The sequence below is a fragment of the Myodes glareolus genome, chromosome 4 (genome assembly GCF_982192425.1).
Source record: "Myodes glareolus chromosome 4, mMyoGla1.1, whole genome shotgun sequence".
Taxonomy (NCBI): Eukaryota; Metazoa; Chordata; class Mammalia; order Rodentia; family Cricetidae; genus Myodes; species Myodes glareolus.
In genome coordinates, this window is record NC_142029.1 from 34,205,562 (window position 1) to 34,456,083 (window position 250,522).

Consider the following 250,522-nt stretch of genomic DNA (forward strand, 5'->3'; position numbering starts at 1 on the left):
TTCTTCTCCCAAGTCCACCGTCCCTTTTGGCTTTCCTGGATTCTGCAGCTACTCCAGGCTGGATACTCACATCTGAGGGTTTGGAGCTAGGAACCGCAGCGGAGAGAGAACAATCATCATTTGTCTTTCTGTGTCTGGGTTTCCTCCCTCGACATAATCTTTTCTAGTCTCCATTCATGTGCCTGAAAGTTTCATGATGTCATTTGGTTACAGCTGAATAGTATGGATGGCATTGTGTATCTGTACCCCATTGTCGTTATCCATTCATCACTTTATTTAGAGTATTTCCCTTTCCTAACAACAGGGTGGCTATGAACATGGCTGAGCAAGCATCTGGGAGCAGGACGCTGAGTCCTCTGATATTAAGGAGTGGTGGAGCTGGGCGTATGGCAGATTTGTTGTCAGTTTTTTGAGCACTCACTACACGGATTTCCAGAGCGGCTGTACGCATTTGCAGTTCCACCAGCAGTGAATGAGGGCTCCCCTTCCTCCCTATCCTCTCCAGCATGTGTCAGTTGTCTTGTTGATCTTAGTTGTTCTGTCTGCATGGCATAAAATCAAGGTCGCTTTGATATGTATTGTTCTGTTGCTAATGATAACAAACTTCTTTCTCTTTTTTTTTTTTGAGACTTGTAGCCATTTTTATTTCTTCATTTGAGAACTCTGTGCAGCTCAGTAGCTTAGCTTTTGAGTGGGCAATCTGTTTCCTTGACTCTGTTTTTTGAGTTCTTTGTATTTTGGATCCGTTCTCTGTCAGCTCCATAGCACTGTGCTCGCTCTTGATTTTTGGGGCTTCCACTTCAGTCGGTTGACTGTTCCCTTAGGTACACAGAAACTTTTAAGTCCTATGAGGTTCCATTGTCAACTGTTGGACTTATTTCTGGGAGTTCTATTTAGAAAGACTTTCCCACATCTATGTCTTGTAGGGTGCTTCCTCTGTGGTGCTCAGCCTTACTAAAGCAGTTCATTCTATGTGACCCCCAGCCATAAAATTATCTCACTGCTACTTCAAAACTGTCTTTTTGCTACTGCCATGAATTGTAAACACTGGTATGTAAGATATCTGATGTGCCCCAAGGGTCATGACCTGCAGGTCAAGAACAACTATTTGTGTTTTGGGTTTTACATTAAGATCTTTGATCCATCAGTGTAAGAGGAAGGCCCACTTAGTCATACCGGCTTCCCAGAACCAAAATTATCACACAAAAATTGTATTAATTAAAACACTGCTTGGCCCACTAGCTCTAGCTTCTTACTGGCTAACTCTTATATTAATCTAACCCATTTTTATTAATTTGTATATCACTACATGGCAGTGGCTTACTGGTAAAGACTCTAACTGGCATCTGTCTCAGGCAGAGGATCCATGACTTCTCTCTCTGCCTCTTCTTCCCAACATTTCATTTAGTTTTTTCCCCACCTAGCTCTGTTCCCCTATAGCTCTGCTATAGGCCCAGAGCAGCTCCTTTATTAACCAATGAAAGCAACACATAGACAGAAGGACCTCCTACACCATTCATCAAGAATTAATTTTTGGGCAGGGTGATAGACACAGGTCTAATTTCATTCTCCTACAGGTGGACATCAGAGTCATCTGTTAAAGATTCTGTCTTTTGGGGTATCATTGTGAACTATCAGATGGCTGTATTTACATATGTGAACTCACACTCGGTTTTCAATTTGTTCCATTGGTCAACATGTCCATTTCTGTGCTGGTATCATGCTATGTTTGTTGCTATAGCTCTATGCTAGATCTTGAAATTTGCAATGGTAAATCCCCCAGCATTGTCCCCCTCCCCAGGATTGCTTTGGCTTATCGGCTCTTTTATGGTTCCAAATGAATCTTAGGATAGTGTTTTCTATTTCTGTGAAGAATGAGATGGGAATTTTGATTGGGTTTGCATTGAATCTGTAAGTAGCTTTTGATTGTACACTTATTTTCACAATATTAATTCTACCAATCCATAAGCATGGGATGTCTTTTTGTTTCCATTTTCTGATATCTTCCTCAATCTCTTTCTTCAGAGTTTTAAAGTTTTGGTAGCAGAGGTCTTCCCTCACCTTGGTTCAGTTTATTTCTAGATAGTTTATTTTCCTTGGGACTATTATGACCAAGAATGTAGCCACAATCTCTTTCTCAATAGGTTTGTGGTGGTATAGGAAAGTTACTGATTTTTCCAAGTTGATTTTGAATCCTGACACTTTGCTTAAATTATTTATTGTTTCTAGAAGTTTACTGGTAGAATTGTTGACGTCTCTTCTGTGGGTTATCACATCATTTGTGTGCTGGCTAATTGTATGTCTACTTGACTGAGAAGTCATCTGAGAAGAGGGAGCCCCAACTGAGAAAAATGTGTACGTAAGATCAGGTTGTAGGCAAGCTGTAGAGCATTTTCTTAGGGATTGATGGGAGAGGACCTCGCCCATTGGGGGTGGTGCTACTGGGCAAATGGTCCTGGGTTTTATAAGTAGGCTGAAGCCGCTGGTGGTGGCGCATTCCTTTCTTTAATCCCAGCACTAGGGAGTGCTACATCCACGGCAGTCATGCCAGTATAGCAGAAATGCTGACTGGGCAGGCAGGTGTTGCTGGAGGATTGGGATCTGTGCTTCTTGGAGCTGTGTGTTCCAGGCAGTCCCTTGTCAATCAGTTGTGGTGTGATGCCACCTGAGTCGCCATTTGTACTGACTCGACTTCGCTGTCCTTGGAGCCATAATGTGTATCTTTTCCCTTGTCTGTGTGTTCTTTATGATCCTTGCATATTGCTAACAGATCAGACTATTCCGGGCAGTTGCAGATACAAACAAGACTGCTGAGCACATTTTTGAATTCTGCCCCATCATTCATTAAAGCCTCAAAAGAAGTAGCCAGTTCTAGGAATTGGCAGGGTCATCATTAGGATAATTCCTTGATGATGTGGAATAAAAGGAGTTAATTTTACTAGGAAAAACCTTAGAAACCTTCTACAGGAAAACAGTATTAGACATTTACGTGCAAGTCAACAGGAGGCCTATGCAGCCTTCCTTATGGCCAGAAAACCTAGACTGATAACAACACCTGAGCATCAGGAAGGGAGGAGAGTCGAGATCATGTCTTTAAAATTTCCTAGCAGAAAGTTTTCCCAGGAAGATAATGGACTTCCTCTCTCCCACCCAGGATATTCTGAGCACAAGGTCACCTAGCTCAGACCAGCCGGCCACCTGGTGTAAGCTGATAAAGATGGCCTAACTCAAAAACAGTGGTCTCTCTAAAAACAAGAAAAAAGGCTGACTTTACAAAATGTGAGGGAGCAAAAGTCCTTGTACCCATGCCAAAGCATCTTCAAAGATTCTCTTTGTAAAACTGTTTTGTGCTGATCTTTTCTATTTTATAATCTGATGATGTATGCCTTTACCAAGTTCTTTGTTTGTAAAGATATAAAAGCCTCCCTCACACTGAAAGAATAAAGTTGCAGCAGCATGTCTCAAATACATTGAGAATGGTCTGTCTGTCAGTTTCCTCGCCGTATCCTGATTTCTCCTGTACCTTCGCCCTGATTCCCTTACAGTCTGAGTGGCTCCCCTGAGCCGGTCCGTGGCAAGGGAGGCAGAGGCAGGTGGATTTCTGTGGTTTAGAGGCCAGCCTGGTCTACAGAGGGAGTTCCAGAATAGTCAAGGCTACACAGAGAAACCCTGTCTCGAAAAACCAAAACACAACAACAACAAAACCCTGCAGGTTGAGTAGTTCACAAGAAGCAAGCTAGTAAGCAGCACCCCTCCATGGTCTTTGTATCAGTGCCTGTCTTCAGGTGCCTGCTCAATTCGAGTTCCTGCCTTTGTTTTCCTTGGTGGATCGTGATTCGGGAAAGGTAAGCCAAGTAAACCCTCTCCTTCTAAAGTTGCTTTTGGTCATGGTGTTTATCACAGCAACAGTGACCCCAACTAAGAAACTGGTACTGGGCTCTGTTTTGTGACAGGATGGAGTGTGTCTTGGGGAGGATTATGGAGGGACTTCGGAACTTCAGGCTAGAAAAGCCTTTGAGTGCTCAAACTGGAGAGCTGTTGTGAGAATGCGGAAGATTGGAGGATAGAGCTGAGAGCAGTGTAGACGAGGGAGGCCTAGTCTGTGAATTTCAGAGGGAAGCAAAGACTCTTATCAGGGCCACTGCATAGTTTGATTTAAGAAACTGCACTTTGGGTCAGCTGGGGCTGAAGACTCAGCTGGGATTAACAAGACAGCATCACTGAAGTGTCCTTCGCTTTATTGGGACAGTTGATGGCGGTCAGCTGGAGCTGAGACATTACTGGTGATTAAGAGGAGACCAGCGTTGGGGCTGGAGAGATGGCTGTGGGTTAAGAATACTTAATGTTCTTCCTCCTTCCTTCTTCTTTTAAAGATGTGTGTGTGTGTGCACGCGCGTGCACGTGTGTACATGAGTGGGCACATGGCCTGTATAAGTTTATGTGCACCACTCGTATGCATGCGCTGATGGAGGTCAGAGGGAGTCAGATCCCCGGAAACTGGAGTTACAGGAAGTTTTGAGTCACCTGATGTGGGTGTTGGGAAATGAACCCAGACCCTCTGGAAGAACAAAATCATCCTTACCACACACAATCTTTAGAAGAAGAAGAAAGGAGGAGGAGGAGACCAACTTTAATGATGCAAATTCTGGGAGGGGTTCCTTGGAGTAGCACACACAGAAGCTGTGTTCCAGAAGAAGCCAGGCCAAACTTGATAGTTATAAAAGTCTCCCAGGTGGAACCGGTGTTGAAAGTCATGAAGGGGTCGGAGAGCAGCAGGAGTCCCTGAAGAGAACCAGGAGAGGCTGTTGATGGAAGTGCAGCCCAGTTGCAGCAGAAGAGCCCTCATTTTGGAGATGCCAGTATCATGGGACAACCACTAAGAACAGCAGTGGCCTTGAAGCAGAGCCAGCCTGATCCCAGGAGACTATCGCTGTGTGTTGCCAATGGTGGAGCTGGAGAAATGGCCCGGACCCTTTGGAAGAGCTCAGGAGATCACGAATGGATCCCAGACATCAGACACTTGAGTTTTTAACACTGTCTCTGCCTCCTGAATGCTGGGATTAAAGGCGTGTGGCACCACACCCACCCTTCGGAGTTTTTGAAGTAGGCATCTCCCTCACAGGTCTGCTCAGTGTGTCCCAGAGTTTTGTTTTCATTTAGGTCTAGGAATTTTTCTCCATGATTTCTTTGATTCATACATCATTATGAGTTGTTTAATTTTTTGTTTGTATATTTATGAGATTTGTTTCCTGTTGATTTTAAACTTTATTGCATTCTATTCAGGTAGGATATACTGAGTTGTTTCAATTTTTCTGAACTTGTTAAAGCTTGTGTTCCAGCATGTGGCCTATGTTAAGCAGCTTCCAGGAGTCGCTAAGTAGAATGTGTACTGACGTCTGAGTGGACTGTTCCGCAGAGACCTGGTAAGTCCATTTGAGGTATGATACCATTTAATTCTTGTGTTTTGTTTGTTTTCGCTCAGATGGCCTGTCTGTTGGAAAAAGTGGGGTCCTGACATTATCTACTATGTGTCTTTAATTCTAGTAGTGCACGTCTTTTCTTTTTAATCTTTTACTTATGTGCATTGGAGTTTGACCTGCAGGTATATCTGTTTCGGTAACCTGGAGCTGGAGTTCAGACAGTCTTGAGCTGCCATGTGGGTGCTGAGGATTGAACCTGGGTCCTTTGGAAGAGCAGTCAGTACTCTTTAACTGATGAGCCATCCCTCCAGCCCCAGAAGTGCACTTTTTATGAAACTGGGTACATCAGAATTTGGTGTGTATACATTTAGGATTGTAATGTCTTTTTAATTGTTCCCTTGATTAGAATGAAGCTTTCTTCTTTATCTCTTCCAATTAGTTTCAGTGTTAAGTAGATTTTGCCAGATATAAGGAAGGATGGTAACATCTGCTTGATTCCTGGTTCATTTTGATGAGAGTGCTTGTATTTCTTTAAGGTGGTGCCTATTTTTTAAAGCATATTAATATTTTTAGACAGTAGAAAGATGAATTTCTTTTTATAAAAAAGAGGTTTGTTTATTTTGAAGATAAGAAGGTCTATGTAGACCTGGCTGTCCGAGAACTCATTCTGTAGATCAGGCTTGCCTCCAAGTCACAGAAACTCACCTGCTTCTGCTTCCCAAGTACTTGGTCTAAGGGCACATGCCATCATGCCTAGTTTATTTTATACTATGTGTATGCGTGTTTTGATTGCATGTATGTCTGTGTACCACATGTATGCAGTGTCCATGGATGCATCAGATTCCTTGGGGCTGGAGTTACAGTTATGAGTCATCACGTGGGTGCAGTGAGTTGAACCTGGGTCCTCTGGAAGAGCAGTCAGTGTTCTTATCCACTGAGCCATCCAACCCCAGATTTTGTTTCTTAGTCTATTCAGCCAGTCTGTGCCTTTTGATAAAGAGTTAAGGCCATTAATATTTAAAGTTATTTTTGGAGGGCAGGTGTGTTGAATGTAGTCATTTTGTTGCATTATTGTCATTTGTGTTATTAGTCTAATTTTATGTTTCAGTGATTATAGCTTCATTTGGTTTCTTTCTATAGCCCCTTGGCTATGCTCAGCCCTCTCCTGAGGCTGGAGTATTGCTCCCAATATTGTTTAGGGTTGGTATGTTGGATATGAATTCTTTTACGATTTCATCAAAATTTTTTTTCTTTCATTGCCAGCTATGGCAGATAGTTTGCTGGGTACAGTAGTAGAGGTGCAGTTGTGGTCTCTTAGAATGTGGAGTGCATTGCCCCAGGATCTTCTGGATTTCAAAGGTTCCATTAAGAAATCAGATGTTGGTGCAGTCCTGTCCAGACACCAAAGAAGCAGGATGTGACCTGATCTGCTGTAAAAGGTACTGAGCCATGTGGCTAACACAGATAAGAATAATGGGCTAATATAAGAACTAATACAAAGCCTGAGCTAATGGGTTAGTCAGTTTATAACTTATGGAGTATGATTTTCTGTGGGGCTTACCAGCTGTGGGAACTGGGCAGGACAGAAACCCCAACAAGCAGGTCCTCATGTTACATGTTGGGACTGGAGAGATGACACAGAGGTTAAGGGCATGGGCTGCTCTTCCAGAGGACCCAGGTTCAATTTCCAGCATCTACATGGTGGCTCATAGCTGTCTGTAACTCAAGTTCCAGGGTACCTGACACCCTCATACAGGCAAAACATCAATGCACATGAATTAAAAAAATAAAATCAGATGTTGCCAGGCAGTGGTGACACACACCTTGAATCTCAGCACTTGGGAGGCAGAGCCAGGCGGATCTCTGTGAGTTGAAGGCCAGTTTGGTCTACAGAGCTAGTTCCAGGACAGCAAGGACTACACAGAGAAACCTTGTCTCAAAAAACCAAAAACCAAAACCAAAACCAATATTCATTCATATGTGCCTTATGTTTTTTCTCTTGCTGTTTTCAATACTCTGTTGTATACATTGTGTTTTAACTATGATATGTCATGGGGAGATTTTCTGATCTTCTGTATTTGATGTTCTAATGTTCTTGCATCTGTATGGCTGTGTCTTCCCTTAATTTGGGGAAGTCCTCTATGGTCCTGTTGAAGATGTGGTCTATGTCACTAACTTAGAATCCTTCTCCTTCATCTATGCCTATAATTTGAAGATTTGGTCTTTTCATGGTGTCCCAGAGTTCCTTCATACTACCTCCTTTCCCCCATACCTGTGTGTGTGTGTGTGCGTGTGTGTGTGCACGCATGCACGTGTTTCATATTCTTTGCTTGTATGGTCTAGTTCTACTTGATCTTCAGGACCTAATATTCTTCTTCTTGACTTTCCCTGAGTTTTCTAGTTGGGTTACTTCAATTCCATCTTTTTTCCAGTTTGCATGTTCTTCCATATTTTTTATAGAATTATTTTTAAATGTATTTGCTCGAGCGTCATGCTAATGTCTATTCTCCTGTTACATTTTAAGTTCACTGAGCTGTTTGTGTTATCTTTAAGTTCCTTCGGTTTTTTTTTTTAAGGATGTGAATATTTTTTTAAGTTCTGTGTTGAGGTCCATCTAGATAATTCTATAGGACTGGTGGATCGAGAGAGGGGAATGCACCGTCTTGTCTTTCATATTGTATTTCTGTAATGAAACCTGGGCGTGTTAGTTCTGTGTCAGATATGGAGTCATCACACTGGGCTGCAGTGTAAGATCCGCTGGGCCCTACTGCGCCTGGAGGTTGGAAGTGGTGCAGGCCAAATTTACGTGACAGGTGGTGAGCTGGGCTGTCAGGCAGGTGGTGTGTCATGGCCAAAGCCTGGGAGTTGGGTGTGGTATGTGAAGAGTTGACAAGATTAGGCCAGGGTCCTAGATATGGGACCCAAGCTAGATTGGGGGATTGGAGTGTGTGCACAGGATAGAATCAGACACATCAGGCTGGGCCCTGGATCCAGGTGTGCAGGTTGGACTGGGTCTCGAGATTGAATGTGCCATGGAGAGATGATGTCAGGTGGTAGGAGGGAGCCTGTGCTGGCACGTACAATGTGTCCTGACCAAAGCCTGAATGTTGGGGATTGACTAGGTCAGGGCACCGGATATGGGCCCCAGACTAGATCTGGGGGTGGGGATGGTGTGTGGAGGGGGAGATCAGGTGGTGAGCTCACCATGCTGGTCCTGCTGCAAGACTGAGGAGCTTCTCATGAGGAGAGGGGCAGTGACAGAGCCTCTAGGCACTGGAGAAAGCCAGGAATAAGTCTGGGCCAGAGGGCTAGAGCCATGCGATGTGGACCGAGGAGTAGGAGAGAGAAATGTGTCCTCACCGGCATCCCCAGACTAAGGGAGACTCTTGAGTAACCCAAGGAATGACACAGTCTAACAATTTTAAAGGACCAATCTGTGTGTTGAAGAGGTGATTCCAGCGAAGAGAGCTTGCTGTTCTTCCAGAGGACCTGGGTTCAGTTCCCAACAACCACATCAGGTGGTTCACAACTGCCTGTAGCTGCAGCTCCAGAGGACCCAATGCTTCTTCCGGCCTCTGCAGGCACACCCCCCCACACACAAATAAATAAATTATCTTAAAAAAAAAAAAGGCTCAATCTGGTTGAATAGGGTAGTTCATGCCTATAACCCTAGCACATGTGAGGCTGAAACAGGAGAATTTTTATGAGTATTAGACTAGCTGGGTAACAGAGTAACATCACATCTCAACCAAACAAAACCAAACAACCCAAAAGCAAATAAATAAAGTGATAATAATAAGTAAATGGCCTGTTTTAGTTGTGAATTGAGAATAAGCTGTGTAAGAGATGAAGGCAGCAATAGGGAACCTGTCAGGATGTTGTTCTGAGCCCTGATGGCGGCCTGCATCTTATAGTGGCCAGAGCTGAGGGAGGAGGTGGGAGGCCGATTCTTGATATTGCCATAGGACCCACTGGTGAATAAGGCATGGATTCCCAGAAAAGGAATGCAATATTTACCCAGGGCTTTTTCCCTTCAAAAGAGCATTGAGTTATCAGCATAGGTTCCACATAGCAGGAAGGATCCTGAGGGAAAGAAGGGCTTTTGGCTTCCAGATGAAGACCTTGTTTGGGGTAGGGGACAAAGCAGACAGCTCCTGGCAAGGCCAGAAAGTGGATCTGAGTCAGGCGGGCCTTTAGGGATACAGGGCTGCTCTCACAGAACCATTTCAAGCAGGAGTTTGGGTTGGTGAGAAAGGATGAGAACGAGCCCAGGGCTACAGCAGAAAGCCCTGACCATCAAGGGGAGCCATTTTAAATGTGGAGAGATGACTTATTAAGGCAGCGACAGTCAATTTTGTTTTCATCTGATCTAGGAAGAATTAGCAGTCCTGGCAGGATATAGATTTCTAAGGATACACTTGTGCCACCACCCCAAGTCTATCAGACTATGGAAACAATGGGCTCCTGAAACTGGAATTTCCCGAGCTGTCTCATGCTAGAAGGAAAGGCTGCAAGCTGGTTCCAGCTTGGGGGTGGGAGGGGACGGGGTCCTGGAAACCTGAAGGAGACCGGAGCCCAAGCAATGCTGACAGGCAGGACCAACACCTTGACTAGGACTCTATTCCTGCATACCTCTGTCCCCTTAAACCAGAACCTCATGTTAGGACCCAGAAGATAGATGTGGAAGGGAGGCTAGGGGAAGGGGTGCCACTGGACCTCTTGATTTGTTCATCTTCCAAACTTAACCCTTTTCTGTTTTTTAGTATTAATTTGTCCCTTGAGCAGGCCTCTCGAGAGCAAATGGCTGAGCCTGGACTGTTAAGGGACTGTCAGGGCCTAAGCTGACCCTAACTCCCATAATGATGGGGAATTTCTGTCAGCCAATGATCTTTAAGAGGTGGGACCAGGTTAGGGCATGACCTTTTGGGTACCGAAAAAAAATGCCAGGTGCTCTCTGTGGTGCCTGTGCGTCACAGTTGAGGTTGGACTTATCATTCTTGTCTCGTGAGTTTATCCCTTATAATAAAACATATTTAATTAGTTTATCTTGGCGTAGCCTGGGATTCTTCGAACCACCCATTCAACACCATAATAAATGAACAATTACTCAAATAGAACAAATGCTATTTAAAAAAAAAAACTTACTAAAAGGGATCAGAGAGATGGTTCAATGGTTAAGAGCACATACTGCTTTTGCAGAGGACCCGAGTTCAGTTTCCAGGGCCCACAAGAAGCTAACAGCTCCCAATAATTGCAGCTCCAGGGAGATCTAATAGTCCTGGCATCCATGGGCACTGCACTCACACGCACATACCCATACACAGACACAAAGTTAAGAATCCATCAGGCTCTGGAAAGGCAGCTCAGAGGTTAAAAGCACTGACAGCTCTCCTACAGGACCTGGGTTTGAATTGCAGCATCCAGATGGTGGCTCACAACTGTCGGTACCTCCAGTTCCAGGGGATCCAACACCCTTTCCTGACCTCTGAATACTAGGCACACTTGTGATAGACAAGCATGCAGGTAAAACTCATATACATGAAAATTAAATGTATATAAAGTATCAAGCATCATGCTAAATATTTTTCCAGTGTTCTCACTTAATTCTTACTATAACCTATGAATTGTCTATCAATGGCCCTGTTTTACGAATAAGAAACCTATGAAGAGACAAAGCCAATACTCTTGACCCATCTCTCTAGCCCCCAATTTATATCCTCTAATATTTCATATGCATTAGTCTGTAGGCTTCCAGGGGCTGAAGAGAGTTAGGTACTTAAGAGCACTGAATGCTATTCCAGAGGGCACAGACTCAACTTCAGGCATCCTTGTGGAAGCTCACAACCACCCAAAACTCCAGTTCCAGGAATCCCTCTTCTGGCCTCAGTGGGCACCAGGCACCCACATGGAGCATAGACATACATGCAGCCCAAACACCCATTGACATACATTTTTTAATTAAAGAGGCATATTTATGTTTGTGTGTATGCCACACGTGTGCAGTGCCCACGAAAGTCGGAGGAGGGTGTTGGGTTTCCTGGAGCTGGAGTTGTGGGTGGCTCTGAGCTGGGGTGGGTGCTGGCAGCGGGTCCTCTGGAAGAGCAGCAAGTGCTCTTGGCTGCTGAACCATATCTCCAGCCCCCAAAATTACTCTTGCTGGTGGGAGCACATACCTTTAACCCCAGCACTCCGGAGGCAGAGACAGGAAGAGCTCGGTTAGTCTAAACAGTGAGTTCCAGGACAGCCAGGGCTACGTAGAACAGTAAAAGTTGCTTTTAACCTAGTGGTTGTTTTCAAATAATTAGCAAACACACCCATACCCACGGCTCTGGGTCAGGGTCATGGAAGACAGAAGGCTTAAGACTAAAGATACACTTTTAGCTTAGGTTGTAAAAGCTGACTGCATGGTAAATCTAAGGCATAAGGTTGGTGATATACCTTTAAAGGCAGGTTAGACTTACACAGGCTGAGCACTCTGTAGGACAGCTCACCAAGTTTTGATGATGGTGAGGTCCAGTGGAGTCCAGTCTCTCTGATGGGGAGAGTCATTGGAAAAGCTGCTCCCTCGAGGGCAGCTGCTTGTAATTACAGTGCACTGTGCGGTCACAAGTGAACACACTGTCCCAGTCAGTTTGTCCGGGTCACTGGATTGTCAGGCCAGACACTGCATCTCCAAGTTAAAAAGGAACTTAGACTACGTGTGGCAGTACTCATCTATAAATTGGCACTTAGAAAGTAGGTGGTTCACGCAGGACAACCTAGGCTACGTAAATACTGTCTCAGAAAAGAAAGAACGTGGGTCTACCATGACTGACAGTCAAGTGACAGTCAGTGAATCCAGAACTCAGACCTCTCTGCTCCAAGTTCAGCGGGCTCTATTCAGACCCGAATGATGAGCAGTTGGAACATGAACAGGCATAGGTGAAACAACTCTATGAGTTACTGTACTTGGCACATCTGTGTAGAGGGAGAGAGCTACAGTGGTCCTGAATCTAATAGTAAATGGGAACTGAAAGGGTGAAATAAGACACGACCAGTTCAGCCTGTCTGATGACTGGAATCAACTGTTCTGTATTACAGCACAGCACAGCACCTGAGTTTCTAAAAGGTTCTTCTGAATAGAGTAACAATGTAAGGAGTTTTTAACTTAGAAGCGGCAGTAAAGTTGCTTTAGTTTTTATTTTTGCTTTTAAAACACCATTTGATTCACACTCCTCTTTCGTTCCTTAAACAATGGGCCACAGTGTATCTTACATTGTCACACGTTGCCTAATGTGTGTTCTGAGAATCCACACTGCTGATTTCATCACCATACACTTACAAACCTAGATAAGAAAAGCCAATCACTTACGGTCACCTCTTGGTACAGCCAAGAACTAGAGAAGTAAGCGGGATGTGGGTGGCACAGGGTAGTGAGTGAACCTGTAACTAACTGTATGAAGCTACGCTTGACTTTTTCTCTATGGTTTTGCCTGCATGTACATCTGTGGAATACTTGTGTGCCTGCTGCCTGCACAGGGCAGAAGAGGCCAGCAGACCAGGAAACTGGAGTTAAAGATGGTTGTGCGCCATGAAGTAGGTGCTGGGAACCAAACCCAGTCCTCTAGAAGACCATCAGCCAGTACTCTTAACCACTCAGCCATCCTTCCAGCCCCAATACTAAAAAAACTAAAAAAAAAAATTGTGTGTGTGTGATATGTGTACCACACAGTACAGGTACCTCTGAAGGCCAGAAGTGGGGCATCAGAGCCCCTGAAATTAGAGTTACAGATGGCTGTGAGCAGCTATGTGGGTTAGGAAATGAACCTGGATCCTCTGCAACAGCAGCCAATACTCCTGACCCATCTCTCTAGCCCCCACTTTATATCCTCTTACACTTCATATGCATTACAGTCTGTAGGCTGGCACGGTGATACCTGCTGCAACCTTTGCACTCAGAAAGCTGACACAGGATACCTGCAAATTTGAGCTATTTAGTGAGACCCTGGCTCGGTAATGAGAGCACTGCATGTTCTTCCAGGACTCCAGGCTGGTTCCCAGCACCAACGGCAGTTCGCCAGCACCTCTGACTCCGGTTTCAGGGTGTCTGGTACTGTCTTCTGAGCTCCTCACACACCAGGCATGCATGTGGGACACAAGCACACACGCAGGAAAAACACCCATACACATAAAAACAAATTTTAATTACAACTAAGAAATAAGTAAGGGCCCGGTGATGGTGGTGCACGCCTTTAATCCCAGCACTTGGAAAGCAGAAGAGAGAGGACTGCCCCGAGGTCAAAGCCGGCTGGGTCTACACCGCGAGTTATAGGCCATAATTATACTGTATAATTGGTATAAGTGGATCTCTGTGAGTTCGAACCCAGCCTGGTCTACAGAGCGAGTTCTAGGACATGCCCCAAAGGTACAGAGGACCCCTGTCTTGAAGAAAACCCAAATAAATAAAAGGTAAAAGTTTTGACTTTGCTAACACAAGAACAGATGTGAAGTTTCGGCACATTGCTGAAGTTGCTATCAGTTTAAAACAGAACGTTACCATCAATATTTTAAGTAACTCCTACAGTAGTAACTGCAAAAAAAATGCCTACAGAAAACACGCACATGCACACAAAGTCAACAAGGAAAGTAGGGAAAATACAAAATACAAAACAATAGCTATAGGTAAATTAAGATTCCAATGGGTTTTTAAAATCCAATTATAAGCTGCATACAAGACTCATTTATGGGTCAGGATCCATCTTACCACGTAGACCCAGCCGGCTTTGACCTTGGGACATCCTCTCATTTCTGCTTTCCAAGTGCTGGGCTCACAGGCAGATGCACCACCACACCTAGCATTCCAAGAATCATATAAGAATGGGAGTTGGGAACGTAGTTCAAATGTACTTGCTTCATATGCACAGGCCCTGGGTTCAATTCCCAGCATTACCTAAAATAGGCATGCTGGCTCATGCCTGTAACCCCCACACTTGGGAGGCAGAGGCAGGAAAATCAGAGGTTCAAGGTCAGCCTGGTCAAGCCTACTAGAAACCCTGTCTCAAACAAAATGAACACGAAACCCCCAGCCTGGACCCCTACAGAGCAAGCGTGTTTTCTACAGTTACCATCACCCTCTTCCTCTGAGGGCTTGAAAAGATCAGATCGCATGGAAATCCACCCACTACTGATGCTAGGTTGACACTCAGGAGCAAGTTCCCCAAGGAGAAAGCCACCTTGGCTTCCCTCATATGGGAGCATTTTACTAACTTACAGACATATGTTCATGCAGGCCAGGTTGGCCTTCGACTCCTCATCCTCCTGTTACCACCTGGGGAGCAGTTTCTAAACAGAGATGATCTACTGAGAAGTCTCTGCAAGGTTCAACACTTCCTCAGGCTGTAAGATCTCTGAGCTACGTAAGGTTTATTCCATTTGAATGTGTGAAAGTACATTATTAGCAAGAAGTTTTTGTTAGACAAACACCCCATCCCAACCCCCACCCTACCCCGGTATTTTGGTTAGGGATGACTAAGCTTTTGACCCTATGAACGCTGGGCGTGCACTCAGCCTGCAGACTGGACACACCTGGTGTTAACTTCCCCTCTGAAGAGTGAAACAGGAGTAGTTAGCACCTGCAGTCCACCTTGTCCGTTTCCTTCACATAGGCTAACCGAAGAGACGCAAGGATTCAGCAAAACAAAATAGGTGAAATAAGTCTAAAAGATTGAGAAGCAACATACTACATTTAACCTAATTTTATTCATGCTTGCCTAGGGATGGGGAATAGATCATTCAATAAAAACATACAGTAAAAACGGGGGTGGGGAAGGCTTATCATGTACAATGTTTAAACTACAATAATGATGTACCTTAATTACTTCCATGCACACAAGTCTAACATTACAAGTTTTTAAAAAATAAACACAATTAAGACTTCTAGGAGCATTTTATAATAAATTCCTAATTTTTCTTTGTAGATAGATCAAGCACCTCCAAAATACAGATTCCTATACACAGTGAGTACTTTACTTAACGTACATGGTCAGCCTCAGGGCAAGCTGACGTTATAGTATCAGCTCGGCAGGCAACAAACCATAGTGCCAAATGGAAAAAAGGGCAGTTGCAAATAAACTTAAAACTAAGTTAACTTTTATAATTAAATACAGAAAATATACTGATTTGCTAAAAATAAATAAGATGTGACGTATGTAACCCTTCACTATAAAGAATGAACACCAGGACATGTATAATGGTGAATGGGTCTCAATAGTTTACTACGGTAAACGCTGGCTAGATAGAGTGCATATGCCGTGGAGCACTATGGGTGGTTTATGTTTCGCCACATACTTTTGTTACCTTGAGGTAGATAACACATGTGTACCAAATTCGGCATTCGTTTTCAGTTGCTGCTGGTATCATGTGTCTTAAGAAATGTGTACAGTATGAAAAGCTTGAAAATACTAATGAATGAAAAACGTTTCAGGAAAAATAGATCTTTTCATGCAATTATGTACAGTCTCACTGTGTAAGTTTCAAGGCAAGGTTTTGTTTCCCGTAAAGCAGGTCACTGGTCTATGAGAATGTCTATTCACCCTAGCGCGTCTTGTCTCCTCCTGCACTGCATTGTTTTGCTCTATTCTTTGTGTAGGTGTATGTGTGTGTGTGCAAATGACATGCCAGTTCAAATGAAAACTAACTCACATGTAGAAAAAGTCTGCATTTTACAAACTGAGAACTAAGAAAAAAATCCTTGCAAATTAATGACACCTTCTGATTCAAGTAAAAAAATGACTTCAAACATTAGTGATAAAAAGACAACACATTCCATGAAGAACAAAGAAGTCTGCTGAGTGTTTAGTTCAGGTGTTTCAGGATGCTGCTGTATGTCTTGTGAGGGATCTGAGGGGACGATTTCATAGCGGAAGGTGTTAACGTGGCCTGGATGGACTTGAGTGGGGACCCCACTGGACTGTGGAACTGCGGGGTGCTTATGGACTCTAGCTGCTTGCTCAGGAGGATCTCCCCACTGCCGTTCAGAAGCCCTGCCTCACGTCCTCTCTCCCCACGCTTCCCTTCCTCGACTGGCTCAGTTTCTAGCATTTCAGAATCTTCCTTCCTGCTGAAGAACTTGTCCAAATAGCTGGTGTACGTGTTCTCCTTCTCCACGTGCTCATCCTTCCTGACCTCACAACAAAACTGACTGATGAGGAAGCACTCCTCCCCACTGCTCACAAACTGGCTGTCCCAAGAGGACTGATACAAGGCTTCCAACTGAGCCAAATTAGCCATTCCCTTCTCTTGCTTCTCTCGACTCACTGACTTGGATATCAAGTTTTTCAATTCTAGCTGTGACACTGAGCTGTTCAAGTCATTTAACTTGTCAATGACGTCAGTAGGCTCACGCTGGGAACTGAGCTGAATAGTCCCTGCAATGAAGGAGTCAAAGTCAAAGCCCTGGCTCTTCTCCCTTTCCTTCTCAGCCAGCTGCTGGGATGCTTCCTCCAGCGCTATCTGTGCTTTGACCAATCCGTTCCTCTCACACTTTGACTTGCCTTTCTTATCGGATTTTTCTTTACTTTGCTCTTTCCAGTTGGAAAGATCTATAATAAGTTTGGGCTCATAGTAATGGTTAACTTCACTCTCCCTCCACACCAAGTTATCTAGATATGATGACGACCTTGTTTTGTAGTTACAGGTGTGGCTACACTCCAGATCACAGTACTTGTTCTCATGGTGATCTGGGTACTGCCAGCAAGGCTCGGCAGAGTAGCTAGTGTCAAAAGCGGGGTCCTCCAGATACTTCTCTCGGTCTCCATCCAAGTATTTTCGAGGATCAACTTGAACTTCTTCTTCATCGGTGACATCAGACAGAGCTCTTGGGTCAAGCTGAACCTCATCGATATCAAAGTTGTTATGAATAGGCCAGTCGTGCTCTGAGAACTGACAGTCATGATACCTGAAGAGAACACAGGCATTACTCCATGTGGTGATTTCACTTTCAAATGCAGTGTGTGTGCTCTGTGGAAGTACTGAGTGCTTTCTGTTTTGGCTTAGTTGTAAGAGCCAGTCCCACTATACAGCCCCTTGTACTCCCCAGTACTGGATTACAGGTGGATGCTGCCACACCCAGCTCTGAATGTAAAAATTGTGCAGGTCTCTGTGTGTGTGTGTACATAGGGAGGGGGGGTAACACAAGAGAAAGTCAGAAGCACTCCCTCCCGCCAGAATCTATCGTTTCCACTTGGGAGCTGTGCTACTAATTAAAACACCAGAAAGCAGCATTTGGTGATTGCCAACCGAGTATCAAATGTCATAAGGAAGTTCAGGGCTTCCATCTTAAGAAGATGGGTTGCCACCTCTCACTCAACCCCTTTGCTCTCTATTCTCACCCACAGGTAACAATCTAGGAGGCTGGTACATCTGTAATTTAATTCTTCCAGTTTAACATTAACACTTTATGCCCCAAATCGGTACATCTAACTGTGAGCAGGTATTTACCAGTCTTGTTTGCACTGGTAATAAGTTACTGAGTAATGGGGGAGGCTTCCTGAAATCTGCCACCATCGTGTGCATGCTGTTTCTGCTGTTGACAGCACAGCAGGGCACTACATCACACCCAAAGGGACGCAGACTGACACACCAACAGAGGCTGGGGAATGGGAAGGAGTCAAGAGATGTCAGAATGCAGCCGGTATATGAGAACTGTATTTAGGGGACAGAGAGTGAGTCAGCAGACGGGCAAGTACACCAACACTGAAGAGGAGAAAACACTGTTTTAACTACTTCTGTTTCATCTGGCATGGGTCAAGACGGTATTTCCCTACAGCCAGGGTGGCATCTACCTCTTCAGCCTCCAGACAGATGTCACTAGGTTCAGCTTGACTATTTCCTTCCAAACACAGAAACATGAAAACTTAAATCTCACTTGTTATTCTCAGTCCTGGCTATATACCAAATCCCTGAAGACCTTGCCTCTGCTGGGTTGCTATAGGCTACCACCCCACTCTTACAGGCTAGCAGGACAGCACAGCTACACACCTCCAGAAAGTCAAAAATATGGAGATACAAAGGAGGCTGAGCAGAGCAGCACCTAGCGGATGCTCCCCATTCTGCTCACAGCACGAAGCCCAGACAAGCCCTTTCACTGAACCTGTTCTAAGCTTTTATGTCATCTGGAAAAAAACTCAACTGCCACAGGTACAGGAACTGAAAACATTCCATTCCGACACTGAGTCACCTTACCAGGTAAGGCTGAGTCTTGAGAACCAGGAAAAAGTGCATATTTATCTCAGAGCTTTGGGTTTTATCCTCATGATGAAAAAACATTAGGTATGTAATTAAAAAGGTTTTTAAAAAATTGAATGACTTAGCCAGATGGTGGTGGAACACACCTTTAATCCCAGCACTCGAGAGGCAGAGACAGGCGGATCTCTGTGAGTTCGAGACCAGCCTGATCTAAAAAAGTTAGTTTCAGGACAGCCAGGGCTGTTATACAGAGAAACCCTTCTCAAGAAACAAAAACAAAAAACAAGAAACAAACAAAAAATTGAATGACTTTATAAAATTAGTTGTAAATATTCATATTTTCAACCAGCTTACAATTTTAATTAGCACGCTTTCATGACTGCTCTCATTTCCTCACCAGAACTCAGTGCTGAATTCCACAGATGCTAGTTAGACAGAGACTTAACACAAACCCCAAAGGCATCATTATTAAAATGCTAAGACAGCCATAAACATAAGCACACAGCATACAGCATATGGTGCATTGAAAATAAATGTTTTCTAACTTAGGATGAGCTTACCTTTCCCAGTTATAAATGTGACTGTGTGTTTCATCCATAAGCAGAATATCATCAACTTCATCTTCTATGTGGAAAGGATGGCTTGAAATGGGCTCATCCGTTGGAAAGGAGTAGATGCTCATGTAAGGATGGGAAAGTGCTTCCTCTGCTGTCAGCCGGTCCATGGGGCTGAAGGTCAGAATCTGCTCCAGGAAATCCAGTGCTAAGGAAAGAGCAAAGGTTTACAGCCTGTCCATCTGAAAAAGACAAACTGAAAAAATGCTACTTTCATTTAATAAACGTTTAGGTAAGCATGGTGGTATATATTTTGGTGCTGGGATAGGGTTTTTTCAAAACAGGGTTTCTCTGTGTAGCCCTGGCTGTCTTAGAACTCACTTTGTAGACCAGGGTGGCCTTGAACTAAGAGATCCGCCTGCCTCCCAAGTGCTGGGATGAAAGGGGTGCATCTGACTACATAATTCTGATACCTTGATATATCTGACTATCACGTGTATGTGTACATAATCAGTGTGATGCTAGGGGTCAAACAGAAGGCCTGAGCATGCTAGGCAAGTGATCTACCACTGAGCCACACTCATATCTAAGGATTTTTCCCTTTCCTCAAGAAGAGGTTACTTTATTACACAGAACTACAAAAGCGCAAGATTTTTGATCAAATATGTCACTCCACTGAGATGAGAAATGAATTATCTTAGTAGCTGATATAGAAACTCAAAGACTGTGCAAACTCTTACATCTAGCACTTCATGCTCCCAATAGTAATTCACAAATTCTTACATGTTTTGTTCATTTGGATTAATACGTGGGCAAACACTACACTATTTTACTCTTTCTTCCTTGCCATGAAGATCTCTGCCTTCTCCTGACCCAATCCTTCTCTTACCTAAATTTAGGCCAGGGAGATGGCTCAGAGAGTAAAGATGCTTGCTGCCAACCTGACAACCTAGGTTTGATTCCTGCACTCTCATGGTGACAGCTGACAACCCACTCTTCTTGCAAGCTGTCCTGTGACTTCCACATGTGTATCTTTGCACACACTCTCCTCTGACCTCAACATGTGTACCTTTGCACACTCTCTCCTCTGACCTCCACATGTGTACCTTTGCACACACTCTCCTCTGACCTCCACATGTGTGCCTTTGCACACACTCTCCTGACCTTCACATGTGTACCTTTGCACATTCTGACCTCCACATGTGTGCCTTTGCACACTCTCCTCTGACCTCCACGTGTGCCTTTGCGTACACAAATTAAACTTTTTAAAGATTCAAGTGGCTGCTTGCTTTTATTTTAGAATATGGATGTCTGTGTGTGGCATGCAAGCCTGATGCCCATGGAGGTCAGAAGTAAAGGTATCAGATCTCTTGGAAGTCAAGTTGCAAACAGTTGTAAGTCATTATGTGGGTGCTGGAAATTGAACCTGGGTCCTCTGGGGAAACAGCCAGTGCTATTAACCACTAAGCCATCTCTACAGCTCCATAAAATTATTTTAATACAAAAAATGAGTCATATTCACTGAAATGCCTGATTAGTGTGTAACATTCACAGACTCTATTACAGCTAATTGAGAACCAGTCATTCTATATGCTTACCCACAGTTAAATGGGACGATTAAATTGGAAAACAGGTTTAGAATCAGGGGATGGGTTTTTCTAAACTTCTAGAAAGCAAAGAAATAGACTACAATCCAAGAGCCAGGTCAAAAGAGGAATGCCAGAGTTAAAGATGTGAGTCTACCTAAAGTCCTACAGAGTCTGGAAAAAGAACATACACTTCAAGATGGAAACAGGCTCAAGCCTCCATACTCCAGAGATGTGACAGTTACTCTTAAGTCACACTACCTTACCTTCTCGACTAATTCCCGGAAGCAGCTGAGTTAGCGGTTTGTGTGGCTCAGTCATGTCGTTTCTAATGTAAACTGGAATCACACTGAGAAGCTCCTGACGATCTTCCTCATGCACAACAGGAATAGATTCTAAGATCAGTTGCATCTGTTCAAGTTCATGTGCACCTGAGTGAAATCCAGACACCAGAGTGTAAACGAATCACCCACAGTGCCCACTTTCCCGGCAATAAGTACATCCACAGATTCTCTGAGAATCTTCCCTTCAAGAAGTCAACACCTCTCTTGCACTGAGTCTGAGCTGTCCTTGATGACCTGCTTTTAGCATGAGGCTGAAATGACAGTGTATAAGTTCTGAGGAAAATCACAAGGTAGTTCATGCTTATGGTCAGCTCATTTAAATAAAGGTGTCTTACTATTCAATTAGTAAATAAAAAATTCTTCACCAAATGATTAAGGGACAACTGAACCATCCACAGGCAAAGCAATAAAATCAGATCCCTGCCCTCACATCATACACACAAATCAACCCAAAATAAATCCTAATCTAAATGTAAACAGCTAAAACTATAAAATGCTTCAGAGAAAACATGGAAGTAAATATTGTACAGAATGATTTCTCATATATGCTATGCTAACACAAAAGATGGATTGGTTGGCCTTCAGCAGAACTAATGTTCTGTGCTTCAAAAGACACTGTCATAAAAGGAAAAGACACTGCACACAGCATGGGAGAAAATAGAAATTATATCCGATAGACTCCATGTCCACAGTATGTAAAGAATTCTTAAAAATGCAAATGATAGGGGGCTGGAGAGATGGCTCAGCGGTTAAGAGCACTGACTGCTCTTCCAGAGGACCCGGGTTCAATTCCCAGCACCCACATGGCAGCTCACAACTGTCTGAAAACCCAGTTCCAGGGGATCTGACACCTTCACACCAATGCACATAAAATAAAGCTAAATAAACCATAAAAAATATAAAAAAAAATGCAAATGATAACTCAAAGAAAACCAAACAAATGATTTGGATATTCTACAAAAAAAGATATTACAACGGCCAATAAGGGTTTGGGCATGGTGGCTCACACTTGTAATTATAGCAGCCATGAGGCTGAGGCAGGAGGACCGCCTCATGAGTTCAAGGCTCATGAGCTACAGTGTAAGATCCTATACTAACAAAAAGAGGTCAGTAAGCACCTTGAGATATCCTTTGTTCACACCACCAGGATGACCACACTTAACAAAGACAACGCTCTAAAGTGCTGGTGACAATGCAAACAGAACCATCTCATTCTCAGGTGACTGGGAAATGTACAACACACAGCTGCTTTAAAAACTGTCTGATCTCTAAAAGTTTAACCTAAATTACCGCGTCACCTACCTGTCTTATGCCTAAGGCACGGATGGATACCCAAGAGAACTGAATGCATGCTCTTATAAAAACTGGTACACACGCGTTCACGGCTGCATTGTTCATAAGGGCCAAAAAGTAAAACTCAAACATTCACCAACTGATAAATGGAAAAACAAGGCCCTATATTCATACAGGGAATAGGATCTGGCATATGCCAGCACTGATATGTACAACATGAATGAACTGCAAACATTGCCATGAGAAAGCAGCTTGTCACAGACCCCGGTACATGGTTCCATGCATATGAAACGTCTAAAAGGGGCAATCCATAGAAAGAGAATGAGTGGGTGCAGGAGCTCGAGAAAGGGATAACTATGGTCAGAGGGTCATTTTCAGAAGGATGGAGATGCTCGAGAATCAGACATAACCCCATACATTTATGAACAGACCCAACTACACACTTAATATTTTGCAGTGCTCGGTTTTGAACCAGAGGCTCTATGAATGCTAGGCAGATACTGTAAAATCAAGCCACATCTCCAGCTGAAACACACCCTTTAAATGGGAACTGTATCGTATGTAAACTAGGTATGTTTTTCTGAAAACATATTGGCTTTTTCCTTGGTCTTTTAAGGGATAATTGTTTCCACATTGTAAGGGCACTCCTACTGTCCAGAAGAAACCTGGAGAAGGGAACAACAGAAAGCTGTAGGATTTTCAACAGTAAACTTACCAGGAAATGGCTAATTTAACTCAGATATGACTTACCACAGACCGCCAATCAAGATATGGATCCACCAAACACTGAAGTTTAGAAATAAGCCGGCACATAATAGAACACTAGAGTTCTAACTAGATGCTAGAGCAATTTAATGAATCATAAACACTGTTTTATCTTTGCATTTGAATATTCCAGACTATATTAAGTTCTCTGAAATCTTACAGAACCATGCCTTAGACATAAATGCAAAATGACTTCTGGTTCACTTTTTCCCCAAATAATACTGACCTGCAAAGAGGGTTTTACCAGTCAGCATTTCAGCAAAGATGCAGCCTGCAGCCCACATGTCAATGGCTTTAGTATAATTATTAGGAGAAAGTAAAAGTCGTGGAGATCTGTACCATTTGGTAACCAATCCTTCAGAAAGATGACCCTGGAAAAGAAACATCAAACAGACTTCAATTTCCTTTACTTTAGGGGTGGGGGGAATATTCATCCTCCAAAAGAGCCATAAAATCAATTACTGTTGATTTTTAAGTCCATTCCATCTAGGGGCCACAACATTCCCTTAGAGATGGATATGCCACCCCTCTGATGACAAAACGTGCAGAACAAAATACACCATAAAGCCTTGATGCCAACTCTAGGCCAAGTTCAACTTGTTTCAGAAGAGAAACAAGTTCTCAATCCAAGTTTTAACATAATTAAGGAGCAGGCATGCTTCCGATTAGAAGGAAAGGTAGGGGAGAGAGCTGCAGCGCCTAGTTATCACACTGATTCCCCCTCCACCACACCCCACTCCTAACCAATGTCCACACGACCTTGCTCCACCCTCAGAACAACAGAGACACTCGCTGTACTGGCGGATATTGTTTTGCAGGTCAGAGCACTGAACAGAGCACGGGTCTGCTTAAGGACACACCTAGGTGAGTCCAGGGACGCCAAGTAAAGGTCTGGGTGTGCCTCCTTCCAGTGCTCAGCGGGGACTTGACCTCTATGTTAAAAGTTGTTTATTAATCTATGGGGGGGGGGGGAGCCAACAACCACACACCACAATGCAAGTGTTGAGGTAAGAGAACAGCTCAGAAGAATCCATTCTCTTCTACAGTGTAGGTTCCACGGAGTGAACTAAGTTATCAGGCTTGCTGTAAAGAACCTTTTTGTTGGGAAATCTCACCCCCCACCTTTTACTAATAGAGTGAAGGTAAGCAGTTAAGACAATACACACGGATGAAAATTTGTTTCAGACACAGGCTATGGAATGCCAAGTAATAGGACTTGCTCTCAGGGGTTCTTTGTCATCAAATCAGTTCTACTTTTTACTTTATTGAGACAAAAGTTTCACTATGTAGCCCTAGTTGGCCTGGAACTCTGATGTGTAGGCCAGAGTGGCCTTGACTTACACGAATTTACCTATCTCTGCTTCCTGAGCACTGGGATTAAAGGTATATAAACCATTCCCAGCTCATTTTTATATTTTTTTTCACTTTTATATTTTAAATATCAAGATTCTACCTGAGATTTCAACTTAAAATCAAAAGGCCCGAGTTCTCCTTGGAAGACACTATTAAGTTCTTATGTGAAAAAAGTTGCTTATAAAGGGAAGCTGCTATAAATATATAAATATTATACTTTGAGATAACTAAATAAAAACTTCAATTACAATAAATAACTCTATATGGCAGCACATACTTGGAATCCCAGTATTTAGGAGGCTGCAGATAGTGAGTCTGAGGTCAGCCTAGACTATACACTAGAGTCCAAGGCAGCCTGATTAAATAGCAAGACCCAGTCTCAAAAAAAAGGCCAGGCCGTGGTGGCACACCCCTTTAGTTCCAGCACTCTGGAGGCAAAGATAGGTGGAACTCTGTGAGTTTGAGGCTAGCCTTGTCTTACAGAGCTAGTTCTAGGTCAGCCAAAACTACACAAAGAAACCCTGTCAAACGAACGAAGTCATACTCTTCAGAACTTCACTACTAACACACAGTCATGCACTTTGAGAAAGTTATACATAACTAGGATTCCACTTGACCTTCGGTTCAAACCCTGGAAATTATGAATGAAAGCAAACCTGCACCAGAAAAAGATACACCAGCTGAGAGGTTGGGTGGAGATAGCTTCCCACATACCTTATGGGAATAATGAGGATCCATGATCCGTGCCAGACCAAAGTCACCTATCTTCAGCACCAAGTCTTCAGTGTTAATGAAAAGATTAGCTGGCTTGAGATCTCTGTGCAGTACGTTTGCAGAATGGATATACTTGAGCCCACGTAGCAGCTGATACATGAAAAGCCTGGCATGCTCTTCCAGTAAAGGGCCCTGCTCTAGCACGTTCGCCAAGTCTGTCTCCATGTACTCCTGAACAATGTAGACGCTGTTCAGCTCCGTCAGAGAGCCCACATCGTCTGTTAACTGGCTTCCACTGGGACCAAGAATTTCAAACACTTTCACAATGTTATCATGGTCAAGTCTTCTAATAATTTTGATTTCACGGAGAGCATGTTTGACGCTCTGGGGATCGGTGAGGACAATTTTCTTGATGGCTACTCTTTTGTCACAGTCATTGTCGACAGCGGAAAAAACCAAGCCATTGCCTCCACAGCCCAACGGTTTTAAGTCCATGTACCTAGAGCCCAGATCAAAACCATGAATGTTCATAAGACTTTCAAATTTCTCTGCCATTTTGAAACCCTTATAATCGCCTTTTCCTTTCAAATTGTTGAACTTGTGTAAACAAGGAAGAAAACTGGCATCAAAAGGAAAGATCTCTCAAAAAGGGAGAAAAACAATTCCGTTTCCACAGCACGATGGTTTCTTGATGTTCATTGCAGACGGACGCCAACCAGGCCCGCTGAGTTCCCCTCAGACTTAAAGCTCAAAAATCTCTATTCATACTGAGAATTAAAAAGATTGCAGTGCTCATAGTTCAAGGAAGGGCAGCAACTCTGCAGACATTTAAAGAAACACTCAAGAAACTCAAACGGAATGAAATGACATACTATGCACTCAGATATACTATGCTAACTGACTTAACATGGGACAAAACTGTGAATAAATATGCACCCGGCAGGCCTCCGTGGACATCCTCTCACAGTGCAGATACATTCAGTGTTGGACTGGTCCTGAGCAGCATCCTAAGGCGCTGGGAAGCACTAGTTCCCTTTGCTTCCTCTTCCTTTGTTGCTGTATTTTCAACAGGAAGCCCTGGTGACGTTGGCTGACAGGTATCTTTTGTTAGTGATCAGGTGGCTCCAGCTCACCACAATCACAATCAAAGCTACCGTCCATCTTACTCTGCTACAACCTGGGATGAAAAGAAGAGGAGAAGAAAAATCACCACTAGAGGAAACACTTCGTATTTGTGCAATGGCATGGCAGTGGGGCACCTAGCAGGGAAGGACTATACAAGAATGGTGGCACGTGCCTATAATCTGGGGAGCCTGAGGTAAGAAGACTGTTTGGGAGTTCCAGGACAGCCTGGGCTACAGTACCTCCATCTCTGTCTGTCTGTCTCTCTATCCACTCATCACACACTTAGCCAAGTGGTAAGCTTCCTAGACCTCACAGCATTGAATTCTCTGGAACAGGCTCATCAGGTTGGCATTTCAGTGAGCAAGGGGCTTGATGTGCAAACACTGAGACCTAGGTTCAAATCCTCAGGCCCATGTAAAAAACTTGTAGCCCAGCATTGCATGCAGAAGTCGGGAGAGCCACTGGACCCTGTTTCAGGGGTAGAAGTCAAAGAACGATAGAGCAGGATACCAGACATCCTCTTCTGGCCTCTGGATGTACACAAGCATCTGTTTCCACCCACAGGTATACAAATACACCATACACACATACAACATATGAAATGCCAACTGGTATGGGAAATTTCATAATATTTTTATAGAACTTTTTACAAGTAAAATTCATTTAAAAGGAAAGATTTTAGTAGCACTTTTCTTAGTTGGAGCATTGTATTATTATCTATGTCAGTATCCAGTAAGCAAAGTCCAGCAGCACAGGATGAACTTGCAGAACACGTCTTAAGCTGGTCAAAGAGTGGTCGCTCAGGAGACCGATACCACTGACTGCCAGAGAATTCTGACTATCTTAACATTTCCAACTAGAAGAACTTTGGGGTGGAGGCGCCTGCACGCACATATATGTATGCCAGCATGACCGTCTTTTACAAGAACGCTGAGCAGCATCAGTTCCTCATGCTTGATGGCAGGCTCTTTACTCATGCCATCTCCACAGGCCCTAGGAAAACACTTTAGTGTTTTAACATCAAGTTTGAGGAGAAATGCAAAAAAAAAAAAAAACAACAATATTGATACAGTACTGGTGGAAGTTTAAACTAGTAAAAGAAAGCAGGGCATAGTGGTGCACACTTGTAAACAGAGGCAGATGGATCTCTTCTGGGTTCAAAGTCAGTCTCATTAAAATAGCAAGTTCAGTCCAGCCAGGGCTACAAAGTGATAAGACTGTCTCAAAAATAAATAAATAAATAAACAAACAAACACAACAGTAAAAGAACTTAAAGGTAACGTGGTAGAAACACATGAAGGAGGGAATGAACGAGTAACATGTCCTTGGCCCCAACTATTTTTCCTTCAGGTTAATTTCTTAGAGAAATGCCTGCAAATAAACATACAAATGCTTTCTTTTCATGTTGTTGGCTTTTTTGTTCATTTGTGTTTTGGGGGGCAACGCCCCCATTCTATAGAAACTGGGTATTCTGTTCTAACTCTGGTCTGACTGTACCACAAAGGACGTAACGTGCACATTTACATCTGAGGTACAGTCTTACAGGTAAAGCTATCTCTGCCATGCGCACACACTTGCAAGCTTGCTGCAGCTTCTCAGGGTAAAGTGCCCCTCCATCCCAGCCCAGCCTGTCCAGTGACAGGCTCTGAAAGGCAGCTTCTCCAGAGTCAAGTGAGCAGTCTGAGCTAACTGGAACTCAGCCAGTTGCTTTGGAAAGGGACAGGTTGAGTGGTACTCTGTACCCTAAGCCTGCCACAGTGGTGCTGGCATTAAATTCACTCTTGTCTGTGATCATGTCTCAGACTCTCTAGTTACTGAGTTCTCAGGGCACAGAAGGGCACAGCTTAGCTACCTGCTTACAGGCATTACTGACAAAGCCCTTGTTCCTCAGGTAGAGTGGCCTAAAGGTGTCTGTCCTTTCAGGATCTGGACCTCAAGGAGGCCAGTGGTACAACCCAGTATTGGGTAAATCATCTCAGGAAGCTAAAAAAAAAAAAAAGGCTTAGCATAACAGGCTTGTTTCATACAGTATCAGTAACTACTCAGCTACCCTTCATCCCAACTCTGTCTCCTGGCTGAGACTTCAGAGGAGACAGGGATCCCAGCACTTGGGAGGCAGAGGCAGGCAGATATCAGTGAATTAGAAGCTGGTGTGGTCTACCTAGCAAGTTCCAGGACAGCCAGGACTGTTACACACATACAAAAAAAAAACCTGTCTTGAAAAACTTCAAAAAAAAAAAAAAAAGTAAGTCTTATTATGTAGCTCTGTTGTCCTGAACTCACTAGGTAGACCAGGCTGGTTTTGAACTCACTCCAGTGATGGGATTAAAGTTCTGTACCGCCACACCTGGTTTAAGACTTTGTTTATGAGATGCCACATTGACCTAAGATTAAAGAAACATTGGAACAAATACAGGACCGTGAAACATTTGAGCAACTCTTCTCCAGATACCTAAGGACTGCCGTCAGATTTCTGTGGCCATCAGGACAGGTCAGATAGGCCCTCAAACTTGGCGAATTAAGTCACAACAGAGTTATCTAAGTTGTTATGAAGACACTACCTTTACCATTGATACTCAGTGTACCAAAGCATCTACGTGAGCATCTACACCCCTCTCATCCCCATGACGCATTTACCAACTGATTACAGACCCAAGCAGGTCACACAGTCTCTCAGACACACCCACAGGAATTGAGGAAGTGCTACCCTAACCAGGACACAGAAACAGAGAGCCACGATGTTAACAGCTCTAAGAGTCTGCGTCTGTTCTTTGTCATCAGGCAGAGTCCTGAATGCTCACTGTGTGCCAACACTGTCTTCAGGCATTAAGGCGTAATGGAAGCAAGAGAAACAACCTGTTTCCAGTCCTGACTCAGAGAAGCCCTGAGTCTGAGCACTTCCTCCTGCTCACTGTTTCCTACTTCCTTTCTGCTCTCTTCTAGCATTCTCATGTTCCCCAGGGTGATCCTCTGCTACGACAGCATCCCTCTCCACTAGGGTGGCTGGCTGCTTTAAATCAAAAGGTTTGAGACTAAGCAGCTTACTAGCATTTCCTGAGCACAGAACCTGGCAGTTACTAGGTGTCCTGTGAACTGTACTGAATGAACAAACAGCACACCCAATATACCTATTTTTCCAGAACCAGACTAGCCTGGTCACTGGAGACTGTGAAGATGCCACTCCAGCCTTTCCCCTTCCAGGCACTCCCTCCCTACAGCAAACAGCAGCTAGTCAGGGGGGGCGGGGAAGGAAGCAACCTGTTTCAAGCCCTGGGAGGGCCAAAGCAAGAGCACTGAGCTACCCCCCATTCCTGTGTGGAGGTGAAAGGACGTAGTGCCAGGGAGCTGTGCTCTGGGTAACCACAGAAGCACCTCTGTGAAGGCAGCACCAGAGCACATGTCAGTCAGACTTTCTCCACACACAGTGATCTAGCAGGGGTTAGGGCGCCCTAGGCCACACTCTACAAACTACAGGTGAGACTGACCAGGGACAGGAGCTTACTAAACTTCTCTAGAATCAGTGGTTGACTCACAAGCTGGTACTCCCAGCTACTCAGGTGGCTGAGGCAGGAGGCTCAGTAGTTCAAGGTCAGTTTGAGCAAGGAAACCTGTCTCAAAACATCTGAAAAAGGACAGGAAGTATGGGTCTGTAGCAGGACCCTTGCCAAGCACTCAACAAGTCCTAAAGTCAATTCCCATCCTTCACTTCGGTTCCGGGGAATCTAACGTGTTTTTCTCACCTCCAGTCACCATGCACAAATGTGGGGCACATACATATTCAGGCCAAACACTCATATACATAAATAAGATTCTGAAAACAAATTTATTAAAATGTCAAGCCTTGGGCTGGAGAGATAGCTCAGAGGTTAAGAGCACTGACTGCTCTTCCAGAGGTTCTGAGTTCAATTCCCAGCAACCACATGATGGTGCAGATCCATCTGTAATGAGATCTGGTGCCCTCTTCTGGCAGGCATGCATGAAGGCAGAACACCGTATACATAATAAATAAATAAATCTTTAAAAAAAAGTCAGGCCTTGCCAGGTGATGGTAACACACACCTTAAACTCCAGCATTCAAGAGGCAGACAGGCAGATCTCTGTGAGTTTGAGGCCAGCTTGGTCTACAGAGCTAGTTCCAGGACAGAACAGCCAGAGCTACACAAAGAAACCCTGACTCAAAAGCCATGGAATTTTTCACTGACAGGATTAAGGAGAACTCAGACTCTAAGGATCAGTTTCATGGCTGCATGTGAACAACTCATCCTCACATCCCATTCACCAGTCCTTTTCATTGGCCTTCAGTGAGGCAAGTCAAGGGTACTGCCACACACCTCTAACCCCAGCTCTCAGGGGGGCACCAAAAGGATGAGGGCTGCAAGTCTGAGGCCACCAGGTTTTCATATGGAGACTGTTTCCAAAATAAAAGGGCTAGAAAACCCATTTACAAAGCAGCTGCCCTCTGAAAGTGGGGCCAAAACAGGAAGCTGAGATAAATGCCTCTGCAGCATTCTGCATCTGCAAAATAACAAGTTCGTATTCTCTTAAGGCTGAGCCAAGAAAACATAGGGCCACACTGAAAAGCAAGAGAAAAGCTCCTGCAGTCAGCAATGGAGCCAGAAGTCAGACTGGAAGCAGAAAACTCCAAATGGAACTTCAGAAATACAGGTCAGAACATCTTCAAAATCAACTAAAACTAAACCATCAACTCACAAATTCACACCAAACCAGTCTGTCTCTGTCTTTCTCCTCCCTTCCCCTCTCTCTCTCTCTCTCTCTCTCTCTCTCTCACACACACACACACACACACACACACACACACACACACACGGACAGCTTTTAAAGCCAATCAGGAGAAAGAAAGGAAACATGTACCAGGGAAGAAAAGGAAGACTGAGGGCTGGTCATCACTAGGAAGGAACATCAGCGGCCTGGAAGAAAGGCAGAGAAATGAGGCTGTCACCGAGAAGACTGTGAGACTGTATAGAGCACACTACATTCCACATTCTACGATATGCTGCCCCATAGGGTAGCCATAACCACAGATGGTGACTGAGTAACTGAAATATGACTGACTCCACCGAAGAGTTCATTCATTCATTCATTCATTCATTCACTTTTCTGGTACTAGGGATTAAACTCTGAGCCTCGTGCATGCTAGGCAAGCATTTTATCACAGAGCTACACCCCATCTCCATCAATTAAAGGGGAATGCCTTTACACCCAGCACTGGGGAGCCATAAACAGATGGGATCTCTGTGAGTTGCAGGCCTGGTCTACATAGTGACTTCCAGAACATTAAGGGCTAAAGAGACCTTGTATCAAAAATAACAAGAGTTGTTTTTTTGGCTATAGGTGCAGCTCAAAGATAAATTGCTTACCATGCACAAGGCCTTGGGTTCAACTTCTATCACCAAAATAAATTATTAAAATGCCTACATGTGGCTACTGGCTACCACACTGGACAAGTCTACAGCACACTGGCATATTTTTTAAAAAGCTTCTAACATTCAAAAAGGTGAAACTCATGATTCAGATAAAAAGCCTTAGGAACCGCAGAAAAAAATCAAGAACATAGGGGCAGGAATGGGGGGGGTAGACAGACCAAGCAGAGCATACATTTAACCTGGTGAGAACCAAAACTCAGGATCACATACAGAAGAACATAGAACCAAGCAGAAGGAAGGAACATAACTCATAATTTATCAGCATCTATTACGTGCCAGGCATTTTCTAAGTGACAAATAGCTCATCTTACAAAGAACCCAGATGCTCCCAAAGGTCTCACTAGGTCACATGGACAGTAAAGACAGGATCTGGGCACATCAGTCTGATTCTAGAGTCACAATCTTCCCATTGCATATGGTTGGTGTGACTTTTGCAGAGCAATGACCAAAATCCCCCAGAACAAGCTAAAAGGAGGAACTATTTATTTTGACTCAATTCTAAAATGTCATTTCAAGATGGCGAGCAAAACATGGCAGAGCAGGGGGCACATGGAGACTGAGTATAGTCTGGGGCCAGGACAGGGTATAACACCAAGGCCATGCCCCTAATGACCTACTTCAAAGGTGCCACCTCCCACTTTTAAACAGCTCCCCCAAAATGCCATCAAATTACAAGTCCATAAAGGAATTAAAGCCACTGAACAAACCAGAACCCTCATGGGCATACCAGAGGCCTCCTAGGCATCTCCTAATCTAATTAAATTGACAAGCTCTCTTCAGATGTGTGTAGTCTGTCTTAAGACCTCTCGTTTCTACACCTGAAAATAAGTATTCAGCAGGTTCTCCTGGTAGTTACCTCCAGAACCAGCAAACCTGGAGGGGCTAGGCCAACACTGGACATAAAGTAACTCAGAAGACTTAATTCCTTTGTATTATTTTTGATTCAAGTGAAAGAAACAGGAAGAAATGTGCATGCATTCTTGCAATTTAGATTAGCATTATTGAACAGGAAATTGGCACCACTATCTACAGATCGAGTAGGACAACCAAGGCTACACAGAGAAACCCTGTTTCAAAAATCAAATAAATAAATGAATAAATAACAGATTAAATTCAATTTCTCAGGGGGCATCGGTCAAATACTTAATCATCCTCACTCTGGCTCGCTGAGACCTCACTGGTCAGCACAAAACGGAGCATCCCTTCATCACACAAGCTCTACCAACAGTGATTACAGTCTCAACTTCACATTCACATTTCTCAGGAGGGCCAGGGGAAAACAACTCACAAGACCTGGGCTTTCCAAACCAGTTGCCACCCAGCTGAGGGCCACTCCAGTCTCTCTCAGCCAAATGGATGTGCGCATTCAAATCACAATATTGCTAATGTGTGTAGCTTCTAATTCACTGGGTCCCGATGAGCCAAGGGTCAGAACCTTTAACCAGCTCCCAAACTGGGCCTCAGTTTACTTAACATTTACTCAGTCAAATGATGTAGCTGGAGCAAAATGTTCATGCCACTCTTTCAAACACTCACATGCACTTTTATGGTTGCAGAGGCAGATTTCCTTGAAGTAAATGTTAAGGTTCTTACATCTTAAAGCATTTTTATTTATTTCTTTTGTGTATAAGACCTGTGCATCTGAACGCAACTGCTGCAACATGCATGCAGAGGTCAGAAGACAACTCTGCAGTCAGTCCTCTCACCACACAAGACTTGCTGAGTTCCATCTCAGATCAACAGGCTCACACAGCAAGCACCGAACCTGCTGAGCCATCTCACCAGAGCGACATTCTAATAATTCTTTTTCCTTGCCTTTTCTTTTCATTTCTTGAGACAGGCTTTCTCTGTGTAGCATTGGCTATCCTGTAACTCGCTCTGTGGACCAGGCTGGCCTCGAACTCACAGAGATCTGCCTGCTACTGCCTCCCAAGTGCCAGGGTTTAAGGCAGCCGTGCACCACCACTTAAAAACAACACACACACAGCACAAACAACAAACTCTAGCAGCCAGGTATGGTGTCACATGCTTGTAATTTCATGAAGTTAGGCTGAAGGATTAAGACTTTGTGGCAAGCCTGAGCTATGCAGGGAGCCATCTCAGCAAAACAAAACTGGGAGGGGTGCCTTTCAGGAGGACATACTATATTTCCCAAATGTTCACAGAGAGAAATTCATGGAGCCACAGGCACCTTAGGGGCATCAGCTCATAGGAGTAGCCCCCTGGCAAGAAGCCATGGGGTATAGTAACGTCATTTTTATGTTTGTAAAGTCTGAATACTAAGCAATAAAACTGACCAAGACCTTGATACTGCAGCAGGTTATAGAGTAAGAGTCCACAGGACAGCCTGCTGGAGTCAGCCGAGGACTGCCAACAACAAAGTGACTATAGAGGCATCTTTCTGGTTCACGGGAGCCCCGAAGTAACACAGGCTCACAGGAGCAACGCAAATACGGAACTAGAGAGCAGTGGTGAGAACTCCCTAACTCACAAAGCAACACCTTAGAGAAAGCTTGTTTTTAACTCCTGAATTCTGCCCAACCATTTAATAACCTGTATTTAAAAGGCCCACACGCTCAACTTCTAAGCAAGTTGATGCTCTAAAAAACCCAATCCTTTTACATTTGTATTTTTGTTTCCTTTAGTAGACAACATTAAGTATGGTTTAATCCTTGATACAATTTCAAAATGTCTCCAAAGATATAATTCAAACCCACAACACAACTTACTGTACTGTAAACGTCCCAAATAACTTTCAGAAAATGAACAGTATAGAGAAACAAACAAATGGGCACGAAGATTTTTATTTATTTATTCCTTCACTTAGGAATCAATGTCTTCAATCTGTCTTGTTTTCCCTCAAAAAAACTTTTAGGCAGGTCTCAATATATGGCTCTGGCTGGGCTGGAACCTTCCATGTAAACTGGTCTGTCCCAAACTCACAGTCCTGCTGGGTTCTGCCTAAAAAGGAGGAATTTAAATGTAAGCACAAACCCACACACACACACACACCTGCTTCAATCTTATTTTAAGCCAATTTGTTAAACGCTGGCCATGAAATATGTCCAAATGTCTATTTTATCACCAAGCTTCAGCTTAAGTCCTAAATCTGGAACTATTCACTCGGTTCATCTCTTTAAGTGCTTCTAACAATGCTGGTTTCAACTTGTCTTTATTAAAATAGAAATTCCCGGGGCTGGAGTGATGGCTCAGCACGTACAAGCACTAGCTACTCTTCCAGAGAACCCAGGTTTGAGTCCTTGCATCCATATAGCAGATTACAGCCCTCTGAAATTCCAATGCCAGGAAATTCAGTGCCTTCTCCTGGCTTCTGAGAGCAAATGGTTCATAGACACCCAAGCAAGCAAAAAATCCATACCGACAAACAATAATAATAAAAATTTTAAAATACAGAAAATGCACAAATATCACCAGAAAGTACTGCTTCTGTTTAACAGCTCCTACTAAACTCTGGAGGTATTTGTACAACACTCAAGCCAGTACCTTCTAGATACTATAAAGATAACTTTTACATAATCAATGAAAATCAGTCAATTTCCATCAAGACTATAATGCACTGTCTGTCCTTTATAACAACTTGCTAACAAATCTCTCTTAATAGTAGCCAAAGGCCTATTGGTATCAAACATTTAATTTCAGCAACTAGCCAGCAATTGCCTTCATCTTTTCTCTCAGCAAATGTTAGACAACTGCACCAGCAGGGTACTGGATATTCTTTTAAAAGGCAACTTAAGAAGCCATTACTTTTTTCTTGGGGAGGGGGTTATTCTTCAGAGAAAACTATGCCATGGACAGTAACGCTTTAGCCTCTCATTTTTAAAGAAAGAAAGCAAGCCACGTAGTAGCGGCAGTGGGCAGGGTGAGTCATCAGCAGCTTGAAACTTGCAACAGTTCTGAGCCTCCTCCCACCCGACCCCAGCCCCTGCACAAGGTCCCCTGGGTCAGCAAGCCTCACTAGCTGGTCAGTTAGGAATTCTCACGGTGCCTACACGAACTTATGTAAAACGCTGCAGCGTTTTCAGCGCTCTCACTAGTCTTTAAAACGGTTGCCTTTTCTATTGCAAAATTAAACGTTCTTCGAGTCAGTCTTCTCTGGATTCCTTTTTAATCGCAGAAAGTGGGCAGGCTACTTTTAATCCTTTTCTGCAAATGACTAAATTCCAAAATAACCTCACATTGAAAACTGATTTTAAACAGGTTTTTTTTTCATTTCCAACGTCTTTTTTTTTTTTTTCTGAACAGTAATACTGAAGTGACAGAATAGTCTACTCAAATCTGGCAAGCTTCGGAGATGACAATTATTGATTAGGACATCAGTACGCAAGGCTTATGATATAGCTAGGTTAATACAACATATATGTTCAAGCACCTTACAAACAGGCTTTTACCTACAAGCTAAAGATATTTTTCTTCCACCCAATTCAAAATTATTTCCAACACCAAAACCTGTCGTTTCTAAGAAAACTCTAAAGCTGGGGATAATGGTGCCCACGTGTTAAGCCCAGCAGGAAGCTGAAGCAGGAGACTGTTTCTCAAAGCCTAGCTGGGACTAGGCGAGACCAGCTCAACAAACAAACAAGAAAACCCCTTTGGGGGCCGGGCCCTATTTAAACCCAACATTCTTCTTTACTCAAATCATTCTTTCCAACTCAGTTCTCCAACGTTAAAGAGACAGAACGTGAAAAACCAGAATTTTACCAAAATAAACACGCTAGAATAACCAACAATTAGGAAATTATTCTGAAGCTGGTTGATCTTCGTTTGATGGCCTGTGAATGTTTTTCCCCCTGACAATCATCTGTAGTCATAAAAAGTTAATACTGAGACTGCCTCGGGACTCTTCGCAACGAACACGGGTTGTTCAAATGCGGTATGGAGAGCTCCTAACTCCCTCTTACCAGGTCCTTTTGCTCGATCCTTCCATACTTTCAAACCGCAAAAAGGTAAAACACGGAAGCAATCTAAAGGAGCCTGCAGCTCGCCCAGGCACCTGAGCCGGAAAGCCCACGCCAGGCAGGAACAAAAGGCAGCCGAAAGCCCACCGCTCCACACAACTCCCAAGTCGGATTAAAACAAGCTCCAAGTGAGGAGGCCTGTAACCGGTAACGTACGTTTTCATCGGGGTTGGTTTTCCGGATCACACCTTAACGTCCGGAAAGGTGTCAGGAGCCCTGGCTCAGGCCAGTCGCCGGCACCTCGTGGACCGCCAGACACAAACTTGGGCGGACTTAGGGGCTGGAGCAGAGAGCTACGCAACGTGCTCGGAGACTTTGCCCGGCCTGAGTCAGCTGAGGCCGAGTCACCCGGGCGGGCCGGGGGAGGAGACAGGAGAGCGTTAGGGAGGCAGCGAGCCAGGAAGGCAAGCCTCCACTGCCTCTAGCGCTCCTGGACCACCGCCCTTGCCTGAGCGCTGACGGGGACTCGAACCCGCGGAGCCGACGCGGGCGGCGGGGACTCGAACCCGCACAACACAGCCCGGCGCGGGCGGCGGAGCCGGCCTGCTAAAGCCCGCGGCCGGCAGCCCGACGAGGGGCGTGCCGGGTGGGAGGGGCGCTCCGGCCGCGCCGCCAGCCCCACGCGGGGACCCGGCCCTCGCAGCTGGCCGCGCCGCCCGGGCCGAGCGGGCACACGGAACAAAAGCGCCTTTGTTGAGCGGCGGCCGCCCGGAGGGTCACACACAATGGACGCGGGAGCCGGCGCCGCCGCCGGGCCCTCCGCCGTTCCCTCCCGCGCCGGCCCGCTCATGGACACACACACAGACACACTCACGGGACTCCTCCGACTCATCGAGAGTGTGTGGGGCCCGCGGACAGCCCCCAGGGTCGGCTCAGGTCTCCGGCTGTGCTGGCGGCAGCGGCGTCTCCGAGGCTCTCGCTTTGCCGCAGTCGCCGCCATGTAACCCCGACCCGCGAGAGAGGGCGCGGAGAGGAGGCGGGGCCTCCAGGAGGCACGCCCCTTCGCGTCACAAGCTCACTCCACGGCGGCCCCGCCCCCGCCGGCTGGGAGTCGCACGCGCTGGAATTTCCAACGCCCGTGACTACGCGCGCCGCGGGGGCGGAGGGAGCTGCACGCGGCCTGCTGGCGGGTATGCCCCGGCCTCAGCTGAACCACAGATCAGGGGTGTCGCACCAAGTGTCCTGGCAGGGTGAGCTGTGAACGGCAGCCGGACCCCTGGCTGTAGGGGAGGAAGAGGCCGAGAGCAAACAAGCTAGGCCAGGTGCTGAGCAGATCACCTCTGGGTGGTGAAGGGAAGCTCCTGGGATCGGTCCCCTAAGGCCTCTCGGTGCTTCCAGAAGCATCCCTGTAGCCCAGGAGGTGTGAGCAAAGACCCCAGGCAGGAGAGTGGCTGGCTTGTTGAGGGAGCTGGGATCAGGCGTGTTAACAGTAGGTAGTGAGAAAGGTGATCCCTGCCCTTCCAGTATTTAGGTGAAATTTGAGAGATTAAAGAACACAGGGCTTGCCTGGAAGTGGTGGCACATGCAAGAGTTTCTCTGAGTTGAGACCAGCCTACATAGTGAGTGCCAGGACAGCCTGGGCTACAGAATAGACCTTGTCTTAAGGGACAAAAAAGTGGGGGGAGTGGGGAGCTTGATGGTGTACTGCTGTGATGGAGACAAGAAGGGTCAGGAGATGCAGGTAATCCTTGGCTACATATTGAGTTCAAAGCCAGCCCGGATTATATGAGATACTGTGTCACAAAAAGAGGCCAGGTGGTGGTGGCGCCCGCCTTTAATCCCAGCACTCCAGATCTCTGTGAGTTCGAGGACAGCATGGTCTCAAACCAAGTCAGGACTGGTATATAGAAAAATCTTGTCTCGAGAAGCCAAAAAACAAAACAAAAAAATAAAAGCGATTTGGTCAGCCTTTTTTATCTGTGATGACTCTCCTAAAGAAAATCTGAAACACAGCAGCCCATTATCCACGGTGTGCAGCAAACCCCTTCAGAGATGACACCGTCACTTGGAGTCAAGAGCCTGAGCCGAGCGTCAATGTATCCACTGTATGCAGCAAACCCCTTCAGAGATGACACCGTCACTTGGAGTCAAGAGCCTGAGCCGAGCGTCAATGTTTTCTGATACAGAGCTACATTAAAATATATACTTTGTGAGACAGCATCTCACTATGAAGCCCAGCCTGGCCTAGCACACCTAATCCTCCTGCCTTAGCTTCCCCAGTGCTTGGATTATAGGCTTAGGCTGCTGAGCCCTACTCTATTATATTTAAAGCAATACCATCTGAATACCAGGTGTGTAGAGGAGCAGGCGCGTAATGCCAAGAGTAGAGCCCTGTTTCCAGCTCGGGGCTGCAGCCTGCTCTGCACTGCTCTGTGGTGTGGACACCCCCCCCCACACACACACACACCCCGTCAGTCCTCTTCAGGGACTCTTCCACATCCATCTTCCTATAGTGTCTAGACACCTGGGGTGGCATGCCTTCTCACAACAGGGTCATAATGTCGTATCTCCCCCTGACTTCCGCTAAAGACCCAAATAAGCTACTGGTCGGGCAGAGGCAACCATACTGTTTGATAGCACTCAAGGGAATCCATGAAGTTCCACCTTTGTAATATCTTAGAGAGGTCGGGGCGAGCTAGTTACAAGATTTGGGGATTTGGTTTAAGGCAGTTCTTTGATCGCGGGGCCTTGACTGGGACTGAGTGGTGTTAACACTTTGGGATGGGAAGGGGCAGTTTGAAAGAAGTCTAGGAGAGAGTGCAGTGTTGGGTAAACCCAGTGACCTTGCTGAGGAGGGGCTGTTTACCCCTTTAGTTTGGTCACTAATGTAGCCTTCCAAAAAATGGGCTTCGAGGAAGTCCCTGCCTGAAAATGCAATAAAATATTTGCAAGCTCACCTTCCTGGATGAGACTTTCTTGATTTCTGTCCTGCGTACAAACCAGGTGTGGTGGGTGTCATCACAGCATTCTGCAGGCTGAGACAGGAGAATCTGGAGATGAGGTCAACCCTTGGGGTTCATAAGACTTGTCTCCAAGGCAAGCAATCAAGCAAAGAAAGAGGAGAATGAGGATTTTGCAAATGACCAAAATTTATTATAGACATGTGTGAAACTATCAAAGAATTTTTAAAGAGCATGTTTCTGCGCACAGCTGAACGGCATTCACGTTAACACAGCTGGGCTTAGCTCTTAATCCCGATGTGCGAGTGTCAACCGTCCAGTCCCACCAAGGTTTGTTTTGTTTTGAAGTGGGTTATGAAACAGACCCTTTCTGTGAGGCCCTAACTGTCCCACCTCAGCCTCCCCAGTGTTCCACGCTTCCACGCCCAGCTGCTCCAAGTCGTTTTTGAAGCTGCAGATGACAATCCTTTCATGAGTAGGGAAGTCGTCTTCGAGGGTCATGACCAGAACAGCAAGAGAACACCCCGGTAACAAACGGCGAGCGAGACTGAAGCTTTCTGCCTGGCGCTACAGCCCAGCAAACACTGTGGGTAACAGGCATGAGAAAGTTGGCACAGGAAGGAGAAGGCTTTGAATGCCCTGCCAACAGTTCTAGATTTCATGATCATGACACCAGGCAAGGAATTTAGGTGATGCAACTAATTATTGATGATGGTGATGATGATTAGACAATGCATGTGTGATGCTACCCGTGGAACCCAAGGCTTCTGAATACTAAGCAGGCCCTCCGCTGCTAAACTGCAACCCCAGCCTGCACCAGTTCTTTGAACTGAAACGGTTGATATCAGCTAATGGGAAGGGCAGATGATGAACAAAAGACTGAAGACACTGGGAGGGTAGGAGAATCTATTGGTTCTGCCCAATCTACCCTATTCTGCTAATGATAGCTGCTCAGAAAGTCACACACGACTTAATTCTCTGCCATCCTGACTTTCTTAATAACTCCTGTTTGGAAGTCAGGTGAGACAAAGGAGCATGGGGTGAAGGGGGGACAGAGACTGTCTGTGCACTCTATCTCTCCAGTCCCCTTATCAGAGCATTCTCTGTGCCTACAAGTTCAGATTTCTGATGGAGCTACAGGCGTCAGAGTTGACGTTGTGAGGCCAAGGGAAGTGGCTGTCGGCAGTAGGGAGCTGGCAGCTCTCAGAGGCTGCGCTTTTCAGTAAAACCAGAACTTGAAACACAAGCCATGCGCTCTGGGACTCAGAAGACTGAAATGTGGCAGCATGGCCACTCTTGCTTTGTTTGTTCCCTGTGCTAGCCAGGCACCCGTCCTGAGGCCACTTCTGACCAGTCCCTCCGTCCACTTCAGAGACTCTTGGGAGAATGTGTGGGTCAAGAGGCGAAACAATAAGGTTGAGTAAGTTTTGTGCAGGTTCTTGCTTCCCTGGTCAGAACAAAATATATAAAAATGATCCCTGAGACAGGAACTGTGACACTTTGGTTAGCATGCAAAAGTTGTGTCTCCCTACAACATAAAAACAATGTAAACTTTTCTCTTTAGAATCACATAAATTGAAAACAAAAGAGCTTTATATTTTACTGCCTTTAGCAACATTCTTCTCTTTTTTTTTTTTATACAAGCCTTGACTACCACATCCAGTTTAATGTTTCCTTTTATGCCTTCTGAACAAAGGGCTTCAGAAATTCTCCAGCATTGCTAGGAAACCACCTCCATGGCATCTCCCCAGCCCCTGAAGAAGGTGAGTCAAAGAAAGACTCCCACTTAGAGCACTCCCCTCCCTTCCTGAGCAAGCCAGATGAGACTAGCTGTGCTCTCTACAGAGGATCCAAGGCTGCTTAAAAGCCAATTGCCACATGAGGCCCACTTCCTGTAGTGACCACACTTGAGGCCCACTTCCTATAGTGATCACACTTGAGGCACACTTCCTGTAGTGATCACACTTGAGGCCCACTTCCTATAGTGACCACACTTGAGGCTCACTTCCTGTAGTGACCACACTTGGGCTCCATTATTCTGGGAGTTAGGCAGGGAGGAAGAACACGATCAGCCTTTATAACATGGTGTCCGTTATACACAAATTAGAAATCCATTCTTAAGAACTCAGTGACAAGCAGAGACTGTCTTCCAGTCTCAGAAAAGCCAGCACTGTCCAGAAGGGTGTAACCTGGGGCAGACACACATTGACATGGAGTTATTAACAGCATAACTTCACTCTGTCCCCTGGGGAGAGTCCAGCCCTCTGGAGTTGCAGCTTACAGAGCCTGCTTCCACGTAGGTGGACTGTCTCTGGCGACCAGCACTGCCAGGCCAGTGACTAAACAGATGGTAATCCATCTGAGGACACAGAGATGACTGCTGAGTGAGACCCAAGATTCAGCCTGTCTGGTATTCTATGGCTGTATACATAAAACTTCAGGTTGGACTCACTGACTCTGGTGTTGGCTGTAGTCGTCTTTTGGTAAGTGTTGGAAATGAAGTATTTTGAATGTTACCCTTGCTAGCTCCAGCCCAAACTTAAGAACTTGGCAGCAAGTGGTTTTACCACAGAGCCATCTTGCCAGCCCTTCCTCAGTTTTTCACAGTTATAACAGAGTGCCTGACATAAGTCATGGTGTGTTATTTTGGCTTATGGTTTCTAAGGTTCCATGGGCATCTGACTATTGCTATGGAGCTTTGAGAGGCAGAATGAGGAAGCCACGAACGAGATAGACCCTTGGGATGCCACTCCCATCCTCAGTGGCCTGCTCCTTCCGACGAGGCCCCATTTCTAAAGTTTCTAGCGTATCACACCCCGCTAGCACCATCTAGTAATTTTGCTCCCTCAGTGGGTAACTCTGTGTTGACATCAGAGCTCTCAGGGTCTAGTCGCTTTCCAAAGCCTGCAGCAATAAGTCTTGGGAGTATTCCCCATCCAAACTGTAGTGGGGTCTGCCTGGTTATTTTAACCTCCTGGTGATTCTGTTAGACCCTCTTTTAAGGTTTCCCAGGAGAATTCGATGCATGATTCTAAGTAATGTATTATTCCTGTCTTGGACAAAATAATGCTTTCAGTTGTAAAGAGGCTGTCGTATTGACTTCAGCAAACAGGCAACAGTAACTCGGGTGCTCATCCTGGAGCAAAGGATGGCTTCCAGCTCATCTGGAGCTCACTCCCAGTCACAGCCTAAATGAATTGACCAAACAGTGCAAAAGGGAACTCATTTTGCCATCCTCCTGTTCACTAGCTTGACTTTGTGCAATTTACCTTTCCTTCAGGGCAGATCTGTCGGCTTGGAATCCACTACTGTGCTGGAGAGCTTGCGGACATTTTTCAGCCCAGTGACTTTTCCTACCTGAGCTCATTTTCGTCTCGGAGAGTCTTATGCCCTCCAGCAGCAGTGATTTGTGAGAGCTCCACTCTGGAAGTCCCAGGAGCTGCTGGTGTCCATCTGCTGTCCGGATACCACCAGCATCCACCAGACCTGGGGGTTGGCTCTACTTCTGCCACTTACTGGTTGGTTGGCTCCGGGAGAGTCATTTCATCTCAGGACAGTATGAAGAGCTCCCACCCCTCTTGTCTTGAGGAGTCATTCTGAGGGTTTCATGAGCTGCTGTGTGGAAAGTACCTTGGAAATGTGGAAGGGGCACACACAGGGTGTTCAGGCCTCCAGCCAGAAGCCTATTCTCCCCACCATGGTTTCCTGAAGTTGGCCCCGTCTCCTTCCACTTGCTGCATTCATACAACAGTTACTCTTTGAGTGTCTACTTTATCTGAGGTAGAACATTTTCCCAGAGCTGGGGATTCAGTTCTGTGGTCCAGCACCTGCCCAACATACATGCAGTCTGGGTTTGATGCCTAGCAACAGGAAGGGCAGATAAAACATCTCTCTTCAAACCTTCTGGGTAACCTGGTTGGGAAGTTGCTGTTTCCAATGCCTGTCTAATGCATCATTTGATAGAAACACATTTAAAGTGTGGAGTGTGCTGCTGCATTTAATCATTTCTCAAAGGGATGATAAATACTGAGGTCTGACAGGTGCCCCAGCACATCGCTCAGGGACAAAGGGCCAAGTAGTCTGCCTGCACCTTTTCCTGGGGAGAGGGTATGCTTTCTGCTCCCTGAAGCAAGCATGCCTGCTGCTTTTGGCCAGGGAAGGTAGAAGGAAGGTAAGGATGCAGAGGGCTAAGCAGACCTGGAGAAGGGCACTAGGGAATAGTCCCAAGGTGACTGGCAGCTTCGCCATTCCCAGCAACCAGTACCATCATGAATATGTTCGTTTATACAAAGGCAGCTCTCATCCTCTGTAGTTTAGCCTGAGGTCAGTTTAAGCAAAGAAAAATTTCTTCTACATTTAGAAACCTTTGTTGAAGGATTTCAGATACCACTTCCAAAGCAAAGGCAGAAGGCTAAATATCCTTGGGGGAAAAGAGAAAGGAAACATTTAAAAAAAATGACTTAGCAGGGCATGCAAGAATGAGAAGGAAGAAAATAAATGGCTCCTTCCTGCCTCCCTCTGTGACTCAGAAATTACCCCTACAACAGTCACTGTCCCAGTGTGGGAAAGCTGGGGGCAGACTCATCTTCACAACTTCCATGGATGGCCGAGGAAGGGAAAGGAACAAAGGAAGAAGGTGGGAACTAAACTTTATTTTGATTTTTTTTTGTCAGCAGAAGGGTGGTGGTCGTTTTTTGAGACAGGACCTCACTGTGTGGCCTAGACTAGTCTCAAACTTCAGATCCTCCTGCCTCAGCTCCACAGTGCTAGGATTACACTCGTGCACTAGAAGGGCTGGCTGGAGATGGCAACTCTGCCCCCAAAGAGGGCTCCCACCCAACGGTACCGCCAGTCTTCTTTTTCTTTTGAAACAGCTTCTCTAATAAGTTTCCCAGCTAACCCTGAACTCTTTCTATAGCCTTGTGAGGTCTTGCACTTGTGACTACCTTTTCTTTAGCCTCCAGGTCCGTGTCTCTAGGCCCAGTGAAAACAGTGTTTGCGGTGCAGGGCATGAATGAATCCTGATCTCACTAATGCCTGGCCAATGCTCTTACCCCTGAGCTCTGCCCAGGAGCAGGAACTCTGAGGTGAGACACAACCCAAGGCCCATCTAGCTGTGGTGAAGTCAGTGTTTCCTACTCTTGCCCCACTATGTTTTAAAATATGCATATGAGTGTTTGGCCTGCATATTTGTCTGTGTACCACATCTGTGCAGTGGCCAGAAAAGGGTGTTGAATCCCTTGGAACTTAGGTTATTGACAGTTGTGAGCCGCCATGTGGGTGCGGGGAATCTATGTTGGCTAGTTTTATGTCAACTTAACACAAACTAGAGTCACTGGAGGGGAGGAAGCCTCAGTTGAGAAAATGCCTCAGTAAGATTGGACTATGCTTAGGTTGTAGGGTGTTTTCTTTTCTTTTTCTTTCTTGTTTTTTTTTTTTTTTTGGTTTTTCAAGACAGGGTTTCTCTGTAACTTTGGAGCCTGTCCTGGAACTAGCTTTTATAGACCAGGCTGGTCTTGAACTCACAGAGATCTGCCTGCCTCTGCCTCCCTAGTGCTGGGATTAAAGGCGTGTGCTACCACCGCCCAGCCAGGCATTTTCTTATTTAGTGATTGATGGGGGAGGTCCCATCGTGGGTGGTGCTATCCCTGGGCTAGTGGTCCTAGGTTCTATAGCAGTGGTTCTCAACCTTCCTAATGTGACCCTTTAATACAGTTCCTCATGTTGTGGTGACCCACAACCCTAAAATTATTTTCGTTGCTTCTTCATAACTGTAACTTTGCAGATATTGTAACTATCTGTGTTTCCTGATGGTCTTAGGTGGCCCCTGTGAAAGGGTAGGTTGGCCCAAAGGGGTCACAACCCACAGGTTGAGAACCACAGGTCTATAAGAGAGCAGGCTGAGCAAGCCATGGGGAGCAAGTCAATAAGCAGCACCCCTCTGTGGCCTCTGCAGTATCTGGAGCTCCTGCCGCCAGGTTCTGGCCATGGTTGAGTTCCTGTCCTGCCTTCCTTTGATGATGAGTACTGTTGTGGAAACAAGCCAAATAAACCCTTTCTTCCCCAAGTTGCTTTTAGTTGTGGTGTTTTATCACAGCAATAGAAATGCTAACTAAGACAGAATTGAACCCAAGCCCTCTAGATAAGCAGCCAGTGCTCTTAACCACCGAGCCATCTATCCAGTCACTCACCCCATTATTCATAGACTTACACATTTTATTGCCTTAGGAAGCTCAACTTGCTGTTTCAGGCTTGTCTCCCATTGAATCTCTTAGAGACCCATGACTTACAAACTCAAATGGATTTTCAATTTTTCAGCCTCCCAATGTTTTTTCAGTTATTCAAGTATTCTTTATGGAAAAGTATTTTATTGTTAGCATTTCAGACTTAGAGAAAAGGGGATGTAGCTTATGGTGGAGTATTTGTCTAGTATGGAAGAAACCCTGGGTTCAATTCATATTTCTGTAAAAGACAAAAAGGGACAGAGGGCCTGGACAGGTGGCTCAGCCAGGAAGGACACTGGCTGCTCCTGCAGAGGACCAGAGTTTAGTTCCCATCACCCATGTGGAAGGTAACAACCACCCATAACTCCAGTTCCAGGGGAATCCAGTACCTCTTCTGACATTGCCTGTTCCAGGCATGCACAAAGTACACATACATATGCAGACAAAACACTGCTGCAAATAAAATAAAACTATAAAATATATAAGGAAAAACTGTCCACACATAGCATAATATTCCCCCTACATGTTTAAGATAGAACCCAGGTTTCATTGAAGTGATCTGCTCAACTCCCAACCAAACATATCAATTTCACCTGAACAATTAGAGAGTAAGTTGCCAACAGGACCCCTGTGGTGGACACTCGGACAGCTGGCTAACTCTTTGAGAAAGAACTTGATGCTTAGCTGTTGGCACTGTGGTTGCACATGGCTGTCAATCATTTCCTTTAAGATTTGCCTAATCTGCAGAGAGCAACCTTGCCCAGAGAGATACACCTTTCCTCAATGGCCCAAACTCATTGACAGTCAAAGCAAAACCAGAAAGAGCCAAGGACTTTGGCCCTGCATGGAATAATGCTGTAGCTTTTTCTATGTAAGGGCTCCCTGGTGGGGTTAGCTCAGGTCATTAGTCTGCATCTCATTTCAACTCCTTCTGCCCAGTCCTGTTTCCTTCCCCTCCCATCCACAGATGTTGATCCCAACAGCTCTCTCTAATAAATATCCTGAGCACTGAGTCTGTCTTAGTCTGCTTCCTGAAAAATCCAAACTCCTGCAGTTAGAGCCAGGGGAGGTCTGAGAAGTCAGAGATCAGACAAGGTGTGGAGCTGGCCCCTTCATCACTGGCAAGACAGAGCACAGGTACCCTGAGTGACAGATGGAACACAGACAGCCTTTGGCACAAAACAAGCAATTAAAAGACTTGGAAAGTGTCTTCTTATTCACTTAAAAAAGATTGAATTTATTTTTAATTTGTGTGTGTGTGCATCTGTGACTGTATGTGCATGTGAATGCTGGTGCCCGTAGAGGCCAGGTGTCAGGTCCTCCACCTGATGTGGGTGCTAGAAATCAGGTCCTTTGAAAGAAAGAGCAGCAATCACTCTTAATCCCTAAACCATCTCTTCAGCTTCCTTAAAACAAAACAAAACAAAAAAAAAAAAAAAACAAAAAAAAACAAGGTCTCAAGTAGTTCAGGCTAGCTTCAAAAATTCCTATGTAGCCAAGAATAATCTTGAATTCCTGATCCTCCTGCCTCTACTTCCTGGGTGCTGAGATGACAGACCTACCTATATTATAACAACCATCTTTAAAAATCTTTTTTTGTCAACACAGAAGGAGTATTGGAGGAAGAGAGAGAGAAAACAGACACAAGGAATAGCAAAATGGTGGATATAAATCCTTCATATAAAATGACTCAGCCATGTGAGTCAGCTTTTGTCATCAACCACACCATGGCTGGCACAACAGACGCATGAGTGGAGCGACCCTGTGGCAGTACGAGACGCTTGGATCCCAGCAGTCCAGGTTCTCGCTTACCAGGGCTTAACTACTTACCGCCTCTGCCAGTGTCCAACCTGACAGTGAGAGGCTGTGTAAGGCTCTGGGCATGTCATCATCCCCTCAAGAAACCATCTGGTGACAAAAGCTGGATGCTTCGGAACTCTTCTTTGGTCAATGATTCATTCCAACAGGAACGAACAAGTATTTGGGTGAGTGTTTTGATTGTCTCATCCCTCAGGCATCACCCTGGGGTTCTGGATTATTCCATCAGCATAGACTCTCACAGAACATTGCATCAGATGGGTGGGGGAACAGCAAAGAAGAAGTGGTGTTGGGGGGTCCCTCACGTGTAGTCTACTGTTTGTATTGCTCACGAGCTGCACCTGTGCCTGCCTGACCACCTCACTTTGCAGAGATGGAATGCCATTTTCCAGGTTGCATAAGGACAGAGAACAAAAATTTTTGTTACTATGGTTCTGTGTCTGTAGCTGGACAAATATGTGGACCTGGGAAGCAAACTTGCTATCACTCCCCTGGGTCCCAGATCACTCCTGCTGTTCTGATTCTGTGGGGCTAAGGGACCTGGTTCCTAAAATGGGACTCTTTCCACCAGCGATGCTGCAGAAGTCCCTTTGAATACCTAACAGTAGTTGCTGTCCGAGCACTTTGTGTGTCTGGTATCCAATGACGAGGGGAACGGTCTCCCTGGGGACATTCCCTGTATCACCAGGACCCACCCTCCACATCCTAGCTGATGAGAGTGTGGTTCCTGGTTCAGGCTGGACCAGGGAAAAGCTCTGTTGGTAAAGTACTTGCCTTCTGAGTTTGAGCCTCAGGAACCACATAAAAGGCCAGGTGTGACAGCATATGCTTGTAATGGTGGAGGCAGGAGGATGTCGTGGGACTCAGTCAGCCTGGCTTACTTGGTGACTTCCAAGCCAGAAAGACCTTATCTCAAAAGGTAAAGCAGACGACCCCTGAAGGACAAACCTGAAGCTGTCCTCTAGCTGCCGTGTGCGTGTACACACACGAGCATGTGAACTCACACACACACACACACACACACACACACCACAATAAAAACTGGTCTCAGAACTTTCAGCCTGGTTGGAGGCACTGTGGTTCCAGAGCTCCTTCTGGGTCAATTAAGGCTGCTGGTCTTCCTTACAGCTTGTGTTTCCTTCCTCTGTACTGGCTTCCTTCTCTTCCCTTCCCTTTGACAGGTGTCAGTTTCAAAGGCACTCCCTGATAAACATCCTGGATGCTAAACTGTGACTCAGAGGCTTCTTCCTGTGCAGTCAAAACTACGAAGCTGCCCTGTTGCCCTAGACCTGTAATGTGTTTTTCTTCCTACTGAGAGCACCCAGAACATTTCAGCAAGTCATCTAAATCAGGATTTAACAAGCTTACCTCTCATCTTCACACTCCACTCAAACTGCCAAAGTTCTCAGTAGTATCCTATGTGGAGCTGGAGAGATGGCTCTGCAGTTAAGAGCTACTCTTCCAGAGGTCCTGAGTTCAATTCCCAGCAACCACATGGTGGCTCATAACCATCGGTAATGAAAACTTGTACTGTACATGCAGGCAGAACACTATATACATAGTAAATAAATCTTTTAAAAAAATACTATCCTTGCAGGGCAGTGGTGGCGCATGCCTTTAATCCTAGCACTTGGGAGGCAGAGGCAGGCAGATCTCTGTGAGTTTGAGGCCAGCCTGAGCTACAAGAGCTACTGCCAGGACAGTCTCCAAGGCTACAGAGAAATCCTGTCTTGAAGAACCAAAAAAATAAAATAAAATAGTATCCTGTGTGTTTGTTCATGTGTGTGTGAGTGTACATATGTACATGTGAGGGCTTTGTGTGTGCATGTGTGTTTGCAGATCAGTACATAACCTTAGGTGTCACTATACTTTGAGACAGGCTCTCTCACTGACCTGGAACTCTCCAAATAGAGGAGCTGACTAGAGAGAGAGCCTCAGGGTCTGCACCTCTCCAGCCCTGGGATTACAAGTGGACACTATCAGGCCAGACTTTCCCGTGTGGGTCCTTGGGAGCAAACTCATGTCCTCATGTTTGCAAAGCACACACTTTATCGAGCTGACCTCCCAGCCCCATCCACACCTTCCAGAAATCACACCTATGTTCAGATGGCGGAACTCTCCAATCTGGTTCATTTGGTTTTTTTGTTTAGTTTTAGCTATATGGTTACTAATGTGTATATGTGTATGTCACGGAGCGCACGAGAACAACTTTGTGGCCTGATGGAATCCATTCTCTCCTTCCATCTGTGTGAGTTCTGGAGGTTACATCATGAGCAACATTATCAACATTATCACCACCCCTCTGGTCTTTTTCAACATCGAATAGTTTCTTAGTCATTCTTTCACTTTATATAATAGTCACATATGCAGTGTTATGTAACATTCACATATGCATGAGCCCGGGCTGGCTTCAAACTTCTGCCTCTACTGCCCAAATGTCACAGTGTGCACCGCCATGTGTGACTTTCCTTTGACTTTCATGACCCAACAGTTTTCAAGACTGTAGGCCACTTCTTTTTGTAAATTTTTGAATTTAAGCTTATCCTGCAACAGAGAAACGGTGAGGGGAGATCTCTGGCCATGGACTCCACTCTGGCTATGGACACAATGACTGTATCACCTACCACACCTCCTACAGGCTGCCTCTGGTTACCTCTGTTGAGGTACCATGTTTGGCAGGCGTGGACCGCCATCTTCCAGGGTTCAGAAAGACAGAATCAAACACTGGAGTTTTATCACAATTAGGTTCAGGTCATGCACCTTTGGCCAAGGTACTGGAGAAGCCACTTCTCACTGCATCCTAGTGGGTGACATAGGACACCAGTGGTTTCCTCACAGATGTGGGTAATGATGATCACATGATTAGGTGGTGGCTGCCAGGATTTCTCAGGCAAAATTACCCTTTTCCTTCACAATTGGTTTTGTGGGGACATGCCTTAAAGCTATAACTAAATATAAAGAGTAAATAGCTAGTTGGTGGTGGCACACACCTTTAATTCCAGCACTTGGGAGGCAGAGGCAGGCGGATCTCTGTGATTTCGAGATCAGCCTGGTCTACAGAGTGAGTTCCAGGACAGCTGGGACTGTTAGAGAAACCCTCTCTTGACAAACAAGAAAACAAAAACAAAAATGTAAATATCTGACTCTTCATCAGACCTTTAGTGTATTTACTCATTCCTTCGTGTCTGCATTGGGTGAAGGACTCCTGTTTCGTTCAGTAAATTATAACCCGTCACTCCATTATTTTATTTTGTTTTTGCTTTTTGAGACAAGGTCTCCCTGCGTAGCCCTAACTATTCTGGATCTATGTAGATCAGGCTGATCTTGAACTCAGAGAGATCCCCCTACCTGCCTCTGCCTCGAGCGGTGGGATTAAAGATGTGAGTCAGTCACCATGCCTACCTTCCTTGCTTTACTGGTCCAGAGTGTCCACGTCTGGCCAGCAGGAGCCTGTGCACGTGGGCCTCCTTATCCTTTCAGCTGATCTTCGCCATTTCGTCTGCGCTCCCTTGCTCACTGTGCAGGACACTCCTAGCTTCCTCGGGATCTTCCATGCCCCATCCCTTCAGCCATTTCCTTAGAAGCCAAGATCTGGGTCTTAAATGTGTTATTTACTCTTCCGACTATTCTTGGGCCAATTGACACAATACAGCTAGGGAATATAGGAAAAATTCACATGCATGTACATGTATGTACTATAAATAATAATGTACATATTTGGAGCTATAGTTATTTCTAGACTCACTTGTGTATATCCAAAATAGTATCACTCTTACCTCCGATTCTAATCCAACTTGACCAACTTCAGTTCTTTCATTTCCTATGTATGCCGTGTTCTCTACTGGTGAAAAGCTTGGGTACCCATGACTTATCTAATCAGTCATTCTCTGTGTTAACTTCCCCACGGCAGCCTGTCATATTGAGAAATACAGATTTGGTCTTTGCAGAGAGATCCACAAACCTTTGTAATTTCCTGAGTAACACTGGCTGCTAGATTTTTTTTTTTTTTAATATTTGGCCATTGACCCTGGCTCCTGACTCAGAGATCTTCAGACCTCTGTGATTTATTGAGTTGCTGTCACATCTAACTCAGGATTTCTAAATCCTTGGAATTTCCTGAGCTAGGTGCATCCTCTGTTGAACCAAGGCAACTCTTGACATGTTCCTGGATAGCCTCAAGATGGAGCTGGTTGCCAGGGGAACCAGCCATGTGATCAGATAGGGCAAGAGCTGCTGAAGGAGAATCTGGACATGAATGGTCAGTGTTTTAAGCAATACTGCTTCCTAATGAAGCCTCCATAAAATTTCCAGAGTCAAAGTGTGAAGAGCTTCCAGGGCACCAGTGGAAGGGGAGGGGCACTCAGAGGGCCCTGCATCCCTACAGCCTTCTGCCATCAACTACATCTCTTGTACCAGACTTTCTAATACGTGGATGAACACCAGCAAAGCGTTTCCCTGAGCACATGAGCTGCCCTGGCAAACTAAGCAAAGCTAAGGAGGGCTGTGGGAAGGCAGACCTGCAACTTTTGTCTGAAGCAACCCTGAGACGGCTTGAGAAGTGGAGGCAGACTTATGGCACCAGACCCTCAGTGTGTGGGCTCTGCTCTCTTCTGGGTAGAAACTCAGAACTGAATTGTAGGTGGCCCAGTCTGTGTCCACTGAGGAACCCAGTGCCAGAAATATTAAGTGTGGCTGAGTTGGAAGGACACAGCTCTTTTTCCTATGTCTTGCATTGTCTCCCTGCCCCTCCAGTGTGATCGCCCTCACCTGCACCCGGACCCAGCACCCTGAGTCTCCTCTGGCAGCTTGACCAATGCACCCTGCAGGCTTCCTCTCTTCTTTTCCACCCTTTGCTCCATGTGTTTATTTTCCTTGGCTTCCAAAGCCTGACACCAGGCTGTCTCTAAAGGAACTCCACTCTCCCTTGTCCCAGAATACTCCACTGGTATCCCCTCCTTGTGGGGGTGCCCTCTCCCTCCCAATAAGTCACCCTCTGAACAGGGTGACTTATTATAAGTCACTGTCTTGTCCCTCTTGACTTTAACCTCCTTTTCCAGATCAATTTCCCACCCGAACAGTAGAGCACCATGGCCCTGAAACCTCTGCCTTGCTCGGCTCCTGCCTGTTTGTTTTCTATTGCTATAACAAAAGAACCGAGGTTGGACACTTTGAAGAAACAAGACATTTAATTAACTCGCTGTTCTGGAGACTGATCCTCTAAGATCAGATGGTTTCTGGCGAGGAACTCCTCAGCTACATCACACCACGCCAGATGGCATCGTGGCAGGAGCACAACACAGAGGGAAGCCAGGCAGCAGAGAGGCCGTTTTATAACAGCAGCGCATCTTCCTGAAAACAAACTCCCCGTTCCTTCCAAGGGCAACACCTCTGATGATTTAACAAGTGTCCTGAACTCTAGCTCTTAAAGGTTCCACACCTCCCGAGGACCAAGCTTTCACCGAGAGAAAACACATGCAAACCACGACAGCCGGCACATGGCTTCACCTGTGTAGGAAGGAAGGGAGGGGCAGAGGGGAAAGTAAAAGAAGCAACACGCCATTAATCACTTTTTAAGTTTTACTTTTTATTTTTGGGACAAAGTCTCATGAAGCCCAGGCTGGCCTCCAACTTGCTACACAGTTTAGAGTCACAACTGAACTTGTGATCATCTTGTCTCTACCTCTTGAGTGCTAGGATTGCAAATGTGCCTTGCTCATGCCTTGCTCATGCAGTGCTGAGATCGAACCCAGGACCACTCTACCAACTAAGCCACATCCCCATTTCATAGGTTCACTCTCAACAAACATTATCTTGAGATTCAGCTCCATTTTCTCTCTATGTACTAGTCATCACCTCTGTTAAATTTATATTTGCCAGGGGAGCCAAAGCTGCCTGTCCAACTGTTCTATTAGTTTTTGTCTTTGTTCTTTTGAGACAGGGTCTTGTTATGTAGCCTGGGCCAGCCTCCAACTCTTCGTGTTCCTCCTGCCTCAGTTTCCCAAGTGCTGCAATTACAATCACAGGCCACCATATCACTTCCACCCACTCTTTATGATGCCACAGACTCTTCTAGCAGAACCTCCATGGCTCATGCAGGGCATTGATACCAGCTGACCCCACCCACCATTTCTGTCAGCAGATGCCTCGGGATAACAGAGAGGGGCATGAGCAGCTGCTTTAAGCACTTTGAGCCCTCCCCCTTTCTGTTCTCCTGTTTCCCACTAGAATGTTTGCTAATCTTTCTAGATTTTATTTGTGTGTGTGTGTATGTATGTGTGTGTGTGTGGTGTGTGAATGTGCCCATGTGTCTCTGGGGGCCAGGGGTCTATGTTTCTATATCAAATATTTTCCTCTATTGGTTTCCACCTCTTTTCCCCACTTTTCTTCTTTTTTCTTTTTCTTTCTTTCTTTTTTAGACAGGTTCTCACTGACTAGGCTGGCCAGGAGTCTCCAGGGTCCACTGTCAGCCGTTTCTGGGGTTACATATGCGCACGACCACGTATGTCAGAGCTGAGGGCCAACCTCAGGTCCCGATGCTTGCACAATAGATAGATACTTCAACTGCTGAGAACCACCCTGGAACCCCACCTGCATCTAAATTTCTTTCTTAGTTTTTAGAATTGTATTTACTTGCTGAGGGAGGTGTCCGTGTCATGGCATAGGCGTGGAGGTCAGAGGACCGCATTCAGGAGTTAGTGTACTCCTTCTACCATAGGCCTCTGGAGATCAGATTCAGTCAGGCTTAGCGGCGAGTTCATTTTATCTTCTGAGCCAGCCCTGCCCAGAAATGTAAGCTAGATTTCCCCCCATGGGCATTTCATATTTCATATTTCAGATGACCTAGAGCTATACAGGCCAAGATCCCTTTTCCTCATGTACACCCCATACTATCTGTGCCTTCTTCATGCAGAGTTTCTCTCAGGCCTGTCTTCCAAAGACCACAGTCCTGGCATCCTTAAAGGCATCCCATGTGCTATCCAAGGCCTTGCCAGTTTTCCAACTCTGCAACCTGGGAGAATTTAGGCATCTGTGATATACGTCCTTTCTGTTTGATGCTCCTTCCCAGAGACAGACACTGTGTCTTTCTCACGGTTTTACTCCCAGGAGACCTTGCGCAAGTAGCAATTAGACATTATTTGTTACATTGAAACATCAAAAAAGTTTATAGATTTATTTCTTTCTCTGAGATAGGGTTGACTTCCAGGCTATCCTAGAACTCTATAGATCAGGCTGACCTCAAACACACAGAGATCTGTCTACTTCTGCCTCCTTAATGCTGGGACTAAAGGTATGCCACCATACCTGGCTAAGAAAAGTATATACATTTCTTAACAGCACACATTTTTAGCTAAAGACCTCATTTTTCTACCTTAGAGAAGATAAGATACTTTCCTCACCTAAAGGGCAAGAAAGTTAGAATGGTTACCTTTATCTCCCAGGATGCAATGTGCTGTGTTAGTACAGGGGGAAAACCCACTCAACACTGCAAATTCAGACTTGCCCATGTAAGTCAATTTTTTTTCATGCTCAGATGGTAATCCATTCTAACTTTTTAAAGCTATGAAATATTGACCTATTTTCATTTCCCACAGAATATATTATTCGTTACTTTCTTATTGCATAAAACCCTATTTTCATCTGCAGCGGCATGGCCCCAATCCTCATTCCTGGTAGGCATTACATAACGACAGCAGGAGAGCTGCTTGCTTTGTGCTGGTCTTAGCCTGGAATCCCATAATCTGCTTCAAAGCAGGGCATTATGGAAAATCTGGCTGCGCTGCTCTGGCAGACATTTTCTCCACTTAACTATATTTAGAGCAAGAAGAATCATTTGGTTATAGTCTTCTACTGTTCCCGCCCCTCCTTGGCATCCTTGGGATGGTGGGATACTATGGATCTGCAGAGTGGGACTTCACCAGGTTCAGTTCTGAGTGTGTCCGTTCTCTCTACACCATCTGCTACTGATCTAGCTGTGCTCGGCAGCCGAAAATACAGACTTGTGGTGTTTTCCTCACGTCCCGTCATACTGCTCTGAATGTCTGTTTGTCCCGACTGACCTAATCACCAAGTTATTAGAGTCAGCCATTTTAGGAATTTTAATCTTCACAAAGAAGAGAAAGCAGAGCTGGAGAACAAGTCTAGACATTCTTACAACACAGACAAAGGCTTCATGCTGAGTTCCTACATCCTTATCCTTGTGATCTGGAATGTGACGCCCATAGTGAGAAACGGTACTGAATATGTGGTTAAGTCAGGAGTTTTGAGGTGGGCCGCAGACACATATATACAGTGTATATATAACAGCCTATACCCTTAGAGAACAGGGCAAAGGGAGATCTGATACACTACAGAGGAAAGGGCGATGGGACCATAGATGGAGAGTCTACTCATGTGGCCAAATGCCAGGGAGTGTTGACTGCTATCAGAAGCCTACCAAGACAAGGACAGGTTCTCCTGAGTTCTGCCGAAGCCGTTTTCCACCAGTAAGACTGAATTCCCAGCCTACACCGTGAGTGGTTACATTTCTGCTGAATTCAGCCACCAAACTGTGGTCAGGCACAAGCAAACAAAACAGCGGCCTATCCCTGAAATGTTTCTATCTTCGCTGCTTTCCTTTTTGAGCCGGTGTATTTTTAAAACCCCATCTTATCCTTTATAATATGTTTTCTCTAAGAAAACAACTTTCCATGTTCTTTTCAGTTTCCTTAGACGCTGGATTTCAGGATAATCTAACACACATTTAGCAATCATCTACTGTGGCCCTGGAATGTTTAGGCACTGTAGAGGGCAGACACAAAGCAACAGCGCACAGCCTGTCCTTAAGTGTCTGCAAGTATAAAACAGTTTTGATAGTGCTCATTGCCAGTGTGTGATAAAGTGGAAGCTCAGAACCATCAGGACGGACGGGCTGCAGTGATCAAGAAGAATGAAGATCTATGAGAGGCGCCTGGGCTGTGCAGTGGGCTTGAACAAGCAGACCTTACTGGGAGACGCTAGAACAAAGACGACTTCAGAATTTATCTTCTAGTCTTTCCTGAATCCCCTCCCCATTTTCATTTCTGTGTTGTACAAGTAACCTAGATTCTTTTTCTCCTTTTGTGTTCAGTGCTACAGATTGAAGCTAGGGTCTCATGTATACTAGCAGAGTTTTCCACCACTGAGCTACACTGCCAGCTTCTTTGACTTTGAGGCACATTCTTGCTGAGTCCCCCAGGCTGGCCTGAAACTAGGGATTCTCCTACCCTCGCCTCCTGGGTGGTTGGGGTGAGAGATGTGTACCACCAAGCACCACAGGGTTTCACTTAAAACATTCCAGGAACATAACATTGTACCACGAGACAGCTTCTGTAATCTCATGCACACAGAGAAAAGCTTTGCTAGCAATTCAAAGTATCTTCTTCAGCCCCCTGCCCCGCCCTGTACACACAGTGCTATGTTAAGGCAATTACTGCAGGAATGACAGCACGCTGCACACTTTCTTTCCCTACCTGCTGTGAATAGAGAAGAACGGGACATTTTAAGATAATTCATCTTTGGAACACACATACACACACACACATGCACACGCACACATTTCCCTAATCTTATTCTGATCACATGCTTTAGAAAAATCACTTTTCTAACCACATAATGGTCTGTGCTGAGGGAAGAAGAGAATGGGGCTGGGGGATGGGAGCAGGGCAGACCCAGGGGGAGGGAGAAGCAGGGAGAGAAAGGAGAATTGTTGTTGTTGTTTTGTTTTGTTTTGTTTTTTACAATAATCTGAACAAACACAGGATGGAGACAGTGTGGCGAGATGTCTTAGCAGTTAAGAGTACTTACTGCTTTTACAGAAGACCTGAGTTCAGTTCCGAGAACCCACACCAGCCTACTTGCAGCCACTTGTACCTCTGACTCCAGGGATTGGACGCCCTCTTCTGGAGTCTGTGGGCATTGAACTTACATGCATACTCTCATGCACATACATATGCCTAGAACTAAAATTCAATAATTAATTAAAAGTTAAAGTCAAGGTCTGAGGGCGTAGCTCAGTTATCAAGTGACATGTGAACAGCCCTGGGTTCAATCCCCAGCACGGCAGAATTAATTAAAAGCTCTATGTGGTGACTCGCGTCTGTTACCCCAGCAGTCAGAGGCCGAGGTAGGAGAATCTATACAAGTTCAAGGCCAGCCTGGCCTACAGAGTGAAGAAAAACAAAAGTAGGCTGAGTGTTGGTAGCCTATGCCTTTAATCCCAGCAGGTGGATCTCTGTGAGCTCGAGGCCAGCCTGGTCTACAGAGCGAGTTACAGGACAGGCTCCAAAGCTACAGAGAAACCCTATCTCACCCCCCCCCCCAAAAAAAAAACCCAAGTAAAATTCACTATAAAATGGGGCAGTACCTGCTGAAGTCAGGAATGAGAAAGATCTTTTCTACTGTTCAACATCTTGGACCATGTTTACCTTTGAGATACAGGAAAGTGCAAATGACAGAGAAAACAGTGACCATTAAAGCCAAGCACCCAAACCACCCAGAGTCCCTATCATTCAGCAATCACTGCACATACATTTGGCTTGCTTCCTTCCGGACATTTTCCTGTGTCAACGTGTGTATACACACATACGTCACAATTATGAGGCTGGTGACACGGCTCAGCTAGGAGTGCGCTCTATGCTAAGCCTAGCGAGTGACCTGAGTTTGCTCTCTAGGACATACACGGTAGAAAACGGCTCCTGAAAGTTTTCCTCTCATCTACACATGTGTGCTGTGCCACATGAGCATGCACAAACACATAGACACAAAAAATGGGCCGGGTGGTGGTGGCACACGCCTTTAATCCCAGCACTCAGGAGGCAGAGGCAGCTGGATCTCAGTGAGTTTGAGGCCAGCCTTGTCTACAGAGCAAGTTCCAGGACAGACAAAACTTGTCTCTGGGGGCAAAAAAGAAAGAATAACATGCAGTAAATTTAAAAATATAATGCAATATATTATGTATCATATAATGTATGTGAAGTGTGTTTGTAGTATGTGTGTGCATGGTATGTATATGTATTGTTTGTGGTGTGTGTGTATTTACCATGGATGTGTTTGAGGTGCTGGGGATCAAGTCCAGACCTTCAGACATACTAGTTACCATTGAGCTACAAAGTAACCCTACTTAAGTTACATTATAACTTACTTGGACAATTCTCCATGGTTTTTGTTTGCTGGTTTCAATTTCTGATTATAATAAAGTTTCTGTGAACATTTTAGCTATTTATTTGCATATCTGTCAATTTTTTCTCTCAAAATTAATTTCTAGGTGATGGTCTCTGTGCTGCAGAAATGAGAATATATATATATTATCATATACATGTAACTAAAAAACTTGTACAATTAAAATAAATTTTAAAAAATGTACTTGTTTCTGTCTAGAAAAATAGCTTTTTTTGAGACAAGGTTTTTCTGTGTAACTCTGGCTGTCTTGGAACTCACTCTGTAGACCAGGCTGTCCTTGAATTTACAGAGATCCTCCTGCCTCTGCCTCTTCAGTGCTGGGATTAAAGACATGCACCACTACCACCTGGTGAAAAATAACTTCCAATAACACAGGTAGACAGAAGATTTATGGTGTTGGTGGGATCATCTGTGTGCTGTGTCTCTTTGCTTAGTTTTTCTTGCTATTTTAATCCCAAGATTATAATCTACTCATATTTTACTTCCATGTTAAGTAGTAGATAAAAGGTACATGCAGATATAGCTCATGTGGTATAATACCTTCCATGGCAATTCTCACACAATACAGCAGCAATACAAACACATATGTTCCCATATTTGAAAGCCAAATTTACCGGAACATCAGTATGAATCATAATCAACCTAAAATGTCACACCCATTAAGGGGACTATCCCCAGCTGTCATTTCCTGGTGAGTAAGGAAATAAATTACAGTAAAGGAAAGAAAACCTTCAGTGGACTCTTTAGGGGAAATTTCCCACTTTCTGGTGCCCAAGAAAAAAAACATTTTCCTAAAAATGTAGCATTGTTATTTTAAACTGAATCAACAGCCAGGTGTAGTGGTGCACACCTGTAATCCCAGCTCTTGGAGGTTGAGGCTGGAGGATCAGGAGTTGAAGACTAGTTTGGGATACAATGAGTTTCAGGTCAGGCAGGGCTATATGATGAGATTATTTAAAAATAAAACAAAACAAACAAAAAACACCAAAAAAAGAACAAAATCAGAAACGATCACTTTGCCAGACACAGAGAGAGCTTCACTGCTCTCCTATATATTGAGAGGCAAGGCAAGATGATCCCTGGAACCAAGGAGTTCAGGGCCAGCCTGGGGAACAGGGTGAGACCTCATCTTCAACATCACAGCATCCAGCTGAATATGTATTTCTGAAGTGTTTGTTTTAAAAATAGTGTTTTTAACTATGAGAAACAGTGGGTGAACACGGCTACATTTAATTTCAGAGGTCACAAGGGGCCTCTTTCTTTAGTTTGCTCTGCTTCAGGCTTCCCCACAGCTCACAGAAACATACAGTTTAAGAAAAACTGGCTAAGGGTGGGAGGGGGCCGCCCTTCCCTTCCTGTCCTCGTTTTGCAGGTGACAGGTCTCTTTAGCACACCATCACCATCTTGTGGCCTTTGCCACATTTCTGTTAAGACCTCCGCACTCTTGTAATTGAGGCCTGAAGCCTGTCTCCTCCTAGTGACTCCCTCGAGAGGGAGGGACTATCCAGCGCCAGCCAGCCAGGCACACCAGTTCCCACCCTCTGCTGAGATGGCATCTCTGTGCTTACTCAGGATTCTAAAATACCCAGTTAAATAAGTAAACACACCAGACAGAGTTCATCTGAGCAGTGTCACCATAAGGAGAACGCTTCAGTTTTGTCTTTGAGCTAAGTCTATTTTATTCATGTTTCAAGATAGGGTTTCTCTGTGTAGCCCTGGCAGTCCCAGAACTTGCTCTGTAACCAGGCTGGCTCTTGAACTCAGGGATCCGCCTATCTCACCTCCTGAGTGCTAGGATTAAAGGCATGGACCTCCAAGCCCAGCTAGCTGGATCTATTTTAGTAGTTTCTTTTTATTTCATTTTTCATAAATGGACATACTGGTGCGGATGTGCACATTCCTAGCACTTGAAAAGTAAAAACAGGAGGGTCAGATTCAAGGCCTTCCTTAAAAATATAGGAAGTTTAAAACCTGCTTGGAGCTAGGCTGTGGTGGGGCATGCCTCTAGTCCTAGCACTTGGCAGACAGAACTTGAGTTCGAGGCCAGTCTGGTCTACAGAGCCAGTACTAGGACACCGAGGGCTACCCAGAGAAACTCGTCTCCAAGAAACCACAAACCCGACTCTCCCCACCCTGAAAAGCCTGCTTGGGCTACATGAGACTGCCTTAAAAGAACAAACCATGCATATACACTGCAGATGAGTGGGGGTCCCTGACAGTCTCCTCTGTTTCAGAAGTTGGGTAGTGTTCTCCACTTCTGTCTCCAGATCCTCCCCACTAATTTATTAGGGCTTTTAAAGATGTTCTATTATGTCCTCATTTGTCGTCTCTGCTGTCCCGGTCTCTCCTTCCGGGTACTTGGCACTGTCTTCGTGGTATCCTTACAGCTGTCACTCTCCTCCTAGCAGGCCCCGCCTCCTCTGCCTGTTCCTTCCCTCTCCTGTCTCCTCCCTTTGCTAGTGCAGCAGCTGACCTCATCCTGCTTGCTGGCGAGGTCTTTCCAGGACACAGTTCCCTGGTAACCCTCAACAGGCAGGAAGCAACTAAACCCAGCCTTCTCCCAAGCCCCTCTGCGTTGGAGGGGAAAGGTCCCAACAAACAAAAGGTCCACCTTTCTTTCTCTAAGAAATGCTTTAGGATTTAATAACTTTCTTCTGCTTGCTGTGGCTTGTTTGCTTTTTTCTCTTTTCTCCACATAAATACACATTTTCATAGGAAGTGTACCCAACCCTTTTCAACATTCATCTTTCCTTGCCCAAACTCTCATTTACATAGGGAACTAATAGGGCTTTGAAGTCGACAATCAAATCTCCTAAAAATCCAGCTGATACATGGCAATGAGCAGGCATGGAGGTTAAGGATAAAATACTTGCCATTATTTTGGAAAACAGGTCAGGTTTAATTTTGGGAAGTGGTGTCTATTTCTAGATACCCAGAAAACTCCTCCATATGGAAATTAGCTTCCCTTCTAAATAGGTTTGATAATGCCAAGTATGTACAGAGAGAGAGAGTGAGAGAGAGAGAGAGGAGAGTGTTATATGAGGCAACTAACTAATGTGACTCTCAGTTTATACTATATTATGCATTTTCTACTATGATTATAAAAACAATCCCCAGAATCCTTCATGCCAAATGCCCTACTTTACTTTCTATTGCTGTGGTAAAACACTGACTAAAAGCAGCTTGGGAAGGAAAGAGTTTATTTCGCCTTACAGTTTACATTACGTCATGAAGGGGAATCAGCGCGGGAACTCAAGGCAGGCACCACACAGAGCCACAGAGAAATGCTGCTCACTGGCTTGCTCAGCTTGATTGCTTATATGAACCACCTGTCCAGAGGTGGTGCTGCCCATAGCACACGGGGCCCACATCAATCACGGACCAAGAAAATGCCTCACAGACCTGCCGACAGGCCAGTCTGATAGACGTCTATTCTCATTTGAGATTCCCTCTTTCCAGATGACTCTAGCTTACGTCAAATTGACAAAACAAAACCCTCTCCAGCATGCCAAATTAATAGGGAAAACATAACACAGTCTGTCCTACTAGATAAAAATTTCCTGGCTTACTCTAATATATTTCCATTGTAGAAAAATCTAAAAAACAGAACAAAATAAAATCTTTGCACCTAGAGCTAATTAAGCACCACTGGCATTTGTTATCATTCTAAATTTGACTTTAAATTTAGAGGACATTTTATACAAAAACCAGAGGGTATAAAACGGCGATAATAAAACCGGAGAGATGGCTCAGCAGTTAAGAACATGTACTAGACTGTGAGGGTATGGGGTTGGTTCCTAGCATCCATACCACGTAGCTCACAAGTGCCTGTAACTCCAGTTCCAGGGGATATGATGCCCTCTTCTGGCTTCTGCTAGTACTGCAGGGGATCGGATGCCCTCTTCTGGCTTCTGCTAGTACCTGCATGTAAGCGGTACGAGTAGAGACAAGCAGGCACACATGCAAAACAAGGAATCTTAAAAAGGCATTTCCCCTCCCTATCCTCCTGACCTTGGTTTTTCGAGGTGGTCTATCTGTATAGCCCTGATCACTCCATAGCTGGCCTCTACCTCAGAGATCTGCCTACCTCTTCCTCCCAAGTGCTTGGATTAAAGTCGTGCACCACCATCACCTGGCTTTGCACCTTATATTTAAAGACAGGATTCTTTATTGAGCCCAGAGCTTGTGGATTCTGTGCTGGGATTACAGTTGTCAGAGCCATACCTGAGTTTAAGTAGGTGCTGGGGTTTCAGAACTTCACCGCCAAGCTACCCTTCCAGTTTTTTTTTCTTTTTTCTTTCCCCTTCCTTCCTTCCTTCCCTTCCTTCCTTCCTTCTTTCCTTCCTTCTTTCCTCCCTCCCTCCTTCCTTCCTTCCTTTCTTTTTTTAAGAGGCGGGGGTCCTCAAGGATCCTACGCTGCTGCTCTTGAATTTACTAGATAGCTGAGGATGAATTTGGGTTTCTGATTCGGCCTCTGGAGTGCTGGACTACTGGGGTGCACCACCACGTCTGGCTAGAATTCTCACCGTCTTATTTTTTGCGACAGGGTCTCCCTATGTACCCCTGGCTAGCGAGAACTCGTTATGTAGACCGAGCTGGCCTGGTACTCACAGAGATCACCTACGTCTGCCTACGCAGCGCAGGGATTAAAGGCGTGAGGTTTCCAGGAAACTGAAGCCTGCCGCAGCTGACAGGTCCTAAACCAGTCGGCTCCGCACCCCAAACTCTGCGAGGCGGCGGGCTAGCTCAAACTCTCCGGGGGCGGAGCCCGCCGAGCGCACGCGGAAACTAGGTCACAGAAGCAAAGAAGGCTTTTGTGCCGAACTTTACGACACTGTCGTGTTCGCTGGGCCCCGGCCGTAAAGCAGGCTCGAGTCGGCCAGGCCAAGGCCGCGGACCGAGCTGCCATGGCGGACATGGAGGATCTCTTCGGGAGCGAAGCGGAGAGCGAGGCGGAGCGCAAAGGTGCGGCGAGCGGGCGGGCGGGCTCCGCGGATGGGCGCACGGAGTGTCGGGTTGCTTTCCGGCCGGAGGCGCGCCGCCGGGCACCGTGGTGCTCCCACGCTCTTGCCCAGCGCCCCCTGCATGCCCGGCGGTGCCAGCCTCTCCCAGGAGACGAGCGCGGAGTCTGCGCCTCGAGGGCCAGGGACCAGCCTGGGCTCGTGGGGTGGCGGGTGGGGGGAGCTGTCCGGGGACGGGTGGTCTGTGTCCCGCTGTGCACACCTGGCCGGAGGAGGGGTGGCGGCGTCTAAGTTCACTGTTCATCGGGCCCGATAACGCCCTCCCGAGTGAGACAGTGAGCTGATGGGGGGGACTGCAGATGCTCGTGAAGGGTCTGGGGGTGGGATCGGGACCAAGATGGAGCTGTGCCAAAGGACTGCGCCCCAAGAGATGAGTGTCCTTGGAGAGCCCATTCAGAAAACTCCTTTCCTTGTCTGTGATGTAAGAATGGGGGAGCTTGTGGGGTGTTGGAGAGAAGTGACAGATTTGGTGAAGAATGAATGGGTTGTATGGTGCATGGTGGTTTTTCCTAGCACGGGGCTAAGAATATTTGAATTTGACATATGAATAGAAGTGATTTGGAATGAGGAAAGATCCGAGACCAACCTCAGAATTCTTGCAGCCCTCCAGGCCCAGAGGAGCCTGCATAAATGTCTTTTTCCTCGCCCCTCCCCCCGGTTTTCGCCAACTCCAGTTTATTTGCAATTACTACAGTGAAGAGAGCAGTAGGTGAAAGTACAGAGAAGAGAACCGAATTCTGCCATGAGAGCTCTGGTCAGGATCAGCCCCGAATACTTCTGCATAAACTCCCGTCCCACAACTTTGCTAGTAGTTTTTCCTCTTTGTTTATTCTTGTCTCTTTGAGGCACAGTTCTATGTAACCCTTCCTATGACTTCCATAAGGTTTTTCATTTCATTCATCCAATAAACAATGATCCCTATAATTTTCTGTTACTTTGTCAGGTGTTGGGAATGTAATCGTGAGGAGACAGGTTCCCTCTCCCCAGCGTAGTTCTTTTTTGATGCATAGTTGACTAGAAGCATTGGTTAGTGAGATGTATCCTACCCTGTAGTGGTTTCATATAGCAACACAAGGCACAGGGAAGTGGTGTATCGAGATGATTACAATTCTAAGCTGTTTTTCTTTCTTTCCATTTTGAAAACTTCTAAGGTCATTACAGTGTTCTTCCATCTTACCTAAGTTAGCGGACACTCTCAGATTTACTTCTGGGTCTGGTGTGCTGTCCTTGACAATGACTCTTGATCTTGAAGTTGGAGTGGACGTGACAGAGTAGTACTTGGTAGGCCTGCCTGCTTGTCTGCCTTGCCACCCTCACCCCCCACCCTGACTCCCAGCCGCCTCCTTCCCTTCCTTTTTTCTCTTTCTTCACACGAGCTTCTGTGTGTGTTGCCTTTGTTGGCTTTATTTATATTCCTGAATCTCTTGCCTCAGTGAGTGTTGGTGTTACATATGTGTACCTCCACCCCCAGCTAGGTGTTACATATGTGTACCTCCATCCCCAGCTAGGTGTTACATATGTGTACCTCCACCCCCAGCTAGGTGTTACATATGTGTACCTCCACCCCCAGCTAGGTGTTACATATGTGTACCTCCATCCCCAGCTAGGTGTTACATATGTGTACCTCCACCCCAGCTAGGTGTTACATATGTGTACCTCCACCCCCAGCTAGTCGTTATTTTATGGTTTTCATTTCTAGTGTAGGTTGATTTTGTGTCTTGTTGCTATCCTGCAGCTAATACATTAGCTGTAATAGTTTTTGTGGCTTCTTTAGGGTTTTCTACATCTGAAGCCATGCCATCGTGATTAGAGACAGTGTACTGTTTCTTTCTCTTACCTGTGTATTTCACTTGCTCTGGTTAGCACTTTCTTTATAATGCTGAATGGGATTTGCAAAAGTAGATATTGTTCTTGACTTTAGAAGGAATGTATTTAGGATACTAGCATTATTTATGGTTTATAAACATTGATTCTATAAGGCCAATAATGACATTACCACTTCCATTCCTGACTTTAGTAATTTGAATCTTGTATTTTTTTTTTCTTGGACAATCTGACTAAAGGCTTAATTTTGATAATACTTTTAAAGAATGAACTTTTAGCCAGGTGTGATGGTACATCCATGTAATCCTAACACTCGAAAGCCAAGAGTATTGGCACAATTTTAGGACAGCCTGGTCTACATACTGGTTACAGGCCAACCAAGGCTACAAGAACCCATATGATGGAAAAATAAACAAGCCCGCAAACCTCTGGCTTTATTGATCTCCACTGTTTTTCCATTCTTTGGTTTTTTGAGACGGGGTTTTTCTACATAGTCCTGATGGTCCTAGAACTCACTCTGTTGACCAGGCTGACCTTGAACTCACAAAGATCCGCCTGCCTCTGCCTCCTGAGTGCTGGGATTAAAGGTGTGTGCCACCGCTGCCCTAGGCTAGGCTTTATTTTCTTTTTCTGCTCTCTTAAGATATTGATACCTTAAAGGTAGGATGTTTCTTTGAGCTGTTTCTTTTAATGTAGGTGGTTGTAGCTATACATTTTCTTTTGAGCTTTTCCTTTTGTCCCCTAAGAAAATACTTTCATTTTCATTCATCTTAAAATAATTTCTAGTTTATCTGTGGTTCATTAAGCACTTTAAATTTTTTAAATATTTATTTATTTATTATGTATACAGTATTCTGTCTACGTGCATGCCTGAAGAGGGCACCAGAACTCATTACAGATGGTTGTGAGCCACCATGTGGTTGCTGGGAATTGAACTCAGGAACTTTGGAAGAGCAGGCAATGCTCTTAACTGCTGAGCCATCTCCCCAGCCCGCCCTTTAAATTATTAAAAAAATTTTGAAGCATAGTTGCAAGCTATGAAAGTCTAGGTCAGGCTGAATCATGCTTAGGGGTCATGTTCTTGTCTAGCACATGCCAGCCCTGTTGTCAGCACCTCAAAAAGGAAAAAAAAAATGTGTTTTTTGTTTGACAGTCTTTTTCTTTTCACATTTGAATGCCTGTTTTTGCTCTATAGTTTTTGATGAAAAATCAGCTGTCATCCTTATAGAGGATCCCTTTTATGAGACAATCTTGCTGTTTTCAAGATTCTCTGATAACCTGATGATATGTTTATGTGTGGATCCCTTTAGGTTGTTCCTGTGTGGCATTGACATTCATTAAACTTCTTGAATGTGTGGACTCATCATATTCGGGTCATTGTTTCTTTAGCTGTGATTTTTGTCCACACCTCTGATGGCACCTTGTACAGTTTTTTCTATACTTATGCTTTTAAGCGCTGTTTAGTTTTCTTCTTTTCTCCTCCTGCTGCATTACAGGTTCTAAGTAATGGTACCTGTACCAGAAATGTAGGACTGTGTACTTCTTTGTATGGGTGAGCTAGGCAGTGAAGGATGGGGCCGGGTAAGGTAAAACATGAAGAGTTCTACATTATTTATTTATTTATTTTATTTCAGGTTTTTCAAACAGGGTCTCATGCTATAGCCTAGGTTAGCCTAGAACTTAACTGTGTAGCTCGGGCTAGCCTCGAATTTGAGTTGATCCCTTTGCCTCAGCCTCTTGAGTTGATTGTAGGTGTGGGCCACTGTGCTTGATTACTGTGAGTTTGCTAATTTTTCTTAACTGAACATTCTCCTGGTTCTTGAAACTTCTTTGCCTCTGAAACATTGAGAAAGTTGACTCCAACACTTTTGCCAGTTCGTGTTTGCCGTTTATCAAGTTGAGGTGGACTTTTAGAGTTCTTTGCTAACATTACCTTGTGTTTGCACTATCCCCCAGATTCTGATTCCGGGTCTGACTCAGACTTTGATCAGGAGAACGGTGCCTCTGGCAGTAATGCTTCCGGCAGCGAGAGCGACCAGGATGAGAGAGGTGACTCGGGACAGCCCAGTAACAAGGAACTGTTCGGCGATGACAGCGAGGAGGAGGGAGCCTCTCATCACAGTGGCAGCGACAATCACTCTGAACGGTCGGACAACAGGTCAGAGGCGTCCGAGCGATCTGACCATGAGGATAATGAGCCCTCCGACGGAGAGCAGCACAGTGGCTCTGAGGCCCACAACGATGAGGATGATGAGGGTCACAGATCAGATGAGGGCAGCCACCACTCAGAAGCAGAAGGCTCTGAGAAAGCACAGTCAGACGACGAGAAGTGGGACAGGGAGGACAAGAGTGACCCGTCCGACGACGAAAAGATGCAGAACTCCGACGACGAGGAGCGGGAGCAAGGCTCTGACGAGGACAAGCTCCAGAACTCCGACGATGACGAGGAGAAGATGCAGAACACGGACGATGAGGACCGGGCCCAGCTCTCTGACGATGACAGACAGCAGCTGTCTGAGGAGGAAAAGGGGAATTCTGATGACGAGCATCCTGCAGCTTCTGATAATGATGATGAGAAGCAGAATTCGGACGATGAGGACCGGCCACAGGTGTCCGATGAGGAGAAAATGCAAAACTCTGATGACGAAAGGCCACAGGTCTCAGATGAAGATCGAAGGCATTCAGATGACGAGGAGGAGCAGGACCAGAAGTCAGGTAAAGATTCATGGGAAGGTGCGACTCAGAAACATCTGGGTGCAGCCTTGCTGCCTTCTTGTTTATTTCTAAAGATTTCTTTTTTTTTTTTTTTGTATCATACTTTATGCAGATGGCTGTGTTCCCTGCATGCACCACGTGCGTGCGGTGCCCATGGAGGCCAGAAGGGGGTGTTAGGTCCCCTGGAACTGAAGTTAGAGCAGATTGTGTGCCACCACATTGTTGCTGGGAATTGAACCTGGGTCCTTTGGAGGAGCAGCTGGTGCTGTTAACCACTGAGCCATCTTCCCATTTCCTTTATTCCCATCTTTAGTATGCTGTTTTTCATTTTTGTTTTCTCCTCTTCTATCCTTTTATTTTCACCTTTTAAAACTCTCTCACACCCACACTCTCTCTGCGTTCTTCTAAATTTCCCTGTTTGTTTTCACTGTCTTTCCCTTCCATTCATAAACTGACTAGGTAGAGAAAAATATTAAAGAGCATAGTCTTAGAGAAGCTAAATGAACTTAGTTGGTTCCATTTTCCTGAGTAATTAACAAGCACATGTGACAGCTTTGCCTGCAGTAAATGATGGCATCATTGAACTATCCGCATAGTAGTACTGAGATATGGGTGCCGTGTTCCACCTCAGAATTTAATAATGAAAATTAAATTTTAATAAAAATTTAACCATTTAATAATGGTTGTGCTTATGCATACATGTGCCATAGCGAGGGGGTGGAGGTCAAAGGACAGTAGGGCACAGCAACCATACAGCCTGATTTTTGTCTCTGGGTCCCCCCCCTTTACAATTGTCAGTTAGATTGCTCAGCTCAAATCAACACATTCTTCATATAGGATATGAAAATATTTTAGAGATTGAATTCTTTGTATTATATAAGTCACCCCACTTAGGTTAAATCTTTCTAGAGTAGTATATATGGATTACTTCATTTCTGTAGGTGATTGGTCATGTTGTATTAGTTTGGTTCAGTCTTGGAAAGCTTAAGTACAAAGAGAGAATTGTTCCTGTAATATCTTATGAGGAACATTCAGAAACACATTTTGACTTTAAGGACAGGATGTTTCCCAATATGGGTTTAAATCTGCATAGACTGTGCTTAGGGCTCCATAAGTATTTAGTAACTAGTTCAGAATAAGATTCTCTGTGAGGTTATCAGAATGTTTAAGCCTCATACAGTGCTGGCAAATTAATTCAAGAACAGGTCAGAGAGAATCTGCTTTTTTGCTCTGTCTTGTTTGTGTTTGGTATAGGGTCTCATAGGCCCAGATTGCCTCCAGCTCTCAGGTGCTAGTATTCCAGGCATGCGCCACCATAGTCATTCTCCATGAATTGTTTTGTTTTGTTTTGTTTTTTGTAGAAAGGATATGCTCTGTAACAGCCCTGGCTGTCCTAGAACTTGCTTTGTAGACTAGGCTGACCTCGAACTTACAGAGATCTGTCTGCCTCTGCCTTCCGAGTACTGGGATTGACGCCATGCATCCTTCTTCATGAAATTTTTTTTATGTTTATTTATTTATTTATTATGTATACAATATTCTGACTGTGTGTATGTCTGAAGGCCAGAAGAGGGCACCAGACCTCATTACAGATGGTTGTGAGCCACCATGTGGTTACTGGGAATTGAACTCAGGACCTTTGGAAGAGCAGGCAATGCTCTTAACCACTGAGCCATCTCTCCAGCCCCCTTCATGAAATTTTTAAGGGAAATAATTATACCATCTAGAAAATAGTCATAGATTTATCTCTCACAATTTTACCTTCTTTCTATAATGTATCTGTATAATTTAATCATAAGTTTCAATACTGGTTTTCTCATCTCTGTGCAAAATTTCTGCTTTTAGAAAACCAGGTTCTTTTAAAACAAATTTATTGGAGACAGGATCTTGTAGTTTAGTGTAGGCTAGTTGTGGACTCCTAACCCCCTGGTCACGGTTCAGCTATTTTTTAAAATTAATACATGGCCCAGAATTTGGGAGGTGGAGGCAAGTAGATCTCTATGAATTCAAGGCCAGTCTGGTCTATATAATAAGTTCCAGCCAGGATACAAAATCTTTACCAACCCTGTCTTAAAAAATAAAAAAAAAAAAAAAAATTGAGAGAGAGAGAGAGAGAGAGTTATAAGGTTGACTTTGTATTATTGGTTTTGGAGACAGGGTCTCTGTATATCTCTGGTCAACCTGGAATTTATTGCATAGCCCAGGCTAACCCTGATTTTGCGGCCCTCCTTCTGCCTCTGCTTCTGAACTGCTAGCATTACAGGCATGCACCACCATAACCAACTTTTTAATCTTTTTTCTGTGATGGGCTGAACCCAGGGCCTTGGCCATGCTGGACACACTCTATGACTGACTGAGCTACACCTCCACCCTTAGGTTTGTGTGCAGTTTAATTAGTGTTGACATGTTTATAGATTTATGCAGCTACCACCATCATGATACAGGACAACATGTTATGAGACACATTTTATAGCCACGCCCCTTGCCTGTACCTAACCTCATCACCTTCTGATCTGTTCTGTCACCATGCTTTTGTCTCCTTGTGCCTCGGCCTCATCAGTTGTAGGACTACAGGCACTGTCTCTGCCAGGCGAGGTTTTCTTCTTTGACTTAGCCTAATATATTTTATATCGATACAAATTGTTACATGTGTCGTCCTTTTCTATTTGTTGCTGAACTGGACTACTTTGCATGAATGTTGCAGTTTCTCTGTAAAGCTTGGACGTGATTATGTACAACTTCTAATACTGCTCTTTTAGAATCTGCAAGAGGCAGTGATAGTGAAGATGAAGTTTTACGAATGAAGCGCAAGAATGCAATTCCATCTGATTCGGAAGCGGATAGCGACACTGAGGTGCCCAAAGGTAGCCCTTCTATTTCTTTGGTACCCACGAGTAGTTCCTGACTCTGCTTTTAAACCTTTTTAAACTCCTAGAGCTTGGGACTGCATGACTCACAGAAGACTGTGTGAACCTGCTTCTTTGTTTACAGTTTGAGTGAATTTATCAAGGTGGGGGCTGAGCCTCTGTACTGTTTGGAAGTGACAGTGTGTTCTTCAGCCCGAGTAAGGAGAGTACTGGACTGACCTTACTGTTCTCAGACTTTAACAGTTTAATATTAGATGAAGGCATGAGCTTTGACTGGGTTACAAGAAGAGTTCATTCATGTAAGTGCAGGTTAAGGTTGTTGTAAAGGTGGATGTCCATGTTCATCTCTGTTCTGTTTGCAAATGGCAGATGGCCACGCAGTGAAGATGTCAGTGTGAAAGTCAGAGCAGACAGAGCTGTGATAGACGCTTGGGGATGCGCAGCTGTACGACCCTGCATGGTACTAGGCAGTGCTCCAAAGCTTCGAGGGGTTTCCTTAAGGCAGACAAGATAGCAAGCAAGATAAGCAAGGTTTACTTAAATATCTGCTCAGGAGTTTCAGGAGTGCGCTTGGGAAACGGATGACCTGCTGTGTTTGGTTGGTCAGACTTCTTACTAGATATAAAATAGGGTGATGCAGACAGAGGTGTTAGGATTGGTAGGTGGTGTCTACTGTTTTGTTTCGGTCACCAGTGTGTTTTGAGGCTGTACTATATACTGTGACTGTTGTAGGCACTGGGAGTATGGCCATGATTGAAAATCGTCTCCTTTGTAGAACTTGCCACCTGGTGCCTAGACTGGGGAGACAAGTAAACCTCACATGTACAGTAGTTGGGTGGTGATATGAGCTAAGAAGGGAATACTGAGGGAGGGGAAGGCACAGGCATGTTTCTGTTTTACTGTGTAAAGAACTTCAGTACTCTGCTCACCTCTGCCTTGCTGTCCAGTGATTTTTTTTTGTCCCTTGCCACATCTTTGTAACTCAGTCTCATAGTGTATCCTAGACTATGTCTTTACCAGTCGTTCTAACTGTTGTAATTACAATTTTAAACAGACGCTGGCGCTCTAACCACTTCTGGTTTTCTCTTTGCTTGCTGCTTTGATGGGTACCTCAGTGATGTTCTGCCTATGAGGGTGGGGCCTGGCTAGACACAGACATCTAACTCTGACATAGAATGTGTTAGCCCAAATACGAAGATTTAGCCTGGAAGAAACAACTGACTCCTAAACACACGTGCCTCGGTGCCTGTCCCTGCACACACGTGCCACAGTGCCTGTCTCTCTGCACACACGTGCCACAGTGCCTGTCTCTGCACACACGTGCCTCGGTGCCTGTCCCTGCACACACGTGCCACAGTGCCTGTCTCTCTGCACACGCGTGCCTCAGTGCCTGTCTCTCTGCACACGCGTGCCTCAGTGCCTGTCTCTCTGCACACACGTGCCACAGTGCCTGTCTCTCTGCACACACGTGCCTCAGTGCCTGTCTCTCTGCACACACGTGCCTCAGTGCCTGTCTCTCTGCACACACGTGCCTCAGTGCCTGTCTCTCTGCACACACGTGCCTCAGTGCCTGTCCCTGCACACATGTGCCACAGTGCCTGTCTCTCTGCACACGCGTGCCTCAGTGCCTGTCTCTCTGCACACACGTGCCACAGTGCCTGTCTCTCTGCACACACGTGCCTCAGTGCCTGTCTCTCTGCACACACATGCCACAATGCCTGTCTCTCTCCACACACATGCTATAGACTTAGGTTTCCGCCATTTTGTGATGCTGGCCCAGAACTCTTAGGGATGTTAAAGTGAAGACCAAGTATTAACACTCTGCATCTTTCCTTTTGCACTGAAGACAATAATGGAACCATGGATCTGTTTGGAGGTGCCGATGACATATCTTCAGGGAGTGATGGAGAAGATAAGCCCCCTACCCCGGGACAGCCTGTGGTAAGTCAGGGTACTAGTGTGAATTGACCCATACTCAAGTGAGACAGAGTCTCAGCTGAAGGTTCTCTCTCTTTCTTCAAGAAGTTGCTAAGTCATCATATGAAAATACAGTGAGTGGAACCTTGGTTCCAGGGAGGAGTAGATGTGACTGCAGCTACCGTGAGACGGTGCTGGGCCTCACAGGCTGAGAGCATGAGGACCTGGTGTTTAAGAACCCTTCACTTTATTGTTTTCCTTACTCATGTAAAGTGTGCTGTCTTAGTAATTTTTCCTCCATTCCTTTCGTTTTTATTGGAAACAGGGCCTTGCTATGTCTCTGCACACATGTGCCACAGTGTAGCCACGGCTGGTCTCAGACTCACCATGTGGTGCTAATCTTCTCTGATGCCATTAGCGTGGCTGCATAAGTGCTGACTGAGTGAACACTTCCGTCCACGGAGGTCTGGAAGATCCTAGGTCACAGTGCTCTGTAGCGACACAGCCAGCCGTGTCTTGCCTTTCCTGAGATGTTTTGCAGATAGATGGACAGTGCTGAGGACTGAGGGTGCATTAGTCCTAAGACAATATCTTAATATGGTTCTTGCTGGGCATGGCAGCTCATACTTGTAATCCCAGTACTTGGAAGGCTGAGGATTTCTGTGAGTTTGAGGCCAGTGTGGGATATATAGTGAGTTCTAGGCCAGCCTGGGTGACAATGAGATCCTGTCTCAAACAAAATTGAGAACAAAGTGAAAAGCAGTGTTGCTCCCTTGAGTTATAAAATGTGGAGTTGCTCCTGGGCTGACGCCCACTCCCAGCAGCTCTGACCTTCTGCCTTCTTGCACTAGGATGAAAACGGCTTGCCTCAGGATCAGCAGGAGGAGGAGCCAATACCTGAGACGAGAATAGAAGTAGAAATCCCCAAAGTGAACACTGACTTAGGAAACGACTTATATTTTGTTAAACTTCCCAACTTCCTCAGTGTAGAGCCCAGGTAAGGAAATCAAGATGTCTTCTGAGTGTTGGCTAGAAATATGTGGGTATTAGCCTGGTGGTGGTGGCACACACCTTTGATCCCAGCACTTGGGAGGCAGAGGCAGGCGGATCTCTGTGAGTTAAAGGCCAGCCTAATCTACAGAGAGAGTTCCAGGACAGCCAGGGCTGTTACACAGAGTACTGGAATCAGAGGTGTACACCATCACCAACTGTCTGCAATCTGATGCTCTCAGGGGACACCTGGTCTCCAAGACACTTAGTACCTACTGCAGCCCACCAGCACTGCAGTGAAAAGCAGACCTGTTGGCCACTGCAGCAACTGTTGTCACATTACGACAACTGCTCTTCAGCTGTTGTTGAAACAATGCTGGTGGGGACTCCCAAGTTAACGCTCAAAGTCTTGGGTGATTTTCACACTTCAACCCAGAGAAAAGGATGTGGCCAGCTACAGTGTATGTGCTCTTTTCTTTGCAAGAGTTCTATAATATGAAAAGTTGAGAATTTTTTTTCTTTTAGACATTGTCTCACTATGTAGCCCTGGCTGGACTGGAACTCACAGATCTGCCTGCCTCTGCCTCCTCAGTACTGGCATTAAAAGTATGTGCCACCACATTACTATCTGGAATGTTTAACCTCATTAATAATTTATTTCAAGTAATATATAATAGCATAAAATTTTTAATTTTAGCATATTTTGAATGTTTTTAAGTTGAGCTTCAAACTGAGCATTGTGGTTTTTAAAGTTATGTTTTATGATGTAAAGGGTTGTGATAACTATAACTACACCATGGCGGTGCTCTTTATGAAATAGCATTAATAGTTTATTTTAAAAACCACTTGTAGGCCTTTTGATCCTCAGTATTATGAAGATGAATTTGAAGATGAAGAGATGCTGGATGAAGAAGGGAGAACCAGGTTGAAACTGAAGGTACCATGCAGTCTTTGCTTCCCTTCGATAGAGTGGATCTGGGGACACCAACCTAAGTCTTGAGCTCTGAAGATGGTTTTTGTGTCCCTTGTTCTATCAGCCAGATTAACCGTCTGTCTTCTCAGAATTCTTTTAATGCTAGGGATTGAACCCTGGGCCTCTGCATACTCTTCATGGAGCTGTGTCTCTGGTCCCTGACATGTTGCCTGGGGGCTAAACCTAAGCCCTTGCAGGTTAGGCTTTTTTGAAAATTGAAGGCAGAATCTCACTATGTAGGCAAGTTGTCCTTAAACATGTGGTCTTCCCACCTCCACCTCCTGAATGCTGGGTCACAGACATGACCCACCATGCCTGACTCGGGGTTGAGCTGGTGCATTTCCAGTTGTACCATCCTTACCACATGCAGCAGCTTCCTGAGTGTCTACGTGACATTGTTGAAGATGGACCCTGTCTAGGCACAGGTGCTAGAGCTGTCAGTGACCACTGTGGAAATGCAGATCAAGAAAGAAAGATGAAAATGCCAATAATTTGCTCAGGATCATACAACTGATAGCTTTAGCCTGATAGATGGTTTGGACTTTTTATTTGCTCTGCCCTCCACTGTCTTTGCACTGCAGGCTCATATATCAGCATTATTTGCTTGGTATGCGTGTGTATTGATTCAGAGTTAGCAGTATTAGTTTCTCATGGCCATTTTAGTGCCTCTGACTTCTTTTGCTGCTTCTCATTATTTTAATCATTTATATAAATTAATGTGGTAGTTCTTTATTCCTTAATCATTTTAGCAGTTTTCTATTTTCTGTCATGGTGCAGCAGTGAGTATCAGTGTACCTCATAGTTTAGACATCAGTATTTTGCTCTAAAACCTGAAGTACTTAGAGTACAAAGTGTCAGTGTTTAATATAGGTAGCTCTCCTTCAGATGCTCGGGATGTGATGGAAAGTGACCCTAGATTTGTTTCTTAAGTGATGGTTGAGACAAGGTGAACAGGCTTAGAGTTAATTGGTGGCTGAGTCAGGAACCAGGTATGTGCTCTGTGAGGTTCTGTGTCTTTAGAAGTACTTCCATGTGCTTCCTTCCTGTAGAATGAGACTTCATAGTGCGTCCTCAAAGACATTTTTCAAATGTCTCAGTTGCTAATTCATCTGCTGGTTTGAATGAGAATGGCCCGCATAGGCTCATATGGTTAAATAGTTGGCCCTCAGCTGGTGGAACTGTTTGGGAAGGATTAGGAGGTGTGGTGTTGGAGGAGGTGTGTCACTGGGAGTGCACGTTGAGATTTCCCAGGTTGGCTCTGTCTGCCTTGTGCTTGTCGATGAGATGTGAGCTCTCAGCTACTGCTCCAGAGCATTACTGTCTACTCCCTGCATGATGGGCATAGCTCTAACTCTGAATCTATGAGCCCCAAATTAAATTCTTTTTTTTTTCTTTTTATAGTTTGTCTTGGTCATGGTGTTTTTATCTCAGCAATATAAAAGTAACTAAGACAATACTTGTATACGTGTTCATATATTTATACGTAGCTAACTGCTTTAGTTGGGGTTTCTGTTGCTGTGGTAAGCACCATGACCAAAAGCAAGTTTGGGAGGAAAGGGTTTATTTTATCTTACACTTTCATATCATAGTCCATTGTTGAAGGAAGTCAGGGCAGGAACCTGGAGGTAGGAACCGAAGCAGAATCCATCGTAGAATGCAGCTTTCAGGCTCTCTCCTCATGGCTTCTTCAGCGTGCTTTCTTAGACAACTGAGAATCACCTGCCCCAGGGCTGGTACTGCCCAGGGTGAGTGGGGCCTCCCATATCAATCATTAATCAAGGTAGTACCCCACAGACTTTACTACACTCTGATCTGATGGTGGCATTTTCTCAATTAATTCCCTCTTCCCGAATTTATCTCTGAGTTAAGTTTACAAGAATCAGCTGGCACACTACCTATTGTACGTAAGAGAGAAAACAGGAATAGTAATAGATTGTTTTACTTTAATTTCTTAAATTTTTAAAAATTACATATATTTATATGGTGTGTGCGTTCACATGTCCATGTCACACATGAACTTGGGATGTTTCCTTCTCCTTGTTTCCATCTTCTTCTTCCCCCCAACCCTGCCTCTTTAGACAGGGCCTTGCCTTGTAGCCCAGGCGGGACTGAGACCCACAGTCCTCCTTCTGCAATGCTCCTTCCGTAGCACCCCACATTCTGGGAGCACAGACGTGCACCACAACCCATGGGTTCTGCATGAGTGTATTTTCCCCTTTACTGCTGTTTTAGTATGTCTCCGGGATGTGGCACGGTAAATGCACATAGTTAATGTGCTGTGTTCTCCTGGAAGGACCATCAAGTTTTCATTTCTGCAGCAGTGACTTATTTTCTAAATCTGTCTGGCATTTTTCCATCCTGCAGGTGACAAGTCCCCATATGTGTGTGGGGAGAGGTATTTCCTGGGTCAGCGGGCCTCACTTTTACTGGTTCCTAGGTCTGTGATGCTGCTTCCTCTACATGCGTGTCTCACCTCCAGAGTTCTCTTAGGAGTTCAAGCTTTGCCTCCTTACCTCAGAGCTCTTCAGTTTTAAATGCTCGGGCTGTACGCTACTGTTGTCATACCAGCAGCTCAGAAATTCACTTAAACACTTACCGTTTTTCCTGCTTTTCATTTATTACAAGAGGATTCACTGTTGCCTGTTTTCTGTCACGTACCTACCGTGCTTATTCTGTGACTGCATGTCTCTCAAGGGGAACACCACGAGTGCCGTTCCTAAGGTTTTGTATTGTGAAACAGGTAGAAAATACAATAAGATGGAGGGTGCGCCGAGACGATGACGGGAATGAAATTAAAGAAAGCAACGCTCGGATAGTCAAGTGGTCAGATGGAAGGTGAGAGCTGCGTGCCGGCACTGGGCACCCAGACCAGTGGGGAGGAGAGAATGCTGTGGACTCCCGACCTTACTCAGGGGCCAGCTTTTGTTAGAGAATCTCCACTAGTTACTACTTGTGGTTGCATAGGAAACCTGAGAGAAACGATAGTTGGGGGTGTTCGGGCTGGTGGGAGATGATAATCTAATGTAAGTTTAGAATCTTAGCCTCAGCCCCATTGCATACTTCTCACATGTGAGGAAAAGTGCCCTTCCCTGGGATCAGGTAGAGGCGGGGCCTGAACCACAGCAGGCGTGACTTCAGAGAAGTCATTTCCGTCACGGTGTCTCTCCTCCTCCATTTTGAATAAAGAGGGAAAAGTGGTTGGATCACACTTTCAGGGAAGTAAAGCTGCAGAGTGAAAGCCTTTAGATTTTAACATGCCAAGTGTTTTTTCTCTCCAGCATGTCCCTGCATTTAGGGAATGAAGTGTTTGATGTGTACAAAGCCCCACTGCAGGGAGACCACAACCATCTGTTCATAAGACAAGGGACTGGGCTGCAGGGGCAGGCTGTCTTTAAAACGAAACTCACCTTCAGGTAAGTGCTCTTAGGAACATTGCTTGGTTCTGGTACTTGGTCCCTGTGACGGACTCCGCGGCACAGTCCAGGGCTAGTTCTTGCTTCTGGAGGCTGAGACTTAGGACAGAATGTGCTTTCTTGGGAGCCAGGTCCTTCAACCAGGTTTATGTGGCTGTGATGTAAAAGAGGATGTCGGTGTATGAGTTCTAGTGACTACTATCCTCCAGGAGAGCTAACGTGCTTGTGTCTGTGCTGGTCAAATGGACCCTTTGTTTTCAGTAAAACTAACCCGGCTAATGTCAGAGGAAAGGCACGGAGTTGGGGGATGTGAATCCTGGGGCTGTCCCGTTGCCTAGTGCTGCTGCCTCCAGACCTTTGTGGAAATGTGTCCCCGGCAAACCAGAGTACCCTGGGCACTGGTGAGGGTGCTGCGCTGCTTTCTTGAGGAAAAGCAGACCCCTTGTCCTGAATGACAGTCTGGAGGGGGCACCAACTCAGAATTGTTAAACTAGGCTTTGGGATTGGGCCTGCATCTGTTTCTACTTGTGTGACTTTGGACAGCTTTCATTTTGTGAGATTGTCTCATGGAGTAGATGGGGAAGGTCAGATGCAGGGGGCCAGACAAAGTGCAGTGTCCGTCAGCCCTGCTTGAACCTGGCTATTTCCTGCCTCTGGTGACCATGCTATACAAGCTTCCTCCACCCCAGTTTCTCTTTTTCACTTTTCTTGTCTCACTGTGCTAGGTAAAGTCCACAGCCCTCCATTCGATTTTATGGTCTTGTCTACTTGAAGAGAAAGTGGCTGCTGTTTATGTTTTAATGATGTGGGTACGACTGGCTCACAAATATATGATAAACAGTGGGGATTCCTGTTCATTTCCACAGGCCTCACTCTACAGACAGTGCAACACACAGGAAGATGACTCTGTCACTTGCAGATAGATGTTCAAAGACACAGAAGATTAGAATCTTACCAATGGCTGGTCGTGACCCTGAGTGCCAGCGCACAGAGATGATTAAGGTCTGTTGGGTAAACTTCATCTGGGAATAGTTTTGTGTATTAAGGACAGACTGTAGGGACTGAAGAGATAGCTCAGGAGTTAAGAGCATTGACTGCCCTTCTAGAGGACCTAGGTTCAATTCCTAGCATCCACATGGCGGCTCACAATTCTGCAACTCCAGTTCCAGGGGACCCAACACCCTCACCTAGACATATATGTAGGCACCTAAACTTTTTTTTAAAAAATTAAAAGAATAAAAGAACATTGTAGCTAGGTGGTGGTGGCGCACACCTTTAATCCCAGCACTTGGGAGGCAGAGGCAGGTCGGCCTTTGTGAGTTTGAGTCTAGCTTGAGCGAGTCCTAGGACAGCGAGGACTATATAGAGAAACGCTGCCTCAAAAGGCAAGCAAGCAAGCAAACAAAAAGGACATATTGCCCAAGCCATGTGTTTATCTGTTCATTATGTCTTATTGAACTTCCCTTCCTTCTTCCAGTGGCATGGGCTATGTTAATCTACTAAGCATATATTAAACAAAGAGATTCCGGGATAGTGATAAATATGCAAGCTCTTGGGTTTTTCCCCAACAAGGCTTGAAGGTTCCACAAAATTGGTCACTGAAATACCTGGGTTTTCATGTCTCAGACACCACTAAATCATCTGCACTAGTTGATCCTGTCAGAGCTCAGTGGGCAGGCTAAGGAGGGGGCGCAGCAGTCCGAGTGAGCACGACCTCAAGTGGAGTGATGCTAAGGATTAACCCTAGAGCCTGTCGTTCATAATTGTGAGTTCTGAGCCAGCCTGGTGTATGCTAAGATCTTGTCAAAAAAGCAAGGCAAGAAATTTATTCCACTTAAGCCTAACAACCCAAGTTTAATCCCCAGCAGTCATGTGGTGAGAGGGTAAGACCAGCTCCCGTAAGCCGGCCTCTGACCTAACCCCCCCCCACAAACAAAATAAATAAAATAAAAAATGTTTCGATGCTAAAAGGTCCAAGAATAAGGCAACAGTGACTGGTGAAGGGCTTCTTGCTGCATTCAAGCATGGTGGAAATCCTGGTGAGGCAGAGAGAGCAAACCTGCTTCTGTAATGGCCAGGGCTGTGACAGCCCGTCAGTCCGTTAAGTTATCAGTTAACCCATAAATTAACTAGCTAGGGGCTAAGTTTCCAACACATGAAATTGGGGTCATTTTCAACCCATAGCAACTGGTTTATTTGCTTTCTCACAGAAAGAAGAAGAGCGCCTGAGGGCCTCCATCAGGAGGGAGTCGCAGCAGCGCCGCATGAGGGAGAAGCAGCACCAGCGGGGCCTGAGCGCCAGCTACCTGGAGCCTGACCGCTATGACGAGGAGGAGGAGGGCGAGGAGTCCATCAGCCTGGCAGCCATTAAAAACCGATACAAAGGGGGCATTCGAGGTGAGTGTGGCATAGAGTCATGTCATCTTGTGTGTCGTGTGTGTCACCTTGCACATGAGCTTACTGCCGGCATAAAGAGTCAGTGTCTTAAAGATACTGAGCATTTCCTGCCATGTCTCAGAGATGAAGTCTCCGTGTACTTGTTTGAGGCTGTCCTGGAAGGGTAGGACCTTTGTGGCTCTCTTTCAGGTGTTTTGTTTTTGGAGGCTTTCCTTGGACGGGTCCCTCTTGCCTGTCTCCTGGGCGTTGGGGTTACAGGCATGTACACCACATCAGGCCTCTTGCAAATTTACCCCTTGTCCTGATTTCCACTTTAAGAGGTTGACGGGTTTTGGTTTTGTTTTGAGAGAGGGTCTCATTGTAGTCTAGGTTGTCCTCAAACTTTCAGCAGTCTTCCTGCCTCAGCTTCTTTGGTGCTGGGATTCCAAGCATAAAGCACCTTACTCAGCTGAGTTGCCAGTTATTAAGAACATGGTGCTTTCTTTTGCCTTCCTGCCTACTTTTCTCTAAGCTGTGTTCTGCAGCTCCCTCTTCTCAGTGTTTTTATTTTGCATTTATTCAGCACATACTGAATCCCAGGCAAACATAAGTTCTGTTTGAGCTTTGCAGTGTTCTGATGTATTTGCTCACTGATAAAACTAATGGCTTAGAGCTGTCTGTAACTCTAGTTCCAGGAAATCCCATGCCCTCTTTTGGCCTCTGCAAGCACTAGGCATACACATGGTACACAGATATACATGTAGACAAAATACCCACACAGTAAATAAAATCAGTAATGTATTTAAAAAAAGAAAAGCAGACTCAGAAGCAGTCAGGAAGACTGGAATCCCCCTGCCTCAGCTTCCCGAATGTGAGATTGCAGGCTGTATCACCATGCCCAGGTAGTTTTTCCACTTTGTAAGAGTGGTATTTGAAAGGCTCCACAGCCTCTTTGAATTTCTCCTGTGTCATGTGAAATAAACACTCTGCTGATGGTGCCTAGAAGCTGAGGGGAGGACTGAGCAGGAGTGGTTTGGTGCTCATGCCAGTACAGAGTGAATGAGCGTGCCTAAAGCCACTTTGCTCACCTCGTCAGCTCTGAGCACCTAACCTCTCAGTTCTGAATGTATTTGCCGTGTCTGTAAATTGAGAAATGAGGTCTGCGGATGCTTTGGGTTGTGTGTGGCACTGGGTAAAAAGTCAGGGCTTAATGTCTGTTAGGGAACTACTGTACCACTGGACTTTATTCCAGCCCTCCCTAGTTCACTCTGACAGCTGTGTAACCAGATGGCAGTCATGCATACCATAGTAGAAGGATGCAGATGACCTTCCATCCTATCCTGACTTTGCTCGGCTGAGTGATAAGTTCTACAGACACATAAATTCCCCTTTATCTGACTTTTCTTGCAGGACTTCATGTGATCAGCTGAATGCTATATAGCTTACCTATTTTGAAAACTCTGTACAGCAGCCTTCTTCATTTTGCCAATGCTAATTCATCACAAAAAAAATCTTTTTTTTTTTTTTGTAATTTTATTAAATTATAAAAAGTTCCCATTTACGCCCCTCCTCCCAACACCCTCCCACTCCCCCCCTCCCTCTCCTCCTCCCTCTTTGTCCCCAAGGGAAGTCAGGGTCTCCTGCCCTGTGGGAAGTCCAAGTTCCTCCCCCCTCACTCCAGGTCCAGGAAGGTGAGCATCCAAACAGACTGGATCCCAAAAATCCAGTATATGCAGAGGAAACCAGTCCCAGTGTCATTGTCAATGGCTTCTCGGAAAGACTGCAGGCCAGCCACATTCAGAAAATCCGGCCACATTCAGAGAATCTGGTTGGATCACATGCTCGTTCAGTCACGGTCCATCTGGCCTTGGTAAACTCTCATTAGATCCGACCCCTTGTATCAGTGGGTGATAGTATCCCTCGCAGTCCTTCGTCTTTTTCTTCCAAAAAAATCTTAATTGTAACATTTTTAATGCATATTAGAGATGCATTCAAGGATTATGGTATTTAACATTCAGCTCAGTAGAGATTAAAACCAGGTAGACGAGTTCATTGGTTCCCAGCAGAGCAAGGTACTCACCTAGCAAGGATGTAGGAAGCTGGGAAGACAGTGTATTTGGAAAGAATAGGTCTGGTTTGTTTTTACGTATTTAAAACTATAAGAAAAGTTAAACTGGGACTGAGGAGGCTCAGTTGTTAAAGCACTTGCCACTCAAGCATGAGGACTGGAGCTCAGGTCCCCAGAACCTGTGTGATCTGGGTACCTGTCCTTGAACTCTGGAGGGTAGAGGCGAGCAGTCCCCAGAGAAAGCCGCCTAGGGAGATTAGCCGCATTGGTGCGCTCTGGGTGTGATAGGGAGACCCTGTCTCACTAAGATGCAAGAATGACTGAGGATGACTCCTGACATCAACCTCAGGCCTCCACATGCATGTGCACACATGTGCACCCTTGTGCACACACATGCATCATACACTCAAGAAAATGGAACCATACAAATTATTTTGTTCCTCAGTGGAAAAGTACAGAGAGAAGAGAACGGAAGGTATTTATTGGAAGGCAAATTCAGAAGTGAATTGATTACTGTCGATGAAAGTGATTCCATCTAATTCCTTCGTTTTCAGAGGAACGCGCTAGGATCTATTCCTCAGACAGTGATGAGGGCTCGGAAGAAGACAAGGCTCAAAGACTGCTCAAAGCAAAGAAACTCAACAGTGATGAGGTAAGCCACGTGTACTGAATTCTAGGGTTTCCTTGTTCTCAGGGCTCGGTTCCTGGGTTGACAAGGAGCCCTGAGACACTACAAATGAGTTCTCCACAAAGGTCCTAGTCCACAAGGTACACGGGGTGAGGCCCATATTTGAGTAAATACTCCTTTCACAAGGCTCTGCCTTTCTCCTGCTTGCTGTTGTGTGACAAAGATTTTCCCTGGGGAGACACACAAGTCTACTTATCTCAGATAGGGAACTCATAACAGACCAAAATACGGATACCACCGAAGTCCAGTTTGGGAAACCAGTAAGTTCTCTGGGGGTTACTTACACGAATATGGGTGAAGGGTTACTTACTTGATCAAAAATTACTCAGAGACAGCTCCAGCATGGGTGACTGCTCACAAAAGCTAGGAAGTGGGAGCTAGGAGCTCAGCCTTCAACAGCTCAACAGCTGGGAGAGGGTCCTTTTTAGGGGCCTCAGCTGTTCTAAAATTCTTCCAGCAGCTCAAAGCATTCTGCTTCTTCCTAGAAGTTGGTTTGGTCTCAGAGTCTTCCTGGCTTCCAGGTTGCTGGCCTGGTCTTAGAGTTCTCTCTGCTTGTCTGAATCTTAGCAACTCCATGTAGGTGGCATTATGTAGGCAGAGGCTGCTTGTTCGTTTACTGACTGGCCAGACTTGAAATAATCACACAGAAACTATATTAACTGCAATACTGTTGGGCCAGTAGCTTATTTCTAGCTAGCTCTTACCCATTTCTATTATTTTATATTTTACCACGAGTCTCAGTCTCGTGGTTTAGGTACCAACGCATGGGCATCTTTCTCCCCTGGCAGCTGCAGGGCGTCTCTCTGACTCCATCTACTCTCTCTATATGCCTTTTCCAGGCTGGCTATATTCTGTTAAGTCATTGGCCAAAAGCAGCTTCTTTATTAACCAATGGCAATAAAACATATTCATAGCATACAGAGGGAAATCCCACATCACCTCCATTCATCTCAGAGTCTTCTTTGTTGCTCAGCTTCACTTTGTCTTGAGTGGGACTCTCAGCTTTTATTTACTCTGGTAGGGACCTGTAGTGAGTGACCAGCTATTTTGAGTTGACCTTCCTGGTAAGGAACTTCCTGCAGGATAGAATATTTCAATCCTAGGAGAAGATTGTTGCACAAGGGTAACCTTCCAGAAACCGTCCTGATCTTGGGGTTAGCATTTCAGCATAGGAATTTTGGGACAGACTAGAGCATTTCCTACTGTTTCTGTTGACTATATCTTAGGGTGCCATAGTTTTTGTACATTCTATGATGGAATAATTTTGATTGATTTACTGAGCTGATAGCCTGGGACCAGGGGCATGTTTATGTTTTTTGGTTTTTTGGTTTTTTTTAAAGATTTTTATTTGTCTATGTGTGTGAATCTATATGTGGGTGCCCACAGGGGCCAGAGGAGGGCATCTGATTCCATGGAGCTGGAGTTACAGATTTGTAAGCAATCTGACATGAGTGTTGGGACCACATTTGGGTCCTTTGCTAGAACCCGCACATGCTCTTATCTACTGAGCCGTCTCTCCAGCCCCTCCACATGAACTTTTGATGCCTAGATTGATTAATTTTTCTGAAGATGATTTTTTGGGTTTGGTTTTTAGAGTCGCATGTAGTTAAGGCAGGCCTTGAACTCACTGTGTAATGTGGCTAACTTGAACTCCTGGTCCTCCTTGAACTCAGCTGGCACTGAGATTACAGGCGTGTACAACCAGGCCTAGCTGATTTGTATATATTTCTGGAAGGTACCCTGAGCATCCGCTGCCTAGAACCACCTGAAGCTGCGTTCTCTGATTGAAATCTTGCTGGTTTGGCTGTGAAGCCCGACAACTAGGTTTGCTGTGTGAAACCCGCATTGTAGACGGAGAGGGCTGACCACACCAGATTGTCCTCTGACCTCTGCACGCATGCTGTGGTGCATATGTACCCTTTACACACACACTCAACACAAATACTTTTTGTAAGTTTGTAGACTCCTGGCTCAGAGAAACAGTGCTAGGCTTATATCCTGGTCCGTTTTTACACTAAAGGCTTTTGACCGTTGTCTCCTGTTCTGTCCACCTTCAAGGCATAAAAGCCAGTGTTCATGGTGATAGTTCAGTGTCTATGTGGAGGAGCCTGCTTTAGTGCCCTGCTTTTCCTTCCAGCTTTCGCTTAGTTTTGGCCTCCAATGATGCTTTTGTGTTATTTTACCCATCATTACTCGCTGTTTTCAGTGAGAGGCTGTTCTCCGTACTGGTCTGCCATATTGCAGGAAATGGATGTCTTCCTGCTTTGTTTTCAAGCTATTTTATTATCCTAGGCTCTTATGAACTCTTTTCTCATGTGAAACAAAACTGTGTCCTCAGGTTAATGTTGATTACCACATTTACTATTTCATGATGTTTTGGGGAGTAGCTTGCTATAGACAGAATTTGTTAGCATTATCCTGCAACATATTTGTTGTGAATTAAATGAAATAGCATCTTAATGGTGCGTTTACAGAACAGTTGGCAAATGGGGGCTCATCCAAGCAGATGCTTAATCCTTGGCAAGCAGAGCCGTGAAAATCGAGAGGTGCCATGAAACTATTTATTCCTAGTAAGAGATATGCTTGTCAGATCTCCTGCGGCTGGCTGGGCTGGGAAAGTGCAAGCCTTCCAGCTCTCTCTTACAGAAGCTCCTTTTCTGGTTGGTCCCCCCAGCACTCTCTCATTTGCTTTGTGACCTCCCTGCCTTGCCTGACAGCCAGCGTTTCACCTCTGCCTCCAGGCCTCTTCCTATGGCTGCAGCTTAGGTCGTGCTAGTGGGTGACTAGGACTGAGAGGAGCCTCCTGCTCCATTTTGTACAACAACCTCCCCATACCCCCAAATTCCAAGAACCTGACTATGCTTCTAAGATGTGGGGAGCTTTGGGGTGTCAGGATACCCATATCAGGAGCCACTGCTATGCCAGAACCGGCTTTGAGGGTAAGGGCAAGTCTAGATTATCCAGACATGGTGGTTCATACCCATAGCCCCAAGATTTGGGAGGCTGAAGCAGGAGGCTACCTAGTGAGTTCCAGGCCAGCTGTGCTATGGAGTGAGACCCTGTCTCAAAAAACAAAGGTGAAAAGAAAAGATGACCGTCAGCTGCATTGTTGAATTTGGTTGCTGCCCATACTTGCCAGTTCTATTTGCATGCCTTGGGGCACGTCGGCTCACTTCTCTTGTTCTTCTGTTGAGGCTTGTGCTTCTGCCTCGGAAAGTTACTGTATGTAGTAAATACAGATAGGAGTGTGGGAACCAAGTGACATCTAGCTTGACAGGAAATGCTGCCTTTCCTTTCCCAGCCCAAATGGAGAGCAATGCAAAGGAGAGTACCTTATCCAACTCCTTCATTTTACAGCCTGTGGAAAACTTCCTTTTCTTTCTTCAGAGTCAGTGAGACAAGGTTTGTGTGTGTTGGGGGTGGGGGGAAGAGGGGAAGGGGGGACACTCTGTCACTCTGTCAGCTCTCTGTCCCCAGGGGCTAGGAAAGGGAAACACTGGGTTCAAGGATTGACATGGAACTGGAAAGCAAAGGCTCGTGTGAGAAGTCAAACCTCTTTCTCAGCCATAGGCTGCTTGCTGAGGAGGGTTAGTACAAGGGCCTAGTCCTCTCTCTCCCCTCTTCTGTGGCTCCTTTCTGGAAACCACTAGCAGCCCTGCCTATGTTATACTGTGAGCTGTCCATGTTTGTAGGAACCTGTGTTCATGACTACATTATCAAGCATTAGTTCAGTCTTAATGTTTTTGGCACAGGGATGTATACTTCAGCTTTGCTCAGTAGGGCAGCATTCTGCACGCCTAGTTTCATGAAATAAGGTCATCCTGAAGGCTCCATTATAGAAGGGGGGGGGGTTCCTGTGCTGTGCTTCCTTACAGCTTCTGGGGAGTCAGTCCTGGCAGGTTTTCCACAAGTGTTTACCCCTGAACTGGACCTGGCGCTGTTTATATATAGACTTCCTTGGGAGAGTCTGACCTCGGGCTGTTGCTAGACCTTGTCCAAGAGGTTTTGGGAAAATGTTATACATGTTTAGAAGTGCCACGGCAGTTCTTTCAGCCACTCAAATCTAGTCTCTAACAATAAGGAATATTAGAGCTAGACACTGAACACTGTTTATGCGCTGGCATGTAATGTGTTTGCAAGATTCTGCAGTGGAGCAAAGTCAGTGTTGCCTTTGCTGACAAGGTCAGATAGGATTTCAGTTTGCTCTTGCTAGGGAGTGGGGAAGGAGGTGACCTGTCACATTCTGGGGACAAGATCCTTCCAGCATTGTTAATTGAGTCACTTTACTGCCACCAGCTAGCATGTATATAGAGGAGGACTTTCATGTCCTTGCATGGGTTCATAAGTTTCTTGAGCCTTCCAGTGGATTCCCAGTCTGTAGGAATACATTTGGGATAAAAAGGCAAGAAACAAGTGTTGGCTGTCATTTTGTTATCAGAGAGCCAGCCAAGGAGATCATGAAAAATGTGGGAATGCCAGGTTGCATTTTGCATCTTGAAACATTCTTTGGCCTTGTCTGACTAGTTTTCAAGCCGTTTGTCCACTACACTTGATTTTGTGCTGCTAGTAACTGGGTCAGGGTCTCTCTCATCCTAAGCAAGCAGCCTGCCTCTGGGCTATGTTTCTTTATTTCTGGTGAGGAGTTGGTTTGTGGGAATTCTGAAGGGTCAGTCAATGGCAGAGTTTATTGAAGGAGTGTTGGCTTAAATGTGAAGCTGAATTCTGCCTGTCGAAGTTATTTCTTAGAAAACTTCCTGAGTTATGTTCCTATTAGAGGGCTGTGCAGGATGATTTTAAGTTGTGCTAATAGATTCTGTGCTTGTATATAGTCCTTTGATATATTTAAATATTTCTCAAAAACCTTTATGATGTGGGTTTTTATATATCCAAACAAAAATTATTTTTAAAAAATTGACACTGAAATAATGAGTTCGACATTGGGAAAATAAGTTGAATGCTGAGAAAGGAGAGATACTGTTGATGAAATACTTGATCATGGGAAAATGCTCCCGCGGGGCAAGTGAACCTTCATTCTTTCATGCTTAGATTAAGATGCCGTGTGTGTGTGTGTGTGTGTGTGTGTGTGTGTGTGTGTGTGTGTGTGTGTGTGTGTGTTTGGGCGTATGTGTGCAGTGCCTGCTGAGTCGTCTTACTGGCCAAGGTGAACTGTCTTTGAGTCCTGACCTTTTCTAGGGCGGACCTCATGGCCCATGTCCTTGTGGCTTCCTGTGGTTTCCCTGTACAAGACAATCTGCTGGGCTTGAACTCTGCAAAGCTGTCTTATTCTTTGTTTGTTTGTTTGAGAGAATCCCACTTGTAGACCTGGCTGGGGTGGAACTCACTATGTAGACCAAGCTGTCTGCACCTCACAGAGATCTGCATGCCTCTGCCTCCCAAGTGCTGGAATCAAGCATGTACCACCATGCCCTGCTTGGTTTTTTGGTTTTTGATAAAAATTTGGACGGGGGCCATGTTAGTCTTCCTGTATCATCCCACTTTTTAGTATATGTGCTGCCAAAGTGAGCACCTGCAAGATTTTTTTGAAAGTTACTTTAGTGGAGAATCATTAACTCAGATGAACTGCCGTAGAAATGTTCTCTTTTGACTTTGAGGCTGTAAACTGTTTTATTTGTTTAGGAAGGTGAATCTTCTGGAAAGAGGAAAGCAGAAGATGATGATAAAGCAAATAAAAAGCATAAGAAGTATGTGATCAGTGATGAAGAGGAGGAGGAAGATGACTGAATCAACTGTGAATGCATTTTATATATTTATTGTACAGCTTGTCTATAAATACGGTGTAAACATGAGTTATTTTGATGGAGATTAATTGATTTGTGTTTGTGAAAATTTAATTGTAATAAAACATTTAAAAGCAAGTCCTTATGCTTAAGAAATCTGCTTTTCTGTTGAGGTGGGAGCAAGCTGATTTTGCAAGCATTTTCCAGGGTCCAGGTTGGGTGAATTTTTGCTGCTGTTTGCTACCCCTTCCTGTCATCCCACACAAAAAAGCCTCCTGGCATGGCGAGGGCAAGAGAGAGCAAGGCCTTCTCCTCCACACAGATTCAGAGAGAACAGGAAAAACCCTCAGAAGTCTCTGGGTCTGCCCTCACAGAGGATCACAAAGTTGGTTGGCTGTAAACAGTAAAACCTGGACTGGAGAGATGGCTCAGTTGTTAAGAGCACTGGGGACTCCCCTAGTGGGTGGGGCTTGTTCCCAAGCACCAACATGGCAGCTGACAGCCACCTGTAATCTCTGTGCCAGGGAACCCAGTGCCCCCTTCTGGTCTCCTTGGGCACCAGACATGTGTATAGGCATACATGCTGGCAAGACACCCAAATTCCTAAAATTCAAAACAGTAGAAGTGGACTCTGACTTTTGGAGAATCTGAAGGTCTGAAATCAAGGAGAGTGCAGAGCCACACTTCCTCCTGAGCAGCAGTCCTTTCCTTTCCTTCAGTTTTTTGGCTTGTGGTGTGACACCTGCATGTTTTCAACCTGGCTAGCTGGCTTGTGCACTCTTCCAGGTCTTTATAATGCAATCTCTGTTCCCATAGGACCAATTTAAGCCAGCATGGCCTCATTTTAACTGATTATATCCCAAGGAAAGTCACATTCTCAGGTTCTATGTAGACAGGAATTTTTGTGTTACAATTCAAACTATATATATATAATATATATATTATATATATATTTACTGTAATTACTCAAGCAGTTACACAGGATTTCTGTGTAACAGCTCTGGCTGTCCTTGAACTCACAGAGATTCACCTGCTTCTACCTCCTGAGTGGCGGAATTAAAGGCATGTACCATCACTGCCTGTCTAAAATGAAATGTAAAAAAAAAATAGTTTTAAGACTCTTATTTATGTGTGTGCAGAGGGGGTATCTGAAGAGGCCTAAAGAGGGCGTCAGCTCCCTTGGAACAGGACTTACGGGAGGTTGTGAGCTCCCTGATGTGGGTGCTGGGAATTGAACTTGGGTCCTCTGCAGGAGCAGCCAAGAGCATCTCTCCACCCCTAGTTTTGATCTTTAAAGTAACTGCTTTACAGGAGCTGAGGTGTAGCTCCTTGATTAGAGTGCATGGTAACTTTTTTCTTTTTAAGAGAAAAATTCTGAATCACCGTCACAACCCTTTCCCAATTTAAGTTCTTGTGTATTTTGTGGCTTACTGAGTTGAAACTCCTGTACCTAGTTTAAGAACCTTATGTGCCTCCATCCTTCCCAAAGCAATGTGCGTGTCCCTTAATAGGAGACACTCAGTTACCAACCTCCCGTCTCCAAGCCCATTTGTGAGGCTGTGTTCGGCTTTACCACCGCCCTGTGGGGGGCGCTATAGGGAGACTGGGAGGCTGGATAGCAAAGGGGAGACTTGCTCCTTCCTGTTTGCTCCTGGGGGGGCTTCAGGGGGCTTCCTGTTGGAGTTTCTGTGAGGGTCGGCCAGCTGTTCTTCACCTCAGGAGAGGCAGCTCGTCTCCACAGCCGCCGAGTGTGGTGTGGGGTGTGACTAGGAGCACCAGGCCAGTGGACAGCGGCTCTCCTCAGGTAGGAGGGACCTTTTCAAATGTCTGTGAGAGTCTCCCTTTGCAGCCCTCACAGGCAGCCTTCCTCTGGAAGTTCTCCTGCCTCAGCCTCCAGAGCTGAGGTTACAGACACGCCTGGCCCCAGGGGCCACTGTCCTGAGGTATTCTAAATGTTAATTTGTTTTGTGAGGAGGATATTTTGTCTGTTCTGTTTTCTGAGACAAAATCTTATTCTGTAGCATAGGGTGGCTTCTGACAGTAATTCTGCTTCTGTCTCCCAAATGCTGGGATTACAGGTGTGAGCCACCATCCCTGACTAATATTTAAGTTCTAATAATTCTGCCATTTCCTGTGTTTTCTCAGATCTGCACTTGAAAGTTGTTCTCTGTATTTGGTTATCTTTCTAATTAGATTTTTTAAAAAATTTATTATTATTATTTTTATTATATATATTTTTGTAGCCCAACAAACAACTTTAAGCCTAATTGTAACTTTTTTTTTCCCTATTGAGACAGGGCTTCTCTGGGTAGCCTCGACTGTCCTGGAATTCACTTTATAGATCAGGCTGGCCTCAAATATAGCGATGCTCCTGACCCTGCATCCCACCACTGCCTGTCTGCCTAAATGTAACCTTAAGTGTATTAGATTTTTAATTGTTTTTAAATTTTTATTTATTTAGGCAGTGTTTTGCTGTATAGCCCAGGCTGTTGTTGAATTTATGTGTGGTTCTTTGTTTTGTTTTGTTTGTTTGTTTTAAGCTCCTAATTGTTAGGATTATTGGCATGTGCCACCACCATGCCTTTTCTAAAAAAAAAATAAAAAAAAAAAAAAAAAAAAAAAAAAAAAAAGACAGTTCTCAGTTTGTAGCCTAGATTGGCCCCCAGACTTGGTAACTCCTCTTCGACTTCACCTTCCTGAGTGCTGAGACACATTTTTTGAAATAAAAACAATTTAAGAAATGTTAAGTAACATTTAAATTTTTTTTTCTGTAAGGATAAAATTCTAGAAAATTACCTTACAGAGTCTATCACAATCTGTCATGTTAATTGATTTGCTAGGGTTTATATTAAGTATGCCCAGCTATAAAAAACCCTATGGTGCTTCTGGATCTCAGGGGTATTGGATTTTTTTGTTGAGACAGGGTTTCTCTGTGCAGCCCTGCCTGTGCTGGAACTTACTCTGTAGACCAGGCTGGCCTTGAACTCAGAGATCTGCCTGCCTCTGCCTCCTGGGTGCTGGGATTAAAGACAATGCACTACCTACTATGCCCAGTTTTTGAAATTTTTTTAAAAGTTTTTTTTTTTTTAAGTATCAGTTTGGTTTTCTTTGTTTTATTTCTTTTTTAGTAAATTTTGGTGGTTGGTTTAAGCTGTTGAATTTGTTGGTATTATACCCCTATTATTTTGAATAACTGCATTTTGTGGTATAGTCTTGTACTCAAGGTATTTGTTACGTGGTCTTGGCCATTCAGTAGGACCACTGAGATGACTCGGCGTCAGGATGCTTACTGCCTGATAACCTGTTTGATTTCCGGAAGCCACACAGTAGGAGAGAACTGACCTCTGAACTCCACATAAACACAAATAGTTGAATGTGCTAAAATCGTGGTGGTGTATTTAAAGTCTAGGATCCACTTTAGGGCTAGGATTTGGTTTTACCTTGCTGGCAAGCTGTCCTGTGGGACTTTTCACTGCTCCAATATCCAGTATGCTGGTCTTTGTGTGCACAGGTAATGGTGTAAGTGTGAAGCAGCTTCTGCCAGTTGTGGTGATAGCACTGCTTTCCAGAGCTGCTGAAGGCATGTAGAGGAACTGCTGGGAAGCCTGACACTTTGGGGGTTGTTTTATTTTTAATTTTATTTATTTTATGTTCATTGATGTTTTGTCGTGGGTGCTGGGTCCCCTGAAACTGGAGTTATCAGACAGTTGTGAGCTGTCTTGTGGTACTGGGAATTGAACCCAGGTCCTATGGAAGAACAGTCAGTGCTCTTAACCACTGAGCCATCTCTCCAGTCCAAGGCTGGCACTTTAAAAGTATCTTTCTGGGTGGTGATTTTGCAGAGTTTAAAGTCAGGTGGCCTGCTTGTCCCTGCGTCTCCTTCATGACTTGATTGGACAAGGTTGACAACCGCTTTAAAGTCGGTCCTTGTGCAGCCTCCTTGAGTGTGGAGAACTCGGGCTTCCACTTTAAGCATCCTAGGACTGTGGGAGGCGTTTAGGATCCTGGATGGGTATAAATAAAGAGGAGGGGAGAAAATATAGATGAGGGGAGAAAGTGCTGCTTGGGTGTCTGTCGGGTGTCTTTGCTACGTGATAAATTATCCCGGCGCACCACAGCCTAGAACCACATAGCGGTTTCTCACTTAGATTCTTGTCTTAGAAATGGCTTAGCTCCAAGGTTCTGGTCCAGGCACTCCTCCAGGGCTGCACTCTCCGATGGTTCACCTGCAGCTGAAGGGTCTGTTTCTGAGCAGGATCCCCACCACCACCACCACAGGCAGTGGGTCACCTTCATATCAAAGCAGCTGCTTCCCTCACAGTGAAAGACAAGCAAGACAGAAAAAAAACTCAGAGTCCAACTTTGGAAGTGAGGATAGCCCACCGATCCCACAGATCAGCTGGGACATGGTGGAGAGGACACAGAGAGAGTGTCACAGTGGAGAAGACACAGAGTCACAACCAGTGGAGTCACTGCACTTTTTGCTTGTTTAGGTTTTTTTGTTTTGTTTTTGTCTTTTCGGGACAGGGTTTCTCTGTAGCTTTGGAGGCTGTCCTGGAACTAGCTCTTGTAGACCAGGCTGTCCTCGAACTCACAGAGATCCGCCTGCCTCTGCCTCCCGAGTGCTGGGATTAAAGGCGTGCACTACCACTACTCAGCTGGATCACTGGTTTTGAAACAGGGTCTCATGTAGTCCAGGCTAGCGCTAAATGCTGGGCTCACAGGTGTACACCACCATGCCCAGCTCTCTGGGAACTGTCCTCAAAGTAGTTACCCTGATGACCTCACTTCTTGCCTTCTCTGATGACATTCTGGTGACTTTGTCAAGGCCAGGCTTGGAGAGCCACCTGGAGAGCTGGTTTGTGAATAACGCAAATGTGTTGAGCTACACAGAGAACTGTGGCAGGGACTGGGCAGCACTCGCTGTTGCAGAGAACTTAAGTTCAGTTCCCAGCACCCATGTCGGGCCGCTCACAACCATTTGTAACTTCAGCTCCAGGGGATCTGACTCTCTTTTGCCTCCATGTACATAATTTAAAAAATTAAAAATAATTTGAGTTAGACCCAATAATGCCTATTCCCTCAACCCTGGCGATCACAGAGGGAGCATGGATCTGTTTGGAGATATAGATGACATTTCTTCAGAGAGCGATGAAGACCAGCGGACACCTGTTCCAAGACAGCCTGTGGTGAGTATAGTCACCAGCCACACTGATCACAGGATTGCAAGCTAAGAGCAGGTATTCAGCAAAGGTTCGTGAGAGGTTCGTCTCTCATGTTGAGGGGGGCGTTCATAGAGGACTAACTGTGTGGTACCAGTCTTAACTGACCTGGGCATCTGACTGAGACTCTTGACATGAAAGGTTTTGATTTAAAAGGTCTTTCTTATGCACACGTGTGCTGTATGGGCAATGTTGATATTCTTTTCTGATTTTGGTAGGTACTTAGTAATGAAGGGTTAAATTATTTGTACTTCTTGAATGTCACGCAAAATAGAAAATGAGCTGTGTCAACAAAATACACCTTCCTAGTAATGCAGGATAATATATCTTATTCTCCATGGAATGTTGTTTCCTTTGTGGGTGTGGTTGGGGTGAGGTTTGGGGGAGGGACTTGGACCAAAGCATGGCTGACTATTCCTAAGGTGGTATCTGACCTAACTTCCTTTCAAACCTGTGTCTGCCACATGCAGAGCACAGCTGGGACACTTAGCCCGTCTCTTCCCCCTCTCCCCTTCTGATCCCTCCTCAGGGCGGATGTGGACTGCCTCGGAACCAGCATGTGGACCTGCGTATTCCCGAAACCAGAGTGAAAGTTGAAATTCCCAGCATCAAATCTGACTTAGGGAATGAATTGTATTTTGTTAAGCTCCCCAGATTTCTCAGGATAGAACCCAAGTAAGAGAACTGAATAAAACTCAAGAGATTGAAAAGCAGTATAAAATGTAAATGAACTGTTATGAGTTGACCAATCATAAGACGAAAGGTTTGTCATGTGACTGGAACGAGAGCGTGCTAAGTCACTGCAGAGAATTAGAACGCTGGTCGTCTTCCTGCCATTGCCACTCTGCTGTAAATGGACAGATGGCATATGACAGTGTCACTCGTGGAAAGCTGGAAACACAGGGTGACAGTGAGAGAGACGCCAGAGAAGCCCCTGGTGGCCAGTGTCAATGACACTGAGTCCAGGCCGGATGGTGACTTTGACGACAGAGTAGTGCTAGCTCTCCTTACTCGCGAATGCAAAAACTCTGGGGGTAAATTTTAATCCTTGAACTAAAGATTTTAATTTGTTGTTAATTTTTATTTATTTCTTTTTTAAAAATATAAAAATGTCATGCCCAGATATTGACTAATTAAGCTAAGGGACTTTTTTGATTAAACTGGCCTTGAGCTCCGCCTGCCTCTGCTTCCAAGTGCTGGGATTAAAGAGGTCTGCCACAATGCCTGGCTCAAGGGACACTTCCGAAGCCTTTCACTGGGTTCCAGCCCTTTAAATGGCCCCGAGGCCTTGGTTTTTAAATATGGATATGGATCTGCCAGATATTATTATCTATGGTTTATACTATGTGTTTCCTCCAAGAGGATTTTGAATTACGAGCCCTGTTTGGATTTTATTTCAGGAAGTTTGTTTTAAAAAGAAAATCAAGGGAGTAGTCATTGGCATACTTCCTGAGGGCTCCATGAGGTCAGCTGTGACGCATGCAGTAGAGACACTGGGTTATAGTGCCAATCAACCATTAATTATGACTAATATGGCAATTTTTTAGACCTTTTGATCCTCAGCATTATGAAGATGAATGTGAAGATGAGAAAGTGCTTTATGAGGATGATAAAACTAAGTTAAAATTAAAGGTATTATACCATTTTCTATTCCTTTTTTCTTCTGGTGCCCCCTGTCACCTTAGCCTTCTAGTAGCTGTGGCCACAGGCATGCACTACCATGCCAGGCTAGCTTCTTCTTACATTTTTTTCTTTTAGATTTATTTAATTCATGTGAGTGTTTTACTGCATTATGTATGTGCACCATGTGTGTGCCTGGCATTTGCAGAGGTTGGAATTCATGTGTGTGAGTATTTTGACTGCATGTATGTATGTGCACCATATGTGTGCCTGGCACCCGCAGAGGTTGGAATTCATGTATGTGAGTATTTTGACTGCATGTATGTATGTGCACCATGTGTGAGCTTGGCACCTGCAGAGGTTGGAAGAGGGCGTGGAATCCTCTGGAACTGGAACTTATGAATGGTTGTGGATCAACCTGTGGATGCTGGGAATTTGGATCCTCTGATAGAGTAACAAGTGCTCTTAACCATGAGTCACCTCCCAGCCCCTACATTTCTCCTTTAGGCAGTAAATGCAGGGGTGACGGCACGAGACCTGCACTTGAGAATGCTCTTAATGTTGCCTGCTCACCCAACAAACAACTCTTGGACATGGAAAAACGGTCTTTCCAGACAGAGCAGTGGGCACACATCTTTTCTCTCTCCTCTAGAATTTTTCTCAAGTTTTCAGGGTTTTTATTTTTCATTTCTTTGAGACAGGGTTTCTCTGTGTAGCCCTGGCTGTCCTGGAACTCACTCTATAGACCAGGCTGGCCTTGAACTCAGAGATCCATCTGTCTCTGCTTTCCAAGTGCTGGGATTAAAGGCGTGCGCCACCTGGTCTCAGCTCTAAGTTTTAACTGAAATAAAGGTAGCAGCTGTTGAAATGCACTAGCTTCCCTCAGATAAACAATGTTGTAAGGCGTACGGGCCTGTCTCCACACTTCCTCCCCGTAACCTCCCACCATGGAAGTGTTCCTTCACGGACACTTTGTGCACAGAAGCAGACCTTGCCATTAAGGGATTTCTCTAGAGAATACCTGGGAAGACAAAGCATTATTGGTGTTCATGTAGGGATGTTACCTTCCCAAACAGTGATAACTCTAGGTATGGTCCATTTTTAGTGGTCTTTTGTGACTTGGAATTTTCTATTTCATGAATTAATTTGAACTCAAACAGAACCAGGTGTAGGTCTCAGACTTTTATGCTGCTAATGGCTTTATTTCATGTGTCTGTGTAGGTTTACCATGTGTGTGTTGGTGCCTGCAGAGTTCAGAAGAGGCTATTAGTTCCCCTGGAGCTGGAGTTATAAGTGGTTGTGAGCTGCCCAACATGGTGCTGGGAACTAAATGTGGGTCTGGAAAAGCAGCAAATGCTCTTAACTGCTAAGCCATCTCTCTAGCTCCTAGTTAGTTATTAAGTGTTTAAAAAATTTAAAATGTTGTCTAAGTCTAATCTCATTCAACATATTTTTCTTTTTAAAAAAGTCATATTTATTTGTGTGTGCAAGAGCATGCACATGCGTGTGCACATGGGCCAAAAGGCGGTGTGCAGACTCTTCTCCCACTGCATGGGTTCTGGGGATTCAACTCAGGCAGTCAGGTGTGGCAGCAAGTGCCTTACCCAGTGAGCCATGTCACTGGTCCCAAGAGACACTTTTTTTTTATTTTGAAAAGGAGGGATTTCTTTTATTTTATCCCTTTCTTCACTCCTCTCAGCCTCTTCCCTCCCCCCAGATCTACTACTACTCCATTTCCCTTCAAAAACAAAACCAAAACAACAACAACAAAACAAGCAGGTCTCCCAGGGATGACAACCACACATGGCAGAACAAGTTACAATAGGACGAGGCACAGACCCTCCTATCAAGGCTGGGTACGGCAACACAGGAGGAGGAAAAGGGTCCCAAGTACAGACAATACAGTTGGAGACACCTCCACTCCTACTGCTAGGGTCCCACAAGAACACCAAGCTACACAACCATGACATATACGCAGAGGACCTAGCTCAGACCCGTTCAGGGTCCGTAACTGCCGCTTCAGCGTCTGTGAGCCTCTGTGAGCCCTGCTTAGTTGATTCTGTGGGCTGTGTTCCCTAAGAGACACTTTAAAAGCTTCCCCCTCCCCCAATTAGGCCTTCAAGGTTTGTGTGTGTGTGTGTGTGTGTGTGTGTGTGTGTGTGTGAGGGGGTGGGCTGGGAATAGAACTGGGGGATCTCATATGTGCTAACCAAGCGCTTTATTTACCAGGGTTACCCCCTCAGCTGTTTACCCTGGGTGGCCTAATCTCCTCTTTCGGGGAGCTCTTTCTTAGCTGTGGCTACAGGCTGCATCTGGTTTAGCATCTCCTCCCACTTCTCTGACCTGGATCCCAGAAAAAGTAAACAGAAAGCCTGGTTAGCTTTACCAGCATGTCCAGATGCCTGTGGTAAATGGGTGGTAGTGCTACTGAGCCAGCCATTTTCTCACCACCCATCCATTCTTAGCACACAATTATGACTAATTCGAGGAAAAAAACCCAAATAGCTAGCTGAATTGGCTGCCGATACCTTGTCTGTTGAACCAGGTGGAAAACACTATACGCTGGAGGACACGCCGGGATGAAGAAGGCTATAAAATTAAAGAAAGCAATGCCCGGATTGTCAAGTGGTCAGATGGAAGGTGAGTATTGCAACACCCGAGGGAGGCCTGGGGAAATTGGGATTTTCTGTGTGGGGCTTTGTTGAGGAAATCTGGGCTGCTGGCATTCCCTCAGAAACCTGAGAGAGAGAAGCAGCGTGTAGGCCTTACAGCTGGGCTAGTGGGCGAGCGTAGAGCTGGTTCAAATCGATCAGCTCCCTCTTTTGTCTTGCTGCTTGAAAGCCTCACCTCTGAAACCTCAGAGTAATCGGAAATAACCTTTGTTGGCAGTCCTGGGGATCAAACCCCGTGCTGCATGCGCACACGGCAAGTGCTCTACCAACTGGGCTAGGACCCTACCCCCTCAGTTGAAATTATTTGAGAACTCATTTCAGTTTGCTAACTAAAAGATAGAGATTGAAGGGCAATTCTATTTCAGTCTGAAAAGTTTATTTTACCACTCTGTGCTCCGAGGGTGTATTCGTTACTTTTCTAGTAACGATGCTCTGATAAAACAGCATGACCAAGGCAACTTACAGAAGGAGGAGTGTATTTGTATTTAGACTTACAGTTCCAAAGGGACCTGAGGCGACAGGCAGCAGGCATGGTGGTACCAACAGCTGAGAGCACTCAACTCTCAAGCCAAGCAGGAAGGAAGGAGAGGGAGGGAGGGAGGGAGGAGAGAGAGAGAGGAGAGCTAACTGGGTTGGGGACTTGGAAACCTCAGAACCCACCCCCAGTGACTACTTCCTCTTAAACCCACCCAAGCAGCGACAACAGGGGACCAAGTTTTCAAACGTCTGAAGATTTCGGGAGGCATTCTTATTTAAGCCACCAACAAAGAGCACCGATTTCATTTTTGTTTGTTAAAACAGTGTCTCAGCTGCATGGCGGTGGCACAGGCCTTTAATTCCAGTACTTGGGAGGCAGAGGCAGATGGATCTCTGGGAGTTCGAGGCCAGCCTGGTCTACAAAGTGAATTCCAGGACAGTCAGGTTACACAGTACAACCCTGAAAAAAATAAACGACAAAAAAGACAGGGTCTCACCTGGTATGGTAGAGCACACTTTTGATTCTAGCACTGGGGAGGCAGAGGAAGGCTGAGCTATGTAAATTTATGGCCAGCCTGGCTTACATAGCAAGTTCCAGGCCAATCAAGGCTACACAGTGAGACCTCGTTTCAAACAAACAGAAGACAAGGTTTCATGGCCCATCCTGGCCGAGAACTCACTTTATAGCTGACCCTGAACCTGTGACCTTGAGCTCCTGATCCTCTTACTCCACCTCTCCAGTGCAAGGGTTACAGGCAAACACTTCCATACCCAGCTTGTTCTACCTGCATGTGTGCCTGCACACCAAAAGAGGGCGCTAGATCTCATTATAGATGGTTGGGAGCCACCATGTGGTTGCTGGGAATTGAACTCAGGACTCCTGGAAGAGCAGCCAGTGCTCTTAACCACTGAGCCATCTCTCCAGCCCTGAGAGCACTTTTTTTTTCCTCCCTGTGAATTCTATATGAGGACGGGATCCTGAACTGGCCACTAAGCATCTTAATACCCAAAATGTTTCCCCTCTCCAGCATGTCCCTGCATTTAGGCAGTGAAGTGTTCGATGTCTACAAAGCCCCACTGCAGGACAACCACAACCAGCTGTTTATACGGGAAGACACTGGGCTCCGGGGACAAGCCATCTTTAAATCCAGACTTACCTTTAGGTAACGTTCTCTACTCACGGGTCGCTACTTGCCATTGAAGGCAGAGCAGTGACGCAGAAAGCCTGACCCTTTGGAGTGGCGTCACTCCGTAGTGCAGCTCACCAACCACCTTGTCTGGTTCCAAGATGAGTGTTTAAAGTTAACTACAGGTTTCTCGGAGAACCAACTCATGCTAAGAAAGCTTACAAGGGACTGGTCCATGGCTTCTCAATGGCCAGGGCACGTGGAAAAGACTCGCCATTGTAGCTTGCCACTTGGCGTGTCCTTAACCCCTTAGTGAAACTAACCCCCCAAAACTAAAGTGCCATCAGAATTGGTGCTGGTGTGTGTGATGAAAGCGGTGGTAGCCTGTGCCCACTCAAGACACAGGGCCAGCTCTGCTGGCTCCAGTGGGTGATCTTTGGCACATTCTCTTAAGAGGATCCTTAAGGATGTACCTGGGGCTAGAATCCAGCTTTCCTTGAGAGGTACGGTACTTTACCATGGCAGTGGACACACGGTTCCTTTGAAGCTGCTGAAATATTTTAAAATCAGATTGTAGTCATGGCTGCACAACTTTGTACATTAAAAAAAAAAACAATTATAAACGTAAAATAAGGTCCTGTTGGGTGTATATTATTAGTGAATGTGTTGTGTAACAACTGTAAGGTTATATAGTCTTGAGTGTCTCACCAGTTTGCAGTTTCCTTAGCTATGTGTGTCACAGGGATGTTGTATTAAATAGTACACACATCTGGCAGTTAGTGCTCCACCTTCCCACTTACGAATGTCTTCTAGAAGTATCTTGGACCGTGCACAGCTCTTAGGTTTTGCTTTCTGCCCTTGCTCTGAGCTCTCCACTGGGGTAGTATTTGACAGCTTGGTTCGAATCTTTCCTTAGGTCCTTTCTTTGATCTTCAGGACCCACTTACAAGCTGTCCTCCTATTCTCAGGAAGGCACTTACTGTTTGTGGCGGTATTGCTATTTAGTCCAGGCTGGCTTTGAACTCACTATCCATCTTTACCTCAATCTTGCAATCCTCCTGCCTTTGTCTGGGTGATGGGATTACAGATTGCTTCCATGCTGAGACTCCTGTCTCATGCTGAGCCGTTGAGGCCTCCCCCGTGCCATTGTGGTTCAGTATGTTTCTGAGACAGGATGACACACTTGGCCACCTACTTTTTAAAACGGTCCTCCTACTGTTATTGGTTGGAGGAGACATCTTTCAGTTCTCAAAATGTTTCTGCTAGTGCATGTTCCACCCTTGTGGATCTGAGATTTCATGACCCTTGTCTGTGATTGTAGTTGGGCCTATTCTTTGTGAAGAGCACTTGATGTGGCCTCCTGCCTCTTTCTACTCGCACTCTGGTACAGTCCACTTCACTCTCCCTGAGTGGATAAACAGAGAGAAACCATGGTCCTCCTGCCTCCTTGCTCTGCTCAAGTGTGAGGTCATCATGGCTCATGGGCGGTTTTGGTGTTCGTGGTAAAAGTGAGACAGATATTTCCTGTTCATTTCCTGACAGACCTCACTGTACAGACGGTGCCACATATAAAAAGCTGACCTTTTCATTTAAGAACCCAAGTTCAAAGACACAGATTAGAATCTTACCGATGGCTGGTTGTGACCCTGAGTGGCCACGCACAGAGATTCAGGTATGTCTGGTGAGCTTTATGTTGGGATCTTTAGTACATTAAGAGCTTTTCCTCTGAACTTAAAAAATCAACATGTTCTTTGGGTACAGCTTGGTAGCACAATGCTTTGCCTTGCTTGTGCAAGGCCTTAGGTTTGATTCGTGGGTACCACAGGGAGGAAAAAGATGACAGGAAGGCCTAGAGAGCCTTTCTGACTTGATTGACACTGGCTCAGCTCTTTTAACTCCGAAGTGTGGCATGCCTGGCAGAGTCTTCTCAGCCTGTTGTCGGAAGCTGGGTATATTAGTTGCCCTGAAGGCCACGGTAGGAATGCTTGAGAAGCCTGGGAGCTTGGTGGAGCCTCAGAGATCAGGTTTCTGCAGCTTAGTGATGAGCACGGCCCACTTCCACTGTCGCAGAGGGTCATTTGAGAAGAGATTTCTCAGGCTGGCCACTTCTGAGCTGTGAGTGGCAGCAGTAGGGGATGTACACAGCTCTCAGGGGCATGCCTGTGCCAGTTCTGATCAGGACGGTGCCAGGGGCCTTTCCTGCATTCTCATTCATGTGTTGCCTTTACCCCACTGAACCATCTACTCTGTGGGGTTACAGCAGTGCGGGGCAGCAGACTATACTGGAGACACCCGGCATCAAACTGCTTTAAAAATGGGTTTGAATGGACCAAAGTAGCTCCATTTCCCCTCTCCCTCCTCCCCATTTCTTTTCTGTTGGAGAAACTTCTACCATATTGCATGGGCTGGTCTTAGACTCCTGGTTTAAGATGTCTTCCTGCCTCAGTCTCCACTATAGGTACATGCTACCACATCTTGCCAAAAGTAGTTTTTTTAAGTTTAAAGTTTGCATACACACACACACACGCACACACTTACATACATACATACATATGTGTGTGTGTGTGTGTGTGTGTGTGTAGAAAAAAGAACGCCGAAGGCTGTCAAGTCGACAGAACTTCCGTTCAAAGAAGAAGAATCAGCTGCATTCAAGTCCCACCATCCAGCAGCCTGACGGTGAGGACAAGGAAGAGGAGGGAGAAGAGGACATGACATCCAGATTAGAGACCACTGAAAACCATTACCAGGGAGCGGTCCACAGTAAGTCAGTGTCAGAGCTCATTTCAGTAGGTGGGGCTTAGTTGTGCTCTGGTGGGATCTTCATCTTGCTCAAATTATTTGCTTCAGACTATAGAACACACTTCCTCTTCCGTTTTGCTTTAGTTAGGGCCACTTGCCCATAAAAAAGGTTAACTGAAACCAAGATATCTCCAGAAAGCACAACACCTGTTCTACACATGGGATGCATCTGTGGAGGGAAATGTATATATTTGCACAATTAAGAACTCACTATTTGGGGGCTGGAGGGATGGCTCAGCAGTTTATTGTGATTTAAAACAAAGCCACGTGTGAGAGAAAGAAGCCATGCAACAGAACTCACATGGAGAGGTTTTCATTGGGGGAAAGTGAATGGGAAAAGTGGAAGGAGCGAGGGGAGACTAGTCTCTGGGGACAGGAACAGCAGAAGAGAAGAGAAGAAAGTAGTCACTCAAGGAGCTGATGGGGGTGGGGAGTGGGACAAAGCTTGAAGGACCCAAGGGTCCAAGAAAGGCACAGGCCACCCAGTGAGTCATCACACAGAAGGTGGGGGCCGAGGGCTCTGAGCCTGACAGAGCTGTGATTGGCTAGAACCAGGACTTAACAAAGCCAAAAGGCAAAAATCAGGCTGGAAAAAGTCCTCACTGGGAAATAGCCAGAGGTGGGGAAAAGCGAGGGGCTCACCAGTTGTGCTGGTTTTGGATGGAGGGACCCAGCAAGATCCAGAGAAGCGAGGCTGTCATATGTGGACCGGGCTCTATGATCCCGGTTGAAGAGCCTGGCAGAACAAGCCGAGTTTGAGGCAGGCAGGCCGATGGGGACTGCAGGAAGCAGTGTGTTGCAGACACACCAGCAGGATCCTTGCACCCTGGCTGAGAGGACAGGAGCTTATGTAGCAGACAAGACAGTGCTGCCCTTCACCCAAAGCAGGAAGTACCTAATTGTAGGGAACAGATACTGAAGGTGGCATCACATTCCTTGCACGGATGGTACCAGGTCTGTGCAAAAAGCTGCACACCCATTTTAACGGTTGTGTTCATCTCTAGTGTGCTGGAAAATGGCAGAGAAGGCAGGCAAGGGTTACGCAGGGGAAATCATGGTGGTTATAACTTAAGATGGCCGCAGCCAGGTAAAGAAGGGTCCCTCCAAAGATAATTCCCATTCCTAAAATAATCCCTTTCCTTTCAGAGGAACAAGCACTGCCTTCCTTGGATGGCGATGATGAAGGATCTGAAGAGGACAAGGCCAGAAGAGTTCTTAAAGCCAAGACACTCATGAGCGACTGGGGTAAGCCACATTTATTCAGCTCCAGGGTGACCTCGGATCCAGAGCCAGCTCACAGAGCAGGAGCACAGCTGCACGATTCACTGACGCCCGGTGACACAAATAAGAGCAGAGACCCTGCTGTCTGGCAGGGCTGGGTCTCGGGAGGCCACACACACAGTCCCAGACAGGCCAGGACGAGGCATTTCAGCTACACAGCGAGTATCAGGCAGGGCCAGGCAGGACCAGGCAGGACCAGGCAGGACCAGGCAGGACTCAGGGCCCGCAGGCATCTAGGCTCCTCCAGGGAACGGCAAATGCTCTGTGTGGATAACCAGTGCCTGCCGTTTGGATAGAGCAGCAATGGAGGCTTCTTCAGTCTGTGCTGTTTCCCACCGAGTCTTGGCTTCCCTTTTCTCTTGTAGGATCACAGACACTGGGAGTTATAGTTACGTGAAGGACCCTGTGCTGTTGCTGCTGGGACATACTAAGTCAGTGTCTTCCTAGCACTTACCTTGCTCTGGGTTCCACAGGCAGGGATAAGCATCACAGCTGCATTAATGTTTAAATAGTAGCTACTTGTTAGTTCATGTTTATGTGCATATACAGATGTAAAGCTTTCTAAAGAAAACCACAAAAACATACCTAAGCATTCTTAAAATTCAGCTTTTAAATTCTTTTGAGTGTACACCACATGCTTGCAGTGCCTGTGGAGGCCAGAAGATGGCGACGGAAACCCTTCACCCCTCAACTAGAGTTAGAGATGCTCGTGAGCTGCCATGTGGGTGCTGGGAAGTGAACCTGGGTTTTCGGCAAGATCCAAAGCCTCTAAAATCAGACATAAAATACTTAATTTTACAGAAGTACTGAAAAAAATGTATTTCAAGTAATATGATAGAAATACCATATTGAATGAAAAGTGTACCTCCTACCCTGACAGCCACCTAGGGAAATCCAAGTCCCAGAAGCGTAGCTGCTGCCCAGAGATGGTGCTGGGTAAACACAGGTCTCTGGGGCAAATTTCTCCTGTCAGTTCAGAACTACTTTGGACAAGGCTCCCAGAAATGCCTTCTATGAATTTTATAACCCAATTTTCATATTTCTTCAGGAGATGAACCCTCCAGAAAGAGACCAAGGGGAGAAGAGGAAGACAGAAGCATAAAGTGAAATGTGTGCTGGCGTCTGCCAAAATTTCCTTAGTTTTCTGTTTGTGCTGGGATTGAACCCAGGGTTTCCTGTCTGCTGAACGTGATTCTACTGCTTAGGTCCTCCCCAAACCCCTCAGATGTATTAAAGCAAGGATGATTATTTTGACTCACATAAGCCAATAACATGGACCATGCAGAAACCATTTTCCTTCCATGTATGTGTGTGTATGTATATATGTATATACATGTGCGTATACACACACACACACACCCATATATATATATATATATATATATATATATATATATATGTTTTGTCTGTTTTTTTTTTGGTCTGTTTATTTAAGATCTCACCATGTAGCCCTGACTGGCCTGGAACTTGCTATGTAGACTAGGCTGGCATGGACCATGGAGTGCACAAAGATCTGCCTGTCTCTGCCTCCTGAGGGCTGAGATTAAATGTATGTGCCACTATGCCTGGCCCCCTTTATACTTTTATAGCTGTGTTGTGGCTATGTAGTAAAAACATTTCAGTTAGCATTAGCTCCAGAAAGAACATTTAGACTCATTGAGAATACTCAGAAGTCCTTAGCTTCAGTTCCAGGTTCAGGGAGCCTGCGGGTCATGACTTCTTTGAGAGTTGAACCTTACTTAATGCCCCATTTTAAAGACCAGAGAAACATTTACTGCCATAAAAGCCTATTCAGGCTTCAAACAAAAACAAACCAAATGTGGTTTATTTACAAGATCGGAACAGAAATAAAGCGGGGATGCGAATTCACAAGGGCTTTATGTGTGTGCGTGTGTACTTTTTCTTCCTCTGCCTTCCAAAGGCCCATCTTCAGCCTGAGGACTGGGGAGGATACAAAGATTGAGTCCCTACAGATAGGAATCAGTAAGCTTGCTTTTTTTTTTTTTAAAGGCTTTAGGTTAGCAGGACTCTACTGTCTCAGGCTATGTGCAAGGATTCTACCCCAGCCTGGGAAACACTTTGTAACAGCAATTCCTAAGCACAGAAATCTAAAATCTTGGGACTACTAATTAAATGCTCAGCTGGGCAAAGCGATGCATGTCTGTAGTCCCAGCTACTCAGGAGGCTGAGGTTGAGGCTGAGCTCACTGATCTCCCGATCTGGAGGCCAGTTTCGGCAGTGAGAACTTGCTCTAAAAATTAAACAAAAACCAAGAGAAACCTCACCGTCATATTCTTTTTAAGCAGAGATGAAATAAACTGTTTAAAAATTGCTACACACACCGATTGAGAAACACCTAGAGGGAACTTGCTGCTTCTTGTTCTGCCACAGACATTCAGTTAGGAGGCCACTTGCAAACCAGATCTCAATCTCTTGGCACTCAGGCCTTGGCTTTCAGAGCTTCAGAACTTGAAATTTCACACTGCATCAAGAATGGTATTTACTAGCTATGAGAGAAGGAAAACGATGATTCTTGCTGAGGGGAAAGAGAAACCTGTCTCCTGATGCTTCAGTCTGCCTCCAAGGCAGTGCCTGGAACATTTGCACCCTCAAGTGCACAAGACTGCAGTGTCCTCATGTGGCAACCGGTGAAAGTCTAAATGTGCACCCCACTATCAGGCCCATTAAAAAGGCACATTGCTGGGTAAGGGGGGAAGGGGAGTGTCTATGGGGCCAAGCCAAACTCAGACGTACAAAGATACACAATAACGAAGGGTCCTGTTCTTGGTGACCTCAGTTTGCTGTCACCTTTAATCACTGGAAAAGACAGTCTTGAGGGCTACAGTTTTCCCCAGATCCAATCAAGAAACCAGGCTCTTGGCAGGTGGAGCAGCTCTGCCTTCCACCAGGATACTTCTGTTGTGTGCTGAGACAGAAAACAGTCTCTGGGCCACAATGGGCTCAACTTGACTTTAGTGGCCGGGGAGCTGTGTTCTCTGAGGTGGAGACGGCTGTTGGATGATGTGGTGCTTTGACTAGCAATGGCCCCATAAGCTCATATATTTGAAAGCTTGGCCACTAGGGAATGGCACGATTAGGAGTGGCCTTATTGAAGGAAGTGTGTCATTGGGGTATGCTCTGAGGTTTCAGAAGCTCAAGCCAGGCTGTTACTCTCTTCCTGCTGTCTGGCAATCCAGATAGAGAACTCTCAGCTCCTTCTCCAGCACCATGCCTGCTGGCATGCCCCATGCTTCGCTCCATGATAATGGACTAAACCTCCGAACTAAGCCAGCCCCAATTAAAAGCTGTCCTTTATAAGAGTTTCTATGATGCTGGGCGGTGGTGGCGCACGCCTTTATTCTGAGCACTCGGGAGGCAGAGACAGGCGGATCTCTGTAAGTTCGAGGCCAGCCTGGTCTACAGAGCAAGTTCCAGGACAGGCTCTCAAGCTACACAGAGAAACTCTGCCTCAAAAAACCAAAAAGAAGACAAAATCATCATGACCTAGAAGCCCTAAGACACATGAATACTGCAGAAAGTAAACTCAAGCACGGATCTCATTTGTGGAACACCAACGAAGATACAGTGAGTATGCTGAGCAGATCCAGGTGAACAGAATGCATGCGGCTCTGCCTCAGCAGCCAACAGTGCTGCATCAGTGCTGCAGATGGAGAGGCAAACAGCAGGCACTAGAGAGTGCAGGCTGGAGGCTGAAGAGCAGGAAGCCAGACTGGCTCTGACTCTGGCATTGGCATTTGGGGCTGGAGATCTTCAACTCAGGCATTCTGTAAGTGCACAGTGTGGCTCAACCTGCACAACCAGCTGCTTTGATACTACATGGCCTCAACTGTATTTTCTTAGTAACCGAAGTTGAGATATCTGAATTATTAGGAGTTGTATAAGAACTCTGCATTGGGAGTTATTTTTATTTTATTTATTCAGTTGAAAGCATATATAGTATAGCTACTGCAATGAAAACAAGGAGAAAGGAAGAAAACTCTTAGTCATTGTGTCCTTGGTGCCCTTGTGAAAATTGTAATTGGGCTTTCTGGATTACAGGTTGTAAACATACAAATCCAGCTTTAAAAAACTTGGGGGATGTGAGCTGGTATGGAGGGTAAAGGTGCTTGTTTTGCTCTCTAGGAGAGAACAGGCTTCATTCACAGAGTTGTCCCATAACCTCCACGTGTACCATGGCATACATAAATGTATGCACATGTGTCTGTACACACACACACACACACACACACACACACACACACACACACACACACATTTTAAAAAAGAAGTACTAAGAATTCATTCTTAAGCTTATCTGGATATATAAACTACAATATCCAAAAATTTTGATGGGGTTTTCTCTGCATCAAAGCACTGACAATGTAGAAAAAGGAATGACATCTCGAAGGGTGAGGGTCACCCTAAAGGTGTGAACTTGCATCAGTTGGCCACAGAGCGACAGAGTAAGTGGTATCTCCGTGTTGCAGTCTATTTCCACCTGGCCTTTAAAATGGGGGTCCCAGGTCCAACTCTTTACCCGTTAACTAAGGCTTTCTAAAATACACGACAAAGCAAAAACATAAAAGTAAGATGCAGCAATGATTAATGTAGTTTACTTAGAAGTGTCTTTTTTTCTAGCTGATCTCAAGGTTACCCCTTCTAAATGACAGACTGAAAAGTGAAATTTAAAATGAAATGTTATATTTACTATAAAATCTGCATATTTTTACTTTCTGTGTGTGCCTGCTTGTCTATATGTGTACCACATGTGTGCAGGGCCCACAGAAGCCCAAAGAGGGCATCATCTCTGGAACTGGAGTGACAGGAGACTGTGAGCTGCCTGAGGTGGGTGCTGGGAACCGAACCCAGGACCTCTGAAATAGCAACCAATGCTTTTAATGCTTGAGCCATCTCTCCAGCCCCTATGTTTAATTTTTATAAGGAAAGATTAATGGAATCAGATTACAGTGCAGAAAAGTCAACAGGACATAAAGCCTCCTTACTCTCACTCAGTTTGGTAGCAGCTCTAAGTGTGAAGAGGGAGGATGACCTAGAACTGCCGAGATCCGTGAGAACTGATGGAGAAGACGGGCCAGCAGACAGAAGCTCACACCTGTGCCCGGCAGCACCAGCAGCAGTTGTCTCTCGAATGCTCACAGCTTCACTTCTCTTGGGAGGCATGTCTTCAGTTGATGTTGTTCAGAGCGGAGCAGGGCTGGAGGACACAGTCAGACACGGCAAAGCTTCAGGGCGGCAGTGGCTGTGACTGCAGCTGAACCATGATTCAGCTGCTGGGTAACAGTGGGAAGAGTGGCTCCTGACTTTGTACAGAAAAACTGAGACAGCCCTGGGAACCACAGGTTTTATGAAGCTTAATAATGTCTTTTAGTGGCAATAAGGGTTAAACATGAGGTATATACAACTAATACTTTATTAATACATTTTCTTTTATATTTTTTTTATACCACCTTTAAAGAAAAACACATGAAGGGATCATCAGTTGGAAACAAATTTTCAAGTTCTATTTACATCACCTTTTCAGGAGTGTGGCCCTTGTATAAGCGTGTGGCTAATGTGACCAGTGATAATGTATAACTTAATGACCATGACACTCTCCTTGGAATCACCAACAGCTGCTTATATGTTCAATACAAAATGCTTATTTGGTCTTTGAAATGACAGGCACTTTTAGAAAATGTATTTTACTTATTTTTAAACTCCAGTAGGTTTTAGTTATAATAAGTGTATACCACCAAAATCTATGTTCAAGGTATTAATATTAGCCAGTAACATTGAATTTAATGTATACACTTTGATGTAGACATAATGAAAATTGTAACAATACAAAAATGAATACACAGTTTTATAAAATGGGCAATTTTAAGCTTTTTAAAAGAGCAATTTAAAAACATGAATGTTATTCTTAGATAACAATTTAACTTGACATAAAACTCAAGGGCTTAGAAAATCTCTGGCTTAAAATTAAAACTGTTACAAAGTCCTAATTTATTACTATGTCATAAAGATCTCAGAGGAATTTAAAAATACTGAGTTACTAAAAAGTCAAGAGGTGCCAGACTTTTAAAAATCAAGGTAAACACTGTTTTCCATTAGAAATTCTTTTTTTCTTTCAAGACAGGGTTTCTCTGTGTAACAGATCTGGCTGTCCTGGAACTCGCAGAGATCCACCTGCGTTTGCCTCCCGAGTTCTGGGATTAAAGGCGTGCATCACCATGCCTGGCCTCCATTATAATTCTTTTTTTCTTTTTTTAATATTTCTTATAGTTTATTTAACTTTATTTTATGTGCATTGGTATGAAGGTGTCAGATCCCCTGGAACTGGATCTTCAGACAGTTGTGAGCTGCCATGTGGGTGCTGGGAATTGAACCCGGGTCCTCTGGAAGAGCAGTCAGTGCTCTTAAACGCTGAGCCATCTCTCCAGCCCTCTCCATTATAATTCTTAAGACATATCTATTTAATCAAATGAGTTCACACTTAAGTTACTTATAAAGAAGTATTTTCTTCAGTTATAACGTATTACAGAATAGAACTGGAATGGTATAAACAAAAGTCAACTTATTCACACTGGACCTTTTCCTCTACTGCCTGTGGCTGTGAATGCCTCTGCTGCTCCCTCTGTAGGAACGGCTCTGGGACAGGGCATCAGTGTGCAGCCTCGCACAACCCCAGTCTGCAGTATACCCTCAAATCCTCACTCTAATGCCTGGGTGATAAAGATAATCTATGCTATAGGAATTTTTTTTAACCATATGGATTTTTAAAAGTACAATATGAAAGCAAGCATCTGCTAAAGTTGGATTTCTGAAGAACGGCAGTTTTTGCGATTGGCTGGAACGCTGTGGAGTGGGGATTAACTCCATGTATGCAATGCTGCATTGCACCTATGCAATCATGTATGGAATGCTTTACCACACAGTACAGGTTTTTCTTTTCTTGACCTGGGTTCCTACATCTGTAGTCCAAGCTAACCTGGAATTTCCTATGTAGTCCAGGCTGGCTTTGAACATCTGGAACCATTCCTTTCTCAGCCTCCCGAGTGCTAGGATTATAGGAGCGAGTCACCACAGCTAGCTCACGTCTTACTTTCTAACTGACAGTGCTCACCAGCTTTAATGGCCATGTTGCGAGTTTCTTGGGCTTGAACTCCCTCCTATATCTAACAGCACCTTTCTTTTTTCTTTTACTCTAAGTAACTGAGCATTGCCCAAGAGCCTTTTATGGGGAAGAAAATAACCTCTCTACTTTGATGCTCTTTAACCATTAGCTTTTACAAAAATTTAATGCCCGAAGCAAGATGAAATACTGTAGTAATCTTAGATATAACTACACTTTTAAACAAGGCAGGCAGTGGGGCAGTATTACAGAGTATTAACAAACAAACAGACAAACAAACAAAAACCCCAGTGTAGCTGAGGCTCAGTGGACAAGTCCAGAAGCCTGAAACACAGAGGCCCATTCTGTCTCCCAGAGGAGGACCGGTCTGTCTCCTGGAGGCCTGTGCTGGCTTATGGAGATAAATCAGATGTTGAGCCATCTTTTAAAATTCTGAAAATTTATTTCCCTAATAAGGAAAAAGCAAACTCTTGTCAAATTCATGGATTTTTAAGAAAGGAAACTGCCATGTGCCTTACCCTTTATGTGAAGGAGCAACACTGAGTCAGCAATGTCCCTTTTTGATTTAAAAAATTGGTCCTCAAGGTGTTCAAAATTATTCTTACATACATGACTTCTAAATTTTTATCTAAAAATTATAAGCCATTCAATTAAGCTAAATAAAAATGATTTCAGTAGAAAGACTACAAATATAATACTACCCATCACTGATTTTACAAATCAAATATAATACCTTAAGCTAGGAAAATAATGCATATAGTTAAAAAAAGATTTCCAGTCTTTTCCCTTCTACCCAGGAAGTTTTTACATCTGCTGTCCCAACAGGAGCCTCTGGTGATCTGCAGGCTTCCAAGGTTACCTCGGCATTCTTACTGGTGGTCTCCTTCAATTCGCCTCTTGCGCACTGTGAAAAAAAAAAGCCTATTATAAATCCCTGTGCGCTTACAAAATGCTAACTTGCTTGTAACAAGTTTCTCCATAGTAGTTAATGTCTCATAAAAATGAACTGAGTACTTCTGATTCATATGACCATTAACAAAGAAGGCTCGGTGATCTGCCATTGTCATTTGCTTGATGAAAATCAAGAGGCTTCTAAACAAGAGTTATGTGTCTTAGGATGTAGGTGCTTACGTAACAGTGGGGTAGGGCCTAAAACACAGTATTTAGTACAGTAGCCAGTGAGTGTTCAGCACTCAAGTTTCAAGTCATTTGCTTCTAGAAAAAAAAAAAGTATGTCTACGTTTAGAGAAATGATCTGTTAATACAGTAACATTTACAACAACATTGGCAAGTCGTGGTTAAAAGAAGTTATATTAGGGGGGCTGGAGAAATGGCTAAATGCTCTTCCAGAGGACCTAGGTTTGATTCCCAACACCCACATGGCAGTTCACAACTGTCTGTAACTCCAGTTCCAGAGGATCTGACACCTACTTCTAGCCTCCACTAGGTACTAGGCACACACAAGGTACAAAGACATACATGCAGGCAAAACAGCAATACACAAAATAAAATCTAAAAAGTTTTATTAAAATATTTTGAATGTTCCCCTGGTTAGATACAACATATTTCCTTACACTGAAGGAATCTAGAAATACTTTCATCATTTCTAAAGGTACTAACTGATTTACAACTTTTTCCAAATTTCCCATCAGAAAGTGGCCAGCTAACTAGTTCAGATGACGGAGCAAACACAATCCATATGCCTGACAATGCTCAGTCTTTTCATAGACTGGTGACATGAAATCATTCTGAGCTCACTGGTACAAGTAAGGTCTTCAGCTATCTTGCTCTTTTGACTATCAGTCACCCAGGGCATTTACCAGGAGCCACCATGTCAGTACTCGACACTATGGCTGACCACTATTCTAAGAACAGAGCAGCAAGTTGCAGCACTGGCAAGGGGACATCAGCACAGCTCTGCCACTCTTATGGAGTGTGTGCTGTGGCGGCCAGCCTCTCTGAGTGTCAGCTCTCCTCTGTAACAGGAGAATAATGGTATTTCACGTGACAGCCATGTGATAAGGGGCTGCACAGAGCAGTGTTGAGAACACGGCAAGTGCTTAGTGCTCCTCTCCGTCTGCCGCTGCAAGAATACAGGCTGGCCCTGAGGCATGGTCAGCCATGCTTCTAGAGAGGAAAGGCCAACCTGGCTACCACGAGGGTCTGTACTCCTGTGCTACTGTGCACTCAGACTCTGATTATTGATTCCTCACTTCCCCTCTAAAAGCCAGTCACAAGGCACTGCCTCTTTTTAGTTCGAACCGGCTGCCAGAGGCGCTAGTCAACAGAATAGCTGTTCCCATGCTATTCTGACTACTGGCTGCTGGGACCAGACATTTACTGGTGTGTATAAGGACTGTCCAGTCATTGGTTGAGTGGAGTCAGAAAATCAAAGCAAAGGCTACAGTCTCCCAGAACTATACTTACCTACTCACTCTTTCCTGATTGATCTAACCTATAGTAATGAGGAACAAGCTTTAAGTGTCTACTGAAAAATAAAGGGAGGAAAAAGCCAAGGAGACCATAAATAAATACAAATATATGCCCAAAAGGGAAACAGCAAGCAATTCTTAGGGTAGAGTTTGGCTGGTTTTGGCAAACCATTTCAGATGTTAAAATGCATGCTAAAAAAATGTTAAAGGTGTTACAGACAGGATCTACAGGACAGAGCACAGCAAACAAAACACCACAGAAAGCAGCTTATGCAGCTAGCGAGTGCACAGATGATCAGCTCAGTGTGGACGTGACCACTATATATGTACCATACAACCTCTTCTGCTATAGCTGTGACACTTCTTTCTTAGGTGGAGAGATGACGAGTAGGCAGAAGTATCTCAGTGGACAGCTGAGAGTAAGAAGACAATGAGAAGGTATTATAAAAACGAGGAGAGATCTGAGATAGCCCCATCTGCAAGCTGAAGGAGCGTTATTTGCCCAGCAGATTGTGTCAGGTCAGGTTGCCAGGATCCCTGTGTCAGAGAGCTCGGTTCCTGGGCTCTCTGCCTTAGTCTGTAGGTAGAGAGCACAGTGCACTGAGAGAAAAGGAAGCAAGGAGCAGATCTGAGGCAGCTGCTGTGTGCACAGCAAGGCAGCGAGCAAAGGACAGAGTGCCAGTTTTGATTTTTCTTTGTCACCTGGTGTCCTTGTTATCTACCTGGTTCAATTTTTGTTAATAAGTCTTAACTAACCTCACTTTCAGTCTCTAAAACGATGTTTTCTTTTAAAGTGTTGTGTTAATCATATAGCAATACTAGCTTCCTAATGCCTCCAACATTAAACAGCCCCTTCCAGGAATGTCCTTATTGTCACTTTACATGCGTGACCTGTGTCTGTAACTCTAGTTTGCATCAGAATGGGACAGCATGAGGGCAGTCTAGGAAATTCCTAGCAGAAATGTGGGCTTCTCAGTTCTGCTTTGTGACAGACTGCACCTTCTTCCAAATGGCCTCTTTATCCTCACAGTACACTGCTGTCAGCTGGAGTCCACATAAGGCAGCCCAGGACACCCGGATCTGCCCACTCATCCACATGCACTCTAACACTATTCTTCTCTGTAGGCCTGGGCACAGCATCTGTCACAGCTGGCGTGGTACAAGAACATAACTCCAGGGACCTAATGAAGAGGGACTTCCCTACTATTTATTATGTTTATGGGCTGCAATTACACAATTCCTGTGGGCGTCATCTATCCATGACAGAGATGACTGGGGTAACATATGTTGGTGGCATTTTGGGATTTAAGGTAGTTTCAGGAGAGGAAAATGGAAGATTTGTCTGGTTTAGTTTAAGATGATACAGTTACCAGAAAACTATAACTGAATATAAAGATAAATTTACAGTTATTCCCCCCTTCTTCTTTTTGGTTTTGTTAGAGATCAAACCCAGGACCTTGACCATGCTAGGCAAGCCCTCTATCCCTGAGCTGTATCCCAGTCCCTTAATACTTTTTTACAAATGCCTGTTATGGGCCAGACATGATTTTTGAACATAACTTCTGACAGCAACATGTTCCTATGTCAAAAAACTTGTAATGTTTGAAAACAGACTATTTTGTTTTTAAATGTTTATTCACCATGCTTGTGTACGATATGTGAATGCATGTGTGCATATGTGCTATGGTGTGTGTGTGGTCAGAAAACAACTGTGCGACACAGGGTCTCTTTCTCCAGTTATATAGGTTCTAGGATCAAACCCAGGTTGTCAAGCTTCATTGGCAACCACTTTACCCAGTAAGCCATCTTGTCTGCCCTAAAAGACTGTTTTGGCTACCACGCTGGCTCATGCCTATAATCCAAAACACTCCGCAGGTGGAGGCAACAGTAGGATCTCCAGGAGTCTGAGGCCAGTCTGAGCTATAACGGCAAGACCCCGCTCAAAAATTATCTGGATTCAAACACTTTAAATGAACTACAACTTCTTGTTGTTTATCTTTTTACTCTTTTGGCTCTTTTGGGGACCCATTATCCAGCTCCCAAATAAATCACGGACATGGAGTCTTGAATGCCTGGCCTCACGTTGTCTTGCTTCTAGCCAGCTTTTCTTAACTTAAATCATCCCATCTGCCTTTGCCTCTGGGCTTTTCCTTTTCTTCTGTACATCTTCACCCTCGCTCTGTGGCTGGCTGACCCCTGGTGTCCTTCTCTCCTTGTTCTCTCTCGCTCCTTTTTCTCTTCCAGAGTTCTCCTATTTATTCTCTCTGCCTGCCAGCCCCGCCTATCCTTCCTCCTGCCTCATTATTGGTCATTCAGCTCTTTATTAGGACTGTGTTTTAGACAGGCAATGAATCACAGCTTCACAGAGTTAAACAAATGTAGCATAACAGAAGTCACACACCTTACCATAATATTCCCCAACAATTTTCAAAGCGTGACAAATGTTAAGTAGAAAATGCATATGGCACATGTGTTCACGACATGTAAAATACATATGGCACATGTGTTCACGATATGCATTAATGCCAGACTCAGAAACCGAAATGTCTCCTGATAACCAAACTAGGATTTCAGTGAGCATGAAGTCAGCAGGATTAAAGCACTTCGTAAGGGCCCCAGTGCCAAGTTCCACCCTGTCCTAAATCTGACTCTCTAGGGGAGGGAAGCCAATAATCCAGGTTTTGAAAGTTATCTAGCTATTAACAAAGTCAGTGCAGACTTAGAAACACTTCTCTAAGCAGCAAAGTCAAAACACTTGGAGGAAAATAAATGATGAAAACCAACACTAAGACAATTGACTGAAATCTACATCTAGAACCAAGAGTACACAAAATACTGTTTTCTCTTTTGAAAAGCAAGTGGTTAAAATATCCTGTGGGCAACTGTCATAGAAAGGGAATTAAACAGCACTGCTCATGTAGCTAGAGAAAAGGAAATCTGGCTGAAGCTTAAAAGAAGTAGTTGCTCAGAAATGTCCCTGCTGTTGAGAGGACTTACTTTTACTTCTTGCCTACAATGAATCTTGTAAAACGGTTTAGTGTAAATAGCATAACTGAAAAGGAAGTCATTTTCTGGCAATACAAAGAAACAAAATTACGAGCACAGTATTTATTAACTCATCCAGGACTAGAGAGTTCATTTCCATCCGATACCACGAGACTCAGCAGGAAAAGGAGCAGAGGAGAACGGATCACTGAGGCAGGCGAGCGCAGGAGGGCTCTGCATGCATCAGAGAGGCTAGGGAGTCAAACTGTACTTATCCTGCATTTCATAATATAAAACTGAATTTCTGTCTGAGTCTGCTTGATAAATAGGCAGAATACTTTCTGGCGGTGTCAAACTCTTTATTTCAAAGCACAAGGAGTAACTGTCAACACGAACAAAACACCTGTCATGGTAAGTGTCACTTAAAGCTAATACCTGCTTGTCACAGAAGTGGTAACAAACATGAAGACCACTACAGCCTGGCACAGCTCAGACTCACTGCGTAAAGGAATGAGCAGCATTGGACGCTAAGAACAGGTTATTTTTCTATGCTAAAATTTAGCTCTAAATATAGCTTGGCGTTGTACTTCAGAAACTTGACTCAATGTTGTATATATCTTACCTAAGTCGTTGTTTTTCGTTATAGCATTGGCTGCCCTGGTTCGGGGTCCCTGCTGTGTAAACTGATACCCAAATTTAAGGATATTCGTATTTTCTTCAAGCATCTTAGCCATTTCTAATTCTACAGCTGTGCCCAACTGCTGTCTCTGGAAGGATCAGAAACAAAGAATAACATTAAGAAACCAGATAAAAACATTTTTTACGTAAATAAAATTTAAGACTCAGTTCCATGCTGATTCTGATGGTCTCTTAATTTTCACAATTCTACAACATTTATTAGAAACACATCTTTAAAAGTTCAACAGACACTAAAGCTCCATAGAAATAAAAAAGTGCGATACTGTGCCACCTCACACCCACAGGATGGGTATGACGAAGAAGACAGAAAGGTTGAGGAAATCGCTCAGCTGGTGTTTGCCTAGAATCCATGAAGCTCTGGGTTCAATTCCTAGGACTGCATACACCTGTGACTCCAGTACTAGCAGCTGAATGCAGGCCTTTAAGGTCATCTTCTATCAGAGAAGTTTGAGGTTAGCCTGGGCTACGTGAGACTATCTCAACCTTGGCCCCAACAAGATCAAACCAACAAACAACAAGAAGATGAACAAGCAGCAAGCATGGTAGTGTGCACCTATATCCCAGGTTATGGGCAGGTTGAGGTGGGAGAAATGCTTGATTTTAGATCAAGAACAGTCTGGGCAACACGGTGAGACCCTTCTGTTTGTTTAAGTGGTTTTCAAGAATGTAGCAAAGTGGGATTTTGGTACATTACTTGAAATTATCTTATTAGCCAGTGGTTTGACTCGTAGGTATAGGCCCAAAGAAATAAACACGTATGTTCATAAAAAACTTAGATATGAATATTCATTTTCATGTCTAAGGAGAATTATTTTTCTTAAATTCTTAAAAATGTCATGCACATGAGTTGTGCCTTTTTCTGGATGTATGTATGTGCACCATGTGCATGCCTGGTGCCATGAAGATCAGAATTGGCATCAGAATCTCTGGAACTGGAGTTTGAGATGCTGGGAATTGGATCCAGGTTCTCTCCAAGAGCAACAAGGGCTCTTAACTGTTGAGCCATCTCTCCAGCTTTGTAGCATTATTTTAATAGCTCAAAAGTAGAAACTCTAAAACGTGACAGAATATTATTTAGCCATGTACAGATTGGAGTTTTCATATGTACTGTGACATGAATGGACCCTCCAGGACTTTATGCTAGGTTACTGAGTTATACTTTTATTAAAAATTTGAGACCATGGATTAAGAAACATCTTGGTTTAATTTTCAGATGTAACCAAATCTCTTTTCTATCTTCACAGTCTACAAAATTTATTTATTGTGAAGGACTCAGGAAATCATTTGACAAGTATCTTTTCAAATAACAAGTTTTTGTGTGTATGTATGGGCATGTGTCTGCCTGTGCATGTGTGTGGCAGCAGCCAGAAGTGGACACTGCTTTTCTCTATCATTCTCTATTCTCTATCATTCTCTATTCTCTCTCTATCATTCTCTACCTTTTTTGAGACAGGGTTTCTCACTGAACTGGAAGCTCTTTGATTTGGCTAGGCTGGCTGGCCAGTAAGCCTGTAGGATCTGCCTGGTTTTGCTTCTGTAAAGATGGGGTTGAAGATGTACACTGCCACACCCTGCTTCTTTGTGGGTGCTGGGGATCCAAACTCAGGTCCACAAGATGATGCAGCAGGCACTTCCCCATTGAGCCATCTCCTCAGTCCCTATAGCTAATTTTCAAATAAAAAATTAACAGTTGCTTTGTGTGGAAATAATTCTAATATGTATATTTTCCCCTCTTACAAAGTTTGTCTGGGGGACTGGTGAGTGGTTTAGCAGCTAAGAAGACTCGCTGCTCTTCCAGAGGACCCAGGTTCGGGCCCCAGCATCCACATCAGGTGGCTCACAACCGTTTGTTACTCCAGCTCCAGGGAATCCAATACCTCTGGTCTCCACGTGCAAATGTATGCATGTATGTGATCATAAAATATAAAAACATAAACAAAAGTATGTCTAGGAATAGGTGGCCCCACTCCCATGAAGGTATTAGCATTGTTCTTGTCTGATGAAGATGGCGCCTTCACAGCAACCTGGGTACTGGGACGTTTCTCTTATTGGACCTGACACTTGCTGTTTTGACTATCAAGATCCTGGGACCTGCTTTTCATTGACCCTCAAAGCTGGAGGTGTTCCACACAGATGTGGCCAGTTATTTATTTATTTATTTTTTACAACAGGTACTGTAGACTGAACTCAGTTCCTCTTGAAATCATAGCAAGTGCTCTCACCCACTGAGGCATCTCTTCTTCTTTCATGCAAACAACTCTATTCATATTCTCTGTATTTGGTACCGTAACACACTACAGATACAGTGCATCTGTGACTCTCTCAAAGAACGGGAAGAGTGGACTAAGTCACATGTAAAAGTCTTTCCAGTTCAAATCAGCCACCTATTTAACTCCTTAAATTGACTTAAAGAGACTTGCTGTGTATTTGCCTGTTAAACATTAATATTCTGGATCCCCAAATGTCTCATCACCCCCTTTCTGCCACCATCTTTCCGAGAGGGTTACAACCCTTCTTGCAAGTCCTCCTGGCAGTGGGGGCTGCAGTTTCCTCCGAATTGCTCCTGCAGAACACCAACCTGATTGTCAATCTTCAGCTCTGTCAGGGTCTCATTGTCTCTCAAAGCATCGATCAGTGCTAACACCCCAGTGCCTGTGATGAAGTTGGACTCCATATTTAAACTCTTCAAAGTTTTGTTCACTTTCAGCATGTCTGCAAATGCCTAGAGATTAAGAGGAAATATTTGGAGATTAAAATTTGATAGCATCTATTTTCTCACTGCACATGCCATAAGTAAATTCATAAATTGAACTTTCTTAAGTTTCTCGTCACATTTTTTAGCTTGTTACATTACTGTTCAGGTCTCACATGTATTTACTTATCTTTTTAAAGATTATTTATTTTAGCCAGGAGGTGGTGGCACATGCCTTTAATCCCAGCACTCAGGAGGCAGAGGCAGGCAAAGCTCTGTGAATTCAAGCCAGCCTGGTCTACAAGAGCTAGTTCCAGGAGAGGCTCCAAAAGTACAGAAAAACAAACAAACAAACAAACAAGCAGATTATTTATTTTATGTATGAGTGCTCTATCTTCATGTATGCTTTCATGCCAGAAGAACAGGGAATCAGATCCCACTAGAGATGTTTGTGAACCACCATGTGGTTGCTGGGATTTGAACTCAGGACCCGTGGAAGAAGTCAGTGCTCTTAACCTCTGAGTCATCTCTCCAGCCCCACCATATACAATCTTTAGATTATTTGGTCACATGTAATTTCCTGGTGCTGACATTCCTAACTCCTATTTCATGTTCATTCATTCTCTACTCCCCATCTCCTCTCACATGTCCTCTCAGTTTCTGTATGGAACTAATTCATTAATATCTCTTAGGGTTTGAGAATGGGTAAGAAAGAGGCGGCTCATGGAGACGGCAACTGCAATAATCCAGAAAAGAGAAGACCGCTTGGATCAGGGTGGGAGTAACAAAATGTGAGAAATGGCTGGACTCTGAGATTCTTTTCCTTTCCCTCTTTGTATAACAGGCTCTCCCGCATCCCAGGATGGCCACAGACTCTCTATGGAGCTGGGGATGGCCTTGAACTTTTTTTGTTTTACACTTTATTTCGGGACAGGGTTTCTCTGTGTAACATCCTTGACTGTTCTGGAACTCTTTGTAGACCAGGCTGGCCTCAAGCTCACTGAGATCCACCTGCCTCTGCCTCCTGAGTGCTGGGATTAAAGGTGTGTGGTATCATTGCCTGGCAGCCTTGAACTTCTGATCTTTCTGGCTCTACTTCCTGACTGCTGGGATTATAGGTATGTTCTACAACATTTGGTCTGTGCAGTGTTGGGGATAAACCCAGGACTTTGTGCATGCTGAGTAAGCACTGTGCCAATCTCTAGCCCTCCCCATTCCCCTTTGAGACAGGTTTCACAATGCAGCATTGTCTGGCCTGGAACTCACAGAGATTGGCTTGCTTCTACCTCCAGACTGCTGGAATTAAATGTGTGCACCATCGCATCAAAGATCTAGCCCATTAAACAAATAGGATTGTGTCTATGTGTGTGTTTACAATGTGTGTGGATGCATATGCATTATGGTGTGTATGCAAAGGTTAGGAGACAGCTTTGTGGAGTCAGTTTTCTCTTTCTGCCTTGACATGGGTTCTAAGGATTGAACTAAAGTTGTCAGGCCTGTGTAGCATGTGACTTTACTTGCTGATCTATCTCACCAGTCTCTCTCTCTCTCTCTCTCTCTCTCTCTCTCTCTCTCTCTCTCTCTCTCTCTCTCTCTCTCTCTCTCTCTCTCTCTCTCTAGAACTCATCAGGTGGCCCAGAATGGCCTGGAGCTTGCTATGTAAACCAGGGTGGACTCAAACTTATTGCGATCCTCCTGTCTCTGCCTCTTGAATATTAGGATTACCTGTGTGAGCCAGTGCAACTATCCTGGACTCTAAAAATATTTTGAAGACAGGACTACTGAATATATGCTTTAAGACTGAAAGAAAGGGAGGTTAAGAGTGATTGCTTTTCATCTGTTTCCTGTCTATCGGGGAAATGACCGACACAGCCACTTGTGATAAAGACTGAGAAAAGCAGCATGGGATGGGTCAGGAGTTCAGTCCAGGTCTACAGGAGAAATCCCTCAGGCGCCCAGCTACAGCTACAGAGTTGAGGACAAAGGTACAAAGTGGGCGGTGGCACTGGAGTCACCAGCACGTGTGAACGACCTACAGCACTGGAATGATGAGCTTGCCCAGGCAGCAGTGAAGGCGAAAAGAAGTCCCTGGACCACTCCAATGTTCAGAGGAAGAACGTGTGTGGAAACCGGGAACTAGTGAAGTTGGAGGAGAACCAAAAGGAATGGCTGCTGCAAAGTCAAGTGAAGGAAAGATTCTTAGGACAATCGATGTTGATTTTCCCAAGGAATGCAAGACTGGTTCAATTCACACACCCAGAATTGGTTTTAAAAGGACAAACACCACATACTTATCTCCAGAGAAAGCATTTGATTAAACCCCAAATCACAGACCCCTAAGTGGGTCTGTACAGATGTTAAGGATATAACAGACCTCTGTATGCTGACACAAAGAGATCACTAACATATTAGTTAATTGAAAAATCAAAATCAAGTTAATTCTTTCTCTTTTTTGTGGTCTGGAAATTGGAGATAGGGACTTACATGCAACATGCCAGTACTTTACCATTTAGTCATATTTCTAGGCATCCTTTACGCTTAAAGAAATGAGGAGGCCAAGGCAGTAAGATCATGATTTAATGCCAGCTTAGGTTATCCAGTGAGTTGCTATTTTGGGAATCTACCTCTTTCCGACCCAAAAGAGGAAAAAAATATATATAAATGATAAATATAAATAAAAATTGAAAAATATAAAAGGGTATTTAATGTAATGCTGAAAAGTGAGGTAGAATGCCACGTGAAAAAAGGACACATATATGTATGAATGTATGTATGTATGTATTTACACACACACACACACACACACACACACACACACACACCACAATTTGGCAATTTGGGCCAATGAGATAGCTCAGTGGGAAGGGCACTGGTTATAAAGTCTGACAACTTGAATTCCATCCCTGGGACCCATAAGGAGAGAACAGATTCCTGCAAACTGTCCTCTGCCCTCCACACACATACTGTGATACAGGTATACACATACATGCACAAACATGCACATACCTAAATAAATAGATAAATAAATGTGAGAAGAAGTCACAGTTTAAAAGGGTGCAGTGGTACAGGCCTATAATCCAAGCCCTTGGAAAGTAGAGGTAGGAGAACTGGGAAGTTCAAGATCATCTTCCACTACACATGGAATTCATGGCCAGCCTAGGCTATGAGAGATCCTGTCTCACAAAACAGATCGCTTTAACCTTACTATAATGCAGGTTTGCAGACATCAGTTGGGAATTATTGACTTCATCAATCTCAGCATACTTACAACAGCCACGGGGTCATTGCTCCTGGTGGCCGCAAGACTAAAATGTTTCACATGTGTGTTGGTTTCCAAAGTCTTTGCAAAATCTTTTAGAGTTGGAATTGGGATATTCTTGAAAGACAAAAATGTGAAATGCCATCAACATTTCAGTTATCAGGAAGTTTAATCCATCAATCAAATACATTTATACTTACTGTTTGCTTTAAAACATACTCAGAAAGTATGCAAACAAATAGCTTAGTCTACAAAGCAGGTTCTAGGATAGCCAGGACTACAGAGAGAAACCCTATCTCAAAGCAAGTAAACAAACAAACAGCAATAATAATTTGAAAAAAAAATCCTAGAAAGCCAATTTCTAGGCATTGGTCATAGGAAACAAAAACCTGTATTTTTCAAAGGCCTCACATGTGAATGTGTGCAGCCACTTTCCATGCAACCAAACTGGAAGCAACCTATATGTCAGTAGCTGGTCGTGGCATATCCTATGAGAGAACAATGCCAAACTACACAGCATGGGTGAGTCTCACACCCATTATGTCAAAAGAAAGACTCAAATGCTGCAAGGTGGATTTACAAGGCTGGAGAAGGAAAAATGAATAGCTCTAAGTGGCAAGAGTGAATAGAGAATAGCAAAGGGGCCTGACAAACTTCCAACATTACAGGTAGGCTTTATATCAGTTAGTCAGTCAGGTGTTTAATTTTTGTTTTAAAACTTGACAGTAGTATTTTATAGCTTTATATCCTGGGACTGCACATTAAAAGAATTTTACTTAACTATATTAAAATACCTTAATAAACCCAATTAAAATAAAAACCAAAGGCTAAAGTTCAAAAGAGGGCAGCACTTTAAAAATTAGAGCAAATTACGGATAATGTGTAGGGTCATATTCTTATATGATAAACTCTCTAAAAAGTAAGTAACAAAATATTTTCTATAATACTTGAATGTATAAGCTTTGAAGGAATCTATGTTCGTATACTGTTAGTACACTTCACCTTAAAGCAGAAGTTAAGACTACACATCAGAATTGCCACATTACTGACCTGGGTTTGGTTGACCCAAAGCAAACATCATGTGTTGATTCTGATATATATGTATATTGCATGCTTAACATACTTACTTTAATATTATTCAAATTAACTTCAACAAGACGGGCATCATTTTCCTTAATTCTCTTTAAACTCTCTTCAACATTGGTTGGATTTGGTGGCTCATCAAACACTGGAAGAATCTTTTCCCCTTTTACCACATCTGTAGGAACAAACGGAAGAGCAAGGGTTGACTGAGATGACTGGAACTGAGAGGAGACACATTTACTTAGTCATCTATCCCCACTCCCCAGGTCATACATTCAACACATCCAATCTGAAAGTCCCTTCTGCACAACTGCTAAAAGATCCCCTATATGTTGGTAGCTATTTATGTCACCAAATAAAATGTTATTGAATAGATGACAAGGGAAGAGTAGGCTTGCTTCTAATTTAATTTAATAAGGCAGTTTTCTTTCATCTAGTGGACCATGGTGAGCAGAGTACTTCATCAATGAATGAAAACTTGAGTGAGCTCTCAGTTTTATAAAACACAGACTAAGTATGAGTCCAGCATCTAATAATGGCATTGGGTGTTATGGAATATTAGTTTAAGATGTGTTATATTTTTTATGCTGTGGAACATGTTTAATGATGCAAATATGTGTTGCATTCTTTTATGTTGCATTGTTTGACTCTGTAAAGCTGTGTTACTTTGTATAAAATATCTGACTGGTCTAATGAAGAGCTGAATGGCCAATACCTAGGCAGTAGAGGGATAGGCAGTGCTGCCAGGCAGAGAGATAAACAAGAGAAATCCAGGCTTGAAAGAGTGAGGAGCGAGAAAAGGAGAAGGTGAAGAGGGCACCAGGGGCAGCCGCCCCACCACATAGCCAGCCACAGAACAGGAAGGCAAGAAAGATATATAGTATAAAAAGGACCAAAATTTAAAAAAAAAAAAGTTGGGTGGTGGTGGAGCTCGTCTTTAATCCCAGCACTTGGGAGGTAGAGGCAGGCAGATCTCAGTGAGTTTGAGGACAGCCTGGTCTACAAAAGTGAGTTCCATGACAGCCAGGACTGTTATACAGAAACTGTATCTCAAAAAACCAAAAGAAAAAGAAAAAAGAAAAACAGAAAGGTAAAAAGCCCAGAGGCAAAATATAGTTAAAGAGAAATGGGATAATTAAAGTTAGAAAAAAGCTGGCTTGAAACAAGACAAGTTAAGCCTGGGCATTCATAAGTAAGAATAAGTCTCCCTATATTTATTTGAGATTTGAGTGGCAGGCCCCCCCAAGTGTAAAAAAAAAAAAAAAAGAAAGAAAGAAAGAAAAAAAAACTCTACAGTTGGGTTATATTTTTAAAAAGTAATAAAATAAGTTTTGACTTTTAAAACAGTATCTGTTCAATGGGATGCTACAGTTATGTGAAAGGTTCATGGGGAACTATAAGAGAACGGACCAGGCCAATTCCCGAACCAGCTCATCTCTTCTTTCCATTTTCCCTCCCTCTCATGCTGAGACACAGTTCTGTCATGTAACCAAGGCTGTCTAGAAGTTGGAATCCTCTTGCTTCAGACTCTCTAGTGCTGAGATCAAGGGTGTATAGCACCATAACACACATAGTCTTAACAATTTTCAAAAATGAGGGACCACACAATTGTTATTTGGTTTAAGTATTTGCCAACTCCCCACAATACTCACCAAGTCAAAATCCCTACATTTGAATCTGACCTAGCCATTAGACTTAACAGTTTATAGAAATATGGAAGACAGAAAAAACATAAAATAACACCCTCGGCTGCAATAAACAAAATCTAGAATGGAGGAGGGATGAAGTTGAGGAAAGAACTATTAAGAAATAGAGACTGGGCTGGTGAGATGCGATGTCTCAGCAAGTAAAGGTGTTTACTACCAAGCCTAAACCTCAGCTCAACCCCTAGGACTCACAAGGTAGAGAGAGCTGACTCCCACAAGTTGTCCTCTGATCTACACATGCGTAACATGGCAGAAGGGTTTTTTTTTTTTGGTCCTGGAATTTGCTCTGTAGACCAGGTTGGCCTTGAACTTACAGAGTTCCACCTACTTCTGCCTCCCTACTGTTGGGATTAAAGGTGTATGTCACCACCACCCAGCAGCAGGTTATTTTTCTAAGAAAGGAAAAAGAGATTGAAAAACAAACAAATATAATGTGTAACCATTACTTGGATTCTGATTTGAAGCAAGGATGAGATGATGTTTTTCAAAACCAGAGAAATTTGGACACAGACTGAATTTCAGATGATATAAAGTAAATATTAAATTTCGTGTTTAATAATGACATTGGGTTATAGTTTTAAAAAGTCTTAAATTTGTGAAACAGATATACATTATTATACACACACACACACACACACACACATGTTTATGTACAAAATAACAAAAGGTTTGACTTTTAAATAATTCAGAAAAAAAAAAAAGGCCGATGAGATGGCCCAGCATGCAAAGGTGTTTGCTGTCAGTCAGATGACCTTTTGATCCCAGGGACCCACATGACAAGAGAAAACAGACTCATGAAGGCTGTCCTCTGACCTCTAAATGCAAAAAAGAAATGAAGGGAGGAAGAAAAGAAGAGAGAACAAATGAACTTTCTTCAGCAAACATGTGAAGGAGTTGAGGGCAAAAGAAGGTTGGTGATGTTAATGAGGAGTTGAGGGAGGCAGAGGGAAGGTTGTTGATGTTAATAAGGAGTTGAGGGAGACAGAGGAGGGTTGGTGATGTTAAGGAAATAGCTGACGGCAGGTAAGGAATAATGTTTTCTTCTCTCTCACATTTGAACATGTCTGAAAATAAAAAGTTAAAAATCAAGGGAAATAGCCAACCCACAGAACATTATAAGAGGGATAGCTAAACAAACACCTGAAGGAAAGAAATCTGCCTGTAGTGGCTGGGGCCCTCATGGCTTTTTTATGTGGCACCAAGACTCTTCTCGCTCTAAAACCCCCAGCCCCTGCAGGGGAGCATTAGAGAGAACAATAATGCCTCTTCCATGGGCTGCTGTGAGCCTTAAGTGAGAATAATCCACATTTGAGAGTTTGCACAGAGGAGGGCCATAGAAAGAATTAAAAAAGCAAGGAAACAACCCTAAAAACAGTGCGATTATTTTGTTTTTTATTTTTATTTGTTTGTTTTTTGGTTTTGGTTTTTTGAGACAGGGTTTCTCTGTAGCTTGGAGTCTATCCTAGAACTCGCTCTATAGACCAGGCTGGCCTCGAACTCACAGAGATCCGCCTGCCTCTGCCTCCCAAGTGCTGGGATTAAAGGCATATGTTACCACCACCTGGCGAAACAGTGCTATTATTAAAAAATTAAGTTGTGGACTGAAGAGATGGCTCAGCAGTTAAGAGCACTGGCTGCTCTTCCAGAGGACCTGGGTTTGATTCCCAGTATCAACATGGTGGCTCACATACACTTCCAGTTCTAGGGAATTCAACACCCACTTCCTGCCACCATGGATGCACTGATATACACACAGACAAAACAGCCATAAAAACATATTAATTAAAATTCTTAAAAATTAAGTTGTAATAACATATAACTTTTACTAAAAAGACAACTTATATAGAATATGTATACATCTGTATGTGCTTTAAGCAGGGCAGAATTATAAAACAGGCTATACACCACCTTGTTAACAGCTGGGGGGGGGCAGGTTACATAATGCTTGTGAATAGAGACATTTACTTTCTTTATAAAGAAATTCTTTACGTGTATGTATATGTGCCTACTTGAATATAAGTGCATCACATGCAAGCAGGATCCTACAGAGGCTGGAAAAGTCATCAGATCTGCTGAAAACGGAGTTCCAGGTGGTTGTGAACCACTCTGTAGTTGCTGGGAACCAAACCGAGGTCCTCTGTAGGAGCAGTAAACTCTCCTGATGAGTCATCTCTCTAGCTCTGAGACGTTTACTTTGTTTGTAGTATATATATTTATGTTATATTTAAATATGCTACAATAGCATATATTTACCTGGAGAATTTAAAAACATAATTTTTTTAAAGAAGGAACTTTATCAGAATTTCCATGGATTCCTTAAAACTAGCAACACAAAAATAAAATGTTGGGGCTGGAGAGATGGCTCAGCGGTTAGGAGCATTGCCTGCTCGTCCAAAGGTCCTGAGTTCAATTCCTGGCAACCACATGGTGGCTCACAACCATCTGTAATGAGGTCTGGTGCTCTCTTCTGGCCTGCAGACATACACGCAGACAGAATATTGTATACATAATAAATAAATATTTTAAAAAAATGTTGACAAAAACTAAGTATGGCTGGGTTGGGGTTGTTTCAGCGGCAGAGTTCACGTAGTATACTTAAGGTCCTGGATTGGATCCCCACAATGCAAAAACACTCATAAAAAACCACGACAAATTAAAAACCCTAAGCCTGTCTAGTTTTCATACTGCTTGTCATTAGTATTTACGTGACAAAAGCAGTTCCCATTGCATTTGACAATACATTAAGCCTAAAATACTGCCAAGTGTGGTGGCACACGCCAGCATTCAGGAGGCAGAGGGCAGAGGCAGGCAGATCTGAGTTTGAGGTAAGCTAAGGCTACACAGTGAGACTCTGCTTCAAAAAAAAAAAAGACTAAAATACTAAGTATTCCATTTTTTAAAATTTTATTGAAAAATTTTATTTTTATTTATGTGTAACGTGTGTATCCCATATCTCTGTGTGTGTGTGTGGGAGGTGGCGTGAAGGTCTGGAATGGGCATGGGATACCATGGAGCTGGAGTTGTATAAGGCTGCAACTGAACTTCCATCCTCCAGAAGAACAGGAAGCATTCTTAATGATGGGATTACAGGCACGACTCACTACACCTAACTACATTTTATAATTTAATGGCTTTCTGTAACAGTACTATCAAACTTGAATTTTAAGTTTAATACACATACACACACACAGACACATACACACATAGACACACACACAGACATACACACAGACACACAGACAGGATCTCTGGTATAATAAATACCAAAGTTAATACATGGAAAAAGCACAACATGTGACAAAGGATTGGAACTCTCAAGGCATGTTAACTACTCACTTGAAAAATGTTCTTGGTCGACACCATTACTGCTTCCCACCACATCACAGAACTGAGTGTTTGTGATCAGATTGTGCATCCCAAGGATAGCTGCAGAGAGAACAGAGTTAGTTTCTACTTCGACCTGCTCTAAACTTTTTCATTTTTTAAAATTACTTTTATTGAGCTACACGTTTTTCTCTGCTCCCCTCCCCTTTTCTCCCCTCCCCTTCTACCTTTTCCCATGGTCCCCTCCCCATGCTCCCAATTTACTCAACATTTTCATTTTTACAGTGTTTAGATGGAGCTCTGCTGTGTTGCTCAGGCAGGCCTCTAACTCCTGGGTAGAAGCAGTCCTGCCTCAAGCCTTCCAAGTAGCTGTGACTATAGATGTGTGCCCAGTACCCAGTTTGCAAACAAAAATATTTATTAATATTTTGAACATTCTCCAGACATTTTCTCTATTAAACTGAAAGTGGACTTTCCATAGCAAACAATAAGGTGGGGTGGGTGTAGAGGTCAGAAATCACCGACAATTCCCATTCACTTTCATCAATACCCTTGTTACTTCCCAGCATCTTTTAGGTTTAGACAACAATGTGAGCCAGGCTGACCTTAAAAGGAAAGCTATGCTTAGCTCCCCCTGGTGGCTAAAATAGGAAACGGAAAAGATCTACTTGCTGTTCACTATCCAGGTCTCTAGGAATAAAAGACCATACAGCACCCAAGGTGGGCATGGTCTGCATGTGACTATACTAAAAGTGTTGTTCTTTCATTTAAGGTAATGTGGCATCTTCAGAAACACTCAAATCTTTTGATGTCTTCTCTGATGAAGGTACCATTTACAAACTCACCAGTCCTTTGTCCCTCAAGAAAATACCACCTTCTCTTGCTGTGACATCACACCTCACTCTACTCCTTTCTGGGGTCCTTCCCAAGAGCCTTCACTCCACTTTCAAACATATCAGTTCTTAGAGTTCTCTGGTAGGTGGGTCTTCCCACATGTCACTCTGACAAGTTGGGGACATGAATACAGCTTTTGATTTCTATTCCCTCTCCATGAAACAAAGAGAGCAGAAGTCGACCATGAAGTCTGTTTCTAGTGTTCAGACACGACAGGTTCACCAGCTGGTGACATGGTTTTTGTTGTCAGGAGGCAACATAGGAAATATTATCAAATCCCAACATAGGAAAAATTATCAAATAAATTTTACCAACATAAAATTCTACCACAGAGAGTACATAAAAGAATCCTACCGTCAAATTTACTGTGTAAAGTACGAAGTGTTTGTATAATACACACAGGTGCACCCTGCATGGCTCTCCCCACACTGCCCTCACTTAAACTCTGCTCATTTGAGGAGATACCTGACCTGCAAGGTCACACAGCTCCGTATCAGAGGCACTTGTCAAAGCTTCTTCTAACTCTGGGTCAAGGGATATGTTATCTTCTGTAAAAGTCTGTGCAGGTTTCTGTTTGGGGATAAAAATTTTCCCTGAAAAAAAAATACACACACACATTTTATTATTCACTTCTACTGCTCTTACTCATTTCTATTAATTCCTTACCTTTGCTCGTCAAGCATTAGGTAACATGTGTGACTGAAATGGACAGTCAGGTCACAACTAACATCAACAGCAATATATACCCCAGAAAGGAAGAATTACTGAGAAACTCCCCATCTCTGAAAATAAAAACGGCTTTGTTTGTTTGTTTGTTTGTTGTTTTATTCTGAGACAGAATTTCACCATGTGGCTGAGATTGGCCTAGAACTTTCTATGTGGCCTAGACTGACCTGGACCCCATAATCCCTTCATCTCCGACTCCTGAGTGTATGACACTCAGTTCTTTCAAGGAGCAATTCTGAGCCAATATTTAAGTGAAGCTAGTTGAGTATTCAGAGCACTTGGGAAACTATGGGAGGAGGACCAGAAGTCAGCATGGGCATAGGCTCTAGACTAGACTGGCATGGGAAAACAAAACAAAATCCAAACCAATCAACCACCTGCGTGCATACACACATGCATACACATGTGCACAGCACGCACATGTGTGCAACACATACATGCATGCACTGAAAACCCTAGAAAATCTATAAAACTTAAAAATAAAAACAGGATCCAATTTCTTATTGTTAAACTACAAACTGTTACAGTCACTTAAGAATAGCAGAGACAATTATTCCAGAAATTCGAGTTCTAATTTTAAGGAAATTTCTCTATATTCTAAAACTTGATAACTGTTCTTCTGAAGCAAGCACACTAACAAGCTGTGAAGTAGAAGCAGGAGGATCACAAGTTCAAGGTTAATCTAACCTATCTGAGATCCTGTCTCAAAAAAAAAATTAAAAATTAAAACAAAGTTATTTCATATCTCTGCTAAAAGCTCCCCATCCCTTTACCTCATATATGCTGGTGTATACGTTTCTGTAAGAGTCTTTGGTTATTTTGAGCATAATTAAAGATTTATTTGTATTATTATTATTATTATTATTATTATTGACTTATTTTGCTTTGTTTGAGACAGGGTCTCTCTTTGTAACCCTGGCTATCCTGGAACTCACTATACAGACCAGGGAGGCCTTCAACTACCTGCCATCCGCCTCATGAGTGCTGACGGTTTTGAGAACACATCAGGAGTTTCCTATCAAGGTCTAAGAGTTGGACCCTGAGATTTTGGAGGAGCTGCCTACTTTTCTGAGAACTGTGAGAGACTTCCCTCTCCCCCAATATAGCCTGACTACAAGCTCTCTAGATAGCCGACAGCTGTTTTCACTCCCACTTCTGGCTTTTTGTACCTTGGAGCCAATTTGATCTGCACTTACCTTGTCCACCTTCTACCCAGTAAGGGGGAGAGTGACCTGGGGAGAGCTGTAGCTCTGTTGCCTTCCCTCAGTCTCTCCTAGCTTGCAGGCAAGCCTTGGGGAGTTTTTCCTGTCCACTTCTATTATTGAAGTATCATCTCCATACTAAACACAGACTCACAGTCGGTCTTTATTGCTGCACTGCAACCAATGCCATAGCCACTAGCCACATGTGGCAATTATAAAACTTTAGCCATATTTCAGGTGCTCAGTAGACACATCTAGTTTGATATATGGGATAGACAGTATGGCAGAGATTAGCCAGTTATGGTTTATTGTTTATTTTGGTTGTGATGGCTTGACCGTGAAGAGCTCAAAAGTCCGTGGGCAGATGTCCTGTTTTGCAGCTGGTAATCCGTCAGAGTGACTGTGACTTAATCCCTAGGTGAATCCATAACATGGTGGCCCTGGAGTGTGGAGTGGTGGGTAGTGGTAGTTACAAGCAAGTTACTGAAGTGTGGCCTGGGGAGACAACCTCATTTCTAGCCCCGTCTGCGCTAGCAGTGACAAACAGCTTTGCTACACAACATGCTCTCATCATGGTGTTCTGATTGACCTTACCCAAAAAGTAAAGGAGCTGGTTTGCCATGTACTGACACATCCCAGGCAGCGATCAAATATAAACTTTTAAACAACTGGTCTTACTGTATAGCCTTGGCTGGCACTAAACTCATAGAGATCCTCCTGTGTCTGCCTCTGTTTCACAAGTGCAGAAACTAAATGTGTGTGCTACAACATCCAGCCCTAAATTTTCCCTCTAAAAGAACAAAGTTGCTTTGCTAAGGTCTTTAGTTAAAATGATAGAAAAACTAAGACAGTGAGAAGAACAGTTTTTATTTATAACTTCCTACATCTGAAATCAAAGTCAGCGATGTTCTGATTCAGAACCTATCACTCGGTGAATCCAGATGGCTTTGTATGAGTGAGGATATGTTAACTACATGCACACCACAGAGCACCTGGCTGAAATACAGTGCTTTAAGTCTTAGCTACAGTAGTGATGACGTGCTAATGACATACATGCCATAGAGCAGCTAGTTGAGACACAGAGCTTGAAGTCTTAGCTATAGCAATTATACCAGAGGAAGACATAAAAGGAATAAAAGTAGACATCAAACTATCAGTTACAGACTATATAATTCTGTCTGTACTTAAAAGATCATATGCAATGTAATGTCTCTCTCTCTGTCTCTCTCTGTGACTCTGTCTCTGTCTCTCTCTGTCTCTGTCTCTCTCTGTCTCTCTGTCTCTCTGTCTCTCTCTCTCTCTCTTTCTCTCTCTGTGTGTGTGTCTCGGTTTTCCATCACAGAGTTTTTCTGTGTAGTCCTGGTTGTCCTAGATGCTCTGTAGACCTTGAACTCAGAGATCTGCCTGCCTCTACCTGGGATTAAAGGTGTGCACCACCACCACCCGATATACTAGAAAACTTTTAGTTCTAATAAAAACAATATAGTTGCAGGATACACAATCAATATAAGAAACCAGTAACCTTTATATGTATATACAAACACCAAAAAAGAACTCTCAGAGAAAGAAATTAGGGAAAGTATCACATTTATATTGAGTTCTTTTCTCTGCTGAAAGTAGCTAAACATAAACCTAACCAAAGGCATGAAACTTCTACCAGAAAACCTCAAGTCACGGAAAAAGGAAATCAATGAAGATATTAGATTAAAAAAAAGGGCTGTCCATGCTCCTGGATTTCCAGAATTGTGAAAATGGTGTTACTACCAAAACAAACCTACAGATTTAACACAATACCTATCAAAATTCAGATGCCATTTCACAGATCTATGAAAAAAAACCTCTTGAGAATTCACATGGAACCAAGACCACAGGTAGCCAAAGCAATCCCCAAGTGTAGGAAAAAAGCTGGCGGTACCGCCAAACCCCGTATTGTACTACAGAAGCCGCACTGACAAAGGAAGCCTGGTGATGACAAAAACAGACAAATGGAAATAAACCGACAAAGCTGCGGACACCTAATCTTTGACAAAGGCAGCCAAAAACATGTAGCAGAAAAAGATAGGCTATTCCTGTAACAAAAGGCGCGGGTAGAACCTGCAGAAGAACAGAAGTAGATCCAGTATCTTTCTCGTTGTGTAAAAAAAAAATCAATCAGAAATGGAATAAATACCTTAATTTGAAACCTCAACCAGTTAGAGGGAAACACAGGGAATCCTCTTCCAAACACCAGGGACAGAGAGCTCTCTGAACAGACCCTCAGTAGCACAGGACTTAGTCTCAATACCAACAGGTAGGACTTTGTGAGAGTAAAAGCTTTCTGCACAGCAGAAAAGCTATCCTCAGAGAACACAGCACACAGAATGAAAGAAAATCTTTTCCTGGGGACTAATATCCAGAATATACAAAGGACTATAGAAGTTAAACACCAAGAAAATAAAACTGTCAATTAACAAAAGGGCTAATGAAATGTGTTAGCAAACAATTCTCAGAAGAAGAAATATGAATGGCCAATAACTATTTTAGAAAATATTCAACATCTGTAGTCATCTGGTAAATGTGACTACTTTGAGGTAATATCTCACCCAGCCAGAAAGGTCTGATGACAAATGTTGGAGAGGATTTGGGGGAAAGAGGAACCTCATCCACTACAGGAAGGAGCACAAAAGGACACAGCCATTATGGAAACCAGTTTGAAGTTCTTCAAAGAATTAACAACAGAACTACTATATGACCCAGCTATTCTATTCCTAGCACATACCTAGAAAATGCCACATCCTACCAGACATGGATGTTTGCATACATGATTACTGCTGCTCTACTCACGACAGCAAAGGGATAGAACCAACACTGATGTCCATCAACAAATGAGCTGATAATGAAATCATAGTGCATATACAAAATGGAATATTACTCATCTGTAAAGAAAAATGAAATCATAAAATTTTCAGCAAAATGGACTTGGAAAGTATAATATTAAGTGAGGTAAACTCAGAAAGAAAAGAGCTAAATGTTCTCCCTCATGTATGGATCTTTACCTATAACATATATATGTAAACAGGGTTAAGTATGGGTGTATTCTAAAGTTTAGAAAGGAGACCAAGAAAGGAAAACACTAGGAATGCAAATAAGAGGACACAAGAGTCATAAAAGACGATAGAAAGCTAATGTTTTTCTAGTTTCAACTGTTTTCTTTGTGATGGATAAATAGTTTGTTTTGTTTTTCGAGACAGGGTTTCTCTGTGTAACAGCCCTAGCTGTCCTGGAACTCACTTTGAAGACCAGGATGGCCTTGAACTCTTATAGACACACCTGCCTCTGCCTCTTGAGTGTTGGGATTAAAAGTGTGCACCACTATCACCTGGTTAAATAAATTTTAAAAATGTAACTGACAGTGTAAAAGGCTAAGCAAAAAGCTCTACTGCTTCAGAATGGCCATTTTATGTCGACAGAAGTTCACTGAGATGGAGAGAGCTGTGATCTTTGCAAGGGGCTGAGAGGCCTCTTTAGCTATGTGATGTTTTCAATTTGCAAGCTAATCAGAATAGAGGCTTGTTTTGTAAATATACATGTACTTGGAAGGCAGAGGCCAGCCTGGTCTATAGAGTGAGTTCTAGGACAGTCAGGGCTGTTACAAAGAGAAACTCTGACTTGAAAAATTAGAAAAGGAAAAGAAAGAAAGAAAGAAAGAAAGAAAGAAAGAAAGAAAGAAAGAAAGAAAGAAAGAAAGAAAGAAAAAAGAATATACATGCAATTACAGCTCAAAATGTGCATCCCAGTCACCGAGGGAGAGTGTGATAAAAGAGGCAGCAGCACTTGGCTCTGAAGTGTGGTCTGGGTCTGAGTTACTAGTTGTGGTGGTTTGAATGAGAAAGGCCCCCACAGGCTCGCATCTTTGAACGATTGGTAGGCAGCTGGTAGAACTATTTGGTAAGGATTAGGAGCTGTGTCACCAGGAGTGATCTTTGAGGTTTCATAAGTTTGTACTATATCCAGTTCTCGGCCTTGGGGATCAAGATGTAAGCTCCCAGCTACTGCTTTAAGGCCACACCTGCTACCATCATCCCTGCCAAGATGATCACAGACTCACCCCCTAAATCTATTTTTCCAAGCAAATACTTTCTTCTATCAGTTGCCTTGGTTGTGGGGGTCTTACCACAGAAATTGAAAAATAACTAAGGTGCTTGTCAACCTCCCAGGTAATGCTGATTCAGGCCAGCCTTAAAGCAAACAGAATGAAAACAATATGAATTCAATAGTGTTGGGAGCAGACAGATCTGAGTTCAACACCAGTCTGGTCTAAATAAGAGATTTTCAGGAAAGCCAGTAGAGAGACCCTGTCTCAAAAAACCAAACCAAACCAAACAAGAACTCATTAGCCTCGGTTGGTTTCAAAGGGCTAGGGCAAGGATCTAGATGTTTCCATTTTCCTTTTTTGGTCATTCCCTTCACAGTCTCTTCTGCAGCACCAAGAATCATGTCCCCATAAAATAATGTGAGGTGAGCTAAGGTAAGATGGAGGGAAGGAAGGCGTTTCCTTAAGTAACAACTTTTATAGCAGACTTCCATGGCCCCACTGAGCAGCACTTGGGCCCATGCTTCAGCTGTGAAGTAAGCAACTGCGGGTGGTCCCAACCAGCAGTAGTGGCTGTCTTGTGCTGAGCTAATAATGAGGTACATGTCCATGTTCTAATTCCTCCACATTCCCTGAACAAGGTCCCAGGCACACAGTGTGTACCTCCCTCTCTTGAGCTTTTCAAGGACAGAGTCTATGTTCTGGTTATCTCTGTATTCTTGCCTAGAACACAGTAGTCAATCCAACTTGCTAAATAGCTACTTAGCGAGCAACTTTTTTAGTCTAAATAGTCTCATTTTATAAAGCATAATTTAAACATGCTGGTTCAAAGGTAAGATAACTAGAAACAATTTTATTTTACAAATATGGGTGTTTTGTGTGTACATGTCTATGCACCACATGAATGCCTGGAGTTATAGATGGTTGTGAGCTGTCGTGTGGATCCTCTAGAAGAGAGAGGCCAGTACTCTTAATCACTGAGTCATCTCTCCAGCCCTGGAATAAAAGTTCCCAAATTCTTAAGCCAGTCCTTCTTCCAATAAGTTGGGAGCTTAAAATTTTAATTATTTCTCGTAGGAGACCTTCTCCCCACAACAGCAAATGCCAGGTTATATAGCAGTATGCATAACTGACCTCAGCACCAAACTTTGGGGTTCTAGTGATTAGGTAATTGTTTTTTTTACTATTTATTTTTGTTTTATGTGCATGAATGTTTCTTTACACATTTATATGTGCATGTTTGGTACCCACAGAGGCCAGAAGAGGGTGTTGGACCTCCTGGAACAGGATTTATAGCTGTGAGTCCCTGTGTGTGTTGTGGGAACTAAACCTGTATCCTGTGTAAAAGCAGCAAGTGCTCTTAACTCTTGAACCAGCTCTAGCCTTTTAGGTAATTTTCCATTATTTGTTCATAATTAAAGGCAAATCCAAATAATTGTGTCCTAAAATTCTCACAGTGATTACTATTACAAGGACAATGGTGTATACAGGGAGGCTGGGAGTATGGCTCAGTGGTAGAGCCTGTGCTTAACATGCACAGGCTCCAGGTTTGACCTCCAGCACAAAAAAGGGTAGGGAGCATATATGGTTTAGTAGGAATGACTTATACTGCCATTACATTTTCCTGGGCTCAAATGTGCCCGAATTCCCTGTTGTTTATAGCTGGTTCCAAACAGTGAATGCACACTAGACTTCACAACAAGTATCTGAGTTCTTTGGTTTATTAGTTGGTCTGACATGCTGCTGGGAGCATCTACATTCCAACATACAGCAAGCAAGGCTGAGAACCACTGGATTATAGCATTCACTGACTAAACAAAACCACATTAGTTATTTGTTACAAGAAAATTAAAAAGTATGTGAGGCAGCACTACTTCCCACCTCCCCACCCCCCAGGCAGGTGGATCTCTGTGAATTCAAGGCCAGCCTGGTCTACAAGAGCTAGTTCCAGGATAGGCCCCAAAGCTACAGAGAAACCATGTCTCGGAAAATCAAAACAAACAAACAAAAAGTATGTGAGATAATACATATATCAAATATCTTGATTTTGTCATTCTATATTGTGTACATATATACAAAGTTTTGTTGCTTATTATAAATATATATAATTTTTATTTTTGCCAATTGAAAAAGAAAAGCTGGTGTGACCTTATGTAGGAGATAGAGGCAAAAGTTCAAGATCACCCTCAGGTCTAACATATACTAAGTTTGAGGGCAGCCTGGACTTAAAAAACTATTTTTAAGACCTTGCCTTAAAAATTAAAAATAGAAAAGAAAATGAGAAAGAAAACTACCCAGACTATCAAATAGTTGTCCCTGTCTTAGAGGAAGCAAAGGAATCTAAAACACTGTAAACATCTCAGATGTTTGTTTTTGTAATCCTCACCCACGTTTCTTAAGAGATATTATTCATATCTGATTTTCCCTACCCAAAAACTTTTGTTAATGCTTAAAAGCACAAAGGAAGTCTTAATAATAAAAAAAAAACAAGGCAAAACAAAATTTCTGAAGACCTCTGAAAATTCTAACACAGATTTTTTATCTTTATTCTTTGGAACCAAACTCGTTTTATTAATTTTGACAAATACAGAGACATGGTTATACACTTTTAAAGGCACTAAAGATAACAGTAGTCTTCAGGGGATAATGATTTGTGATGAAGTCACATTTCCTCCCAATGTCGTATTTTTACATAAGTTCAGCTGCTGCAGTCTTACTAGGATATTAAAAAGTCGAGCACACAGACCAAATGTTATTTTTAAATAACTCCTGACATGGAGTAACTGTCCTGGCATTCTCTTTATGACAATCACTCCATATGTAGAAATGTGCTAATAATAAAAATAATTACTTCATCCTGTTCTTTTTTAATGAGAGACAGAAAGGGTGTGGATCCAGAGGGGAGGAGAGGTGGGAAGGAATTGGGAGTAGAAAAAGGGAACCTATACTCAGGATATACTGTATGAGAGAAGAATCCATTTTCAATGAAAGGGGTGGGGAGGAAAGAGCAGCTGAGGATTTAGCTCAGCAGTGCTGACTTGCCTGACATATGAAGTCAGGGTTGGATTGCTGGTACCAGAAGAAAAAAAGGGCAAAAAATAGAAAAGACAACTCCTACTCAACAATAAAAAAGTAATTACTTCATATTTTCTTCATGAGCACTTTAACACTAGTAAATATTAAGAAATTAACTTTATAAGAATGTATAAATTGGGATCTATATTTACTCTATAATATAAAATCTGTGAGCTTTTCTAAATTTACTTCTTGACTTCAGTCTTTTTCAAAATCCTAAATGGATACTTTACATGAAGTGACAGGCTGATCTGACTCATATGGAAAAATACATAAGCCAGAATAGCCATATAGAAACCTAAATAAGTCAGAACAGCCATGTCACCTTAAAAAGCAACAACATCAGAGAACTTACACGGGACCAACTGAAGATTTAATATGAGCCTACTATAATTAAGTTAGTATTGTGTAGAAGAAAAGATATTTAGATCAATGGAATAGATCTTTAAGTAAACTCTTATAGTTGGGCAATTGGTTTAATCTACAAGGACACAAAGACAATTCAATTGAGAAAGATCAGTAGATAACTAGACAATCACGTGCAAAACCCCATGAAGTTGGATACCCCTCCCCCATCACAAGTATTAATTCTAAACAAACCAGAAAGCTGGGTGTAATGGCTCATACTTGAAGACTAAGATAGGAGGATTCAAAGAAGTTTGGGGTCAGCCTGGGCCACAGCACATATCTTAAAAAGCAAAAAACCAAAAGCAACAACAACCATTTGTACACAATATTCATTGCATCATATCCACAACTACAATTCAGAAACAACCCAATGCCAGAGAACAAAATATAATAGAATATGATTCTACTATTAAAAGGAATGGAGGATTGGGAATGTAGGTCTGTTGTAGAGTGTACACGCTAAGTGAGAGAAGGCATTCATCAGATCATATTGTATAATCTACTGATGGGTGGTGTCCAGAACAAACAATTTACAAGTCAGAAAGTAAGTTAGTGGTTGCCTACGGCTGTGGAGTAGAATGGGAATGTGGTAGAGTGACTGATTACATGAATACAAGGTTTCTTTGGGGCATGATGAAGACTAAAGATTGTTCTAGACTAAAGATTGTGGGGGATTGTTGACAATTCTATGAATATGATCAACATTACTGAGTTACCTACTTAAATGGGGAGATTTTTATGGCACAGGAATTTTCTTTAACATAGTCTTACTAATAAAATATGAGTTTTAGATACTATTTTATTTTTAATTACGTGTGTGTGTGAGAGAGAGAGAGTGTGTGCTTGTGGCAATGTACATCTGAATGCAAGTGCTCTCTACCTGACTAACTTTAATTTTCTTGTTAAACAAAATCCAGACTGGAATTTTAAAATTGAAATTAATTTTTTACACCATAGGAAAATATAAACAATGACTACACCAGGAAAGATAATCTCTGGAACAAGTATGAAATGATACAGTCCTACCTCCAAATAAAACAAAACAAATAAAATGGGAGTTTAAGTCTCTGATACTTCAGACACCAAAACCTATACATAGAGCTATAAAGGCATCTAACTACATCTTTCTGACTTCCTCAAGAGTCAAAAGGACTCCCAAAGAAGTCATATACTCAACAAGATGTGGGAAGTCTCTTTTAGAATAATGGAGAACACAACAAGATTTCTGGAAAACGGAGGCAACTGCCAAGTGAGTTGAAATGTATTTAATAAGACATTCATTTAAGACACTTGTAGGAAACAAAAAAACAAGTGGATTATATGACATTCTTGGGAAGAAACCCAAGAATATTACATTCTCAGAGTTGGAATAATAATAATAAAAAAGAACAATAAAGTATAGAGGCTCTACTTCAAGAACTAACAGGGAAAATAAGAGTGTTCCCCAAGGGATGGGAGGGGCCCATCCTTGATGAGTCAGAGTTCAAACAATCCAATGGAAAATATCCATCTGCAACAAGGAGACTACAATCATGGCATGGAAATAATGGACACGGAAAAAACAGTCCAGATAAGAGTGAAGCATGGCATGAGCAAAAGGGAGCAGGAGTCACACAGCAAAGAAACATGAAAGACAGAAATATTAAAGACTGGGCACAAACTCACAGGACAGCTCCATGCTTTACTTAATTCTGAGACAGACTATTGATGACATGTAGAAGTACGATGGGAAATACTTAGTCATTTAGCAAAGTCAGCACTGTGCATGTTCATCACTTTTAGAAAAAGCTAGATAAATAAATACTCTCCTTCATCCTTGTCTATGTTCAGCTACCCATTTTGCAATTTTAACTTTGCGTGTGTGTATGTATGTGTTGAGAGACAGTCTCATGTGGCCCAAGCTGGCCTCATACCTGATTCTTTTGCTTCTACTTCCTCAGTGTCAGGATTACAGATTACAGCACCACACCCAGTTTATGCAGTGTTGGGGATTGAACCCAGGGTTTCTTACACGACAGGCAAGCTTCTACTAACTAAGCTAAATCCCCATCACTATTTTGCAAAAGTTTAAAAAGGCAAAAAGCCCTTTTCATATTTTAATGTAATATCTATAACTAAAAGAAATATACACTTACAATTTTAATTTTTAAACATTTAGAATCATAAAGAAGTTATTTGTATTAATCTGTTAAGATTATTTAATATCATCATAGTTCCTAAAGAAGCTTGCTAGAGTTGGATGGACTGAACAGATATATAAATGTATGCTGTAGGTCTACCTACAAAAAAAGGACTTAAAGGGTTGGGGAATGTAGCTAAGTGGTGGAATATTCTTGTTTACTGTGCACACGCTCTTGGGCTTAATCCAGAGGTTCTCAACATGTGGGCTGTGACCCTTTGGAGGTCAAATAACCTTTTCACAGGGGTCGCCTAAAACCATCAGAGGCTGGGCGGTGGCGGCACATGCTTTTAATCCCAGCACTTGTGAGGCAGAGGCAGGCGGATCTCTGTGAGTTTGAGACCAGCCTGGTCTACAAGAGCGAATGCCAGGACAGCTAAGGCTGTTATACAGAGAAACTCCGTCTGGGGGGGGGGGGGGAGCAGGGAACAGAAAAAAAAAGACCATCAGAAAACATATTTAGATTATGATTCATAACAGTAGTAAAATCACAGTTATGAAGTTGCAACAACAAAAAATTTATGGTTGGGGTCACCATAACATGTATTAAAGGGTCACATTAGGAAAGTTGAGAACCACTGGCTTAATCTCTGCACTGCAAAAAAAAGAATGCATTTAAACAACTCCCAGTGAGATATGGTGGCTCACACATGTAATCCCAGCACTCTGGGAGGCTGAAGCAGGAGGATTACACATGGGATAGGTCAGCTTCAGCTAGTTCCAGGCCAGTCTAAGACTAGCAAGACACTACCTTAAAAAACAAAATACAAAAAACAAAGAACAAAGCCGGGTGGTGGTGCACGCCTTTAATCCCAGAACTCGGGAGGCAGAGGCAGGCAAATCTCTGTGAGTTCGAGGCCAGCCTGGTCTACAAGAGCTAGTTTCAGGACTGGCTCCAAAGCTACAGAGAAACCTTGTCTCGAAAAACCAAAACAACAACAACAACAAAACCCAAAACAAACAAACAAAAAAACCCCAAAGAACAAAAATCCCACTACCACAATTTTTCCTTACATGCTGTCTTACAAGGATGATGGATAATTTTAAGAATAGCTTTCACTGGCCAGAGACATGGTTCAGTAGGTTAGGATGCTTTCCACCAAATCTAATGATCTGAGTTCAATTACTGGAATCCACAAGGTAGAAAGAAAAAACTCATTCCCTCAAATTGTTCTCTCACCTCTACATGGACATGCCACCCACCCACACACATACATCCACACATATGGACAGATCATAGATGAGAGAACGCAGTGATAAGGAAAAACAAATTAGGTGCTGGAGACGGTTTGGTGGTTAGAAGCACTTCCTGTTCTTCCAAAGGACCCAAGTCTTAGCACCCATATAGGGTGGCTCACAAATGTAGCTACATAACTCACTCTCCTGGCTTCACAGGAACCCTTATACATGGGTGCATAAAACATACACAGATACAAGCACACATATGTATTTTTAAAAAGAAACCCTCAAATTAAAAAAAACAAACTGCTTCTACTATATCAAGCAATCTACTTAATATACACAATCCTACTTTATATGCTCATGTATTTGGTTCTTGTTTTATGTACTCTATTTTACTTTTAAAAATATTTATTTTTAATTATGTATTTGGGAGGAGAGGTATGTACAAGTGAGTGCAGTTCCCCTCAGAGGCCGGAAGAGGGCGTTGGAGTCTTTGGAGCTAGAGCTACAGGAAGTTGTCAGTTGTCCAACATGGGTACTGGGAACTGAATACAGGTCCTCTGGAACAGCAGCAAGAAGTCTTAACCACTGAATCATCTCTCCAGCCTTTACTGTAACTTCTATGATATAACCTGCACACAAGCTAAGTCATCTTGCAGAACTTCCCATCTAGTTGGTCTTTAAAGTGAAAGTCTACTACCTGTTCTTAGTCCTCATTTCCTGTTTTTTCATGTATGCCCCACGTTTAAGTTATTTATGCTAGCCACTAATTCTTGAGCTGTAACTTTAGCTGGTAGACTTTTCACTCTGAAAAGTAAAGTTTAATATAAGCCACATCTTCATGTATTGGTTGTTCTTGCTAACTGATTAAGGAAGAGGAATATAAAGGCATGGATGAATTATATACTACAATATGAAAGAGATAAGACTAGAAAAATTTCCTCAGAGTTACCATAGGAAACATTAACAATTATCATAAAAATATAATTATTTTATTAAATAATTAAAATTTTTAATTATCATAAAAATTATGATATATTAAGGAAGACAGCTAAGGAAGGGTATCTTTAAAAAAGTATAAATTATTTTTATGGAATTTTACTCTAAAGACTGACAAGTTAGGGAAGAATATTTCTTTGTCATGGCTTACACTGCAATAAATTAGAGGTTTTAAATTTGTTTTAACAACTTGAAGTGTAAAGTAATGTTATACAAAGTCTCTGTGTAATAAAACCTCACTAATGAATAATTAAGACAAAAATCTCACTGGATAGGCTGATAAAAATGTGTCTAAACCGCCTAGCAATCTTTTAGGCTGACAGTGTGTGTCTTTAAAGGTTGTTGATTATGTACATCTAAAAACAATTTTCTCTGTGGGTATCCACCATAAAAAGAACCCAAAGCTGCTGAATGACAACAAATGATCCCAGACTCACCTTTCTTCTCTCCAGTGTAGGGCACATAGTCTTCCCGGTCTTTATGCTCCAATGCTTCCTTCTCTAGATAAGAAAGGAGACGTTCTCTATCGAAGGGCCCTGTGGCAGACTTTGATGTCTGGTTCTTTTGCCGAAACCCTGCAGGCAGAAGGGCATTCTGCCAAAGAGAATAAGTCAGCCATTATGATCATCAAACCACCAAGAGCGCCAACACCACATGCCCCTATATATTTCCCATGTAAGAAAGATCAAGAAACTAGCATGACACAGGCATGGAACACCTCCCTGCACGATTTTGGGAGAGTTGTGTGATAAGAATCACAAAAAGTTTTTTATTTAAACATGGATTTATTGATTTTGGGTGTGGGGGAGTATATGTGCTATGGCATGTATATAGAGATCAGAGGACAACTTTTGGGAGTTGGTCCCCTCCTTCCACTGGAATCTACATAGGTTGTCAGACTCACTGGTAACTGTCTACTACTGCCCCATCTGACTGGCCCACTAGCATTCTTTTTTTTTTTTTTTTTTTTGAGACAGGGTTTCTCTATAGTCCTGGCTGTCCTGGAACTCGCTCTGTAGACCACACTGACCTTGAACTCACAAGATCTGCCTGCCTCTTCCTCTCAAAATGCATGTGCCACTACCACTTGGCAAGTCTATTTTTTTAAAAAAAAGTAGGTAAATTCACTTACATTACTATTAAAAATAGGCAAGTACATATTTTCTTCAGATAGTATCCCACTGGGAGGAAACACTCATTAGCATTTTTTTTTTTTAAACAGGCTCTTGATATATGATTGGCTTGGAATTCACAATGTGTACCATGCTGGCCACAAACCTGCCATGATCTTTCTTGCTGCATCCTTCCAAGTACTGGGATTATAGAAAGGGGTCACTTTGCCTAACTTCATCCTTTAATTTTTAAGTAATTATATTATTATTATTATTAAAATTATTATTTTTCCAGGGATGGTTTTTAAATATATGTATATTTTTATTTTTCTCCAAGGACTATTAAGGAAAAAGCTTTCCTAGCTTGGCCTAGTAGCACATGTCTATGTTCGAGCTCTCGGAGAGCTGAAGCAGGAGAATAGAAGGGTCAATGCCCAAACAACAGCAAAGATAATTTTCTTAATTCTTAATAAATGACCAGTAAATATGTACATAAACTAATTCCATCACAAAAGAACCACAAGCTACTATGTGTCATTCCTTCTAATGACTTCCATTTGATCACAGAGTTCTTGTTCAGATAAAAGACATACACAGTCCAACGTCAAGACTGTTTAGTTGATTAAAATCTAGCACATTTCATAGTGTGTGTGTGTCCATATACAGACAGGAGCATTAGTGTAAGCTAGTTACAATTACTGTCATTGCCATGCATGCCTCTGGCACCCTGAGATACAAACGAGCTGAGTCCTCTGCTGCCCACACAGCCTTGAGCACATGGGTCGAATAAAATGGGAGGAATGGCTGAAGTTGAAGTTGCCCCCTGAAGTCAGGACTCTGAATTTGTATTAAGGCCAGAAATAACAGAGAGACAAGACAATGTGAGCATCATCCTGCTTGTCAAAGGTCAGCCTCAACCAGGTATGGGGGTGCATGTCTGTACTCTCAGCACTTGCTGGGAGAGACAGGAGGATCAGGAGGTCAAGTTAGGCCATTCTGGGTTATAAGAGATCCTGTCTAAAAAAGAGACAAGACAGGCTGCCTTGCCTCATACTCCTGAGTATTCCTTGCGCTACAATTTAGGCAGCCAGAAAAGGCAACATCTATTACTAATGGTGATATTCAACCTCACAGGTAGTATACATCTTCAAGAGGTGATTTTCCTATGGACAATAACAGGAAAGATTACTTCATAACTAAAAATAACATGTTTACACTTGGACCATTTCCTGAACTCCACAACAGTTTTCATAAAATTTGTAATATAGTGATACTCATTACTTAGAAAGCTGATCTACAAGGGTGAGCCACAAAGATCTGTTCCTAACCCTGAATATTGTGTGTGTTTACAATGAAAAAACTGTCTGTGGAACTATAAAAAAACAAACATGAGATTTCTACCTTTAGATGTCGAAATCTGAGAAGAACGACAAAGAACCCACTCAGCCTGCAAGTCTATCCAGTTTTAGTTCCTAAAGATGGCAGTCATCACTTCCCCATCTCCAGGGCCATGACTTGGGTGCAAGCTCACTCTAATGTAACTGGCCTCAGGGCATCAGGTACCTGGTCACATCCTTCCTTCACATCCCTCAACCTGTCAGCCCAGGTTCAGCTCTCACCTCCACTCTTGATACACTGGATTATTTCCTTCCTTGTTCTTGTCATACATTTCCTTCAACTGTGACCTCAAATATGTAATATGGAGATCACTTCCCCCGAAGGTTCTGCCCATCCTTTCCAGTCACTCATTCCTAAGACTTCAGTACATGCCACCAAGAAATGTTTTTCCTCATGACTCATTCAAAAATTACTGTCTGTAGTACCTATCATTATTTTAACACAGTTTTATTATCTGATTCAAATCTCATTTTCCCCATTCCTACTATCCTGCATCCTGGGGGCAAAAAATTACATTGGTTTTGTTCACTCTTGCATTTCCTGAGAGTAGCATACTAACCAGGAACTGCAGGTTGTCCCCCAAACAGAATAAAGGTTTCAGAGCTGGGGAATGAAGCTTAGTATAGAGCACACACCCTAGTGTAGGGAGCAGAGGAAGTCCTAAGTGAGGGAAGTCTTGAGTGAATGTGGGTTGTTGACATAGGCATGGTCATGTAAAGGACCCCATAGTCTTAGACCCAGGGAAAAAATGGTGAGCCCTTCTTCTTGGGAGTGGGGCTCAGAAGGAAATGGCGAAACCTTCCCTCTGGGTCATGTGTAGATGTAGACAGGATGTGCAAATGTCCACCATAGTTTTCTCTCCCTGGATATTCACAGCCTGAAGACTGCTCCCCAATGGAGATTGCTCCTACTGAGGCAAGGAACTGTTAAACATTCTGTAATACACAGGACAGGCCCTCACAAAAGTCATTGGCCCAGTTGAAAACGCTAGGCTAGACAGCCTCTTATACGCTTTCTAGTTTTTAAACCATTTGATTTAAATTGGTCTCATTGACTAACTGCCAAATATATTGTTGACAGCTCTGTTCTCCTGAGTAATCCCTCAGACTTAGGTATGAGGAGTTTTCCTTGTAATAGTAATTATGGTCAAAGGACTTGCCCTATGGTATGGACACACCACTTAGCAACAAAAACAATTTTATAAAGCACATTTTAGGTTGCTTTATGCCCTAATATCCAGTACCTCTCCTTTCCCTAAAAGCTCATATACCTCAATTCTTAAAGGGCATATAAAGCCACTGCCTTTTAAGAAACAAGATAGGTAAAGCATGGCAGATAACCACTACCTTGTGGTTCTTCCTTCTACCTGCTCCTCCTTGAGTCACACTTCAAAGGTAAAGGATTCCACATTAGCTTTGTAGCATATAAGACAAATAACAACCACTTGGCAAATACAGACAAGGGTACATCTACAATGTCCCTGACTTAATAATGGTTCAACTCTAAGATGGTGTAGAAGTGCACCCACACAATCGTTTTGATTTTCATTTTCAGTATAGCACACAACTTACATCATGTATTCAATACTTTATTACAAATTAGGTTTTACATTAGATGGTTTTGTTCAAATGTAGGCTTATTTAAATGTTCTGAGCACATTTCAGACAGGCTAGACAAAATTATGATGTTAGTTGGCTAGGGATATTAAGTGCACTTTAATGTATAGTATTTGCAGTCTAGGATGGGTTTATCAGGCAGATAAGAACATTGTTTTAAGAAGCATCTGTGTTAAGATCTACATCTTCCAAGCTAATAATTTATGCCACTTGGTCAACCTTTCTCAAGAACCATTATAATTAGGTTTAAGTCATTAAGAACATTTTAGAGGCACAGTATACTAGTACCAGCCTTGTACAGAAACTCTGAAGAGAAACAGATTATTATAGACTAAAGAGCTAATTAGCTATTACTACTTTCAATTGCACAGAGACAAGATTGTAGTAGAGAAAAAAAATTGTGTAGATGTTTAATGATAGTTTAGAATATCTGTGTCATAAGACATGGAGGTAGATGTGGGGTCCTGAAGAAGAAAAATGCTAGTTTATTTGGATAGAAAGTGGGTGAAGGGGACGGGGAGAGCCACGAGAAAGCAAGCTGGCAGTCTGAAAAGTTATTGCTTATCTCTTCTCCGGCTAGCACCAACCTCGGGGTCGAGATCATCCAGGACAGTTTCAAGCTGTTTCAGCTCTGTTTCTGACAGATTGCCAAGGAGCTCATCTTCATCCAGGTCCTTATACTCCCCTAAGTCCTTCCGGAATGGTAGTGCCATGGCTCGCGCTGCAGGAAGTCACGTGATCGGTCTACTTCTTACAGCTGTGGAGGGAAGAAACAACCTTTTAAACCCAAGTTTTATCTAGTTGCATCATCTATTGTTGGGGAAAGGGAAATGCCAGGTCCATTGTCATACATTCTTCATCACTACTCTTCTCTTCAGATAATTCATGCCGTTACTAGTTTGCCTCTGTAGAAAAATAATCAATGGAAATGGGAAGTATGAAAATCAATAAATTACTTGATAGGATTACAATTTCTGATAACCGAATTTCAGTGGCAATAGGAAATAATTTTTGCCAGAAATAATTTCTATCAGTGATGTCAAATTATCCTAATGGATAACATTTGTTTTACTATAAACTGTTTAGGAGCGCAGTGGGACACAATATCAACAAAGGAAAATAGCAACATGTACCTAACGGGAAGGAGTAGTCTCTTGTTTCTCGGAAATTTTTTATTTTAAATATGTTTTCAAAAAGATTATTTTAGGAGCTGGAAAGGATGGCTCAGCAGTTAAGAACACCTCCTGTAGAGGGTTTGTGGTCAGTTCCCAGCATCTACATGGGGTGGCTCAAAACTGCTTGTGCTCCAGAGGATTTGGTACTCTCGTCTGGCTTCCAAGGGTACTGGCACACATGCGATACACATACATAATGCAGACAAAGGCACACAGAAAATAAAAACAAAGGAATATTCTTAAAACATATCTTAAAAGGAAAATATTATTTTGTTATTATTAGATTGTTTCTTCAAGACTGACTTTCTCTGTCTGTCTCGGTCTGTCTCTGTCTCTGTCTGTCTGTCTGTCTCTCTCTCTCTCTTTCTTTTTTTAAGACAAGGTCTCACAATACAGCCCAGGCTAACCATGAACTCACTACATAGAACAAGCTAGCCTTGAAATCAAGGTGAGCCTTCTGTATTGGCCTCCTAAGTACTACTTTAATCCCAGCACTTGGGAGGCAGAGGCAGGTGGATCTCTGAGTTTGAAGTCAGCCTGGTCTACAAGAACTAGTTCCAGGACAGGCTCCAAAGCTACAGAGAAACCCTTTCTTGAAAAAATAAACAAACAAACTAACAAATTCTTTTTTTTAATTGATTTTTATTGAGCTCTACATCTCTGCACCCCTGTTTGCCTCTCCCCTCCCCTTCAACCCTTTCTCATGGTACCCATGCTCCCAATTTACTCAAGAGATCTTGTCTTTTTCTATTTCCCATGTAGATTAGATACATGTACGCCTCTCTTAGGGCCCTCATTGTTGTCTAGGTTCTCTAGGAATGTGATTTGTAGGCTGGTTTTCTTTGCTTTATGTTTAAAAACCACTTATGAGTGAGTACATGTGATAATTGTCTTTCTGGGCCTGGGTTACCTCACTCAAAATGATGTTTTATAGATCCATCCACTTGCCTGCAAATTTCAAGATGTCATTATTTTTTTCTGCTGTGTAGTACTCCACTGTGTAAATGTACCATATTTTCCTTATCCATTCTTCAGTCGAGGGGCATTTAGGTTGTTTCCAGATTCTGGCTATGACAAACAACACTGCTATGAATATATTTGAGTACATGTCCTTGTATGCACAATTGAGCATCCTTTGGATATATACCCAAAAGTGGTATTGCTGAGTTTTAAGGTAGGTTGTTTCCTAATTTTCTGAGAAATCGCCACACTGACATCCAAAGGGGCTGTACCAGCTTGCACTTCCACCAGCAATGCAGAAGTGTTCCCTTTACCCCACAACCTCTCCAGCATAAGTTGTCATCTGTGTTTTTGATCTTGGCCATTCTTACAGGTGTAAAATGGAATCTCAGAGTTGTTTTGATTTGCATTTCTGTGATGACTAAGAATGTTGAGCATTTTCTTAAGTGTCTTTCAGCCATTTTAGATTCCTCTGTTGAGAATTCTCTGTTTAGGTCTGTACTCCATTTTTTTTATTGGATTATTTGTTCTTTTGATGACCAGTTTCTTGAGTTCTTTGTATATGTTGGAGATCAGACCTCTGTCTGATATAGGGTTGGTGAAGATCTTTTCCCATTCTGTAGGCTGTCATTTTGTCTTGTTGACCGTGTCCTTTGCTTTACAGAAGCTTTTCAGTTTCAGGAGGTTCCATTTATTAATTGTTTCTCTCAGTGTCTGTGCGCTACGTGCTACTGGGGTTATATTTAGGAAGTGGTTCCTGTGCCAATGTGTTCAAGTGTACTTCCCACTTCTCTTCTATGAGGTTCAATGTGGTTGGTTTTATGTTGAGGTCTTTGATCCATTTGGACTTGAGTTTTGTGCATGGTGATAAATAAGAATCTGTTTTCATTTGTCTACATGTTGATATCCAGTTATGCCAGCCCCATTTGTTAAATATACTTTCTTTTTTTTCCATTTTATATTTTTTGCTTCTTTGTCAAGAATCAGGTGTTCGAAGGTGTGTGGATTGATATCCGGGTCTTCTATTCGGTTCCATTGGTCTTCCTGTGTGTTTTTATTCCAATACCAGGCTGTTTTCGGTACTGTAGCTCTGTAGTAGAGTTTGAAGTCAGGGATTGTGATGCCTCCAGAAGTTCTTTTATTGTACAGAATTGTTTTGGCTATCCTAGGTTTTTGCTTTTCCATATGAAGTTGAGTACTGTTCTTTTGAGGTCTGTGAAGAATTTTGCTGGGATTTTGATGGGCATTGCATTGAATCTGTAGATTGCTTTTGATAAGATTGCCATTTTTACTATGTTAATTCTACCTAAAGAGCATGGGAGATCTATCCACTTTCTGGTATCTTCTTCAATTTCTTTCTTCAAAGATTTAAAGTTCTTGTCATACAAGTCTTCCACTTGTTTGGTTAAAGTTACTCCAAGATATTTTATCCTACTTGTGACTAATGTGAAGAATGATGTTTCTCTGATTTCTCTCTCGGCCCATTTATCATCTGTGTAAAAGAGGGCTACTGATTTTTTTTGAGTTAATCTTGTATCCTGCTACATTAATGAAAGTGTTTATGAGTTGTAGAAGTTCCTTGGTAGAATTTTTGGGGTTGCTTATGTAAACTATCATATCATCAGCAAATAGTGAGAATTTGACTTCTTTCTTTCTGATTTGTATCCCCTTTATCTCCTTTGGTTGTCTTATTGTTCTAGCTAGGACCTTAAGAACTATATTGAATAGTTATGAAGAGAGTGGACAACCTTGTCTTGTTTCTGATTTCAGTGGGATCGCTGTGAGTTTCTCTCCATTTAGTTTGATGTTGGCTTTTGGCTTGCTGTATATTGCCTTTATTATGTTTAGATATGTTCCTTGTATCCCTGCTCTCTCCAAGACCTTTATCATGAAGAGATCCAACAAATTCTTAAAACACACTGGGATGTGTCACCCAATAGTTGGCAGAATAATCAATAAGACCTGACCACAGGGAAGGCTCTTCATTTGGTCAGTGTGGCTCTACCTAACAATAGAGTTAGGCATAGTGGTTATCCCTTAGACACAACAGGACTACTCTATAGGAAAGGATACTGAAAAATGCCAGAACAAAAACGGAAAACAGGCAATCAAATACTTCAAATTTTCTGTCAGTGTACTTGGACCATCATGTAAAATGTTCATAAGGATATAAGAGTCAGTGCTTATACTAGTGATTTGCCTAAATTTTTCTTGGCTGTGAAATGAACAGTAGGTCAAGGTCTGATCTGTATCCTTTGCTACCTTTTCTTCCAAGAGTTCTCAGCTTGATATTTTAGCTGGTATATCTTCCTTTACAAACATTAAAGATCTTTTTGTCTCGTGTATAGAAAGTAAGATTCACCCAAAGGGCCCTACAGCCGCTAATTTTACTAGCAACTTCCCTAGGTCTAACGATAAGTAAATGGGCAGCATTCATTTTTGATGTTTCATTGTAGGCATTTTGTGTAACTGTTGAAGACAGGCCTGGCATACCCTTGTTTAATGGCAGTTCCCCTGGGTAGCAGGTATTTCTGTATTTCCTGTAGCACGAGTTGGTGTGCCTCATTCTTTAGACTCCTACATGCTGAGGTTATAGGAGTGTGCTATGATGCCTGGATTGTTTGTTGTTGTTATTGTTTGGTTTTCAGCAGATTATTATTGCTAAGCAACTCCCACTTCCAACTTTTAGACAATGGTTTGTTTCCATTTTTTTTTTTTAGTTGTCTACTCAGGGCCTTGTGAATGCTGTACACACTCCCCTCCAAAAGGTCTCAGCATTGAGTTTATCAGAATGCAGCCACACTTGTCAAGATCCAGATTCCAGAGCCTTACCCCAGTTTCCTGATTGACTAGTCAAGTATAAACATAGGTCTGGTGAGAGCCCATGATTTGCATTTCTGATAAGTTCCCTGAACTTTCAAATATATTAACCATAAAATGTAATGTTGAAGGAGGTGATGAATAATTTTATGGGGAAAATTATTTAAAATAAGATGGCTTTGAAAAATAGTCCTTTCATAAAAATGTCAGTAACATGATTATTTGAGGCAGGTAACAGACTGACAATTTTGCTAGCTGGGCCTGTGGGCACAGACCTGTAACTTCAGTCATTGAGAGGGTCACACAGGGACACAAGTTCGAGGTCTACCTGATAGACGATAGGCTGTGTTCAAAACAAGCTAGATAATTTAGTGAGATGGTCTCAGAAATTAAAAAAAAAAAAAACTACAAAGGAAGGCTAGGAATGTGCCTCAGTGATAGTACACTTGCTGTGTGTGAGGTCCTAGGTTCAATTCCTGGTGTTCGTGCGCACACTTGCATGCAACACACACATATACCACACACACCACACAAGATAATTATTTAGCTTCCATTATTTTTTAATGTTTGGATACCCAATAAAAAAATTTTAAATGGCCTGGCAGTGGTGACACACGCCTTTAATCCCAGCACTTGGGAGGCAAAGGCAGGCAGATCTTTGTGAGTTAGAGGCCAGCCTGGTCTATAAGAGCTAGTTCTAGGACAGGCCTCAAAGCTACAGAGAAACCCTGTCTTGAAAACAACAACAACAACAACAAAAATTTTAAATGTGCCTTAATAAAACCCATTTAAAAAATATAGTAAGCTGGGCAGTGGGGGCATACACATTCTTGTGCACATGGCAAGAAACAAGATATTATTGGAAAATGTAATATTACATGACACACAGGGTTTACAGATTTGGAATACGATACATATAAACAGTTTACTTCAATATATTGCTTTTCCTTGTCCCAAAGAAAAATATATCCTAAGATTTACGATACTACTTTACGAATAAAAAACCCAGGATAGCCAAAATAATCCTGTACAATAAAGGTTCTGGAGGCATCACAATCCCTGACTTCAAACTCTACTACAGAGCTACAGTACCGAAAACAGCCTGATATTGGAATAAAAACACACAGGAAGACCAATGGAACCGAATAGAAGACCCGGATATCAATCCACACACCTTCGAACACCTGATTCTTGACAAAGAAGCAAAAAATATAAAATGGAAAAAAAGAAAGTATATTTAACAAATGGGGCTGGCATAACTGGATATCAACATGTAGACAAATGAAAACAGATTCTTATTTATCACCATGCACAAAACTCAAGTCCAAATGGATCAAAGACCTCAACATAAAACCAACCACATTGAACCTCATAGAAGAGAAGTGGGAAGTACACTTGAACACATTGGCACAGGAACCACTTCCTAAATATAACCCCAGTAGCACGTAGCGCACAGACACTGAGAGAAACAATTAATAAATGGAACCTCCTGAAACTGAAAAGCTTCTGTAAAGCAAAGGACACGGTCAACAAGACAAAATGACAGCCTACAGAATGGGAAAAGATCTTCACCAACCCTATATCAGACAGAGGTCTGATCTCCAACATATACAAAGAACTCAAGAAACTGGTCATCAAAAGAACAAATAATCCAATAAAAAAAATGGAGTACAGACCTAAACAGAGAATTCTCAACAGAGGAATCTAAAATGGCTGAAAGACACTTAAGAAAATGCTCAACATTCTTAGTCATCACAGAAATGCAAATCAAAACAACTCTGAGATTCCATTTTACACCTGTAAGAATGGCCAAGATCAAAAACACAGATGACAACTTATGCTGGAGAGGTTGTGGGGTAAAGGGAACACTTCTGCATTGCTGGTGGAAGTGCAAGCTGGTACAGCCCCTTTGGATGTCAGTGTGGCGATTTCTCAGAAAATTAGGAAACAACCTACCTTAAAACTCAGCAATACCACTTTTGGGTATATATCCAAAGGATGCTCAATTGTGCATACAAGGACATGTACTCAAATATATTCATAGCAGTGTTGTTTGTCATAGCCAGAATCTGGAAACAACCTAAATGCCCCTCGACTGAAGAATGGATAAGGAAAATATGGTACATTTACACAGTGGAGTACTACACAGCAGAAAAAAATAATGACATCTTGAAATTTGCAGGCAAATGGATCTATAAAACATCATTTTGAGTGAGGTAACCCAGACCCAGAAAGACAAATATAATATGTATTAACGCATAAGTGGCTTTTAGACATTAGACAAAGAAAAACCAGCCAACAACTCACAATCCCAGAGAACCTAGACAACAAAAAGGACCCTAAGGGAGACATACATGTATCTAACCTACAAGGGAAGTTGAAAAAGACAAGATCTCCTGAGTAAACTGGGAGCGTGAGCATTATGGAAGAAGGTTGAAGGGGAGAGGGGAAGAAGGGAGGAGAGAGGAGAAAAATATACAGCTCAATAAAATCAATTAAAAAGAAGGTAATCCTGACCAAAAGAAAAAAGAAATAAGGGGCTGGAGAGATGGCTCAGAGGTTAAGAGCATTGCCTGCTCTTCCAAAGGTCCTGAGTTCAATTCCCAGCAACCACATGGTGGCTCACAACCATCTGTAATGAGGTCTGGTGCCCTCTTCTGGCCTGCAGGCATACACACAGACAGAATATTAAAAGATAAATAAAATTAAAAAAAATATAAAAAAAAGAAAGAAAAAAGAAATAAAATGAACATTCACAAACACACTGAGCACTGAGACATTCCCAGTACCTCAGTCAATTTAGATGTATCTCTCCTCCAAAGGAGATAGTATACTGAATTATCAATGATTCTTTTGCTCCCTAGAGTTTGCATGTATAAATCCTTAGCAGTTTTTGTTTTTCCTTTATATTACACCTTATATAAATAAGTCCTCTTAGGATTGACTTTCTTTTTTACATTTACCACTGTTTGGGGTTGATGCTTAGAGTTACACTTATTTCAATCTCATGGCAACATACTATTCCTTCCTCTGAACATCTAAGCTCCTAGCAGCTTCTCCCTCTATTTCTTTGCTATGATAAATAATCTACTTATTTCCTGGTACAGATGTACAATTCCTCTTTGGTTCAAATCTAGGAATGAAATTGCTGGGGAAAGGGAACTTGCTTATTGTAGTGGTTTGAAAAAAAAATGGCCACCCAAAGGAGTGGCAATATTAGGAGGTGTGTCCTTACTGGAGTAGGTGTGATCTTATTGGAGAAAGTGTGTCACTGTGGAGGTCTCATACATGCTCAAGCCATGTTCACTGTGACAGACCACTTCCCAATGCCTGCAGGTATGTAGAATTCTCAGTTCCTTCTCCAGCACCATGTCTGCCTGTATACCACCATGTCCCACCATGATGATAATGGACCGAACCTCTGAACTGTAAGCCCCCCAATTAATGTATTCTTTTATAAGACTTGCCATGGTCATGGTGTCTCTTCACAACAATAGAAACCCTAACTAAGACACTCAGCTTTATTAGGCAAGACCAAACTATGTTCAAAGTGACTATGCCAATTTACATTTCTAAAAGATTCCATACATGACAATTCATGTTGTTCTTCTTCTTTGTTTATGTTTAGTATGATCAGACCTTTAATTTTTGGCATTCTGGAATATATGAAATGGTATTTCACCATGGCTTTAATGTACATTTTGTTAAAGTATGACAAGGTTATGCATCGTTTTACATGTTCATTTACAAATGGCATTCCTATTTCTTTGGATAACCTATTGCTCATTTTTGCAAAACACATCACCTTTCCTGTGTGTGGTATACAGGCTTGTTAGTAGGGATATAAATCCATCTGCAGGTATGCATGCGCATGCATGTCAAGGCCAAAGGTTGATGTGGGATATGTTTCCATCTTTTTATTTATGGGACAGTCTCTAAACAAAACAAAACCTGGACCCTACTGAAGTTCAATAATTCACCTACACTGGCTGACCAATGAACTTCCATTGCCAAGCAGTGGGTGTAGGAGGATATTTACAGGCACGCGCCACAATCCCACCTTTATATGTGTGTTATAGGAATCTGAACTCAGATCTTCATGCTGGGATGGGGCAGGCACTTTACCTTCTCAGCCACCTCCCTAGTCTAGTGGCCTAATTTTTTTTTAAAGAAGTCTTTAATTTAGCTAGATATTAATCTTTGTTATCAAGTTAAATTTAATGACTTTCGTTTTCTATATTCTGATCAATTTTCCATCCCCCATCTCATTCCAGTTCTCCATCCATCCAACTCCACACTGGCTTCCTCTCTTTAGAAAACAAATGAGCAAATAAAAAAGTAAACAAACTAGAATGATGACAATGATGATGATAATGAAGAGGAAAAAGCAGTAGGGCAGTGGTGGCACACTCCTTTAATCCCAGCACTTGGGAAGCAGAGGCAGGCAGGCCTTGGTCTACAGAGCTAGTTCCAGGACAGCTAGAGCTACACAGAGACACCCCCCTATCTTGGGGGTCGGGTGGGAACAAACCCAAACCCAAACCCAAACCAAACCAAAACAAAAAAACAAAAACAAAAGAAAGGAAAAAACACAAGAAACACTCACACACACAAAACCCATAAAAACACAAAATCAGGAACTAAAGCATACAAGCAAAAGACCAGCAATATTAAAACAAAACAAAGAAAAATACCCAAACAAGGCAACATGAGATAAAACAAAAAATAAAAAACAAAAACAATAAAACAACAAAAACCCTACAAAAAAACGTCAATGAGTTCGTTTTGTGTTGGTCTTCTACTCCTTGGCCCAAAGTCTACCCTCAAGTGTGGTTTGTATACCCAGTGAAACTCCATTGTAGAAAACTGGTTTTTCCTTTGCAAGTGGTTGTCAGTTTGGAGACAGCTTCTTATTAGTTAGGAACGAGAGCTTCTGTCCACTTCTCCCTCTTACTTAGTTCTGGTATCCAGGCTGTGGAACCTGCGCATGCTGCCACAGTCTCTGTGAGTTCATACATGAGTCAGTCCTGTTGTGTCTAGAAAACACTGTTTCCTTGGTGTCATCCACCCACTCTGGCTCTTACAACTTTTCTGCCTCCTCTTCTGCATAGCTCCCTCAGCCCTGAGGGGAGGGATTTAATGAAGATATTTAGGACTGAGTGTTCCAATGCCTCTAACCCTCTGCACGTGGACCAGCTGTGAATCTCTGTATTAGTTCCCATCTACTGTAAGAAGAACCTTCTCTGATGATGGCTGAGCAAGGCACTGACCAATGGTGTGCTGGCTAGTTTTATGTCAACTTGGCAAAGGCTAGAGTCATCTGAAAGGAGGGATCCTCAATTGAGAAAAATAGCTCTCTAAGATCCAGTTGTAGGACATTTTCTTTATTGGTGATTAATAGTGAAGGCCCAGCCCACTGTGGATGGTGCTTCCCTGGACTGGTGGGACTAGGTTCTATTAAAAGCAGGCTGAGCAAGCCATCATGAGTAAGCCAGTAAGTGGCCCTCCTCTACAGCCTCCATAAACTCCCGCCTCCATGTTCTTGTCCCGATGTGGGATGTCCTTCTGTACATGTGTTGCTTTATTGGTTGATGAATAAAGTTGCTTCGGCCTAAAGGGCAGAATAAAGCCAGGCAGGCAATCCAAACAGAGATATATGGGTGGAGTCAGGGAGACACCATGTAGCTGCCAAAGGAGAAGGACATGCTTAGGAACCTTACCGGTAGGCCACATTCTTGTGGCAATATACAGATTGATAGAAATGGGTTAATTTAAACTGTTAAGAGCTAGCTAGAAATACGCTAGAATCATTGGCCAGTGTTGTAGTTTCTGTATGATTATAGTCTAGTTTTTCACCAGCACAAACCCATGCATTTCCCAGCACTGTCAAGATGCAGTTTCCACACACAGGGTTCCTCATGTTGCCCCTTTACAGTCACACCCACTGACCTCTCCTACACCCAGCACTGGTGATCTGATCAGTTTCTAAAATTTTGGTTGTGGTGGCTCTTGCTTGTAATCCCAGCATTCCAGAAGCAGAAATTGGATGATTTCTACCTGCTTAGGGCCAGCTTAGTCTACATAGTTCTAGAGCATCTAGGGTTACATAGATTGTTTCAAAACAATAAAAATAATAAAAAAAGAAGTTGGATCATAAGTATCTTTGAAACTAGTTTTTATCATCAAATATAAATCCCTAGGAATTCATCCAAGTTACTTCATTAGTACTTTGTTCTCTACTATAGTTCATAGTAATATTGTATATGTACCATCAATATTCAGCTGTTGATAGTCACCTGAAATGACCACATTTATTATTTATTTATTTATTTTGTGTGTGTGTGGAGTTCTGGAAATCAAACATGAGACCTTGTGCATGCTATCCAAGAACCCTACCACAAAACCATACCTCTAACACTCAATCCCACATCTTGACTATTATAAATAAGGTGACTCTGAAGATTCATGTACATGTTTTTGTATGAACATAACTAACAGCATTAATTTACACTACTTATAATTTCTAACCATATAAAATTCCATAAAAAGAAAAGCCAAATGATCTTACAGTGGTTTACAGGACTCAAAAGATTATCCTAAGCCCTCACTCACCCCCAACAATTCACCTCTTAACTCAAAAAGCTCCAGCAATTCTGATCTTATCGCCCTTCCTCCAGCAAACCAGGCGCACTTCTTCCCCAGTGCCTTTGTACCTAACTGCTCCTTTACCTTTAACACTCTATACTCAGGCAGCTAAATGACTTGTTCTCTTTCTTAGGTCTTTGTTTAAATGTCAGCTGATTGTTGAAAATTGTTCCTGATTACTTCTTACAAAACAGCAACCCTCACAGGTCCCTTACTGGTTTTTTTGTTTGTTTGTTTTTTGTTTTGCTGTATTTCAGGCATTGCATAACATATTTACATTGTGTACTATATATAATATATTTACATTATATAGTATATTTGCTGCTTCATTGGCTATTCTATCACTGAACTCTAACTATGGTCAGACAAGGACTTTGTTATCCTTAACACCTAGAATAAAGCAAGACACACATTAAGAACTAAAATGCAGTAAATATAATTAACTTCAAAGTTGTAACTAATACTCCCAAAGTCACTTAATACACAGTTATCAAGATTATTGAAATATTAACCTTTTAACTTTACATGACAGCAATTTTTGGGTGTTTCTCCTTCATTATTTTATTTTTGACACTATGTATCCCTGGTTGACTTAGAACTTGTTATGTAGTTCAGTCTAGTCTTGAACTCATAGAGATCTGCCTGCCTCTGCCTCACAAGGGCTGAGATTAAATAAAAATGTACACACCCAATTTGCAGGGACTTCTGTTTGTTTGAGCAGGTACTACTATGTATCCCCTGGCTGGCCTGGAACTCCTTACATCATTTTAAAATAGGAAGCTATTTAAAAAGTAAAAAAGGGAGCCCGCAAGATGGGTGAGCTGGTAAAGGCATATGCCTCAAACCTGACCATTTGAGTTTGATTCCCTGAACGCACATGGTAGAAGAAAATCAGCTGAAAGTTGTCGTATGATCCCACATGCATGTGTGTACCTTCCCCAACACATATACAAACTAAAACAAACAAAAAATTAGAAAAAAATTAAAGACATAGCCCAGTACATTTTCCCACTGTTCCCGTCCAGTTGAGCTGTTAAAATTGAAGTCTGTAGATCCCAGAAGCATAAGAAGAGTCTGAAGTTACTAGTTAGTCCAACAAACTTGTTTGGGCCAGAACAAAGAAGAGATTTAATTAGACGCGGGTTACAGAGGTCAACCTTATAGCAGAAAGCTGCCAGATCATTTCAGTGACTATTATAAGAAAACAATTTAACAAGTTACTCACACCACTTCAAAAGCAGTTTCAATTTGAACCTGAGAGACTCTGGGGCTCCCATGTGAGTAACATACTTCCTATCCTGGCTCACTGCTGCAAACCAGCTCCCACCTTCCAGTGACCCCTCCCATCTTCTTGGTGGAGTCATGACAACAGATGAGAAACAAGGTGAGACAGGAAGCCACCCTGAGAACCAGAGATGAAGCTAAAACAGGCACACCCTTAGCATGCTCAGTATCGGCGCCCAATGTTCATATTTTTCTTACCCCTGGTTAACTTTATAAGCCTCTACCAGTTACCCTATGAATAAAACAAAATAGTGCTCAGCCATCAAAAAAATTGGTGAATGTATTGCAAACGCATAGTGGAGTAATCTTAGGGTTATTTGTCTGTACTCCCATTCCTCTAAGGAGGTATAGCTATGACTAACTCATTCTTTTGGAAGAATGTTCTTAATCTACCAAGTTAACAGGCATTGAACTACTTACAGAAACTCTAAAACTAGGCTAGATCTATAAGAAATCACACTGAGAGTAAGCTGACTTTCATATAGTGAGCAGAAGTAGTATGTTAGCTCAGCTCTATCCCTTCTGAGTTTCTTGGACTTAAAAACTTTTTTATTTTTTTTCTTTATTTTGGGATGGAGCCTGAATTGTTAAATCCTGTCATTTTTCAACTTCACTTATTTATTAAAGGCCTACTCCGTTTCATGTGTTATGGGAGGAGGACTGGACTAGCAGGACACAGAGAGGAAAGGGCTGTGGGAATGAGAGGAAAGGTCTTGGAGAAATTACACAAAACACTCTTCTCTCTCCCCACATCAGAAATGTTTCTCAAACTAGACTTTAGAATATCACAAAGCTCCAAGATAAGGCACAAACAAGACTCAGACTTAGATACTCAACTGTTCCTTAAGGGTAAGTTAAGCACTGCCAGAATATTCATCTTTCTTTTTTCTTTCTTTCTTTCTTTCTTTCTTTCTTTTTTTTTTTTGACACACACACTGTTGCCATCTCTGAATTCACAAAAGTGGTGTCCAGCCAAGTTTGATCAAGCAGCAAAGCAAATTTGATTCTGCTTCTCCTCCTCCCTCACAGGTAAGCAAAACCCCATCTCCTAGCAACACTGTGTCAACAATTATGCCATAGTAAAGATTAAGAAGTGTGTCACTGCTCATATGAAAACCTGTTCACAAAACAGTGTTCCCTTATGTGAAAACTGTACCAAGAAAAACTGTCTTCAACAAAAGGTGCTTGAGTGAGTGTACAACTGTGATCAGCAACACTTGGAGGCTGGTTAACAGTTAGTGAGGCATCTGAATATTCAGAAGGAAAGATGTCCCATAAATTTTAGACAATTTAATCAGATAAGGTTTTCGGTAAAGCATGGAAGAAAATACTTTCAGAGATTGCTAAAACCAAAATAAACCAAGATATGGCTACAAAAATATTCTTTGGGTATTTTTATATGATGATTTCCCAAATAAAGCTGGGTGTGGTGGTGCATACCAGTAATCTTAGCATTTTAAGGTCAGCTTGGACTGTATAAGGCACTGTCTCAAGCAAAAACAAAAACCATAAAGTTTCCCAGTCAGTGATTGTAAAACAAACACACATTGTTTTTTGAGGGAGCAAAGAAAAAAGACTTCATTATGTGGCTCTGGCTGACCTGCAATTAGCTATATAGACCAGGCTAGCTCTCAGCTTAGAGTGATTCTCCTGTCTCTGTCTCCCGAATTCACAGATTACAGGCATGTACCACAACACCTGGTGGGCAGTCTTGTTGATCTGTTTTTTTGTTTGTTTGTTTTGTTTTGTTTTTTTAAATTTTTGCTTTTTGAGACAAGGTCTCACATGGCCTGATCCTCCTGCCTCCACCTCCTAAATTCTGAGATTATAGGTATGTATACTATTACCTGCATTAATTGTAAGATAATATAGATGAATTTGGCCAGAATATTAAGCCACCCTGACACACACACACACACACACACACACAGAGAGAGAGAGAGAGAGAGAGAAAGAGAGAGAGAGAGAGAGAAAATAACACTCTAAAAAGAAAAGAAAGAAAGGGCCTGCCAACTTCTGCTCTTGAACTAGGGTCAGCCGATCTATGGCCATAACCGGCTTTGTGGCTCTGGACAAGTCAATCATCACCTCTCAGTTTTCCTGCACCAGACAAGAGTCAAAAGGTGGCACTGGTCTGGCAATCTATACCCCCATGTCCATGGCAAACACTGCGAAGACCTTTTACTACTAAGCCCAGGTTCTAAGATTGGTTCATGTCCCCAGATTTCAGGGGCTCACATCTTTCTAGATTTAAAGCATGATCTTAAACACCATTTAGCTAAACCTTAAAAAAAAGAAAAACACAATATTGACTTGCACTTATCAGAGCCAAGATGAATAATATACGAGCAGAAAGGAAAACCATGAAAGCTGACTCATGCTACGTAGACACAAAAATTTCAGCAAAGTGACTCTTTAGCTCAGCTTGCTAAGCCCTGGGAATATAGCTGTGAGGAGTGAGCCACCACACTCAGTCACGGTCTCTTACTAAGATAATTTAAGTTGCAGGCAGTACATTTGTTACTGCCCAGCCTGTTACTCCTTGCAGCGTACTCGATAAACCTGTTTGTAACATGCTCAATAAGCCTGTTTTCTTCCTATTCGGTCTAAAGAGGAATTCATTTACCACCTAACACTTTTTCTCCTATGGGGGAAAAAAAGCCTGGGAGTGGTGGTTGCATACACCTGCAAATCCAACACTGGGAAGGCAGAGGCAGGAGAATTGTCACCAGTCTAAAGGATAGCCATGGCTATATATCCAGTTTCGAAGAGCCAGAACTATATAGTGAGACTCTGTCTCAAGAAAGGAGGCAGTGCGGAGAAAGGAAATTGGGATTTAAGAAAGGGACCTCTGGGAAACAGGTATCACCAGAGCTCAAAGATAATTTCAGGTCATATTCTAGGAAAGATTTATTATTTATTAACATCTGTCCCTTAAATTTGACATATTTTCTTTGGTACAAGAAAATCTCCCCCGAGTCTTTTAAGACAGATTCTCACGTAGCTCCTGCTGGCCAGAAATTCCAACATAACTAGGATGGCCTTGAACTCCTGATCCTTCTGCCTTCACCTCCTCAGTGCTGGGATTACAGGCATGAGCCATCACATCCACACAGAGAGAAATCGTAAAGGGTCACTAGAAGTCCTTCTGGTCCTCCCAACTCTAAATACCGAACTTTTAAAAATAAATAAATTTAGAATAACTCTGGAAAGTTCCATAAGAACAGGAGAGAAGGCTGGTCCGAAGGTAGTGAGTTCTTTCAGTTGATTGTTCACAGTCAGCCATTTATGACAATTGTTAGCAATTGTTCACAATTGTATAACAATTGATTACCCTGTTCTCACTACTGTACTTGACTAGTCTTTAAATAAATAAATAAATAAATAAATAAATAAATAAATAAATAAATAAATAAAATTAAAAAAAAAAACGGGAGAGAAACTGGAAAGCTAGTATAACACCCCAGTGTTCACTACACACCCAGGGGTACCTTTTCAACTTTGTATCATGTTTGCTCATTCATTTGTAAAGGCTATCTTTTGCATTTTAATTCTGCACATGAAGAAACAAATGTCTCTGATTTCTGAACTGCACACATCACACTCAGAAAATAATGAAGTGTTGATAGAAAGAACAGAACAAGAATCCTGACCTACCCAACAGGCCTGGAAAGAGACTCAGAGGTTAGGCATAGTCTGCATGTTTAGCATTAGTGAGGCAGTAGATTCACTCCTCAGAACTACAAAATGAATATGAGAACACACCCCACACTCACACACACAAAAAATAATTCTAGAGAAGAAAATATTTCATAATCTATAAAAGCAATAGCAAAATCTTATTCAAATGTGCGTGATCATATAATCTCCCAAGCTCCCAGTCATGAGAGTATTAAACTGAGACTCAGGCCAGATTGGGGATTTTTTCCCCTAAGGAAATACCAAAAGAAACAACCTCTAAAGCTCCACATCTTTAAAAATTAATCGAAAAACAAGCAACAGCAACACACTAGCATCCTTATCTCCAGCCCTTGCCCCTTCCTCGGCAAGGGTCCAGGATCTGGCAGTTAGGAGGCAGCCTCACAAAGCTCCTTCCAAGGCTGCAAGCAGGCGGCTGGCTCTGCTCCAGTTCTCTGCTTCCTGCAGCCCGGCCACGGAAGCACTCTTTTTCCCGCCACACCCCTGCTCTTAAGAACGTTCTTGCGTCAGGTGATTTTGGTGACATTCCACCTCCTTGAACTAAGGATCACTAGCCTGGCTTTCTCAAGGATCTTCCAAGTTCACTGTCACCCTGTTTCCCAGAAAGGGGGTGCATCTCTGCAACAAGCTCCCAACCCATCACCAAATTTCTCCATTCCATCCAAATGCCTCACAATTTAAGTCCAGCTCAAATCTGGTCTTTCTGAGGCCTTTTCTGCCTCTCTCAACCACCTGGTCTCTTGTCTCCTTGAAAATCAACAATCCTGAGCACTATTTGGCGTCATTCAAGTGCCTTGGGCCTCAGCTGGTAGGAATACCTCAGACATACAGCATACTTTTGACTTTTAGGAGACACCAATGATTATTACTTTAATTTTAGAGTCTGGGTACACAGGAAGCTTTGCTATTGCAAATTAATTTTCAGGTTAAGAAGTGGAAGCAGTCGTTATTATGTGTGAATGTACACACGACACAGAACGTTTGTGGAGCTCAGAGGACAACTTTTAGCAGTCAGGTCTCTTCTCCCACCATGTAGATGTCAGGAATTGAACTCAGATTGCCAGGTTTGGTATAAGTGCTTTTACACTCTGGGCCATCTTCCCAGGCACAGAGGCAGTTATTATACATGTTATAAAAGGCATAAGACTAGAATTTATGTACTATACCTTGATGCCTTATGGCATTAGAGAAAAGAATTCAGTGCCTAACTGGAGTAAGTGGGGTCAGTAAGATGTGGTATTTATAGGTGTACACTGGAAGTTTCAAGACAAAAGCACAAAATCTCTAGCTCAAAGGGAAAATTTCTTGTGACACTGAAATAGAAGAGCTCATTCTAAGTGATTAAAAAACTTACTATACACCGGGCGGTGGTGGCACATGCCTTTAATCCCAGCACTAGGGAGTTAGAGGCAAGTGGATCTCTGAGTTCGAGGCCAACCTGGTCTACAAAGCAAGTTCCAGGACAGCCAGAACTGTTAGACAGAGAAACCTTGTCATGAAAAACAAAACAAAATAAAACAAAACAAAAAACCCCCACAAAACTTAATATAAACTGGGAGTGGTGGTACATTTGTTTAATTCCAACATTTAGAGGAAAAGGCAGGTGAATCTCAGAGTTCAAGACCAGCCTGGTCTATAGAACAAATCTCAGGACAGCCAGGGCTACCCAGGGAAACCCTTTCTCAAAAGCAAAATAAAACAAAAACAAACAAAAACCTCACTATAATATAGTCTTGAAAATTATAGTTGGGGGTGAGGATAGAGAAAAATTGATCAACAGGCATTAAATTATAGTTACATAAGATGAAGGAGTCTTGATGTGCTGTGGCAAAATGGTGTAACCACAGATTAAAAATGCATAATACATTTTTAAATGGCAAAAGAAGAGATTTTGACAGTGTTCGCCATTAGAAAATGATAAATGTCTGAAGAGATGAGTTTAACCTTATTTGGACATTAAGTAATACATGTAAGTATATACACCTACCACAATATCATGATGATATGTATACCTTTTATGTTTTTATACATTGGTTCAGATAACTTAAAAAACAGTCACATATAACAACGTCAAACCGTGTGAAATGGCTAAAATAATGAGAAGCATAGAGTTAGCGCGGACGGTTTCTGGGAAGAAGTGGGAGGGAGTGGAGGTGGAAAGAAAAACAAATGGATATTGAGGCCTGGTGAGAGCTGAAGAAAGCAGAACTGACGAAAGGAGGGAAGTCTCAGAAATTGTGGCTTTAGGCCAAGAAGTATGGTATGAGGTCTGCTTTGGCAAGGTTCTTTAGGAGGAGGTTAAAGGACATTTCCCTAACTCATGAGGCCCGCACAGAAATAAAAGGTCAATGGGAAAGGAAACAAGGTTGCGAGAGCTTAGTAAGGACCCAGACAGAAGCTCAAGCTACACCTAAAACTACCACAAGTGTAACTATTATTTTTAAGTGGGAGAGTGAAACTGGCTGTATTTAATTATATCATGGGGAAACACTTCCGAATTGTATTTGTTATTAGTGTGTGTATACGATGTGTGTACACCATCTCACTAGACCGAAGGTTCATTTCTTTATTTGAGCCTCTCAGATTGATACAGGACCATGTGCCAGACTTCAAAATAATTAAGAAAAAAAGGACTACATTTCATTTGCATACATTTTATATGCGAATTTCTTTAACAGCGACACAGGAATAGTAGTACATAATATAAAATGTAATACACAGCAATACCTTATCTAATAATACTGCATAATACTAATATCCTATGAAATTTGCAAAAAATAATCTGAGGCTCAGAAAGCCTGCCTAAGAGCATATACTTCTCAGTGGATGTAAGATTTGAACAAGGCCTTAGACTCCCTATTTCCCCATAATCTCTAACTACATCTATAAAACATTCGATTTCAATCCTGGTTTTCATGTCACTAATACTTCACATTAACAGAAGCTAGCTAAATCAAAGTGACTGAGAACAAGCTACAGCCAGAAGGAAAAACAAAGTAAATGAAAGGGGAAAAGGAATTGAATATATTTACAAAAACCTTAACACCCCAGAAGGTAAATGCATACTACAGTAAAAGTATTATGCAAAACAGAATATTAAAATACTATGCCAAGGGGTTGGAGTGATGATGGTTCAGTGATTAAGAGCACATGCTACTCTTGCAGACAACCTGAGCTTGATTCTCAGCACCCATGTCGGACAGTTCCCAACCTCCTATCAGCTCTAGGGGATCCAACAACCTCCAAGGGCACTGCATTCAAATGCACACATAAACACATGATGAAAAATAAAGAAAAAAATCTCAACAACACCAAAACAAAACCAAAAATCAAACCTGTTGCATGGTAGTGGTAGCAATGGTGGTGCACACCTTTAATCCCAGCACTTGGGAGGCTGAGGCAGGTGGATCTCTGAGTTTGAGGTTAGTCTGGTCTACTGGGTGAGTTCTAGGACATCCGGGGCTACACAGAGAAACTCAATCATGAAAAACCAAAAATAGATAAGATATATAGATAAAAATCCATATTCCAACTAATAAGATCAGAAGAAGCATATAATAGGTATTTACTGAAGAAAAAAAAAGATGTAACACAATTTTTAAAAGGATTTCACATATGTGCTACCTTGTGCTACTCAGGAGGATGACTTAATCCTAGGACTTCTAGGCCAGCCTAAGTAACACACTGAACCCGTCTTAGGAGGAGAATATCAATTGTAAGCTTTATGACTTTTAGAAAGTACTGAACTACATACAGGGTTGGTATGTTAACTAATTAAATGAATTAACATACATAAACCACTTTAAACAGTACCTAATATAGACTCAAGTACTTAATAAAAAAGCAAGCTAAAAATAAAAAATAAAAAAACAAAAGTTAGCTAATAAAGTTACTATTATCTTTAAAGTTTATTTTTAAGTAACTAGTTCATGTAAGTAACTGAGATGTTACTATATTCTAAACCACGTAACACTTGCAATTACTAGCAGAATTGGATGACAAAGATAAATGTTAAAAATAGAAGAAATGAAATTGGCGTGGTAGTGCACACCTTTCCCAGCACTCGGGAGGCAGAGATAGGGAGCTCTGTGAGTCTGAGGTCAGTCTGGTCTATAAAGTAAGTTCCAAGGCAGGTTATACAGAGAAACCCTGGCTTGGGGTGAAAAAAGGCCAGCCTTGTTTACAGAGTTAGTTCCAGGACACAGAACAGTCAAGACTCAGAGACACCTTGTCTCGAAAAATAAAACAACCAACAACAAACGAGAGAGAGAGAGAGAGAGAGAGAGAGAGAGAGAGAGAGAGAGAGAGAGAGAGAGAATGGGAGAGGGGTTGGGTTATATAAATGAAATCATAAACTGCACACATTATCTACACACACAGTACACACACAGGAACATCATAGAGGAACATCACTACTTTGTTCATATTTTTATCAACACTTAGCTTACCATAGCATAATCATTTGTATAAGTCTTTTTCTTTTCTTTGCCACAGACTGAATATAATTTCCACTATTAAAAGAAAGTAATATCCTAGAGTGGAGAGGAGGCACAGAAAAGAGCCAAAGAGAACCCAAGAAAGCCACAGATTCAGAAGGCTGGCACAGGGGTGGGCATCTTTCTAAGATCTGAGTCCCAGCTGTAGTTCATTTCTGGGAGCTCAGCAGCCTTACAATAATAATCCACTACAACCCCAACCCCCAACTCCACAGCAGGCAAACTTAAGTGGCTTTGTGTTCCCTGAGATCTAAGAGAACGATGAATACCATCTAATTGAGAAAATGAAACATGGCATAGAGCTACTTTTAAAAACCAAGGCAATACATAGTTAGCAGCCTAAATCCGTGGGCCTGACAATTAGTGCTGCAGAAGTTCCAAGATAACTGTGGGTGGTCAGAAGAGGCAGATTCAGCTAGAAAGGGTGTGGTGGGGAAGCAGAGTAAGCAAAGCTCAAAGTCTAGGCTAAGAGACAGCAAGGACTGGGGCCAGGAGAAGGAAAGGGAGACAAGAGTGAAAGGAAAAAGGACTGATAAAAAAACCGGTACATGTGGCCTGAAAGGTGGTTCGGGGTAAAGGTATTTGCTGCCTGATGACTTGAATTTCATCCCTGGGACTCACATGGTAGAAGGAGAAAACAGACTCCTGAAAACTAAGTCATCCTTTGACCTCCACGAGTATGCTGAGGGACACACAAACAAACAAATGTTAAGCCGGGCAGTGGTGGTGCATACCTTTAATCCCAGCAACTCGGGAGGTAGAGGCAGGCAGATCTCTGTGAGTTCAAGGCCAGCTTGGGCTACAAGAGCAATTTCCAGGACTGGCTCCAAAGCAACACAGAGAAACCCTGTCTTGAACGCCCCCCCGCCCCCCCAAAAAAGCCAAATAAGTGTTAAAAAAATATTTAAGGCCATCCGGGGCTACGTAGAGAGACACTGTTTCAAACAGGACAGAAAAGAGCTGTCGAGAGACGGCCCAGTAGTTAAGAGTGCATTCAGCTCTTGCAGAAGACCTGAGCTCAGTTCCCAGCTTCCATGACGAGCACCCCTAGTCACCTATAACTCCAACATCAAGAGATATCCTGCTGGGTGTGGTGGCCTATGTCTGTAATCCCAGCACTGGGAGGGAGGTAGAGGCAGGAAGACTTGAGAAGTTTCAGGTCATTCTTTCAACATAGTGAGTTTGAGGCCAGTCTGGGGTAAATGAGACCCTGTAAAGAAACCAGACTACCTTTACCACCTTAAGGGTAGGTCCAAATTTCTTGGTCCAGATGTAAGAAACACTAATCATAAAAAAGAGCAGCACTTCAAGATACAGGTTAATGACAGAACCACCAAGACAGCTTAGCAGGTAAAGGCATTTGCCATCAAGCTTGATGACCCAAGTTAAATTCCCAGGATCCACATCATACTGGAGAACTGACTCTCACAGGTTGTCCTATGACACATGCATCATGGCTCATGGGTGCCTATTCACACACTAAATGAATAAATGTAAAAATTCTATTTTCAAGATATGGGCTAACAATTTTGTTCTAAAAGTAATTCTAGAGTACTGTAATGCATGCACTTCCAACTATCTACCACTTTGGATTATTCAAACCTCTATTCCTTTATTACCATTAAGTATCAAATCAAACCGACAGAGGTCTGTAGAGGTGACTCAGCTGTAAAGTACACACCATACAAGCATGAAGACCTGTGTTTGATCCCTAGTATCCATATATAAGTCAGGCAGTGTGCATTTGGAATCTCAGAGTCGGGAAAGAGGAGACAGGAAGATCTCTGGGGCTCAGTGATCAACTAGTCAGCCTTACTGACTTGAACTCAGGGAATTCTAAGTTCAGTAAAAAACCCTGCCTCAAGAATAAACAAACAAACAAATAAGAAATAAAAATAAGGTAGAACCTGGCGTGGTTGTGCATAATCTTAATTCCAGCACTTGAGAGGCAGAAGCAGGAGGATCAATGTGACTTTGAGGCCAGCCTGGTCTATATAGTGAGTTCCAAGACAGGCTGTGCTATATAGGAGACCCTGTCCCCCAAAAAGGGGCTTCCACACAGATGCAGTTTATATATATATATACACACACACATACATATATATACACACACATACATATATATGTGTATATACACACACATAGATATATATGTGTATATATATATACATACATACATACACACACACACTCCCTAATTGATTCAGACAGATATAAGAATGTATATTCAGATTTAATTGTTTTTTAATAATTAGCAAACATAATTTGACACTACATTTTTAATATCTAACAGGCTAATGGGCCATCACATTAAATAACATTTCTGCTTCCTATATTGTTTTGCTTTCAGTATGAATTTACACTTACGATTTTAAAGGATTTGACATAATGTAATTCAGAAGTCAACAGGGCAGGTCAATGAAAAACAGTGACACACTGCTTTAGCTACAGTTATAGCCTACACAATAATGCCCTCCTGTACTCTTTTAATCAGGAAACCCGAGCTAGGTGTGGTAGCTCACACTGGTAACTCCAGCACTAGCGAGGCTGAGTGGAGAAGGCTGCTGTGAGTGAGCAAATAACCCATGCATTGAGATCCAGGTCAGACTGCACTACAGAGTAAAACCCATCACAAACAAAACAAAGCAAAGTTTCCTCGGAGGTGGCACACGCTAGCGCTCTGGCAGAAAGGCAGGAATTTCATGACTGCAAGCCTACACAACCACAGCAGAGTACACACTGACACAGAGCACTATGAAAACCCACTTACTCCCACTATCTCTACCCCGTTCATCTTTTCCCTCCCTCTGTCGATCTCTAACCCAGTTATACATTTATACCTGCAGACATGGCCCTGCTGATAACAGTGCTTAGATCTAGCTGATTTTCCTGTGTGCAGCTCATCTCAAGTTCCAAATAAATGGACAAAATTACACGTACTCTACGCAGATATGTCACATACACTCGCACAGATGACTAGCACGTGGAAACAGACTGACTTTATTTGGTCCCCACCTGAACAACTGGAAAACACCTGACATACAACTACCACACGTTCTTATTCCCTACAAAAAGCACACACAGAGGAATCATACCTTACACTCATCAGGAGCCCAAGACAGTGTCCAGGACAGAGTAAAACACACCCTTGCTGAATCAGTCAATTACTGAAAATGTGAATGCAAACAACTGAGGATGGGAGAAAAGAGGAAGAAAGCTAAGAGCACACAAAAAAGGAAGAAGAAGCCAGCATGTGACACCTACCTGTAATTCCAGCTCTCAGAATGTGGAGGCAGAAAGTTCACGAGATCAACGCTAGCTTTGGCTACATTGTAAATTGGAGGTTTGCTGAGGCTATGTGAGACTCTGTCAGAAAGAAAAATCTTTTTAATTGAAAATTAGACAAGATATATATATGTCTCACAATTATCAGCCACTGTCTTAAAAGAATCATCAGAAGCACTTTAAAATATCACTGGAATTATCTTCCCATCTTAAGTTTTCAAAGTGTGATTTCTACCGCTTTAAGATATGCAAATTCTAGACTTCACTTCAAATTGAACAGGTATGTCAATTGACACATGCTAAGTGTGAAGAGTACTGGCCCTAAATGATGTAGGCCCTTAAGTCCTTTCTGTTATACTGACCTGTTCTTTAAATAAGTCAGAAGATGGGAGCTGAAAATTGTCTTTTGGATTTTGTGGTGCTGGGACCAAACCTAGGTCATTACACTCGCTAGGCAAACATTCAATTATTGAACTACATCAACAGTCTGAAAAAAAAACTGCGAACACCAAGAATTGTGATGGGATCTGACCTCTAAGTATTTAATGTCAGGCAAAATATAGCTTAACGGTCTACCACTAAGATGAAAGAAAACTCAGCTATAGAGCAGTAATAGCCTCAAGAACTCACTTTTGTTCATTCTTGTCTAGCACAGGGGTTGGAATGATATACATTTAGCCAAGGTTTCCCAGATGGATTAATTTTTTAAATAATTATTAAAGGAGGGGTTAGGGATATGGTTCAGCAGATATGATCCAGGAAGACATGACATTAACTTCCAGGTTTCCACATGTAGGTTCACACATGTGTGAATACAGATGAACATGCATTGACCCAATTGCACACCACACACATACACACACCACAGACGGCTAGGATAATCGTGGGGTTACCTGGCCACCATCAATCTCATTCTAAAAAAAAAAGTGGAAATGTTGGGAGATGCAAGCCAAGGAAGTTCTAAGATCTGGAATATAATGGGATGCACACTGTGGAGCCAGAGATGGGATTCTAACTGTAACTGTGGGCTCTTTCTAAGAATTCTACTTATGTGTGCGAGCTTGTCTGTATGTGCACCATGTGCACAGTGCTTGTGGAGACCAGAAGAGGGTACCAGATGTAACTGGAGTTACACACGGCTGTAGGCTGTGAAGTGGGGGTGCTGGAAACTAAACCCAGGCCTTTGGAAGATCAACATGTCTTCTTAACCTTTGAGCCATCTCTCCAGGGCCCAACTGTGGATTCTTAAAGACATTTAGAGTTAGCTAGACTTGATGGCCCCATCTGTAATTCCAGCACTGAGAAACTGAGACAGGAAAAGAAGGGGCTAAAGAGCAGCCTGAGCTACATAGTGAGAATGGCTCAAAACACCAAAAAGGGATGTGTGTGTGTGTGTGTGTGTGTGTGTGTGTGTGTGTGTGTATAAAGTGTGACAGCTTGGGAGCATGGGGATCTTGGGAGAGGGTTGGGAGTGGGGGAGGAGAGACAGGGAGGGAAGCAGAGAAAAATGTATAGTTCAATAAAAATCAATAAAAAGGGGGGGGGGAGTGTGACAGCACTAGGAAGAGGCAGCTAATGAAAAGGAATCTGGGCAGATCTATTTTTCTAAAATACCAGCGGGTCGATTGATTAATCAATTTAATCTGCCAAGAAACTATTCTGAAGGATTCTCAGAAAAAGAACGAGCTGCACAAAAAATGTCAGAAACCAAAGAAGACTGCACATAGCGAACAGATCTCCGCAGGCTCATTTCCTGTTTAAGTATGACCTCCTGGGATTAAGTTTTACTGCCGTGTTCATTACCAAATAGATGACTGTGGGTTTTAAGAGAGGCAGAGGGCAAGTTGGAAACTTGATTCTTAGCTAAACATGAATGAATACATGGGGGAGGAGGGCTAGAATCAGAACGGGAGGGGGTTCGGAAAAGGGCAAAGGAGATTCTTAAACACAAATGAGAAGATGAGAAAACAGAAAAGGGAGGGGAAAGAGACGAGAAGAAAAGGAAAGTAAAAACTGGGGCGGTTTCCCATTTCTGTTTGTAATCAGAATGCAGGCTTGCAGAGGAAACTCATCAACTTCTGTAAGCACAAAAATAATGACCCAGTCACGTCCTCAAAACAAACCCGCATCAGCTTCACAGCCGGCCCCAGCTGTGCTGCACGGACGCCAGAAATTGATTCTAAGGCAGAGCAGAGCCGTCAGATCAAAATGGCCAATGTAAGACGGCCAGATTTCAATCACGAAATGGGTGTGTCCCAAGTTCTGTGGGTTCCCTCTCAACCAACAGCCAAGGCAGCAAGAAGATGGCTGGGGTAGGAGGGCTGCGGGGTGAGGCACTTCCCGGACGACTTCCCCAGCCCACGCCGGGTCCAGAGCATCAGCCAGTCCCAAACCCAGAAAGCCAGTGCCGAACCCCAGGTAGACCGTCCTGAACTCGAGGGGCTGGCCCCCAGCTCCAGCCAGCCGGTCCCGAACACTAGGTGACGGGTCCCGAACACCAACTGGCCGGTCCCGAACATTAGGTGACAGGCCCCGAACCCCAGCCAGCCGGTCCCGAACTCGAGGTGACGGGCCCCGAACCCCAACTGGCCGGTCCCGAACATTAGGTGACAGGCCCCGAACCCCAGTCAGCCGGTCCCGAACACAAGGTGACGGGGCCCGAACCCCAGCCGGCCGGTCCCGAACTCGAGGTGAGGAGCCCCGAACCCCAGCCGGCCGGTCCCGAACTCCAGGTGAGGAGCCCCGAACCCCAGCCGGCCGGTCCCGAACTCGAGGTGAAGGGCCCCGAACCCCAGCCGACCAGCCGCTGTGACTCACCGACAGCTCGGAGCTCGCGCGCCTGGCCGCGGGCGACACCCGGCACACCTTGCTGTCCCGGAACGGTCCGGCACCCTCGGCTCCCTAGCGAGGCCCGCGGGGAAGGCGCCGCACCCCTGCGGCGGGAAGCACAGCCGCTCCCTCCTCGATCGCCCAGGCCGAAGCGACCCGCTGCCGCCGCCCGCCGACGGACTTCCTGGAAAGCACCGTGCTGAACTCACCTGCTGGCGTCCGGCCGCCGACCCCCGGCAGAGCCCGCAAAGTTTAAGTTGCTCTTCTCTGCGGCCACGCTCCGCTGTGCCTCAGCTTCAGGGAGTTGCCGAACGCTCCCGCCGGCTGCCCCCAAAACCCGACCGCGCTGTCCGTGTTGCTGGTTTCCCCCCCCCCCCCCCCGTCTCCGCCCATGCGCATGCGTGTTCTTGGGGGCAGTCTGCATGCTGGGAGTTGTAGTTCGAGGGAGAAGGGCGCGGCTCCACATGGACCTGGCCCTTTACAATGGGAAGGGTTTTATAACAGTATATAGAAACCAGGAGTAGGCTGAGAAAAATGCTCTCTGCTCCCGTATTCTAGAGGACTGCGACCCTCTGGAATCTAGAAAGACTACCTAGAGGCTTTTTTGGTAATAGGTTTTCTTCTTGCATGGTGGTCCTTTTGTAAAAAGACATACGGAGCCAAAGCGTCTTTATACCCTTGGTTACTAATGCGAGGGCATGATACCAGCTCTCTAAACTTGACAGGGAAGACAGATAAAAACTAAGGGACTGGGGATGTAGCTCAGTTGGTAGAGTGCTTACTCAAGCACACACAAAGCCCTAGATTGATCCCGAGCACGCATAAGCTGAGTGTGGTGGTTCATACCTGCAGTTGATGCAGAAGGAAGGGAATCAGAAGTTTAAGGTAATCTTCAGTCAGCTACATACTGAGTTCAAGGCTAGTTTGGGCTACATGAGTATGTATGTATATGTAAGTATGTATTTATATATTTTTGGCCAACTCAGGACAGAAAAGGTCATAGTCACCCCAGTGCATGGAGTAAAAATGAAAAACAACCAGATTCCATTAATGGCCACATTCAGGAAAGGAACAGATAAAGGGTCGATAAGTCCATATGAGCTTTAGGTTTAAGCAAAGGAGGAAGTGGGGCAGGAAGCAAGAAGTATGTATAACTGAGCAATCCTAGTCATGATGTGTCCTGGCTGGTCATTGTTTCAGTTTGATTCTGTGAGGTGGTCCAAAGAGTCCCCTTTGCCTGAGAGGACAATATCATTCCAGAAGATGGTCCAGGGTACAGCCTCCCTAAGCATGGAATGCCCTCATCTGGGAGTTGTTCTTACCTGGGATGCTCTGATGTTCATAGAATCCAGGTGATCTTAGGTGCCTATGGGGAGTGTTGTGGGATGATCCTTTTGTTCACTGTGAAGCTGTATCTCTGCCAAGGCACCTTCTGATTGGTTTAACAAAGAGCTGAGGGGCTGGAGAGATGGTTCACTGGCTGCTCTCCCAGAGGCCCTGAGTTCAATTCCCAGCAACTACATGGTGGTTCACAACTATCTATAATGAGATCAGGTGCTCTCTTCTGGCATGCAGGAGTACATGCAGGCAGAACACTGTATACATAATAAATAAATCTTAAAAAAAAAAAAGAACTGAATGACCAATAGCTAGGCAGGAATGGATAGACAGGACTTCCCAGCAGAGAGAGGAACTGGGGAGAAGAATCTTAGAGGTCGGGAATTTGCCAGTGAGACACAGGGTGGGGATGGAGGTGTGTCAGACATACAGTATGGAGAAGTAATGAGGCATGCGGCAGAACATAGATTAATATAAATAGGTTAATTTAAGTTATAAGAGCTAGTTGGTAACAAGTCTAAACTAAGGCTAAGCTTTCATGACCAATAAGACGTCTCCCATGTTATTATTTGGGAGCTGGTTATCCAAAGAAAGACTGGCTACAGGGGAGTAATTGTAAAAGTTGACTATGTGATACCTCATTTACTTTATTTTTTATGCCTTTATTCTTGTAGGGAGATGAGATATCATAGGTTTCTGGGTAGGTATTCCTTGAATGATGAACATGCCTACACACTGAGGTAACTAGGCAACCCAAAACAGGAAGGCAACCACAAAATGAAAGCCGAGATGCTAGGCTTTATCCTGCGTTTAGTTACCTTATGGGCCCAAGTGAGGAGTCAGTGCTTTTTAACAAATGCCATTTCTAATTGCCTGTTAGGTAGCAATTGCCTCATCGTCCTGGTCAATCTCTGTTCCATCTCATCCTCCCATCCCAACTTTATGTTCTGCATCAGTCAGTGAGATTGGGCTAATGTGAGCGAGAGCAAATGACAGAAGCAGCGGGTCAAAGGAGGGAAAAAAAAGTAGACAATCTAGGGAGCGGAAGAAGAAGAAAGTGGAAACACCTCAGAGGACTTCTTGATGTCCTGTGTAATGGCTGTCTCTTGTGCCGGGCTCTGAGGAGAAGATCCCCAGTGAGTTTAACAGCATAGACAGGAATAATGTTCTGTCTTGATAACCTTCTAAAAATGTAGCCTGGAACCAGGCAGTGGACACACACCTTTAATCCCAGCACTTGGGAAATAGAAGCAGACAGATCTTTACAAGGTTGAGACCAGCCTGATCTACAGAGTGAGTTCCAGGATAGCTAAGGCTACAAGGAGGAACCCTGTCTTGAAAAACCAACACCCCCCCCAAAAAAAATGCAGTCCGGAAGAGGACTGGAGTACATGCTTGAGGTACATTCCAGCTACACCCAGAACAGGGACTCACCCAATGGTTAACCTTCTCCTGGCACCTACTTCTTCCTCTCAGGGTGGGGAGTACCCTTGGTTAAGTAAACATTCTGGAATTTTGTGTAACTGGCACCCACTGAACATCACTGATGATTTGGAAAACCTGTCTCTCCTGCCCTCCCCCCTTCTTCCCTCCCTCCCTCTCTCCCTCGCCCTCCCTCTCCCTCCCTCTCTCCCTTTCTTTTTTCCCTTTGTTTGTTCATCTGAGACAAGGCCTTGCTATGTAATCTGGCTGCCCTGAAACTTACTATTTGATCAGGCTGGCCTCAGACTCAAAGCAATCATTTCTACCAGGAACACAGGCCTGCACCACCGTTCCTAGCTAAGGGAAATCTCCTGTAAATTAAAATATCCAAGAGCTGGTTTCTGAAAGACATTTCCTACAGTGCTCAGGTTCAATTACTATTCATTAAATATCTAATACATAACAAGAATTGTGCCATTGTTTGTAATATCTTGTTGAACTTTGAAACAATTCTACAAAGAGGAAATTAATATCCTCACGTTTTAAACATGAAAATAAAAATGAAGAATTGAGAAAGTTAATTTGCATAACGTCAAATGGTTTTTCTCGTCAAGACTACTTTCTTGTCAATATGTCAGCACTCAAATAACGACATGGTAGACTTCTTATGAAGTATAAAAGTTTGGCCTAGCTTAGGCTTGTTCCTTGTTATGCCCAGATCCGGGAAGTCCCTCAAGAACCAACAAGGAGACCGAGTCCTGTATGTAAAAGCAAAGAGCCTTTATTCTACAAAAGTTTGCAAACTCGGACTCTCCCTGTGTCCAGCGCACTGGAATGATCACAGAGTCCTGAGCTCAGTAAGAGTTGGGATTTTATAGTAGTAATGGTGGGAGTGAGGGATTTCTAAGGATCAGGACCCCTGATTGGCTGACATTGGTCTAGGGGTGTCCTGGTGAGTGTGTGCTGGCAGGTGAGCCTATCTACAACAGTTGGAACGTTAGGAATTTCCTTTGGATGGTCTGTTCCTGGGTGGTGCCTGGGTAATCTTATTTTGTGGTTCTTCCTGCAACCAGGTATTGCCTCAGGGTAAATTACTGAGACTCAGGCCTCCCTTAAGTTTATCATGGCTGGGTCCTACATTCCTAACTAGTTCTTATAGCTTAAATTAACCCATATTTTGAATCTACTTTCTTCCACAAGGTTCGTTACTTCATTTCCATACTGCCCATCCTGCATCCTTTGTGTCTGGCTGGTGACTCTTCTACCTTTCTTCTTCCCAGAGTTCTCTCTGTGTGTGGAAGTCCTGCCTATACTTTCCTACCGAGCAATTGGCCGGTCAGCTTTTCATTACACCAACCACAGCAATACATCTTCATACAGTGTACAAATATCCCACAACAACAGACTGCATGTAAATCCAGAAATGAAGCATATACTCAATTACTAGCCTGCCTTCTAACTGCTGATCAGACCGATATGCTAACCTGTGGCCAGGCTCAAAGAATATGAAGAAACTTCTCCAAGACATTCCAGAAGAGACAGGATTTTGAATAAGTAAATAATTTGGATTCTTTGACAGTTTGTTTGTGTAGTATTAAAAAAAAACCCACAACTCCAAAACAAAACCTGATTCACTATTGATGTATATGTATGTGTGCATGCATGTGTTTATGTTCACCATGTGTGTACAGGTGCCTCATGAAAGTCAAATGAAGATGCTGGATCCCCTGGAACTAGAGATACAGACCCTTGGGAACAGCCAAATGTAGATGCTGGGAACTGGACCCATGCTCTGCAAGAGTAATATATAACTGTTGAAACCATCCCTCTAGCCCATTTTGTGTGTCTGTCTTTCTTTCTTTCTTTCTTTCTTTCTTTCTTTCTTTCTTTCGTTTTTCTTTTTTTTCTTTTTTCTTTTTTTTTTTTGAGAGAAGGTCTCCTGTAGCTGAGTCTGGCCTCAAACTCTTTATCCTTCCACTTGCACGTCCCGGATCCTGGAATTACCGCACACACCACACATCTGGCCGACTTGACAACAGTTCCGTATTCCCTCCACATTAGTATCCTGGTTTATTCTGGCCTGAGAAAAGGAGCTGGCTCTCTCCTGCCACTATTTTAAGGATTTAACTCAGGTCATCAGCCTTGGGGCTCTCTGACCAGCCAGCCTAGCCTACTCAGTGAGCCCCAGGGCAGGCATCAATGGGGCTGGAGGGCTGGAGAAGTGGTTCAGTGGTTAAGAACACTTGCTGCTCTTCCAGTGGACTCAGTGCCCTCATCGGGCCTCCGCAGGCACTTGCACACATGTGATGTACATACATACTCAGGCACACATATATACACAAAAATCTTTATTTTTTTAAGATGGCACCAGACTACCCAAGACTGTCCCTTGGCTTCCACATACATCCACACACACCCTAACACACACACACACACACACACACACACACACACACACACACACACGAAGAAAGGCAGAGTATATCTCTTATTAGTTTTCAGGGCTTGATTAAAGTGAAAGTGATTGATAAGAAAATACTCCCAATACTACTCAGTGCATTGTGAGTCCTCATTAGTGTTATCTTTATGCCTCCAGCCAGAGCAACCCACAAAGCCTGTGTCACACTGAGTCATCATAAGCAAACTAATGCCAGCAGCAATTTGCTCCTTATCAAAAGATTCCTTTAGGAATTTTGAGCTTCCCTTAACTGTTTAAGCAGTTTTAAAAACATAGTTTGCAAGATAGTTGTGAAAACTAGGAACTATAGACTAAAAGTTAAAAGGAAAGGATTTCATCCTGGGGTCTTGGAGTTGGTTAAAGTAGAGGGAGGAAGACGTCAGAGGAGAGAAGCCCCATGGCTGGTATTTACAAGTGTATGGAAAGGTTTCCCCAAAACTCTTTGTGCTGAAATGCCCCTCTCCATCACCCCATGTCTACTTGCTTGACTCCTCATGTTCCACCTTCCAAACTCAAATGCCATTTATTACTTCCATTCCTCCAACATCATCAGTGGAAATCAACTTTCCCCATTTCCCTGCCCAATCTCGGCTCTGCTAATTCTGCAAACGCCAGAGGATCAAGAACCAGAGTCATTCTCCAGCCGGCTTTAGAAGTTGCACACCTGTGATCCCCAAACTGAAGGGAGCTAGAGGCAGGAAGACCAGAAGCACAAGGTCATTCTCAGTTATTCAGGGAGTTCAAGGCCAGCCTGTCTCAGAAAAGACAGAAAGTGGGGAGGGAAGAAGGAAGAAATGAAGGAAGGGTAAGGGGAAAGGCAAGGAGAAAAGAAGTATAACTTTGTGAAGATGTCAACACTGGTCATGCAAAGGTTCACGTGTGGCAGAAATCATACTGAAAAGGAGATTCAAGAGCAGAGGGCCAAGGCCAAGGTGCGGATTTGTTTGTCAAATACTGTGACTCTTTGTCTAAGACCACTTCCAACAGAAATAGCTTGCTGGCAAGCAGTGCCTATTCACAGTAAGGCACTTAAACATGCTAATGATAGCCGGGCAGTGGCGACACCTGCCTTTATTCCCAGCACTCGGGAGGCAGAGGCAGGGGGATCTCTGTGAGTCTGAGGCCAGCCTGGGCTACAAGAGCTAGTTCCAGGACTGGCTCCAAAGCAACAAAAAGAAACCTGCCTCAAAAAAAGCAAAACAAAGCAAACCAAAAAAAAAAACAAAAACAACCAAACCCAAAACATGCTAATGATAGCCTCACCCCTCTTTGTGTGATGTATGTGCATGTGTATGGTTGTGTGTGGTGTGTCTACGCTTATAGTGTGTTCATGAATATGTGGGGGCCAGAGGTGGACACCTAGTGTTTTCCTCTATTACACTCCCCCTCATTTCTTGAGACATGGCCTCTCGCTAAATCTGTGTCCCGCGCTACCGTCTCGCCAGCAAGAACCACGCGGTACACATAGGATACTTCTGCAGTAAAGCTTTAATGCCCCTTGGGAGAGCGGGCATCAGCCAACATGGCGGAGACCCAGATAAGATGGAACCCATCCCTTATATAGGAAACAGACCCTGCTTTGGACGTGTCACTCTTGGATAGGTCCATTGTTCCCAGTCCCAGGTGATGCCTCGGGAGTAGGCGGGGACTCAGTGGGAAATTACCGAGCACATGTGCGTTCACCTGGCGGTGAAGCCGGATGTCAGCGCCATCTTGATAATGGAGAATGTGGCTGCGGCCTTCTACATCTCCCCCTAATTTTACTTCTTTGCAGAAAGGCAACTCCCTAGGAAGGTAAAGATAGAGGTCGCACTTCCCAAAATGAAAACATTAAAATGGGCTTACACGGAAACTGTCCCTAGGCTCATGACACCTGGAGCCTATCCGGCCTGCCCTCTGCCAATTTTCTGGGAAAGGGAATATACGGCAGAAAACCCTTAAGCAAAGCGACTTATCTCTCAGAGAGGGCCATTCTCTGTGCGATGCTCTTCAGCTCAACAACCTTCAGGGCTAGCTAAGCCAAGCACTCCACCCTGTGCAATGGACCACAGTCCTAGGGGTGCAGGAGCTGGTTGGCTTAAACCTTACTGCTTTAACATAGATAACCACACATCAGTAGAGGCCCCTGTTCCAGGGCAGCCAGCGCTTGTGCAATAACCACTTTGTCCCTAAGACTTTGGGATTTGAGTCAGCAGACCATCCAGAGGAGAAACACTATTCCTTAGCATAGGACTGTTCCAAACATTCCAACCCCCACCCATTCTTTGAAGTAGGAGATGAAGGACACAATCCAGGACTGGAATCCTTTGGCCAGGCTTATGTCCACTCGCGTGGAGTTGATTGTCATGATGGACCGTCTCAAGGAGGACAGCAAATCATCAAAATTCTCCTGTAAGATACAAAGACAATTCTCGGGACAAGTTAGCCACTTTTATAAAGTTCTCATATGGTACATTGGTCACACATAAGGCTGGAGTTTTCCATTCACAGTCCAACTGGGCAAGCTGCCATAAGATATCCACCTGTTCTTTATTCTACCTCTAATAGATGTATCTATGGTAGCCTGTTGATCCAGGGCTGTAGCCACTGTGGTAGATAACTGATTAAGGGTCTCTGTTTTTCATGGTATAGGCCGTGCTGTCCCAGTGGCGCCTAGGAAAAACCCAGGCCCTGTTTGCTGATATTAGGTTTAGGATTTATTGGCTCCCGTATTCCTTGCCAGTAAGGTGGCCTCGGGCTCCAGAGCCCGCCCGTCATCCAAGGGCTGTGTGCGGCCCTGGACCTGCTCGCTGCGCGGCTCCCCGTGTCCCGCTGTGCGGCTCCACCCCCAGGCGCCCCTGCCTTCCCCGCGGGGCTAGCCTAGTTCTCTGAGGCTGTGTTGGTGGCGGAGTGTGGCGGGAGCCGACACTCAGACCGAGGCGGCACAGGCAGCAACATCTCAAGGTCCGCGCCAGAGCCGCTGCGGCTCAAGGGGCCAATGGGAGAGGCGGCGAACAGGGCCGCTTTCCTACTAGCCAACTCTCAACACCTGTGCCACAGCAAAAGCAGCTGTAAACAAACTCTCACAGACCCAGCCAACGACCCAATCACTTTAAAAATCTAAGGGCTTTTTGCATCTACCTCCCTGTGGATCCTAAAACATTAGATTTAAAACCAAATAGTTGTAAGCTGCCATGTAGTCACTGGGGAATTGAACTCCCGACCCTTGGAAGAGCAGGCAGCATTCTTAACCCCTATGCTATCTCTTCAGTTCCTTATTCAGATGGAAAATCTCTCGGGCTAGTAGCCAGCATTGTTCGCCCCGCCCGTTGCCCCAGGCTATAGGTCCGCCTTTATTACCTAGGATCAGCACAGCTTAGCTCAGCCAAGCGGAACAGAAGCCACTCCAGCTTCAGAGCCCCTCACAGTTTTAGGCACATTGCAAGCCTTCTGGCCTGGCAGCTTGTGGCACCGTTCTCATTCTTGGTACTGCTGTGATACCCTCCAGGCCAGGCACCAACTGAGCCTGCGCAATATGCCTCCCACCATAGCCACAGAGCAAAGCTCCGCTCCAGCCGCCCTCCAGCCCCAGCTGCACCCACTCCGAGCCCAAACCGGTGCACGGAGCAAAGCTGAACTCAGAGAAGCAGGCTTGAAAGGACCTCATTTAATCTTTAAGGGAATTTGGGCGTCGTTTAGTCTCTTTGGCTGCTTCCTGCTGTTATTGGGCCGTTGCATTCTTAGGGGTATACACTACAACATTTCAGGAGGTCTCGGTGATTCAAACCACGTGGATCTCAAGCACATACTTAGGCTCCCATCCTCCGTGGAGGCGAAAACAGAACCTCTCCCCCACAACATCACACTCTCAAGCCCATGCCTTAAATCTAAACTACCTTTTTTAGCAGCTCCCAAATTCAAATATCCCTCTCCTGTCCAGTACACAAAAAACAACACGAACAACACAACACAAAGCCTTCGACCCTGCAAATCAGCCTTCTCCCCCATCTCCACTCTCCCAAAATCACCGGGAGGTCCTTTTTAACTTATTTTCTTTTCTGTCTCCCCCATTCTTTACCGGAGGGTCCTTTTTAACTTATTTTCTTTTCTGTCTCCCCCATTCTTTACCGGGAGGTCCTTTTTAACTTATCTGGGTGCGCGCACAACCTCCCACTGCTGCTCAGTTTCTGATATGCTCTCTGGACTTTAGAACGTACCTCTCTGAGCACGCATGCCTACAGTTCTGAATCCTCCTTGTGTCCAAGGGGTCTCCGGTGGTGCAAAGTTCTTCTTCTTCTTTTTCTTCTTCTTCCCGGGTATCGGCACCAGATGTCCCGCGCTACCGTCTCGCCAGCAAGAACCACGCGGTACACATAGGATACTTCTGCAGTAAAGCTTTAATGCCCCTTGGGAGAGCGGGCATCAGCCAACATGGCGGAGACCCAGATAAGATGGAACCCATCCCTTATATAGGAAACAGACCCTGCTTTGGACGTGTCACTCTTGGATAGGTCCATTGTTCCCAGTCCCAGGTGATGCCTCGGGAGTAGGCGGGGACTCAGTGGGAAATTACCGAGCACATGTGCGTTCACCTGGCGGTGAAGCCGGATGTCAGCGCCATCTTGATAATGGAGAATGTGGCTGCGGCCTTCTACAAATCTGGAACTTGTTTTCAGTTAAACTGTCTGGCCAATGTGCCCCCAGGATTCACAGTCCCCTTCACTGTGTCGGGTCTGCAGATACATATATAATCATTCTGCTTGGATTGTCGGTGGCTGCTGAGAGGCCAACTGCATGCAGGTCCCCTGCGGTAGGCACTTTACTCACTGCGCCATCTTCCTAGTCCCTGTTTTTGTTTTCTTGAGACATGAACTTGCTATGTAGCTCTCGCTGACCTGGAAACTTATAATATAGACCAGGCTAGCCCCAAACACCAGGCAATCCTCCTGCCTCAGTGCTGGACTTGAATTCATTATGTAGCCAAGCCTGGTCTTGATCTCCTGATCTCCCTTCCTTCTCCCTTGAAGTGCTGGGATTACAGACATGAGCAACCATACAAGCCTAGCATGTTCTCTAGACCTTACTCTCAAGATTTCCTATCATCTCTGCCCAGTGAATCTCAGGCTAGCTCTTACATCAGTGCTTTACTTCCATATGCTTACAAACCATTACAATACTGGATACTATAGTTTTCTAAAAGTTTCTCAGGATTGATAAACCCAGAGGTCTAAAATTTGTAGAATTCCTCTTCTTATTTCATACCTGTCAACCCAAGTACCTGTGTGCTTTTCTTCCAACATATATTGCTTATCCCAGCCTTATTCAATTACCTATTATTCATCTGGTTCTCACGGAGGCCCTGAGCGTAAGAACTAGAGACTGTGGACATCTGGTCTATCATGTTTCTCTTTCTATTAGCATATAAAATAATGGGTTTCTAGGTTGGTAGCCAAAGAATGAAGAGAGGGTATGGGCTACCACTTCTTTTAGTCCTAGAAAAAGGCTGAACTATCAAACAGTCCATAAAGGAGGGGGCATTCCTTTATGGAATTATTCCTTTACAAAGTCCAAATATAAAATAGCTCCAAGTCAAGGATTCAATTAAGAGTTAACCCCAGAGAACCTAGACAACAAAGAGGCCCCTAAGAGAGACATACATGGATCTAAATAGGAAGGAGAAAAAGACAAGATCTTCTGAGTAAATTGGGAGCGTGGGGGTCACGAGAGAAGATAGAAGGGGAAAGGAGAAGAAGGGAAGGGAGCGGAGAAAAATGTACAGTACAGTTAAAAAATAGAGTTAACTGCCAAATCTGAAAGCTAGTGTCTAGAAAACATCAAGTAAACACAGGTCCAGCATAGGGGAATGAGCAGGAACCCATCAGGCGAGAACAACTTCTGAGCCAGCTCCATCTTGCTTGTATGCAATTCTTGGAGCTGTGGGGGAGGGGCTCTCTGCATAGGAAATGAGTAGTACAACCAAAACGAATATGTTTTTAAGAAATAAAAAGTCGTATGTATTGGAACACGTGGTAAGTAAATGCAGGAAAACTGGGAGTTTAAGGCTAGCCTTGGCTACATACTGAGTATGAAGAAACCTGGGCCACATTAAGATCTTGTCTCAAGAAAGCAAAAAGAAATAGACCAAGTAAATGAAAAGAAAAGAAAGAAAAAAAGACTGTTTTGGTCCTTTTTAACTTTAAAGAGCAGATTTATTTATGTGTAATGTGTGTGTGACTGAATGAATTTATGTCACAGGCATACATGCATACATGCATATAGGAACATGCAGAGGCCAGAAGAAGGCATTGGATCCCCTGGAATTGGAGTTAAAGGCTGTTGTGAGCTGTCATATGGGTGCTAGGAACCAAACCTGGGTCATCTGCAGTAAGCAGTCTTAATCACTGAGCCATCTCTCTATGCTGTGGAATGATCCTTTTGTACACTGTAAAGATTTGTTGCTGTGACTGGCTGGTAGCCAGGTAGGAAGTATAGGCAGGACAGTCAAACTGAGAATGTTGGGGGAAGGAGGAGGAGTCACCAGCCAGACTCAGAGCAAGTCAGACATACAAAATGGGATAGAGGTAAAAGCCATGTGGCCGAACTGACAGTAGATTGATAGAAATGGGTTAATTTAAGTTGTAAGAGCTAGTTAGTAATAAGCCTGAGTTATCAGTTAAGCATTTGTAATTAAGCCTCTGTGTGGTTGGTTACTTGGGACTGGTGGCCAAGAAAGAAACTTCTGCCTACCATGTGCATGCCTGGTCCCTGCAGAAGTCAGTAAGAAGGCATGAGATCTCCTGGAACTGGCATTACAGATGATTACTGTGAGCTATCATGTAAGTAAGTGCTAGGAATGGAACCCCGGTTCTTTGGAAGAATAGCCAGTGCTCTTAATCATTGACTTATCTCTGCAGCTCCCTTTCTCTCCCTTTAAAAGACAAGGCCTCACTATGTAGTGCTGACTGACCTGGAACTTGCTATATAAAATCAATATGGCCTTGAACTTAAAACCATTCTTTTGGCTCTGCCTCCCTAAAGCTGGGACTACAGGTGTATCCTACCACTGAGTGCTTTATTATGTAAGATAGATATTATATAAAATAAAAACTTACATAAAATATATACATATTTACATATAAATATGTACTATAAATATATTTATATGTATAAATTATATCTATCTATCTATCTATCTATCTATCTATCTATCTATCTATCTATCTATCTACCTACCTACCTACCTACCTATCTATCTATCTATCTAAATACCTATCTATCTATACTAATGGTCATGAAATTTAAACTAGACAATGGTAACCTCAGAATGATACTTGTAATCTCTACTGCCCACAGTGCCACAGACTGAAAAGGACAGGGTTTGTAGCTCAGACTGGCCTCAAACTCACTGTGTAACTAAGAATGACCTTGAACTCCTGATCCTTCTGTCTCTACCTCCTAAATGCCAGGCATACAGGTACACACCACCACATGGGGTTTTATGGGGTGCTAGGGATGGAACCCAAGGTTTCCTCTGCTTTATCAACCAAACTACACCCCAGCCCCTGAAAAGAAGAATTCTTCCAAACGAGAAGTGTTTCACGTAGAACATTCAGCTACAAACCTAGAATGACTTCACGGCTGCCCACCACCATACCACACATTTGAAGAACTCACTTTCATAAAAGTAAAATAAGAAAGGAAGGATTCGAACCCCCATTAAACTGGTTTCAAGCCAGCACCATAACCTTTATGTCTTTCTCAATGAGATATTAGTAAATAAATTACATAACTTTGTCAAAGTTAAGTTATAGATTAGCCTCTATATATCTTATATGGCTTATCCATTCCAACTAGGCTTACAAGATGCTTCCTCACTTATCATAGAAGAATTAATAAATTTCCATGATCACACACTCATAGTCGTATTCCTCATTAGCTCTCTAGTGCTATACACTATCACGCTCATACTGACAACAAAACTAACTCACACCAGCACCACAGACGCCTAAGAAGAAGAAACCATTTGAACTATCTTACCCGCCGTTATCCTCATCCTAATCGCCCTTCCATCCCTACGAATCCTTTATATGATAGACGAAATTAATAACCCAGCTCTTACCATAAAAACTATAGGACACCAATGATACTGAAGCTACGAATATACGGACTACGAAGACCTCTGCTTTGACTCTTATATAGTTCCAACTTCTGACCTTAAACCAGGAGAGCTTCGACTCCTAGAAGTAGATAACCGAGTAGTACTCCCTATAGAACTACCTATTCGAATATTAATCTCATCCGAGGATGTCCTACACTCATGAGCCGTCCCTTCCCTAGGACTTAAAACAGACGCCATTCCAAGACGACTAAATCAAGCACCAATTTCATCCAACCGTCCAGGTTTATTCTACGGACAATATTCAGAAATTTGTGGGTCTAATCATAGTTTCATACCAATTGTCCTCGAAATAGTTCCTCTAAAAAACTTCGAAGACTGATCTTTATCAATAATCTAATAACATCACGAAGCTTAGAGCGTTAACCTTTTAAGTTAAAGATAGAGATGTTTAGTCTCCATAGTGAATGCCACAACTGGATACATCCACATGATTTATCACTGTCCTATCTACCACAATTACACGATTTATCCTTATACAGCTAAAAATTTCACTCCATACTTTTCCAGAAACACCATCAGTAAAATCTATTGAACTTATAAAAACTAACAACCCTTGAGAATCAAAATGAACGAAAATCTATTCGCCTCTTTCATTACCCCAACAATAACAGGCTTGCCTATTGTTATTCTCATCATCATACTCCCATCAATACTTTTAACTTCATCTAAGGGACTAATTTCTAACCGTTTCCACCCATTTCAACAATGATTAGTTAAACTTATCATTAAACAAATGATACTAATCCACTCCCCTAAAGGACGGACATGATCACTTATACTAGTATTCCTAATTATATTTATTGGCTCAACAAACTTACTAGGTCTACTACCTCATACATTTACTCCTACAACACAATTATCTACAAACCTAGGTATAGCAATTCCACTATGAGTCGGAGCCGTAATTTTAGGATTCCGCCACAAACTAAAAGCCTCATTAGCCAATTTCTTACCTCAAGGCACTCCAATCTCCCTTATTCCTATACTTATTATTATCGAAACCATTAGCTTATTCATTCAACCTATAGCCTTGGCAGTCCGTTTAACAGCCAACATTAACCAAGGTTTCCTCTGCTCTACCAACCAAACTACACCCCAGCCCCTGAAAAGAAGAATTCTTAAGCAAAACAATAGAGCAATATATTTCCTTGTGGAGGTGTGCGGCAGCAAATATAAACTAGATGCAGGCCCTCTCTGCTTCTCAGACTGTCATCAGCCTAAACGATGAAATTTGGGGGTCACCAAGCTGAGCCAGAACTCAGCAGGGAAGCAGGGAGTGTAGGTTTTTTTTTTTCTACTTGAGGTCAAATCTTTACTCAGAAATTTGGTTATTTTTAGTGCTTGCTGGCAGAAAGTATGCACAGCTACTGTCTGTATTCCTGTTGCCCACTATGCTAACAAACTTCGGCTGTGTGGCTTCAACATGTTTCCATTTCTCTTCTGGCTACTGTGGCTGTGTACTTTATCGTATTTGTATTAGGGTGCCATTGTTCTTTCTGCAATTGTTCTTAAGTAAAGTAAGAATGTAGCATCAGGCATTGATTTTGAGGAGATAGTCTTCAGAGCAGCCAGAAGTCAGGTTTTGACATTTAAAGTTAAGTTTATTGACCCCCGTTTTATTTTTTACATTTCCATTTACAACTATCATTCCTGACACAAATGAATACATGACATCCTTGAAAGCACAAAGATCTTGATTAATTGAAAGCTTATATTTAGCTCAACATTACCTCTTAGTGGCTAATTCCAAAGGGCCCCAAATTATACCTTTTTTGGGCCAATAGGGTTCCTTATAATGATAAAAGTAGTTTAAAATTTGTACATTTTCCTTTATTTCACACTTACTTTTCACAAGATGTTTAACTTCACATTTAAAAAGCAAGTTAGTCTTTAGTTTCCTAGTGAATGAACCAATCATCTAGCATTTGACCAAAAAGCATCAAATGAAAAATAAAGCCATGTGGCTTTTCAGAATTTGCTTAGCTAAACAAGTGTTACCAATAGTATACAATTTACAAGCGTATTATGTCCCTTAGTCTCTTCAACACAATACAGGCAACAATACACGTAAGGTCACACTTGACAGGTATAGAACTGGTAATTATGACTGGTGGCATGCAAGTATTTTACATTTTTGTGTGCAATGAAAAATGCTGCTTGTTTTATAGGAAAAAAATGAAACAAGATTAAGATAAAGGCTTAAAATATAAATATGCTTTTTCATGTACATACTTTTGTTCTTAAGAAGAAAGCAGAGATACAAATTACTTTTATTCCGTTTATCTATTTATTTTAAAGACAAAGTCTCATGTGTCCCAGGCTGGTCTTGAACTTGCTATGGTGCTGAGAATGACCTTGAACTTCTGATCCTCCTGCCTCCACCTTCTAAGTGCTGGGATTACAGGTTCACTACCACCTCTGGTGTAGAATAATTTAAATAAAGATTGTCATGGCTAACATTTGGTACTAAAGTAAAATTACTCAGTGTACTTTCTAGCCTTCTCCTTTTCCCATTTGGCCCATTTCTGTCTACTCGCATCTAGACTGTGTCCACAGAAGTGTCAAATCCTGGGCCAGTTTCTGTCAATACACAGTGCACTTTTGATTGTCTCTTGATGTGCAATCAACATGTGCTTGGAAATGCAAATACACAGGCATTAAATAAAAGTCTACTAAAAACATACTGGTCAGCTTCTTTACATTTTTCTCCCCTCCTTTCTCTCTGATTCTGAGGAGAAAAATATTATATATAAAGATGTTCTTTCTGTTTTTGAGGGAAGCATCCCAAAACTCTTAAAGTTTTTTTTTTTTTTATTTTGTAGTGCTAAGAATCAAACCCACATGTCAGGAAACGCTCTCCCCCACAGCTAACTTCCCAGCCCTGAAGTAGCCTTTCTGACAAGGCTGCTCTTCCAGAACAACTCAGAAGTTATCAAACACTGCTGAACAGGAGCAAGCAACTGTCTGTGGAACACTCCTGGAGAGAGCAGGAGCCACAGTGAATAGATTACCCACTCATTTCAGAATCACAGGGTGGGTTTTTCAAGACAGGGTTTCTCTGCGTTACAGCCCTAGCTGTCCTGGAACTAGCTCTTGTAGACCAGATTGGCCTCGAACTCACAGAGATCCACCTGCTTCTACCTCTCAAGCGCTGGGATTAAAGGCGGGCGCCACCACCGCCCGGCTCAGAAACACAGGGTTATAATGTTTGGAATCTGAAAGGGACACACTGCTTTCTAGATGAAATGAAGATAAGATAGATGGAAAAATCTTACCCAAGGTCACATACAGCTGGCATCCAAATCAGTATGATTAAATATATATGTATGTATATACACCACATGGTTGTAAACAGAATATAATTCTTGTAGGGCTGGAGGACAATGACAGACAAGCGACATTTATAAGCACCTACTATGTACAAGGCACCTTATTAGATGGTACCAAAGATAAAAGGACTGATGGGACACCTTCCCTATGAGGCCATGCTTCAAGGTTTTTCTTGGCAGAAATAACTGGCCAGGGCTGAGCTGCTGGTGATAGGTAGTTGCTGCCCCAGAGAGCTTTCTCCCCTTCCGTGTCAGAGCTGGCACCCAGATGCCAGACATGAAAATTCCTGGAGCCCAGGGAGATGCTCTCCAAGGTTTCCAGCAATACCTTGAGTCTTGGCCTCTGTCACTTCTAGTGATGACAGAAGAGACAGCAATGCTCTTGCCTAAAGTCTTAGTCACCGTTTGAGTTTCCCTTTGGGAGCCAGTATTTCCAAGGATTGTGTCCACTTCCTCAGGTGCTTTTTCTTTTTTGAGACAGGATCTCACGTGGACCTGGCTGGTCTCAAATTCTATGTAGCCAAAGATGAATCTGAGCTTTTGATCTTCCTGCCTCTGCCTTTTGAGTGCTGGGATTACAGATTCATGGCACCCTGCCCAGTTTATGCGGTGCTGGGGATCGGATCGGGACTTGGACTTGGTGCACACAAGGCAAGCACACTACTTTACTGAGTTACTCCCCAGACCTTTTCAAAGTACTTTCAAAGTGACCCAGCAAAATGATCTATCGTTTTGTATCACTGAAATATAACACCCACTGCCATCGCCAACCACGTCTCTTACCTCTATGTTTAAAGTAAAACAATTCTAGTCCTTTACATCATTCCCGTGCCCCAATTTGCCCTACCCTAAAAGATGAACCACTGGTCAGAATAAAACAGACTCAAAGGCAGTGGAAAAACATTAGTGAATTGATAAAAGCGATCTACTTTTGTACAGTGCTTTCTGGTTTCTATGGTGTTTCCATCCAATGATCTGATTATATTTTCTCACTACAACTCTGTGAGGTAGTTAGTAAAGATATTAATTCCCATTTAATAGCTGGGGAGTGTTAGCCTTGGGAGACCAAGTGGTTTCCCCAAAGTCACCCAGCTAAGAAAGTGTAGAGTCAAGTGTTCAGGTCACTTGACTCCATTTCCGGTGCGTATCCCCCATATAATGTATAATTGTCAGGCAATTAAATGAATTGCCCATGATCGTACACCTGCTAAGTGTGGGTAACGGGATTGGGATTTAGCCTCCAAATCTGTTAGTATGGTACCCCTTCACCATACCAACTAGCTGAGCCAACGTGCTCCAAATGACTGCCACAAGACACAGCCAACCAAGCCTGGTTAGTACTTCCCTCTTTTCCACCCATGACTCCAAGCCTTCTCCTTCACCCTTTCCAAGGCAACAATGTGTCTGAAATAAGCTTAACCTCTGATTCATGTGCTGTTTCCAGATCAGTGCCCAGGATATAGACTTAAAATTTGTAACCTGCCCTTCACCTATCTACTGATTGTTTGGTCATTGTTGTTAAGCTAATGAGAGAGAGATTAAGAGGAGTGAGCAGAATTGAGTTCTGCCATTAAATTAATTTAAATATTACATTCTCAGTCCTTTCACTTTGTAAGGATCTTGAGCCACAGTATAAGTACAGTCGGATCTAGAATTGGGGACCATGAACATCGAGGTTCCGGGTACTTTTCTCTGGTCAGTTGGTTCCAAGCGACTGCTCTGCGGTTTACCCAGTGGGATCAGCCTGCTACTTAAGAGAGTTTTCATCCCCTCCCTTTGGGTGTGAGAATGGAGCGAGCAGCGGGGGCATGGGAACTGTGAAGTCAGCAAACTCAGTCTCTATTTTTTGAAAAGGCACTCGGTCTATCATCCCAACTCTAAAACACATGTAAACTTCTCTCAGACCGGAATTCTTAGGCTTCCTGTCTCCTGCAAAGCATTTCGGAGAGGGCAGAGTCAGTCTCAGCCATGAGAAGGGAGGTACGCTCAAACACTCTGATGGGCTCTAACCGGAGGTCTGAGCATACCGACGCTGTCACACCAGGTCCAAGCTTGTACACCAGAAATGTCTTGTGGCAGTTATTCTGAAGGCAGTGGCTTCCATAATGCTGGTGCCCACCAGGGGTCACATCTCTGTGTGGAAGAGAAGCAGCTGTTCATGGTCTGGTATGCCAGTCTTCCTCTAGGAAAACTGGCTCCAGGGTACAGGCACTGTGATAGCTTCTGAGCTTTAACATGGAGATGGGTTTCTTCTACTGGAAGATGAGCTATGTGCTGAAAGATGGGTGAGCCACACCTGCCCCTCCAGGCATGGGATTCTCTAACCTGGGCCCACCACCACCCTAAGAGGGGCAAGGGAAGCGTGGTCCCATCAATCCATGGTCCACGTGTGGCCAAATATCTCACTATAATATTTGGTGGTCCTTGTGTACAAAATTATTTATATACAGTGTGTCCTACAGAGATGGAAGGAGGGGGCTAATTGATGTCCATGAGTATGAAATGCTACACACTTTAGGCATATACGAAGATCTCAAAGGGTAGTAATCCAGTGAACATTCTAAGAATCATCCTCCACACAACTGTGAAATGTGGCGGGTGACAGAAGCTACAGACTCCAGAGGAATTCCCCATAGAACCTGGGTCTGCAGCAGCTCTACAAGGGGAAGGGAAGTGGAGCTGGGGAGAGAGCCTCCCCTTCAATCCGTTGTCCAGATGTAGTCAAACACCTAGTTAGGTATCTGACAATGCACACACACACACACACACACACACACACACACACACACACACACACGGGGGATAGAGGGAGGAAGGAAGACTAACTTCCTTCAAAGATGAAAGCAAGGGATTTGATCATGCTGAAAAGGACGAAGGAGCTTCCGCTGCGCACATAAGGCAGATGGAGAAACGCACTTGCGCTACTGGACGAGTCACTATTTCTAGACTTGATAAATGTATCTCCTAAAAGCCATCTGTCTGCATCTGCCATGCCGAGACAGCAGACAGGAACCTTCAAGTCTAGGCGAGCAAGTTTTCATTTACACACAACTGTAAAGGGAAGGGAGCAGGCTTAGGGAAACATGAGCTTGTTCCAAACAGCCAGTCAGGCATTAGCAAATACTCAACACGCTAGCTAGCAAAATATATACATATAAAAATAATTTACACATATTACATCTCATCACGATGAAATTAATTGTTCACTCCGGGCAGGAGGGAGGTGAAGTCTCAGACTAATTATATGATTTGATACATACCCAAAAAATGTATGTTTTATCTTCTAATAGTTATCTTCAGTACGGAAATACTTAAGAAAATTTTACTTTAGAAGCCATTTAAAAATCCATAATGATAAAACAGTTGATTAGTAATAAATAATCTCATAAACTCATAAGCTAAAACAGTATGATTTTAAAAATAATGTTCTACTATCTAGCTTTAATAATACTAATAACTCCTTATAAAAAGGATTAGCCGTGATCCAAATCTGATTTCTTTTTCTTGTTTTTTGCCAGGCTGTGTTAACAACTGCAACTCATTCTCCAAAATGTGGAGCTGCAGATAAGACTCTGCAGGGTCAGAGTTTCTTACGAGATGGAGGCAAGAGAGTGAATAAGGAGAGGAAAAGGATTACTTGTAAAAGTTTGCTAGGGGCTCTGCTTTTAAAGAAGTCTGTGACCAAAACATAGCATCCTTTGACAACATGGCAAGCAAAAATTATGATTGAAATACAGTGTGCATATTTCACCCAGGTAGAACTGATGACTGCTTACCAGTCAACAATCTAGAGAGAAGAAAGGAGACGGCTTCTTACACATTGTTAATTCCCAAAGACTCTTCTCACCACGGCCAAGAAGTTAATGCTGAGAGTCGGGTGGTATTTATGACATGCAGGCACAACATGCATAAATAATCTCAAGAACATAGTTTTGCCTTTACCATGCCGACCGAACTGTAAGTGCATGTCACTTCATATGTTTTGGTTGGGGGAGGGTGGGCGGGGGATCTCGTGTAGCAGGTAGCCAACACGGATCTTCCTGCCTCTACTCCGAGGGCTAGGAACAGCGGTGTGTGCTGCCACACCTGGCTTCCCTCAATTCTCAGTAGTGCTATGGTGAGCAATAACTCACAGACTTCTTAAAAACTAAGCAGCCAGCCAGCTTATATAAACCTACATAAATGGGTGAGTAGGAAAGAAAAATCAGACTGAAAACCACCAAATGGAATGTTTCAAGATGGATAGGAACATAAAGGATTGGGGACGACTCAGAAAATGTCAGCAAACCCTCCTTACTGTGTCCTGAAAAATGTAAAAACGAGTCAAAAAAAAAATGAGATGTTTCAAAGGCCTTTTGCTTTCAGCTCTGGGTATTTATAGAACAAATAAGTGTCCAGTTTCTCGCTCCAAGTGTCCAGTTTTTAAAAGGCTTCTCAGAATAGATTCCAAGAGCTTTTCAAGCTATTTACCCATTAACTTGTCTTTCTGCTACCAAGTAACCCAGGAACCCCCAGTAACTAAAACGATACAGGAACGGGCCCAAGATCTGCCAGGGACAGCAGCTTTTTCGCTCTGTCAACAGCCTAAGAGATAACACCTTTGTAAGACTCAAGAGTCATAAAGAGAAGGGAAACAAGAGAGACGCTGTGTATGGCAGGTAGAGGACTATGACAGTTTATCTTCATGAAATCACAGAGGGTGTGACCAGAGAAGTTTAACTGAAGAGGGAGGACTCACCCTGAATGTGGGCAGCGCCATCCCATAGATTGGGGTCTCAAACTGGGAGAAAGAAGAAAGTGGGCTGAGTCCCAGCATGCATCTTTCTCTGCTTCCTGTCTGTGAAAACGATGTGACCAGCTGCCTCATGCCCCTGCTGTCATTCTTCTCTGCCATGGTGGATGGCACCCTAAAACTGTGACCACAATGAACCCTTTCTTCCTTACGTTCCTTTTGCCAGCTACCTGGTCACAGCAGCGAGCAGAGGAGCGAGCAGTTACCTCTCAGAGGCTGCCATAAGCTGCTATCTACGACAGGAGAGAGAAATGATTAATTAGGGCCAAAGACTTCTGTCATCGCTACATTAATTTTGCACTGCACTGCCCAACTATCACACTAATAAACTAATGCAATCATTTCACTTCTGTCTGCACAGCCTTTGTCTTCGAGGAGACAAAGATCTGAGTAGCCGACAATTCATTTTTACCTAACGTTTGCAAATGTCTGGATCAATGAGGTCACGTGATAAAAAGTGGCACCTGATTTTATCAAAAGGCAGAGAAGCAACTGCATGTGAAATAACTCTATATAACTAACCACAATGCCCACAATCTATCCTGTGAGCTTGTCATGCTGAAGATGAAACATCAATTACTTTTAAATTTTGTCAAATTCATTCAATCTTATGTATTGGAAACTTTGATTGAGGTGCCATGATCTATTAAAACTTATTTTTAACCACATGTATATATATGGGGTTATACACATATGTTTGTGTATGCCCTCAGAGGCTAGAGGTATCAAATTCCCCTGAAGATGGATGGCCATTGTTAGGTACTTGACATAGGTGCTGGGAACTGTACTCTGGTCCCCTGGGAAAGCAGCAAGCACTCTTAACTGCTGAGCCATCAGTCTAGCCCAAAAGATGCCATTATTATTGTTTTATTTAGGAATGTGATATTTTGAAATTTTCTTTTAGTAAAATTTAAAATTTTCTATTATACCTGGAAAGCCTTTCAATGGCTTTATAAGTAATTGTCTATTAAATACAATTTGGGTTGGAGATATAGCTCAGGGGTAGAGTGCTTGCCTAACATACACAAGGCCCTGGGTACAATTCCTAGTGCCACCCACCTACGCAAATGGTTAATTCATGTTTAATCATGGTAAAGTGTGTGGATTATCAACATACTCATGGGATAATAAACAGTTAATTGGATAGTGCTAGGTTAAAGTGCTGCCTAAGGAGGATCCCACTGACGATCAATCATCCGGGCATGTGCACACGGAGACAGTTTTCTGGAATTAACGGAGAGTTTGTGAAAGATTGGCAATACTAACTTCTGATGTGGTCAGCAGCACACTTCCCATGTACGCAGCCTAACTCAAAGTGATGCGTGTAAACAGAGCTAAGCCTCTACTGCAATCAGCTAGAACCACATGCTAAGCCCCTTTCCACGATTAAAAACACGGTCACGTAAGAAAGCAAGACAATGTGAAAGTGGTTAAAATCATCTCCAGCGCTGTCACTGTCTGAGATCCGTGTCATCCTGTTTGTGCAAGCTTCCAGGTGTGTCCAGGAGAAAGTCAAACTGCTACACACGTTTTCACATAAATAAGTAAGTGCTAAAAAAGAGTAACAGTTAGGACTATGACTTATACGGTTAACGGAAACGAACAGCCTTAGATAAAGTGGTCCCATGGAGAAGAGGGTGAGCTTTGTCCGTGTTTCAGACGGCTGCGTGGTGTGACTTCACCTCTTTTAGTGGAGGCTTACCTCCGGTCTCCTTCGACTCTCTTCTTGCGAACTAGGTGAGAGAGAAAGAAAAATTAAAAAAGACAATAGAAGAAAAGGATATTGTTTGAAATCATTCTAGAGCGGTGGTTCTCAACCTTCCTAATGCTGCGACCCTTTAAAACAGTTTCCTGTGTTGTGGAACACAATAAAATCATGACACTGTTACTTTAGAACTGTGATTTTGCTACTCTTATGAATATGCAACTATGTAAGTATCTGATAGGCAGGATCTCTGACCCCCAGGTTGAGAACCACTGATCAAGAAGTTATTTACCCCACAAAACTCTATGCCACACACCCAAGGGGATGAACCATCTTAAACTTCAACATTCAATGACCTATGAAAATAAAGCGGAATGGGAAAGCAATCTAGTATAAGGAAGAATTTAAATTTAAGTAAAGCTATGTCTGTGTGGTAGCTGGGAACTTCTCTGTGTGTCTATGGAGCAGTAAGCCCAGGAGAGACCACAGAGCAGTGAACTGCTAAGTATTTTCATGGGGATTCACACACAGGGCATCTCCTTGAATTCTGTGCAGTTCTGTCACCGACTGGCCCTTGTGAAGTCCTCATGTGAACACAGCCTCACCCATGACCTCTGACTATGACTGGGAGACCAGGCTTCTGTAAAGAGAAGCTCAGATTCCCTAAATCTCTTCTTGATTAAAAGCTCCTAAGTCTCCGATGCAGTGGAGTGCACCTGCAGTCACAGTTTTCTGGAGGCAAGGCAGGAGAATCAAGAATTGGAGGCCAGCCTGGGCTACATAGGAGTTCCAGGACAGTCTGGGTTATACAGCATGGTTCTGTCTTCAAACAAACAAACAAACAAACAAACAAACAAAAAACCAAACAAGCAATTCCTAAATATTGGTCTTCAAAAAATGTGTGGTTTAGACAGCAGGCAAAATCAGAGATTAAGGTTCCTTTAAACCAGTACTTGGGACCAAAGATATTTTGTCAAGATGGCCTGATTTGGTGGCTGGAGAGATGACTAGGTGGTTAAGGGTATTTGTTCTTTTGGATAACCTGGATTCAATTCCTAGCACCCACATAGCTGCTCACAACTGGCCGTAACCCCAGCTCCATTCTCCTGGATACCAGACATATACATGGTACACACACACATACAAGCAAAGTAAACATTCATACACACAAAATAATACATCTTTTTTAAAAAAATGCTTGATTATGTCCTTCTCTTCCCTCCTCTGATATGGTCTTACCATGTAGCCCAGGTTGGTCTTCAACCAGCATTTTCCTGCATTAGCCTCCCGAATGCTGGAATTACAGGCACACACCACCAAACCTGACACATTCCTGGTTTTCACTACCCTTTTCTTCTCTTCTTTTCTGCACTTCCTGAGCCGCAGACCCTTTTGGTTCATAGCAAGGGGATTCTGGAAGCTTCCTGGATTTAGCCAACTGGTACGCTGTCTGAGATCCCCTCTAACTCTCTACGTTCGAAGTAGCCCAAGCTGTAGGAAAGCTGCCGCCTACCATGGCTGTCCTGGGCATGGGATCTGCGGTCAATACTTCCAGAGCCTCACTTTGCCTACTTTTCTTTTGTTTTCTGGACTGCTCAGATACAAACCTAACATGCTTTCTTTCCTAGGTTCTGATTGTCTCCATCCTTTCCCGAAGTCTCCTGCTGGGTCCTGGGTCTCGCTCTCTGCACCTGATGGGTAAGTATGGCCCTATGTCCTGCCAGCATCTCTCTTTCTCCTTTGTCCAAGGTCTGGTACACTGTGCCCAAACCTCAAACAAGGACTCAAGCCTGCTGCTAGCTGACTGCCAAGTGAACTTGTCCAGTCTTTGATGTCCCTCTGCTATGCTGCTCCGGGTAGTTAAGATGCCCCTAGACAAGCCTTCCCAATCTGCCGCAATTTTCTACACTGTGACTGACCAGGAAATGTCCTATCTCCTTCCATCAGAAGGAAGGGTGTGGACTCCCCAGCAAAGCATAATGGCATGGGAAGGCAGAGGGGTCTTGCTGAAAAGCTCTGCGAGAGTTTAACCTGTATACTGTGGCTCTCTGAGAGCACGTCACATGTAAAATACAGAAGCATTCATGTGCCCACATTTAAGCCTGAGTATTGAAAAAAACGTGCCATCAGAAGACAGACATAAGGAACCTGGGACTGCCATGCCCTGTGTCAGAACAGAGAGAGTACTGATGTAGGGTGGCTTCTCTGAGTATGTTTTATTATCATTGGTTAATAAAGTTGATTTGACCAATGGCCAGGCAGAATAGAACCAGGCAGAAAATCCAAATAGAAATACAGGGAGAAAAGGAAGGTATAGTCGGAGATGCCAGTAGCAGCCAGAGAAGCAAGATGCCAGCAAACTGGTAATGCCATGGCCACGGTACAATACATAGATTAATAGAAATGGGTTAATTTAAATGCAAGAGCTATCTAGTAAGAAGACTGAGCCATTGGTCAAAGTTTTATAATTAATATATGCCTCTGAGTGGTTATTTGGAAACTAGTGGGCCAGGAGAGAAACCTCTGGTTACAGAGTATCATCAGCATGGAAGGAGGAGAAGGGAGTGTAGAGGAGGCTAGGGGAAGGAAGGGGAGGGGAGAGAAGGTAAGGGGAGGAAAGGAAAGGAGAGAAGAGGAGAGGAGAGACAAAGAAACCAGGCAAGAGCTAAGCTAGAGTAAACAGCTCTTCTAAAAGAATGTTGTGTTGAAGTTTAAACAGCCCACAGACCAGAGGATGACCACGACCCCCGAGCCCGGCGACATGGCGTCTGAGACGCTACCAGAGCTCTTCCTACTGTCACCAGCACAGATCACACCTGCCTTACCCAGGTCATTATTTTTTGTGATGGCAGCTGCCACTCTTGTCCGTGGCCCTTGCTTGGTAAACTGGTACCCGAACTTGAGGATCCTTGAGTTCTCCTCCAGCATCTGGGCTATCTCCATCTCCACAGCGGTTCCCAACTGCTGCCTCTGGATGTGGATGCACAGACATAAACATGGGATACACAGGAAGGGAAAGGAAACAGTTACTTACAGGGGAAAACTACATGGCTACTTCCACAAAAAGGTTCAAAGGGAGAAAGCCACCAGAGACATCCCTTTCATGTAGTCACGGGGTCTGGATCTTCATCTGGAAACAAAATGCAGACAGCCCAATCGGCTGATACTTGAAAATGAAAAAGAAAACTAACCAACCAACCAACCAACCAACCAATGAACCAACCAACCAAACAAAAGCAACAAAAACAAGAAATCGGGCTGGGGAGATGGCTCAGTGGGAAACGTGTTTCCATGCAAGCATGGGGACCTGAATTTGGACCCCCAGACCCACATTATAAAGTCAGACATGATGGCATGAACCTGTAATTCCATAGCTGGGGTGCAGAGATAAGTAAATCCCAGAGGTCACTGGTCAACCAGTCCAGCTAATCAGCGAGCTTCAGGTTCAGTGGGAGACCCTGTCACACAAACTAAATCTATGGTGGGATGTGACAAGAAGAAGACACCTGACATCAACCTCTGGCCTCCACATGTACACACATGTATTCACATACTCACATGTACATGAACATACACATAAGCGAAAACAATCAAACAAACCAAAACCAAAACAACAGCAACAAAAATCCCAACAGCAAACAAGAAATCCATTCTGAAGATGAACTGGGTGTAGGACTATATTACAGTACTCAGGAGACTAGGCATGAGGCTCTCTAAGTCTAGCCTGTGCTAACCAACGGGACTGTCTCAAAAACAAATACAAGACACAAAACAAATAAAAATAAAGAGAAGACAATTCCTGAGTGAGATTAAGCAAAACTAATATTTGGGCTTCCAAGTCACTCAGTGCTAATGGAATTAAAGCAGGGATGTTTCTTAAGTAGTGGGAAAGTCTGACAGCCATCAACTCAAATACTGAATATACTATCCTGGAATCCATATCCAAAATCAATTAAAGATCTAGGCTGGAGAGATGGCTCAGCCATTGAGAGCACCTGCTGTTCTTCCAGAAGACCTGTATTCGATCCCCAGCACTTACATCCGGCGGCTCTTGACCTCCTGTAACCCTAGAGTTTGACCTCTGACCTCTGGCACACACACCATTAAAAATAATAATAAAATAAGTTAAAGATCATTGGTCAATGGCCTCTAAACAAGAGCAAGTCTCAGTATCTGGGCAGGGCTACCCCACTTCCTTCCCGATCACAGTCTCTGTAAGAGGCAGTGTCAAGGCTGGGGCAGCACTGGGCTTTGGCTCAGACCACAGGGTAAGCGAATAAACAAGACAGCTGGCATACTCCTGCTGTCTGGCTAGTTTAGGGCAAGGGTAGCTGGCTCTCTGTGGGTCTGCTGGACCGCTGAGAAGTTTACTTAAGATCATGCACTGGGACTGGGGAGAATGCTTAGTCAGTAAAGTGCTTGTCATAACAGCATGAAGACCCAAGTTCAATCCCCAGGATGCACATTAAAAAAGCTGGTGTGTTGGTGTGCGTTTGTAAACCCAACAGTGGGGAGGCAGAGACAAGGGGATCCCTGGGGCTCCCAGCCAGCCATACTAGCTTCTCTTTTTAAAAAAATGTTGGTCAGCACCTGAAGGAAAGGTAGCTGAGGCTGCCCTCTGGACTCTGTACACACACACACACACACACACACACACACACACACACACACACACAGAGAGAGAGAGAGAGAGAGAGAGAGAGAGAGAGAGAGAGAGAGAGAGAGAGAGAGAATATGCTCCCTCCATGGGCCAGAAGCTGTTAAGATTTGTAGGACAGCCAGAAGACCCCACCAAGTCTACACAGAGCTTTGAGCTTCAGCCCACTTCCTGTGGGTATCCCCCCACCCACTGTCTAAGATGTAAGCTAGCTTTGCCCCCCTCCCTCTTCTGTACCTGGTTGTCAATCTTGATCTCGGTCAAGGTGTCATTCTCCCGCAGGGCTTCCACCAGGGCCAGGATCCCAGTTCCAGTGATGAAATTGGATTCTACGTTTAGACTTTTTAAGGTCTGGTTGACTTTCAGCATATCTGCAAAAGCCTGAGTGGCCAGAAACAGTCATTAGGGTTTCTAATGATTGGTTTTATGAACATCTCTCTCCTGAATAAAAATAATTAGTTTCATAGCTTAAAAGAAAAACTTTGTTAAGTCATACTTTCATCTCCAAGAAAAAAAAATAAAATTTAGAGCTGCAACTAAAAATTAAAATAACTCTGGGTGGTGGTGGTGCATGCCTTTAATCTCAGCACTCTGGAGGCAGAGACAGGCAGATAGATCTCTGTGAGTTCAAGACCGGTCTAGTCTACAGGACAGCCATGGCTACACAGGGAAACCCTGCCTCTGAAAAGAAGAGAAGAGAAGAGAAAAGAAAAGAACATAGCTTAAGTACAGACTGGAGAGATGGCTCAGTGGTTACGAGAGCTGGCTGCTCTTCTGAAGGACCTGGATTTGATTCCCAGGACCCACATGGTATATGTGAGTCTATATTTTCTCTTATTTTTAATTGTTTATTTTTGTATGTATGGGTATTTTGTCTACATGTAAGTCTGTGTACCATGTGTGTGCTGGAGTCAGTAGAGAACAGAAGAGGGTGGTGTATTACCTGAAACTGGAGTTATAGACAGCTGAGAGCACCGTGTGGGTGCTGGGAACAAAATCTCTGGAAGAGTGGCAGCCAGTTCTCTTAAACACCGAGCTCTCTCAGTTTCTCTCTCTCTCTCTCTCTCTCTCTCTCTCTCTCTCTCTGTGTGTGTGTGTGTGTGTGTGTGTGTGTGAAGACAAACTCTTAGGTAGTCCAGGCTGGTCTTCATCTTGCTGTGTAACTGAGGATGGACATAAAGTGCTGATCTTCCTGTGTCCATCTCTCAAGAGCTGAGACTACATACTCACTAAAGGAACACATCTATTTATTTATTTATTTATTTATTTATTTATCTATCTATCTATTTACTTAACAGTGTTTTGCCTGCATATGTGCCTGCACACCAGAAGAGAGTACCAGATCTCATTACAGATGTTGTGAGCCCACCATGTGGTTGCTGGGAATTGAACGCAGGACCTCTGGAAGAGCAGCCAGTGCTCTTAAACTCTGAGCCATCTCTCCAGCCCCTAAATGAATACATTTTAATACTCGTTTAAAGTGTTTCAGTACAAAGAAATTTTAAAAATATACATATAATTGGGGCTGGAGAGATGGTTCAGAGCACTTGCTACTCAACTATGAAAACAAGTGTCCAGATCCCAGCACCGAGAGGCCCACAAACACCTCTAAGTCCAGCTCCAAGGCATCCAACGCCCTCTTCTGCCCTCCATGGGTACCCACACTCATGTGTGTTTACACTTACCTAGACACATACATACAGATGCACAGAGACACGTGCATATATAGATAACATCTAAACGATTTGAAATATAAATATACATTGAAGTATTTTTGGCTGCACCCAGAAGAACTGAGTCAGGATCTCTAAGGCTGTGGCCTGGCCTTCTGCTCCTCAAGTGAGTAAACAGTTGATTGGCAGTCACTTTAATTAAAGTCATAAAGGCAACAAGTAGAAAAATGAAAAACAAATTGCTAACAGTGATTGCTTCTAGGGAGTAGACTAAGGGAGTTCTAAACTCTTTCAATTATCTTAATGGCAGCTAGGAAGGGAAGAATGGAGACAGAATGCCACATGCAGTACAGTTTCCCAACCTTGGCATGACTAAGATCCGGGCTGGAGAATTCTTTGCTATGGGTGTCCTGTGAGCTGCAGGCCGGTTAACAGCCTCTCCGGCTTTTGAGACCTAACACCAGTAGTACTGTCCTCAACACAACAACCTCAACCATCTCCTGCCACCGCTGCCAGTGTGCCTGGGAGAAAGGCAGCTCCTGAGCTGAGAATCATCAGGGCAGAACAAAATCCTGTGGACTGACAGTTGTTTGAACTGGAAGCCCAGGGATGATATGGAAAGGCATGGTATATACTATGCAATGCAAGGTACACTTTCAAATCTCTCTCTCTCTCTCTCTCTCTCTCTCTCTCTCTCTCTCTGTGTGTGTTTGTGTGTGTGCTGATTTTAATTTATCTAGACAGGGTTTCCCTGTGTAGCTCTAGCTGTCCTAGAACTCACTCTGTAGACCTGGGTGGCCTTGAACCCAGAGATCTGCCTGCCTCTCCTTCCCAAATGATTGTTTTAGAGGCATGCACCACCACACCCAGCCTACTACTTGGTCTTAAAATTAAATGTATGCATTTGAATCAGAGTATGAGAGGGGAGTTTGGTAAGTCTTTCCTTATGGGACACACCAAGCTTTGGCATTAACTTTCAGTTCCAGAATAATAAAATTCCAGAGCAATTAGTTTTTTACAAAAACTTGCAGAACCTCCTGGCAGGCAGCCGAGATCATGCTGTTTTATCCTTTATCTTAAACTTGGGAAAATACTTTTTCTTAAACTGAACAAAATGGAGCATGCACAGCCAAACATAACTTGGAATTATGATTCCCAAGTTCAATTCAGTTCAGCAAACATCTGAGCATCTATTTCATGTGATGGAATAACAATGTCAGGAAAACACAGACATGGTTTCTTAAATGTTACATAAATAGGGAGAAGTACATGTCTCAGAAAAAGATCTGCTTTCTGTACTTTATGGGATTGTACAAAAACATACTTTCCTGGAAAGATGGCTCAGCAGTTCAGAGGACATGCTGCTCCTGGTGAGGACCCAAGTTGAGTTCCCAGCACCCACAGCAGAATGCTTACAGCCACCACTAAGTCTAGCTCAAGAGTCCAGATACCCTCCTCTGGACTCTTCAAGAACACCTGATCTCTCTCTCTCTCCCTTGCAGAACGCACAATTTAATTAAAAATTAAAACAAGTCTTTTAAATCTACCAGAAACCAGAATACATAGCTTCTCTGCTGAGCAAATGTAGCCACAAGAAATACAGCTACCAACCCTTTGAAAAATTGCTAGCTTGAACGGATGTGCTATAAATGTTTTACACTGTGGATTTCAAAGACAAAATATGAATAAAAGAATATGGAAGCCATCAGTATAGTTCTAAATTATATCTATACACCTACACATATCTCTCTATATATTTATATTTTTTAACATTTATTTTTATCTTATGCACATGAGTGTTTGGCCCGGAAGCATGTCTGTGCACCATGTGCGTGAGGTACCCGAGAATGCCAGATCCCCTAGAGTGACAAGGGCTTGTGAGTTGTCTGAAGTGGGTGCTTTGAATCAATGCAGGTCCTCTGGAAAAGCCGCAAGCACTTGTAACTGCTGAGCCATCATCATCCTGGGACAACTTCGTTTTTCTAGTTTGACTTAAGAGCTGACTGATGTTGCAGAATCTCAGGCTGATCCCCAGAACACCTATCAATAACACATTGTCGCCGGTGTGCCACAGCAGGACTGTGTGTGTAAATGTAGCAGGGTGGAGCAGGAGGACCTGGCGGTGACTCTCGGCTCTGTCATTCCTTGCTATACCTGGGATAATCTACCCTCTCTTTTGTTGCAGTGGGAACTAACAACAGCACACACTTTGAGCTCTGCAGTAGGACTGGGTGAGGCAATGCATGCAAAGCTGAGTGAACAGGAAAGCAGACAAGAGCAATAGCAGTGAGGGTATGGCAATACCAGCATTTACTTGGGCGAAAGCTTTCCTGTTTGGATGAACACACAAAATGCATAAAAGGGCATAGAATGCATAAAAGGGCTAGGAGTTTGGTTATGTTCCTTCCCATATTTTAATTAACCAAATGTCAAACAAAATGGGTCAGTATTTTGAATGTTTATAGTATGCTTGGAAAATTAATGCAATAAAGATTTAGATAAAAGACACTCCAACATTTTTTTTTTCCATATGTGCCAAGCTCAGGTGGGCTTTTGGGGCCATAACATCCAATGACTGCTACAGAAAGCTACTGTAGAAGCAAAAGTTTCAGAATGGTTTTTCTCAACATAGAAAAACTCTAAATATTTATTTAGCTAAATGCCAAGATGCTTGTCTCGTTTCTTTCTTGGAATGTGCGGCGCTGACAAGAATCCAGTTAATTCGATATGCCTGCAGTACACAGGCCCTGAGCCTGGGCCTCAGAACTGGAAGTTCGTTAGACTTAGTTGACCAGATCTAAGACTTTCAATTGATAAAATAAGTTAAAAAAGAATCCCTGAGAGCCAGGGATGGTGATTTCATGCCTAAAATCTCAGCATAGGCAAGCTGAGGCAGGGGGATTCCTGGGAATTCATGGCCAGTCCAAGATACATTGTGAGTTCAAACCCAGACCTCATAGCAGATCCTCTCTCAGGACAACTAAACACAAAGTTGGCTAATTTTAAACAATAAGAAAAAACTAAAAATAGAGTCTCCAGCAAATGACTTCATATTGTGTTTCAAGTCTTACTTACAAGGGCCACAGGGTCATTGCTGCGGGTTGCAGCCAGGCTGAACTTCTTCACATGGGTGTTGGTCTCCAGAGCCTTGGCAAATTCCTTCAGGGTTGGGATTGGAATGTTCTGCAGCATAGAAGACAGGGCTAGTTACAGACCACTCACGGCCACTCACCCTCAGCTAGAAAATAGTTTTTCCATTTTTGATTGGACCCAGAGTCTCACATGTGCTAAGCATGTGCTCTGAGCTCCACTGTCAGCAAGAACTCTGTAACTTTAACTCTATTTAGATGGCTGATTTCATAGCCTCAAAGTTTGCCCAGGTGTGCTAAGCTATTCTGGGCAAATAGCGCCTCCTAGTGTTCAGTACAGAAACATAACTCAAAAGAGTTTGCTTTCTTTTCATCTAGGACAGGTTAATAACTGAGTTCTCTCATATACAGACCCTTAGGTATGCTTTTCTCCTTGGCCTGAAAACTCCTGCTGCCTTTTCCTCTAACTGTCTACTCATTTCTGAAGACACGGCTGAATTACTTTCTCTTTTGTTTATGCGTTCTCCTAGGCAACTCAAAACTTTTTCCTGTCCTACAATTCCGTAACATTTTGGGGCTTACCACACCATGCTGCCAACATCTGGTTAGTGTTTTTCTCCTACTGTAACTTCTGTCAGTAAAGACAGAGTGGATCTCAACTGGGTCTCCTGGAACCCAGGCTGGCTTCAGTCTGGCCTCAATTTCACTATGTGGTCAAAACTCCCTTGAACACATGGTAATTCCCCTGCTTCTACCTCGACAAGGTGGCATCTCTACAAAGTGAGGCCTCTTGCCTACAGCATGGGCATGCTATGTTGGAAGTGGATCCTTTGGATAAACGTTGTGAGCAATCACATTAGCTTGTAATCCACTTTCTTTCCTTTTTTTTACATTTATTAATTGTACTTTATGAGTGTTTCTCATACATATATGCAGGTGTGCCTGCACACAGATCACAGAGCACGGGGCTGAACACTGCAGAAGTATGCAGCAGGCAGCAAGGGGCAGCAATAGACACGTACCTGGCTGCATTATGAACAAATTGAGTGACTGTGGCAACTTAATCTCTTCAAGTCTCACTGAAGATTAAATGAGATGATGGATAGCCAAGGCTATAACACAGTGCACACTCCATAAAAACAGTATTACTGGGGTTGGAGAGATGGGTCGGTGGGGAAGGAGAGCTTTTGCTGTTCTTGCAGAGGACCTGAGTTCAGTTCCCAGCATCCATGTTGGGTGGCTCACAACTGCCTGTAATTCCAGCTCCAGGGGATTCAGTGCTTCCCTGTGGCCTTCACAGGCAACTTCACTATGTGCACACTCCCACATACAGACATCTATACACAGAGTTAAAAATAAATCCTTAGAAGCAATATTAGATGCTAGGGGTCAGCCCAATAAGAATGAACACAACAAGCCAGGTTGGTGGCACATATCTGGAATACCAACCATCTTTAGGGAGGTAGAGGCAGGAGGATGGAGAATTTGAAATCAGCCTGGGTTACACAGTAAGTTTAAAGAGTTTAAGGCTCGTCTTGGCATCACAGTGAAACCCTGTCTCAAACTAGCCAACCAGCCAACCAATCAACAGAAGAGAACGAATATAAAAGGCCTTAGGCAATCCGTGCTGTTCAGGCTCCTCCCCACTGCCCACCTCTCCTTCCCTTCAAGAGCAGCATGGCATCAAACATGGTCCAGGAACGAAGCTGTGGGACTAGGTTTCTAACTAGACTGCGAGAAAACTCCAAGCAAACGAGACAAGAGCCTTGTCATCTCTGCTCCTCCATAACACTGGTTCTTCTTGGAATGTGCTTTCGCGCCCCTCCCAGGTGGAGGCACAGGAGTGAGTGTACTCCAGATGACTCGGCACAACTGGCTATGATTTGTCTATATGCCCCTATGGGAAAAAATCATGTTTTGGTCACATGTGGCTTGTCCTTGTGATTGTACGTTTTACTCAGGTGACTCTTCTTAACCCTCAGAGTATCAATTGTCTGACGCTCTGAATAAAGTTGGCTATTGCATGAGACTTCAGTCCGGCTCATGTTTAGGCCCCACTCTCCCAGGTTCACACTGCCATCTAGAGTGACAACAGTAAGACTTATCTTCCCCCCAAAAATGACAATGATAGTCTGTGACCTCAGACACCAGGTCATGGAAAATACTGTTATGTTATTTTTGCTATTTTAAAAATAAATGTTTATTTTAGTCGTTTGTGTGTGTGTACATGTAAGTATACGGAGCCACAGAGGCCAGCAGTGTTGGATCCCCTGCATCTGGAGTTATGGTGGTTGTAAGGCACTTAATGTATGTGTGGGGAGCTGAAGGTAGGTACTCTGCAAGAGAAGCAATCGATTCTAGCCACTGAGCCTTTAGCGCAGTCTGGCCTCTTGTTCTCTTTCACTCTGGGGTCACTTTCCTTGGGGAAAATCAGATGTGGTTGTGTACGGACACTCAAGTAGCCCTAAGGAGAGGCCCACATGGTGAGAAAGTGAGGTCCCTTGCCCATAGTCACATGGGTGTGCCATCTTAGAAATGAATCCTTTGACAACTTTAGCCTGGACCGGCAGCTTCACTGTAGTCTTATGTGAGTGCCTGTGCCAATGACCCTTCTAAATGACTCTTGCATGCCTGACATTTGAAACTATGGAAAGGGGCTGGGGATACCTAAGTGGCAGGGTGCTGTGGCACAGACACGAGGCCTTGGGTTTGACTCTTAGCACTGAAAATAAAAAGTTGAAGTTGTTGCTCAGCAGCAGACACAATGTGCTTATTCGGTCCAGCTACCATAATTCTAGAAATCACTCTTCTTGTAGACCCATGTCCTTTGACTGGGTTACTCTGTGTGAAGTCAGTGACTTGAAAGGACTGAAAGGCAGTGTAAGAGCAGGCAGTCGACGCTCTCCAGCCAGCCCTGTGATGCCAGGAGAAGCCAAGAGGTAACGGCAGGGACGTACCTTGATGTTGTTGAGGTTGACCTCTTGCAGGTTGGGGTCGTTGGCCTTCATCTGCTGCAGACTTGCTTCCACATTTGTGGGGTTTGGTGGCTCCTCAAATACTGGTTTGGCTTTTTCACCTTTGACAATATCTACAACACAAGTTTTAATTTAGAAAAGATAGTGCAAAAGGTTCTCTATCAAACTAGCAATGACTTTCCCAGAAAGCGCCATTCTTCCATGTGGAGTCTAAGACTCCAATATCAATGATAGAAGGTTGATTCTTACTGAGCAGGAACAGTGGTTCTTCTCTGGGCAAGTCTGCAAGGAAGATGCTTTTCAGCACCCGCCCCCCACCCTCCAGGGGACTCAGTGGCTGACACTACATGAAGTCAAAGTACAGTAGGTCCTGGAGCAAACTCCAACCCTCAAGGCTTGCGCTGCACTTACTGATGCACCACATGGACCTCCCCACACTCTTTTCACCAGACCATAGGCTCTGAGATGCAAAAATGGGCCCCACAATGAGTCTCTTCATTCCCCAAATCCTTTTTCAAAATTCTGTGTGATGCTGAGACTTGAACCCAGGACCAGCTCAAAGCAAACGTTCTACTACTGAACTACACCTCTATCCCCAGCTCCCAAATATTAATTCTCCTCCGGCTTCCTCATCACTGCTCTCCTCCAATCTCCATTCTGCAGCTTTAGCTTTGAGAAAGGCCTGGAAAGACCAAGGAACGGAAAAGAAGAATGAGAAACACGCGAAAAGCAATTGTTGGGGGCTGGAGATGGCTCAGCAGTTAAGAGCACTTGCTGCTCTTGCAGAGGGCTAGAGTTCAGTTTCCATCACCCTCACAGTGGTTCACAGACTTCAGCAAGTCCAGTTCCAGGGATCTGAAACCCTCTTCGGACTTCCCTGGGCAACAGATATACGTGTGTATGTGAATATGTGTGTGTGTGTGTGTGTGTGTGTAAACAAAACACCTATACTCATAAAAATAAATAATAAATAAATATATTACTTGAGCAAAATATAGCCAGGACATGCCTGTAATACTAGAATTTGGGAAATTGAGGCAGGAGGATCAGGAGTTTGAAGCCAGCCTGCACAGTGAATTTCAGGCCTGTCTCAAAACAAATAAAAACCAAACAACAACACACACCAATTTATCAGAAAATATTTAGAATGCATATAACATACAAAAGACTAATATTCTAATGTACAGAGAGCTCCCCCATCTTACCCCAAGACAGGGTTTCTCTGTGTAGCCCTGACTATCCCGGCACTCAATCTGTAGTCCAGGCTGGCCTCGAACTCAAGAGATCTGCCTGCCCCTGCCTACTGAATGCTGGGATTAAAGGCCAGAGTATCCTTCATGCTTTCTGGGGAAAGTTGGTATTTAGAGTCCAATCCATTATCAAGACAAAAATACATTGGAATAAAAAAGGGAATGTAGTCAAGTTTCCCTCATTGATTAAAATATCCTTTGGAACACATGAAACTCTATTTGTATTCTGAGCTGACTCTTCAAACTTACCAGGATCCCTTCCCCCAGTCCTGGACAACCTGCCTGCCATGAAATGTGTGTTCTGTGACTCTAGCCACACTGCCAGGCCGAGCGCCCACCACCTGCTTCTCCACCGGGTTTGACTGCTCAGAGCCCAATGATTCCTTCTAGAAGCAATGGGTCTCCCTCCCATAGGCACCAGACAGAGGCTCTGAAGCTTCCAAAATTCCCAGATTCCTCATCAACTTACTCCTTACAGGCCCCTTGTGGCCTTTGCCATTGGTTGTTTCTTCATCAAACTTCGGATTGTTGAGCAAATTGTGGACTCCAAGGACAGCTGAAAATACAGGCAACAAAAACAAGCACTAAGTTTTGAAGTGCACATCACGATGGCCACATGGTAACACGCACCTTGAAGAACAATTCTTGATAAAGCACAAAGTCTCCAGGTTCCCTTTCCTGGCACAGGGTGCGGTATGTGTACAGCATTCAATAAACTTACTGCTAAAATCTCCCAAGACCATCCGTAACTCTACATGCCTCTGTGTGTTTAAAGGTGCAGGATCCTCCGGGATCTGAGAACCCACTGTACAGCCACATCTTCCAACCACTGAAACACTGCTAGGCCCCTATTCTGGCTAGTCCTAACTGTCAATCCGACACAACCTGGAGTCACCTGGAAAGAGTCTTAACGAGGAATTATCGCAGTTACACTGGCTGCTGGTCAAGTCTACGGGGGCTGTCCTGATCTCAGTGATGAAGGAAGATCTAGGCCCACAGGGAGCAGTACCACGTCACAGGCTGGGCCCTGAACTGTGTAAGAGAGAAGAAAGCCAGCTGCACAGAAGCAGCAGCATCTGTGTGTTTACTCCTCTCTGCTCCTACTGTGGATGTGGTGTGACTAGGGGCTCACCTTCCCCTCAGTGATGGACTGTACCCTAAAAATGTAAGTCGAAGGAATCCTTTCCACCCCTGAACTGCCTTTGATCAGGGTGTTTTGTTGTAACAAAATAAATAAAACTAAAACATTCACCTAGTTAAGAAGACTCAATATTCAACTATGTTTTGTTTTTTGTTTCTGTTGTTGTTATTTTGTTTCCAGGGTCTCACCTTATTGCCCTAGGTAAACTGGAGCTCACCTGTAGGCTAGGCTGTCCTCAAACCCAATGTGATCCTCTTGCCACTGTTCCCAAATGCTGTGATTATGGGTAGGGACCACCATACCCACCTCCATTATGCTGTGTTTATGGGTAGGGACCACCATACCCACCTCCATTTAGTTTTCTTATCTGTAAACTAAAACAAGGTGGGATTCAATCAAGAGTTTTCTTTTGTTTGAAGTCTCACTATGTAACCCAGTCTAGCTTGGAACTCATCACATAGACCAGGCTGGCCTTGCCTTAGCAGTAGCCCTCCTGCTTCTGCTTCCTAAGTGTTGAGATTACACTGTACCAATAAGCCTAAGTAAGGATTTTAAAGACCTAACGTGTGTGTGTGTGTGTGTGTGTGTGTGTGTGTGTGTGTGTAGATTTATGCCGCCCCCTCCCCTGACCCCGGAGGCAAAAGCAGAAAGATTGTGGTCCTCTTTTAGTAGAAAAGAAGTTGTCCTTTCTCTGCTTTTGGGAAAGAAGAGGTTATCAGGAACAAAAGGTCAGCTGAGCATAAGAAGGTCCTCAGTCCCTGGTGTTACACTGGACCTGACATGGGGAGAGAGGGCGGCATTCAGGGAGCCACACTATGGGCAGGGTGATGCTGGGCAGGTTGAAATGGATTTCCCTTCTAGTGAAATTACAGGCACAGGCCCCTGAGATTAAGCTATACTTTCGATGGGAGGCAGTTAACATGGCAGAAAGAAGGGCCAGTGGTTAAGCCAATAAGAACAGGGGGTTAGAGGCAGGAGTGTGATAACACATATTGCACTTGAGACACGAAAGGATTCTAGATCAGTGCGGGGGGGTCAGATAGAGAGTTCAAGGTTTGAGGCCAGCCTGGAAAGCCTACACTACACAGTGAGACCCTGTTCTGAAAAAACAAGGGCTGGGCTATAGCTCAGTGGTGGAGCACCTGTCTCGCATGCCCAGGGCCTTGGTTGGGTTCATTCCTTTGCATTGCAAACAGAATACAACAAAGATCATGGAGTTGGTTTGGCGGGGAGGCTGGAACACACAGAGTTTGAACCTTGACTGCCACAGCCTAACTGTGTGATCGGGAAAGTCACTGAATGCCCACGGAGTCTGCCTCCTCATTAACCCCAACTGACTGTTAACATGATTAATGTCTAGGTGAACAAAGCACACTCGCGGCTCTCTGTGAGCATGTTTCCTGAGAGGATTCACTGAGGGGAGAAGCCTTGCTCTGAATGTGCCGGCTCCACCCCATGAGGGGAAGAAAGGAGAAAAAGAAGAGCCATTGGCCCGCCTTTGTACTGCCTGCCTTTCTCCTCACTGCCTTCCACACTGGCACAGGCGATGCTTCCACCCTGCTGATCTCTCCCGCAGGGCCTTCCTTCCACTCACAGGCTGTTTTCAGTCTTCTAGAAAGATCCACCCGAGAGAAGAGGCTGCACGTTTTCCATCTCCAGAGAAGGCTTGCCACTGAGTTCTTAGGGAGTGTCTGATGGGGAGGGGGAGCTGAGTCAGGAGAAGCAAAGCAGTTTCTATTTGCATTATCTCCCTGGATTTATGACGTGGATTCCAGGCTCAGGCATCTTTGGAATGATGGCTTTTTCTTTCTCCTTTCTCAGGTGTCTCCTGAGCTTCAAGCCCCACCCTGCATTCTTTTTCTTTGGGCAATTCCAGTAAAGCCTGTGAGGCAACCCTTGGGAAAAGCAGTAACTATGGAAGGATCTCTCCACAGTTACCTAAAATGCCAAGTCACTGCAAAATGCCTTCCTCAGTGGGTGACTCACATGCTCCTGAGACCTCCGACAGATGTATGGACATGTAAACCTGATGTCACCTACTGATATCATCAGAGATGGATGGAAATGTGTGGAGATGGCAGCCGTACCAGAATAAGGCAGAGCAGGGAAGAGATTTCTACAAACATCTTCTAGGGGAATAAGAGTCAGCATTCTGCGGGTGGGGAGCAGCTAAACTGATAACCAACTTCACTTGAAAGCACAAGGACTTGGGTTAAAACCCCAGAACTTCTGTAAGAAACAGGTGCATATTGGGTGTGGGGGTGTGCACCTGTGATCCCAAGGCTGGGGACGCAGAGTCAGGCAGGGCTCAACAAGTTAAGGCCCTTGCCACCCTACAATGCAGCTGGACGGCCTGAGTTTGAACCCACATAAGGGAGAAAGAGGGAATCAGCTCCGTAGAGCTGTCCTATGATGCGCACATAACGAGATTAGCCATGACTCTTCATCCTCCTGCCTCCACTTCCTGAGCATTGGGATTAAGAACACACACCACACCTAGCTCTCATTTACTCTTAAACTCACAGTCTCACTCTGTAGCCCATGCTACTCTAGAAGGGAACTATGTTGCTCACCCATCCCACACCACACTGGATTTTTGTTTTGTTTCGAGAAAGGCCTTAATTTGGGGGAAAGACTAGTTTTTCATTTCTTTTATATTATTTGAGCTTGTTATGTCAACATGGTAGTCTGAATGCTAATGGTCACCACTGACTCCTATATTTGAATACTTGGTCCTGAGTTGGTGGAACTGTTTGGGAAGGATTAGGAGGTGTGGCCTTGTCAGAAATGGTGTGTACTGGGGTAGGCTTTGAGGTTTCAAAAGACTCATTCCCAGTGTGCTGGTGCGGGAGAATTGTCTGTATTCTGTCAATCATGTTTTAAATAAACGCTGATTGGCCAGGCAGGAGGTGTAGGTGGGAAAACCAGACAGGAAGTGGAAATGATGCAAGGAGAGCAGGAGAATTCTGGGGAGGAGGAAGTTGATTCCTCCCACTCCTGCTCAGATCACCGAAGCAGCAGGATGTGATCTACCAGCTGGAAAAGGTACTGAGCCACATGGCTAAAATAGATCAGAAAAATGGGTTAATCAAGATGTGAGAGTTAGCCAGTAAGAGGCTAGACCTAAGGGGCCAATCAGCTTTATAATTTATAGAGATCTCTTGTGTGATTTTTTTCTCTGGGACTAAACACCTGGGGGGCCAGGCAGGACAGAAACCCCAACAAGCAAGTCCCCTCATGTTACAGTGTGCAGACTCTCTGCTTCCTGCTTTTGGGTCGTGATGTGAGTATTCAGTGGCTCCTGCTGAACACATCTTTGCTTCCCCACCATAGACTCTAGCCTTCTGAAGCCAAAAGCTCAAGGAGACACATTCCTTTAGAAGTTGCCTTGGTCATGATGGTTTTATGCCACGGCAACAGAAAGGTAACTGAGGCAATCCGCATGTAAGATCAGTTAAAATAACAACCCTGCTATCATCGTCTAGTTTCGGTTTATTAAGGAAACTAGAAGGCTAGATGACCTCCTGGCACAAATCAGCTTGTAATGGCAATTGTGAGGGAGACCAAGAACACCACAGAAATGTGACCAAAAGGCCACAAAAGGTGGTGGCGCACACTTTTAGTCCTGGCACTCAGGAGGCAGAGGCAGGAGGATCTCTGAGTTTGAGGCCAATTTGGTCTATAGAGCAAGTTCCAGGACAGTCAGGGCTACACAGAGCAATACTATTTAAAAAAAAAAACATAAACAGAAATGGGACCATGAAATGTGTGAATCCCATAAGTTCATTTTAATATGGAAGTTCCTGGGAAAGCATATGGGAATATTATTTCATTCATTTTTAATTTCTATGTAGCCCAGGCTGGGCTCAAACTCACAATAATCCTCCTGTCTCAGCCTTTAGAGCGCTAGTGCTACCATTTCAGGCATAGGTCGCCATACCTAGCTTGCAATTTTATTTTTCAAGCTCTCAATATCATTCCATATCTGTCTGTTCTCTTTCTATTTATCACAAGAATTTTGTAGGATGAGAAGCATCTTAACAACAGAATGGGTTAAAACATGGCTTGCTCATCCACAGGATCCAGTCTCAATAAAACTGGCTGCTGCCACCCAGGCAGCGCCGTGCTCATGGGTTACCAGAAGCTCTGAGGTTTGCACCAGGGGAGTGAGTGCAAGCCTGGAGATCAGGAGCCCATGGGAGAACTAACCTGCAAGATCGTAGAGTTCAGTGTCTGAGGCGCTGGCCAAGGCTTCTTCCAGCTCTGGGTCCAGAGTCACTTTTTCTTCTTTTGGAGCTTCTACAGGCTTTTCTTTGGGGATAAACACTCTCCCTTTAAATCAGAATGAAAACAAAGATGAGCGTACTACACTGCCTTATGGGTAAGGCACCAGACTGAACAGAAGATGCACCATTGGCATGAAAGGCACATACCACTGAGCTGTTTTATCCTTTGAGGTTCCTGGACTGCTAGGATGGAGTTAATCCTGGGTGGTGAGAGGACTCCTGCCTCTTACCTCCCAGGGCTCCCCTGGGCTATACTCGTTTCAGCAATCAAGTTTCTTTCTAATGGCGATAGTATCGTCAACTTGACTGGATCTAGGAAAGACAAGTCTCCAGGCATGTTTACGAGGGAGTTTTTAGACTGGGCTAATTGGGAAGACCCATCCTAAATGTGGGTGGCTCCAATCCATCGGCTGGGATTCTGGAAAGGGAGAATTCGCGCTGAGTGCCAGCATCCTTCTCTCCCACTCCTGCCCGTGAATGTGAAGTGAGCCTCCCTCTTGGGCTTCTGCTATCACGCCCTCCCTGCCACAGTGGGCTGCACTCTGGAGCTGTGAGCCTAAACAGACCCATCATTCCTTACGTGCTTTTGTTGGAGCAGGACAGAGTCACTAATCCACCAGCCATCTCCCAAGCTACAGGGTGCGGCCGTGTTGTACCTTTTAAACTCAGAAAGCTCCAGCCTTCCTTCGTCACAAGCCTCCTCCTCCAGATGAACCTGGATCCGGGAGTAATTTGCCAAAGCCACTCCTCTCCTCAGAGAAGAAATGACAAAAGCATTCCCCTTAGTATTCTGTCATTATCTAACACACGATGGGATTTTATTGAAGATTTTTTTTTTAATTTAGTTTAAGCTTGTCACCATCTGGTAAGTCCAACAGCAACTGCGTTACCATAGAAACATCTCATACTCCATAGTAACCCACAGCTGTTTACCTGACTCATCACTGACCAACTCTACGTTCTTAATTTCCTTCTCAGTATCATCAGACGTGTACAGCACAGAGGGATGACAGGGATGGTTCATGCTCAGTGCTCTGTTTTCCTTGCCACTGAGTACAGGCTTAAAGACCGCCTCACTTCACTGGAGCTCAGAGGAAGGAGTACCTCCACCAGGTCATCTGGCTCTACTGGGGGTTCTCAAACTGATACAGAGACCACACAGCCGCCAAAGTACACAGCACAGTGATGAACATGGCCACAGAGCTATGAAAGCAATGCCCAGGTGCCATGGTCGGCAAAAGGGGTGAATACATAGAGGGGTCAGGGGAATCTGAGACTCTAGCATTTAAGCTGAGAGCTTCCTGGTTTTTTTTTTTTTTTTAAAAAAAAAAAACAATGGGGATACGGGTCAGAGAAAAGAGCTGATGAGAAAATTAACTTGAGTTGGACAAATCTGGGAACCTGAACAATGACACAGGCTGAGACTTAGCAAGGAAAGGAGAACTGTAGCCAAGAGGCAGTGGAGGCTAGACCCATGCTGAGGTTGCAGCAGGAAGCTGGGACGTTATGTAGGAAGCATGACTGAAGTTCCAGTGTTGGAGGGAGATGAAGTCAGGAACAGAATGAATTAACAGTCTATTTAGGCAGGAGAGGTGGGGAGGGAAGGGACAAGGGGGAACAGGGAAGGGAAAGTAAGGGAAGCGGGGAGGGGAGGGAAAGAGAATAGGAGAGAAGAGGGAAGCGGGGAGAGGTTCTAGCATGGGCTTGCTCCTCACAGCCTTCCCTGTTACATCCTGGTGTTTCTTTTACTAGATGACAAGCATCTTGAGGGCAAAATAAGGTCTTGGTCTGCCATAGAGTTCTGTACCGGGGACAGCAAGTGCAAGATGAATGGATGACAGACGGGCCTTTCATCATAGCATGAGGTTAGGGAGTCAGGCCACAAGCACTCTAGACAGAGTAGAAAGGCCTTGCCTAGATGCCTGCAGCTGGGACTCAAAAGGTTGAGGGAAACACATCATTGCCTGTGCATCTCATTCGGGTAGGGTGCTGCTTTACATTTTCAAAGCTTTGTCTTGAGACTTTGAAAATTTTTTTTTGACAAAATTAGTTTCAGAATCATTACATCCCATGGAGTCATTTAATTCATCACATATCCGGCCATGCTTTTTCTTTTTTTTTTTTTTTAAACTAATAAACTCTCATTCTGAGAATAGCTTTAGGCTCATATCCAAATTAATCAGAAAATTCGCATATATCCCCCCACCCCCCACTAACCTCCCCATTAACATCCCACACTATAGTGGGGGCATGGGTGACAACCAATGAACCCATAAAGCCCCATCGTCATCACCCGTGAGCTGTAATCTACCTTAGGGTTCACTCTGGGTGCTGCATCTCCCAGCCACAGTCTTCCACAATCCCACGTGTAATCTGTTGGCTTCTTCCCTCTTCCCAGCTCCTTTGATTGATGCCCTCTATGTTAAGGGCACCTTGTCCCAAGAGGCGCCGTCTGCGGCCCTTACCTTTCTTTTCTCCCGTGAAGGGCACGAAGTCCTCCCTGTCCTTCTGTTCCAACGCCTCCTTCTCCAAGTACATGAGGAGGTGCTCTCGGTCAAATGGGCCAGTGGCTGCTTTCTGGGTCTGGTCTTTCTGTCGGAATCCAGCTGGTAGCATCGCGCTCTGACAAGACAGATACGAGATGAAGGGAAGACATGTGCTGGACTGAGTTTGCTATTTCTTTACTCCTTTGGACTTGCTGTACGTGGAAAAGTGGTAGTGGGGGCACCTATACTGGCTGAGGGCTGGGGTCGCTAGGATGGTTCTAAGGACATGTTATTCTGACCTCCTTTGCTAAGGGAGAAAACCCAACCAGCTCAAGGGATATAGTGACAGGAGCAGCAGCCTCTGGACCTTCTGCAGCTGCCTTCTAGAATGTGGAGGGAAAAGGTCTTTCTGTGTCCATCACGATTAGGTTTGGTCAGGTATACACACAAGAGCTCCTAAGTCAGGAGTCTGGATGACGACACTCACTCACTTCTAAACTGTTTCCTCCAGACATAACTGAGAGGTAAGGAAATACTATGGTGTATGTTGATATTTGTCTGAGTAAGATTCATTTATTTGTCTTTTTGAGATACAGTCTCATGTAGCCTTGGTTGGCCTCAAACTCACTATGTAACTGAGGTTGGCCTTGACTCCTGATCCTCCTGCCTCTGCTTCCTGAGTGCTGGACTGAAGAACATAGATCAACATGCTCAGCTTTTGTTCTAGGTTTTTTATTTTTCCTTTTTCATTTTTGCCCGATAAAGTCTTACCACATAGCATTGGCTGTCCTGGAACTCACTATGTAGACCAGGCTAGCTTTGAATGCTCAGAGATACATGTGCCTCTACCTCCCAAGTATTGGGATTAAAGGAGCGTGTCATTATACCTGGCTTTATTTTTGATTTTTAAGTCAAGATCTCACTTTGTAGCTAATGCTGGCTTAGAACTCACTATGTTGCTCAGGCTTGACCCAAACTCACAATCTTCCTCAGCCTCCCAAGTGCTGGAATGACAGACATGTGGCATTATGACCACCTGCTCTGATTAAGCCCCAAGTTCCTTCCTTATATGTATAAAAATATTATACTTAAATAAAAAAGTAAATGTTCGAAGTGCCTGGTACAGTAGGATGTCGGATAAATAGCTTTATTTACTTACATCTTTAGAGTTAAGTCACTATTTTGGATGCCTCCAATTTTAAGTTTAAGATAATGTTATCAGGGCTGAAGAAAATGTTTGCTAAAGAAACACTATAATGAGATATTGAGCTTTTTAAGAACTGATAAAAATATTAAAAACCTCCCCAAATTCACTTAGTGTTATGAGGATAATCGTCTACACATTGTCAAAGAATTTCAAGTTATTTGTGTATTTGAAGAAAATAATACCAGTTGTGGGATAGCACATGCAATCCCAATACTTTGGAGGTAGAGGTAGAACAATCAGAAATTCAAGGTTATTCTTGCATACATAATGAATGTGAGGCCAGTCCCTGCTACTCGAGACCCTGTCTCAAAAAAAAAAAACAAAAAAAAACAAGAAGAGAAAAATATGATATAAAGTCAGGCATGGTGTTGCAGGCTTATAGTCAACACATAGGAGGACAGCTTAGGCTACATACCATGTTCCAGGCCAGCCTTAGCTACATAGTGAGACTCCATCTTACACACACACACATACACACACGAAAGAAAGAAAGAAAGAAAGAAAGAAAGAAAGAAAGAAAGAAAGAAAGAAAGAAAGAAAGAGAGAAAGAAAGATTGATGAATTCTGGACTGGTTGTGGTATCACATATACTTAATCCCAGCACTTTAGAGGTAGAGGAGGGTAGATCTCTATGAGTTTGAGACTAGCCTGGGTTACATAGTGAGTTTCAGGCCAGACAAGACTTCATAGTGAGACCTGCCTTTAAAAACAAAAGTCTGGGCTGGGTGGTGGTGGTGTTTGCCTTTAATCCCAGCACTCGAGAGGGAGAAGCAAGGGGATCTCTTTGAGTTCAAGGCCAGCCTGGTCTACAAGAGCTAGTTTCAGGACAGGCCCCCAAAGCAACAGAGAAACTCTGTTTCAAAAAACCAAAATAAATAAATAATTAAGCCCCTCCCCCCAAAAAACCCCTAAAAGTTTGACTAGTATGGTGGCTCATGCCTGTAATTCCAACATTTGGGAGGTTGGGATTTAAAGACAGCGGGGATTCAGGTCATCCTCAGCTAAGTAATGAGTTTGCAGCCCACCTAGGCTACAACACCCAGTGTCAACAAACAAACAAGGAGTCTGGGGCTGTAGTTTAGTTGGTGGAGTGTTTGCTTCACTTTCATAAATCCCTGGGTTAAGGCCCTAACAGGTTGAAATGTCTGTAATCCCAGCACATGGGAGGTGGACGCAGGAAGATCAGAAGTGTAAGCTCATCCTCAACTATATAATATATAATATTCCAGGACAGCCTGAATACATGAGACCCTATCTCACAAACCTAAAACAATGATTTAAAAAGAAAAAAAGGAAACTACACTGCAGAGGTGTTTTTTTTTTTTTTTTTGCTTTTTTTTTTTTTTTGTTGTTGTTGTTGTTGTTTTTTTGGTTTTTCGAGACAGGGTTTCTCTGTGTTGCTTTGGAGCCTGTCCTAGAACTAGCTCTTGTAGACCAGGCTGGCCTCAAACTCACAGAGATCCGCCTGCCTTTGCCTCCCAAGTGCTGGGATTAAAGGCGTGAGCCACTACTGCCCGCTCAGAGATGTTTTCAACAGCACCTGGGACATTTACTAGTGTGGGATCTGTGTGGGTCACCCTTGTACGTGTGCCTTCCGATTATGAAAAGGAGTTAATACCATTTCCCCCAAGGACTCTTGGGCCCAGCAAAGGATCTGACACTTGGAAAATACTCTGTTTAGTCCTACACTAAATCAGACTGTTCTTTCCCAATGGAAAACACTTTTCATCATCTATGAACTAGTTTTTGAGAAACACACTCGTCATTTCTCACTGGCCATGAACCTGTAAAAGAGTATCAGCTGCAATGGGGAGGAACCCAGAATTCTACAGGGGGGCTGCCAGGCACTTTGGAGATCGCTGATGGAGAGACCTGCCCCCCTTTTCCCAGGCTCTCATTAAGCACCCCACTCCAGTTCCATGCCACCAACCTCGGGATCTAGGTCATCCAGAACATTTTCCAACTGCTTCAGCTCCTCCTCTGACAGTTTGCCAAGCAGCTCATCCTCATTGATATTCTTGTACTTCTCCAGCTCCTTCTGAAAGGGGAGAGCCATGGCTTCGCAGGTACACCTTTCTCGTGCACTTTGAAGTGGGCCAGCTTCCTGGGGCTTCACACTACCACTGTTAAAAGAGCAATACTGTCATCTCCTAGCTGCAAACTGCAAGACTAGTAATGGATTGTGCTACACTGGCCACGGATCCTACCGCACAGACAATTCATCTGGAAGGCAGCATTGCCTTCAATTCCAGAGCAGGGCACGGCTCACGGTACTTTCACACATACACACAGCATTATTTCAGCTATGTTTTCCCCTTTAGGGTAGCCCTGTAAGGAAGCCTGCAAGATACCAGCATTCGGGGGCTGGGAGGTGGCTCAGAGGTTAACAGCTCTGGCTGCTCTTTCAGAGGTCCTGAGTTCAATTCCCAGCAACCATATGGTGGCTCACAACCATCTGTAATGAGATCTGGTGCCCTCTTCTGACATACAGGCATACATGCAGGCAGAACACTATACATAATAAATAAATACATCTTTAAAAAAAGATACCACCATTCGATGGATTTTACAGACTGTGACTGAGCTGGAGGTGATAGCAATGGGATGTGTGCTGGCTTCTGGCTCCCAGGGCAGTGAGTGCTTTTCCATCCTACTCCAAGGCCTCTCCCCGCTTCCATTGAAAACCAGGGAGGAACAATGACTAATTGTATGGCGGTTGTAAGCAGCACACTTGTGCCCTTTCAGGGTAGAGAGTGCTGTGAAGGACACAGAATGGGATCCATTCAGGGAAGAGTTCAGAGGACCGGTGTGAGGACACATTGTCCCGTGCAATGAAACCAAGAGACGTTCTCAAGCCCTGGCCACAGTTGAGAGTAGTTCTCTCTCTCTCCTCTTTTTCCTTCTTCATTAACTTTTTAAAAATATAAAACAGTATCTTCGAGAGTACTTTAATAGTATTTTTTTTTATTATTTGAAAGTTCCCCCCTTTAAATGATGTCTTTTGATCGCATCTGTCCACTACTACTGCCCTCCAGCACTTTCTAGTGCCCGGTACCCCAGTTCCCTCCCAGCTTCATGTCCTCTTCTTATTTTGGTTACTATTGTTTCTGTAATCATTCTCCCTAATTTTTCTTTCTTTATACCCCCAAACATTCTCTCTTAGTCCCCAGCCCTCTGAAATGCCTCATCCTTAAACGTTCACATCAAAAGCAAGTTTTACTCAGTCCCTTGCAGAAAATTCTTTAGCTCTTCCCTAGCGAGACAACGCTGCATTCTGTCCAGTCAGCCTCTCTAAGACAGTGAGTGTAGCTATGTACCTGCTATTGCCAAGGGCAGGTCTAGAAAAGTGCCCCCAGGAAGATCACAGCACAGTGAGACAGCCACACAAACAGCCAGAATGTGGTAAGTGTTGCAATAATCTGGAGTAGGTAAAAAAAATACAGGGGATGGGGAGGGGAGGTTTGAGAGTCACCCAAAAAAGAAGTCATCATTGACCCTTGAAGGAAGAGGTCCTAAGGAGGACATGGATGTGCAAGGGCCATCTAGGATAGAGAAGAGCATAAACAGAGATATGGGAGAGGACAGTTCATGCCGGGTTGGGTGGGTAGGAGGAGGATTTGTGTGTGGAGTGGGAAGAATGGGACATCCATGAAGGGCTTCTTTACAGGCTACGCTAAGGGACCTGGATCTTACCAATCGAGCTATGTCCCCGACCCTTAAATTAAGGACCTAGCATAGGGAAAGCATTCTGAGCAGGCACAGATGACTCCAAAGTACTAAGGCGACAGAAGACGAAGACAAGTGACCATGGCAGAAACAGAAGGTCAGAACATCATGATTTCTGACTTTGAAGATGCAGGGAAGGCCATGAGAAGAGGAATCTGGGGCCTCTGAACGCTGGAAAAGGTTAGGACTTTCTCCCTGCCGTTTTTAGAGAGCAGCAAAGTCCGGCTGACACCAATGAGATCATTTGGGTCTCTAACTTCTGTAGCGGCAACACATTCATTTTTAAGCAACTGAATTCGCTCTTTGTCACACAACAACAAGACAGACACTAATCTATTCTCCCCAAACACTCTCATCTCCAGGATAACTGTTCTAGAATAGTCCGTTCATCCTTCCATTTCTGCTCTTCACTATGTGCCCTAGGAGCACTGTCTCCTTAGGCTGCACCTGGGCTCCTGTCCTTTCTGGCTTCTGTTTGGCCAACAGGAGGCAACCAGAGGACACAGAGGCATGGGAGGAGGTTGGGTGTGGAGAGGGTGTTTCAGAAGCCATGTCACCCCACAGGCCACCTTCTTTGGCTGGCTTTGGGCCTTGGAGTGGTGAAGGGTCTCTGTTATGACTCTTGCCAGATTTTCTCCCTTGCTGTTTCTTCAAAGCTTCCTACATTCTTGTAAAGGGCCTCTTTATTGAAGCGGTCTCAAGTAATTCTGTCTGAGACCACCCTCTGTTTCTTGTCGGGAAGCTGGCAGATGTGGCACCATTGCTTGGAATGCTCCTTTCTCTTTGTGCTCTGTGTCTGAGGCCTGGCCAAGATCCCAAGCTCCGCAGGACCACAGGCCTTCAGCGTGAGGGCGGCCTTTGGTCGCTCAGCCTGGCTCTTGTGTTTCTCCTCTTACTCTTTGGTTTCTCTTCCCCTGCCTTAATACCGCTGTTCTTCAAAGTCGTATCTTAGACATGATTTTCTCACCCCTCACCAAGGGTGCTTACTTACTTTGAAATTTTAATATTTTATTTTTCTCCTTTATTAAATTTGAAAATTTAATTTTTGCCTATATTCTGTTAACTCTAAAAATCTATATCTGTATCCTAAATTTTGTCCCTGAGGACCAGATCTGAGTTATCTAACCAAAATCCTCCCTTGGCTAGAATCTTAAAACCTTCCTTCAGACCCTTGAAATGTCAGAAGAGCTCTTACCTGCTGCTCCGCCTCTAGGATTTCCAGAAGTTGTTTTAGAAACTGGTGTCACTCTTGATGGTTTTCCTTTGCCTTTTTCCTACCCACTAATCACCAAATCCTACCTTACAGGACAACGAGGAGAACACGTCCACTTTTCCATCCACGCCCAGCCCTTGACCTTCTCATCATTCTGCATACAGTAGTCAAAGTGATTTTTTTTGTAAACTAACTTTTTAGTCTTTAAAAATCCCCCAGCAGCTTCTCATTGCCCCAAGGATAAAGGTCAAATTCACACTCCGGCCTCTATAGTTCCATCCTCCTCTTTCCCATTGCCTTCCTCATGTCCTCCTGGACCGCTTCCAGTTCCTGGCTCACTTATGTTCCCTTTGCTCAAAGCACTAAGAAGGTAACGAGTGACGAAGGTTAAATGGGTAACTCAAAGCCCACCATCGCTGACTCTACCAGGCTCGTCTTCGAGTCTCAGTGTGAGCCAGACCTCTTCCAACAGACCAGACCCTGAATCAAAATCTGGGTCCCGTGCTCCCCCCGATGTGCTCCTTAGACCGCAGTCTGGCTCCGGCACAATGACTTGCTAATCTCAGTGAGGGCGGGGACTATCTAACTTTTATTTACCAATAAAACCTTGGCTCCCAGCACAGATCCTGACCCACAGTAGACATCCAATAAATACTGATGTCAAATGAAGGAAATGAGCTCAGAGTAGTGAGGTGGCCATGGGTCCAGAGATCTTTCCACTGCGGTTATTTCCCTCACCACCTCCACCCCTCCTGGAGCCTGCTGAGATCACCTAAGCCCAGAGAAATCGCCCTTCTCCCTCAGTTTGCTTTGTCTACATTGAGACTGGAAGATGAGTCTGGTAGAGTCAGGGAGCCGTGGGCTTTGACTTAGCCATTTAACATTCATCACCTGTTGTCTTTCATGTATGTTACTATACATACATGTATGTTCCTGTACAGTTCTCTCTCCAGGTACCACCCTGCCCCCAGAAAGCAGGGACCGCATTCTTATTCTCGATGCTCTTGGGTTCTCCAGTTCAGGCTTGCATATTCATTCAACAAATGTCCACGGAAAGCCTGCCTTTCCCCAGACCTGCTGAGACACGGCAGTGGACGAAACAGACGGTCCTTTGGGTGCTAACTGAGCCTATAATTCACAGGGGAAAGAGCATTCAATAATAATTGAACCACCAATAGTGCCTGACAGCAAATTTCACATTCTATAGCAAGGTGCCAGGGGGTCTCGGAGCCAGAGGAAAAAGGAAAGTTGTATCTGTTTAGAGTGTAACACTGACCTGAAGATTCAAGGAGAACCTAGTTGTTACTGTTATTATGGTGGAGTTTTTGTTTTTGTTCTTCTGTTTGAGGCAGGGTCTCACTCTATAGCCTAGGCTAGCCTGGAATTGGCTGTTTAGCCTAGGGCTGGCCTCAAACTTGTTGCAATCCTTATTCAGCCTCCTAAGTGTTGTGACAATAGGCATATATAACCAAACCCAGCTATTTATTATTATTATTATTATTGTTATTATTATTTTATTTTTGAGACAGAGGCAGGAGGATTGACACAAGTTTGAGGCCAGCCTGGTCTACATAGTAAGAGTTCCACCTCAAGTCAAAACTAAACCCCTAAAACAAATCCAGGTGTGCTGCAGGGAAGAACACAGCCTTCTCATAGCTTCTGAAATCAAATCCTGATTTCCCAGGGCTTGGCTGGCCTTCTGTACCCCACCCAGGCCCTGCTGGGTTCCATTTGTTTCCCTCCCCGGGAGAGATGAGGCAGTGGAAAGTTTACAAAGTCCTGCCGCAGACTCGCCTCCAGCAGGGTGTCTGTCCCGTGGCAAACATTCAACACGCAACAGGATACCAATGCACACACCGGAAGGGAGCATGTGCCTCTGAAGCTTCCAGGAGCTCAGGTGGGCAAACACAGTCTGTCGGCAAAATGGAAAACAGGTGTGGCCATGAGCCCAAGGAAGTGACTCTTCCTGTTACCCAGAAACACAAGCCTTGGGAAGGAAAGTTCAGAGCGTGGTTTTCTGTGCTTCTTTTTCCACTATCTTGTTAAAATAACTATGCTGCAAAAGAGGAAAATCAGCCTTTTACTGTCTCGACACAAAGACAAACCAAACCCCAGACTGATGCTATTGACTTATTCCTGTGTCAGTAAATGATATTAATCTTCTTTTGTTTAATATACTTTCATTATTTCGCCATACTTGAGATTTACACAAGAGTCAAACCATTTTCTTACCCACCAAGCCATCTCTCCAGCCTTCAAACCATATTTTCTAAAACTAATAAACAGAACAACATCAGTTCATCAAAGCCCCTCAAACAAAGCACACACTGGCCCTGTATACTTAATTCATCTCTATTTTTTTTTTCTGGGTTGGGATGAGATAGGCTCTCACCATAAAGCCTTGGCTGGCCTTTGGAACACACTCTGTAGACCAGGCCATCCTCAAACTCATAGAAATCCTCCTGCCTCTGCCTCCAGAGTGCTGGGATTAAAGGCAAGGGCCACTACACCTAGTCTTTAATTCGTCTCTAGATGCTGGGCAAATATAAAGATGTGGCAGTTATAGCCCGAGTTTTGAAACCTAGCTATTTGAAGACAGGCCAGCCATCTTTTTCTTTGTTTTAAACTGTCAAGAAGCCAGGCATGGAGGTGCAGGGCTGAAACCCCAGCATTCAGAGGTGGATGCCGGAAGATCAGAAGTTCGAGGCTAGACTCATATACACAGTGAGCTGAAGAACAACCTGGGCTACGTGAGACTGTCTTTCTCTGAGAAATAACCATTAGAGGATGAAAGACACAGAACACAAAAGAGGGAAACTTTCTGGTAAAAAAAAAAAATACAGCAAGACAGAGACTGAGCAGGCTGAAAGGGAAGCGAGGACCCTAGCCGACCAGATTCACAAAGTGCTTCCAGCTGAGACTATTCAAATCTTATAGCACAGAAACTGTCAGATGTTTTCAGCCTGAAAGTAGTTCCCTTTTATAAAATAAACCACAGAAGAAGGTTCTTTCCTCACTCGGAAAGCGCAGAAGGCCTTGTAGAGGCTGAGAGGTTAAAGCAATGGACTTGAAAGCACAGAAGACTAAAAGCCAGCCTTGGAGGTAGCCAGGCCAGGGCCTCATGATGCAGGCACACATGAAACTGATGACCTGCTCTCTGCAAAACAGGCAAAGAACAGCACAGCCACACATTGCGTCACCGCAGGGCAGAATGCAGAGCAAGGCATCATCAGGCAATTTTGTATTGTGCTAACATTACATGTTATACATAGTCTGAAGAGAGCTACAATGAATCAGGTGATGTAATTCATAGAACAACCCCTGCCATGCATGTGCTCCGCCGCTGACAAGATAGCATCACATGACGATATTTATCTTGTGAGATGTGGGTGATATTTGGGGCATTACTGCATTGTGAGGTATGGCGCCAAGTGCATAAAAGCCATCACAGTTAATTCTCGCTTGTCTTTGGCTTGAGAGTAGTCCTCTGCTGTCTGCCTGTCTGTCTGTCTCTGTCTCTCTGTCTCTCGTTCGGTTTTTTGAGACAGGGTTTCTCTGTGAAACAGTTCTGGTTGTCCTGGGAACTCACTCCTGTAGACCAGGCTGGCCTCAAACTCACAGAGATCTGCCAGAGAGCAGTTCTCTTTTGGAAGTATTTGTTCCCTTGTTTTCCTTATTAAGATTAAATACCGAGAAGCAGCATCATACAAGGGTCTTGAATTAGCACTGTCCAGTGTGGCAAGCCTCCACGGTGAGTGGCAGCCCAAGCTGATGTCGACTTCCACCTGAGCAATAGCCAAGACTTCCCAGCTGGGGCAGAAGCTCGTTCATAGGGAAGGCTTACAGCCTTCCTATGCTACCTCCTGCCTCCTGATTCCTTCGTGGATCCTTTGTCCTTCTTGGTTAGGCTCTATTTTCTGAGGAGTTCCCATTTCTTTTTGCTATTGTGCCCCCCTTTCCCTTCTGAGACAAGGTTTTGCCATGTAGTCCTGGAAGGCCTGGAGCTCACTGAGGACCAGGTTAGCCTTTTCTTTGTTAGTTCTGGTGACTACAGCGGGTGAACCACTGTGACTACTCAATCCCCATTTCTAGACCTCGTCCTACCTCTTTGCCTTGTATTTTGGCTTTTCTGGTTTTTAACTGCCTGCTTCTGGTGTTACCGTTGTTGTTATTACTTTAAATATTAATTTACTTTTATTTGGTGTGTGGATCAAATGTACATTTGTGGGTCGTGTGTGTGTAGAGTGTCTGAGGACACCTGAAGGTGCTGGATCCTCTGCAAATGGAAGTTACAGTTGTTGGCAGCCATGCTGGTACTGGAAATCTAACCTAGGTCCTCTACAAGAGCAAAAAGTGCTCTTGACTGCCAAGACATTTCTCCAGTTCTATCATCATCATCATCATCACCACCACCATCATCATCATCATCATCACCATCATCATCACCACCATCATCATCATCATCACCATCATCATCATCGGAGGGAGGGTAGCTCTTGCTGGCCTCAAATGTTTGATACTTTTGCCTCATCTCCCAAGTGCTGAGTTTATAGGTGTGTGCACCAGTCCCGGATTCGGGCCGCTTTAGTATGTCCCTCATCCTGCCATTGGGAATTTAAAGACTTCTAACTTCCTGACACCATGGATTTCCTGTTTTCGTCCTTTGGTTCATCTGCCTTCCTGGCTTCTGACTGCTCTGTGATCTTTGATCTACCCATCCCCTTTTCTTTGGCACTGATCAGCTAAGTTTTGACTTATGCCTTGTTATGACCTGTGGGTGGTCTGGGCAACTTGATCCAGGATTCCTTACAAACCGACTCAGGATGACAGGTAAGCCATAAAGCAGGCAGTGTGCAATGGCATTGCAATTCAGAATGACTGTCTATAGACAAGGGTGCTGTCTGCTCCCATCCACATTGCCTACATGATAGCCATGCTCATGAGACCCTGATGAGGGGCCTCTTGGGTCTTCCTCAGTGCTGTGCCCCAACTGTGTGATATTGTCATGCCCAGGCTTGGTAGAGCTTGTCCGGGAGCTCCTGTCACTCACAGTCCTAGAACCAACCTTTTGCCAACCTAGTTGCCACTAAGGGAATCAGGGAAACTGGTAATATACATGAAAGAAATAATTAATAGGAAAGTCTTCCTTCTTTCCTTCCTTCCTTCCTTCCTTCCTTCCTTCCTTCCTTCCTTCCTTCCTCCCTCCCTTCCTTCCTCCTTCCCTCCGTCCCTCCCTCCCTCTTTCCCTCCCTCCTCCCACCTGCCTCTCTGTCTCTTTCTCAGTAAAGAAAGGGGCAGAGTTAAAACAGGCTCTCACTATGTAGAGGCTGGCCTGGAACTTGCTATTTAGCCCAGGCAGACCATGACACTGTGATCCTCCTGTATCAGCTTCTTGAGTGCTGAGATCACACACATGTACCACCACACCTGACAGATAGGGTAGTCTTGATACTCAAACAGGACAGCTGAGAATATAAGAGCAAAAATAATAACCAATCATAGCTCTCAGGATGAATGTGCTGAAATATGGGACATCAAAGAATTCAAACTGGCTTTGGAGGGGGTAGAGACAATTGCAGCCCCATTGAAGAGCCAGTGCCTCTCCTTTCCACAAAGTCTTCAAAGCTATATATAACTGAGTGCTGTTTTAGAGACAGGGTTTTTCTGTGTAACCCTGGCTGTCCTGGAACTCACTGTATCTGGTCTCGAACTCAGACAGCCACCTGCCACTGCCTCCTGAATGCTGGGATTAAAGGCATGTTCCACCATGCTCACCACTGTAATTGACTTTGTGGTGTACTAAAAAAAAAATTATTGATGATAAAAAATTAATTAGAAGAGTTTCTAGAAGAACAGAAGAAACTAAGGTTAGAAAAATAGATTGGAGTTAAATGATCCATGAGAACTAGAAACTGAAATTTGAATTCTAACTTGCCTGGTAATAAGAAACATAAATGACAATACTTATGACTTACACACTTACTAATAAGGGTGTTCTGGCCACCCACTCAATAATACATTGAAGGTAGATTCCCCAAAGTTGGCTCCAGTCAATGCTAGCTAGTTTTTGAAAATGTCCATATATATGTGTGTGTATATGGTATATATAGCATATGAAGTACATACATTATATAAATATTTTGCACATAGCTCGGAAAACATTGTATACCATATTCTACAGATTCAAGAACTGTGACTCATGAAAAGCTTTGACCACAAAGAGTAAACTAGCTTTCCTAGATCTGATTAGGTAGTTTCTTTTTCTTGTAACATTAATTCTAAACATTTAGAAGCATAACAGCTAAGAGAATTGCAGAACACACACACATATATATCACTACAGATACATATCCGAGTAAATGTGAATGCTTTAAATGACTAGTTTCACACACACGAGATCTAGCTATAGAAAAATTAATCTGGAACAAAGGGTGTCTATATCAGAGATTAAATGCATTATCTATCTATCTATCGATTGATCTATTTATTTATTTAAGTTTAGACAGGGTCTCAACCCTGAAGCCTTCACTGGTCTAGAACTCACAATGTAAACGAGGCTAGCCTAGAACTTTTTTTTTTTTTTTGTTTTTTCGAGACAGGGTTTCTCTGTGTAGCTTTGGTGCCTATCCTGGAACTAGCTCTGTAGACCAGACTGGCCTCAACCCCGCCTCTGCCTCCCGAGTGCTGGGATTAAAGGCATCCACTAGCCTGGAACTTCTGATGAGCCTCCTATTTCTGCCTCCTTAGTGCTAGGATTAGGAGCATGTGCCATCATACCTGGTGGTTTAAGAGTTGATTCTGAAGTCGGTTGGTTGTGACACATGCCCTTAATCCCAGCACTTGGGAGGCAGAGGCAGGTGAATCTCTGTGAGGTTGAGGCCAGCCTGGTCTACAAAAGCTAGTTCCAGAACAGGCACCAAAGATACACAGAGAAGCCCTGTCTCAAAAAACAAAAACAAAAAAGGAGTTGATTCTGTGTTATGTAGTCTGTAGTAGAAAGTCTTCTGCACATGTCTTGTCTGAACCGGGTATAGACTATAAATCCATATAGCCTTTGACACAAGGTTTCATGTGATTGACACACAAAGGGACTAAGGGGGAATTCCATTATTTACGTTCTGTCAGAAGCTACATCAGTTACTTCCTCAGCATTTTCTCAACCCAAAGCAGAAAGACCCATCATTCGATACTGCTGTGTTCTCAAACTTACTAATACACTGTCATAAACCTCAGATGCGGAAGGGAAAATGAACTACCATTCAATCCTAGCTAGAATCTACTTTCTCAAATTGCCTTACATACTGTCACAGATCTCCAATGTGGAGAGGAAAGACAGTTGACCTCGATAGAGCATTCCAGTCACCCAGCTACTCGGGAAGCTGAGGAAGAAGGAGCATGAGTTAAAGGCTGAGTTAAAAAAAAAAAGCATGAGTTAAGGAAGACTGAGGCTGGGTGCAGTGGCACACGCCTTTAATCCCAGCACTGGGAGGCAGAGGCAGGCGGATCTCTGAGTTTGAGATCAGCCTGGGCTATAGAGTGAGTTCCAGGTCAGTCAGGGCTACACAGACAAACCCCGTCTCAAACAAACAAAAAACATCACCACCACCACAAATGGAAAACAAGCACAAACAAACAAACAAACTAGGCTCAGTGGTAGAGTGCTTACCTAGCATGTGTGGACCGCATCTTTAATCCCTAATATGACCAGGGTGGAGAGGTCTTTCAGGGTAGTTCCTAGTTAGGGTAAGAATTTATTGAGGGTTGGGAATTATTAGCACAGTTGGCCCCACTAATAGCGGTGAGTTCCACATCTGTTACTTTAATCAATTGCATGTCAAATTATCTTAAAAAAATATTGGGGCTGAATATAGGGGCCAGTGGTAGACTGCTTTCTGAGGAAGACTCTGAGTTTATGCCTAGAGCAATCTCTACTGTGTATATCTTCTTCGGGTCATGCCATAAAAACATCAGGGAAAGTTATACAGTTACACTGTGTTAGGTATATGTAATTTAAAGAGGCTTTAAATACCTGGGGAGAATACATTTGATTACATGAGAATGCTATGATATTTTATAAAAAGGACTTGAAATCTTCTGATGGGGGAATGGTTTTCAATGACAAATTTCCCATGGGTACCAAGGATATGATGACACTTTATGTTACAGCGAAGGGATTCTTATGTTAAACATAAATGGACAACAGTAGTTAAGAAGATTCAAAAGAAGTGACTCTTACCTGACTCCATCAACATCTCTGGGAAGATCTGTGTCTTGCTTGGGAATGTGAAGTTAAGAGCTTTCTCTCCGACTCCCCACAGCGGCCAACAACCATGCAGCCCTCTACAGTCCTTTCTGTGTGCTTGCTTATTTTTTTTTTATATTCCCCTCCAATTTCTTATTTAAAGAGTTCAATCCTACAAAAGAGGGGCTCACAATCCACCTGCACCCTGCTCTTCTTGCCTCCCTAGCTCTCACCACTGTCTTGTGGCGAGGCTCCTGAATGTGCTCTGCCGCCACAGAAGGCCCTCCTTTCATCCTGCGGTGCGTACTGTGGACAGATGTAACAGTGCTCCACCTCCAAACTCCCAAACTTTCATAGCATCCATCAGAAGGCGCTTTGGATGCTGCTGGGGGAGAAGAGTCATCAATGGATATTCAAACAGTAAACCCTGAATACTGACCAGCCAGGCAAGATGTGCTTACTGGCCCAACGGTGGTAGGAAGGTGATGGGGCAACCAACAGTTTCTGACTGAATTGGAGGCCTGCTCCACAGGAGAGGGAATGCACGCCTGGTCAAAAGGCCATGGCTTGGGAGTTTAGAGGCCCTATCTGGGGGGAATTTACTATTGATGCTTTGCTAAATGGATATGCCGTCACGCTGTCTTCTAAATACGTCTATGGCCATATATTAGTGCTGCTCTCAACTCCGGCCAGAGAAGATTCCGCAGCAGTGGGCAGCAGTTAAATTGCAGAGACTCTTAAATGACCAAAGTATTGAGAAGAAGTGGCTACCAAGCGCTCACCCCTAAATGGGACATCTTTATCAACCACCCCAAAGCTCAGGGAGCATCACTTAGGAGGGGGCAGAAAGAATGTGAGAGCCAGCGGATGGGGAGGAGGGCAGGGAAACGCTGTCTTCTAGACACGGCCCAGCTGTTGAGATCATGAACTCACAGCGCTGTAATCGCTAACGCAGAAGCTCCAGATTGAGCCAACAAGACCATTCAACTTTGGATTTAGTAGGTGACCAACCATTACTGCCATCACCACAACCACTACCAAAAGCATGAGGGTGGGAAGGGGATGTATTGGGGGTTAAGGATAGATAGGAAGGATCAAGTACATTGTGTCAAGTAGTAAGTAAAGGTATTTTTAAAAAGATTTAAATTTTAAAAAAATCAGAACAATCTCCTATATACTACAAAACTATTACTGCAATTAAGAATGGTAATTCCATGTTGTCTAATACACAGTCTATATTCAGGTATCTTGAACATCTACAAAATATCTGTACTTATTTCTTTATTTTGGATGTAAGATTGAGACACGGTCTCACTGTATGTTGCCCAAGCAGGCCTGAAACTCCCTATGTAGACCAGGCTGGTCTCCAGGTCACAGATATCCATCTGCTGGCATTAAGGAAGGCACCGCCATGTCCTGACCCCCAAATGATCTTTGACAGCGACCGTTTCCTCATCTAGAAGTCAAAGTCCACACACACCAATCCACCGTGACTGGTATTGCCATCTGTGATAGCTATACCCTTGCATCAATCTGTCTGGAATACTCCATGGGTGAAACTGTGCAGGAGACTCACCAGAGGTACTGCCTGAACCTTCGCGGGGATGATGGAAACTTTCTAATTCCAGCATTGTAAATGCTTACTCAGCTCTCCCTGAGTAAGACACTCTGAAAGAATATGAAACCCTTGCTCTGACCCTTCTTTCCCGCAAAGGTTTTGTACCAGTTGAGAGTTGGGTCCGTGTTTGCACAGTGCCTCTCTCAGCCCTCCTATTGTGCATTCACTTTTCACACAATAACCCACCAGTACCACTCTCTCTTTCCTAACCCTATATTCTTTCTGGAGTCTCCGCCCCCACCTTCTTGCAGAGCACATTTGCTGTCTCAGGCCCAGCCCTAGGGAGCTACCGACCTCTATCAGCTGATCCGACTGCCTTCAGCAAACAAAACCACCACACTGTGGCTTCCCAATTTATCTTAACATAAAAACCAAAACCCCTGTGATATTTATTGAGCTGGAATGACAAGAATAGAGCGAATCAGGTAACAACAAACAAACAAAAACAAAAACCACCTCGATTAACTAAGAAGCCCTGGAAACCTTCCGGCTTCCTTGATGAAAACTGTTTGCGCTGTCCCCATCAAGCTCTCTGTAAATGTGTAAATACTCTTGTCATTTCGGTCCCTTGAGACAAACACCTAAGAAGAAAAGCGGTGCAGAAACCATTTCACCAAATACCCCATTTTACACGGAGAACGCAGCTCAGAGGCGAAGATCCTGGCCCAGGATCCCTCAGTTCCTCAGTGGTGGAGCTGCTACAGAAACCATGCTTTTGTAATACCTCCTCTGATGTTCTTTTTTTCTCCTTTCCAAAGCGCATGATGAATCAGATATTTAAAAGGAGCCGAAGAAGCGGTGGCGTTCCCGGCCTCTTCACTGTAATTTGCATTTTAGCCGCATCACTCCCCCCTCCCACCTTCTGACATTTTAAAGTAAAAATTCCCAAAACCTTTTATTATTATTATTTGAAACCGACCTTCATTTTTTGCGGTCAACAGGTTAAGGCAAGGAAGTCCTGGGAAGGCACGAATCAGCATGATTTTGACCAGGAAGAATAAGAAAAAGATTCTCTGGGACCTGCAAAGGGAGGCTTTCTGAAGGCTGAAGCGTCCTGTGACAGCTCCGGGAACCTCAGGAAAGAAGCTAACCCGAGTCCTCCCTTCCCAGGCTCCTGCTCAAATGAGGCCGCGAGATGCTCCAGACTCCAAGAGCTTATCACACGTTCACCGGAGAGAAGAAAATGGGAAACAAAGCCCAACGTGGAAAACCCCAGCACCGCAGCCCCGGGCGACCGGAGACCGCGCCCTCTCTGCATCTGCGCGTGGAGAGCGGTGTTGAGGGGGCTGCAGGGCTGCGGGACTGCGGGGCACGGTGCAGCCGGTACCTAGACGCGTCCCGGGCCACCCTGCGCCATCCCCGCCTCCCCACGCACCCGCCACCCGGGTGCAAGCTGCTGCGGGCTGCGCTTGGCTGCGTGCCACGCCATGGAGCATCCTCCCTCGGACACGCAGGGTGCGGCGGCCGCTGAGCTGCACTCGGGCGCTGCAGACAGGCTGCCCCTCACGCCCCAGTTTCTCACCCTTGCTTGCGCCCATCCCGAAGCGGAAGGTGCTGACCAGCAGCCTTAGAGCCCCGAGCTCGAGGGTCCGATCAGCAGGGGCGGCGCCGTGGCCCCGGGCTAGAACTGCGATCAACAGGCGGCTCGAGGGCCGGGCGCGGCGCGGGGTGCGCGGCTGCACCGGGGCAGCCTGGGAAGCGTAGTTTCTGCGGTGCGCGGTGGCCACGCGGAGGCAGGACCCCTGCTGGGTCTCTCAACAACGCGTTGGCCTCGCAGGGTCCTCCCCTAGAGTCTGGAGCAATATGCGCACTCAACGGGGCAGGTGGAGCCTGGGTTTGGGGAAACTGGGTAGGCTCTGGTGGAGATGCTCAGGAACACTGACGCAGTGGGTGGCAGAGGCTTGGCAAGACTGTGGACGAGTGAGCATCTTTCTGTGCAGCCTTCAGGCCAGACTCAGGAACAGGCCAGGCCTGACCTAGGATTTTCTGGCTGGGCGTGGGTGTGGAAAGGACTAAATGGGCTAATTGCTTAGGGAAGAGGAGGGAGAAGCTAGTTGAGGTTTAGGGAGCTTGATAAAAGTTTTGGTTTGAGAGTGTTGGAGAACTTACACTTACATGCTGGCTTCACAAGATACGACCCTGGGTACAGGACTCGATACTTAGGGTTCTCATCTGTAAAATGTTTGCTGCTTAAAGATACGATGTTGGAGTCAGTGACTACTTACGTGTCTGTCCGTGCTAAGAGCATACACAATGAGGATTCTTTTATCGTGGTTGCAAGAGAGGGCTTTTGGACGGAAAGCCATACAAAAAGTGCAATGTAAGAAATAGCTGCGTCTCATTGGCCTGTGGCTCACTGGGTAGAGATTAAAAACTCCCTGAGTTTATGACTGTGGATCTCACAGTTGTCACACTTTCTCCCCTGAATATGTGCTGGAATGTCCTTTTCTCTCTGCCTGGTTCTTAGCAACCACAGAGTATTTTCTTGTTTCCAAAGCATGAAAGGGATGGGATGAATCCCTGATTATGAAGTACCATAGTATATAAGTTCCTTCCAAAGATTTATTTTTCAGGGAGGACAGGGTCTTATTATGAAGCCTAAGCTGGTCTTGAACTCATAATCCTCCTGATTTTGTTTCCTGAGGCTTGGGATATACCACTACACACACAATAGAGGCATTTTCTAATTAGATTTGGTTTCTCTCTTTTTGACGCCTTGTTGGGTACTTTGAGCATGACCTTTGCCAGGATACTTGCTTGACCTTTACAGCCATGTTGAGGTTTGTTTGTTTTTTTTTTTTCAAGTTGCTCCATGCAGTATTTCACTGTGTGGTGGAATTTGTGTTTAGAAACATGGTGTAGGAACATGAACTAAAACGATGAATGCAGCAGGGCTGATGGGATCCACAGCAGACAAAGGACGGATGAGAGCGAACGCCAATGAATGCTGTCTGGAGTGAGGTCACGTGGCTAAAAACTAGTCATGTGGTTAAAGAAACATGCTGCAGAGGAAAGTCTGTAGTTGAAAATAATAACAGCAACCTCACGTTGGTGTGGAAACACACTTCCCGATTCCCGTGTTTGCTTTAGCTTTGTAACAGCCCTGTGAAATGGCCAGAGGAAGTTTTTATCCACTCAGAGCCTTTCACGGCCGAGAGAGTGTAAACTGACTCAGGCTTGTCCCGCTTAGCCGGTCATTAAGGACGTCTTCTCCCCATCTCCCCATGACCACAGCAGCATTTCCATTTGTGCATTTCAAAACAGGGGTGACTGGAGATATGGCTCAGTCCTTAACAGAATTGCTACTCTTCCAGAGGATACAAGTTCAGTTCCCAACACCTACAAGAGACAGACGACCACAGCATGTGACTCCAATTTTAGGGTATCCTGTGCCATTTCCTGGTCTCCTAGGACATCTTCACACTTGTAATATACACATTAAAAACAAACAAACAAACAGGCCAATGGGACCAAGTCAGATAATAGAGCTGGTCTTTTAAGGTCCTGGGAACTAGGTATGCATGGCTGTTGAGAGACATCAGTGTTCCCACGCTCAGTTCTAACCCTGCACCCCTTGTCAGAATGAAAAGACTGAGCTGAAAAGAATAAAATGAAATGGAAGGTGTGACCAAACGAGCTTAAATAATGTTCTTAAATTTTCTTTTGCATGTATTATGCCAAATGTATAGCAGACAGGATGTTTGACCTATCTGTGCTGTACATTCATTACAAACCATTGTCTTCTGCTAAATAGAAATGGGACTGTGTACAGATCAAATCAACAGTTTTACTAGAGAAAGGTGATGTAGGCATAGACTAAAGGCAATGAAGCACCTTTGCTCAGATTGGAGGTCTGAGGAGCAAAGGTACCTGGTTGGAGATCGTCTTCCTCTGTGGCTGTCTCGTGTCCCTCCATAAAGAAAAGGATGCACGCGATACAGCGAATGGATCATTACTTCAGAAGCAGGCTGTGAAGTGAAGCAGACACAGACGTGATTTCTTACACTGTAGTCATAGTTGGCAGCCCAAGCCGAGATAGAGAGCCATGTGTGAGCTCTGGGAAGATGTTGCAATCACACTAAAGATGTCTGAGGGAAAAAAGAACATCTAGTCAATCTCTGCCTGTCCCAGGAGGGTTAGAAGCAAGTAGATGTCAGTGGATATACACATGAGGAAGGCAGGGTACTTGCTTAACTTTCCTATTTTTAAGATTAGCAGTCAATAAAATAGTCGTGGTGATGCACATCTGAAACTTATAATCCCAATGTTTGGGAGATAGAAGCAGGAGGATCACAAGTTCAAGGTCATCCTCAGTTACATAGTAAGTTTAAGGTCATCTTGGCTACAGAGACCCTGTCTCAGAACAAACAAGCCAACACTGAAAAGAAGCTATGCCTGGAAGTGCACTTCTGTAATTCTAGCACTTGGTAGCTGATGTAGGAGGATTGCTGAGAAATTAAGCTGACCTGGGCTACACAGTAAACTACAAGACAGCCTGGGTGAGATGCTATATAAAAAAGCAAAATACCAGCCTGATGTAATGGTACACAACTTCAATTCCAGTTCTTGGGAGGCAGAAGCAGGAGGATATCTGTGAGTTCAAGGCCAGCCTAGTCTACATAGTGAGTTCCCAGAAATCCAGGGCTACATAGTAAGACCCCGTCTCAAAAACAAAAACAAAAAAACAAAACAAATAAAATCAACCACAGAACAAACACACAAAAACAAATAGTGGATGTGACGGTGCATACCTTTAGTTTGAACATTTGGGAGGTGGAGAAGGAGGGTCAGGTATTCAGGGTCAGTCTTTTATATGGGAGAGGCAACAACAAAAAACCAAGCAAGCAAGCAAACAAAATAAAAATAAATTAATGGCAGGATAGTACCAGTTCCAGTCTGTATAGTTCTTCAAATGTAATGTCCTTGTTCTATCTATTTTTAAGAAGAAAGGACAACAGCCATACCTATGACTTAATTTGAACCTGCCAGCATTTCTAAACCATAGTTAAAAATTATTTCCTTTTTGAGATAAAGTTTTGTATAGCTCAGGATGACCTCAGACTTGGCATCTAGCTGAAGGTGACCTTGAACTCCTGATTTTATCTTGTTCTTCCACATTCTGGTATTGGTATTACAGGCCTGCACCACCACGTTAATTTTGTCTTTTAACTTTAACTTGCTCTGTGTGTGTGTGTGTGTGTGTGTGTGTGTGCATGCGCGTGTGCAGGTACTCTTGCACATATCTGAATGTGTATGCGGAGGCCAGAGGTCCACCTTGGGCGTCATTCCTTAGATGCCATTTATCTTATTTCTTGTTTTTGATTTTGAAACCGGTTCTCTCTTTGGGGGCTGGGGCTGGCCAGTGAGCCCGTTTCTGCTGTCACCCCTGGGCTTGCAGTTACTCACTGCTGTCACAGCTGTCATTTTACATGGGTGCTGAGGGTCAAGCTCAGGTCCAGCACCTCAATTGCTGTTTGCACTGTGAAGAGGGAGAATTTAAGCAGAACTGCTAGACGGCAGCTTGTCTGGTGCAGCCTCTTCAAGCAAACAGAGAAGCTGACACACGGCGGAAAATGTCAGATAGCAGAAAATTAAAAATGTGGTAGCTACAAGGAACATGCAGCACACCCCAGTGGAAGCAGGTGGCAGTATTGTTGGTTGCCTGGTCCACATCCATCACATCCACTCTATTTTCCTATTTTCTTCCTTTCCTTCTCATTCCCCCTCCTCCTTTTTTTTTTTTCTTGACAGTATTTCTCTGTGAAGCCCCCTCTGTCCTGGAACAGAGATCCACCTGCCTCTGCCCCCTAAGTGCTGGGATTAAAGTTTGCCTCCCCCATTTTAATCAACATTCTCTGATGTTCTTTACAGTAGAATCCACCCATCAGGGAAGGGTGCCTTAATACCATCTCAGGGGTATGCGCCTAACCCTATTATGACTGGGGAAACAGGACCCTCTCCCAAGACTATATGGCATTAGGAGTGGACACATCACTGATTCTGACTAGTGACACCTGAGGCAAAGGTATTCTGAAGAAACCTCTTTTTTGTCCTTTACATTATTATTTGATAATTTCATACGAGTTTATCAATTTCTGACTCCCTCCTTTGTCTCCTCCTAAATACTCCCCATTGGATCCAATTAGTGCTGCGTGCTGAAATATCCACTGATTTTGTTGGCTTGACCTCACAGGAAATAATAACTATACAGTGGGTTCACGAGAGCAACCGCCATGTCCAGAAGACAGCACTTCACAGCACCCTTCCCCTGGCTCTGACTCTTAACATTGCTCCTGCCTCCTCTCCTGTGTCAAGGAACTTCGTGTCCTTAAACAGAGATGCACAGAGAAACATGACATCACTCATGATGGAAGTCGTTCCATGGGGCTGTGTGGCTTGAAATTGGAATGGCCACTTTATAATCATCAGAGGTTCCAGTGGAAGGACAAAGCCACACTGATGATGTCCAAGTGAAGAGACAACATGGACTGGAATCTGCAATGCTGTTGTTGAGTCAGTAAACCAACCAGTCCTGGTGTTGTCCTACTTCTAGCTCTCTCTCTCTTGTGTAAGATAATAAACATCCTTATTCTTGAGTGTTATGGAATAGTTTTTTTGTACGCTGTAAAGATGAATTGCTCTTATTGGTTTAATAAAGAGCTAAATGGCCAACAGCTAGGCAGGAAGAGGTTAGACAGGACTTGTGAACAGGGAAAAAGCATGGGGATGTAGAAGGGAGGAGTTGCAGGAGGCCTGGGGAGAAGAAGATGACCTTACGGCGCTGAGAAAAGGTACTGAGCTACGTGGTAGTACATAGATAAAAAGTTTGGGTTTAAGTTGTAAGAGATAGTTAGTAATAAGCCCAAGCTATTGGCCAAGCATTTATAATTACTAATAAGTTTCTGTGTGGTTATTTGGGAGCAGGCTAGTGGGTTTTCTATTACTTGGAGCTGAAAGCATCCTAACTGTTTCTTAGGATGTGGAATGCAAAAGTTCTTCAGATAGACTGAAAGATTAGTTCCTAGAGTCTTAAAGCAACAAAACACTGCAAGCCTCAGGCAAAGGAATGCAAGGGAACATTATCACACAGTGGATAACAATATGGATTTTAAATATCAGACAGACATGAGTTTGAGCCCAGGTATTTACTGGTTTATTAACCATAGTCAAAATTCCTTAACCTCTTTAAGCTTTGTGCTTTTCACCTCTAGACTGGAGATCATACTATGAACCATATGGGGTTGTTGCCAGGAAGATCAGATGAGAACACTAGCTTCAAGAGTGCTCCAAAGGATGCGGCTGCTTGCAAGGACTGCGAGAACAGCAGCATGTTGATGACAGATGGATTAAATCATATTTATAGCAGAATTGGCAGTGAGCATTTAAAATTGAGTCACTGTATAATAGTGAACATGCTAAATGACACCACTATAACTCCACTAGCAAATCCAGAATCTAGCAAGCTACATGCTTAACTGCAGCATTTCTTTACGTAGCAAACTACATGCCTAACATGGTAGCATTTCCTCATATAACAAGCTACATGCCTAACATGGCAGCATTTCTTCATGTAGCAAGCTACATGCCTAACATGACAGCATTTCTTCAGAAAACTGGAAGAAAAGCAAGAGGGAAGGAAAGCTTGAAAATATGTGGAAATTCAATAGAGAACCAAGTAGGATGTGTAGATATTGGTTTGAACAAGACAGCTGTTAAAATGTCACAGTGATATCTGGCCATGTGGCACACACCTGTAATCCCTGTATTTGGGAGGTGGAAACAGGAGGATCAGGAATTCAAGGTTATTCTCAGCTACAGATCAAGTTCAAGTCAAGACTGGGAGCACTATGCATGCTTGTGCGCACACGCTCCCTCCCCTCCCACCCCCCCCCCCCCGACACACAAGGCAACTGAAAAAAATGTAAACCCAGGGCTGGGAATGTAGAGTGCTTGCATAGCATGTACACCACCCAGGGTTACATCCCCAGCACAAAGGTGCAAACACAGGATATTTGGTTATTATTAAGGTGTTATTAATATTAAGGTAATCATGGTATCATGGTATCAGGATCATGTGTTTGTTTTTCTTTTTAAGAATCCTTATCCTTTTATTAAAGATCATCCTTTTGAATGATAAACAGTATTTACAGAAGAAATAGTTTCTGAGGTTTGTTTTTTTAAAATAATAGTGTGTGTGTGTGTGTGTGTGTGTGTGTGTGTGTGTGTGTGTATGTGTGTGTGTGTGTGTAGGAGCAGAGCACGGTTATAGATGAAACAGGTTTGTCTGTGAGTTGATAATTGTTGAACACCCCTCCCCTCTTAATAAACAGTGTTCTTGTTTAGGATGGTTTGTTTTTAAACTGGCTCTAACATAGGCCAGGCTATCCTCTAACTCACACAGCTGGAACTGCCTTGAATCCCAAATCCTCCTGCTCCTACCTCCCAAGTGCCAGCACTGCAGATGCACAATTTGTTTTTGAGACAAGTTTCCACTATGCATCTCCAGTTGTATTGGTCTGCAGTTTTCTTTTCTTGTGTTTGACTGGCTTCGGCGTTTGGATAACGTTAGCTTAATAGAATGATGTCTTCCATCCTTTGGAAATGTTAGTGAAAGTGTAGTATTAATTTTTTTTCTAAATATTTGTAGAATTTGCTTGTGAAACTATCTGGGTCTTGGTAGAGTTGTTTTATTTCTGAGAAAGGCCCTCACTATGTAGCCCAGGCTACCTTCAATTTTATGATCCTGACAAGTGTTAACATAAAGGTATGCTCTGGGATTCCTGCCTTCTTTGTTGTTCTTTGTCCTTATTTTGAGGCAAGATGCCACCATGCAGTCCAGGGTGGCTTCTGACTTGCAGTCTCCAGCATCAGCTCTTCCAAGGGTCAGATTATAGTCATTCACCACCAGACTTTGACTTTCCTTTATTCTGAGTTTTGAAATGGCTAGATTGGTCTTTCTGTTTTTGGAGACAGGATGCCATGTAGCCCAGGCTGTCCTGGAAACTCACTGAGGCTGGCTTTGCATGCCTCACCCTCCTGTCCCTCTCTTCCAAGTGCTGGAGTGATGAGCACTGCAGCTTTGCCCAGCTTGGATTCTATACCTCTTCTTGGGTTAATGCCATTAGTTTGTGTCTTTTGAATAATTTTTACACTTAATTTTAGTTATCTAATTTATTAGTGCAGTTGTTTACCACATGCCGTTGTTATTCCTTTTATTTCAACGAGATAACTATTGAAGCTCCTTTATTCTCAATTTTAAGTTCTTCGATGTGACTTCTCTCTTTCTCTCCTTGATCAGGTCATGTAAAAGTTGATGAGTTTTGTTCATCTATCAAAGAATTATCCTTTGGTTTTGTTGATTTGCCCAAATTTTTCTAACCTATTTTATTTGGTTTTATTCTAGCATTTGTTAGTTTGTGATTTCAGGGTGAATTCGTCCACACATTTAGGGAGAAATTATATCAGTTTTATAAAATCTGTAATAGAAAGCCGAAGCGGTCACAATACTTGACTTCGTCCTGCGAGGCCAGCATTGCCTTAATTCCAAACCAAAGGCATTACAACAAAAGAGCATCATAGGCAAGTCCCCCACACAGACATAAATGCAAAAATCCTACAAAGTGTTAATGAATTGGATGAAATCATATAGAAAATGAATTATATAACATAATCAAGTGACTCAACACTTAGAAACCAGTTTAACTGATTTCATCAAAAGAGGAAAGAATAAAAAGGATGATCATATCTGTGCATGCATTTGTAAAACTTTTTGGCAAAATTTAGTATATATTCATGTTAAAAAAGCTCTTGGCAGCTGGGCGATGGTGGCACACACCTTTAATTCCAGCACTCGTGAGGCAGAGGTAAGAGGATCTCTGTGAATTTGAGGCTAGCCTGGTCTACAAGAGCTAGTTCCAGGACAGGCTCCAAAGCTACAGAGAAACCCTGTCTAGAAAAAGCAAAAACAAAACAAAAGAAAACAAACAAACAAACAAACAAAAAACTCCCCCCAAAAACCAAAAACCAAACCAAACCAGACCAAAGCTAAAAACCTCTCGGCAAACTTGGAATAAAAGGAAGCTTCCTTGATTTGACAAAGAGAGCCTATTAAAAAATAACAACTCTACAGCTAACATAACACAGTGGTGAGAAACTATGTCTTCCCCTAGCTGCATAAACAAGGCAGGATCGCCTCTCCCAACATTCCTAATCAAAATCACAGTGCTAGCTGATTCAATAAGTTAAAAAAAAAAGCGGTGGAGGAACTGGGCATAGATGGAGAGGTTGGGCAGAGTGGGGTCAGAAGCAAGAGGATTTCTTCCAAGTTCCGGCTAAAACTCTAAACAGGGGCTGCCCCAACAGTCAGTGCAGCTGCGGAGGCAAAACAGCAGCACCGACTCTCTAGAAGTCAGTAGTCAGTTTCTCACCGAGCCAAGCACAGCCTTACCACAGGTCTAGTTCAATTTGTGATCACACACCATGCTGCACCTAGAAGTGCACAGCTGCCAAAAACTGGAAGCAAAAGGCAACAGTCAGCGAACAGATAAACAACAAAACATTGCCAGATAGCGAGAGAGAAAGAGCTGCAAGATTGTGTGTGGTGGATGCACACGCGTGCGTGTGAGAATGTGTGCGTACATGAGGTGCATGTCTATGGCACACCAGTGCTATTGCACACATGTAGAGGCCGGAGGACAGCTTTTTGGAGTTGATTCTTTCCTTTTCCTTGTATATGGTCTCTGGGGAAAGAATTCAGGTCGCTAGCCTTGTGCAGTGTGTTATTGCTCTGAGAGGAGAGGTTTCCCCGTGTGGGCTCTGAAGGGAAAGGTATCCCAGCCATTCGGATCACTTTAGAACTAGCCTGTCATGTTCCTCTAAACCCCCTATTGGGATGACAATTGCTATCGTAGAGAATTTAGAGGCTAATTATAGAGTCTTGGCGTTTTTATGACGTTCCTTCACCAGGGACACAGCATAGCTTGTCTTGTGTGTGTATTTTGCCACCCCCAACGAGTTCGTATGTTAGAATCCTAACCTTCCTGGCCAAGGAAAAGGCAGGAAGAGCCTTTTGTGGGCGATTAAATTGAAAGGACAAAACACTCACGAATGGGTTAGTGTCCTTATAAAACAGACGCAGGGGTGCTCATGGTCACTTTCCACCATGTAAGAATACAGCACGAAGGTACTGTCTGTGGACAAGGACACAGGCTCACCAGATACTGGCTAGTCCTCGGCCGCCATCTTGGACATATGTCCTGTCATTGTGAAGAGCAAACTCCTGTTGTTCATAAACTATGCAGTATATCCTCTTTTGTCAAGACAATCCCAGTGAACTAAGACAAACACTAACAAAAGAATTTCAGAACATACCATTAAGCCAAATCTTCTGAAAAGATTTTATTATTACTGATTTTGTATTATTGACACAGAGTCCCTCTCACTATACAGTTGATAGAGATCTGGAACTTGCTTCATAGACCAGTCTGGCTTCAGACTCGAAGCACTGTTCTTGCTTCTGCCTTCTAAGTGCTTGGTTGAGGAGTGCACCATGGCGCCCAGCCCATTGGCCCAAATCTTGATGAACTCTTACTGGTTTGAACAGTTCTACTGTGGCTATCATCGGCGTGGCTTGTAATTGTTTCAGAACTACCTGTTTGTTAGTCATCTTCCTGTCACCAGGACAAAACGTCTGAGATTATAGCCTGACACGTGGAAAGTTAGCTTTTGTTTACACTGCCAGAGGCCTCAGTCTGCACTCAGTGGGCCCTGCAGTCTTTGTTTTTAGAGCAGAGATATATCATAGCAGGGAGTGCATGCTAAGCCCAATTCGGACCTTGGTGTTTTCTACTGCACTTCAGCTATATGTAATGCATATTTTTTATTCTACTGAAGTAGGCACTGCTTGAGCTTTACAAAAAAATAAACGAAACAAGGAAAGAACCAGTTATGCCTCCTAGGAGCATGCATCTGGTGGAGGAGATAAGGGAAACACACACATGTTTCAAACAAAACACGGGGAGTCAAAACTGAACAAGATGTACAAACCACCCTGGAGGTTCAGAGGGGAAACAATAACAGCGGGGAAGGCTAGGGCAACGGACAACTGGGGAAGAATCAGAAAAAAAAATATTCCGTGGAGAAGGTATCATTTGATGCTAGCATATATGCTGTCTAAGAGCACTGAGAATGCACTGTTTGAAAAAGGACCTTAAAGATTTACGAAGTCTGGGCATGGTGGATCCCAGCATTTATTGTGCCTGCACTTGGAGGGTCATTTGAATTCAGGAACTCTAGACCAGCTTTGGCAACATTGATGGAGGAGGGTTATCTGTCTATTGTGTTATTTTCATTGGTCAATAAAGAGACTGCCTTGGGCCCTTGATAGGACAGAAAATTAGGTAGGCGGAGTAAACAGAACAAAATGCTGGGAAGAGGGCTATGAGCCAGACGCCATGGAGCCAGCCACCAGGTCAGACATGATGAATCTTTCCCGGTAAGCCACACCTCGTGGTGTGATACAGATTAATAGAAATGGGTTAATATCAAGACATGAGAGTTAGTCAGTAACTAACTCTCTAGAGATAATGGGCCAGGCAGTGCTTAAATGAATATAACTTGTGTGTTATTATTTCTGGGACTAAGCTAGCCGTGCGGGAGCCGGGTGAGGAGAAAAGCAGGCCTGCCCTGCAGCCCCTCACTACAGATGGCGCCAACGTGGATAACTGAATCCACAGAAAGCTTAAGAAAGTTTGGGAAAGAATAGAGTAAAGCATGTTTTCTTGGTGGCAGCAATTTCTCGGGTCTGTTCTGCTTGCTAGAGGCAAGCAATGCTCTCATTTAAGAGAGGCTTCCTGACTCAGCTTTAGCTGCAAAACTTTGTAGCTCATTAAGAGGTCCTGCTGCGAAACACTTAAATGGTATTGATGAAAAGCTGAACGCATGCTTTTCGGTTTTCAGTCGTAGCAGGAAAAACGCTGCGCTGTTTTAAAATGCCGTCTTTCTGGGCCGTCCTGCCAGGGCAAACTCTGACTCTTTCAGGCAGGCAGTCCGACTGAGTGTGGTCTGTGAGCAGAATGCTCCAGCTTGTTTGCTGGCAGGGACCTTGAAGCGCCATAGAGTTGTGGCAGTGAACACAGCTCTGGCTGGTACCTCTACCATGAGTCTGGAAAGCTAAGAAATGGACTGGGTCTAGCCATCAAAACCACGGTTTTAGACTCATGTGGTCAGAAAAAAGAGATATACAGTAAAAAGAGAGTCAAAGAGGAAGGAAAACCTCTAAATGGTTTACTATGTGTTAAAAATATATGCAGGCTAAAGGTTAAAGTTCTTAGGGTAAAAGAGGAAGAAAGAAAGTAGTTGGATGTGGTGGTACACACCTTTAATCCCAACACTTGGGAAGCAGAGGTAGATTGACCTCTGTGACCTCAAGGTGTGGTAGTACACACCTTTAATCCCAATGCCTGGGAGGCAGAGACAGAAGGATCTCTGAGTTCAAGGTGTGGTAGCACATGCCTTTAATCCCAGCACTGGGGAGCAGAGACAGACAGATCTCTGTGAGTTCAAGGACAGCCTGGTCTACAGAGTTATTCCAGGACAAAGATATACAGAGAACCTATGTCAAAAAGTAAAAGTAAAAATAAAAAAAAAATAGAGGTTAAAAAT

At 43.8% G+C, this 250,522-nt stretch overlaps 5 protein-coding genes and 1 long non-coding RNA gene across 12 annotated transcripts; 2 read left to right on the plus strand and 4 right to left on the minus strand.

The window, feature by feature from the left end:
* Positions 1-15,139: 15,139 nt before the first annotated feature.
* Positions 15,140-37,751, minus strand: Mapk6 (mitogen-activated protein kinase 6). Of its 3 annotated transcripts, none has more exons than XM_048423173.3 (6): positions 37,613-37,751; positions 25,254-26,430; positions 23,413-23,557; positions 21,051-21,215; positions 19,205-19,406; positions 15,140-17,355 (listed from the first exon to the last, which is right to left on the minus strand). In XM_048423173.3, the coding sequence occupies exons 2-6, from the start codon at positions 25,806-25,808 to the stop codon at positions 16,254-16,256; spliced, it is 2,169 nt and encodes a 722-aa protein (XP_048279130.1). In that variant the 5' UTR covers positions 25,809-26,430; positions 37,613-37,751; the 3' UTR covers positions 15,140-16,253. The 3 variants fall into 3 exon arrangements, with proteins under 3 accessions (XP_048279130.1, XP_048279131.1, XP_048279132.1); XM_048423174.3 differs by lacking the exon at positions 37,613-37,751 and adding an exon at positions 36,955-37,111; XM_048423175.3 differs by lacking the exon at positions 37,613-37,751 and adding an exon at positions 36,742-36,759.
* Positions 37,752-52,907: 15,156 nt separating this feature from the next.
* On the minus strand, positions 52,908-63,770 carry LOC146894602 (uncharacterized). The gene is made up of 2 exons (XR_015001793.2): positions 63,548-63,770; positions 52,908-53,245 (listed from the first exon to the last, which is right to left on the minus strand). It is a non-coding gene; the product is annotated as an uncharacterized LOC146894602 (long non-coding RNA).
* Leo1 (LEO1 component of Paf1/RNA polymerase II complex) lies at positions 63,747-89,664 on the plus strand. 2 transcript variants are annotated; one of them, XM_048423532.3, is made up of 12 exons: positions 63,747-63,901; positions 67,738-68,496; positions 71,256-71,360; positions 73,210-73,304; positions 74,132-74,277; positions 75,123-75,207; positions 77,984-78,078; positions 78,522-78,656; positions 79,523-79,658; positions 80,867-81,053; positions 83,655-83,752; positions 89,426-89,664. In XM_048423532.3, the coding sequence occupies exons 1-12, from the start codon at positions 63,844-63,846 to the stop codon at positions 89,528-89,530; spliced, it is 2,004 nt and encodes a 667-aa protein (XP_048279489.2). In that variant the 5' UTR covers positions 63,747-63,843; the 3' UTR covers positions 89,531-89,664. The 2 variants fall into 2 exon arrangements, with proteins under 2 accessions (XP_048279489.2, XP_048279490.2); XM_048423533.3 differs by having other exon boundaries at positions 89,430-89,664.
* Positions 89,665-94,630: 4,966 nt separating this feature from the next.
* On the plus strand, positions 94,631-106,016 carry LOC125393682 (RNA polymerase-associated protein LEO1-like). The gene is made up of 9 exons (XM_085689395.2): positions 94,631-94,715; positions 95,278-95,423; positions 96,296-96,380; positions 98,914-99,008; positions 100,546-100,680; positions 102,187-102,316; positions 103,227-103,404; positions 104,590-104,688; positions 105,773-106,016. The coding sequence occupies exons 1-9, from the start codon at positions 94,635-94,637 to the stop codon at positions 105,829-105,831; spliced, it is 1,008 nt and encodes a 335-aa protein (XP_085545521.1). The 5' UTR covers positions 94,631-94,634; the 3' UTR covers positions 105,832-106,016.
* Positions 106,017-110,137: 4,121 nt separating this feature from the next.
* On the minus strand, positions 110,138-176,470 carry Tmod3 (tropomodulin 3). 3 transcript variants are annotated; one of them, XM_048423630.3, is made up of 10 exons: positions 176,305-176,470; positions 149,490-149,659; positions 145,214-145,370; positions 131,404-131,526; positions 130,052-130,141; positions 125,054-125,184; positions 123,936-124,043; positions 120,554-120,697; positions 117,899-118,043; positions 110,138-112,763 (listed from the first exon to the last, which is right to left on the minus strand). In XM_048423630.3, the coding sequence occupies exons 2-10, from the start codon at positions 149,613-149,615 to the stop codon at positions 112,729-112,731; spliced, it is 1,059 nt and encodes a 352-aa protein (XP_048279587.1). In that variant the 5' UTR covers positions 149,616-149,659; positions 176,305-176,470; the 3' UTR covers positions 110,138-112,728. The 3 variants fall into 3 exon arrangements, with proteins under 3 accessions (XP_048279587.1, XP_048279588.1, XP_048279589.3); XM_048423631.3 differs by lacking the exon at positions 176,305-176,470 and adding an exon at positions 176,084-176,190; XM_048423632.3 differs by lacking the exon at positions 117,899-118,043.
* A 14,581-nt stretch (positions 176,471-191,051) lies between these two features.
* Tmod2 (tropomodulin 2) lies at positions 191,052-238,536 on the minus strand. 2 transcript variants are annotated; one of them, XM_048423843.3, is made up of 10 exons: positions 238,383-238,536; positions 223,992-224,184; positions 220,834-220,990; positions 218,292-218,414; positions 213,411-213,497; positions 211,674-211,804; positions 208,703-208,810; positions 204,192-204,335; positions 202,123-202,267; positions 191,052-199,325 (listed from the first exon to the last, which is right to left on the minus strand). In XM_048423843.3, the coding sequence occupies exons 2-10, from the start codon at positions 224,115-224,117 to the stop codon at positions 199,291-199,293; spliced, it is 1,056 nt and encodes a 351-aa protein (XP_048279800.1). In that variant the 5' UTR covers positions 224,118-224,184; positions 238,383-238,536; the 3' UTR covers positions 191,052-199,290. The 2 variants fall into 2 exon arrangements, with proteins under 2 accessions (XP_048279800.1, XP_048279801.1); XM_048423844.3 differs by lacking the exon at positions 238,383-238,536 and adding an exon at positions 237,780-238,135.
* Positions 238,537-250,522: the final 11,986 nt, after the last annotated feature.

Coding starts and splice junctions, on each gene's coding strand:
- Mapk6 (XM_048423173.3), bottom strand. CDS start 25,808: ATGGCAGAGAAATTTGAAAGTCTTATGAACATTCATGGTTTTGATCTG. Junction 19,407..21,050: donor TCCGGGAATTAGTCGAGAAG/GTAAGGTAGTGT, acceptor CTCTTTCCTTAG/CACTGGATTTCCTGGAGCAG. Junction 17,356..19,204: donor CACATTTATAACTGGGAAAG/GTAAGCTCATCC, acceptor TGTTCTCTTCAG/GTATCATGACTGTCAGTTCT.
- Leo1 (XM_048423532.3), top strand. CDS start 63,844: ATGGCGGACATGGAGGATCTCTTCGGGAGCGAAGCGGAGAGCGAGGCG. Junction 63,902..67,737: donor GAGCGAGGCGGAGCGCAAAG/GTGCGGCGAGCG, acceptor ACTATCCCCCAG/ATTCTGATTCCGGGTCTGAC. Junction 71,361..73,209: donor CGACACTGAGGTGCCCAAAG/GTAGCCCTTCTA, acceptor TTTGCACTGAAG/ACAATAATGGAACCATGGAT.
- LOC125393682 (XM_085689395.2), top strand. CDS start 94,635: ATGGATCTGTTTGGAGATATAGATGACATTTCTTCAGAGAGCGATGAA. Junction 99,009..100,545: donor GTCAAGTGGTCAGATGGAAG/GTGAGTATTGCA, acceptor TCCCCTCTCCAG/CATGTCCCTGCATTTAGGCA. Junction 103,405..104,589: donor TTACCAGGGAGCGGTCCACA/GTAAGTCAGTGT, acceptor CTTTCCTTTCAG/AGGAACAAGCACTGCCTTCC.
- Tmod3 (XM_048423630.3), bottom strand. CDS start 149,615: ATGGCACTACCATTCCGGAAGGACTTAGGGGAGTATAAGGACCTGGAT. Junction 131,527..145,213: donor CTACACTGGAGAGAAGAAAG/GTGAGTCTGGGA, acceptor TTTTTTTTTCAG/GGAAAATTTTTATCCCCAAA. Junction 118,044..120,553: donor AGCTGAAGATTGACAATCAG/GTTGGTGTTCTG, acceptor TGATCCTTCCAG/AGACAGCAGTTGGGCACAGC.
- Tmod2 (XM_048423843.3), bottom strand. CDS start 224,117: ATGGCTCTCCCCTTTCAGAAGGAGCTGGAGAAGTACAAGAATATCAAT. Junction 218,415..220,833: donor CTTCACGGGAGAAAAGAAAG/GTAAGGGCCGCA, acceptor TCTGATTTAAAG/GGAGAGTGTTTATCCCCAAA. Junction 202,268..204,191: donor AGATCAAGATTGACAACCAG/GTACAGAAGAGG, acceptor ATCCACATCCAG/AGGCAGCAGTTGGGAACCGC.